The sequence below is a fragment of the Aotus nancymaae genome, unplaced genomic scaffold (genome assembly GCF_030222135.1).
Source record: "Aotus nancymaae isolate 86718 unplaced genomic scaffold, 86718_ANA_hifiasm-v0.15.2.pri h1tg000003l, whole genome shotgun sequence".
Taxonomy (NCBI): Eukaryota; Metazoa; Chordata; class Mammalia; order Primates; family Aotidae; genus Aotus; species Aotus nancymaae.
This window is the reverse complement of record NW_026988414.1, coordinates 36,267,753-36,556,110: the sequence shown is the minus strand read 5'-3', so window position 1 is coordinate 36,556,110 and position 288,358 is coordinate 36,267,753. Positions and strand designations below refer to the sequence as shown.

The 288,358-nt window shown below is 42.5% G+C and overlaps 4 protein-coding genes, 1 long non-coding RNA gene and 1 pseudogene across 24 annotated transcripts; 4 read left to right on the top strand and 2 right to left on the bottom strand.

The window, feature by feature from the left end:
- The first annotated feature begins 10,479 nt into the window (after positions 1-10,479).
- CLTA (clathrin light chain A) lies at positions 10,480-31,909 on the top strand. 5 transcript variants are annotated; one of them, XM_012463358.2, is made up of 7 exons: positions 10,480-10,833; positions 17,299-17,336; positions 18,775-18,892; positions 24,290-24,401; positions 29,170-29,223; positions 30,494-30,529; positions 31,461-31,909. In XM_012463358.2, exons 1-7 carry the CDS (start codon positions 10,617-10,619, stop codon positions 31,630-31,632), a joined length of 747 nt encoding a protein of 248 aa, XP_012318781.1. In that variant the 5' UTR covers positions 10,480-10,616; the 3' UTR covers positions 31,633-31,909. The 5 variants fall into 5 exon arrangements, with proteins under 5 accessions (XP_012318781.1, XP_012318783.1, XP_012318782.1 ...); XM_012463360.2 differs by lacking the exon at positions 29,170-29,223; XM_012463359.2 differs by lacking the exon at positions 30,494-30,529.
- A 4,531-nt stretch (positions 31,910-36,440) lies between these two features.
- On the bottom strand, positions 36,441-84,312 carry GNE (glucosamine (UDP-N-acetyl)-2-epimerase/N-acetylmannosamine kinase). Of its 3 annotated transcripts, none has more exons than XM_012463364.3 (12): positions 84,113-84,311; positions 66,828-67,033; positions 62,358-62,809; positions 56,404-56,556; positions 53,619-53,831; positions 49,165-49,252; positions 48,320-48,530; positions 44,184-44,313; positions 43,270-43,491; positions 40,344-40,526; positions 37,728-37,844; positions 36,442-37,141 (listed from the first exon to the last, which is right to left on the bottom strand). In XM_012463364.3, exons 1-12 carry the CDS (start codon positions 84,161-84,163, stop codon positions 36,906-36,908), a joined length of 2,262 nt encoding a protein of 753 aa, XP_012318787.1. In that variant the 5' UTR covers positions 84,164-84,311; the 3' UTR covers positions 36,442-36,905. The 3 variants fall into 3 exon arrangements, with proteins under 3 accessions (XP_064236081.1, XP_012318787.1, XP_012318788.1); XM_012463365.2 differs by lacking the exon at positions 84,113-84,311 and adding an exon at positions 75,309-75,456; XM_064380011.1 differs by lacking the exon at positions 56,404-56,556 and having other exon boundaries at positions 36,441-37,141; positions 84,113-84,312.
- A 15,944-nt stretch (positions 84,313-100,256) lies between these two features.
- Positions 100,257-188,406, top strand: LOC105724619 (uncharacterized). Its single transcript, XR_001109058.3, has 9 exons — positions 100,257-100,568; positions 107,231-107,450; positions 110,241-110,316; positions 111,257-111,334; positions 111,821-112,737; positions 133,994-134,174; positions 178,411-178,614; positions 180,379-180,447; positions 186,956-188,406. It is a non-coding gene; the product is annotated as an uncharacterized LOC105724619 (long non-coding RNA).
- RNF38 (ring finger protein 38) lies at positions 136,926-278,601 on the bottom strand. Of its 14 annotated transcripts, none has more exons than XM_064380000.1 (12): positions 278,583-278,601; positions 221,790-221,860; positions 178,392-178,585; positions 167,050-167,263; positions 157,930-158,097; positions 156,540-156,710; positions 153,438-153,599; positions 153,017-153,123; positions 151,513-151,597; positions 146,161-146,282; positions 143,088-143,187; positions 136,932-140,662 (listed from the first exon to the last, which is right to left on the bottom strand). In XM_064380000.1, the coding sequence occupies exons 3-12, from the start codon at positions 178,496-178,498 to the stop codon at positions 140,600-140,602; spliced, it is 1,299 nt and encodes a 432-aa protein (XP_064236070.1). In that variant the 5' UTR covers positions 178,499-178,585; positions 221,790-221,860; positions 278,583-278,601; the 3' UTR covers positions 136,932-140,599. The 14 variants fall into 14 exon arrangements, with proteins under 14 accessions (XP_064236064.1, XP_064236065.1, XP_064236070.1 ...); XM_012463381.3 differs by lacking the exon at positions 278,583-278,601 and adding an exon at positions 193,272-193,334; XM_012463382.3 differs by lacking the exon at positions 278,583-278,601 and adding an exon at positions 193,287-193,334.
- Positions 170,745-171,663, top strand: LOC105724618 (large ribosomal subunit protein eL6-like; annotated as a pseudogene).
- Positions 172,083-174,978, top strand: LOC105724505 (large ribosomal subunit protein P1-like). The gene is made up of 2 exons (XM_064375459.1): positions 172,083-172,265; positions 174,559-174,978. Exons 1-2 carry the CDS (start codon positions 172,083-172,085, stop codon positions 174,934-174,936), a joined length of 561 nt encoding a protein of 186 aa, XP_064231529.1. The 3' UTR covers positions 174,937-174,978.
- Positions 278,602-288,358: the final 9,757 nt, after the last annotated feature.

The following is a 288,358-nucleotide window of genomic DNA, read 5'->3' as shown; positions in this document are numbered from 1 at the left end:
CTAGTGTCACCCTCTAACTCCCCTATCTTTCCAGCCATAGGCAACCACTAATCTACTCTCTGTAAATAGCGATTTTCTGATTTTAGACATTTCATATAAATGGAATCATATAACATGACCTTCTATCTGGCTTCTTTCACCTTCACTTCTTTCACAAAATGTTTTTAATGTTCATATACGCTGTAGCATGTGTCAGTACTCCGTTTCTTTTTATTGCTGAATAAGGATATACGACATTTTGCTTATCTGTTCGATAGCTGATGAACATTTGGATTATTTCCACTTTTTGGCTATCATGAATAATGCTTCTTTGAATGTTCATGTACAAGTTTTTATATGGATGTATGCTTTCACTTCTCTTGGGTATATATCTAGGAATGGAATTGCTAGATTGTATGGTAACTCTATGTTTAACCATTTGAGGAACTGCCAGGCTATTTCCCAAAGCAATGGCATCATTTTATATTTCCACTAGCAATGTATGAGGGTTCCAATTTCTCCGTATCCTCACCAACACTTTATCTGTTTTTCCAAACACAGCCATTCTAGGGAGTGTGAATTGGCATCTCATTGTGGTTTTGATTTGCACTTCCCTAATGGCCACTGGATAGTGAGTATCTTTCAATGGGCTGATTTGTTAAGAGTATGTTAGGAAATATCTGCTACCAAGCATGTCCTCTGCATTTTCACCACTCTCAGTAATGAGAAAGAGCTCCTATTCACTCATATCTAGTTGCATATTTTGTATTATTTATTTATTTATTTATTTTATTTAGAGACGGAGTCTTGCCCTGTCACCCAGGCTGACGTGCGATGGCGTGATAGCTCACTGCAACCTCCACCTCCCAGGTTTAAGTGATTCTCTTGCTTCAGCCTCCCAAGTAGCTAGAATTACAGGTCTGGCTTTTTGTGTCTTTAGTAGAGATGGGGTTTCACCATGTTGGCCAGGCTGGTCTCAAACTCCTTACCTCATGATCCACCCGCCTTGGCCTCCCAAAGTGCTGGGATTACAGGCATGATCCACCGCGCCTGGCCTATTTTGTATCATTTAAAGGATGAAGTTCCACATTTGCTTCCAAAAGATCAGTGTTACATCTTTGAACCAAAGGAAATATATCACATGTAAGTTAGAATGCTTATTCAGACTCGTGGGAAACATTTTAAACCTATTTTATTACGACTGTAACACACACATAGAAAAGCACGATACATAATTGTACAGCTTAACAAATTATTGTAAATATCCATGTAACCACTATTCCATTCAAGAAATAGAGAACTGGCAGTCCCCCAGAAGCCTCCTACATGCCCCCATTCCTGATCATAATCCCTTCTTTCCCAACAAACCTTTATGATAATGTGTTCCTTTTCCATATACTTTAACCATCTAAGTAGACATTTCCAACAATATCATTTGTGTTTTTGTTTGTTTGTTTGTTTTTTTAAAATAAAGATGGGGTTTCACCATGATGGCCAGGCTGGTTTTGAACTCCTGACCTCAGGTGATCCACCCACCTCGGCCTCCCAAAGTGCTAGGATTACAGGCGTGAGCCACCAGGCCTGGCCAATATCATTTGTTTTTCTGAGACAGAGTCTTGCTCTGTCACCCAGGCTGGAGTACAGTGGCGTGATCTCAGGTCACTGCAAACCCTGCCTCCCAGGTTCAAGCAATTCTTCTGCCTAAGCCACCCAAGTAACTGGGACTACAGGCGCCCACCACCATGCCCAGCTAATTTTTGTACTTTTAGTAGAGACTGGGTTTCCCCCTGTTGGCCAGTCTGGTCTCGAACTCCTGACCTCAGGTGATCCGCCTGCCTCAGCCTCCCAAAGTGTTGGGATTACAAGTGTGAGCCACTGCACCCAGCCTTATTTATTTATTTTTGAGACAGAGTGGTGCTCTTGTCACCCAGGGTGGTGTGATCTTGGCTCAATGCAACCTCTACATCTCAGGTTCAAGTGATTCTCCTATTTCTGCCTCCCAAATAGCAGGGACTACAGGTGAGTGCCATTATGCCTGCCTAATTTCTGTATTTTTAGTAGAGATGGGGTTTCCCCATGTTGGCCAGGCTAGTCTCGAACTCCTGACCTCAGGTCATCAGCCCACCTTGGCCTCCCAAAGTGCTGGGATTATAGGTGTGAGCCACTAAGCCTGGCCTATTTTTTTTTTTTTTTTTTAAACAGAGTCTCATTCTGTTGCCAGGCACCAGGCTGGAGTGCAGTGGCACAATCTCAGCTCACTGCAACCTCTGCCTCCCAGGTTCAAGCAATTCTCCTGCCTCAGCCTCCCAAGTAGCTGCCACCATGCCCAGCTAATTTTTGTAGTTTAGTATAGATGGTGTTTCACTGTATTGGCCAGAATGCTGTCAATCTCTTGACCTCGTGATCCGCCTGCCTCAGCCTCCCAAAGTGCTGGTATTACAGGTGTGAGCCACCGCACTGGGCCTGCCAGGCCTAATTTTAATTTTTTTTTTTTTTTTTTTTTTGAGATGGAGTCTCCCTCTTGTCGCCCAGACTGGAGTGCAGTGGCACGATCTCAGCTCACTGCAACCTCCGCCTCCCGGGTTCTAATGATTATCCTGCCTCAGCCTCCTGAGTAGTTGGGACTACAGGCATGTGCCACCCTCCTGGCTAATTTTTTGTATTTTCAATACAGATGGGGTTTCATCGTGTTAGTCAGGATGATCTCCATCTCCTGACCTGGTGATCCGCCTGCCTCGGCCTCCCAAAGTGTTGAGATTACTGGCGTGAGCCACCATGCCTGGCCTTAAATTTTTATTTTATTTTATTTTAGTCTTTTTCTTTCTTTGTGAAGAATGGGGTTTCACTATGTTGCCCAGGCAGGTCTCAAATTCCTGGCCTCAAGCTATCCTCATGCCTCTGCCTCCTTAATTGCTGGGTTATAGGCATGAGCCACTGGGACTGTTTGTTATTTTTTATTATTTTATTTATTTTCTCCCTGCCATTAATGACAAAAATAAATAAATTGAGGGGCAGAGCAAGATGGCTGGATAGAGTGCTCCACCAGTATTTCCCTCTGCAGGAAAACCAAGTTTGACAACTATCTATACCAAGGGAGTACCTTCATAGGAACCAAAAACCATGTGAGCACTCACAGTGCCTGGTTTTTACTTCATATTACTGAAAGAGGCATTGAAGAGGGTAGGAAAGACAATTTTTTTTTTTTTTTTTGAGATGGAGTTTCGCTGTTGTTACCCAGGCTGGAGTGCAATGGCGCAATCTCGGCTCACCGCAACCTCCGCCTCCTGGATTCAAGCAATTCTCCTGCCTCAGCCTCCCAAGTAGCTGGGACTACAAGCGTGCACCACCATGCCCAGCTAATTTTTGTATTTTTAGTAGAGACGGGGTTTCACCTTGTTGACCAGGATGGTCTCGATCTCTTGACCTCGTGATCCACCCGCCTTGGCCTCCCAAAGTGCTGGGATTATAGGCGTGAGCCACCGCGCCTGGCCGAAAAGACAATCTTGAATTACCAATGCTGCCAGTATCGTCCAGCAGCCACATGGCATGGAGAATCTATATATGAGCTTGGGGAGGGAGAGTGCAGTGATTGTGAGACTTTGCATTGAACTCAGTGCTGGCCTGTCACAGTAGAAAGCAGAACCAGGCTGTACTCAGCTGCTGCCTAACCACAGAGGAAGCATTTGCACTGGCCCTATCCAGAGGGGAATCGCCCACCCAGTGGTTGGAGCTTGAGTTTGGGCAAGCCTCACCACCATGGGCTGGAGTGCTCTGGGGCCCTAAGTGAACTTAAAGGGCTGTCTAGGCCACAAGGATTACAATTCCTAGGAAAGTCCTGGTGGTGAGCTAGGCTCAGAGCCAGTGGACTTGGGGGGCACACAGCCTACTGAGATACCAGCCCAGCTGGTTAATGGAGTGCTTGCATCACCCCTTCTCCAACCCCAGGCAGGACACCTCATAGCTACAAAAGAAACCTCTTCCTTCTGCTTGGGGAGAGGAAGGATGACTAAAAAGGATTCTGTCTTGCATCTTGGATACCAGCTCAGCCACAGTAGGATAGGGCATTAGTCGGAGTCAGAAAGCCTCCATTCCAGGCCCTACACATTTCTAGACACACCCTGGGCCAGAAGGGAACCTGCTGCCTTGAAGGGAAGAATCCAACCCAGGCAGGATCCATCACCTGCTGACTAAAGAGCCGTTGGGCCCTGAAAAACCAGCAGCAATACCCAGGTAGTATGCTGTGAGCCTTGAGTGAGACTCAGGGACTACTGGCTCCAGGTGAGACCTAGCACATTCCCAGCTGTGGCGGCCTCAGGGAGAGATTCCTTCTGCTTGAGAAAAACAGACGGAAAAGTAAAGGGGACTTTGCCTTGCATCTTAGGTACCGGCTCGGCCACAGCGGGGCTAGAGCACCAAGCAAGCTTTTAGGTTTCCCAATTCCAGATCTTGGCTCTTAAATGTCATTTCTGGACCTGAACTGGGCCAGAGGGAGGCCCACTGCCCTGAAAGGTGAGTCCCAGGTGTGGCAGCATTCACCACAACTGACTGAAGAGCACTTGGGGCCAGGTGCGGTGGCTCATGCCTGTAATCCTAGCACTTTGGGAGCCCAAGGTGGGTGGATCACTTGAGGTACGGAGTTCAAGACCAGCCTGGGCAATATAATGAAACCCTGTCTCTACTAAAAATACAAAAATTAACTGAGTGTGGTGGCCTGTGCCTGTAATCCCAGCTACTCGGGAGGCTGAAGCAAGAAAATCGCTTGAACCAGGGAGGTGGAGGTTGTAGTGAGCAGAGATCATGCCACTGCACTCCAGCCTGGGCAAAAGAGCAAAACTCTAAGAAGAAAAAAGAGCACTTGGGTCTTAATGAACATCAGTGGTAGCCTGGCAGTACTTCCTGTAGGCTTCTGGTGGTGGCTATGGGGGTGAGGCTCCTCTGCTTAAGGAAAGGGGAGGGAAGAGTTGGAAGAACTGTGTGAGATCTCAGGGGCAGTGCAATAGAACACCTCTCTGGACCTACCCAGGGCCTGGGGGAACTCACTGCCCTGAAGGGATGTTTACAAGCCTGACTGGTTTTACAGCCTGCTGATTGAAGAGCCCTAGGGCCTTGAACAAACATAGGCAGTAGCTTGGTAGTGATTACAGAGGGCCTTGAGCAAGCCCCAGGGCTGTGCTGGCTTCAGGTCTGACCCAGAGCAGTCTCAGTGCTGGTGGCCACAGGGGTGCTTGTGTCACTCCACCCCAGCTCCAGGTAGCTCAACACAGAGAGAGACTCCATGTTTGGGGAAAGTAAGGGAAGAGAAAAGAGCCCCTGCCTAGTAATCCAGAGAATTCTTTCAGATCTTATCCAGGACCCCCAAGGTGGTATTTCTGAGTCTGCAAGAACCACAGTGTTACTGGGCGTAGGGTGCACCCTAATGCAGATATGGCTTAGTTCACAACACCCAAGTCCTTTCAAACGCTTGTAAAGCCTTCCCAAGAAGGATGGGTACAAACAGCCCCAGCCTGCTAACACTACAATAAATACCTAACTCTTCCATCTCCAAACACTGCCAAACATCCATAAGCATCAAGACCATCCATGAAAACATACCTCATCAAACTAACATAAGGCACCAAGGACCAATCCTGGAGAAACAGAGACAGGTGACTTTTCAGGCTGAATTCAAAACAGCTGTTTTGAGGAAAACTAAAAAAAAATTCAAGATAATGCAGAGAAGGAATTCAGAATTCTATCAGATAAATTTAACAAACAGACTGAAATAATTTAAAGAAGGTTTTAATCTTTTGTTTAAAAAATTTTATTTTAATTATTTTTTATTTTTTTTGAGATGGAGTTTTGCTCTTGTTGCCCAGGCTGGAGTACAGTGGCACGATCTTGGCTCATTGCAGCCTCTGCCTCCTCGGCTCAAGCAATTCTCCTGCCTCAGTCTCCCGAGTAGCTGGAATTACAGGCGCCCGCCACCACACCCAGCTAATTTTTTGTATTCTTAGTAGAGATGGGGTGTCGCCATGTTGGCTGGGCTGGTCTCAAATTCCTGGCCTCAGGTGATCCGCCCACCTTGGCCTCCCAAAATGCTGGGATTACAGGAGTCAGCCACTGCGCTCAGCCAAGTTTTAATTGTTCTTATAATTTATTTATAATATTTACTTTAAGTTACTCTTACTTTATAATTTATTATAAAAGCAGAAATTCTGAAGTTGAAAAGTGCAATTGACAACTAAAGAATGCATCAGAGTCTATTAATAGCAGAATTGATCAAGTAGAAGAATTAGTGAGCTTCAAGACAAGCTATTTGAAAATACAGTCAGAGGCCAGGCATGGTGGTTCATGCCAGTAATCCCAGCACTTTGGGAGGCTGCGGTGGGCAGATCACTTGAGGCCAAGAGTTTGAGACCAGCCTGGCCAATGTGGCAAACCCTGTCTCTACGAAAAATACAAAAAAAAAAAAAAAATTAGCCAGGCATGGTGGTGCATGTCTGTAGTCCCAGCTACTCAGGAGGCTGAAGCATGAGAATTGCTTCAACCAGGGAGGCAGAGTTTTCAGTGAGCTGAGATTGTGCCACTGCACTCCAGCCTGGGTGAGAAAGTAAGACTGCCTCAAAAAAAGTTAAGAAAAGAGAAACAGTCAGAGAAGACAAAAAAAAGGAATAAAAATGAAGCACAGCCAGGTGTGGTGGCTCATGCCTGTAATCCAATACTTTGGGAGGATGAGGCAGGCAGATCACTTGAGGTCAGCAATTTGAGACCAGCCTGGCCAACATGGTGAAACCTCATCTCTACTAAAACTACAAAAATTAGCCAGGTGTGGTGGTACACACCTGTAATCCCAGCTACTCAAGAGGCTGAGGCAGGAGAATTGCTTGAACCACTGTGCCTGGCCTAGATCAGGCAGGATTCTTTATGACAGAAACACAATTCAAAATTGTCTTAAGAGAAGAAAAATAGAATTTATTTGTTCACAGAACCAAAAAGTACAGAAGTAGATCTTTCACTTCAAGCACGGCTGAATCCAGGTCCTCAATGATGCCAATAGGTTGTCTTTCTCACTCTCTGCATTCCTTCATGTTCTTCATTCTCAGACTGAATCTCTCCTCTTCATTGCAAGATGGCCACAGGAAGCTCAAAGTTTACACTTTGCCTGCTTGTCAGCTCCAGCAGAAAGAGTAGCTCTTTCCCTGATTCTAGTAACAGCCCTGGAATTGAGTCTCATGAGCCTGGCTTGACTCACTTGTCCATTCCCAAACCAATCATTTGGGTAGGGAATGGGATGTTCTAATTGGCCAGGCCTGGGTCACATGGAAGTGGTCCACTCAATCCAAACCACAAAACTGAAAATGAGGAAGAGTGGTTCCCCAGAGGAATACTGGAGTGCTGTTATCAAAACAAAGGGAATTGGATGTAGGCAGGCAGAACAACAGATGTCCACTACACTTCCACCCCTTAACCTAGTGCAAACTGATTTCCACTCCTGGCATTCACTGACATCTTTCTCAACAAAGTGACCAGGGAACTTGAGGGCCAAGAGCATTTGCTCAGCTCTCATTCTTCACCTTTCTGCTAGTCACTCCGTCCTTTTGCAAACTCTCCTTGACTTCCATCACCCAGCTCTAATTGAAGTCTCCAGTCTCTCTGACCCACCCCTCTACTTCCTTCGCATGTCTCCATCCTCTAAGATTTAGGCCTCAGTCTTTCCCTCTCTAGTCTCTATCTATGGTCCCATTCTCTCCTGTGTACACTTCTAGTTCCTGGACATCTTTTAAATCTTCTCCTGGCAGTCACCTGAGCTCCCTCAGAGCCCTCAAACTAATGGTTCTGGCAATTTCACAGATTCATGATTTATGACCTCATCCTTTTCCCTTGCCTTTTTCCCAGCCCTTACCTCTGATCAGTTCCCAAGTTAGTCACTTCCCTATTGGGACCCAATTTCCCATCAATGCTCTCCACTCAGCTCCATACCTCTGCCCTACCCAGACCTTCTCATGTCACTACTGACATCTCTGCCCACAGCCTCTGCCCCATGCATCTTGCACTCAGGGGCCTGATTAACCTCCTAAGCAGCAGTTGATCAAAACAGTGCTTTATCTGAAACCTTCCACGGTTCCTTATTGCCATTAAGACTCCTTAGCGGCCGGGCTTGGTGGCTCACGCCTGTAAGCTGGAAAGCTGAGGCGGGTGGATCACAAGGTCAGGAGTTCAAGACCAGCCTGGCCAACATGGTGAAACCCCGTCTCTACTAAAAATACAAAAACTTAGCCGGACGTGGTGGCACATGCCTGTAATCCCAGCTACTTGGGAGGCTGAGACAGGAGAATCGCTTGAACCCAGGAGGCGGAGGTTGCGGTGAGCTGAGAATGCCCCATTGTACTCCAGCCTGGGCAACAAGAGCGAAACTCTGTCTCAAAAAAAAAAAAAAAAAAAATACTCCTTAGCATGGACTGCTTTCAGGGCTCCAGAATCTGTCTCTGGATTTACCTTCAGTTACTCATCTTGCTGAGTTCTTCAGACTCAAACTAATTTACTCACTGTCCCGAAAACATGCCAAACATTTTCCCACCTCTGAACTTCTACACGACACTAACATTAGATCCTCATTATTGACTCTTCGACATTTTACCCATATTTCAAAACTGAGCTCCAAGCCACCTCTGTGAAGTCATTCCTAAATACATCAGCTATTCCTCCAATTTTGAGTATACATGTTTGTTGCTCTTGTATAATACGTAATGCCTCCTCTAGCAAGGGAATCACAGAAGAGCTTCTTCCAAAGTCACACATTTCCCCAGAAAGAATGCTGTTTGTCCTGGAGCTACTACTGTTGTGAGCAACTAAAAGTTGTCTTCCGGCTGGGTGTGGTGGCTCACGCTGTAATCCCAGGATTTGGGGAGGCTGAGGTGGGTGCATCACCTGAGGTCGAGTTTAGATCAGCCTGACCAAAATGGAGAAACTCCATCTCTACTAAAAATACTAAAAATTAGCCAGGTGTGGTGGTACATGCCTGTAATCCCAGCTACTCGGGAGGCTGAGGCAGGAGAATCGCTTGAACCTGGGAGGCAGAGGTTGCCGGGAGTGGAGATCATGCCATTGCATTCCAGCCTGGTCAACAAAAGTGAAATTGTCTCAGAAAAACAAATAAGCAAACAAAAAAAATCCCCCAAAAAACAAGAACAGAGAGGGGGAAACAGAATCAATTGCAGACCCTAACATTTTAACTTTCTTAAATGTTTTTCTTCCATACTTTCCTATGGTTCAGACTTTAAATAACTTTAAAAGTAAATTATGCTTTAAATAAATATCCTTTTTTTAATTTGCTTCATTTTTCCTTCATAATAATGATCCCTCCCGCCCTTTTTTTGTCATCAAAGATATGTGTGGTGGTTTTTTTTTTTTTTTTTTTTTAAAAAAACACTTTCTTGTCCCCTGCTGACTACCTCTGGAAGCTTCTTGTTGACCCCTGGTTGGTTTTTTGGTTTCTTTCTTTTTTTGGCTTTTCACTTTTTAGGGTGTTGGCGGTGGTGAAGGAGAAGGGTCCTTCTGGCGGCCTCTTCATAAGCACTCCTCAACATGAGCGTGATTAACTGGAATCACAATTATTCCTATGGTGTAGACAAAATTAGCCATGTAGCTATTAACATGTCCGTGATTCAAAAAAAACACTGAACTTTCTTTTTCTTGTTGCCCTAGTATCTTGGAAGTCCCGAGGAGACAGATGTTTCCTCTTGGTCACTGACTCCCTGGGTGACTGATGCCCCTCGAACAGCAGGGCCACTGTGTTTCCCTTTGAAGCAAGTGATCCTTAAGGAATTTTACAGGTTAGTAATTTCTGTCTAGCTCTGAAAAGACGTAATGGCTGCAAAAGTGCTTCGTCAAAGAAGATAAGACATATTCACTTTTTAATAAAAATACTTATGGGGGAGAAAAATTGGAGTGGAATGAATCAATTACAGTAAATCTATGGGCTCCAAGGGAGCAAATAATCTAGGCTGGCTGACAGAGTTAAATATTTCAAATTTTTTTTTTTTAAGAATGCCAAGGCAAATCCAAATAGGATTCAATTTTTTAAAAAAAAAGTTTTCAATCTTCTAATAATCCCGGGAGGGGGGGCAAGAGCAGGATTCTTGTCCCCGTTTTACAAATGAGGAAACAGGTTCAGAAAGCCTAAGTGGCATGCCTCTTCAGTAATCGGCCAATCGTCGTCGTCCTAACTTCACCTCACCTCCCCGTGCAGCACTAGAGTTCCCTCAGGGGTGGCAGTCTCAGAACAGTCCAGCTTCAGCAGGCCGGGACGTATTGCCCTATCACGCTGCACTTCCGCCTCCTGGGGGCCCGCGCTGCTCACCTCGCTCACCTCCCGCGCTGCCCCAGTCACGAGTTTTCTTCGGGGGCCCACCCCTCCACTTGCTGATTGGGTGGCTTCTGAACCATTACTGTCCTCTGATTGGTTGTTCCCTTTTCGGCTCTCTAACACTGCCTAGGCCGACCGGATACACGGGTAGGGCTTCCGCTTCCCCCTTCTCCCTCCTCCCGCTTGTCCGCCTCAGCCAGTCGCTACCACAGCGGCGGCTGCCGGGCGCGGTGTCGGTGGGTTGGTTGGTTTGTCTCTCACCGTTGGTGTCCGTGCCGTTGAATTGCCCGCCATGGCTGAGCTGGATCCGTTCGGCGCCCCTGCCGGCGCCCCTGGCGGTCCCGCGCTGGGGAATGGAGTGGCCGGCGCCGGCGAGGAAGACCCGGCCGCGGCCTTCTTGGCGCAGCAGGAGAGCGAGATTGCGGGCATCGAGAACGACGAGGCCTTCGCCATCCTGGACGGCGGCGCCCCCGGGCCCCAGCCGCACGGCGAGCCGCCGGGAGGTCCGGGTGAGAATGCGGGCGCGTTTGGGGCGAGAGGACTTGTCTGGAAACTCGGCCCACAGTGGGTCCGAGAGCTTCTGTGTGACTCGTGTTCCTTACTGAATTAGGAGGTTACGGAGCAGTGCAAAGAGGAAACGAGACCCTGGCCCAGTCATGCAGAAACCTGGGTTCGAGAAGCCTGTTCGGTTCTCAGTGTGTGAGTGCTTCTGGGCGCGGGTGGAGCGAGAAAGCAAGTGTAGAGTGGCAGGCTCCGGAGCCGGAAGAAGCCCGTTCATTTCAGCAACTTTTCATTAAGCACTGTGCCTTTAGTCCTGTCTCTGAAGCAACCGCATTGGCGCAGTTTGTCCAGACTTCAAAGCAAGTCTGAGCCGAGAACGGAACTCCAGTTATCAGAAAAGCAGGGCAGAAAAAAATAAGAATGGAAATACCGGTTTTGAGAGATACCAACAAAAGTAGCATTGCAGTTCAACATTTAAGCTCTTCAGGTGTGCAGAATTTTGGATTACGAGGAGCGAGCATTGAGTAGGGAACTCAAGAAAGATGGTCTGGGTCTGGAGAAAGAACTCCTGCCAAGCGGGGAAGGAGTTTACTATCGTTGAGCTATTGATTTACACCCAGGACTTCTGGAGCTCTTCCTCTGGGAACAGCTTTGGTAGGTAGTATTGTCCAAGCGGAACCCAAGATTAGCCTAAACCAATCAGGGAAGGATGAAGAGGTGAATAGAGAATGTTCGCAGCCAAACGCAAGTAAAAACGGGGCAGGTAGGATGACAGTTTGACCTTTGGATGCCTTACCTGTGTGTGATGCTTAGGATCATGAGTGGAAAAGACCTATTTAGTTACAGAGAAGTAGGAAATTTAGCCAGAAGAAATGAGATACGGCTTTTCATCCACTTAAAAAATTCCAACTAAGGGAGAATAGGGCACTACTGGGGCACATAGGAGTAGTGTCTACACTACCCCAAATTCAAACCTTAAGGGGCCAGGTGGGTAACAGACACGGGAGAAGCTGGCTTGACATGAGACAGTAGAAGTGTTGGAGACTGAGGCTTTGGTGCAGTAGAGTAGTGTTCTATGTAAAGGCATTTAGACCCAGCTGTCTCAAGTTACTATGCCAGCCAAGCAGAAACTTTTGAGGGATGGGGAGAGGGGTGCTGCTAATTTGCAGCCTGAGTTTTTGACGGCACCATGTTGCTTCCTAAGTAAATCAGTCCCCCAATAAGAACTTAATGAGAATATGTAATATGCCTGAATATGCAACTTATAGCAAGTAGTTGAACTAAACTGGGCTGTGATTGCAAGATGAAGTTGACCTTAAGTCATTAGGAGATATTTTTTCATTGGGTGGTCTTTAACATTTAAGAAGTGACTTGCTTAAAAAAGCACGGGTTAGGCCGGGCGCGGTGGCTCATGCCTGTAATCCCAGCACTTTGGGAGGCCGAGGCGGGTGGATCACGAGGTCAAGAGATCGAGACCATCCTGGTCAACATGGTGAAACCCCGTCTCTACTAACACAAAAAATTAGCTGGGCATGGTGGCGCGTGCCTGTAATCCCAGCTACTCAGGAGGCTGAGGCAGGAGAATTGCCTGAACCCAGGAGGCGGAGGTTGCGGTGAGCCAAGATAGCGCCATTGCACTCCAGCCTGGGTAACGAGCGAAACTCCGTCTCAAAAAAAAAAAAAAAAGGCACGGGTTAGTAGCTGAGCCCCAAGTCTACCCACTCTTAGAATGTACCACATTCTGTTGCAGTGTTTAGTTGTTTTAGCAGGGGTGTGATAAGAGGCAGTTGTGGCTGTCCCAAGTAGATCAGATTTGGAAGAAGCAGGACCCGAGATCTATAGTTGGAAGATTGTCCTGATTCAAGGACAGCGTTACTCTTACTGTTTTATCCCCACTACCTAGCAGTGTGTCTGGCATGTAGATGCTCACGTTTGACAAAGAAATGGGCAGAAATGTCAGATCCAGTGGTCCTATGTAGAACTGACAGATCTTGGTGATGGGCAGTTAGGGAAAGTAAAAGGAAGAGAACAGAGTTGGATACTTAGGTCCTTTGTGCATCAAGGCTTCAGCAAAAGGAAGGAAAGAAATGGTTGCTGACTTAGTTCCTAGGAAGGACTTTCTCAGTGAACTAAGCATTTGTTGACTTAAAGCCAGATTCCTGACAGTGTAATTGAGGTTGGTAATATGCAGTGGTCAGCATTTCCTTTGGGGATTACAGAATTGGACACTTTTTCTGTCTTAGTTTTCTTTTTCCTTTTTTTTTTTTTTTAAGATATGGTCTAGTGGTTAAGATTGTATGCTATCCTAAGCTGCTTGAGTGTGAGTTTAGCTTTGTGATTTCAGGAAATGTATATAACTGCCACCAGTCTGGCCTCAGTTTTCTCCTTTGTAAAAGTTGCATAATATAATTTATAATGCTATGTGGCATCTTTAGGATTACATTAAAAAGTGTCTATGAAGTGCTTACAGTTATATAGTTAGTATCCAGTGAATTCCAGCTACTGTTAGAGAAAGGAGTTACAAGGCGTTTAGGCTTTGAAGTGTACTGAGGAAATTGAGAGGTTTTAGGTGGGAGCTGTCTTTCTGATGTTATACAGAGATAAATAGTCAGTTGCCTATAACAGATGGATGAAAGGAAAATAAACCAGCCCTAGCCTTGTGGAAAACTCCCGTGGAGGATGGGCACAGGCAAAAACCAGAGGGGTTAGGGCTGAGCTTTGGATGACTCCCTTGGTTGTTAAGAGATCCAGAGAAGAGACATAGGTTTAGAGGCAGGAAGTAACCAGCTGGGTGAAGTTACTTGGGAGGGGGATATTGAGAAGAACAGGTGGTCATGAAGGAGGCAGCACAAGTGGAGCTGTTGAAAAGCTCAATCATGAGGGCTGAGTGGGGGAAGAGAACAGGAGAGACAAGCCACACAGAGAGAGTATGACAGTGGGGCACTATTATGATTTGTTTTCATTTTGTTTTTGAGACAGAGTCTTGCTCTGTCGCCCAGGCTGGAGTATAGTGGCGTTATCTCTGTTCACTGCAACCTCCACCTCTTGGGTTCAGACAATTCTGCCTCAGCCTTCTGAGTAGCTGGGATTACAGGTGTGTGCCACCATGTTCAGCTAATTTTTGTATCTTTACTAGAGACGAAGTTTTACCATGTTGGCCAGGCTGGTCTTGAATTCCTGACCTCAAGTGATCTGCCTGCCTCGGCGTCCCAAAATGTTAGGATTATAGGCGTGAGCCACTGCGCCCCGCCTATTCATTTTGTTTTTGACAAGTTATTTCTTGTAGGAGAAAAAGAGATGTAGATGAATTAAAGGGAAGCTTTCGGGAGAAGTAATTTTATTGGTAACAGTGGTGGAGGGAAGTTTAGGGAAATCTCATGCATGATAGTTAATTATACTGCACATTTGCTGTGTACCAGATACACTTTCAGATCCCGGCAGTAGCTCCATGGATTAAGTGATAGTGTCATATTTCAGATGAAAATGGATATCAGTGTGGAAGTTTAGCAGTGTCCCTAAGGTAGCAAGGTAATAAATGGCTCAAGTGCAGCTTCAAACCTATCTCTGTTTGACTTCAAATGTTTCTGGAATGTGGAAAGTTGAAGGTGGGTTTGGGACAGAGTCTTTCACTTTTAAAAACTTAATATGGCCCTTTTTCTTTTCTTTTTTTTTTTTTTTTGGTGCCGTGACTTGGATGCGTGGCCCTTTTTCTGTCTGGAGTTCCTGAAAGGCCCTAGAAAGGTTCCTTCTGAAGCATCATGTGGCTTAGTTTGGTTGTCCTAGTAAGTCAAGATATCCTTTCTGCATGTTTCCAAAGCAATAGAGGATCCCTTGACTTGAGCTAGTTGTTTATTCATGTAAGAATGTTAGTGCAGTAATACAGTAACTAATAAAGAGGAAAGCAGATGTCACTGGGTCTGGAGGAGTCTTCAGACAGACAGCATGTGATTTTGAAGATGTGGGATGAGGATTGCTTCTTGTTTTTTGTGTGGAGTAGTGATCAAAGTCTCTTCTATTCCAGCCCAGGGCTGGACTGTATTAGTAGATAGTTGGTATGTCAACTGTACTATATTAACCATAACGTAGGCCTGGCCAGACTAGCCATTGTAGGATCTAGGATTTAAAACTATCTCACTCTTCTGTCTTACACAAAAATAAATTCCAGGTGGATTAAAAAGAGACATTTAAAAGGTAAAAGAAGAAAAAATATTTGTCTATCTCATAGTAGGAAAGGCCTTCAGCATAAACGCAGATACAGAAATCATAAGTCTATCAGGTCTACATATACAAATTAAGTTGTTCTGGGGTTAAATATCATAAACCACATCAAAAGAAACTAGGGAAAATATTTGACTATTAATACAGAGCAAATACTTAGAGATCAAAAAATAGCAGGAAAATAGACAAATTCAGAAAATTTGGTAAGAAAAACAAATGTCGGGTATGCGATTACATCACTGAAATAAGATTGGCATAGCAAACCCCCATGAGTTTTTTCCATTATTAAATTAGCAAAAATTTTAAAACATGATCAAGCACAGTCCCTAGTACCAGTGAAGTTCTAAGAAATGGGACACTTGTGCGCCAGTAGTAATATAAACTGGTGGACTAATAGGGACAAGTGAGTGGGTTTTTGTTTTTGAGATAGAGTCTGGAGTACTAGTGGCATGATCTCAGCTCACTGCAACCCCTGCCTCCTGAGTTCAGGCGATTCTCCTGCCTCATCCTCTGGAGTAGCTGGAATTACAGGCATGTGTCACCACACCCGGGTAATTTTTATATTTTTAGTAGAGACAGGGTTTCGCCATGTTGGCCAGGCTGGTCTTGAATTCCTGACCTAAGGTGATCCTTGTGGGTAGGGTTTTAGAATTCTTTAAAATACATATCCTGGGCTGAGTTCCATGCCACTGCATTCCAGCCTGGGCAAAAGAGTGAAACTTCATCTCAAAAAATAAAATATATATCCTGGCCAGGCGTGGATTACAGCCTGGTACCTGTATTCCCAGTGCTTTGGGGGGCTGAGGTGGGTGGATCATCTGATGTCAAGAGTTTGAGACCATCCTGGCCAATGTGGCAAAACTAAGTCTCCACTAAAACTACAAAAAAAGCCAGGCGTGGTAGCTTACACTTGTAGTCCCAGTTACTGAGGAGGCTGAGGCAGGAAAATCACTTGAACAACCCGAGATACGGAGGTTGCAGTGAGCCAAGATTGCAGCACTTCGTTCCAGCCTGGGTGACAGAGAAAAACTCTGCATCAAAATAAATAAATAAAATACGTATCCTGTGATCCAGCGATTCTTTTTTTTATTATTTATTTTTTTGAGATGGAGTCGCTCTGTGGCCCAGGCTGGAGTGCAGTGGCGCAATCTTGACTCACTACAACCTCTGCGTGCTGGGTTCAAGCTATTTTCCTGCTTCAGCCTCCTGAGTAGCTGGGATTACAGGCCCATGCCACCACCCTGGCTAATTTTTGTGTTTTTACTAAACCGGGTTTCACCATGTTGGCCAGGCAGGTCTGGAACTCCTGACCTCAGGTGATCTGCCCACCTGAGCCTCCCAAAGTGCTGGGATTATAGGCGTGAGCCACTGCACCCTGCTGTAACCCAGCAATTCTACACCAAGGAATTTATTACAGAGGTAATACATTTTACTACTTTAAGCTATGTGTCGCCTACCTATATAATTTTTTAAGCATTCTATAGAGTTTTGGAAATACGAAGTTTACCAAAATAATAAAAGTATGGGGGAAGCATATTCTGTTTCACCTCTGTAATAAATTCCTTGGTGTAGAGTTCCTGAGTTATGGCCGGGCGCAGTGGCTCATGCCTGTAATCCCAGCACTTTGGGAGGCCCACGCAGGTGGATCACTTGAGTCCAGGAATTTGAGAACAGCCTGGGCAGCATGGCAAAACCCCCTCTCTATGAAAAACAGAAAAATGAGCCAGGCATGGTGGCACATGCCTGTAGTCGCAGCTCCTGCGGGGACTGAGGTGGGAGGATCCCTTGAGCCTAGAAGGTTGAGGCTACAGTAAGCCGTGATTGGGCCACTGTGCTCCAGCCTGGCTGACAGAGCAAGACTGTCTCAAAAATGAAGCTGCGTGTCTCTGCTCACTATGGGGTGACTCCAGGCCATACTTTTTTTTCCCCTCTTCTGCAGAACTTTCATAGAGAAATACTGTTCTCTGAGACTCTTCTGCCAGTCTTCCATTTGTTACCACTGTAAACTAGAAAACCGAATCTTAAAAGCTTTTGGACTTGGGAGCTTGAGGACAGATGTGTCCACATTTTGGTGAAATTTGTATATAAGCACATCTTGGTTTTATTGTTTTGTTGTTGTATATAGCACCTACCATAGGGATAGCATTTACTAGTTCAGGGTTCATACAGCTTATAATACTATATTCTGCTGTACAACCCTTTGGTCCAATGTTTGACCAGTCTTCATTGACAGACCAAAATCTTATGTCTTGCAGATGCTGTTGATGGAGTAATGAATGGCGAATACTACCAGGTATGGAGTACTCTGATTCTGTTCATTGATAGTGATTGAGTCTTCCTTTCCCGGATTTTAATTGACTGACCTAGAAAGAAACCCCAGTCCTTTGACTTTCCTGGATGTGTTATTGGCTGGTATGTTATCTGCCAAAGTGGCAGGAGTTAAAGAGAGGTAGCATTGATAAAAAGAGAACTGTTTTAAAATGTTATTTACCTGGCCCTCGTGTTAACACCTTATTTCTCAATAAATCACCCTTCGCCAGGCGCGGTGGCTTACGCCTGTAATCCCAACACTTTGGGAGGCCAAGGCGGGTGGATCACCAGGTCACGAGATCAAGACCATCCTGGCCAACATAGTGAAAACCCGTCTCCACTAGAATACAAAAATTAGCTGGGCTTGGTGGCACGCGCCTGTAGTCCCAGCTACTCGGGAGGCTGAGGCAGAATTGCTTGAACCCACAAGGTGGAGGTTGCAGTGAGCCTGGTGTCTGGCAACAGAGCGAGACTCTGTCTCAAAAAAAAAAAAAAAGAAATCACCCTTCAAATGACACTGTGTTAAGTGCAGTAAGTTAATACCACTTAAATAATTACACTTTAAATAATTCTCCTTCTATCTTTGTTTATAATCTGGTTAGGTTAACCTGCTAATATTCCTTAGTTCAGTGAGTGGCGTATGGAGTAATTCTCTAAAGATTAACATTTGAGTTTTTTTTTTTTTGAAACGGAGTCTCATTCTGTTACCCAGGGTGCCAGGGTGTAGTGCAGTGGTGCAATCTCGTCCCACTGCAACCTCCACCTCCTGGGTTCAAGCGATTCTTCTGCCTCAGACTCCCAAGTAGCTGAAATTACAGGCACTGGCCACCACGCCTGGCTAATTTTTTGTGTTTTTAGTAGAGATGGGGTTTCACCATGTTGGCCAGGCTGGTCTTGAACTCCTGGACTCAAGGGATCCCCCTGCCTCAGCCTCCCAAAGTGCTCGGATTACAGGCGCGAGCCACCCTGCCTGACCTATGTTGTAGTTTTTTTTTTTTTTTTTTTTGGTTGGGGGGACGGAGTCTCATTCTGTCGCCCAGACTGGAGTGCAGTGGTACAGTCTCGGCTCACTGCAGCCTCTGCCTCCTAGGTTCAAGCAGTTCTGCCTCAGCCTACCAAGTAGCTAGGATTACAGGCACATGCCAGTACTGCCCAGTTAAATTTTTGTATTTTTAGTAGAGATGGGTTTCACTATGTTGGCCAGGCTGACCTCACATGATCCACCCACCTAGGCCTCCCAAAGTGCTGGAATTGCAGGAATGAGTCACTGTGCTCGGCCTATGTTGTTGCTTTTAAGGTAGTTCTTTAACATTTTACAATAGCCACCATTGTTGTTAGAACCAAGGGTTCTAACTTGGATGAAGTACATTTCAGGAAGGAATTCTTGGTAATAATAGAGCACAATTGTGTTTTGTGTTAAGGAAAGTAATGGTCCAACAGACAGTTATGCAGCTATTTCACAAGTGGATCGATTGCAGTCAGAGCCTGAAAGTATCCGTAAATGGAGAGAAGAGCAAACGGAACGCTTGGAAGCTCTTGGTAAGGAATCCCTTTCTGCCTTTGGGTGTCTATTTTCAGTGGAGTAGTTGACCTACACTCTACTTCTATCCCTTTTTAGCTCAAATTAGCCAGTGTCCTTGTCTGGTCTTTGGGAAGATAACTTTCTCAGCCTGAAGGTTACAAGGCTACCTGCACAGAGATGCCCAATCACAGGCCATTCCGTGAGGAATAGGGTAGCCTGGAGAGCTCCAAGATCCTCTCACAGGAAGAGCATAGAGATGCTGTGACTAGAGCCCTGGACTTGGAGTGAAAGACTAGATTCCAGCCTGAACTTACTAGCTGTGGGCGCTTGATTCTCAAACTTTTCAGAGTCTTGCTTGTATCATTGTCTTTGAAGTAAAATGAGTGTTATTGACCTCAAGAGTAACCTCAGGTGGTGTTTATAGAGTGCTTTGTAAACTTGAAGGATTCAGGTTTCACATGTCCATGGACTTTTACGGTCCATTTTTCATTTGAAAGCTGAATGAATTTAAGGTAACATGAGGAAAATGAGATATGTTAGGAAAAATGTACAATTTGTTTTTCCTACCTTAATATCTCTGTAAGGTAAGTTTTACAATTTTACAGGTGAAGAAAGTGGAGGAGAGGTAGAATAAGTATTTGGAATACTCAGCTAAGAAATGGTATGAGTCACAATTTCAGCTGGCATCTGCCTTGCTTCAAAGTCACTACCCATCCCCATAAGCCACATTGCTTTGTAAACATTTAATGTGCACGGCCATCAAGTCACACAGCCTGGCCTTTGATAAAGAGTTGTGTACATGGAGTGTCACCTGTTGGTTTGTGATCAGGGGAGACTTGTGTCTATACGTGATAGATTGGAGAAATATGCAGAGTACGAGGATATAATCCACACTGTGGTCTTTTCTTTGTTTTTTCTTTTTCTTTTTTTAATCAGCTGATTTTAAGATTCATCTTTTCTCAACTTTACAGAAGAGGAAAATAAACGTGTACATCCCCAGATTCAGTAATTAGTATTTCACCATATTGAGTTATCTTTACATAAATGATATGTTCTATACATACACACACATACACAAATTGTTTTGGCTGACCTACTGTAAGATAAAGACACCATATACTTCATGTCTAAATGTTTCAATGTACACCTCCTAGAAGTAATGACATTCTCCTTTGTAACCACAGTGTCAGCAGTATTATCCCTCTTGAGAACTGTTGAACTAGTGAAAACATGAGTCCTTATTTTTCAGATGGGATAACTGACACCCAGAAATAGGAAGGGACATGACTCAGATGACACAGCCAATTAGTGCCAAATCATTTATCTCTCTAGTCCTTTTATCTCTCTAGTCCAATTTAGATGGCTTTCAGAACAAAGAGTACACTTAATATTTGAACCTTTACAGCAGGGCGCGGTGGCTCACGCCTGTAATCCCAGCAGTTTGGGAGGCTGAGGCAGGCAGATCATGAGGTCAAGAGATCAAGACCATCCTGGCCAACATGGTGAAACCCCATCTCTACTAAAAATACAAAAATTAGCTGGGCGTGGTGGCGCGCCTGTAGTCCCAGCTACTCGGGAGGCTGAGGCAGGAGAATTGCTTGAACCCGGGAGGTGGAGGTTGCATCAGCCGAGATCGTGCCACTGCACTCCAGCCTGGCGCCTGGCAATGGAGCGAGACTCTGTCTCAAAAAAAAAAAATTTTGAACCTTTATAGCACCATTCAGTAGTAATTTTTGAGGTGGAAATATTCTGTATTTGTGCTGTCTAGTATGGTAGCCACTAACCACATGTAACTGTTAAATACTTGAAATGTGGCTTCACATTTCAAGTGTGACTTAGGAACTTAATTTTAAATTTTCTTTAATTTTAATAAATTTACATTGAAGTAGCCACGTGTAGCTAGTAGCTGCCATATTGATATTGAACAGTGGAGCTGTAGGAAGATTGGACAGTGAAGCTGTAGGAAAATTGGTCCTGACAGCTTTGGTCCTTGATTGTTCTTTGTGTTTCTTGAGTAGGCTTAGAGGCAAGATTTAGCTGGTCTTAGTACCACTGGAGTATTTTTCATGTTATAGAACCCAACTTTATCTTTTCTGTTTCCCCAAGCTTTAGCAGTTTTTCTTCTCCATGGAGAGAGTATACTTTGGTGTCTGGAAAGATTTAATTTTTCAATTATGAAATTGGGTACTTGGGGAATACGCTTATGAGCCGTTTTCTTAATTCAAAGTGCTTTTCTGAGAGAAGTAAAACATTTGGCCCTGCATTCCAATGGAATTGAATTTACTTGATTCATGAACAAGGTGTTCCTTCAGTTTCACCTTTTTTCCTTGCAAAAACTGAGAAAACACATGATGCTAAAAATAAGAGAACCAGTGCCAGTGGTTTTCAACCTAGCTGCTGGCTACATTCTCAAGTCATTTTCTTTTCTGTGACCAGTAATGAGGGTGGTCAGAAAGGTGTTCTCTAAGGGGACTCTTCCTCTTCATCCTATGAGGGGAAGAATTCTAAATTAGTATTGCAGTGGCACTAAAACTGCAAAAGCCAGAAGATTAATTAAAATGTACTGATTTATGCAGTAACCGCAGTCTGTTCAGCAGGTCACCATTTTTATTTAATTTTTCAGAGATAAATTTTATATTTTAGTCCTAATGGATAATAAATGTTAAATGATCATTAAAATACATTGAAAGAAAATACTGTCCAATCAAAAGGTAATTATTTGGAAGTAATTTCACCATGATTGAAAAGGGGTCCTTACATTTTAAATTAGATGTTGCCACATGGCACTTCTAGCCCACAGCTTCTTATTGCAGCATAGCATCTTCCATTCCACATACCTACTTCATGCCATGGGTAGACATATGTTAGAGGTTTACTGTAGAGGCTGGGCATGGTAGCTTATGTCTGTAATCCCAGTACTTCAGGAGACTGAGGTGGGAGGATCACTTGAGCTCAGGAGTTGAGGACCAGCTGGGGCACCATAGTGAGACCCCATTTCTAAAAAAAAAAAAAAAAAAAAAACGGGGTGGTGGTGCATGCCAGTGGTCCCAGCTACTTAGGAGATTGAGGTGGGAGGATCACTTGAGCCTGGGAGATTGAGGCTGCAGTGAGCTGTGATAGCACCACTACACTACAGCCTGAGCTACAGAGTGAGACCCTGTCTCAAACAAAACAAAAATATATATATACTGTATATACTTTAGAGTCATCAGTAAAAAATCTGAGAAAATGATTCTTCTTCTGAACGATAGATCACCTTCTGACAAATTAGATACCAAGATGAGCATTCTTTCTAACCTCAAACTTGGGGGAGTTTCTAGCTGCTATTAGGCTTTTCCTTAGAGTTACACACAGTCTTTTGCTGGTTGTTACTATAAGACCTTTCTTGCAAAGGTCCTAAAAATTCCCTTTGTTTTTCATCCCTTCTAGTAGTTACTTGACGCCACTGCTGCTTTCTACTCTCTTCAAAAACACTAATTACAGTTTGGGCTCTTGTGCTATTCTTTTGAAGTTCTGTTCAGATCACTGGTGGCCACCTTCTAGTCACATCTTATGATTATTTCTAGGCTTGCCTCCCTTTCTGTCCCTCCCTTTGGAGGAAGCGTAATGAGGTAAGCAAAGTGCAAGCTTTAGACCCAGATCTGGATTTGAGTCTTGGATCTGTCACTTATAATAACCTTTAGGAAGTTCACTCAAACTTCCTGAGCTTTATTTTTTTTCACTGCTGAAAATGGGATCAGAGTTTGCCTTCTTGGGATTGTTGTAAAGATTGAGTGAGATATCTATAAAACACCTGCCAGACAGACAGAATGTCCAGAAGAACTCGTTTAAAGTGAAGTATCAGGTTAACTCTTAAGTGTCAGCTGCCTCAGTGGTTATGACATGTATTTCTTTCTTTCTTTCTTTCTTTCTTTTTTTGAGGCAAGAGTCTCACTTTGTTGCCTAGGCCGAAGTGTAGTGGCATGATCTCAGCTCACTGTAACCTCTGCCTCCCAGATTCAAGCAATTCTCCTGTGTCAGCCTCCTGAGTAGCTAGGATTACAGGCATGTGCCACCACATCTAGCGAATGTTTTGTATTTTTAGTAGAGACAGGGTTTCACCATGTTGGCCAGGCTGGTCTTGAACTCATGACCTCAGATTATCCACCTGCCTCAGCCTCCCAAAGTGCTGGGATTATAGACATGAGCCACCATGACCAGCCAGCATGTGTTTCTTTATCTCCCACTATGTACTGATGTATGTCTCTTTGAGACAGAGTTTCGCTCTTGTTGCCCAGGCTGGAGTGCAATGGCGTGATCTGGGCTCACCACAACCTCTGCCTCCCAGGTTCAAGTGATTTTCCTGTCCCAGCCTCTTGAGTAGCTGGGATTTCAGGCGTGTGCCACCACGCCCGGCTAATTTTTTATATTTTTAGTAGAGACGGGGCTTCTCCATGTTGGTCAGGCTGGTCTTGAACTCCCAACCTCAGGTGATCCACCACCTTGGCCTCCCAAAGTGCTGGGATTATAGGCGTGAGCCACCGTGCCCAGCCATCTACTGATGTATGCCTCTTCAGCTCAGTGTCTTAGGGAAAACTATATTTAGTCCTCAGAAACTTCATGTTTTATGTTTGAGAATCCAGTCTAGGCAAACCTGCTAGGGGTGCATTTTCTTGCTCTCATTTCTAGAACCTTTTGGCTGTTAACAACGATCCCATACCTCTACCCTCTGCAGTTCTCTCCAGTGGAGTTTATTTTGTAGCTCTACCCTGCCTTTGCCACAAACGCACTCTGCAGACTAAGTAGGAGTAAATGCTTTGTGGTCCTCTCAAGTGCTAATATTCTGTATTTTATCATTCTCTGGTTCCTCAATCATCTCTACTTTTAGTAATTGTCCTAATAGCTCCCTGCTTCACAAAAGTACTTCGACTATATTTAGTTACGAGAGTGCCATCTTGTGTTCCAAAAAACCATTGTCAAACTTGGAATATGGACTAGTTTGTGAGAAGAGTTAAAAGATTATCTAAGATGAATACCCTACTCTGAACTAATATTGGCAGCATTGGTAAAGAATCATCTATAATTGTTTTTTTCCCCATTGGTGCCCAGAGGCTTTTTTTCTTACTAATATTAAAAGTCAGTATTTCCACATACACCCTTCTTTTTCGCTCTGCCAAAAACAAGACAAAACACAGCTAATGACCCACTAAGATGTCAGTAGACTGGGATAAGACCAGGAATAGGATCCAGGAATAGGACTGTGGAAAAGATCAGGAAGGAATAGAAGCACTGAAATCAGAGTTGGTTGTGCAAATGGGAAAAATAGAAGTTTATCTTCCCTCCCTACTCCTCTCCCCCACACAAATATGGACCTGCACCCACCATAAGTTCAGTAAGCCTCAGTTGTATTGTCTTTCTCTTCTCTCCCTTCAAAGATGCCAATTCTCGGAAGCAAGAAGCAGAGTGGAAAGAAAAGGCAATAAAGGAGCTAGAAGAGTGGTATGCGAGACAGGATGAGCAGCTACAGAAAACAAAAGCAAACAACAGGTCAGTCCATGGTGGTTGTAGCACACTTTGTTTTCCAGATTGAATCAAAGCCATTCTCAGCATCCAGTCTAGGTTTTTGGCTTCTGCCTCCTTTAGTGTGAAATGTCTGCAGTTTTTAAAGAAAGTACTTGAAACAGGTTGCAAGTCTCTCGGGTCTTGTGAGCATAATTCACTCTATTGTTTAGCCATCCCAATTGTAGTGACCTTAGCTGTCTGAGAGTTTGGTTAATATGCATCACCTGTAATGGTGTGAGTCAGCCAACGGAACAGTTACTTTTCATGGAACTCTGAAATGAAAGGTGGGTTTCATGAGTGCACCCAGATTTGGTTACTTTGGATATGATTATAGACTTGGTCATGTTGAGTCTCCTAAATACAGCCCTGCTCTCTGAAAGCCACTTCATGAAGGGGTTCATTGGCAGGAAAATGTGCTTTGTAATTAGGCAGCCAAGGATGTTCCAACGTAATTCCTTTAGAATTGAGGGTTCTGTGGGTACTTATCTGTGCCTTAAAAAGTCTTGAATTGACTTGTTAAAAATGCTCTGTTCGAAATAGATTTTACTCACTTATTGGTGGTTAAGGAGTTGTGGGGAGAAAAACACTTTCATTCTTGTATCACTCCCCACCAGCAGCTGGGTTTTAATGCCCTGCACTTAGAGCCCTTCTTGGAAGCAAGGAGGGGCATATGCAGTGTTGCTTCCCTCAGGGCAGGCAGGCGGATTGTTTCCTTTCCTAGGTTCAGAGCCCAGCTTTTACCAAATAGTCACTCCATTCACCTCAGTGTATAAATGGGCCAGACCAGGCCTGGGGATATTTTTGATTTTTAGGGTAGAGCCTTAGGTTCCTATGCAGAGGTGGGAAGCAAGTTGGATTAAGTGTCCTTGTCTCTAGCAGCTCTGTTAGAGACCTGCCAGGAGAGAGAGCCAACGGCTTTGCCAGCCAGCGCCGTTGTGAGGCAACTATGATAGAGCAGTTGGACTCTCTTTTGTATGCTAGCAGCCCTTCAGCTTATTGGATTCCAGCTTGATCGTGTCCTGGCCACCTCAGGTTCCATGTGGAGATCTGTGGGACTGCTCTCTGGTGTGCAGGGATTGTTCTCCGGTGTGCAGGCTGGGTTGCCAGTGGTGGTAGCTTCCATCAGCTACATGGGGCTGCTGTTGAACCTGTGGTCAGTAGGAGGTGCTGACGGGTCCAGGCTCCTGTGTCTTCTGCTCCCTCAAGATGATTTTCTTCCTGATGTTAAGTTCAGATTGGTAAAGCCAGGTGAGGATTGTGTGCAAGCACCGTGCAAGCCCTGGGAGCTCCCCCAGCCAGTGGCCCTGGCACTGGAGTTGACTTTGAAGTACTGCAGCCATGCTGACCCTCCCTGCATAGAGTCTCTGATGCTTCAGGAACTTGGCACACACATTTTCAAACTTAGATAATGAATATGTTGGTAATAACCTTTCTGTTGCAGAGATTTTTTCAAGTCAGTTTTGCTGAACTGTCAAGAAAAGGATACTCTGTATACAGAATCTGTTGTTCTCAGAGGGAGTAATGACACCTGTTTTTAGGAGCTCAGTCTTAAAAGTTTATTCCCTCCAGGCATGGAGTTTGGGCCTTGGTACCTTTCTTTACTTGGAACTGTAGAGTGTTGGGTAAGCTGGTCTCATAGGTGAACCTCTTGAGTTCCAGAGAGAAGAAGGGACTTTCCCAATACTCACTGAGAATGTAGAGCTGTTTAGGAAGCAGGTCAAGTGCCTTATGGGAACCTTGTAGCACAGGGCTGACCCTGAGAACATAAAACTAGTGACACACCTGCCACTGTCACCAGGGCTCTGGGACAGAAGGGATGGTTTTTACACTTGATTCCGGTGATTCTTGACTGGTTGGAGGCGGGAGCCATATGAAAGTCACTTTGGGGGACTTCTTCCAAAAGTCTACACCCTCCCCTGGAGATTTTTATATTGCTGATTGTTCTTCCCCATCCATGTTTGATTCTAAGCTTTAGAGTTCAAAGGAATAGGTCCCATTTAGACATATAAAGTAATTCATCCTTGTTATCTATCTATGGGTGAAGAGTGAATATTTTTAGAAAAGAAGGTGGGGGCCTGACACAATGGCTCACACCTGTAATCCCAGCATATTGGGAGGCCTAGGTGGGTGGATCACTTGAGGTCAGGAGTTTGAGACCAGCCTGGCCAACATGGTGAAACCCCGTCTCTACTAAAAACACAAAAAATCAGCCGGGTGTGGTGGCAGGTGCTTGTAATCCCAGCTACTTGGGAGGTTGAGGCAGGAGAATCACTAGAACCCGGGAAGTGGAGGTTGCATTGAGCTGAGATTGCGCCAGTGTACTCCAGCCTGGTCAACAGAGCAAGACTCAGTCTCAAAAATGAAAAGAAAAGAAAATGGGGTGCTCATTTCAAGCAAGTATCATTCTCCGTGGATAACTCTTGCAGTAGCTGGATGTTAAGGGGACCTGAGAGAAAAGGCACAACAATGAGAAGTTTGAAAGAGGAAATTCGGGGACAGGAAGGGCATCCAGTTATTGTGAGAGCATCCTCAGGCCTCCTGCCTGCTAGCTGCATCATTACTTGGTCACCAAAACACTAGGAGTACATCGTGCCTGGCACTGCAATGGGGGTGGGTGTGCAGCAGGCGGACGTGATTCTTGCCCTGCACAGTCTGTAGTCTATTGTCAGTCCCCAGACTGCATCTCCCTCCTTTTATTCCAAGTTGGGGCCTAAATGTCACTGCACAAGAGCTGTGAATTACTCAGTGACAGCCATGGAAAAGAATTTCCTTTTGATAGGAGCCAGCCAGAGCAGTGACTGACTCCTGCAGTTGGATGAGTTTGCTCATCAAGAACAACCCCAGAACATTTCCCTGTTACAGGTAGCACTTGTGCTTGTCACCTCTTTCAAGGCTTGGAAAGGTTTGGGGAACCCACAGTTCTCAGAGATGGCAAACATTTTTTTCTATGCCCACTTTGAGGCTGTTTATGAAATGAAGTTCTGCATTGTCTTCATGCCTCCAGAGCTTGTCCTGGGTTAGGCCTTCCTCTTCCCTCCCATCTCCTGAGCCTACCTGAGCCTCTTCTACCTTGGCTGAGGATTGCTACTTTCAGGTCCCCCATCTGCTGGGTGGAGAATAAACAAGTGGAGGGCCTTTTCTGTTTGTTCTGGGCCTGCAACCTTGACAGGGGATGTGCTTGTCACTGAGGAGCTCTTTGGTCTTGGGCTAGCTGCAAAGGAGCAAGAGCCTGGCATTCAAACTTTTGTTGTCTTAGTGGTACTTTGACAGGAGTCATGAAACCTCTATTCTCTTCTAGTGGAGGGAAACCCAAGTTGAAATCGAGTAGGTTTAGCCCTCTGTGTAAACCGAAAGGATTGTGGGTTTACAAGCCAGCCAGCCTTGCCTTTTCCTCCCACTCATTCTGCCCACAAACAACTCTGTTTTCCTGCTGAGTCACTTTAAGTTACAATCAGCCTGCTCTTTTTACTTTCTTTACATTCCCACAAAACACTACCTGTGTATAAGCAAAAATGGGAAAGAAGGAAGGGCATGTGTAGGCTTAAAAATTAACTGAAATTAAAATTACTAGAATTTACTTTCAAATAAATATGTGAGCTTAGTTTAATGACTAGACATGATTATCCTTGAAAAACGTCTTTCCCCTTGCCCACCCCAAGCCAGCTTCACAAAAGACAGGGTAAGACTCCATGAAGGAGGTTCCCCTACCCAGCCACAGTGGACAAGAGTGGGCTGGCTGAGTCCCGGGAGTCATTCCAGGGCAACAGAGAGTCAAAGCCAGCCTGGTCTCTCTGCTGTGAAAAATTCTCCACTCAGTCTGCCCCTCCTTCCTGTCTGAGAGCCCTGCCACGTTGAGAGTTAAGAAGGGATGAAGTTCTGGAATCTGGGCTACACCTTGTCAAAGCCAATTTAATCTGGTCTGGAAATATTCAGAAACTGTACTAGCTTCTTGAGCAGAGAGCCATATTCAGGAACAGCAGAAGCCAGGGCCAGAGTCCAGTGTTCTTCCCACCAGACCTCACCTCCAGCTGCTTTTTTCTGTAAGGTTGAGATTTTGAAATGACCATATGTGTTTTCAGGATTCTGAAAATGTATCCCACCCAGCCAATATGGGGAAGCAGTAGTTGGATAATCCAAGATAAGACTGGCTTTGGGTCCTAGCGCATCTGGTGTCTGGCAGGATTCCTGCCTGGTGATATTTACTGAGACAGGCAGGAAAGTGGCATGGCTTTCTGGGCACACACAGGCAGGGAAGAAGCATGACTATACAGTAGAAAGAGTCCTGGACTTAGGGCCAGGCTGCCTTAGTTGTGAGTCCTGAATGCTGCCACTGTGGTGTAGCCAAGCAAGTTGTTTCATCTCTAAGCCTCAGTTACCTCATCTATACAGCAGGGATGAGAACAGTGTCATAGGCTGTTATAGTTAAGGGCTGAATCAATGTAATGTATGTGAAATGGCTTAGTCCATGATTGGGTGCTTAATAAATGCCCGTTGCTGCTGGGGTAAGCCAAAGGGATGAAGTTGGCACTGCTCATTCTATCGTGGAAAAATCCACATGTGGGAAGGCCAGTGGAAAACCAGGCCTGCTGAAGTCTCCAGCGCTGGAAGCCTCACAGGAGTTAGGAAGGAGCCCTGAGAGCAGCTCCTTAGAGCACAGTTGCACCTCAATTGTGGATTTTAGATGTTTCTGCTTCTCAATGTTCTCTCTTTTTTCCTGCCTGCTTGCCTGCCTTTTGGACCTCTTGCTGTCTAGGGTGGCAGATGAAGCTTTCTACAAACAACCCTTCGCTGACGTGATTGGTTATGTGTATGTTGCAAAACTAATTCCTTTTTCTTGTGATTCTTTCTACTTTTTGTTTAGAGTTAATGCTCCTTTTATGTCACAAGTTGCTTTGCTTTTTAAATTATTTCAAATTGGCACTTTGGGGGCTACCTAAGAATTGATAAGCGGGGTATGATCCATTGATGAATCTTCCAGAATTGTGACTCCCTGTATCCTCTGATGGCCATTTTCATATTTGGGGTTTTGGAGGGAAGAAAGCTAACTCCCTTTCAAAATGTGTCATTCGTGATCTTATCTGGGAAGGGTTTGATGCTGGGGGGGAGCTCTGCCCTCTTGCTCTTGCACTTACACTCTGCCATGCCCTGTTGCCTGCCTGCCCCAAGTGGGAAGGAAGGAGGTCTCCCCACCTGGGAACAGGTGACAGTCCCAGGAGGTTAGGAGCCAGTGAGCAGCAGCACCTTGCATTGCCAAAGTCAGAGCTGTGGGGCAGCATTTTCCATACTTGGTTCATTCAAACAATGTGGGGTCTTTTGCCTCTCCCTCAGGCAGAAGAGTCCAGAGCAGAGGGGGTTGTCTCCAGTGGGTGTCTATAATTGTTCCTCTGTGGTCTTGCATGTCAGAAATTGCTATTTAGTGGTCAGCTTCTGATGCACAGGGAAGCCCCCAGCTTTGAGGTCAGGATAGATAAAATGTCTGTTATGGGCCACTTGGGCTTCTCCTCCAGCCCCATCTAAAAGAAACCTGCATCTTCTCTGGAGAAGCTGTTTTTTTGTTTTTGTTTTTGTTTTTTTAAGGATTCCTGTTATCAAAGCAATATTGCTGAAGAGTTGGAAACGGTTCTCATTGTCTCCTCCGTAAAAATTAGGACTGGCTTTATAAGGGAAGTAAGGGTGGAATGGAAGAGGAGAGGAACCTGTTGAAAGTGGACCATGAGCTGAGGCCTGTAGAGCCTCCCAGGGCCTATGACCTTGAGATGTTCATCCCCTTAGAAGACAGAACTGGGTTTCCTGGGCCCCCAGATGCATTTGCAGTGAGACTTGTGAAATGCTGGACTTACAGGTGGTGTTTGATTTGATTTCTGCACATTCTCTCTGGAGTAGAAATGGAGACTGGAAAGGTCGAGTCTGGTTTTGCTGGGCAGCTGGGTGGCCAGCAAAGCCAGCTGCACGTCCCCAAGCACAGATAGAGTGGCAAGGGCATGTCCAGCTTACTGACCATCTGCATTGAGCTCATTCTCATTTTCTATATCTGACCTAAAGTTTCTCTCGTTTCTTTTCTTCTCTTCACCTTTAAGCACAAACATAAACCATCCTTGCTACAGCCTAGAACAGTTAAGTAAACCTTTCTCGCTGCCCCTAACTGTGTGTGCCATGAAGTCGCAGTGTTGTAGTGGCTCTGGGCTTCAGCAGTGTTTGCCACAGCCATCCCTGTGATAGTGCCACCCTTCCGTCCCCCCAGACCAGTCATCTCCATTGCTTTTGCTTTGCCCGTGATGCTTGTTGGAGTAGATGAATATAGTGTGTCTTACGCTGTCCTTTCCGGCTGTAGCTCCCACCAGTTAATTCCGAACTGGGGGTGGGCTGACCTTGATGTGAAACAATGTTGGGGCAGCATCCTGCCAAAAAGCAGCTCACATTGGCTCTCCTGCCAGTGTGCCCTGAGTGGCCCCAAGGCACCCGGCTGGAGGGAAAATGGCAAACTTTTGGCTGAACTGGAGAATGTCCTAACAAACCCCCTTCCAGAATGGCTTTAGTCTCTAGTGCCTGCTAGCATGGGAGCTTTGTCTTGAATTCCTTTTGATCTGCCTTGTTTCTCTCCAGCCTTAGGAATAAATCTAGAGGCTATTGTGCAATGATCTATGGGCTTTTTAGAAGTCTCTAAGTTTCCTTGAAATTCCCATACAGCCCAGCGTAAAGTACTTAAGTTCTTGACCAGCCTGCTGCTTTGTTCTTGTTAATAAAAGCAGTGTGTAGCTGGCTAAGGACTTTTTATTAATGCTCCACAGGAGCAGAAACAGCCAGACAGAGACATAGTGAGCCCTGAACCAAACACCTGTATTCCAACATTTTACAGCACCCTGTGCCTAGGAGAGCCAGCCATGTGCCTACCCAAGTCTGACCTGGACCAGGGGCCATTATCTTGGGAAAGCCAGAATGCCATTAAGAAAGGGACAAATAGACAGTTGCTTGTGTAGCAAGGCAGCCACCAGGTTGTTCAAAGGGAGTTCTACATAAACCAATATATTTTGTTGTTGCTTCCAGGGCAGCAGAAGAAGCCTTTGTAAATGACATTGACGAGTCGTCCCCAGGCACTGAGTGGGAACGGGTGGCCCGGCTGTGTGACTTTAACCCCAAGTCCAGCAAGCAGGCCAAAGACGTCTCCCGCATGCGCTCAGTGCTCATCTCCCTCAAGCAGGCCCCGCTGGTGCACTGAAGAGCCACCCTGTGGAAACACTACATCTGCAATATCTTAATCCTTCTCAGTGAAGCTCTTCACAGTCATTGGATTAATTATGTTGAGTTCTTTTGGACCAAACCTTTTTGTCTTTAGAATTGATCATTGTTTGTATTGCATGTTTCCTTCAACTGTGTTCTCCCTGGCATTCAGAGAGGAGGGGGAGGAGGAAGAGAAAGGGAGGGAAGCCTTCCAACAGTAGCCTCAACCTGTGCTTTTGTGCATTATTCTGAGAATAAATTTCTGTTTCAAACTATCTTATGTGAAGCTTCTTTATTGTTCTCAAGATGTGTTGTAGTTTGGAGTGAGGCTGGAAGGGTTGAGGAATTTCCTTTTTATCATTTCTAGCACTGAGGAAGCACAGCCACTGGGCACACAGCCCTGCCTTGAACTGAGGTTGCTCCGGGATCTAGAGTGGGATCCTGTGGACATTTTCATTTGAGAATGGAGTTGCGTGGCTAAAGGTTAACCCTCTCTTTATCTGGCTAAGACACAGCTGTGAATCCTTTCACCAACCTAGACATTTTCTCCCAGATGGGCTCTTGCTTGCCAGTGTCCCTCAGTTTAGGGTCTTGGATAGTATATTTCAGCAGGAGTTTGTCTGGGGCACATAGACTCTTGTAAGACCTTGACTCCTTTGGATCTGGCCAGTAAGCCTGAGTCAGGACGACATTCATGTGTGGCAAGTCCCATTAGTGTTGAGTCCCGTTGGACATGTTGGGTTCTGTGCCATCCCAAGCGCTCGGTTCTTCTCTTGTAAAATCCTTCATCTAGACCTGTGCTGTCCAATGCAGTATTCACCAGGCACATGTAGCTATTTAAATGAATTAAAAATACATTTCTGGTCCTACTCAAAATTCATGTGCTCAGTAGTCGCATTGATAGCACAGATTATAGAACATGTCCATGGTCACAGAAAGCTGCATTGGACCATGCTGATCTATACCACAGGTGTTTCCAGGAGCCCATGCTTTGTTCAGACACCAGTAAGTTCATTATCTGCTTTCAGCACCTGGCATAGTACCTGGCTTATTTTGGGTGATGTTCCAAGCAATTATTAAAGCCATTATTTCAGTAATCTACTTTTAACTACTTGGTATTTCCAAACTGGAGATTGAGGTAAACTGTAATGCCATGCTCAGGATGGGGGTTAGGTGTTGTCATTGCCAAGAAGGAAAGGCCACTATCTCCTCAATGTTAATTACTTTTGGTTGGAAGGAGCTTCCGTTACTTTTCCTGCTACCTCCCCACTTTCCAAGCTTCTTAGTTGAGCTTTCCTTGACCTGGCCCACATTTCTGGCCTCTGCTTATTCCTCCTCCTCCAGTCAAATCTGATTACAGTCAAGCAATCACTGTTCGCAGGCTTTCGTTCCTACTGGGAACTGATACTCCAAATGTCAGAATCCAATTTTAAGAACTAGTTCAAAGGCTACTCCCCTTCCCCTGAACTCCCATAGCTGTCTACCTGGGGCAGCTTACTTTTTGGTAGTCTTGGTGCCATCATCTGGACTAGTCTTGCCTCCCACACCAGATGGGTTTCTTGAGGTGCGAAGTGGCAATTTTAAATGTCAGCAAAATCTGTGACATTCTTCAGATGGAGAGGTGACTGAATAATGTGACAAAAGTGATGCTGGGATGACTTCCAAGGCTAGGTCATAAAAGGCAGTGCTGCTTATGGCTGGTTTGTTGGAACAACTAGCTGGTGGCCCTGAGCCACCACGTAAAAAACTACCACTCTGAAGCTACCCATGTGGTGAGGAAGCCCAAACTAGCTCACACAGAGAGGCCACCTGAGGGACCTTAAAACCACACGCAGTGGGAGATGCCTGGCCAGCCAGCCTCCTGCTATTCCAGCTGACAACTACAAGTGCAGGACACGGAGCTACAACTGTCAAGTCTGAGCCTTTCCCAAATCCTGACCCACAGAAACTGTGAAATGAAACAATTACTGTTGTTTTAAGCTCTTCAGTTTTGAGGTTGTTAAACAGCAATAGTAACTTGGGATTGTTTCTAATGCCTGTATGAGACCCACATGGGGCCTTATAAAAGGAGAGAGCGGGTCCAGGGACTCAGTGAGTGCTTAACACTTAGTTTCGAACCTCTTTCTTGGCGCTACTTTGCTCTTTAAGCCAAATTTTCGATGTTATGTATAATAATGTTTTGTTTTCGTTGTTTTTGAGACAGTCTCACTGTGTCACCCAGGCTGGAGTGCAATGGGATGATCATGGCTTACCGCAGCCTCAACTTCCTGGGCTCAGGTGATCCTCCCACCTCAGCCTCCTGAGTAGCTGGGACTAGAGGCACTTGCCACCACACCTGGCTAATTGTTTTGTACTATTTTTTAGAAACAGGGTTTTGGCATGTTGCCCAGGCTGATCTCAAACTCCAGGGCTTAAGCGATCCTTCTGCTTCAGCCTCCCAAAGTGCTAAGCTTGGAAAGCATGCCCAGCCATGCTTTCTATTAATAGACTTTTTTTTTTTTTTTTTTTGGTTAAGAAAGCAAAGATATTAGATGCCTTAAAGAAGTTATATAACCTTTAAAATGTAAACAGTGCAAAAACTTTAAATCTCTTCTGGGAAGGAAAATGCTTTTGGCTAGTGAGTTACGAACAAAACAGAACACAAGATTTCAACAAGGAAATGTATTTATTTTTTCTTCAGAATTTGGCTCAGAACAGTAACAAAAATATTTACATCAAAATAAATTAACATGCAGTTACTTAACCATATGTAATAATTTATGTTGGAATATATTAGCCTTTCCATGAATTTAATAAAAACTAATATTTGATTTTAGATTAAATACCATCCTTTCAAATATTTGGTAGGAAACTTGGTAGCAATGCAATTGTCTGATGTACAGAGAAGATTTCACCAAAAGAGATTATACCAAAGAACAGATGCTCCTTCATGGAACATCATTTCACCCCAGACTCAGAAACTGAGCAGCCAAGCTTCCTTCCCAGGAATCACCATGGAATGTTTGAACAATAATCAGGCCCTGAAGATTACCGCAGGGCCGATAGAGTTCTAGGAATCAGCCAAACTCTCGTTTTCACACTAACCCACTAGGAAGGATATAGTTCAAATGCGATGTTGATTCCTTCAGTTTATTTGAACACTGAAACAATACGTTATAGAAACCTTCATTTTCCCAAAATAAAAAACAATCTGAAAAATATATGCATATACTTTTTTAGATAATCTAAAATTACCCCTAAAAACCTGTCACTAGAACTGGGCACAGTGGCTCACGCCTGTAATCCTAGCATTTTGGGAGACCGAGGCAGGCGATCACCTGAGGTCAGGAGTTCAAGATCAGCCTGGCCAACATGGTGAAACTCTGTCTCTACTAAAAATACAAAAAAAAAATCAGCCAGGCATGGTGCGTGCACCTGTAATCCCAGCTACTTGGGAGGTTGAGGCATGAGAATCACTTGAACTTGGAGGGCAGAGGTTGCAGCGAGCCGAGATCATGCCACTGCACTCCAGCCTGGACGACAGAGCGAGACGCCGTCTCAAAAACAAACAAAAAAACAAAATACCTGTCACTAGACCAAATACTGTACTGGCAAAATTTCATAGCAGAAAGGAATATTTGATTAAATGCACAGCTGAGAGATAGGGTCAAGGATACATTAAGTCATGTACAAATCAGATATTAGTATTAAAGCTTTTGGTGGCCTGGAGTGAATTAGAATATATTAGCATTTCGAAAGTGTTTTTGAAATGGGAGGTTGTGTGGCTTAGCAGAAAAAGCACAGAGGGACCTGGGATCAAACCGTCTTTCTAGCCCCATAGCTTAACAGTTAAACACACTAAGTTCTATAAAATAAAAACACCTACCTCAGATGTTGAGAGAATTTAGGATAATGTATATGAAACACCTAGTTCAAAGCCTGACACACAGTAGGCACTTAATAGGTGGTGGCAGTTAGTATTTTTTCCAAGTTACAATTCGTAGCCAGAACTTTGGCTTTTGTATTTTGATACCAATGAAAGCACGAATTATGTACCCAGAATCCTGATTCATGGCTCTGGGCTCTAGATAAAACTCACACAAACACTGCTTTAATAAACACCCTAGGGTCTTCAACACAGTATGAAAGGCTATTGAAGGGAGAAGTGTCTGCTGGTCAGTAGCGAAGATCCTTTTGGGATAGTAAATCTCCTTTTAAAGGCTCTAAGTCCCAGTGGCTTCTCAGCTGTCCTAAGAAGATAAGGACAAGGTCACTGAGGCCACTGTAATTTAGATCCCTGGTCTAAAGTCTCATAAGTTCAGCTAGAGTAATAACATCTTTCAACAAATGGTATCCAGGGTTGGGGGGGATATCTGAGATGCGGGGGTTGATAGATATGTCCGATGATGTCTTGATTGTGGTAATGCTTTCACAGGTATACATATGTCAAGGCTTATCAAATTGTAGGCTTTAAAAAAAACACCAATAAAGCTGTTTAAAAAAAAAAGTGTACTTAAGCCCTTCCCGGTAAGATTTCCTTCTGTTCCCTGACTGGATCACTTTCTGTGATCTCAGTTTGGGGTTCGAGGAGGAATTTTTTTTTTCTTTTTTTTTTTTTGTGAAGATGGAGTCTTGCTCTGTCACCCAGGCTGGAGTGCAGTGGCGTGATCTCAGCTCACTGTAACCTCTGCCTCCTGGGCTCCAGCAGTTCTCCTGCCTCAGCCTCCTGAATAGCCGGGACTGCAGGTGCATGCTACCATGCCTGGCTAATTTTTCTATTTTAGTAGGGATGGGGTTTCACCATGTTGGCCAGGCTGGTCTTGAACTCCTGACCTCAGGTGATCCACCCGTCTCAGCCTCCCAAAGTGCTGGGATTACCAGCGTGAGCTACCGTGCCTGGCAGGAAGGATTATTAATGCAAACTTGAGGATGAAGTGACATCCCAGGCAAGGACTGCAGGTCCCAGTGGTATTAATACATTAGTAAGCAGAGTTCTAAGGCTTCCTTGTCTATTATTATAGCTAGTTTGGCACAGAAAATTGTGACTGGAACTTACAGGGTTTGAGCTAAAATGACCCCTACTAGGAAAACATCAGAAAGAATAGCATCTACAAAAATAGGAGTTGGGAAAAGTGACTCTGGAAGAGGAGACCAAAAGCAAAAACATTTCTCTGCTAAAGTCACCCGCAGTTCAATACCAGATTTGCTTGTTAAGAAATGGTCATCCTAAAAACAAGAATTTGATTCCACTCCAGAGCTCTTGAGTCTCAGTCCATGTCTGTTCCTGGAGGTCTAGTAGATCCTGCGAGTTGTGTAGTCCAGAACCATGCTGGCAGCACCCAGCAGGGCGGGGTCAACCAAATCCGAAACCACCACGTCCACATCCTGCACGGAGGATAAGGCCTGTTGGCGAATGACGTCTTTGACAATGTGGATATAGTGACTGGCCAGGACTCCAGAGAGGATCACAAGGGAGGGATTCATAGTATGGAGGATGTTCACAACCCCAAGACCCAAAGCTGTTCCAGCTACAGGGAGACAAAAATTAAAATGGGTTTCTGAGAGAAGGCAAAATCAAAATACAAAAGAGGAAGGCAGAAAAGAACCAGCAGCCAGAAATGGTAAAGAACATCACAGCATGCAGTGGGAGGCAGTGTTTTAAAAGCAGTTCACGGTTGATTCTTAATAAGAGAAAATGATCATGTGACAGCCTAAAGTGGAGAAACCAGGGTGTATCACATGATCTCCGCTAGGCAGAAAAATGAATAGAAAGACTCCAAGGAAATGTTCATAGTCGATATCTTCCGAACAGGAAAACTCTAAGTGATATTTTTTCTTACAACTGTCCTATATTTCTCTAAATGTCCTGTAAAATGAACAAGGAGCATTTTTAGAGTTGTCAAACCAAACCAAACACCTTCTGAAAAAGGCAATGCTGCCAAATACCTTGAATGCAAGTCCCTTTTTACCTCTGAGTAAGTAGGAAAAATACCTCTGAACAGACACTGCAAAGCACCTGTCCCTAGGGGAAGCAGGGTCTCTTCTGGGCCTGGCTGGGCCATATGATGTCTGACCCCACCCTCTGTAGCAAGCCGCCTGCAGCCACATGCTCACCTGTTCTTAGGATGCTCTGGGCCTTTGCATTGCCAAGTTTGGCAGCTTGTATGAGATGGAGTGCACCCACCGCCTCATCTTTTGGCACTGACATCCCTTCCACCAACAGCAGGTCCTCTGAGCAGAGAGAGAAGGAAAAGCAGTGACTAATGAGCTGTTGGGAGACCAAACTAACCACTGGGCCTGTGGGCAGCAAGCTCCTATGTGGGAAGACCGTGTTTTCTTTTCGCAGTTGCAAAGCTTATCATTCACAAACATCTCTATACACTGCCCCTAAAGCCTTTGCTACCCTCTTGCTAGTTGGTTGGACATAACCCAGAGCCTATCTTCCTGGAAAAACCTCAAGTCTGACAGCCTCCTACCCATCTGGCTCGCTCACTTCTCACTTCCAGTAGCAGACAGTCTTTGAAGTGTTCTTTTCTCCAAATTATCACCCTCCTCCCACATTCACTCCTTCCTTACTCATCCCAGATGCAATGCTGCACCACCTGCCAGCGCCGCACGTTCTATGGCAGCCAGGCATAGCGGCCGAGGAACAGACACAGGCCTGGGGTCAGTGCCAGCTCTGCCACTCCCAGCTGCACAATCCTGTGTGTGTCACCTCACCTCTACATGTTCCTCCTTCCTAGAAGATAAGGGCAATAATACCTATCCTGGCAGGGTTATTTTAGGGATTAAATGAGATCATGGACATAAAGTACTTAGTTAAGTGCTGGCTGGAGTAAATGCTCAATAAGCAGCAGGTCTTTCTTTGGTTTTCTGTAGTTCTTACCAACTCAGATCAATCTGCCTCCCAATCTGCTAGGATACCTGGACCCTGAAAGAAGAAAATCCCCAGCTGTGCAAACTGCTACCTAGATATCAACTGGTGGTCTCCTATCTCTCCTGGGCCCTCACAGCTCTCACCCATTCTCCCGGACTGCTCTCTTCTGTACTTCACCAGCTCCCCGGTCCTTCTACCCCCCACTGCCAACAGATGTGCATACCTTTTACCTCTCTCAAAGGGGGCACCACCAGGCAGTGATCCCCTTCCTTTTTGCTCCCCATCCCATCCACCCATCATCTCCACTCGCCATGCCCTCTCGTGGGCCCACTGCCTGGCTTTGCAGCTCATCTCTTCCCACCCCTTCAGAACCCTACTGTAGTGCTCTATACCCTTCTCTCCTACACTCTCAGCCTCCATTCCCCATCTCCTATGTCAGCATATGCTCACAGATTGGTTTTGGGGGCCAAAAATCCTATACTTTTTATGTATGAAGCACAGATATACCGCACATACAGTGCACAAACAGTTAAGCAATACAGCTGCGGTGCTAAAGTTGCATGGGGAGGATTCATCAGGAAAAAAAAAAAATCCTGGTGGCCAGAGCCAGTGAACTTTTCTAATTTCTTCTTACTCATGTCAGCCCTTGACATTGCTGACTGCTCCTCGTCCAAACACTCTCCCTTTTTGGCTTCTGTGACAATTCCCTTTCCTGGTGTTCCTCCCATCTCTCTCCCTGCCCCTCACATGCTGATGTTTCTCAGGAGTCTATCCTTGATTCTGTCTTTCACCTCACTCCCTGGCTCTGTCGTAGGTTTAACCACCACCTCAGTACTGACGATCCCAGATCACCCCTCTAACCCAGTCATCTATCTCTCCTGAGCAACAGACCTCGTACCCCACCACCTCCTAGACATTTCCACCTGGATGTCCTACAGCCACCAACCATCATCTTCTGCCAAACCTGTCCCTCCTCTTCAATTCCCAATCCTGAGTTGTCCCACCAGAAAACTGGAAGTCGCCCTAGAACTGTCCCACTTAAAACCAACTCCATTCAACTACCCTTTTCTCCCCCAGAAATAAAAAGTTATTGGTGAAGAATCTAAAATTCAGATCTGACCATGTCTTTTCCCTAAAATGTTTCAGTGGCTTTTCCATCACTGACTGGTCCTGCTTCCTCACACTACATGATGACACCCTGACTTGCCCTTAAGTACCACCACGACTATTCCCCTGCCTGCAAGCTCCCTTGGCCATCCAAAGCTGCCTGGCTGATTCCACTTACCTTCCACCTCTCACCCTGCAGGATGGCACGCTGGCACGCCTTTCCCTGCATGCAGAGGACACAAAGTGGATTCTGGTTTCCCTCTTACATGTATCTACATTCCTCAGCCATCATGCTCATTGCACTGGGCATTCAATAATGATAGTAAATGCTCTTGAGTTAGACTAGAAACCATCCTAACTTTCGTAACATGTCCAGAAACAGCTTTCATTCAAATAGATCTTTCAGCATTAAAGTATAACATGTTTTGTCCATTTATTTCTTCATTAAAATGTGTATTAAGTACCGACTCTGTGCTAGTGGCTGAGAAAACAAAAATGAAGGGAATCTTCCCTGCTGTCTTGGAACTCTAGACCTCTGTCCACCTTCACCCCTTGGGAGGAAGGGTGCCAATATGGATCAGGACCAAGGAGACTGTGCTGTTTTAGTGTGAGGGAGTCCTGCTCTTTCTCTAAGAAGTGAAAAGGGGGAAACTTCTGGCTTCAGGGTTCAACTCTCTTTGGAATTTCCACTTTGAAGTACACGTCTACCATTTGGTTACTTAATTCCTCGAGAGAGGGACACCAACCATCATGGAGCTTTTTTGCCTCCCTCTGCAAGGCCATTCCAGAGGCATATGCTTCAATGCACCCATGGCTTCCACAGGAACAATCAGGCCCGTCCAGAGACACAACAAGGTGGCCCAGTTCTGCAGCACAGAAGGAGCTTCCATGGATCAATTCGTGCTGATGGATAATTCCTCCACCGATTCCTACAGCAAGGGACAGAAATCACTGAGGGTGCTTTACCTGACAGAAAACTATGATATCACATAGTTTTAAACGGCCTCATCTGTTTAGCAGAGTTTTGGCATGTGAGGGTCTATATATTGCCTCCTTCTCTAGAGAGCTGAAGCTCACTAAGCACCAAAGCATTCTCTGGCAGCGTTTTGGATGGAAATGTTTTTAGCAGATCCTCTGATGCCCTGTGATGCATCTGCTTGGGTCACTGTGATTTCAAGCACAGCTGTGGGGATAGTACAGCACAAGTGCATGCCCACCTTGTGGGTAGTAGACCCCCTGCCCCAGCACACACTGCCCATCTTTCTGTACCAAGGCTTTCTCCAATACTGATGCAGGAGCCTACTCAGCCATGCAGGCACAGCACCCAGGGGCAAACTGCAACCGAGTCAAGGCAGGAGCCAGCAGATCCACAGGACAATTCTGGATGCTGTTCTGCAGGCTTCTTAGGAGGTGCTGGTAAAGTTCAGCTCCCTTTGCCCTTAAGGCAACTTCAATAACGTTAATATATCCCTTCTTCCTGCTCTGTTTCATTCTTCCCACTTTGCCTCCTGCTTCTTGGGGTCACCTCCAAAAAATTATACCTGCATCTAAATCCTTGTCTCAGGCTCTGCTCTGCAGAAAACCCAAGACAAGTCTTTTTTTTTTTTTGAGACGGAGTTTCGCTCGTTACTCAGGCTGGAGTGCAATGGCGCTATCTCGGCTCACCGCAACCTCCGCCTCCTGGGTTCAGGCAATTCTCCTGCCTCAGCCTCCTGAGTAGCTGGGATTACAGGCACGCGCCACCATGCCCAGCTAATTTTTTGTATTAGTAGAGATGGGGTTTCACCATGTCGACCAGGATGGTCTCAATCTCTTGATCTTGTGACCCACCCGCCTCGGCCTCCCAAAGTGCTGGGATTACAGGCTTGAGCCACCACGCTCAGCCGACAAGTCTTTTTGTATCACATATTACCTGCTTCCTGAAGCAGAAAATATGAAATACAGTTTTGCCTCTTTTAATGCTGCCATGTCTAAAAATCTATGATTCAATAATTACAAACATCAATGACTGTCTTTTTCTTATGGAGTTCAGCAGTTACTAAGGAGTAAAGGGTATTGTGCCTGGGAAGGCTCTGCTTTTAAGGGTTGTCTTGCCATCTGTCACTTCTTGGGACACTTAATTCTTCAATTCCCAGCCCTCTGACTTAGAGCTTACTCACTGCTCTGAGCTAGGATATGGTATCCAAGTTTGCTAAAACTGTGTATGGCACTAAAGGAGGATGAGCATGAGCTAAAGTACATGAGCTTAGGCTGGGCATGGTGGCTCACGCCTGTAATCCCAGCACTTTGGGAGGCTGAGGTGAGCGGATCACCTGAGGTCAGGAGTTCAAGACCAGCCTGACCAACATGGCAAAACCCAGTCTCTACTAAAAATACAGAAATTAGCCAGGTGTGGTGGCACATGCCTGTAATCCCAGGTACTCGAGAGGCTGAGGCAGAGGAATTGCTTGAATCTGGGAGGCAGTGAGCTGAGATTTTGCCACTGCACTCCAGCCTGGATGACAGAGCAAGACTCACTCTCTAAATAAATAAATAGTACATGAGCTTAAAGGGGAGGTGGTGTAATACAGAGTTTAAGCACATAAAAGTTTTGAAGTTAGACCTATCTGTATCAAACGCTGGCTCAACCACTTATTAGCTGAGTCTGCTTCCTCATTTAAAAATCAAGTTATACATTTAAAATATATACAATAAAAATAAAATTTAAAAAAAGCAAAAGTAACAAATTAAGTTGTCATAAAAAATGACAGAGCAGAGAACTCTACATTCTACCACTAAAGCAAGGAAAAACTGGTAAAAGTGTCAGAATCGACCTTTTTGGAACTCTGGAAACATAACTGAAGTTTGCAACAAACAGGAATGCTTAATTTAAAAAACAAAAACAAAAAGCAGGGTCAGGTGCAGTGGCTGATGCCTGAAATCTCAGTGCTTTGGGAGGCCGAGGCAGGAGGATCACTTGCGCCCAGGAGTTTTTAAGACCAGTCTGGGCAACATGGTGAGACCCTGTCTAAAAACAAAACAAAACTGACTAAATCTTGATAAGAGAACTTTCTGGTGTTTTAACCTACCCTGGTCCTATCACCCACTCTCCAGCTTGGTGGTGACACTGAACAGCAGCCCACACTCCCAGTACTGGTGTACAGATATGGTACTAGATGCCAGCACCTGACGGGGCAGGACGAACTTATTCTCAAAAAATTGTGGTTGTCTGTTTTAACCTGTCAGTTCCCTGGAGGACTAGCTCAAAGGGCCTGCTTTCATCTCAACTAACTAGGAACTATCCCAGTGTTGAGGGGGTTACATGAAGGGTGTTTATCAAAAACATTTCGATGTAAAATGGATTAGTCACTGCTGCCTAGGGCAAAGGATAACAGCTGGGGCATCCAACACACTAACCAAAAAGACTGGGAGGAAAGTTGGGAAATGAGAAGCTCTGGGAAATAAGAACTTTGAATAGCTCTGACAAGTACCTGGAATTTAGAAGGCCACATGCATGTCTAGGGCTGGGCACATGCTCAGGAAAGATATGAGAAGGCCACATGTGGCTCACCTTCAGGCTCTATTCAAGCAGGAAGTGAAGGCTAAGGCAGAGTTGTAACCACCTGACTGTGTTGAAGACATGCCCGAATATACATTCTAGCTCCTGAAGCAACCTTCCCTTACCTCTCTTACCTGTGCCTGTGATAAGTGTAACAAAGTTTTCCAGTCCTTTTCCTTGGCCAAATTTCCTTTCTGCCAGGGCAGCACAGTTGCCATCATTGTCTACCCACACGGGGAGATGCAAAGTGTCAGACAGGGGGGTCCTGAGGTCCACAGAGTTCCACTCTTGGATCAGTTTGGTTGAATGCAGCACAATTCCTTCCCGAGGATTTACACGGCCACCTGTGGAAATGCCTGTGCTCCACCACGAACACAAGGAAAGTAATGCTGATGAGCAATCTCAGGAAAGTGTGCTGACTTTCTTGGCTTAGAACACAGATTTATTCACCTCAGATCTAAGACAAACATTACCAAGGACTGCAAGGAAACATTAGACAGTTCTGAATTAAAGCCATAGCGCCTCGAAGATTTCTAGACCTGTCAGTGCTTCTTTCCTAATGTTTGTTGGTGTCCCAGGAAGTCTCCATGCTTGGGGCCCACAGACAGCACCTAGAGTCATCTGTGCACAGGGCAGATGCTGATTTGATGCTTAGGCATGCATCACAAGTTAGTCAATTTTGTACATTAAAATGACCATTTCAGGGCCAGGTGCGGTGGCTCACGCCTGTAATCCCAGCCCTTTGGGAGGCTGAGGTGGGTGGATCACGAGGTCAAGAGATCGAGACCATCCTGGTCAACACGGTGAAACCCCGTCTCTACTAAAAATACAAAAAATTAGCTGGGCACGGTGGCGCGTGCCTGTAATCCCAGCTACTCAGGAGGCTGAGGCAGGAGAATTGCCTGAACCCAGGAGGCGGAGGTTGCGGTGAGCCGAGATCGCGCCATTGCACTCCAGCCTGGGTAACAAGAGCGAAACTCCGTCTCAAAAAAAAAAAAAAAAAAAAAAAAAAATGACCATTTCTTGGATTTATAATTTACAATCTTACCTACTCCCAAAATTCTGCAGTTCAGTTTTACAGCTTCTGCTGCAGCTTCCACACACATCTGTAGGATTAAATTAATCCTCTCTTCATAGGTTTTAGGATTGAACTGAGTATACTTCTTAACTATTTCACCCTAAAAGAGAAAACAACAAGCTCTGTCTCACTGGTCTTAGCTAAGAAGCACATTGTGAGTGTTGTGATCTTTTTCATGATAAATCAGATACTGCTATAGGATGGCCCTACAGTCTTAGATGACTGCTTGGGGAGGGAGCCACTGCCTGGCCTGGGCCAGGCCTGGGATAAGCCGAGGTAGTTTCTGTAATTTGTCCTAATATGGGGCTGTCGAAGCAATGACAACTCCACAGCCAGGGAGATGGGCCCCTCTCTCTCTTTTTTTTTTTTTTTGAGATGGAGTCTCGCTTTGTTGTCTAGGCTGGAGTACAATGGCACGATCTTTCTTGGCTCACTGCAACCTCCACCTCCCAGGTTCAAGCAATTCTCCTGCCTCAGCTTCCCAAGTAGCTGGGATTACAGGTACCTGTCACCACGCCTGGCTAATTTTTGTATTTTTAGTAGAGACAAGGTTTCACCATGCTGGCCAGGCTGATCTTGAACTCCTGACCACAGGTGACTCAGCAACTAAGTAGCTGAGCTTTAATCATCTCCTGTAACTTAATTCAGTGATGGTCTGGATACTCTATTTCTTTAGTGTAAATTTCCATGCTGGTTGGCGGAAAGACCACGTTGTTTAAATTACTATGCTTTGTATGGCCTGGTGCAGTGACTCACACCTGTAATCCCAGCACTTTGAGAGGCCGAGGCAGGTCGATCACTTTAACCTCAGGAGTTCAAGACAAGCCTGGGCAATAAGAGGAAACCCCATCTCTATAAAAAATACAAAAATTAGCCAGGCGTGGTGGCACACGCCTATAGTCCCAGCTACTTGGGAGGGTGAGGCTGGAGTTCACTTGAGCCAGGGAAGCGGAGGTTGCAGTGAGCTGAGATTGTGCCACTGAACTCCAGTCTGGGTGACAGAGTGAAACCCTGTCTCAAAAAAATGAAATAAATTACTGTGCTTTTTTATATGTTTTAATACCAAACAGGGATAGTCCCTCCTAATTACTTGTTTTTGTTTTTATATTTTTTCTTTGCACACTTACTTTTGTACTTTCAATGTTAAACTTTTTTTTTTTTTTTAGAGACGGGGTCTCGCTATGTTGCCCAGGCTGGAGTTCAGTTGCTATTCACAGGTGCGATCCCACTACTGATCAGCACGGGAGTTTTGACCTGCTCTGTTTCCAACCTGGGCCGGTTCACCCCTCCTTAGGTAACCTGGTGGCCCACCGCTCTCAGGAGGTCACCATATTGATGCTGAACTTAGTGCGGACACCTGATCAGCATAGCGCACTACAGCTCAGAACTCCTGGGCTCAAGCAATCCTCCCACCTCAACCTCCCGAGTAGCTGGGACTACAGGCACGTGCCACTGCACCCAGCTTAATGTTAAACTTTAAAAAATTCCACTGTGGTTTACAATAATTTTATTAAATGTAAAAAAATACCATTGAAATGTTTACTAGAATTATGTTGAACTTATAAATCCAATTTGGAAAACAGTGACATCTTAAAAATAATCAGCACTTCCATCCAGCGCATTTTTTCAAGGCTTTATGTCTTACAGTAAAGTTTTAGAATTTTCTTTATATAGATCACATAGTTTTCTGGTTTCAGTTATTCTTAAAGGAGTTTTTTGTTGTTGTTCTGAATAAGATCTCTTTTTCCATTTATATTATTTTGTTATTAGTGGATTTTAATATATCAAATACAGGGTTAGAGCTGTCACTAGGATTGCCATTAAAAATAAATCTAGGCCAGCCATGGTGGTTCACACCTGCAATCTCACTCAGTGCTTTGGGAGGTAAAGGCTGGCGGATCCCTTGAGCCTGGGAGTTCGAGACCAGCCTGGGCAACATGGGGAACCACTGTCTCTACAAAAAATAAAAAAATTAGCCAAGCATGGTGGCATAAGGCATAAGTTCCATCTCCTTAGGAGGCTGAAGCACGAAAATCTAATAAATCTAATAAAAAATTAGCTGGGCGTGGTGGTAAATGCCTGTAATCACAGCTATACAGGAGACTGAGGCAGAAGAATTGCTTGAACCTGGGAGGCAGAGGTTGCAGTGAGCTGAGATCGTGCCACTGCACTCCAGCCTGAGTGACAGAGCAAGACTCTGTCTCAAAAAAAAATAAAAATAAAAGTACATCTAGAACTGGGCACAGTGGCCTATAGTCCTAATTATTATACTTCAGAGGCTGAGGCAGAGGATCATTTAATCCCAGGACCTTGAGTCCAGCCTGGGAAACATAGGAAAACCTTATCACTAAAAAAAAAATTTTTTTTAATTAAAAGAATAAAAAACCTAGAGTAGTGCTCTCAGTCTTCACTGTGCATCAGAATCACCTGGACAGCTTTTAACAAAGAGCAATGCCTGCCCCCCATTCCCAGAGACTCGAATTTAACCAGTCTGGGGTGGAAGCCAGGCATTTTTTTATCTATTAATAATGTTTTTTGTTTTAACCTGTCAATAATCTCAATTTTTCCTTCCTTTACTCCTTTTATAACTTCCAAAATTATGTTAGATAATGCTGCAGAAAACATCTTTCTTGATTTCAACAGGAATGCCTCTAGAATTTTACCACTGAAAAAGATGTTGGCCTTTCATATGGAATAAATCATCTTTCTGTTAAGAAAATATTCTTCTATTAGTTTTTGTTTTATTGTTTGAGACTGAGTCTCACTCTGCTGCCCATGGAGTGCAGTGGCGTGATCTTGGCTCACTGCAATCTCTACCTCCTGGGTTCAAGCGATTCTCCTACCTCAACCTCCCAAGTAGCTGGTATTATAGATGCCCACCACCATACCTGGGTAATTTTTTTTTTTTTTTTTTTAATTTTCAGTAGAGACGGGGTTTCACCATGTTGGCCAGGCTGGTCTCAAACTCCTGACCTCAAGTGATCCGCTCGCCTGGGCCTCCCAAAGTTTTGGGATTACAGGCGTGAGCCACCACACTTAACCTTCTATTAGTTTTTAAAAGAGTATTTATAAGGGAAATCTCTTGGCTTTTCTTGAGAAAATTATGTTTTGTTTTGCTTTCCTTATTTGACCTAATGGTATTAATAAATTACCTACAAATTTAGGTTTAAAATCTTTGCTATTTCTTATTGTGTCTGAAAACTTTATACACTTAACAATATGTCAAACAAAGATTTTTCTAGTAGGCTTAATTCTTCCTAAATCATTAGAGATCACTTTAACATAAACAGTTTGTTATTTTATTTTTATTTTTTGAGACAGAGTCTTGCTCTATCGCTAGGCTGGAGTGCAGTGGCGTGATTTCGGCTTACTACAACCTCTGCCTCCTGGGTTCAAGTGTTTCCCCTGCCTCAGCCTCCCGAGTAACTGAGACTACAGGTGTAGGCCACCACACCTGGCTAATTTTTTGTTTTTGTTTTTTTTTAGTAGAGACGGTGTTTCACCATGTCGTGAGGTCCTGACCTCACAATCCACCCGCCTCGGTCTCTGGGATTACAGGCTTGAGCCACCGCACTTGGCTAGTTTGTTATTTTTATGAGGTTCTCTCAACCTGTCAACACTGGGTGATGGTTTGGTTGACAGACTGAAGATATGCTGTATTCAATAAAGAGCAGAACTGTAAAAAGGCAAAATGGAAAATCCACACAATTGATCAGATTCTAGTGAGGAGGCAGCTCCCTTCACCATTTGCTGATAGATACCCTCACCTGGGCAGTGATAGTAAACAGCGTACTCCACACTTCAAGTTGTTACCAAGTATAGAATTTCAGGTCCCCTGGGTGGCAAAAGCCCGGTCTGATGCCTAGAAGGGTCTTCCCACTGTCAAGTCTACCATCTTGGATTCCCAAAGAATTTACTTCTTTGAAATGTTCATGATTAGTAAAATAGTCATACAAACATTGTAAAGAATCCATATGTCAATACTATGAGCAAATGATTATAAGCTCTTGTGTATGTTTCTAGTCTTACCTTCTAACTATACATACTTAAAAAAAAAACAATCACTCATATGGGATATAAAGTTAGGAGTTTAGGAGTTATTTTACCTTCATGCTGACTATTGCAACTCGGAGGTTCGTCCCACCAAGATCAACGGCCAAGGCACTTAGAGTTTCAAGAATATGGTCAATATCTTGAGAGATATTCTCCTTCACAGGAGGGAAGCAGAATTTCTTTTGTAGTGGCTCTTGAAGATCAATAGATTTGAGAAACTTCAAAATCCTTGGAACAGCATTTCCATCCCCATATATCTTTGAACTGCAATATATATACAAAAAGTCAATTAAGTTCAATGTTTCTGCCACATATGTTAAATGGTAGTGAGGGCATAATATAATGGAATCTGAGACTTCAGGTAAAAATAATTTATGTTTCTTCCTAAAATGACATCTCCCTGCCATGTGCAGTGGCTCATGCCTATAATCCCAGCACTTTGGGAGGCCAAGGCAGGCAAATCACCTGAGGTCAGGAGTTTGAGACCAGCCTGGCCAACATGGCAAAACCCCATCTCTACTAAAAATACAAAAATTAGAGTGTGGTGTTGCAAACCTGTAATTCCAGCTGTTCGATAGGCTGAGGCAGAATTGCTTGAACCCAGGAGGTGGAGGTTGCAGTGAGCTGAGACTGTGTCACTGCACTCCAGCCTGGGCAACAAAGCAAGCCTCCATTTCAAAAAAAAAAAAACCAACAAAATACATATTCTACATTGGAACCTTTGGTACAATAATAATGGGTATGATATTAGCAATCCCTGTCTCCCCAGCAACTAAGGGCCCATAGGCATAAGAAGGAAAGCTCTGTTAGGATGATTAAACAGTGACTGTAGCTCTAAAATGGTACCGAAGGTAGCTTCCCTTTTAAATCACTCAAAAAAAAAATGATTTCTACTCACCAAGGGTACTGTTTACCAAACTGAAGGTGCAGTGCTTGCAATATTTTGTCTTGGGTGTCAGCATCCCGGACATGAAGAACATTCTCCCCTAGGTAAAACCAGTGACACGTTACAAGGATTTGGAAGTGGGAATATCCAAAGAATAAGGAAATTATCAGTGTATTATGCTCATAATTAGACCTAAAACCCACCTGACTTTAGATAAATTTTTTGTTAGGGAAACATCAACTTTTCTACTGTATACCTTTTAAATAACTCTTAGCAAGATTTCAGTATATCAAACACTTAAAGGCACTAGTGTCCTTTATTCCCAAAGAGAACAAATCAAGTTTTTGTTTATTGAAATAAATAAGGTGGATTAGCCTGGCATCCACTTACCATTTGCCTAGTCATCTATCAGATCCATTCTCTTTCAACCTGTCCTGTCTTCCATCTACTCAGCCAGCGGTTCACTTGGCTGGTCAGGCAGTCACTTTCCCTCCAGATGTTTCCTGACCAATATGAGGGAGTAAATCTAGTAAAAATGGCCACGTTCAATGAGCTTGGCTAAGTAGAGAAGAGTGGACAAGTAGCAGCTGGAGAGAGGTGTGGGGTCAAGAAAGGGGTTGCTTTGTGTTGTTTTGTTTTTAAGATATGAGAGGCTTAGGCATGTTTAAATGATGAGGAAGTGAAATAGAGAAGGATGAGAAAAGATGACTCATGGATAGGTAGGCAGGAATGGTAGGGACTGAGAACACAAGTAGAAGGATGAGCAATGGACAGGCAGGAGAGATGGCCACACCCACACTCTGCTATAAAGAAGGTAAGATGGAAAGGATGGATGGGCATGTATGTTTATATAAGTTTATTTAAGTGTGGTGGCAAGAAGTACAGAGACCATGTTGGCACATGGTTCAACTGTCTTTTCACATCTTTTTTTCTTTTTTTTAATTTTTTTTTTTTTTTTTTTTTTGAGATGGAGTCTTGCTCTGTCACCCAGGCTGGAGTGCAGTGGCATGATCTCAGCTCGCTGCAACATCTGCCTCCTGGGTTCAAGCAATTCTCCTGCCTCAGCCTCCTGAATAGGCGGAATTACAGGCATGTACCACCACGCCCGGCTAATTTTCTTATTTTATTAGAGATGGGGGTTTCACCATGTTGGCCAAGCTGGCTTGAACTCCTGACCTCAAGTGATCCACCTGCCTTGGCCTCCCAAAGTGCTGGGATTACAGGCGTGAGCCACCACGCCCAGCCCTCCTTTCACATCTTAAATGAACTCAGCAGTATCCACCACCCCTTCCTTAAAACACTATATTTTGGGGGCTTTAATTATAGCATACCCTCCTTGTTTCCCTCCAACCTCACTGGTGTTCCTCTGCAGTCTTCCTTGCTGGACCTCCCCTCTTCACCAGAGCTCTAAAGATTGAAGGGCTCCAGAAGTTGGTCCTGGGCTCCATTCTCTGCCCTATTTACAAGTTTTAGAGACAGGATCTTGCTCTGTCACCCAGGCTGGAGTGCAGTGGCACGATCACAGCTCATTGTAGCCTCAAACTCCTGGGCTTAAGTGATCCTCCTGCCTCAGCCTCCTGAGTAGCTTGGACCACAGGCACATGCCACCAGGTCTGCCTAATTTTAAAATTTTTTTGTAGAGATAGAATCTCACTATCTTGACCCAAGCTAGGGTTGAACTCCCAGCCTCAAGCAATCCTCCTACCTTGGCCTCCCAAAGCACTGTGATTATAGGCGTTGAGCCACCGCACCTGGCCTTAGTCCCTGGGTTTTAAATGCTATCTGTGGCAGAGTGCCATTATCCTCAATATCTTTTCTTCATTCTAGAAACAATTTTTAGCCAGGCAAAGATTATATTCTGTCTAGTCCAAGTATAGTGGTGTTTACAACTAATTGATCACAACCAGTTACTTCTCCCCAGGCACTGCTTCACTTGACTAGCCTTAAAAAGAAAAAAAAAAAAAAAAAACAGACTTGGGCACAGTGGCTCACATCCATAATCCCAGGAGTCTGAGGCCAAGGTAGGAAGAATCACATGAGTCCAAGAGTTTGAGATAAACCTGGGCAACAAAGCAAGACCCTGTCTCTATAAAAAACATTTGTAGGCCGGGTGCGGTGGCATAAGCCTGTAATCCCAGCACTTTGGGTGGCCGAGGCGGGCAGATCACCAGGTCAAGAGATCGAGACCATCCTGGCCAACATGGTGAAACCCTGTCTCTACTAAAAATACAAAAATTAGCTGGGTGTGGTGGTGTGCGCCTGTAGTCCCAGCTACTCGGGAGGCTGAGGCAGGAGAATTGCTTGAACCCGGGAGGCGGAGGTTGCAGTGAGCCGAGATTGTACCACTGCACTCCAGCCTGGCGCCTGGTGACAGAACAAGACTCTGTCTCAAAAAAAAAAAAAAAAAAAAAAAAAATTTGTAAAAACATTAGCCAGACATGGCTGGGGAGGCTAAAGTGAGAGGATCACTTGAGCCCAGGAATTCAAGGTTACAATGAGCTATGACTGCACCACTGCACTCTAGCCTGAGGAACAGAACAATACCATCTCAGACAAAAAAAAAAGAATATATTCTTCAGCTTGCCTTGCAGCCAGATGTGGCCATGTGACTAAGTTCTGATGGAAGTGAGAAGAAATATTTGCAACTTTCAGGTCTTGTCTTTAGAGGAAAAGGCATCTTCTCTTTTCCTTCTTCCAAAGGCTAAAACAGAGACTTGCAAGCAATAGCTAGAGAAACCACTGAAAAAACAGATGGGGGCTAAGTCTGATGATTGTGGAGCTGCCATACCACTGAGAAACAAAGAACATCTAACTTATTTAACCTATTGTTATTTAGGGTCTCTCTGTTACACAGCCAAACTGACAATACATCATTTCTATACCAATGACTCTCAAATTTCTATCTCCAACTCTAACTCTCCCTGGAACTATCTAGCTGTTTACTAGCCATGTCTGCTTTGATATCTAACAGGCATCTCAGACTTCATATGGCCATAAAGAACTCTTAATTCAATCCCTCCCCAAATCTGTTGCTCCCTCAGTATCCCCATATCACCACCCAATCAGAAATCTAGGCTTCCTTGTTGATTCCTTTCTTCCTCTCACCTCCACATCCAAGCATCGGCAAGCACTATGACAAAACCCAAATCTAACTTTTCTCCATCTCTAATATTTCATCAAAGCCACTATCATCTCTCATCTGAGTAACTGAATCAGCCCCATTACTGGTCTCCCTCCTTTTATTCTTGCCCCCCTGACATTCCATTCTCCATGTTAGCAACCAGAGTGATCTTTCCAAAATGCAAGTCTTGTCATGTCATTACCTCCCATCACACTTGGAAAAAATTCCAGATGATTTACCCTGACTTACATGCATCTGCTTCCTTCTCTAACGTCATCCGTATCACTCTGCCTCTTGCTCACTACTCTACAGCCACATTGGCCCTTCCATTTCTCAAATACATCAAGTTTGTTCTCACCTCACAGCCCTCACACTGGCTGTTCCCAGTGCCTTTCCCTGATCCTCACATAAGTGACTCCCAATCTAATGAAGCCCATCATATACCTGGTGTTACTGCAGGCACAGCATATAGAAATCCTGATATTTTTCTTATTTCTTTTGTGTACGTCTATCATCTATCTCCCCTCCCACTAGAATGAAAGTTGCATGAGAGCCCAGCTCTTCTTGGTCTAGTTTATTGCCAAATTCCAGTGCCTAGTACATTGTGGGTGCTTACTAAACATTTTCTAAATGAATGAATTGAGGAATTTGAAAATTTCCATCTCATGGCTTCCATTTTCTCTATGAAGCAGGGAGTAAAGTAATATGCTGTGAATGAGAAGGAAAGAAGATCTAAATATAGCAGAAGGGTGGCAATTATAAAGAACGGGAGAAAGAACAGAGCTAGAACTATCTCCTTGGTTCCAGTCCAGTTCTTTCTCCTTTAACGATACACATTTTTCCATTACAGCGTCCGTTAAATTCCACTGTATGTAAACAGGATTAGAACTTGAACTAATGTTATTAACAGGATCTAGCTCAGTTAGCAAATTCATTAATAATAATCCTACTTATACTTAAGGGGCACTTTACTTAGAACTACCATACTCTAAAGTACTGACTGAAGGGATTCTATATTAGGCCCAGAAAATAAAAGACTAGCATTCATATATTAATGCAATAGTCAACCATATTCTCTCTTAAACACAGACATGAAAGACCACAATTAAGAACCACTTAGTGCTAATTGATATTACAATGGCAATAAAATATAAGTAGAGATCTAAAATATTTGGTCATCACTGTGTGCTATTTATCAACCATAGATTTTAGGCTTCAATTGGTTATTAACCTCACTCACTCACTTGTTCACAAAATATATGCTCAGCACTGATATATGCGTACCTTATAATAACTCATGTATGTATAAAGCCTAGTCAGTTGAAGTATAAGCAAAGGTAAATACCTGTTTCTCTTCCAATCTGACGTGTTCCCAGGTTGATCACAGGTGTTCCAAAAGCTCCCACCTCTCGTACCCCACAGCTGCTATTCCCGATCATACAACCAGCATGAGCAACCAACTGTATAAACTGGTCAAATGGGACGTGTTTAACTGCACGAAAATTGGGATGATGCTCAATGCCCTTCTTCCGCATCACTCGAACCATCTCTTTGCTCCCTATGAAAATGAAAAGAAGCAATTGGTAAATGGTTTGTGAGATAAACCATTTTCATTGGCAAGTATAGCCCACATAAAGAAATCTCCCTAAAAAACCTCACATCAATTATTAGGGAAATAGTAGTTTTGACTACTGAATTTTTCAAAGCCCTAGTAAAAACCTTTACCTTAAACGGTTAAGAGGCTAAAAGCAGGCCAACAGCCTGTATCTTAACCTGAGAGTTCGCAAATGGAACACTCTCAGGCTCCACACACCCAAGCTGATCAGAGAGCCTCTGCCCAGCTACGCTCACCTTTACACTAACAAGAACTCAATGGGATAGCACTCCCATTTATGTGGACTAAACTCCAAGAAAATACAGGTACATTCTGACACTGTGGCTTATATTTTAACTGTGTGACTTAATAAAAATTTAAAGATACATGAAGGGGAGGCAATATTTAATGGACCTCTGCTTGCCTCTCAACTGACCCTCTCCTAACTACCCCATACCAAGGGAGGAAAACTGCTAACCTAATTGGGTAGCAGGCAGAATTATGACCACATCATGCTCATCAGTGGACAGGCGCCACTCATTTAACCAAAGCTGTGCATGCATGCATGCTTCTCAATCTTTTTAACTTTCACTGTATAGCAAGGTAGGTAAATGGATTTGGGGTCTCTCTGGAGAAGGCTTGGCCACTTCTCCCGATATACAGTCTTGCCAGAGCATCATCTGTAATTATTGTGTACAGGTTAAGCATCTCTTATTCGACATGGTTGGGACCAGAAATATTTTGGGTTTCAAGTTTTTTTTTTTTTTTTTTTTAATATTTCTTATTCTGTTATACTTACCAGATGAGCATCCCTAATCTGAAAATCCAAAATCCAAATGTTCCAATAAGCATTTCCTTTGAGTGTCATATTGGCACTCAAAAAGTTTGAGATTTTGGAGCATTTCAGATTTCAGATTTTTAGATTAGGGATACTTAAACTGTAGTACATGGCACACCAGTGCCACTACTATTCCAAGATTCAGGTTTAGATTCCGTTGAAAGCTCCTCTTTGGCTTTAGGCCTCAATAATCCATTTTCCAGAGAGAGTCCTATACTGGGGCACTGGGCACTGAGCCAGATAATGATAAAGTGATGCCTTGATTCTTATTTTCCTATTGTTCCCTGGGTATATCTTATCAAAAACCCTGTGGAGGGTAGAGGCAAGTGGCAGCCATGACTTAGATATGCCTGGGACACTTTACTTTCATAGAGAAAAAATACCTCCAATTCTAAAGTACATATAGTCAGGAAAGTGTATTATAAACAGAATATATCATTGACAATGAATATTGGACAAGAGAGATACATAGTTATATTACAAACATTTATACAAAATTTAAAGGATCAGAGAAGAAGAAATATTAAAGTTTCTGAAATACTGATTCATTACCTGGAAAAAATCTGGGTTGGGTATTAAATGTTTTTCAACTAATATCCTACTTTGTTCTCCCTCACAGAAAAGATTATTCAAGGGATCACTTGACAGGGGTTCTTTCAGGGTAAGGTGGTGATATCTTGACATTGCAGAGAAAGGGTTCTGTCTCCTTTACCAAAAAAAAAACCCTAAGAATTCAGCAATAAGTGGTATCAGCTAACAATAACCAGTACTTGGAAATTCTTCAGTGTTAGGCTCTGTCCTGGCATTTCTCATTAATCTCTCATACCCTCATTAACTCGCCTAAGGTCTCAGCAGTACCAAAATCGATAGTACCATCCACCAGTAAGCAAGTGATCAACCAAGGCAGGCTTGAGGATCACTGGTTGGGACTGGCTGGGGACTCCAGATTTAAACTGTTTCAGCTCAAGATTAGACTTTAAGGTATAGGTAATATAAGTAAGAAAGCAAGCAAGAAATAATATTAGTGGCTGATTTACTTTTCTAGAGCTACTCTTTCACTTTTTTTTTTTTTTTTTTTCAGATGGAGTCTCACTCTCTGTCACCGAGACTAGAGTGCAGTGGTGAGATCTCGGCTCACTGCAACCTCCACCTTCTGGGTTCAAGTGATTCTCCTGCCTCAACCTCCTGAGTAGTTGGGAATACAAGTACCCCACACCATGCCTAGCTAATTATTGTATTTTTAGTAGAGACAGGGTTTCCCCATCTTGGCCAGGCGGGTCTCGAACTCCTGACCTCAAGTGATCTGCCTGCCTCGGCCTCCCAAAGTACTGGGATTACAGGCGTGAGCCACCGCACCTCGCCATCTTTCACTTCAACTTCTAAGGTTTATGTCTCTTGACTACTGTGGTTTCTAACTGGTGGAAACTGGAGGGAAAATATTAGTACTAAACATGAGACTAAAGTAGAGAGTAGACGGGCTATTTTTATTGTTAAGTTTCTACTGGACTTGGCAAAAACATTACAAACTTTTTCAGCTATAGCAAAATTGGTAATCCTTTGAAAGTTGGAATGCATTTCAGAATAGAGGGCCCTTCAATGATAAGATGAGCAAAACAGGAAGGCAGTTAAAAGAAAAAGTAATAGAAACTTAAAATTTGAAAAAGTAGGTGGCATAATTTCATTTTCAAGTTCAATTACCTGCATCAATATTTGGAAACAGAACTAGGGTCCGCTTGTTAAATGAGATAAGTGCATCCAATGTTAATTCAAACATTTTTATGGAATGCTTAATGTCAGTGGTCACAGGGTGCTGTAGTGCAACAATGTAATCTTTAGATTTTACATCATCACCTGTTTAAAGAAAATCAAACCACATTGCTTCATTAGTTAAGAATCTTAAAAGAGAAAGAAGCAAATTCTGGAAGCAAGACCCTAAGTTTGTGCTTTTAAAAATTCTAAGATAGAAACAGTTTGTCATACTCTGAGCAGGGCATCCAAATTAGACTCAAACGATAAGAACTTAACAGCAACAAATCCATGGATTCGGCAAACAACATTTTACAAAGATATGCTGCCACAAACATAAAATATAACTTTAAATAGCAGGCACTAGAAATTCACTGTTTTAAAATCCAAACTATTCCAAAGCACTTGAAAAATGTGACTCTTCCCAATTTCTAACTAATGTTTTGAATGAATATTCAGCAATATCAATGAATAAATATGTTGTAGATCAGGGCATTTTGAGACTGAACAAGCATTAAACGTATTTCCTAGAATGCACAGGAGCTTCCCCGTACCATCACCTACCAGATTGAACAAGTGGCAAGTGTTTCTAACGCTGTTAAAGGACTAAAGGGTTTCGCTTATCCCTAAGCTGGGATCCCAAGGACAGTTCTTCAGCAAAAATTTAAAATGTAAAAAGTTTAGACTAACAGTGCTATGCCAAACAACACAAGGTATTTATCAACAGGGCCTATATTATCCCATAAAAAGGGAGCTCCACTCACTTTTTTTTGAATAATTAAAATCATTTATTTATTTTTCCATAAGTTATTGGGGTACAGGTGGTATTTGGTTACATGAGTAAGTTCTTTGGTGGTGATTTGTGAGATTTTCCTTTCCTATTGTAATATAATCTAGATTAAAAATATACAAAATCTCTTTGCTTATTCAATTTTCTTTTTCTGTTTTCTTTTGTTGTTCTTTTTTTGTTGTTGTTGTTTTGTTTGAGACAGGGTCTTAATCTGTCACCCAGGCTAGAGTACAGCAGTGTAATCACAGGTCAATGTGCACCCATCATCCAAGCAGTATACACTGCACCTTATTTGTAATCTTCTATCCCTTGCCCCGCTCCCCTCCCTCCCACTCTTCCCCTCAAGTCCCCAAAGTCCATTGCATCATTCTTATGCCTTTGTATCCTCATAGCTTAGCTCTCACATATCAGTGAGAACAGATGATGTTTGGTTTTCCATTCCTGAGTTACTTCACTTAGAATAATAGTCTCCAATCTCATCCAGGTCACTGAAAATGCTGTTATTTAATTCCTTTTTATGGCTGCATAGCAATCCATCACATATATAACACAGTTTCTTTATCCACTCATTGATTGATGGGCATTAGGGGTGGTTTCATGACTTTGCAACTGTGAATTGTGCTGCTATAAACATGCATGGGCAAGTATCTTTTTCAAATAATGACTTATTTTCCTCTGGGTAGATACCCAGTAGTGGATTGCTGGATCAAATGGTAGTTCTACTTTTAGTTCTTTAAGGAGTCTCCACACTGTTTTCCATAGTGACTGTACTAGTTTACACTCCCACAGCAGTGTAAAAGTGTTCCCTGGTCACCGCATCCCCACCAGCATCTACTGTTTTTTGATTGTGGCCATTCTTGCAGGACTGAGGTGGTATCCCATTATGATTTTGATTTGCATTTCCCTGATCATTAGTAATGCTGATCATTTTTTCATATGTTTGTTGGCCATTTGTATATCTTCTTTTGGGAATTGTCTATTCATGTCCTTAGCCCACTATTTGATGGGATTTTTTTTCCTTCACAATGTATAGATTGTGAAGATTTTCCCCAACTCTGTGGTTGTCTGTTTACTCTGCTGTTCCTTTTGCTCTGCAGAAGCTCTTTAGTTTAATTAGGTCCCAGCTATTTATCTTTGTTTTTATTGCATTTGCTTTTGGGTCCTTGGTCATGAAATCCTTACCTAAGCCAATGTCTAGAAGGGTTTTTCCAATGTTATCTTCTCTAATTTTTATAATTTCAGGTCATAGGCTTAAGTCTTTAATCCATCTTGAGTTGATTTTTGTATAAGGTAAGAGATGAGGATTCAGTTTCATTCTCCTACATGTGACTAGCCAGTTATCCCAGCACCATTTGTTGAAAAAGGTGTCCTTTCCCCAACTCTATGTTTTTGTTTGCTTTGTCGAAGATCAGTTGGCTGGAAGCATTTGGGTTTATTTCTGGGTTCTCTATTCTGTTCCATTGGTCTATATGCCTATTTTTGTACCAGTACCATGCTGTTTTGTTGACTATGGCTTTATAGTATAGTTTGAAATCCAGTAGTGTGAGGCCTCCAGTTTTGTTCTTTGTGCTTAGTCTTGCTTTGGCTATGTGAGCTCTTTTTTGGTTTCATAATAATTTTAGAATTGTTTTTGCTAATTCTTTGAAGAATAATGGTAGTATTTTGATGGAGATTGCATTGAATCTGTAGATTGCTTTTGGCAGTATGGTCATTCTTGCAATATTGATTCTATCCATCCATGAGCATGGGATATGTTTCCACTTGTTTATGCTGTCTATGATTTCTGTCTTTTTTCTTTTCTTTTCTTTTCTTTTTTTTTTTGAGATGGAGTCTCACTCTGTTGCCCAGGATGGGATGCAATGGCACAATCTTAGCTCACCGCAACCTCTGCCTCCCAGGATCAAGCAATTCTCCTGCCTTAGCCTCCCACGTAGCTGGGACTACAGGCATGTGCCACCACACCTAATTTTTGTATTTTTAGTAGAGTCAGGGTTTCACCATGTTGGATAGGCTGGTCTCAAACTCCTGACCTCAAGTGATTCGCCCACCTGGGCCTCCCAAAGTGCTGGGATTACAGGCATGAGCCACCACGCCCAGCAAAAACGTGTTTTGTGCCGGGCGCAGTGGCTCAAGCCTGTAATCCCAGCACTTTGGGAGGCCGAGGCGGGTGGATCATGAGGTCAAGAGATCGAGACCATCCTGGTCAACATGCTGAAACCCCATCTCTACTAATACAAAAAATTAGCTGGGCATGGTGGCGCGTGCCTGTAATCCCAGCTACTCAGGAGGCTGAGGTAGGAGAATTGCCTGAACCCAGGAGGCGGAGGTTGCGGTGAGCCGAGATCGCGTCATTGCACTCCAGCCTGGGTAACAAGAGCGAAACTCCGTCTCAAAAAAAAAAAAAAAAAAAAAAAAACAAAAAAACGTGTTTTGTTTTTTTGAGGCAGAGTCTTACTCTTGTCACCAAGGCTAGAGTGCAGTGGCACAATCATGGCTCACTGCAGCCTTGACATCCCAGACTCACAAGCAATCCTCCTACCTCAGCCTCTGGAGTAGCTGGGACTACCGGCACACACCATCACACCCAGCTGATTTTTGTATTTTTTGTAGAAACAAAGTTTCGCCACATTGCCCAGGCTGTTCTCAAACTCCTAGGCTCAAGTGATCTGCCCACTTTGGCCTCCCAAAGTGCTGGGATTACAGGCATGAGCCACCATACCTGGCATGATTATTTTCTATTCATTACAAGTTTTCCAGAATACATATAGAGCTAACGGTATAATCAGAACAGAATCCAACAGCGTTTCATTGGAAGCATATATAAAGGAGAGACTGAAGAGACAGAAGATTGTTCCACCAGCATTATCTAGATGACCCCTTGATGACTACAAATCTGTCCAAAGATAAGAAATATTTAGAATGAGCCAGGTGTGGTGGCTCAGGCCTATAAACTCAGTAGTTTGGGAGGCCGAGGCAGGAGGATTGCTTGAGCCTAGGAATTCATGAACAGCCTGGGAAACATAGTGAGACCCTATCTCTACAAAAAGTTTTAAAAATTAGCTGGGCATGGTGGCACATGCCTGTAGTCCCAGCTACTCAGGAGGCTGAGGTGGTAGGATCACTTGAGCCCAGGAGGTCAAGACTGTACCACTGCACTCCAGACTGAACAACAGAAATAGGTAGAATGGATTACGTTAATAGTAGGAAAGCCCAATTCCTTTCCTATTGTAATATAATCTAGATTAAAAATATACAAAATCTCTTTGCTTATTCAATTTTCTTTTTCTGTTTTCTTTTGTTGTTCTTGTTTTTTTTGTTTGTTTGTTTGTTTGTTTTGTTTTGTTTTGTTTGAGACAGGGTCTTAATCTGTCACCCAGGCTAGAGTACAGCAGTGTAATCACAGGTCAATGTAGCCTCAACTTCTTGGGCTCAAGTGATCCTCCCATCTCAGCCTCCCAAGTATCTGGGACTACATGCATGCACCATTACACCAGCTAATTTTTTTTATTTATAGAGACAGGGTCTTGCTATATTGCCCAGGCTGGCCTTGAACTCCTGGGCTCAAACAATCCTCCCACCTCAGCCTCCCATAGTGCTGGGATTACAAGGTGAGCCACCACACCTGGCCCAACCAAATCAATTTTCTATTCATTAATTTTATAATTCAATAAATCTGCCTCTTAGAAATGAAAGGTCCTAAATAAAGAATTAGTCCTGATTTGTCTCCTAGGTATACTTACTGTAAATTAACCAACTGACATTCTGTTTGTAAATTTTTTCTTTAACCTCTGATTAGCAAAAGATAATTTCTAGGAAGCTAGAGCACTGATCATTGAAAATTTTGAAACTTAAGGCTTATTTACAAAAATAATGCTACAACTATGACTTTTACTTTTTAATAATTATCATCATAATCCCTTATATTAATGAGTACTTATGGCTTACAGTTTCCAACATTCATAATCTGAGTATTCCAACAATTGTATAAGAAAAGCATTAAAAATAAAAATGACCATTTTGCCATTGTAGTAAAAAAGTTTAGAAAATCAGGCCAGGCACAGTGGCTCACACTTGTAATCCCAGCATGTTGGGAGGCTAAGGCAGGCAGATCTCCTGAGGTCAGGAGTTCCAGACCAGCCTGGCCAACATGGCGAAACCCTCTCTCTACTAAAAATACAAAATTAGCCAGGCATGGCAGCACATGCCAGTAATCCCAGACACTCGGGAGGCTGAGGCTAGAGAATCGCTTGAACCTGGGAGGTAGAGGTTGCAGTGAGCTGAGATCTCGCCATTGCACTCTAGCCTGGGCGACAGAGCAAGACTCTGTCTTTAAAAAAAATACATTCAGAAAATAAAAAATAAAAACACCCATAATCCCACACCAGAAATAAATATAATAAATGACTTGGTGTACATACTTCCTAACCATTCCATTGTTACAGTTTTTATTAAAATGGCATATTACGGCTGGGCGTGGTGGCTCAAACCCATAATCCCAGCACTCTGGGAGCCCAAGGTGGGCGCATCACTTGAGGTCAGGAATTTGAGACCAGCCTGGCCAACATGGTGAAACCCCATCTCTACTAAAAATACAAAAATTAGCCGGACATGGTGGCGCATGCCTGTAATCCCAGCTACTCAGGAGGCTGAGGCAGGAGCATCACTTGAACCTGGGAGGCAGAGGATGCAGTAAGTCGAGATCATGCCACTGCACTCCAGCCTGGGCAACAGAGCAAGACTCCATCTCAAAAAATTAAATGAACAAAATAAAATGGCATATTACACATATAATTTTATAGCTGCCCCCTTTGGCATATTAGGATCATTCTTATAACTAAATATTCCCCCAAGATGTTATATTTAATGGATTAAAAGCAGTCCATTGAATAAATATAGCAGAGATTTTTAAGAATCAATCCATTAAGCCTATTTTACAGAAAAGGTGAACCTCAGAGAGGTAAAGTCATACCATAGGGCAAGGTTTATGAACTAAAACCTTGGCCTTCTCATTGCTAACAGAGATTCTAGCCATAACAGTTTCGAAAAGGGTTGAAATATATGCAACATTTTCTGACAAAAAACAGCCATTAGACTGACTAAAGTCTGAGATACGTACCTAGCCACATCCGAATGATGCTCATGTAGTCTTTGTTCTTGGCTGAGAGGAGTTTGTCATAGGAAGGGCAGCCTGCCAAAAGGATGCGATCATGGTCCTCACACATGGATATCAGGTGCTGCTCTGCACTTCGGGTGCAGCACACATGATAATGAGCCAGTTTTGTTATGGCATGTCTGATAGAGTCATCAATGGTCCCACTGACTTCCCCACCTTCAATGTGAAGGATTCGGATGTTCATCAAGGCAGCAGATGTAGCCAGAGCCAGGGCATCAAACCTGTCTCCATGAACAATCATGATATCAGGCTTTAGGCGATTAAGGACATCTGGCAGCTTCACTAGGGCCAGACCTACTGACTCCACCATAGCTGCCTCATCTTCTCCCCTCACAATTGTGTGGAGCCTGGTGTTAATGTCAAAGTCATCTTGTTCAATCATTCGATATGTATTTCTAAAGCAGGAGAGAAATAAAGATATAAAAACATGTTCTTAAACACAGAGCCATAACATACAAAGAAAGCAATCTAACACCAACCCTGAAGTGAGAAATATTAAAATAAATTGAAGTATAACTTACAGACATAAAAAGCATATACCATAAGTGTATACAGCCTGATTAAGATTCTTTTTTTTTTGACATGGAGTCTCGCTCTGTTGCCCAGGCTGAAGTGCAGTGGCGTGGTCTTGGCTCACTGTAACCTCTACCTCCTGGGTTCAAGCGATTCTTCTGCCTCAGCTTCCTGAGTAGCTGGGATTACAAGTGCCTCTCACCACACCCGGCTAATTTTTTGTATTTTAGTAGAGATAGGATTTCACCATGTTGACCAGGCTTTTCTCAAACTCCTGACCTCAGGTGATCTGCCTGCCTCGGCCTCCCAAAGTGCTGGGATTACAGGTGTGAGCCACCACGCCCAGCCAAGATTTTTACATGAGTACTCTTGTAGCTACCATCCAGATCAAGATATAACACATCTAGCACCTTGGAAGAATCACTTGTGCCCCTTTCCAATCAGGACCTGGAGGGAGAAACATCTGATGGAGATTTTTATTTAATTAATTTATTTTTTGAGATGGAGTCTTGCTCTGTTACCCAGGCTGGGGTGCAGTGGCACAATCTCAGCTCACTGCAGCCTCTGCCTCCCAGGTTCAAGCAATGCTCCTGCCTCAGCCTCCTGAGTAGCTGGGATTAATGGCGCACACCACCACACCCGGCTAAGTTTTGTATTTTTAGTAGAGACGGGGTTTCACCATGTTGTCCAGGCTGGTCTTGAACTCCTGACATCAGGTGATCCACCCACCTCGGCCTCCCAAAGTGCTAGGATTACAGGTGAGCCACAGTGCCCAGCCCACTACAGTTTTATTTGTAAAATCTGGAAAGCAATAAATAGTATAGTGGAAAGAGTGCTACCAGAAAGTGGTCACCATCCAGATCCCAAGAGAGGGTTCTCAGACCTCACACAAGAAAGAATTCAGGGTGAGTCCATACGGTAATGTTTAAACAGGCAGTTAAATGAAACGCCTTTTGGAAGGAACACTTTATTCGGGTGAATCTGTTTCAGTTTTGCTTTTAAAGTGCAAATGGGGTATCGTTTTTGCTTCTAAGGTGTGTGGCCCTTCTGGATTTTCAACGAAAAGCCCGAGGTGTTTATGAAGCCCCTCTAACTTGGTAGGACTCAAACTGTAAACTATCTCCCCAGAAGTGGACAGCACATGAAATATCTACTCAGTTTCTTCAGCCTCCAGCTGTTTCTTCTACCAGAATTTTTGGAGTCTCATGCATGTGCAGTTTAGTGGTCAATCAAGAATCTAAGAGGAGTTTACATACAAGTTTTTGGGTTTTTTGTATTGTTTTGTTTTTGAGACAGGGTCTCACTCTGTTGCACAGGCTGGAGTCCAGTGGCAAACTCTCAGCTCACTGTAATCTCTGCCTCATCGGTTCGATTCTTGTGCCTCAGCCTTCCAAGTAGCTGGGATTACAGGCACGCACCACCAGGCCCAGCTTATTTTGTAATTTTAGTAGAGACAAGGTTTCGCCATGTTGGCCAGGCTGGTCTCAAACTCCTGATCTCAGGAGGAGTGGCTGGGTCTATAGGCACGTAGTCCTCCTGGCCTCATGTGATCCACCCACCTTGGCCTCCCAAAGTGTTGGGATTACAGCCATGAGCCACCGTGCCCGATCTACTTTATGTATAGATTTTAGGGCTTCTCCTTAGTGGCTCCCTCAGTTCCAGAATTTTTCCCATCAATTTCCAGACACTACGGGCAGTCCAAGTTCCATTTTTTGGCATCTCACCCTAAACAACTGTGGCTTTTTACCTGAGTTCTACCCACCTTTCCCATGTGGACTGGGGGATACTCTCAGGGGAAAAGCTATTTAAACATGGATTGCACCAACTATAGTTCCTTCTTTTACGGATTGAATTTCTTTCCATTTCTGCCTGCTGTTGGTTGCTCTCCAGTGCCTTCAACTATTTTTTAAAATACTTTTCCAGAGTTGATAAAGGGTAGTCAAGTATAAGCTGCCCTGTCATTACTGGAAACTGAACTTCTTTTTCCTAAATATTTCATAATTTAAGTTGTATGTTCAGTTCAATTTCTCCTAATTTTTCTTCCAGTAATGAAAACACTTAAGATCATAAATTTATTTTTTATTATGGGTTTTCCTTTATTTTATTATCTCTTATTTTTATTATTTATCTGTGTATCATCTATCTCCTCCAACAGAATGTAAGTTCTGTGAAAGCAGAGACTTTGTTTTTGTCTTATTTGCCACTTGGCACAACAATGCTTGTTAAATGAACAAAGGAAAACATTTCACAGTTAAAAGTCTCTTACTTTTGTCTCCCAGTCATCCAATTCTTCTCCCCAGAAGCAACCAATTTCTTGTGTTAGAATGTACTTTAAACACGTATTTTCGAGCCGGGCGCGGTGGCTCACGCCTGTAATCCTAGCACTTTGGGAGGCTGAGGTGGGTGGATCACCTGAGGTCAGGAGTTCAACACTAGCCTGGCCAACGTAGTGAAACCCCATCTTTAAAAAAAAAAACAAAAAACAAACAAACAAAAAAACCATGCATTTTCATTAAGCACTAGTCAAATTTCCTATTTAACAATCTCATCAGATAAGTACTATTTTTCCACCCTTGATAACTGGTAGGCAGATAAGAAACCTACTACAATTTCCCTGAGTGCCTCTATTTTACTAGTCTTCCTGTAAAGGCTTTCTCACAGCAGTAAAAGAACTCACTCAGACTTTCATCTCAGGCTCTAGCTAAAATTTCTCTTCTATCGAAAGGATGTTCCTAAATAGTCAGAATTCATTTCATATTTAAAACAAAATCTATGGATCCCTGAGCTATCCATTAAGTTTCTTCTCTGCTCTTTAAGTATTTTCTAATAGCAAATACCTAACTTGTTTTTAAAGAATAGTCTGAAAAGGACAATTTTATTTTAACACAAGGTTCTTTCACATACTTGTATTTGTGACTCTTTGGAGACTGCATTAATGCATTCATGCCACAAGGGTGCACTAGATGCCTTTTTATTACATATAGCAAGATGTATGTAATACCTCTTGTTCTCTCAAAGATTATCCAACATTCACTTTTTTTTTTTGAGACAGAATCTCACTCTTGTTGCCCAGGCTGGAGTGCAATGGTGTGATATCGGCTCATTATAAACTCTGCCTCCAGGGTTCAAGCTAGTCTCCTGCCTCAGCCTCCTGAGTAGCTAGGACTACAGGCATGCACCACCCCACCTGGCTAATTTTTTTTATTTTTAGTAGAGGCAGGGTTTCACCATGTTGGCCAAGCTGGTCTTGAATTTCTGATCTCAGGTGATCTGTCTGCCTTGGCCTCCCAGAGTGCTGGATTACAGGTATGCACCACTGTGCCTGACCCAACCTTCACTTTTTAAATGTACCCTGTGATTAATAACAAACCTAATGTCACCAAAATAAATGCCAATGGTCACAGTAGTGTAACTCTCTCCTTTACCTTGTAGGTTAATTAGATTTTTAAAATCTTGTTCCATATCTACTACTTTATATGCTGTTGGCCTATAAACCAGTTTTATAGAATTGCCATTAGAGCTCACAAAACAGATTACATGGAATCAACATTATTATACTCATACAATATGTATTTATAAGTGACATTTCTCTAAATGTAACAACTGGTAACAAATATTAATATTATTTATAGCTACCATTTATCAGTCATCTACTAAGCAGCATCATTGTGATGGATGCTCTATACCACGATCTCTGTTCCTCACAATAATTTACAATATGTTTTCACTACATTTTATAATGAGGAAACTGAGGCTTAGAGATGCTATGTGACTTCTCTAAGGCCACATAAAAACTAAGCAGCAGAACTGGAATTTGAAGCTGGGCCCATACGGCTACAAAACTCAAGCTCCCTCTAGCACACCATTGCAATGAAGAATAAGAAAATGCTTTCATCTTACCCATAGTCATCTATCAGGTGAGAGCCAAGTACCACAACATCAAGTTCAAAGAACTCAGGTTCAGTTTTAATGCCAAACATGATTGGGGCAAGTTTAGAATAATCTGCACGGTTACAAGTAGCAACACAAACTCGCAGCTTTCGGTTATTTCCATTCTTCTCCATGATTTGTTTGTTTCGTTTTGAGAGGTTCTTAAAATAGAGTTCCTGAAATTGAAAAAATAAAAACTTTATAATCAGAATAATAACTCCCAGATGTAACTAAACTTTAAACTTCTCTAAATCAAAAATAGAAATTTTCAGTTTTAAGTCTTTACTAGTTAGTATAGTGATTCTTAATCTTTTTACAAAATACTGTGATTAGTGCTGGGAAGGAGAAAGATGAGTAAGTTAAAAACCTGACCTTCAAGCCCTCATCAGTACCTACACACCAGTGCCCACAAAACTGACAACTCCAATGCCTATCAGATATCTCCTGCTGTGTGTCCTATAACCACCTTCAAGTCAGTGTCCCAAACTGAACTCATTTTCTTTTCCAAACCCGTTCCTCCTCAATTATTCTCTGAGTTACGCAATTTCATTCATCCAAATGCCTTGAAATCCTTGTCTCTTCTGTTTCTCACCCCATTATCTCCAAAACGCTGTCAATTCTACCTGATAAATATCTTTCAAATCTATCTCCTCCTCTTCATCCTTACAAGGACTTCCCCTAGTCCAGTCCCTCATTTTAGGTCTGGACGATAGTAACCGCTGTCAATGTGGTTTGCCTGCCTCCTACAAACTTTCTTTTCTATTTGTTTATTTATTTAGAGACAGAGTCTCACTCTATAGCCCAGGTTCGAGTGCAGTGGCACGATCTTGGCTCACTGCTACCCTCGCCTCCAGATTCAATTTTCCTGCCTCATACTCCTAAGTAGCTGGGATTATAGTCACCCACCACCATGCCCAGCTAATTTTTGTATTTTTAGTAGAGATGGGGTTTCGCCATGTTGGCCAGGCTGGTCTTGAACTCCTAGCCTTAACTGATCCACCTGCCTTGGCCTCCCAAAGTGCTGGGATAACAGGCATAAGCCACTGCACCTAGCCTCCTACAAACTTTCAAAGTGATCCTCCTTTCCCACCATCTCTTCCCTAAAATTACCCTTTACTCTGTGCCAAAGTGCCAGCCATACCAAACTGCCTCCAGTTCAACTAGTGACTCTCTGTGTATCTGTACCTTTATAGATGCCAAGTACTTTTTCCTAAAACTTCCTTTCCCCCTTGCCTGGTCTTCTACTCATCCTTTAAAACTCAAAGTGTCATCCTTTCTGGAAAAGCTTCACACAAACCTCAGATCCTCCTCCCCCACGTTTCTCAGTTGCTGCCTTGCTCTGAGCATTATGGCCTTCCCATTTGCAGATATACTATTGCTAAGCTTCTCTGCTCGCTCATCCCTCCCTGCCATGCTATACCCTCCATTCAAAAAGGAAAAATCAGGGGCAAGGAATAAGAGATTTGTTCTTTGGAATTTTTTTTCTTTTCTGAGACAGTCTTGCTCTGTCACCAGGTGCCATGTTGCCAGGTGCTAGGCTGGAGTGCAGTAGCGCAATCTCGGCTCACTGCAACCTTTGCCTCCCGGGTTCAAGCAATTCTCCTGCCTCAGCCTCCTGAGTAGCTGGGACTACAGACTCGCGCCACCATGCCCAGTTAATTTTTATATTTTAGCAGAGACGGGGTTTCACTATATTGGCCAGGATGGTCTTGATCTCTTGATCTCGTGATCCACCCACCTCAGCCTCCCAAAGTACTGAGATTACAGGCTTGAGCCACCGTGCCCGGCCCTGGAATATTTTTAAAATTTTTTTTACATTTTTGGAGATGGGGTCTTGCTGTGTCACACAAGCTACAGTGCAGTAGCTATTCACAAGCACGATCATAGCTCACTGCAGCCTGGAACTCCTGGGCTTAAGCAATCCTCCCACCTCAGCCTCCTAAGTAGCTGGAACTACAGGCATACACCACTGTACCAGGCTTGGAACATGTTAAACTCCGCTAAATCAACATAAAATTTCACCTCATGGACTCTGATCTCCATGTTCATGTTTCAGTAAGTGTATCAATATTTAGAATTTGTAATCAGGAATCTGGAGATGCTTCAGTAAGGATTCCAATACAAGGGGTGCCATCCTTTAGATGAGAGTAAACTCTGAAATTCACTGGAAATTCCATCAGCAGCCCTCCGCTGTTGGTACCTCATCTCTCTTAGGCTAAAATTCTGTGACCACGCAAACTCACTCATCATTAGGCCCACTCTGAATTTATAATCCCCAGTAAAAACTAATTTCACCAAATGGCAGACTGCTTACAATATAATGAAACAGGCATTCCACCAAGAGAGTTGTATTCAGAACACCTAAGCACTATGCAATCTTTTTTTTTTTTTTTTTTTTTTTGAGACAGAGTCTTGCTCTGTCACCCAGGCTGGAGTGCCTCCTGGGTTCAAGGAATTATACTGCCTGGCCCTCCCAACTGGCTGAGACTACAGGCACACGCCACCATGCCTGGCTAATTTTTTGTATTTTTAGTAGAGTTGGGGTTTTACCATGTTGGCCAGGCTGGTCTCAAACTCCTGACCTCGTGATCTGCCTGCCTCGGCCTCCTAAAGTGCTAGGATTACAGGCATGAGCCACCGCACCCAGCTGCAGTGTCTAATCTTTAAAGAGACAAAAATACTCTTCCAAAAATGGTTATCCTAAGTGTTCTTGTATATAATCTTTCTTCCAGTGATCAAATTTGAGCTGAATAAATTGTTGGTAATATTTAATTTGCTGGGTGAGGCAAAACAAATCATTCATGGTTTGTCAATTTGTATTTATTTTACAAAGAACAGTAAATGTTCCATCTGGCAGTATTAAAATGCTTAATATTTACCAGGTTACTCAAAGGTTATCCTATCTAAACTGAGAGCAAGCTGACCACATAAATAAGCAGTGAAAATACAATGTTACCTAAAGTCAAAGCTTTTTTTTTTTTTTTTGAGACAGTCTCACTCTGTTGCCCAGGCTGGAGTGCAGTGGCGCAATGTCGGCTCACTGCAACCTCCACCTCCTGGGTTCCAGTAATTCTCCTGCCTCAGCCTCATGAGTAGCTGGGATTACAGGCCACCACACCTGGCTTATTTTTATATTTTTAGTAGAGACAGGGTTTCACAATGTTGATCAGGCTGGTTTTGAACTCCTGACCTAGTGTTCCACCTGCCTCGGCCTGCCAAAGTGCTGGGATTACAGGCATGACCACTGCGCCTGGACCAAGTCAATGCCTCTTTAAGGAAAGAAGTTAAATCTTAAGAAGAAAATTATGGTAAAATGCCTTTTTAAGGGGAGGTTTTAAAAAATAATTTTAATTAACTCAATTTTTTATTAGGTAGTATATTCACATGGTTTAAAATGGAAAAGTCACAAGGGGTTAAATAGCAAAAAGTCTTTTCATCTGTGTTCCCCAGCTAGCTAGTTCTTTTCCCTGGAAGCAAACAGTTACTGGTTTCTTATCTGTCCTTCCATAGATAAACTATGATAATATAAATAAATATGTGGTGCATGCCTATAATCCCAACACTCTGGGAGGCAGAGGCTAGTGGATCACGTGAGCTCAGGAATTTGAGAACAGCCTGGCCAACATGGTGAAACTCCATCTCTATTAAACATACAAAAAAAATTAGCCAGGTGTTGTGGCACATGCCTAGAGTCCCAGCTACTTGGGAGGCTGAGGCAGGAGAATCACTTGAACACATGAGGTGAAGCTTGCAGTAAGCCAAGATCTTGCCACTGCACTCCAGCCTGGGCGACAGAATTAGTCTCTATCTGAATACACACACACACACACACACACACACACACACGATGTGTATATATGTATATATTGTGTATATATGTATATATACACACATATACACACACATACACAATGTATATTATACAATTGGTAACATATTCTACAAACTGTTGTTACAAATCTTACTTTTTTTTTTTTTTTAGACAGAGTCTCACTCTGTTGCCCAGGCTGGAGTATAGTGGCATGACCTTGGCTCACTGCAACTTCCACCTCCTGGGTTCAAGAAATTCTCGTGCCTCAGCCTCCCAAGTTGCTGGGATTACAGGTACCTGCCACCAAGCCCAGCTAATTTGTTTGTATCTTTAGTAGAGATGGGGTTTCACCATGTTGGCCAGGCCAGTCTCAAACTCCTGACCTCACGTGATCCACCCACCTTGGCCTCCCAAAGTGCTGGGATTACAGGCATGAGCCACCACACCCAGCCGCAAATCTTACTTTTTAAAATGCTTTTAATTATGACTCAATTAAATGGTAGAACAGGAACATTTAAAGATATTAGAAATACCACATCTTTTAAATGCAAAGTTTTGGAAATTGCTGGCCAAATATACAACTTGTCAAATATACAAATTGTTATAAGACCCCTAAAATTTAGCAAAAACACTCAATTTTGGCCAGGCACAGTGGTTCATGCCTGTAATCCCAGCGCTTTGGGAGGCTGAGGCGGGCAGATCACCTGAGAGTTGGAGACCAGCCTGGCCAACATGGTGAAACCCCATCTCTGCTAAAAATACAAAACTTAGCCAGGTGTGGTGGCATGTGCCTGTAATCCCAGCTACTCAGTAGGCTGTGTCAGGAGAAATGCTTGAACATGCGAGGTGGAGGTTGCAGTGAGCCAAGATCAAGCCATTGCACTCCAGTGTAGGAGACAGAGCAAGACTCCATCTCAAAAGAAAATAGAAAAAATTAGCCGGCATGGTGGTGTGTGCCTGGAATCCCAGCTACTCAGGAGGCCGAGACACAAAAATCACTTGAACCCAGGAGGCAGATGTTGCAGTGAGCCAAGATTACCCCACTGCACTCCGGCCTAGGCAAATGAGTGAGACTCTGTCTCAAAAAAAAAAAATTAAAAATAAAAACAAGAAACCTGGCTGGACATGGTGGTTCATGCCTGTAATTGCAGCATTTTGGGAGGCTGAGGCAAGAAGGACTGCTTGAAGTCAGGAGTTAAGGACCAGTCTGGGCAACATAGTAAGACCCCTGTCTCTACAAAATTTTTTTGTAATTAGCCGAGTGTGGTTGTGCACACCTGTAGTCCTAGTTACTAGGGAGGCTGAGGCAGGAGGATCACTTGACCCCAGGAGTTTGAGGTTGCAATGAGTTATGATCACTTCATGCCACCACACTTCAGACTGAGTGATGGAGCAAGACCCTATCTTATTAAAATTTAAATCCAGCCCGTGGCAAGTAAATTTCGTTTTGTCAGGAGGCAGTCACTTTTCATCAATACTTTGATGGACAGTCATGAGTTGAGAGATGGAAAAAGCAGTCAAGAATTGGGTTTCTCGGATTGCCAGTGAGTTCAAGATGAAGCCAAACTTGTCTATAAACATGGTTTTAGGTAACTTTGTTCTATTTTTCAGTTTACTCATATGGCCAGTTTGCTCTCAGTTTAGGTAGAATAACCTTTGAGTAACCTGGTAAGTACTAAGCATTTTAGTACTGCCAGATGGAGCATTTACTGTTCTTCGTAAAATAAATACAAATTAACAAACCATGAATGATTTGTTTTGCTTCACAGTATTTTTTTTTTCTTAAGATGAAGTCTCACTCTATCACTCAGGCTACAGGGCAGTGGGCGGGATCTCAGCTCATTGTAACCTTCACCTCCCAGGTTCAAGCGATTCTCCTGCCTCAGCCTCCCAAATAGCTGGGATTACAAACACACGCCACCATGCCCGGCTAATTTTTTATTTTTTTAGTAGAGACGGGGTTTCACCATGTTGGCCAGGCTGTTCTCAAACTCCTGACCTCAAGTGATCTGCCTTGGCCTTGCCTCACAAAAATTAAAAATTAAAATTAAAAGTCACAAGAGGCTAAATAGCAAAAAGTATTCTCATATGTGTTCCCCAGATACATTAATTCTTTTCCCTGGAAGGAACTATAATACAAATTGGAAAAGAATCACTGCATTTCAGCCTGGGTGACAGAGTAAGACCCTATCTTAAAAAATTAAAATTCAAATAAAAAAATAAAAACAGAAATCTTTTAAATGAACATTATGAGGTAGGTGCATTATCAATAATCCCCTCAAGCCCAGAGCTCAGAAAGTCAGAAGGTGGGACTGAATATTTGCATCCATTTCACTCTTCAATTCTATAATTGTAACCTGAGCCACCAAAAGAAAGACAGAAAAACAGATAATAGGAGACAGATGGATGGATGATAGATGATAGACAGATGGATCATAGTTTTCAGACAAGTTTGCCTTCATCTTGAACTCACTGGCAATCTCTAAGAAACCCAATTCTTGTTTTTTTTGTTTTTTGTTTTTGAGACAGGCTCTCACTCTGTAGCCCAAGCTGGAGTGCAGTGACACAATCTTGGCTCACTGCAACCTCCACCTGCTGGGTTCAAGCGATTCTCCTGCCTCAGCCTCCCAGGTTGCTGGGATTACAGGCATGTGCCACCATGCCCGGCTAATTTTTTGTATTTTTAATAGAGGCAGGATTTCACCATGTTGGCTGGGCTGGTCTCGATCTCCTGACCTCAGGTGATCCGCCACCTGGCCTCCCAAAGTGCTGGGATTACAGGCATGAGCCACTGTGCCTGGTCAGAGAAACCCAATTCTTTTTTTTGTTGTTGAGATGGAGTCTCCCTCTGCCGCCCAGGCTGGAGCACAGTGATGCGATCTTGGCTCACTGCAACCTCCACCTCCCAGATTCAAGCAATTCTCCTGCCTCAGCTTACTGAGTAGCTGGGATCACAGGTGCCCACCACCATGCCTGGCTAATTTTTGTCTTTTTAGTAGAGACGGGGTTTCACCGAGTTGGCCAGGCTGGTCTCGAACTCCTGACCTCAGGTGATCCACCTGCCTCAGCCGCCCAGTGCTGGAATTACAGGCGTGAGCCACTGCGCCCAGCAGAAACACAATTCTTAAAGGCTACTTTCTGCATTCTCTCAACTCAAGATTGTCCATTATAAATGCTGACAAAAGGTGATTAACACTTTCCAGAAAAATAATGTCCCACTCAACTATGGAAAGAGTTCTTTGTGAATGTAATTTTTTTAAGGCAATCAACTGAAAATGATGAATACTTGGTTCAAGCAGTCACTGAACAGAGGAAACAACAGTAAACATTTGCTGAGCGCTTCTGAAGTGCCAAACATTGTGCTAATAGCTTTACACGTATTAACTCATTTCATCCTCACAGCCCTCGTATTAGCCCCACTTTACAGACAGGAGGCACAGAGAAAATAATTTACTTGCCCCAAATCAATGTACAATAGCTCATCATTAGCCAGGCTCAGTGGCTGACGCCTGTAACCCCAGCACTTTGGGAAGCCGAGGCAGGTGGATCACTTGAGGTCAGTTCAAGACCAGCCTGACCACAACCCCGTCCTACTAAAAATACAAAAATTAGCTGAGCGTGGTGGCGGGCACCTGTAATCCCAGCTACTTGGGAGGATGAGGCAGGAGAATCACTTGAACCCGAGAGGTAGAGGTTGCAGTGGGCCCAGGTAGCACCACTGCACTCCATCCTGGGGGACACAGCAGACTCCAACTAAAAAAAAAAAAGTTCATCATTGAGAGAACCGAAAATTAAACCCTTGTCTGAATGACTTAAGCGCTGACGATACTGTCCCACATCCAGTGTTTGCCTTGTGTCTGTTCATTCCATAAACATCCATTAAGTACAAATCTTCCTTGAAAACATGATAAATCGCCCTTCCTTCAGTGCAATGAGGATGAGACCAACAGAAATGAAAAGAGCTATATAAATCAGTCTGAAAGTCAGGGCCCCATTCCGAAGCCATAATTCGGTTTGGCTTCTCCTGCGGCGCTCCTACAGTTGGGTTAACCAGTTACCTATACTGCGAAATTGTACCCCACCCCTCCTACCAGAGGCGTAAAAAAAAAAAAATACGTTCTTGTGTTCTAACAATTTTACAAGCATGCTTGTAAAACTGGGGACAGCGGAAGGTGTGGCGACATTAACGCTTCTCAAATATACAAGGAAGCCCAGACCCAGAATGTAGACTCAGAGGAAGGCGGAGACCTTTTAGCCCAGCCCTTTCCGCGCTAGGACAGCTGGCCTTTTAGGCAGCTCTCCACCCTCTCTCGTCCGGCTCCTAACGGGACACTCAGCATCTCCCCTGGCTGGACAGCACTGTCCCAGGGACAAGGCACGCTGGGCCTCCCTCTACATCCCCTCCCCTGCTCATCGGGGCCCACCCTGAGTCACACGGCGGAGCCCTGAATTGAGCCAAAGAGGGACCCTATGGTGCAGGCCTGCAGGACACTGGGCGAGACCCGGATCCAGTGGGGGCCTGGGGGTGCGGTGGTGGAAAGCGGCCAGGGAGCGGAGGCCTGGGGCAGGAGGCCGGGGGAGGCAGCCCTGAGGTTGAGCAGGATGCTCTCTCCGAGACCCCGCCGCCGCGCGGCTCTCACCAGACGCTGTCAGAGGCTCCCTCCTGCGCCGCCACCGCGCTCCTCCGGCAAGAGCCGAACCAAGTGCCACGAAGCCGGCAGAGAGTGAGCCCGCCCCTCGGTTTCCGCGCTCTGGAGCGCGGGTTGATGACTCGTCACTCGACCCTGACCCCCACTTCTCGCTCGCCCTGCCACGCCCAGCCGGAGCGCCGAATCCGGGAGCGCGTCCTGACGCCATCCTAGAGGCTCCCGTGATTGGCTGCCTCCGTCCCCGCCGCGTCCCGCCCCCTTCCCGGAGCCTTTTGGAAGCGCAGGCTGGGTGCAGACCTGCGAAGCACCTTCCGCGGTCTCCGCCGCGCTGTTCTGCAGCAGGACTGTCCTGCCAGTCTGTGCTCCCGCCCCCAAGCGTCCTTCTCCGTTGGCGACATACGCACTGAATCCCGAGTCTTCCTATAGGGTAGTTGTTTTGGTCTTGCACCCGAGGAGGGATTTCTTGCGCCTCTCGTTCCCTTAGTTATTTCATAGACCAGGACCGAAACAATATTGTCCTGTAGCGCGGCCAACCCACACGTTGTCCCTGACGTTAAGCCTTGCCGTGACTGCTGGAAGACACTGGTGGATTGTGAATTGATGACCAAGGCATGGCGGAGCCTGGGCAACATAGGGAGACCCTTCTCTCAAAAACAACGACCCAAAGTCTTACTCTTCTTCAGGAGCTGCGCAAGCCCTTTATCACCACGTTTACCCTTTACCGCCATGTTTCTCCCTGGACGTCCCTAGGCCTTGGGACTGGTTGGGGGTTCCCTGTAGTGGAGGCCGCCCCTGAACTGATTATAAACATCATCTGCTGCCTCCCTCTCTCATTTAAAAAGACCCCCGTGATTACATTGGGTCCACTTATTAGTCCAGGATAATTTTCCCTTCTCAAAGTCCTTGTCACATCTGCAATGTCCCTCTTGCCAAGTAAGGAAACGTATTCACAGGTTCCAGGGATTAAGATATGGATATCAATTAGACAGGCGTGGTGGCGCCTGCCTGCAGGCCCAGCTACTCAAGAGGCTGAGGTAGGAGAATCACTGAAACCTGGGACACAGAGGTTGCAGTGAGCTGAGGTCATGCCACTGCATTCCAGCCTGGCGAAAGAGTAAGACTCTGTCTCAAAAAAAAGAAGAAGAAAAAAAAAAAAGATGTGGATATCTAGGCCGGGCATGGTGGGCGGATCACAAGGTTAGGAGTTCGAGACCAGCCTAGCCAACATGGTGGCACCCTGTCTCTACTAAAAGTACAAAATTAGCCAGGTATGGTGGCACACGCCTGTAGTCCCAGCTACTTGGGAGGCTGAGGCAGGAGAATAGCTGGAACCCGGAAGGCAGAGTTTGCAGTGAGCCGAGATCATGCCACTGCATTCCAGCCTGGGCGACAGAATGAGACTCTGTCTCAGAAAAAAAAAGATTGGGGAGCTATCTATTCTGCCTACCACAAGAGATATTGAAAGTCACTTGAAGTCGAGATGGGTATGTTGCTTTTAAAGTTATATACGGTACCTCCAAATATGCAGAGTAGACGTTAATTCTTTCTTCTTGGAAGGTAAGAAAAATTAACTTCAAAAACAGTGCTTAATGTTCAGTCTTTAAAATCTAGGTATTGATTACATAGGTGTGTTTAGTTTGTGAAAACTCATAAACGTAATATATATGTACTTTTTATTATGTTGTACTGTAATATGTTTTTTAAATGTTTAATATAGCTAGAAAAGTTAACTATAAATATAAATACTTTTAACAGCAGGTAATACATTTTGAGAATTGTACGCACTTTCTAAGCCATTTGTAAGTTTTGTGTTTGACCAATATTGAGAATTTTGTATTTCCATATATGGTCAGGTAGTTCTGTGTTCACGGAATCATTTAACGTTAAATGAAGTAATCTTTTTAGAATTTTCTTGTATACTTTCTTGAGATCAAACTGTAGCAAGTACCCTTAAGAGGCATTTTCTTTTGGCTTTTTGAGATCACTTTCTATGGGTAAATAATATTACATTTCAGGATTTCTGTTACTTCACTGTTTAACATTGTGAATTGGCATACCAAAAATCTTCACTAGTTAAGTTTGGTTTGTATGATTTGGTTTCATTTGACTTTAGTCTGAGAACTCTACAAGTTGCAAAAAAATTACTTATGGCTTTGTAGTATAATAAAATCAGATTTTTCTAGAGGTTACTCCATAAGCATAAATATAACTTCAAGCATTCAGGGAACAATTAGGCTATGACTCTTAAGGACCTTAAGAGATCCTCTAATCTAACCCTCTCATCAGAGGGGGAGACCTACATACAGCATTCCTGACCGATGCTCATCTGGCCACTTTGGGAACATTTCTTGTAACAGACTTGTCTTATTTTATTTGGTGATTTAATGATTATAAAGTACTTTGCCTCTCTGTAAATTCTACCCATGTATTAGTAGCCTAAACATTTCTAAACTAAAATAGCCTAAATTATTCTAAACATTGTATCTATATTCACTCAGTACTCATAACAACGTTAAGATGTAAATTCTGTATAAACCCCCTACTTTACAGATAAAAAGACCAAAACACAGAAGTCAAAGTTGCCTAAGGTTCCACAGCTGTTAAACAGAAGAGCTCAGCCCTTGATCCCACTTGCTTAGCTACTACTGCCCAGTATTTCCTCTTTATACTAACTAGGGCCTTGCACTTTATGACAGAAACCTATCTCAAGGTTCATCTCAGTCATCACTTTTTTCTTTTCTTTTCTTTTCTTTTTTTTTTTTTTTGAGACAGAATCTCACTCTGTTGCCCAGGCTACAGTGCAGTGGCATGATCTCAGCTCACTGCAACCTCTGCCTCCCAGGTTCAAGCAATTCTCCTGCCTCAGCCTCCTGAGTAGCTGGGATTACAGGCACTTGCCACCACGCCTGGCTAATTTTTGTATTTTTAGTAGAGACGGGGTTTTACCATGTTGGCCAGGCTGGTCTCGAACTCTTGACTTCAAGTGATCTGCCTGTCTTGGCCTCCCGAAGTGCTGGATTACAGGCATGAGCCACTGCGCCTAGCCTATAGTATCACTTTTTGGCTAAGTGTTTCCATTAGTTAAGGGTTCACATAACTTTTCTATTATCCAGCCCATATCTCTCTGAATGGCTCACATCAAGGTCTTAAGAGATTTTAAAAGATATCTTCTTTAAAATCAAGGTATAATCTCTATGGCATTCTCCTGATGTATTAGTTTAGTAAGGTTTTCAAAAAAGAAAAGGACATCATTTGGCACAAATTTTTCTTAAGGTTTTTATTGAAATGTCAATAAATACCTAAGTGGTGTAGTTGAATTTTGAATTTTCATAAAGCAAAACCCGCCACTAAATTAAAGAGAGAAAACATCACCTGTGCCCATGGGCTGCCTCCTCAAAAGCTGCCTATTCATTACCCATTAAAAAACGTGGCACCAATCCTGTGGCTAGCTAATAGCGACAATGGTAATTAGTTAATGTGCATGTTAAAGTCACTCTCTGAAGCATTTGCACTGGGGAACAGAGAGAAGATTGGCCAGTTGGAAGTGAGAGGAAAATGGGGCACCTGAAAAACATAGTCACAGATATGCTGAGGGAGGTAGTGCAGGCAGGCCATAGGGAGAGAATCCAGGCCCTGACGCAACTGGAATCCTGAACACCCTTCTGATTTTAATCTACATGTATTCTCAGGTCCTTTTTGTTTATTATTTATTTATTTTATTATTAGTAGTATTTTTTTGGGAGACAGAGTCTCACTCTGTCACCCAGGCTGGCATGCAGTGGCGCTGTCTTGGCTCACTGCAACCTCCACCTCCCAGGTTTGAGTAATTCTTGTGCCTCAACCTCTCAAGTAATTGGGACTACAGGCATGCACCATCATGTCTGACTAGTTTTTTTTTTTTGTATTTTTCATAGAGGTGGGGTTTCGCCATGTTGCCCAGGCTGGTCTCAAACTCCTGAGCTCAAGCAGTCTGCTTGCCTCAGCCTCGCAAAGTGCTAGGATTACAGGCTTGAGCCACTGTGTCTGGCCTAAATCTTCTTTTTAAAAAAGATGCCCTGTTCCTTGTATTGGAAGATACTAACAGTAAAACTGTGAGCCAGGGAGAATCTCCAACCTTATTTCGATCCGCACTTGCAACCGATTGATGGTGGCTGCCTGGAGAACTGTGTCAAAAATGACCCTGAGGCTAGGTTTACTGGAAAAGAGTATGTACTATGATGTCTGCCATGTTGTTTTCTAGGGAGGTGGAAGGGAGTAAGGATATTGCCATGCATTTCCCATCTCTGCCCTAAGCCAGTATCATGAAGAAATCAACAAGAGGTGGAATAAACTGAGCAATCCATCACCATATTAAGCTGGACATTCCTGTTTAATAAATATCTTGGCCGGGTGCGGTGGCTCATGCCTGTAATCCCAGCACTTTGGGAGGCCAAGGTGGGCAGATCATTTGAGGTCAGGAGTTCAAGACCAGCCTGGCCAACATGGTGAAACCTCATCTAGTAAAAATACAAAAAAAAAAAAAAATTAGCCAGGCATGGTAGCGTGCGCCTGTAGTTGCAGCTACTCAGGAAGCTAAGGCAAGAGAATCACTAGGGCATGGGAGGTGGAGGTTGCAGTGAGCCGAGGTTGCACCACTGTACTTAGTGAAGCAGATTTGGAGATGGGCTGGAGTAGGAGAGAAGATAATGAGCTTTAATTTTGGATATGTTGAATTTGTAGCACCTACAGGACATTTCCATGAGATTGAGGATCTGGAGGAAGGTATGCATTGGAGACACAGATTTGTGCTAGACATAATTCACTCTGCAAGCTTCTTTTTTTTTTGAGACAGAGTCTTGCTCTGTTATTCAGACTGGTGGACTGCAGTGGTGTGATCTCAGCTTACTGCAACCTCTGCCTCCCGGGTTCAAGTGATTCTTCCGCTTTAGCCTCCTGAGTGGCTGGAACTACAGGTACATACCACCATGCCCATTTTTGTATTTTTAGTAGAGATGGGGTTTTGACCAGGCTGTTGGCCAGGCTGGTCTCAAACTCCTGACCTCAGGTGATCCACCCACCTCAGCCTCCCAAAGTGCTGGGATTAGAGGCTTGAGCCACCGTGCCTGGCCACACTCCATAAACTTTATGTTCCTTTAAAGTCCAGAAGAACATACTTCCCACATAACTTTGATATTTTATTTCTTATCTGACTTCTTGGGAAGTGAGGTGAGTCAGAGAGTACTCACTCATCCCTGACTAGTAGAAAGTCAGAAAGTTTAATTGGCACAGCTATTCTAGAAGAACTGGAAATGTGTTAAAAACTAGTTTGCCTTTAACTTTGACTTTCTTATAAAAAGTTGGATCAACACAATTATGCTCTAAAATAACCTCTCATTAAAAGTTATGTGGGAAGCCGGGCGTGGTGGTTCACACCTATAATCTTATAGGTTTGAGAGGCTGAATTGAGTGAATCCCTTGAGCCCAGGAGTTCAAGACTAGCATGGGCAATATGGTGAAAACCCATCTCTACAAAAAATTAGCTGGGCATGGTAGCATGCATCAGTAGTCCCAGCTACTTGGGAGGCTGAGGTGGGAGGCTCACCTGAGCCTGGGAGGCTAAGGCCGCAGTGAGCCGTGATTGTGCCACTGCATCCCAGCCTGGGGGACAGAGTGAGACCCTATCTCAAAAACAAACAAACAAAGTTATGTGGGAAGTATGTTATCTGGACTTTAAAGGAACCAGCTAAACTTCACATGTTTTGAAATATACTCTTGACTCTTAGCCCAAAGCACCCAACTACATTTCTCACCCTACCTGTTTCACCAGATTTTTCTGCCCCTGACTCTGTTCTACTTTACTCTCAGCCAACTTGGAACTCTTTAATAGTATTTTTCATATAGTAGTTGTCTAAATCTTAGACAACAGAACGACTGTGAGACGTCATTAAATTTAATGGGGTGTAAAATTCTGCGGAAATCCAGGAACTTCAGTCTATTTTACTTTTTTTTTCGGTCTATTGTATTTTTATTTATTTGTTTATTTTTTTGTGACAGGGTCTCGCTTTGTCACCCAGGCTGGAGTGCAGTGGCAGGATCATGGCTCACTGCAGCCTCAACTTCTCAAGCTCAAGCAATCCTCTCACCTCAGCCTCCTGAGTAGCTACAGGCTTGTGCCACCATGTCTGGCTAATTTTTGTAATTTTTTTAGAGCTAAGGTCTCACTATGTTGTCCAGGCTGATCTTGAACTCCTGGCCTCAAGCAATCCACTTGCCTCAACCTACTGAGGAGTGCTGGGATTACAGGTGTGAGCCATTGTGCTGGGCTCTTACACTTTATGTTAAATATTTTGTGGTGCTTTCCTGGCCACATTCCCTCTTTTTCCAACTGCCCATGCATCTAGTCTTCTCTGACCTCTGCCGTCCTTCTCTTAACACCTTCTTTTTTACACTGTTGGTCACTGCCTTATTCTTGAGATATTTTACATCCTGGGTTTCCAAGACACCTGATTTCCTGCCTACTTCCAACTTCTCTGGCTTTTTTTTTTTTTTTCTGAGACAGCATCTTGTTCTGTCACCCAGGCTGGAGTGCAGTGGCGTGATCTTGGCTCACTGCAACTTCTGCCTCCTGGGTTCAAGCTATTCTCCTGCCTCAGCCTCTCGAGTGGCTGGGATTACAGGTGCCTGCCACCGCGCCTGGCTAATTTTTTGTATTTTTATGAGCGATGGCGTTTCACTGTGTTGGCCAGGTCTTGAACTCCTGGACCTCATGATCAGCCACCTCAGCCTCTCAAAGTGCTGGGATTACAGGCGTGAGCCACCGCTCCTGACCTTCTCTGGCTCTTATACTTCCTCAAACTCCTAAATAAAAGTATTTTCTAGAATTCTGTGGTTAGTCTTCCTTATATCTCATTTTAGTATATTTCCAGCATGACTTCAGCCACTTGCATGGCTTCACGGTAATTTAAAATTATTCCTAGATGTGAATTGCTAGCCCAGTCTTCTCAGTCCAAACCCAAATATTCAGTTGCTTATAGGACATCTTTATTTGGATGTGTTCTACAGGCACTTCAAATCCACTTGTCCAAAATTGAGCTTTCTTCTTCCTTATAAACCTGGGCTTTCTCTTCCGTTCTAATTTTCAGTGAATATTATTATCACCTACCTAGGAACTTAGGAGGCATTCTTGACCTCTCCACCTCCTTTCTCTCTCACATTCAGTGTGTCATGAAACCCGATCAGTTTTACATTTTAAAAGAGTATTTTCCTGGAAGAAAACGTGATGTGATTGAAGACAATAAAATGAGCATGAGAATAGCATACAGGGGAGACCAGCCTGACAAGAGAAAGGTTTTATTGAGGAATATTGGAAAATATAATTGAATTATTAAGTGGGAGGGAACCTTGGATGACCACTTAAAGGCCATATAGAGCATTTCAGAGTTTGTGTGGCCATAGAAACCACCAAAAACTAGGCAAATGAATGAAATGATAATTCCAGGCCACATTTTTGAAGTCGGTCATACAAAAAACTGGGTGGAGACATGAGTAGACCAACTATTACTTTCGTAACTAGAAACAACCATTTCTAAGCAGATTTTATTGATAACACAAGGAAAAAACTTACAATTTCCAGCTAGAAACTCAAAAAGTCTGACCTTGAATTTCAAGGTGTGCTAATAAAAAATAAAAATAATAAATTCCCATAGAAGAAGACAAATAGTATGCATTAGTGATACAGCTAGGAGTAAACTGTGTTGACAGTACTTGCAGGAATAATATCTGATTGAAAAGTTTTTATAAGTCCACATACAGTGGCTCACACCTGTAATCTCAGCACTTTGAAAGGCTAAACCAGGAGCATCACTTGAGCCCAGGAGTTTGAGATTAGCCTAGGCAGCATAGCAAGACCCTGTCTCTACAAAACATTTAAAAATTTGCCGGGTGTAGCTGTGTCTGTTGTCCTAGCTACTCGGGAGGCTGAGGCAGGAGGATCCCTTGAGTCCAGGAGTTCAAGGCTGCAGTGAGCTATGATTATGCCACTATAATCCAGTCTGGGTGACAGAGCAAGACTCTGTCTCTAAGCACACACACACACACACACACACACATACACACACACACGCATGTGTGTATTTGTATAAGCCATTCCTTAACTATAGATCTTTAAATTGAATATATATTTTAATCACACAATTGAACTGTGATGATTTCCTAAAATATTTAGATTTCCATATGCCTCAATGAAAAATTAGGTTTAATAAACTACATTATAGTATAGCACATTATAAGTCACATTTATATATTGATAAACATGGTAATTGCCTTTTTATTTGACTTAGATACTAAATAACTTGGAGTAAGTGCACCCACCCCAATCAGTCAATAGTTAAATAACTGAGGAAAAAGACGTACAAGTTAGGCAGCTCTACATATCATGTTTCAAAAGGGAAGGAAACAAAAGAGTTAAAACAAACATTGCATGTTTTGGAAGTAAACTTATTTATGAAACAAAGATCTCAAAAAGTAAAAGGAACCCCACTTTATCTGATGAAAGTGCCAGGAATCTGGAAAAAGGGCTCAATTTCAACTTTCAGTTTGGAAATGCAAGAAGACTGAATTTTAGCACAGTAACTGAGAAGCCAGTAGCAGCCACAGAATGACTAACCTGAGTTAGCAGTAAAAAAAGTCTTTAAAAATGATGGATTTGATAGATTTAAAGCCAAAGCTTTCCTCTTCCTCCTAATTTTTCTTTTCCACTCCTTTTTTTCTGATTGCAATTTCAATAATAAAGCTCTATTGAATTCGGAATTACTTACATGAGGTCCTTGAAAGCATGACTCCCTGTGCGGATAGCCATAGGTTTCCATCCTGAAGCTCTGTACCCTGGTGTGGTTTGAAATAATGAGCAGAGCAGCTGTTCTCTTGGTTTAGCTGCCACAGAGCAGTCATCAGTAGGCATCTGAATTCCAGACTTAATCTTAAGCCCCACCTCTCTGAAAAGGAAGAGAAAAAAATGTGTCTCTGAATTCTTCTCGTATTCCTGGACAGTAGCTTGAAAGTAGGCGGGCAGTCATCATCTGAGTGTTACTTCTCTGTTTTGGATTTCCCATTCCACCCAGTGATTTTACTTTCCACTAGAAAAAGTTTTCTTCTGAGTTTCTGAAGGTAGAAACAAATCTACAAGCAAAATCTCAAGTCTTTTTTCACACATACATATACTCAAAACTTTTTTTTTTTTTTGAGACAGTGTCCCGCTGTGTTGCCCAGGCTGGAGTCAGTGGTGTGATCTTGGCTCACGGCAACCTCTGCCTCACAGGTTCAAGTGATTCTCCTGCCTCAGCCTCCTGAGTAGCTGGGACTACAGGCGCCTACCACCACGCCTGGCTAATTTTTGTATTTTTAGTAGAGATGGGGTTTTACCATATTGGCCAGGCTGGTCTCCAACTCCTGACCTCGTGATCTACCCACCTCGGCCTCCAAAAGTGCTGGGATTACAGGCATGAGCCACTGCGCCTAGCCCTCAAAACATTTATTAACATGCAGCTTTGATCACAGAAGTAAAATAAAGGGATTAAATTAAAGGATTTTTAAAGGTTTCTTAATAGCATAGACCTCAAGATATTTAAAACTCTTAGTTTCATGATATGGAAGGAAAATCAACTTGTGGCATTTTATCTAAGCTACATTGGAATAGAAAACAGGCTACAGCTTAAAAATGAGGCACCTTGCTATTTTTGGTGCTTAGGGACCCTTATAAACAGATTGGTAGCAAGGGATACTGACCAATGATCTACTTACCAAACAATTCTCCATTTCACTGCAAATGCTCCTTTGACCACAGGAGCAGCCTAGCCTTACCTACCACACTTTACATTCCACTTAAGGAAATTCTTAGTTAACCATTGTATGTTTATAGATTTTTAAGCAAACCATGATCTGAACTCTATTTTATTGTATTTGAAAGAGACTGGGTCTCGCTGTGTTGCTCAGGCTATTCTCAAATTCCCGGGTTCAAGCTGTCCTCTCACCTCAGCCTCCCAAAGTGCTGGGAGTACAGACGTGAGCCACCGTGCCTGGCTTACATGGTCTGAACTTAAAGCAGTGTTGCAGTAAAAGAAACCTACTGAGCCACCAAATAATAATTTTAAAACAACTCATTTTTTTCTTAGATTTTTCTTTTTCTTTTTCTTTTTTTTTTTTTTTTGAAACAGAGTCTCATTCTTGTCGCTCAGACTGGAATGCAGTGGCACGATCTCAGCTCACTACAACCTTCGCCTCCCAGGTTCAAGTGATTCTCCAGTCTCAGCCTCCCGAGCAGCTGGGGTTACAGGCACCCACCACCATGACCAGCTAGTTTTTGTATTTTTTTTGGAGAGATGGGGTTTTGCCATGTTGGGCAGGCTGCTCTTGACCTCCTCACCTCAGGTGATCTGCCCGCCTCCCAGAGTTCTGGGATTATAGGCATGAGCCATCATGCCTGGCCCTTATATTTTTCAAATATGTTAAAGGTATACATAACCCTCAACATTTTTTGTTAAATCTCTACTCTGTTTCCATCTATTTCCTCACGTCGTCTGCTCTTTTTTCTCTAACTAAAAACTGTTAAAAAAAAAAAAAAAAAAAGTCATCTTCTCCCCATCCTCCTTTTTTAGCTCAGCTAGACCATCTTTATAGAGAGGCAGGAGACAACACTTAAGTGTGCCAGGGCAGGATCCTCTTTTGTCAGGCAGATAAAGGCATGAATCCATGTATAATATTTTTTTTGAGATGGAGTCTTCGCTCTGTTGCCCAGATTGGAGTGCAGTGACGTGATCTTGGCTCACTGCAACCTCCACCTCCCAGGTTTAAGCAGTCCTCTGCCTCAGTCTCTCAAGTAATTGGGATTATAGGTGTGTGCCACCTATAATCTAATTTTTTTTATTTTTAGTAGAGATGGGGTTTCACCATCTTGGCCAGGCTGGTCTTGAACTCCTGACCTCATGATCCACCCCCTTCTGCCTCCCAAAGTGCTGGGATTACAGGCGTGAGCCACTGCTCCTGGGGCCATGGGGTCTGGCTGTGTTGTCCAGGCTATACCTGGGCTCCAGCGATCCTCCCACCTCAGCCTCCCAAGCAGCTAGAGCTAAAAGTGCACCACTTTGCCAGCTTTCGTAGATAATTTTTATGCTTTTTCACTTCCTCTTGATTAACCTTAACAGACATCCCCTTCTCCCAATAAAAATATCCAGGCCAGCCGTGGTGGCTCACACCTATATTCTCAGCACCTTGGGAGGCCAAGGCAGGAGGATCACTTGAGGCCAGGAATTCAAGACCAGCCTGGGCAACACAGACACCCATCTCTACAAAAAAAAAATGTTTTTTTAATTAGCTGGGCTTGGTGACACATGCCTGTAGTCCCAGCTGCTCAGGAGGCTGAAGTGAGAGGATTGCTTTGAGTCCAGGAGTTTGAGGCTGCAATGAACTGTGATCTTGTCACTGCACTGCAGCCTGGGTGACCCAGCAAGATGCTGTCTCAGTAAATAAATAAACAAAAATATCCAATATTTAATGTACTGTCCATAGACTGCCTCTAGGACAGTCTTGAGAGCTTACATATCAGCAGTGGGGGAGAAAAAGCTGTCCAATAGAAAAATTGGCAGAATAGCACTAGGGAACTCACCAAGAAATATATCATTAATGAGCACCTCCCTTCAAAAGTCTGACCTTATTACCATTTGTGTGTTTGTTTATTTATTTATTTATTTATATTGAGACAGAGTCTCACTCTGTCACCCAGGCTAGAGTAGCACGATCTCAGCTCACTGCAACCTCCATCTCCCAAGTTCAAGTGATTCTCCAGCCTCAGCCTCCTGAGCAGCTGGGATCACAGGTGTGCACCACTACCCTGGCTAATTTTTGTATTTTTAGTAGAGACAGGGTTTCACCATGTTGGACAGGCTGGTCTCGAACTCCTGACCTCAGGTGATCCACCCACCTCACCCTCCCAAAGTGCTGGGATTACAGGCATGAGCCACCTTGCCCAGCCTGATTTTTTGTTTTTGTTTAAGACAGAGTCTTGCTTTGTCACCCAGACTGGAGTGCAACGGCATCATCTCAGCTCAGCAACCTCTACCTCCCGGTTTCAAGTGATTCTCAAGCTTCAGCCTCCTGAGTAACTGAGATTACAGGAGCCCGCCACCATGTCGGGTTAATTTTTGTATTTTTTGTAAGGATGAGGTTTTGCCATGTTTCTCAGGCTCCTGGGCTTAAGCAATTTTCCCTCCTTAACCTCCCAAAGGGCTGGGATTATAAGCGTGAGCCACTGTGCTCAGCCTGCCCAGTGAAATATTATCCCCCTTTTATTAAATAAGGTGTTCTTCCTTGTGCTTTATGGGAGAGTGCTAATAATTAAAATTTTGTATTATAAATTCAATATTAGGGCTGACTTTTTTTTTTTTTTTTGAAATAGAGGTCTTGCTCTGTCACCCAGGCTGGAGTACAAGTGGCACAATCTCAGCTCACTGCAACCTCCACTTCCCGGATTCAAGCGATTCTCCTGCCTCAGCCTCCTGAGTAGCTGGCACTACAGGCACCCACCAGCACACCTGGCTAATTTTTGTATTTTTAGTAGAAATGGGGTTTCACCATGTTGGCCAGGCTGGTCTTAAACTCCTGACCTCAAGTGATCTGCCCCCCTCTACCTCCCAAAGTGCTGGGGTTACAGGCATGAGTCACCACGCCCAGAGACATTTTTATTTTTATTTAATTAATTAGCTTATTTTTAAATATAAAGATGAGGTCTCACTGTGTTGCCCAGGCTGGTCTCCAACTCCTGAGCTCAAGTGATCCTCCTGCCCTGACCTCCCAAAGAGCTGGGATTATAGGCGTAAACTGACATGCCCAGCCTGAGTTGTTATTTTTATTCTGTCCATTCGATAATCTGTTTGAAAGCTATACTCCTTGTGATCCAATCCCTACACTGAGTTGAAGTTAAATAAATACTAGTCTTACTCTGAAAGTCTTAGAGAACCATGATGATCTTTACTGTAGATTACTTTAATTGGGCTGCATAGGAGTTTTATTCAGAGCATCACCCAGAAAGCTTCTAAACATCTTCACACAGTTCTCCTTTTCCCTACAGTTTCCCAAGTGTTAAAAATCTTCTTTTCTCTCTCTTTGCACAGGGTTCTTACCTCATCTAACGCTCTTCTGAATCACCTTCTCCTTCATGCTTCTCCCTAACAGAGACTCATTCTGCAGGGATTCTGGTGAATAAAATTCTTCATCTACTTACACATCCTTAGGACAAATGTTTAACAAGCACCTACTGTGGGCTCTGCCATGAATAATCCTTCATATTTGGTTAGGTTTTTTTCTATTTACAGAGTTACTTTAACGTCCATTATTTAGAATAGGGGTCATCAAATCTTTTTTATAAAGGGCCAGCTATTTTTTGCAGTCCATGTCTCTGTCACAACTTCTTTTCTCGCCCTTGTGGTACAAAAGCAGCCATACATGATGTATAAATGAATGGAGACTACTGTGTGCCTTTGAGACTTTTTTTTACAAAAACAGATAGTAGTCTGGAATTAAAGGCATGAGCTGACATGCCCAGCCTGAGTTGTTCTTTTAATTCTCTGAGCTGTAGTCTGTCAACTCCTGATTTAGAACTACTTCCTGATTCAGTGAAGTAGAAGTTACCGGTCCTGTTTTATAGATGGGGAAAGGAATTGAGGCTCAGATAAATTAAGTGGTTTGCCTAAAGTCACACAAACAAGTTACAAGTGGCTGACTCAGATCTCAAACCTGGGTCAAAAACTGTGACTGCAAAGCCACTGCTATTTCAGCCATACCATCCTATCTGTCACTCATTCTGATAGCTTGTGTCAAGAGTGATAAGCTTCTGAACCTATGTGCCACATGTTTGAGGAAGAGATAGGTAAATTTTGATGTATCCACAAATCGCTATGCAGTTAGTCAACATAATATTTACAATGTGACATCGTGGAGAAATACGAAACGATGTGAATCAAAAGGCGAGGCACAAGATTGCATATAGAGTTGTGCTTGTGTGAAGGAAAAAAATACGTAAAGGATTTCAGGGAAGTAACAGGATATTAACAATTGTTGCCTTCTTGTAGAGGTGAGACTGATTTTTTTGTGTGCTTATTTCTACTTTTTGTATTTTATACTTTTTTTTTTGAGAGAGAGTCTTGCTCTGTCGCCAGGCTGGAATATAGTGGCACGATCTTGTCTCACTGCAACCTCCACCTCCCAGATTCAAGTGATTCTCCTGCCTCAGCCTCCTGAGTAGCTGGGACTACAGGTGCGCGCCACCATGCCCAGTTAATTTTTGTATTTTTAGTAGAGATGGGGTTTTACCATGTTGGCCAGGATGGTCTCAATCTCCTGACCTCATGATCTGCCCACCTCGGCCTCCCAAAGTGCTAGGATTACAGGTGTGAGCCACCGCACCTGGCCTTGCACATGTTTTTCCAATGTGCGTTATTACTTTGTGAGCCAGTAAATAATAAAACTTTAAAAGTGAATGCATCTTGAGGGCGCTTACAATTTATTTTTTTCTAGAATAAGGTGGTTGGATTGGTCACTGGCCGGAACGGGAGAAATACATTTCACTTCAGATAAAGCAGAGAATACAGTTTTTAGCCAGGAAAGACCCTGGTTGGTTTAAGGCTAAGTTTCACAGAATAACAGAGGAAGTTGTGACAAGCCTTGGCCTCTGGGCAGACCTCATTTTTAGCCATGTTGCATGGTCCACCATAAGCGAACTAGTTTAGAGTCCCCTCTTTTCTGAGAGAGCAAAAGAGGAGAGAAGTTTCCTTTGGAGAAGAAGACTCCTCATTCCAACTGGCAGCTTTTTTACCCCTGGGTGCTGCAATGATGGCAATATGAACAAACATTAAATGTGTAGATACTGCAGATATTATCCACAAATCTAAAAATCATTTGCAATCCATCTTCTTCTAGGAGAGGTTAATGCCATTTATGAGGGTTGTAACATGGAGAATTTTCTCATCACTGGGTTTCAGGCTGCAGATGTAGGGGTCAGATGGGCTAGCAATGAACAGTGCCTGGGCAATACACTGATTCAACATCTGCCTCTTGTTCTTTCCTATTTGTCGAGCACACACAAGACCAAGGACAAGGCCTGCCTGGTTGAACAGGAAAGGTACAACAGGCTACTTTTAGATCAGACTGTTTGACACATAAACAGCAAAAGGAAGAGTGGCTCAAGGTGCCAGCTCCTATGGTCTTTGTCCCACACACTAAAGGACAACACCAAAACTAAAGGGACCAGTTGACTGTAAGGCAAGCCATGAGACGCCCTTTCAAGGAGCTCATTCTTAGCTTCAGCTAAGGGATTTAGCATTCTGCAGCTCAATTCTAAGGGGGCCAGGGCAGAAATCCCTAATCTCATCAGAACCTGGAAGGCATAAGAAATCATCTCATAATGGCCTTCCAGGGAAGATAGGAATGTGAATGAGAGATGGCATATATGTCACCATCCTCTCATGTTAAGGTATCTTTAAATAGAAATACACAGAAAACAAGGTTACATATTTGTTGGTTGACAAAAATGACCAGAGGCTCATAGGAACCTAACCCGGTATTTCCCTTAAGAACAATGATTCAATGTTTCACTTATTCAGCATTCACAGCAACTTTATAGAACATAACTACCATGAAGAATGAGAACCGGCTACATTATTATGAATACAGGAATGTAGTTTGGGCTTCACACACAGCCCCAAAAGGGCCCCAAGGACTCCCCCTCCCTCTTTCAAGGTCCCCAGACCACACTTCGGTAACTACATCTAGTAGACTATAAACTAAGGCTGACTAAGGGTCAGCCATAGCTGTTTTGTTCCTCTTCACATTTCCAGAGTCTTGCATAGTGCCAGGCATATATTGTGAGTCAAGTTAAAATGAGCTGGGGATAAGATTTTTATAAGGAAGTTAAACTTGAGAGAGGAGAGACAAAATGGTCCATTTGGTGCTAAAGGTCAGTTCAGCCTTGATTTTTTTTTTTTTTTTTTTTTAAACAACAGGGCTCACTCTGTTGCCCAGACTGGAGTGCAGTGGCACAATCTTGGCTCACCACAACGTCTCCCTTCAGGCCTCAAGCGAACCTCCCACCTCAGCCTCCTGAGTAGCCGGGACTACAAGCGTAAGTCACCACACCTAGCTAAGCTTTTGTATTTTTTGTAGAGATGGGGTCTCACTATGTTGCTCAGGCTGGTCTTCCTGGGCTCAAGCAATCCACCTGCTTTGACCTCCCAAAGGGCTAGGATTACAGGCATCCACCACCACACAAAGCACAACATACACACCTTAATTTATTATTTATTTATTTATTGAGACAGAGTTTCTGTCACCCAGGCTGGAGTACAGTGGCACTATCTTGGCTCACTGCAACCTCCATCTCCTGAGTACAAGCAATTCTTCTGCCCAGCCTCCCAAGTAGCTAGGATTACAGGTACCTACCACCACACCTGGCAAATTTTTGTATTTTTAGTAGAGACAGAGTTTCTCCATGTTGGCCAGGCTGGTCTCAAACTCCTGACCTCAGGTGATCCATCCCCCTCGGCCTCCCAAAGTGCTGGGATTATAGGCATGAGCCACTTCGCCTGGCCAGCTTTAGCATAACTCTTAAGGGTCCTAGAATTTTCAGAATGGCAAATGAGCACTGACTTCATGAGCTGCAACCACCAGCTGCATTAACTCCTAATGAGAGAGCCAGCCTGTTCTTTAAAGCTTTGAAGCCAGGCATTGACTTCTCCTATCCAGCTATGAGGGTCCTACCTGGCCTCTTCATCCAAGCGAAAGCTGTTTGTTTTATCTACATTGAAAATCTGTTGTTTAGTGCAGCCACCTTCATCAGTGATCTTAGCCAGATCTTCTGGATAACTTGCTGCAGCTTCTACATCAGCACTTGCTGCTTCACCTTGAACTTTTATGTTATAGAGCTGGAACCAGCCTCTGCTAGCTCCCAAGTTTTCTTCTGTTGATACCTCACCTCTCTTGGCCTCCAGAGAACTGAAGAGAGTTAGGGCCTTGCTCTGGATTAGGCTTTGGCTAAAGGGAATGTTGTGGCTGGTTTGATCTTCTATCCAGACTACTCAAATTTTCTCCCTATCAGCAATAGGCTGTTTTGCTTTCTTATCATTCATATGTTCACTGGAATGACACTTTTAACGTCCTTCAACAACTTTTTCCTTGCATTCACAACTTGGCTAACTGGCACAAGAGGCATAGCTTTTGGCTGATCTTAGCTTTCGACATGCCTTCCTCACTAGACTTAATCATTTGTAGCTTTTTTTTGAGACAGAATCTTGCCCTGTCACCCAGGCTGGAATGCAGTGGAGCAATCTCGGCTCACTGCAACCTCCACCTCCCAGGTTCAAGTGATTCTCCTGCCTCAGCCTCACAAGTAGGTGGGACTACAGGCGCCTGCCACCATGTCTGGCTAATTTTTGCATTTTTAGTAGAGACGGGGTTTCACCATATTGGCCAGGCTGGTCTTGAACTCCTGACCTCGAGATCCGCCCACTTCAGCCTCCCAAAGTGCTGTGATTACAGGCATGAGCCACTGTGCTTGGCCTGTAGCTTTTGATTTAAAGTGAGAGATGTGTGACTCTTCCTTTCACTTGAACACTTAGAAGCTATTGTAGGATTATTAATTGGCTTAATTTCAATGTTGTTGTGTCTCAGGGAATAGGGAAACCCAAGGAGAAGGAGAGAGATGGTGGAACAGCTGGTTGGTCAGGTCAATGGAACAATCAGAACACACACATTTATTGATTTAAGTTTGCTGTCTTATATGGATACAGTTTGTGGCATCTCAAAACAATTAGAATAGTAACATCAAACGTCACTGATCACCCTAACAGATATAATAATAAAAACATTTGGGCCAGACACGATGGCTCATGCCTGTAATCCCAGTACTTCAGGAGGCCGAGGCTGGAGGATCACTTGAGTTCAAGAGCTCAAGACCAGCCTAGGCAATATAATGAAACCCTGTCTCTACAAAAAAATAAAAAAAAATTGGTGGCATGGTCCTGTAGTCCCAGCTACACAAGGAGCTGAGGTAGGAGGATTGTTTGAGCCCAGGAGATTGATGTTACAGTGATTGCGCCACTACACACTAGCCTGGGGAACAGAGCGAGACCATGTCTCAAAATAATAATCACAGTCATAATTATAATGAAAAAGTTTGAAATGCTGTCAGAATGATCAAAATGTGACACAGAGGTGGGTGCGGTGGCTCACGCCTGTAATCACAACACTTTGGGAGGCCGAGGCGGGCAGATCACAAGGTCAGGAGATTGAGACCATCCTGACTAACATGGTGAAACTAAAAATACTCTACTAAAAATACAAAAAAATAGCCAGATGTGGTGGTGGGTGCCTGTAATCCTAGCTACTCGAGAGGCTGAGGCAGGAGAATCACTTGAACCCTGAAGGCAAAGGTTGTAGTGAGTCAAGATCACACCACTGCACTCCAGCCTGGGTGATGGAGTAAGACTCTGTCTCAAAAAAAAAAAAAAAATGTGACACAGAGACATGAAGTGAGCACATGCTGTTGGAATGGCACTGATAGACTCGCTCCAGGCAGGGTTACCACAAACTTTCCATTTGTAAAACATGCAGTATCTGCAAGGTGCGATAAAGCAAAGCACAATAGAATGAGTCATGCCTGGACTCACAGAGCATGACAAGGGGGTAAATAAGCACAAATCTTTACTGATTAAATGTCTTGCTTTTTGAGGTGGATTTGTTGGTATGATTTGCTTTGTGAGATACAGGATTTGGAATCAGACCTATCCTCACATTTTCTAGTAACTGAGTTAACATTTATGTAAACTTTTAGCTACTCTAGATTAGAAAACGTAACATCATTGTTCCTTATCTTTTTTTATACAGACAAGACTAGGCCTTAGGTCTATGGCTTTGATGAAATAATAATTTGCAATTCTTTATATAAAATTCAGCCCCTGCTTTACTTTCTTCTCTCTTTTTTTTTTTTTTTTTTTTTAAGACAGAATCTCACTCTGTTGCCCAGGCTGGAGTGCAGTAGTACAATCTTGGCTCACTGCAACTTCCACCTCCTGGGTTCAAGCCATTCTCCTGCTTCAGGCTCCTGAGCAATTAGGATTACAGGCATACACCACCATGCCTAGCTAATTTTTGTATTTTTAGTAGAGATGGGGTTTCACCACGTTGGCCAGGCTGGTCTTGAACTCCTGACCTCAAGTGACCCACATGCCTCAGCCTCCCAAAGTGCTGGGATTACAGGTGTGGGCCACCACGCCCAACCCCCTGCTTTACTTTCATTTGGCATATGGTTTTTTTCCACAGTGACAACCAACAAATGAAACCATGCACCTTTGAAAGAGACTCTGCAGTCAGATTTCAGCTCTAATATCCCCGACAGCAGTATCCTTGCATCCAGGCAGTACCCCTTGTGAGGGGTAGCAGGTGCAGGCACTAAGCAGATTCCTGGAAATCAGTGGCCACACACCGTGTTTTCAGAGAGGTGAGACGATGGGAAATTACTCAGCAGACAGTGAACTTCTGGAAGTCAGGTACTTCTAGGGGCCCCAGCACTTCAAGTGCCCGCCTCGTAGTTGATGCACAATAAATGCTTGTGACTTGAGAGATGGTGGCAGCAGGCCTGAGCCGAGGGGTGAAGCCCTCCTAGACCTGAGAGAAAGAATCAGGATGACATGTTTGAAGCCTGGGGTCTGCAGAGTGAAATGCATAGGACTGGGGTGTGGAGCAGGGAGGAGATGCCGGCTAGTGGTGGGGACGCAGAGCTGAGCTACTGTGGCAGAGAAGAACCAATGCAGGAGGTGGGAGGAGACCAGCAGGAAGGGGTCCCTGAGAAAGAGAGGACTGCCTCTCACCTCCCTCCTAGTGTATGTGCAAGTGGGTGGTGTGGACCCGCCACCCTGCAGAGAAGTCAGGTAGATGAGCTTCTTGCCATTTCCCAGTTGTATTAGCTTCCTTTGGCTCCCATAGCCAGTCGCCACAAACTGGTATCTTATAACAGTAGACATTCATTCTCTCACAGTTCTGGAGGCCAGAAGTCCAAATCAAGGTAATGGCACTGTCACGCTCCCTTTGGAGGCTCTTGGAGAGGATCTTTCTTTGCCTCTTCCAGTTTCTGGTGGCTGGAGGCATTCCTTGGCTTCCTTGGTTTGTGGCCACATTACCCCAGTCTCTTCTCTGCCTTCACACAGCCTTCATCTCTTTGATATGTCTTTCTTTTCTTTCTTGCTCTCTCTCTCTTTTTGTAAAATAGAGATGGGGGTCTTGCTGTGTTGCCCAGGCTGGTCTTGAACTCCTGGCCTCTAGCGATCCAGCATGAGCTACCATGGTGACCAGTGTGTCTTTTCTTTTCTTTTTTTTTTTCTTTTTTTGAGACGGAATTTCGCTCTTGTCACCCAGGCTGGAGTGCAATGACCTGATCTCAGCTCACTGCAACCTCCGCCTCCTGGGCTCAAGTGATTCTCCTGCCTCAGCTTCCCAAGTAGCTGGGATTACAGTCTCCCATCACTAAAAAAAAAAAATAATTTTTGTATTTTTTTAGTAAAGATGGGGTTTCACCATGTTGACCAGGCTGGTCTCAAACTCCTGACCTAAGGTGATCCACCCGCCTCGGCCTCCCAAAGTGCTGGGAGTTCAGGCGTGAGCCACCACCCCCGGTCCTGTGTGTCTTTTATAAGGACACTTGTCATTAAGTTGAGGGCTTTCCTGGAGAATCCAGGATAATCTCCTCATTTCAAGATTATTTCTGATATCTTCAAAGCCTCTTTTTTCAGATAAGATAACATAGGTTCCAGGGATTGCTGCAATGGTTAATTTTTTATGTCAAATTAACTGGGCCATGGTACCCAGATATTTTGTCAAATATTTTTCTGGAAGTTTCTCTGAGGGTGTTTTGGGGTGAGATTTGCCTTTAAATGGATGGACTTGGAGTAAAGTGAATTGTCTTTCATAATGTGGGTGGGCTTTATCTAATCAGTTGAAGGCCTGGATCAAATAAAAGGCTGACCTCCCCCAAGCAAAAGGGAGTTCTGCCAGCTGACCACCTTTGGTCCCCATCTGCAGTATTGGCTTTTCCCGGATATCCAACCTAACTGTCTTTGGACTTGAACTGCAACTCCTTCCTGGGTCTCTCCCATCAGATTTTGAATTCATCGAGCTCCCACAATTGTGTGACCCAATTCCTTAAACTAAGTTTATAGGTTCGGTTTCTACAGAAAACCCTGACTAATATAGGGGGTTGGTCTATTGAGGCCTTCAACTGATTAGATAAAGCCCACCCACCATTCAACCCACTCTACCAGTATTACCTAGAGAAATGCTTTTCAGACCTGAATGTGTATATGATCTTGTTCAAGTGCAGATTCTGATTCAGTATGCCCAGAATTCTCCATTTCTAACAAGCTCCCGGGGGATGCTGGTGCTGCTGGTTAGAGTGACCAGCTCATCCCGGGACTACCTTAGTTTTAGCACTGAAAGTCTCTTAACCCAGGAAATCTCTGATCTCCAGGCAAATCGGGATCACCCTACTGCTGGTCCACAAACCATACGTTGAGTGACAAGGAGTTAGAGATCTCTGTAGTAAGGGAAAATCAAAAAAATTTGGCCCTTCCTCAAATATGGGGATAAATGTAAAAGTATATACCCCGATGGATAAATCCATCAGTCCCAACGTAGAGTGTCATGAATAGTGGTACATTTACTCCCCAAGGGCCTCTCCTTTCCAGTGCTTTTATTTCTTTGAATTTTCTATCAGAACAGGATAAAAGCTTCAATCAGGGTGATTTCTTATCAAATCCTCCCACAGTAGCTCAGCAGAAGGTCTTGCCACTGACTTCATGGAGACAGGGAAACTCCTAGGCAGACTCCCTTGCCCTTCCTCTCTCAAGCTGAACATTGCTGTATACACTGACCGCTCACTTCTCTACAAAAAATACAAAAATCAGCCAGTCTTGGTGGCACATGCCTATAGTTCCAGCTACTTGGGAAGCTGAGTTGGGAGGATTGCTTGAGCCTGGGAGGTCAAGGCTACAGTGAGCTGTGATTGCACCACTGCACTCCAGGCTGGGTGACAAAACAAGACCCTGTCTCAAAAAACAAAACAAACAAAAAATATACCAGCAGCTTCTGACTGCAGCCGCAGAAAACTCCCTGCTTTCCCATTCAGCAAGCAGGCACCACGCAGAGTGAACGATGCTTTCCCAGAGCCACCCCCAAGTGCTGCTGGAAGCCCAGATTCCTTCAGATGACCTGGGCAGGCCTGCCGGAATGCAGTGTGGCCAAAGAAACAACTGGGCTTCCTGGTGAAAACCATGTGGGCGTCCCCAGGCTCTGACTTGGTAACTGCAGATATTCCTTGATAAACTATAGAACCATTAGGCACTGGTCTAGGCTGTGTGTGTGTGAATGGGGAATCTGTTTATTAGAATATAAAATAAAACGTGCAAACACAAGAGAAGTAGAAGGTATGGGTGACGGGTAGAGTGAGAGCTGAAGTCAGGACTGGGGAGCTGGAGAAGGAAATGAGGCCTGAAAAAACTTTAGTGGCTGAAGCCAGCAAATCTTGTGTATGTAGGATTTCCATGAACTGTCCTGAAATTTCCAAGAGAAGGAGACATCTATCAAGTACAAGACAAAAAGGAATGTTGACCAGGGAGGCCTGGCAGTGGTAGGTAGAGCCCATGACTGGAGAAGCAAGAGCAGCACAATGTCCCCAAGAGGTGGTTAAGAGCAGCTGGTGGCCGGGCATGGTGGCTCACGCGTGTAATCCCAGCACTTTGAGAGGCCGAGGCGGGTGGATCACCTAAGGTCAGGAGTTCAAGACCAGCTTGGCCAACATGATGAAACCCTGTCTCTACTAAAAATACAAAAATTAGCCAGGCATGGTTCAGGCGCCTGTAATCCCAGCTGCTTGGAAGGCTGAGGCATAAGAATCGTTTGAACCTGGAAGGAGATTGCAGTGAGCCCAGATAGCACCACTGCACTCCAGCCTGGATGACAAGAGCAAGACTCCGTCTCCAAAAAAAAAAAAAAAAAAAAAAAAGGCCAGGTGCAGTGGTTCATGCCTGTAATTCCAGCACTTTGGGATGCTGAGGCGGGCAGATCACGAGGGCAGGAGATCAAGACCATCCTGGCTAACATGGTGAAACCCTGTCTCTACTAAAAATACAAAAAATTAGCTGGGCATGGTGGTGTGCACCTGTAGTCCCAGCTACTCAGGACGCTGAGGCAGGAGAATCACTTGAACCCGGGAGGCAGAGGTTGCAGTGAGCTGAGATTGTGCCACTGCACTCCAGCCTGGGCGACAGAGAGAGACTCTGTCTCAAGAAAGAAAAAAAAGCAGCTGGAGGCCAGGTGTGGTGGCTCACACCTGTAATCCTAGCACTTCGGGAGGCCAAGGTGACAAAGCGAGACCCTCCCAAGGTGCCTCCTGGTACCTTGCTACCTTCCCATCTCTCTTCTGTTATGGGGTGGGGGTTCAAAATCAAGACAAATAATGTAAACATTTTTCTCTCCAGATTTTCTTTCTTTTCCTTAACAATAAACTTATTTTCCATGAAATAGATCAAGTATAGAGGCAAAAATAGAGAAAAATATAACAATCAAGGTTTTTTTTTTTTTTTTGAGACGGAGTTTCGCTCTTGTTACCCAGGCTGGAGTGCAATGGCGCGATCTTGGCTCACCGCAACCTCCGCCTCCTGGATTCAAGCAATTCTCCTTGCCTCAGCCTCCTGAATAGCTGGGACTACAGGCGTGCGCCACCATGCCCAGCTAATTTTTGTATTTTTAGTAGAGACGGGGTTTCACCATGTTGACCAGGATGGTCTCGATCTCTTGACCTCGTGATCCACCCGCCTCAGCCTCCCAAAGTGCTGGGATTATAGGCATGAGCCACCGCGTCCGGCCGCAATCAAGATTTTAAATATTAGCATTATGCTGGCTGAGCATGGCAGCTCACACCTTTAATCCCAGCACTTTGGGAGGCCAAGACAGGAGGATCATTTGAGGCCAGGAATTCAAGACCAGCCTAAGCAATGTAGTGAGACCTCCCATCTCTACAAAAAATAAAAAATTAGCCAGATGTGGTTGTGTATACCTGTAGTCCCAGCTACTCAAGAGGCTGAGGTGGGAGAATTCCTTTAACCCAGGAGGTTGAGGCTGCAGTGAGCTACAATCACACTACCACACTCCAGCCTGAACAACAGAGCCGGATCTGTCTCAAAAATAAAAAATTTAGCATTATTCTGTTTTGCATCAGATCTTATTTAATTAATTTATTTATTTAATAAGATGAAGTCTTACTCTCTCACCCAGGGTAGATGCAGTGGCAGCTCACTGCAGCCTCTACCTCCCAGCTTCAAGTGATGCTCTGATCTCAGCCTCCCAAGTAGCTGGGATTACAGGCATGCACCACCAGGCTCAGCTAATTTTTGTATTTTTAATAGAGGTGGGGCTTAACCATGTTGTCCAGGGCAGTCTCGAACTCCTGACCTCAAGTGATCTGCCCGCCTCTGCCTTCCAAAGTTCTGAGATTACAAGTGTGAGCCACCAGGCCCAGGCAGATCTTGTGTTTTAGATAGTCAACATCGCAGATACAGGGAGGGACCTACTCTCTTTCTTTTTCTAAGAGGCTACTTCAGTTCTATCAGCTTCTGGTCACTCTGGCTGCCTTCTGGCCATGGAGTACAAATCCTTTTGAGAATCACGGTATATAGGTCTTTTTTCTTTTATTCTTAAAGAGTTCTTTTTTTTTTTTTTTTTTCCTGAGATGAAGTCTCACTCTGTTGCCCAGGCTACTGGGCAACTACTACAGGCTACTACAGGGTAGTACTTGATAGATGTCTCCTTCTCTTGGAAATTTCAGGACAGTTCATGGAAATCCTACATACACAACAGGCTACAACTACAGGCTCACGCCACCACTCCCAGCTAATTTTTTGTATTTTTAGTAGAGACGGAGTTTCACCATGTTAGCCAGGATGATCTCAATCTCCTGACCTCATGATCTGCCTGCCTTGGCTTCTCAAAGTGCTGGGATTACAGGTGTGAACCACCACGCCTGACTGAAGAGTTAATTTTGCCTGGTATGTACATAGGTCTTGATGCAGGAAGGCAGGCACCGAAGTGAACGCTAAATTCCCTCCCTTGCTCAGGAAGGAGGCAGAGGCTGCAGTGAGCTGTGATCCCACCACCATACTCCAGCCCGGACGACAGAGCCAGGTGGGTGTGTGTGGGAAGATCTGTTGTTAACTAAGGTCTGAAGAAACAAAGAGGCCTCAAGCTGTGCCTGTGTAATTAAGAGCACCCGCCCAAGCACTGGAACAGTTTTTCTTGTTTATGACTTTAATCTTGCTGGTTGTCCTTCATTCACATGTTTACTGAATTGTCCGCCCTTTTTCTGGTATGCCCTTTTAACCACTGGGGTTCATGAACCATTATTGTAGTTTTCCGCGTATGTGAATTGATCTGTAGATGGGTGTTACCATACTTACTCAAATATTTCCTGCTTATTCCTGCAAAATTAGCACAAGAATCTCAAAGATTTTCTGAGGAATAAGTGAGTGTACCTAGCACAGTAATTGTCAATATGCAGTACCTAGTAAATGCTTTTCCCCCTCTTTTCTAATTTCTCATAAAGTGTCTGTTTAAAATTCCAATAGAATTATCAGAGTTGCCAACAAGCACTGCAGATAGAGTTTCTGGAAACTACTTTTGGTCCATTTGTGAAAATTGCGGCATTTATTTTCTTCTGATTAGCCTAGATTAGAGTAGCTGGGATTACAGGTGCCCACCACTACACCCAGCTAATTTTTGCATTTTTAGTAGAGACAGTGTTTCACCATGTTGGCCAGGCTGGTCTCGAACTCCTGACCTCCGGTGATCCACCCGCCTCTGCCTCCCAAAGTGCTGGGATTACAGATGTGAGCCATTGCGCCTGGCCTTAAAGTATAATTTTTTAAGACATACACAGTGGCTCACGCCTTTAATCCCAGCACTTTGGGAGGTTGAGGTGGCTGATCTCTTAAGGCCAGGAGTTCAAGGCCAGCTTGGGCAACATAGTGAAATCTCATCTCTACAAAACATACAAAAAATGTGTGGTGGTGTGGTGTCATGAGCCTGTGGTCCCAGCTACCAGGGAGGTTGAGGTGGGAGGATTGCTTAAGCCTGGGACGTTGAGGCTGCAAATATAGCATGAACACAGGTCAAGGATTTTATTCAATTCAATTAATGAGAGCACTGGCAAGATGTTAAGATTATTTCAAAGAGAATTTGAGGAACAGAGGGCAAAGAGCAAAGATAAAATGGTTTTGCAAATAGATGCAAAACTGGTTAATATTCTACAGTACAATAAAATGTAATGTTTGGTGTTCTCTGTTCTGCAGAGGAGAAATCAATTGTTTATCAGACAAAATTGATTTCCATTGCTATGGATAAGAATTTGCCTTACCATCAGATTTTTTTTTTTTTTTACAATTTTACTTCAATTCCTACAAAATTATAAAATAGCCAAGTCAATAAGAAATCAGTTAAATTGCACAACCCCATAAAATCTAAAAATTCCAGAAATTCCAACAGGCAGTGATAACAGTTCCATTGAAAGGAAACCTAGTAATCTCCTTTGCCCATTTCCATATCTTGGATAATTTTATCTGGCAATTCTTACGCATTTAGGATGTGGTCTAGGAGGAAGCTTGGAATTTTCTTACTCTGGATTGTGGAACCACAAAGTCAGCCTGGAGCTGCCTAGATCTGGACACCTAGGCTCCTGTCAGAGCTAGTTTATTATTCCCAGTCACTCATTAGTGGGCTTCTCCTCTCCCCGGGGCATTATGAGGGTAAGGAGAGGGTTCTTGGGCAGTCAATTTCAGCATTAACCATTTTATTCCCACATTTGGCAATATGGCTCACTGTCCATTATTTATGGCTTCTGTATAAGTCTGTTTTTTGTTGCTATAACACAATATCACAGACTGGGTAATTTATGAAGAAAATAAATTTATTTCTCACAGTTCTGGAGGCTGGGAAGCCCAATATCAAAGTGCCAGCATCTGACAAGGACCTTCTTGCTGAGTTATCCCATGGTGGAAGGCAAAAGAGCAAGAGAGAGTGAGGGCAAGTGAGCAAAAGGAGAGGCAAGCTCATTTTTGTAACAGCCTACTCTCAAGATAACTAACCCACTCCCTCAAAAATGACATTAATCCATTCACAAGGGCAGAGTGCTCATGACCTAATCACCTTTTTAGGCCCCCACCTCCTAACACTGTTGCATTGAAGATTAAGTTTCTAACACATGAGTTTTGGGGGAAACATTCAAACCATAGCAGCTTCCTTCTAAAACCTGTCTCAACTGCCCAAAGCCTTTTCCAAACTCTTCTACTTGCAAACCCTCCATTCAAACCAAAGAAACAATTAATATAACCTGTCTTGAAACATCTCTTTTTTTTTTTTTGAGATGGAGTTTCGCTCTTGTTACCCAGGCTGGAGTGCAATGGCACGATCTCGGCTCACAGCAACCTCCGCCTCCTGGGTTCAAGCAATTCTCCTGCCTCAGCCTCCCGAGTAACTGGGACTACAGGTGTGCGCCACTATGCCCAGCTAATTTTTGTATTTTTTAGTAGAGACGGGGTTTCATCATGTTGACCAGGATGGTCTCGATCTCTTGACCTCATGATCCACCTGCCTCGGCCTCCCCAAAGTGCTAGGATTATAGGCGTGAGCCACCGCACCCGGCCTGAAACGTCTCTTATATCACATTTTTTAACTTTTCTACCATTTTTTGAGTGTTCTTATGTCTTGTGTTTTCAATGCAGTTGCACTTCTAGAATAGATAACAGAAATTTTTCTCCTCTACCACCACCCCATATTAGGTGTTAGATTTTTTTTTTTTTTTTTTTTTTTTTTTTTAACATATACAGACAGGGGTCTCACTATGTTGGCAAGGATAGTCTTGAACTCCTGGCCTCAAGCAGTCCTCCTGCCTTGGCTTCTCAAAGTGCTGGGATTACAGGCTTAAGCCACCATGCCTGGCATAGGTGTTAGATATTTTAGATTAAAGGGCTAGATAGAAAGTGTTAGAATAGAGTCCTTTCCTTCTCATAAAAATTATTTGACTTCTCAGTACCTTCACAATAGTGTCAAACCACTTACCAGAGAGTCCAAGTTCCCCCTCAGTATTTTCCACCTTCTTGTGCCAGGCCAAATGCTTACCCACAAACATCTCTGTATCTACAATCCCAATTTGGAATGCTCCTTCACTTTACTTTAGGGCTTAATTCAAATGCCACCTCTTCCATGAAGTCTTCCTTGATCCCTCTAATTAGAAGTTACTCTGCTTGCCTTGTTCTCTAAAGATACCAGTGAGATGACGCAGGCCACAGGTGTGAGGCCAGACTGCCTGAATTCGCTCATTAGTTTTGTGATCTTTAGCGAGTTATTGTAGGAAACCAGAATATGCCAGCACAAAATATACCTCTTTAGCATAAGGACTACTTTGAGCTGATGATTTTGAGAATCTGCAGATACATGAGAAGCTCTGAAAACAGTAGAAATTACCCTTTTGTAAGGGAAACTTAATGTATAAAGGAAGTCTCCTTTTTTTTTTTTTTGAGACAGAGTCTCGCTCTGTTGCCCAGGCTGGAGTGCAGTGGCACAATCTCAGCTCACTGCAACCTCCACCTCCTGGGTTCAAGCAATTCTCCTGCCTCGGCCTCTCAAGTAGCTGGGACTACAGGTGCATGTCACCACACCCAGGTAATTTTTGTATTTTTAGTAGAAATGGGGTTTCACCATGTTGACCAGGCTGGTCTCGAACTCCTGACCTCAGGTAGTACACCTGCCTTGGCCTCCCAAAGTGCTGGGATTACAGGCGTGAGCTATTGCACCCAGCTGGAAGCCTCCATTTGAAAGGGTGTCTTCCTTTCTATACCAGGAAAAGCAGGATGATTCTAAATCACTAGGAACTCATCAGTAGAGATGACTCTGTCTTAAATCTGCACAGCAAACCTCACTCTTGTTTACTGTGTTTTTCCTGGCTGCTCCACTATTATCAGCCTTCCCCACATCCTTCTTTCTCTGTCAGCAAATGATGGTATTGAAGCCCAGCCTGGCCAACATAGTGAAACCTCGTCTCTACTAAAAATACAAAAAAAAAAAAAGTAGGCAGGCTTGGTGGCATACGCCTGTAGTGCCAGCTACTTGGGAGGCTGAGGCAGGAGAATTGTGTGAACCCTGGAGGCGGAGGTTGTGGTGAGCCAGAATCACGCCACTGCACGCCAGCCTGGGCAACAGAGAGAGACTGCATCCCAAAATAAAATAAATAAATTTTAAGAAATAAAACAAAAAATCAGACTTTTCACTCATGATATGTGGAATTTTTTGTGTGTGTGCCAAAATATCATGTTGGGTTTTTTGACAAACCACCAACCTTATGAAATGAGCTTTTGTTTTGCAATGTCAGGCATCTGTTTGATCTGAAGTGTAATGTTTGGACAGGCCTGAAATCTACAGCACCAGGATTTTTCCTACATAAACCATCTTTGGTATGTTTGTTTTCTGGGTGTTAAATCAGAATAGTAACTTGATAGTTTATTGTGCCTCCTAAAATTCACAGAGATGGTTTTTGTCCCCCCACAACAAAACCCCTAGGCTGAACAGTAGGTACGTTATCACTAGCAAGTTATGTGACCTTGAGCATGTCACTTCTACAATCTCAGGTTCAATTTCCTCATTTTATTTTATTTTATTTTTTATTCTTTAAGATGGAGTTTCACTCTTTTTGCCCAGGTTGGAATGCAATGGTGCCATCTCAGCTCACCACAACCTCTGCCTCCCAGGTTCAAGTGATTCTCCTGCCTCAGCCTCCCGAGTAGCTGAGATTACAGGCACATGCCATCACGCCCAGCTAACTTCTTCTTCTTTTTTTTTTTTTTGGTATTTTTTAGTAGAGATGGGGTTTCTCCGTGTTGGTCAGGCTGGTCTCAAACTCCCGCGTGTGTGGCTGCTCAGTGCCATTCCCACTTCCTCCTGTGTTCTCCCTGTATCACAGGAGCTGGCAGGGCTTACTGCTTCTGGCAGAGGCAGGCAGGTGAGCAGACTTCAGCAGGCTTTGGAAAGGTTTCAGCCATGTTTTGGGTGTCTTCTTGTAAGGCATTCACTTCAGTGCTGCCAGGGTAGCTCCTACAAGTTCACTGGTAGTTCCTACACAGCTTGATTTTCTTAACACTAGCAGCAGTCTTCTGCCCTTCCAACAGTTTTTTTTCTTTTTTTATGTAAAAGTTATTTTTACTTTAATTTTAAAAATAACTATAGATTCCTCATTTACATGGAAGGACTACCAACAGTTTTTCTAAGTAATAGCTTTATCGAAATACAATATTGAAAAGTTACTTATAAAGTCAATGGGTTTTTTAAAATATACTCAAGGTGTTGTGCAGTCATCACAATGAATTTTAGAACATTTTTATCACCCTTAAAAACTGCAAACTCATAAACAGCAGTCTCTCCCCATTCCACCCCAACTTTGTCCATCCTCTGCTCTCCCCACCTAGCCCTAAGCAGCCACCAATCCACTTTCTGTCCCTATGGATTTGTCTGTTCCAAACATTTCATATAAATGAAAACAAGGCCGAGTGTGGTGGCTCACCCTGTAATCCCAGCACTTTGGGAGGCCAAGGTAGGTGGATCACCTGAGGTCAGGAGTTCCAGACCAACCCAACCAACATGGTGCAACCCTGTCTTGACTAAAAAGACAAAAAATTAGCCGGACGTGGTGGCGTGTGCCTGTAGTCTCAGGTACTCAGGAGGCTGAGGCACGAGAATTACTTGAGCCCAGGAGGTGGAGGTTACAGTGAGTAGAGATCACAATACTGAACTCCAGCCTGGGAGACAGAGCAAGATTGTCTGAAAAAAAAAAATAAATAAGTTTTAACTTTTGATAATGTATAATTTGTCTATTTTGTTGTTGTTGTTGCATGTACTTTTGATGTCATAACTAAGAAACCGTTGCCTAATCCGAAGTCACGAAGATTTATGCCTCTTTTTTTTTTCTAAGAGTTTTATAGACTAGGCAAGGTGGCTCACGCCTGTAATCTTGGCACTTTGGGAGGCCAAAGTGGGTGGATCACGAGGTCAGGAGTTTGATACCAGCCTGGGTAACATGGTGAAACCCCGTCTCTACTAAAAATATGAAAATTAGCCGGATGTGGTGGTAAGCTCCTGTGATCCCAGCTACTCGGGAAGCTGAGGCAAGATAATTGCTTGAACCCAGGAGGCAGAGGTTGCAGTGAGCCAAGTCTCGCCAATGCACTCCAGCCTGGGCGACAGAGCAAGACTGTCTTGGAGAGGTGGGTGTGGGATATAAAGGAGTTTTATAGTTTTAGCTCGTATATTTATGTATTTGATCTATTTTAAGTTAAATTGATTTCTTTTTTTCTTCTTCTTCTTTGATACAGAGTCTCTCTCTGTCGCCCAGGCTATACCTGTAATCCTAGCACTTTGGGAGGTCAAGGTGGGCGGATCACTTGAGGTCAGAAGTTTGAGACCAGTCTGGCCAAAGTGGCGAAACCCCATCTCTACTAAAAATACAAAAAATTAGCCGGATGTGATGGTGGGCACCTGTAATCCCAGCTATTTGGGAAGCTGAGGCAGGAGAATCACTTGAACCCGGGAGGCAGAGGTTGCAGTGAGCCAAGATGGCGCCACTGCACTCCAGCCTGGGCAACAGAGGGAAACTCTGTCTCAAAAAAAAGAAAAGAAAAGAAAAAAAAACCAGAAATGTCTCCCTGCCCCTCACGTCAAGAATAAGACCTGACATCCAGTATGCACTTGACACTGAATAAATGGTTATATTCATGCACTCAGATAAATAAATGGTTACTTTCTAGGGACTGGATTAACTGGGAGAAAAGAAGATTCCAATAAAAGAGACATTATGAAGAAACGCTTTCAGGACTTGGAGAGACAAGCTAGGCATGGCTGAAGTAACACAGCATCATTGCTGAGTGTAGTGGCGCCCACCTGGGGTCCCAGCTACTTGGGAGACTGAGGCAAAGGATGACTTCATCTAAGGAGCTCCAATCAAGCCTGTGCAATATATGTAGTCAGGTCTTGTCTCTTAAAATAAAAAGCTAAAAAAAATTTTTTTTAAACATTAAATGCATACAAGGCAAGAATGCAAAAGCTGTCATAAAACTTACGTGGTCATCATCAGATAAAAAGCATACACAATGGCATAGCCAAGTAGAAGTGAAAGAATTTACTGTGAGCAAACAAGGCCTCCCAGAAGACATCTGGCATTCAGTGGGCCTCAAAGAATAGCAAAGATTTTCAAGGGTGAAGCAGGGAGATGTTTCCTGTTACTAGAACTCCTGGAACCAAGGGTTTATGCAGGACAGTACCAAGAAAATAGATTGGGAGTTTCCAAACTGTGGCTGTCCAGTGGTCCCTGGCTACCAGAGGAGGGAAGAAAGAGTTCTATCCTTTAGTTCTCCAGATCAGAACTAAAACTTTGACTCTTCTGTATTTATAACAACCAACCATAATGCATAGGTTTTTTTTTTTTTTGAGGCAGGGTCTGGCTCTGTCAGCCAGGCTGGAGTGCACTGGCAAAATCACAGCTCACTGCAGCCTTGACCTGTTGGGTGCAAGCAGTCTTCCACCTCAGTCTCCTGCATAGCTGTGACCACGGGCACATGCCACCATGACTGGCTAACATTTGATTTTTTTATAGAGATGGGATATTGCTATGTTGCCTAGGCTGGCCTCAAACTCCTGAGCTCATGTGATCCTCCCGCCTCAGCCTTCCTAAGTGCTGGGATTACAAGCGTAAGCCTCTGTACCTAGCCTATAAATTGATTTCTGATATAAGCTACTTTCTTTTTAGAAGTGTTTTCAGAAAAAGTAAAAAGCATATAAAAACACAGCTTTGGCCGGGCGTGGTGGCTCACGCCTGTAATCCAAGCACTTTGGAGGCCAAGGCGGGCGGATCACCTGAGGTCGGGAATTCAAGACCAACCTGACCAACATGGTGAAACCCCGTCTTTAAAAAAAAAACACACACAACTTTAAGACCTTTGTTTTTTTTTTTTTTGAGATGAAGTCTTGTTCTTGTCGCCCAGGCTGGAGTGCAGTGGCACGATCTTAGCTCACTGCAACCTTTGCCTCCCGGGTTCAAGTGACTCTTCTGCCTCAGCCTCCTGAGCAACTGGGATTACAGGTGCCTGCCACCATGCCCAGCTCATTTTTTTGTATTTTTAGTAGAGACGGGATTTCACCATGTTGGCCAGGCTGGTCTCGAACTCCTGACTTCAGGTGATCTGCCCACCTCGGCCTCCCAAAGTGCTGGGATTACAGGCATGAGCCACCACGCCCGGCCTAAGACCATTTTAAAAGAGAATTTAATCCAATGATTGTGAGCTGAAGTTAGTCTTACCCACACAGTGCTGGGTCCTGCACATACCTAGATATTCAACAAGGCTTTGATGAATAGGTGAATCAATGAATGAATGAAATGCCTGAGACCATCCTGATTCACCCAACAAACTAAAGCAGGGTGACAAGGGTGTGGGGCAGAGTGGGGGGGTCAAGAAGTGTGAAGGGAGGGGGGATGTGGATGAGCCACTCAGAAGGAAGTCTGTCTGATGAATAGGTTTCTATATCTGTTGCTAAGAAAGCGGAAGCAGACAACTCACTTTTGTGGGTAAGCCTTTGTTTGGCCTCAGAGCTCTGCGTGCAGGAGAGAGCATGACCTCCGTTTCTCCTGTGTCTGGTCAAAGAGGCTTTCTGGTTAATGTTTGTAGGACACAGAGACAATACATATAAACAAGTGCCGGCCTGGGCAAGAAGTTTCAGTTTGGGTCTTTCTTTTCCAGTTTTAGCAGGGTCTGTGATGGGGGCAGGCACTATTCAATCTTTGCCAAATGATGTTCTGAAAGCCCTTCCTGCTGGGGGACACAAGGGCAGAGCACAGTGAAGGAGGGACAGGCACAGCCAAGGCACCTGTGTACCTGGCAGCATTTGGAAGTCCCCCTTCCCTAGGCTGAAGGCTGTCTTGTTTAGATGAACCCTCTCTAGAGCTAGATGAAGGCAAGGACAGTCCCTGGCTTTCTGGGGGAAATACACATTGATGAGCGGGAAAGTCCCAGACCTGCTGGGAAGACAGGAGTTTGGAAACAGACCTACATTTGAAGTCTGACCACCTACCTGTCTACCAGCTGGGAGAGTCAGCCAATTCCTGCTTCTTCCCAAGTTACTCTAAATCTAAAAATGTTTAACTCTCAGCCCTAAGTGAGTAGCCCCCAGGAGAAGCCAAAGGAGGGGAGGGAGGGAGGGAGAGAGACAGAGGGAGGAGAGAGGGAGGAAAAGGAGGGGGAAGAGGGGAAGGGGAGAGGGAGAAAGTTAGAGAGGTGAGGGAATAAAAGTGGGAGCCTCGCTGCAAGGCCCAGACCAGCCCTACCAGCCGTAGATTATGTCCTCCAGGCAAAGAGAACATTGTACTGCAGGCAGGAGCCAAGCTTGACCTGGACACTCGAAGTCAGGGGCCCACAGACAGGGCTGTACATTCAGTAAAGAAAAAATTACACACTTATTTTCAACCCCTAACTAAACTTTAGCTTTTCCTTCAGTTAATGTGTGCAACAAAGCAGGGTGTATCAGAGGCACCTGTGACTCTGGCGCAATTTGAAATTCTTTCACTTCCCACTAAGTTTGTTGCAGATGCCTTGAAATTTCTTACATTCATCACTTCTTCAAAATCCTAGTTGTTATTAGAATGGCTGCCAGATCTTACCATGTAATGCATTAATAGTCATGTTTATCTTGCCTGAGTTTGTTTACATTTTGATAGCTGTATTTCAATACAAAGGTTCCATCTGTAGTCATTTGTGCTTGTTTTAGGCATGAAGAACGTGACTCTGAAAAGCCATGCATCCGCCTCCCCGGGCTGCCGAAGACGTGAGCACCGCACACAAAGGTGAGGACTAGGAGGGCATCGGGCGGGACGGGGGAGGCTCTGAGAGCACAGCTGTGTGAAGGTCCGGCTCAGCATCCGCTTCAGAAGACACACAGCCCTTTGTTTCGCACGTCTGTGGCTGTTTAAAGTTGATCAAGGGCCAACTTAGAGAACAGGATGGAGCCGTGGAGCGGAATGGGTAGAACACCACGGAGATATTGAGAAAAAAAGGCCACGGCTAATACTCCCACTCCGGCCCCAGCGCCCAGGCTCAGGGAATCTGAGTCCCCTCCACCCGCATCTGCGAGTCCCTTACAGACTCAGCAGACGTCAGCTTTTTTGAAGAGACAGGGTCTCACTCTGTTGCCCAGGCTGGAGTGCAGTGGTGCAGCCACAGTTCACTGCAGCCTGGAACCCGGCTTTGCAAGTGATCCTCCCACCTCAGCCTCCTGAGTAGCTGAGACTACAGGTGTGCACCACCACACAGAACTAACTGGTTGGTTTTTTTTTTTTTTTTTTTGAGGTGGAGTTTCACTCTTGGTTCCCAGGCTGGAGTACAATGGTGCAATCTTGGCTCACTGCAACCTCCGCCTCCCAGGTTCAAGCGATTCCCCTGGCTCAGCCTCCCAAGTAGCTGGGATTACAGGCATGTGCCACCATGCCCAGCTAATTTTGTATTTTTAGTAGAGACAGGGTTTCTCCATGTTGGTCAGGCTGGTCTCGAACTCCTGACCTCAGATCATCCGCCTGCCTTGGCCTCCCAAAGTGCTGGGATTATAGGCTTGACCCACCACACCTGGCTACACAGAGCTAATTTTTTACAGAGGCAGAGATCTCACTGTGTTGCCTAGGCTGGTCTCAAATTCCTGCCTCAAGAGATCCTCCAGCCTGAAATCCCAAACTGCTAGGATGACAGGCCTGAACCACTGTGTCTAGCTGTTGTCTGCTTTCCAACTCCCAGCCTGCTTCTGTCACATGCCGGAGAGCTGCCCTGCCTGTTGAAGAAAGCTGAGACCCCAAACCACTTTTCTTCAGGAAGGTAAAGGTGAACTTGGTGGCCTTTATGATGACTCTGCTGATATTTGATCCCTGAGGGAATGAGGCACGGCTCAGCACCCGACACTCACTTGAACTTTGCAGTTGCCCTGTTTCATTAAGAAGCCCATTGTTGAGTCTGGCCCCTCGTCAAGGACACGTGGACTCTTGGGGCAATCCCATTTCTCCAGCATCCTTCCAGGCAATGGGTTGGTGTGGCCAGGAGCCAACAGGAAGGGCATGGGCCAAGAGGGGAGAGGCTTCTTAGCAGCTGGCTGCCCTGGAGCTCTGGGAGGGTTTGACCATCAGGTTTACTGCACCAGGAGTATTTCCTTCAGTTCCCCCCAGCCAATCTGCAGATTAAGGAGAAATGGAGAATGTAGGAAGGTAATAGCAGTGTGGACGCAGCCTCAGGTTTCTTCTTTGGTAAGGCTGATGCTTATTACACAGGGGCATAGTAAGTAAAGCATGCACTCTTCATTTTTCCCAGAATCCAGTGCTGTTGAAAAAAAAAGACAACTGTTTACTCACTGAAGAGCAAATATATACATTGCTGGATGTGGAAGAAGAAGTTCTGTTGGGTATGGGCACGGTGATTCACGCCTATGATCCCGGCACTTCGGGAGGCTGAGACAGGAGGATCGCTTGAGGCCAGAAGTTCGAGACCAGCTGCGCAACGTGGCGAAACCCCATCTCTACAAAAAATACAAGAATTAGCTGTGCGTGGTGGTGCGCCCCTAGTACCAGTTACATGGCAGGCTGAGGTGGGAGGATGCTTTGCGCCTGGGAGGCGGAGATTACAGGAAGCGGGAGATTACAGTGAGATGAGCTTGTGCCATTGCACTCCAGCCTGGGCAACAACAGAACCCTGTCTCAGAAAAAAGAAAAAGTTCCATTGCTCCCCACCACCCAGATGAATGCCACCCAAAATAGCTCCTGAATGGCTGGGGCCAGAGTGGCTGATTTTGGGAGAACAAACCACAGCTGCCAGTTACAGGCACCAGCTGCACCACATCACTTCATTAGCTCCCCCAGCAATGCCACGAGGCAGAGCGACTGAACGCCCTTTCACGGGAGGAAAGGCAGGCTTAGGGAAGTTAAGAACGTTGTTTCTGCCCCACACATCCCACCTTCTGACCTGACTTTGTGAGAAAAGCCTGTTCTTTTTTTTTTTCCCTGAGTGTGGTGCACATTTCCATCTCAAATTAAGGAAGATAGTGAGGGGAAGCGCGGCACACCCCCGCTGTTCAGGTGTGTGGTGTCCTCTAGAGCACACCGTGGCAGCTCCTACTGGGAAGCCTGGGTCCCAGCCCTGGCCCTGTCGCTAAGCCGCAGCTTCTCCTGGAGTCGCTCCCTTCTCCCAGCGTGCCTCAGTTTCCTCATGGGAAAGCTCACTACCAGCTGAAGGTGAGTGGTCTGGGGAAGGAAAAGAGGGGACAGAGCTGGGGTGCAGGCAGGCAGATGGGTGAAGTGTGGGGGAGACTGAGGCGGGGGAGACTGGGGAGCAATGGGGTTCCAAGGAGGAGGCTGAGTCCTGGCCTGGGGAACTCAGGTTTAAGGCGCTAGTGTCCCACCCCAGGGACCTGTTCCCTGTCCTGCTTGGAAGTCCCGTCCTGGTTGTGGATAGCCAGAGAAAAGAAGCGTTCTCCCAGGGCTGCTGTGGGCTGCAGCTCCCCCAGCTGGGCTGAGTTCTGTGTTTACTGGAGGGAGGAGGAGGAGTGAAAAGCTGAGCCCTCTGGTAGCTTTTTGTAATTAATTTATTTCTAATTAAAATGCTATCTTTGGATATTATTTCCTGCTCCTACAAATAAAATGTGCTTATTGTAAAAAAAAATTCAAACATAACAAAAATCTGAAATTGCTGGAAATAGAACAAACCATAATTATTTTAATCAAAATATCAGAGTTCCTCTTCCACTCCTTTCCAGCCCCTGGTGTTGCAGGCCAGGTCTCAGGAGCGCAGGCCTCCGTGACAGCTGTTTCAGCACTGACTGAGTGGTTAAGGATTAAAAGCTGAAGGAGTCAGTACCTTCATACAAAGGCTGGAATGTAAAAGCCCACCCAGAGTTTTGTCTAGGCCTTTCCTGGGCCTCAAAGCATGACAAGATAATGAAGGAATTCTTAACAGGACCTGTTTAGGGTTAAACAAGTTTTACTGGGGGTCTGAAGGAACTCCCTAAACTTCCGTGATTTAGCAGGAGACAAGATAAGGGCAATCACCCCAGCACCTCGACCAGTTAGATTAAGTCAATTTAATGGGGCTCCAGAGGAAGGTCCTCAGGACTGAGACCTTAGTTATAGATGAGAAGTTAATCACTTATGTCTTTAGAGAAATGCACACTTACACGTACACATATAGCTTAGACGGTATATAAGCTCTGGAAAACTTTGAAATTTTGATTTGGTCTGGTGATAATTTCCAGGCCTTCTCCCTGCACCCAGTTAGAGAAATAAAAACTCTCGTCCTCCCCGGTTCATCTGCATCTCGATATCGGGCTGCAAGAATAAGCAGCTGGCCCCTCCATGTGAGCCAAGAGCACCAGCACTAAGCACTGGGCGGTGGGAGGGCAGCTTCTGGGCAGTGGCCCCAGCCTGCGCTCACCTGCCTCTCCACCTCCCAGGTCGGTCCACCCACCTCCCCAGGGGTGTGGTGGGTTGAGCTGGGGAGGCCTCAGCACTCCACTGACTCATCACCCCTTCTGTCCTTTGATGGGTAGGATGGGGTGAACATTACTGCCAGCAGATCGGGTTTCATAATATCTTAGTGTGTTCTGCATGTGTGATCCAGCCCCTCCCTTGGGATGCAAGGGAGCTCTGCATCTTTTATGTATTCTTCGACACTGAGGTCTCAGCTGAATTGTAGACAGAAATAATCCCATCTTAATGTCCAGTTACATATAACTATACCATCATTTATTTAACCGGCTTTCACTGATGGACATTGGGTTGTCTTGTGCGTATGTGGGTGTGTAGTACACACACGTCACACACCTGTATGTGAGCTCCTGTGCTAGTATTAATATTATAAACAATGCCTCTCGTCATGCTACCTGACTTCAAACTATACTGCAGAGCAGCAGTAACCAAAACAGTATGGTACTGGTACAAAAACAGACACATAGACCAATGGAACAGAACAGAGAGCCCAGAAATAATACTACACACCTACAACTGTAAGAGCAGCCGAGAGAAAGGACGAGTAGACGCAAAGTCAGGCAAGCAAGTTTACTGACCTGCCGGGCTGCCCCGTAACAATCAGAGGAGGCAGCCCCGAGCTTACAAAATGAGGGGTTTATATGGGGTGAGAGGGGCTGAAGGGAGTCTCCAGATGGAGATAATCTATCAGCTTGTAACAAGCGTGAAGATAGTTTATCAGCTTGTGACAGACTTACAATATATCCTGTGACTTTTGTGGCAGCAGTTAAAAAAAAAAACAGGATTTTACACAGTTTTAAAATAAGAAAACAGGATTTTACAGGTATGTGTAAAACAGGAATTTACAAGTACATGTAACAAAGGTTTGTTTCCCATGACCTCCTGCGCGGCCCAGATGGCTGTAATCAGGCTTGGCTCACTGTAGCCTGTCTGGTGGCCTTGCTGTGGCGCCTAGATGAGTGTTTAGGAATGCAGCTGCAGAGCAATCAGGGTGGGGGTCAGCTGAGGGGATTTTCTGGGGCAGCTCGTCCCTAACATTCCAGCCTCTCGCCGTCGTCATCTGGCTGCTGCTTGCTGGATGGGGCGATGTTTGCAGGGTGGGAGGCCAGACTGTAGGGACTGTCATTCCTGGAGCTGTCTGTGTTCTTGGAGCAGCATCATATCTTGTATTGTTCCATGGGTGAAAGCTCTAATACGGTCCTGTAAAAACTGGGTAGGGAGACGTAAGAGGCAGGGGCCAAATGCTAGGAGGAGGAAAAGGGTTATGGCAGGACCTAGGAGGGGCAGTAGCCAGGGCACCCAGGAGTTAAGGAACCACTGGGGCCAGCTGAACTGACTGTAAGTTTTTGTGCTCGGTCTTTGAGCTTTTTGACAGCATCTCGTGCTAACCTAGATTCACTGAGGTAGAAACAGCATTGCACGCCGGGCGCGGTGGCTCAAGCCTGTAATCCCAGCACTTTGGGAGGCCGAGGCGGGTGGATCACGAGGTCAAGAGATCGAGACCATCCTGGTCAACATGGTGAAACCCCGTCTCTACTAATACAAAAAATTAGCTGGGCATGGTGGCGCGTGCCTGTAATCCCAGCTACTCAGGAGGCTGAGGCAGGAGAATTGCCTGAACCCAGGAGGCGGAGGTTGCAGTGAGCCGAGATCGCGCCATTGCACTCCAGCCTGGGTAACGAGCGAAACTCCGACTCAAAAAAAAAAAAAAAAAAAAAAAAAGAAACAGCATTGCTCACCTAAAAAGAGGCACAGACCTCCTTTTTCAGCAGTGAGGAGGTCTAGGCCTCTGCATTTTGTAGGGTGACCGCTGCGAAAGAGACTAGTTGGTTTTGGAGGTGAGTGATGGTCTGCCACTTTTTCTAGTGATGATTGGAAGTCTCGGGAGAGTGACTGGAAATGTGATGATGAGGTTCCTAGGCTTCCTGCTCCTGACCCGACACTAGTTGTGACTCCAGGGGCCACTAATAAGGGAATGCTCTTTTTGGGCGGGCATGTGATGTGGCAGAGACAGGGAGTTCTTGGTTTGGAGGGACAAGGTTAATGTTGAGGGTAAGGTGGTCTAGGGTACAGGTACCCGTCTAGTTGGTAGGAGACAGAAGTAGGTTGTGGATCTGCAGAGGAAGAAGATGCCTGCAGTGTTAATGCAAACAGAAAAGTGGACTGAGAATAGGTGTTGGAGTGTGTGGGTTCCTCATTTGGAAGGACTTGGTTCAGTTTCAGCAGCCCAGAGTGGGGAGGAGAGACCCCTTTGAGAACTCCTGTCTTGGGAAGGGGTTTCCGTGTTTGAGAGGCAGGAGGAGAGGTAATGCGGAGGGGCTGGGTAAAGAGGCCGTTAGCTTCATGGGAAACTGAATAATGTACTCGGAGTGAGGTATGGGAAGAGGGATGAGAGATGGTTTGAGTCGAGCCACAGGCAGAGGGAGGGATGGTGCCTACATGTATGTGTCCATTGGAAGAGGTGACACATAAAGGGGCTTGGCCAAGTGTTGGGGTGTGGAGGGTTATGGGACCTTGGATGGCAGGGTGAGGAAGTTTTGCGAGGTGGTAATTGGCAGTCTGTGTGGAGAGAAGTTCGGTAGCGCTCTTAGGGCAGTGGGGTACTTCCCAGTGACAGTGAGGGCTCCGTCTGCAGAGGCAGAGCCTTTCTGGACGGTGTATGAGAAGCGAATGGGAAATGGTCCCAGGGCTGAGAAACTGGGATGGCTGAGTAGGGAGTAGAGGAAAGGGAAAAACAGGTCCAGCAACGGGAAGCAGGTGCAGAGTTGGGGCGCAATAACAAGGAGTGAGTGAGATTGAGAGGTCATCCGAGTCTTGTAGACGTGAGAAGAGACTGAGGGAGCAGAGGCAGTGGCGCTGACTAGTAATAGAGTCAGGAACTTGAGGAAGAATCGGAGTCGGGGGGAAGGAGCTGATAGGGGTTGTATGGGGAAGTGGCTCTTCTAGAGGGTCTGTGAGGTGGCTGATAGCGTCGTATGGATAGTCACATTCTCCTTGCAGATGAGCAAGGAATAGATGAGTGAAGACCTCTTTTCGTGTGGGAATGGAGAAAGGAGGGATTTTAATATTTGGTGTGCTATGGGGAGAGGCTGGTTCTCGTCGCGAGGGCCTTGGCGCCTGGAGCAGGGCAGAGGTGATACATGAAGGAGTTACTGTTCACGGGTCTTCTTCAGGGATGGGCGTAAGGCAGAGTTTGGTTGGACCAAGGAGGATGCTGGAGAAATGGCGGAGGGCAGTCGGCAGGTCAGCAGGTGCTGTAGGAGCCTTTTTTAGTCTGGAAAGATGGTACTAAGAGGTATGTCCTGAGAGTGTGGCTGTAGTGGGGGTTGTAAGAATGATTTGGAAAGGGCCTTCTCACTTCAGTTTAAGGTTTGCTGGCTTACTTTTTAGGAAGACATGCTCTCTTGGTAGGAGAGTCTGGTTGGTGGGGCCTTTGTGGGGTTTTGGGAGGGCCTGCTCTGTTCTATGAGGAGGTGGCCGATGGCGGAGCATGTTGGGAGGTGTTCTCCCAGCTGAGGGCTAGAAGGAGGCCTGTTCTGTAAGAGGGAAGGATGTCTGCACATTAACTCAAATGGGCTGAGGAAGGAGGGAGCTTTGGAGAGGCAGAACTCAGGGTTTTCAAGAAAGAGGGCATAGAGTAGTTGGATCCGAGAAGGAGAAAGTGCTCGGTGCTCGGGAGAAGGAGATCAGGTAGATTGTGTGGGCTGTGGGCTGTGGTGTCTTGACTGAATGGTAGTTTTCTGTTTTCTAAGGCTAGGGTGGCAGCTGCTGCTAGGGCTCTGAGGCAGGTCGGCCACCCTCGGGCGGTGTTGTCTAGTTGTTTGGATAGGTAAGCTTGGGGGTGAAAGAAGGAGGAATAGATGAGTGAAGACCTCTTTTCGTGTGGGAATGGGGAGAGAGGAGAGGATTTTAATATTCGGTGTGCTATGGGGAGAGGCTGGTTCTCGTCGTGAGGGCCTTGGCGCCTTCCTTTTTGTTGGCCAAGGACACTAAGGGCTATTCCATGGTTTTTGGCTGTGTAGAGAGTGAAGGGCTAAGAGGTATCAGGCAAAGATAGAGCAGGAGCGGTTACAAGGGCAGCTTTAAGCTTGTGGAAGCTAGGGATTATGTTGTGTGAGGATTTAGGGGCTCATTTAGAGGGCCTTGACTGCTTCATAGAGGGGGTGGGCTCGGAGGACAAAGTTGGGAATCCATATTCTGAAGAAGCCTGCCAGTCCTAGGAAAGAGGGTTTCACTCTGAGAGGAGGGAGGGGGCAGGCTGTCTATTAATGCTGCCCGTGCGGGGTCCATGGCTCCGGCCCGACGGCACAGCTGGACTCCTAAGTATGTCATTGTTGGAGTGGAGAGTTGTGCTTTGGAGACGGAAACCCTATATCCTTTACTAGCAAGAAAGTTTAGAAGGGTAATAGTGTGAGCCTGAGAGTCCTCTAGGGAGGGGCTACAGAGGAGGAGGTCGTCCGTGTACTGGAGGAGCTGGCTAGGGGAGAGGTCTAGGGAGGTGTGGTCTTGAGCTAGAGCTTGTCCAAAGAAATGGGGGCTATCTCTAAAGCCTTGGGGGAGGACTGTCCAACTACGTTGTCATGACTGGAGGGTTTCAGCATCAGTGAAGTGAAAGCAAAAAGATCCTGGGAGTGACAGTGAAGGGGAATAGTAAAAAAGGCATCTTTTAAATCGATAGCGGTGTAGTAGGTTGTGCTAGGAGGGATAAGGGAAAGGAGAGTATAAGGGCTGGGAACTACTGGATGGATGGGAAGGACGGCCCGATTGATAGCCCGGATGTCTTGGACTAGTCGGTAAGAACCGTCTTCCTTCTTGCGGGGAGTATGGGGCTGTTCTATGGAGAATGGGTTGGTCTGAGAAGGCTGAGAGAGAGGGGTTTGTTTACGATGAGCTATAAGGCTTTTTGATGAGTTAATGAAATGGGGTACTGAGGGATGTTAGGGAATTCGGAGGATCTTTTAGCTGGATTTTGATGGGATCATGATGAGCTGCTAGGGAAGAGGGGGTAGTAGCCCACAGTACTGGATTAACAAGAGAAGGGAGTGGATGCTGGAGGAGGGGGTTGAGGGCTGGCGTGGCAGCAGAGAGGAGTAGGAGAGAATTTGGTTGTGGGGAACAGAAAAGGGAGATGGAAGTCTTGAATTTTGTCAGGATATCTCTGCCTAGGCCGGGGTAGGGCAACGAGGCATGGTAAGGAAAGAGTGTGGGAGCAGTGTCCGATAGGGAACAAGTAAGAGGTCCGGTGGTGCGTGGGCACGAGATGAGTCCGTCAACCCCCAACTGAGACTGAGAGGGATGAGTGGGTCCTGAGAATTCAAGCAAAGCCAGGTATCGATTAAAAAAGAGATCGGCTTACCTGCTACTAGTAGAGTTACCCTGGGCTCCGATGGCAGATGGGGCTGGGGGCCCCGGGCCTCGTCGGTCTCCAGCGGCTAGGCCCGGAAGCTGCAGGAGTGCAAGCCATTCTCCACTTTTCATCTTGCTGAATGGGTGGTGGCTCTGAGGTGCAGGCTTTTCTGTCTGTCTGTTGAGAAGACAGTCAGATTTCCAGTGGCCTGTCTGCTGGCAGACTGGGCAAGGGCTTTTCGGCACTCGTGGGTTAGGACATGCCCTCGCCCAGCAGCCTTCTTTGCCGCACTCAAAACAAGGCCCAGGAGGGCTGCTGCTGTCGGGTCTTTTGTGCCCTTGGGTTCTATGGCTAGGCTGACGGATAGCCACAGCCAGAAGCTGGTATTTAGCACAATCTCTTTTGGCTTTATCTAATTTACTCTGCTCATCCCTGTTACTGAAGACTTTGAAAGCCAAGTTAATGAGGTCTTGTTGTGGGGTTTGAGTGCCATCTTTAGCCTTTTTAAGTTTGCTCCAGATGTCACAGCAGATTGGGAGATAAAATGGGTATTAAGAACAATCGTTTCTTCTCCAGAGGCAGGGTTGATGCGGGTATATTTTCAGAGATCCTCTGTAACGCAGGAAAGGAATTGGGCAGGATTTTCATCTGCTTTTTGGGAAATTTCTTTGAGTTTTTCAAAATTCCTGGCCTTATGGGCAGCTTTGTTATGGCCTGCAATAAGGCAAGGAATCCTATGGGTACAGTACTCCCAGGAAGACTCTTCCCGGGGCCGGCAGCGGCTCCTATGGGCTTAGTATGATCTTGCCCATGAAGATCGTCGGCATGTGCCTGGGCTGGGAGCCACACTCTTCCCTTCTCTTCTGGAAGGAGGGAGAAGAGAGGATAATATAGAGATCATGCCAAGCGAGTTTATAAGACTGGGTGAGATATTTAAATTCTTTTTTTTTTTTTTTTTTTGAGACGGAGTTTTGCTCTTGTTACCCAGGCTGGAGTGCAATGGCGCAATCTCGGCTCACCACAACCTCCGCCTCCTGGGTTCAGGCAATTCTCCTGCCTCAGCCTCCTGAGTAGCTGGGATTACAGGCACACGCCACCATGCCCAGCTAATATTTTTTTGTATTTTTAGTAGAGACGGGGTTTCACCATGTTGACCAGGATGGTCTCGATCTCTTGACCTCGTGATCCACCCGCCTCGGCTTCCCAAAGTGCTGGGATTACAGGCGTGAGCCACCGCGCCCGGCTATTTAAATTCTTTGATATAAGTATTGGGATTGAAGGAAAAGGACCCGAGGTGTTTTTTAATCTGGGAGAGATCAGAGAGGGAAAAGTGGATGTGGACACAGACGATTCCTTCAGCCCTGCTACCTCCTGGAGGGGAAGCAAGGGAGCTGGCTGCTGGGCATGTTGGGCTCAGGAACGGTAACGGATGGGGATGGGGAGGACTCAGAGTCGGAAGCAGGGTGGTTGGAGGGGGAGAAAGGGGTAGGGCCGGAGCGGGGGCATACAGTGGAAGATCATGATGTGGTCGAGGAGTACGAAAATCAGCAGGGTCAAAGGAAGAGGGGTTGTCGGCCGGGGCCTTGGGGAGGGTGATGGGGGAGAGTCGGGTTTGGAGCCGGCAAGGAGGATTTGGAAAGTAGAACAGGACGGGCAGAGGGAAGGACGGCTACAGAGAGTGAAGAAAGCCTGAACATAAGGAATCCGAGACTATTTCCCATTGCAATGGCAAAAGTTGTCTAAGTTTCTATATATATTGAAATCAAAGGTGCCATTTTCAGGGCACTGGGAGCCATTGTCTAATTTGTATTGAGGCCAAGCAGTATTGCAGTAAAAGTTAAGCCTTTTCAGATGGAATTCTGAATGGAGGCCGAGAGCATTGAGATTATGCAGGAGACACCCAAGGGGTACTTTTGGGAGGGGTAGACAGAGGCTCCCATAGCAAATGGGGGAGGGAGGTAGAGGAAGAAGAGAGTGCTGATTGACAAGGGTGGTGGGAGAGGGTGTCCCCTGTCCCATGAGCCCTGTCTGGAATAGAGGAGGTAGCCATGGAGTCAGACATCCCTGAAACGGAGGAACCAGAGGCCTGGAGGCCGGAGGAAGCCCTTGGACCAGCACTGGGTCTTTTGGAAATGCATAGATGGTCAAGAGTTCCAGATAAACGACAAGAGTCTCTCTTACTCACCCCAGCAGAGGCTCTGATGGTGAATGAAGTTGCCAACAATAGGAGAGTCTGGGAGATTCTCTGGGTCTTCAGCAGGTTCCGCAAGGGGAGGGTGGCTGGAAGAGGGGTGATAGGAGAGGGAGGGAGGGATAGAGGGAGGGAGAGAGAGAGCCCTCTAAGGGTGCCCAGCCAGAGCCTACCCCTTCCTGGGTTTCAGCACCAAAATGTAAGGTCAGCCGAGAGTAAAAAGATGACTAGACATAAAATTAGGCAAGCAAGTTTATTGACCTGCCAGGCTGCTCTGTAACAGAGGCAGCCCCAAGCGCACAAAATGAGGGGTTTATATGGGGTGAGAGGGGCATAAGGGAGTTTCAGGACTGAAATAATTCATTAGCTTGTAACAAGCACAAAGATAGTTTATCAGTTTGTGACAGACTTACAATCCTTTATCCTGTGACTTTTGTGGTGGCAGTTTAAAAAAAACAGGAATTTAGGAATTTACGGGTATGCGTAAAACAGGAATTTACAAGTATGTATAGCAAAGGTTTCTTTCCCATGACCTCCTCAGCACTGCCCAGATGGCTGTAATCAGGCTTTGCTCAATGTAGCACGTCTGGTGGCCTTGCTGTGGCGCCTAGATAAGAATTTAGGAGGCCAGGCGTGGTGGCTGATGCCTGTAATCCCAGCACTTTGGGAGGCCTAGGTGGGTGTATCACCTGAGGTCAGGAGGTGTATCACTTGACCAACATAGAGAAAACTGTCTCTGCTAAAACATACAAAATTAGCCGGGCATGGTGGCAGGTGCCTATAATCCCAGCTACTTGGGAGGCTGGGGCAGGAGAATTGGTTGAACCCAGGCGGTGGAGGTTGCAGTGAGCCAAGATCACACCATTGCATTCCACCCTGGGCAACAAGAGGGAAACTCTGTCTCAAAAAAAAAAAAGCATTTAGGAATGCAGCTGCAGAGCAATCAGGGTGGGGGGTCAGCTGTGCTGAGGGGGTTTTCTGCAACAGCTTGGCCCTAACAATATTTTATTGTGTTCTGCATGTGTGATCCAGCCCCTCCCTTGGGATGTAGGGGAACTTTGCATCTTTTATGTATTCTCAGACTTTGAGGTCTCAGATGAATTGGAGACAGAAATAATCCCATCTTAATATCCAGTCACATATAACTATACCATCATTTATTTAACTGGCTTTTACTGATGGACATTGGGTTGTTTTTTGCGTGTGTGTGTGTGCATGCAACACATGTCACACACCTGTGTGCAAGCTCCTGTGCAGTATTAATATTATAAGCAATGCCTCTCATCATGCCACCTGACTTCAAACTATACTACAGAGCAGCAGTAACCAAAACAGTATGGTACTGGTACAAAAACAGACACATAGACCAATGGAACAGAATAGAGAGCCCAGAAATAATACTACACACCTACAATCATCTGATCTTTGACAAACCTGACAAAAACAAGCAATGGGGAAAGGACTACCTATTCAATATGGTGCTGGGATAACTGGCTACCCATATGCAGAAGGTTGAAACCAGACCCCTTCCTTACACCATATACAAAAATTAACTCAAGATGGATTAAAGACTTAAACATAAAACCCAAAACGATAAAAACCCTGGAACACAACCTAGGCAATACCATTCTGGACACAGAAACTGGCAAATATTTCATGGCAATGAAACCAAAAGTAATTGCAACAAAAGCAAAAATAGACAAATGGAATCTAATTAAAGAGCTTCTGCCCAGCAAAAGAAACAATCAACAGAGTAAACAGGCAGCCTACAGACTGGAAGAAAAATTTTGCAAACTAGGCATCTGACAACGGTCTAATATCTAGCATCTGTAAGGAACTTAAATTTACAAGAAAAAAACAACCCCATTAAAAAGTGGGCAAAGGATATGAACAGGTACTTTTGAAAAGAAGACACACATGTGGCCAAGAATCATATGACAAAAAGCTCAACATCACCGATTATTAAATTCAAATCAAAACCATGAGACACCATCTTACACCAGTCAGAATGGCTATTAAAAAGCCAAAAATTAACAGATGCTGGCGAAGTTGCAGAGAAAAGTGAACACTGTTGCACTGTTGGTGGGAGTGTAGATTAGTCTAAGCACTGTGGAAGACAGTGTGGTAAGTCCTCAAAGACCTAAAAAGTAGAAATTTAATTTGATTCAGCAATCCCATTACTGGGTGTATACTCAAAGGAGTATAAATTGTTCTGTTATAAAGACACGTGCACATGTATGTTCATTGCAGCACCATTCACAATAGCAAAGACATGGAATCAACCTAAATGCCCATCAGTGGTAGACTGGATAGAGAAAATATGGTACATATACTCCATGGAATACTATGCTGCCATCAAAAAGAATGAGATCATGTGCTTTGCAGGAACATGGATGGAGCTGAAGGCCATTATCTTCAGCAAACTAATGCAGGAACAGAAAATCAAATATCTTATGTTCTCACAAGTGGGAGCTAAATGATGAGAACACATGGACACACAGAGGAACAACACACACTGGGGCCTGTTGGGAGGTGGAGGGTGAGAGGAGGGAGAGGATCAGCAAAAATAACTAATGGATACTAGACTTAATGCCTGGGTGACAAAATAATCTGTACAACAAATTCCCATGACACAAGTTTATATAATAAACCTGCGCATGTACCTCTGAACTTAAAATAAGTTAATTTTTTTAAAAAAATGCCTCAGACATTTCTGCCAATTCTTGCAAGCAGTTGTGACTTTGGCCTCCCTAGACCTCTAACCAGTCTTAAAATAGGTTCCCTTGCCCTGCTCTTCAAACTGGGAGAAGCTTAGCACTGGACCTACCCAACGTATGCCACAGGGTTCTGAAAGCATCACATTTACTTAAACATTCTGATGTAAAAGTGGCTGTAACGTAATTATTATGTACTTAAGAGGGATAAATAGGCTGTCTGGACATTTCTACACTGTAGTGAGCTATTTACCATTGGTGCCAAACCTCCAGGCCATGCAGAGTCTGTTCACAGTCATTCTCCTCTGCTCTCAGGGATATTTTGATAGGACATCTAGAAATGTACTGTCTGTAGTAGCCAGCATCCAAAATGGCCCCAGGGATCCCAGCCTCCTTATATCCACACCCTTAGACAGTCCCTCCCCACAGTGCACCAGGGTTGGCCTGTGTGACCAAAGAATATGGCAAAGGGATGGCAAGTCACTTCCACAATTAGGTTATAAGATTACTAGGTTATAAAAGGCTGGAAAGCTGAGTGTGCTGGCATGTGCCTGTAATCCCAGCTACTTGGGAAGATAAGGTAGGAGGATCCCTTAGCCCAGGAGTTTGAGATCAGCCTGGACAACATATTGCAACCCTTATCTTAAAAGACTTGGGCGGGCATGGTGGCTCACTCCTGTAATCCTGGCACTTTGGGAGGCCGAGGTGGACAGATCACTTGAGGTCAGGAGTTTGAGACCAGCCTGGCCGTTGTGGTGAAACCCCATGTCTATTAAAATGCAAAAATTAGCCAGATGTGGTAGTGCACGTTTGTAATCCCAGTTACTCAGGAGGCTAAGGCAGGAGAATCGCTTGAACCCAGGAGGCGGGTTGCAGTGAGCCGTGACTAAGTCACTGCACTCCAGCCTGGGTGACAAGAATGAAACTTGGTCTCAAACAAAAGACTCGAGCTCTCTCTCTTTCCTGGAAAATTTGCCTTGAGGAAGGAGGGAATGGATACTGTTAGCAATGAAAAATGTTCATTAGACAAAATGTCTAGATCTGCAAACCCAAGAACCTAGCCCAGAAGAAAACATTACATCTCTAGATGAAGAACCTAGTCCAGAAGAAAACATTGATCTCTAGATGAAGAACCTAGTCCAGAAGAAAACATTAATCTCTAGATGAGGAACCTAGTCCAGAAGGAAACATTAATCTCTAGATGAAGAACCTAGTCCAGAAGAAAACATTACATCTCTAGATGAAGAACCTAGTCCAGAAGAAAACATTAATCTCTAGATGAGGAACCTAGTCCAGAAGGAAACATTAATCTCTAGATGAAGAACCTAGTCCAGAAGAAAACATTGATCTCTAGATAAAGAACCTAGTCCAGAAGGAAACATTAATCTCTAGATGAAGAACCTAGTCCAGAAGAAAACATTACATCTCTAGATGAAGAACCTAGCCCAGAAGGAAACATTAATCTCTAGATGAAGAACCTAGTCCAGAAGGAAACATTACATCTCTAAATGAAGAACCTAGCCCAGAAGAAAACATTAATCTCTAGATGAAGAACCTAGTCCAGAAGAAAACATTACATCTCTAGATGAAGAACCTAGTCCAGAAGGAAACATTAATCTCTAGATGAAGAACCTAGTCCAGAAGAAAACATTACATCTCTAGATGAAGAACCTAGCCCAGAAGGAAACATTAATCTCTAGATGAAGAACCTAGTCCAGAAGGAAACATTAATCTCTAGATGAAGAACCTAGTCCAGAAGGAAACATTACATCTCTAGATGAAGAAACCGAATGCTCTGGCTCTCTTTTAGAGGGCAAAAGATTTTTCATTCAGTTCTGAGTTTCAGCCACATATCATCAGTATGTGAATGGTTCCAGGACCTTCTCTCCAGACCTCTGGAGGGTGCCTTCACACAGGAAAGGCATCGGTAATGAGCCTGCCATGTGGCTGCACCGGAGTTGGCACTTTCATTCTCACTCAATGATTTGAGTCCCTTTGATTTTGCGAAGTATCTTATGATCCCCACTTGCTAGTGAAGAAATGATGCTCGAAGGGGTTACACAAATTACCCATGGACACGCTGATTAGTGGGTGGCACATCCCTGGTGTTAATTGGGATTCTCAATGAATTGAAGTTATATGAGCCAAGTCAAAACATGGGGTACTGGCTGGGCGCGGTGGCTCACCCCTGTAATCCTAGCACTTTGGGAGGCTGAGGCAGGCAGATTCCTAGAGCTCAGGAGTTTGAGGCCAACCTGAGCAATATAATGAGACCTCTTGTCTCTTCAAAAAAATTTAAAAAATTATCCAGGAGTGGTGGCACACACCTGTGGTCCCAACTACTTGGAGGCTGAGGTGGGAGGATGTCTTCAGCCCAGGAGGTCAAAGCTGCAGTGAGCCGTGATTGCACCACTGCACTCCCGCCTGGATGACAGAGTGAGACTCTGTCTCAAAAACTACAAAAAAACAAAACACGGGGAATTCATCCTAAGGATCCATGGGTGTCTCATGGAGCTTGAGAGCTGAGGTCCAGGTGGGACACGACCAAGGACCAAGGTGCCGTTGGGGTGCTCTGCTTCCCCTCTGCTCCTCTCCATCTCTGCTGTTATTCTCTCTTCCTGAAGTCAGGCTCACTCTCTCTGCTTCTCTAGGCCTTGCAGCAGAAAAAGTGGCCACTACAGTCATTGTTTTGTTTTGAGATGGAGTCTCTGTCGCCCAGGCTGGAGTGCAGTGGCCACCTTGGCTCACTGCAACTTCTACCTCCTAGGTTCAAGCGATTCTCCTGCCTCAGCCTCCTGAGTAGCCAGGACTATAGGTGTCCCCCACCATGCCTAGCTAATTTTTTGTATTTTTAGTAGGGACAGGGTTTTGCCATTTTGACCAGGCTAGTCTTGATCTCCTGACCTCAGCCTCCCAAAGTGCTGGGATTACAGGTGTGAGCCACCACACCCGGCCATCACTGTTCTTTTCTTCCTCCTTCAGTTCCAAAATTCTAGAGAAGGCACATCCATTGGCACAGAGGGCAGGTCATATCATACAAAATGGATGCTGCCCTGGCCTCGCTCCTGGGGTCCTCAGCAAATAGAGTCATTATGAGCCACGCTGATAGCCCAGAAGCAGAACTTGCGTTGCAGATCAGCAGCAGGGAGCGAACCTCTGTGAGTTCAGCCTGGGACTTCCCATGGGTGGATTGCTGTGAAAGGAGCTTCGTGCCTACATCTTCTGCCAGTTGCCTGCTTTTTCTCTCATCGTGGGCATTTTGTCCAAGCAGCCCCTGCGGCTATGTATTGTGCAATTCAGAGTGCAGAGGAGCCTTAAAGAAATAGCTGCCTGGGCCAGAGTTTCTGTCCATATCTTTGTGAAATGAAACTGGGCATTTCCCTGCAGTGTGGCCTTTGGTTCCAAGTCAGGTTTGGGTGGTGGATTCCTAGGAAGAGTCATGATGAACCAGTCCCTGTGGGACAGGTGATGTCCTCTCTGGACAATGGACCCAGGGACCCTCGATAGTCAAGGAGCATCTGAGTTCCATGCACAGGCCAGGGCTTGTTGCTGATTGCAGTTTCTGTGTGTGTGTGATCTGTGGGGTGTGGCCCTCACTCTGCCTGAGTTAATAATGACTGACTTGAACCTAATTCATTAGATACACAAGTCCAGGAAGATGGTTCACCCAGAATTGGGTGAGTCATGGCAGCTGTGGCAGTGCACTGCTGAGCTGAGAGGGGCCCTGCCCAGCTTAACAGGCCCAGGGTCCTAAAGAAGGTGGAGTTGGCCCAAGGTCCCCAGGCAGCCCTGGGAATGCAAAGATGGCTCCTTACCTGTCTGGAGGCCCTCTGCAGCCCCTGAGGCCTTTCCCAAGAAGGCCTTCACCCTGCATCTAATCTGCAAGGGAAGAATCTTCCTCTAGTAGTGAGAGGGGTAGTCCTCTCCTAAAAAGGAGGCTTCCTTCTGAGGCCTCCTGAACTCAGCCTTGTCTTAGCTGCCGCAATTACACACTAGCACCCGATGGCCCAGGCTTCTCTCTGGAGCTCCAGGCCTGGTCATCCAGCTTGTCTAGTGGATGGCTGCCCTTGTGTGTGCCCTGGGCACCTCCCAGCATGTGAAGCCCGGTCCTCACCACTCACAGGCACTCTGCTCTCCTTCCTTACTCTTTTCAAAGCCTGCTTCTCCTCTAATATTCCCTTCTTATGGGACTGTCCCCACCAGCCTCCTAGTCAATTTGAGCCCGAATGTTATTCTCCACTCCTTCATTCAAGAAATTTATTTGAGGCTGAGCATGGTGTCTTGCGCCTGTAATCTCAGCACTTTGGGAAGCCAAGGTGGGTGAATCCTGAGGTCAGGAGTTTGAAACCAGCCTGGTCAACATAGTGAAACCCAGTGTCGACTAAAAATGCCAAAAAATTTGCCAGGGATGGTGGCAAGCGCCTGTAGTCTAGCTACTTGGGAGGCTGAGGCAGGAAAATCGCTTGAACCCAGGAGGCAGAGGTTGTAGTGAGCCAAGATTGCGCCACTGTACTCCATCCTGGGCAACAGAGCGAGACTCAGTCTCAAAAAAAACAAAAAAAAGAAAAAGAAAAAAATTATTTGGCCTGCGTTGGCTCAAGCCTGTAATCCCAGCACTTCGGAAGGCCGAGACGGGCAGGTCGCTTAAGGTCAGGAGTTTGAGATGAACCTGGCCAACATGGTGAAACCCTATCTCTACTAAAAATATAAAAATTAGCTGGATGGTGATGGTGTGCACCTGTAATCCCAGATACTTGGGAGGCTGAGGCAGGAGAATTGCCTGAACCTGGGAGGCAGAGGTGGCAGTGAGCCGAGATCGCACCACTGCACTTCAGCCTGGGTGACACGGTGAGACTCCATCTCACACACACACACACATTTATTCAACCCCTGCCAGACCCTGTGCTAGGTCCTGAAGGTAAAGACATGAGTCAGTGCCTGCACAAGATGCTTGTAGGCTAGTGGGAAGCACACAGCATGAGCCCTGATGCCACCCTGGGGAAGAGAAAAGATGAGAACTTGGCAAGCTCACAGCAGGAGGAGGGTGTGAAGTGTCTTGCTCTCTGGCTTACAAGGTTCCAGAAAGGCTTCCTGGAGGAGGGGATACCAGAATTGAGTCAGGAGAGAAGACAGAGGAGGGAAGAAAAGGGCTTCCAGGCAGAGGGGAATCCAGGGCCAGTGTGTCTGGGGTAACTGGGAGCAGGCTGATGCTGCCGGAGTGTAATATGCTGGGCAAGAGGGTCCTGGCAGCCAAGGCTGGAGCCATTCTCAGGAGCAGGTCCAGGAGGCTCTTGTTGGGAAGGGGGCATCTAATAAGATTGGACTTTGTCAGGCTGGGTGCGGTGGCTCATGCCTGTAATCCCAGCACTTTGGGAGGTCAAGGTGGCTGGATCACAAGGTCAGGAGTTTGAGACCAGCCTGGCTAACAGGGTGAAACCCCATCTCTACTAAAAATAGGAAAATTAGCCAAGCATGGTAGTGTACACCTGCAGTCCCAGCTACTCAGGAGGCTGAGGCAGAAGAATCGCTTGAACCCAGGAGGTGGAGGTTGTAGTGAGCCGAGACTGCACCACTGCATTCCAGTCTGACAGAGTGAGAATCTGTCTCAAAAAAAAAAAAAGACTGGACTTTGTCCTGTGGCAGAGGAGAGCCAGTTAAGAGTTTGGGGCTATAGGTGGGAGTGTGGGGTAAAGGGCCACGATCAGGTTTGTATTTGAGACATTCCCTCTGGAGGCTGTGCAGAGGTCTGAATATGAAAGTGGAGGGGGTGGTACAAAGCAGGAAGCAAGATCATGTAAAGGCAGGAGATGGCAGGGCCTGAACTAGGGCTGTGGAGGAAAGGGAGAGAAAAGGACCATTCAGTAGGTGTGAAGGAGGCAGAAGAGTCAAGAATGACCTGTTTCTGGCTGGGGTATCAGGTGAATGGAGCCAGACAGTGCAGGAGGAGACATATGTTTGTGGGAAGTTTGAAGTCCATGTTTGGATATGGCGAGTTTAAGTGTCTACAGCCGGGGTGTCCAATCTTATGGCTTACCTGGGCCACATTGGAAGAATTGTCTTGGGCCACACATAAAACTCTCACTATCACTAACGATAGCTGATGAGCTAAAAAAAAAAAAAAAAAAAAAAAAAAATTGCCAAAAAAACTCATCATTTTTTAAGAAAGTTTACAAATTTTGCAATACCACTGATTTGATAATGGAAACAGATAAAGAAGAAATAAAAGAAAAAGAAAAAAAAAAGAAAGTTTACGAATTTGTGTTGGGCCGCATTCAAAGCTATCCTGGGCCACATGTGGGCCTGCGGGCCGTGTATTGGACAACTTGGCCTACAGGATATTCAGGAGGGTAACTTCAGAAGATGTTTAGCAGGAAACGCAAGGAGAAGTGGGACTGGAGATAGAAATCCCTGAGTTAGGGGAACTATAAAAATGGTGTTGATGCAAGTAGGAGAGGATGTAGCCGCTCCATGAAGAGCACACAGAACGGGAAAATGGTGAGGGTCATTTCTTAGAGAGCCCTGATGGAAACGGGTGAACCAGAGAAGAGAAACTGAGAAAGGAGAGAGAACTTTCTGAGAGCACAGGAGGACTTAGTGAGAAGAGTATCATGAAAGCCAAAGGGATGCAGCGGTAAGAGAGGTGCAGCCAGAAACGTGAGAGTCACACACTGCAGAGCAGTCCAGCTGGACAAAGATGGGAAAGTATTTATTAGACCTGACATTTAGGAAGCCACTGGCAAACCTGTGGTTGGGAGAGGCAGGCCTTGGGCTGAGATGGTAGCTCCAGTCTCAACTGTACCTATGCAGGAAGGAGCATGGGGGTGGAATTCATATGCAGGAAACAGTTTTGTTCAGCACAGAGGAGGCTTGATTTTAAAGCTAAACAAACTTGCTTTTTAGAATACAACGAAGGCTGGGTGTAGTGGCTCATGCCTGTAATTCCAACACTTTGGGAGGCCGAGGTGTGCAGATCATTTGAGGACAGGAGTCCGAGACCAGCCTGGCCAACATGGTAAAAACCCCGTCTCTACTAAAAATACAAAAATTAGCCAGGTGTGGTGGTGGGTGCCTGTATCCCCCTCCCCTCAAGAGGCTGAGTCAGGAGAATCACTGGAACCCAGAAGTTGGAGGTTGCAGTGAGCTGAGATCATGCCACTGTACTCCAGCCTTGGCTACAGAATGAGACTGTCTCAAAACAAAACTAAACAAAAGAATACAACCGGGGGAAAAAAGTTATTAAGTTAAACATTCAAAAACCACTTAAACTTTTAGAAGCCTCACTCTGTAGGGAATAAATGCAGCATTGCTCAAGAAGGAATGTGGCTGTGAGCGGTGGTGATCCAGGACTATTCTGGAAGGCAGATCTCTAATGTGTGCTTTCCACAAATAAAAGCAATATGAAAGCACATTGGCTGTTTATTACCACTGCATCAATCCTGACCTGTGCATTAAGAAGCTTGTGCTGGCCGGGCGCGGTGGCTCACACCTGTAATCCCAGCACTTTGGGAGGCTGAGATGGGTGGATCACCTGAGATCAGGGGTTCGAGACCAGCCTGGCCAGCGTGGTGAAACCTCGTCTCTACTAAAAATACAAAAATTAGCTGGGCATGGTGGCACACGCCTGTAGTCCCAGCTACTCGGGAGGCTGAGGCAGGAGAATCGCTTGAACCCAGGAGGTGGAGGTTGCAGTGAGCCGAGATCAAGCCACTGCATTCCAGCCTGGGCAACAGAGCAAGACTCTGTCTCCAAAAAAAAAAGCAGCATGTGCTGTATTTGGAACTTGGTTTTGAAAAACAGCGCCTCCTTGTGTAAATGTCAAGCATAGGCCGGGTGCAGTGGCTCACACCTGTAATCCCAGCACTTTGAGGCTGAGGCAGGCAGATCACGAGGTCAAGAGATAGAGACCCTTCTGGCCAACATGGTGAAACCCCGTTAAAAATCCCGTTTTAAATACAAAAATTAGCTGGGCATGGTGGTGCGCGCCTGTAGTCTCAGCTACTCGGGAGGCTGAGGCAGAAGAATCGCTTGAACCCGGGAGGCGGAGGTTGCAGTGAGCCAAGATTGCCCCACTGCACTCCAGCCTGGTGACAGAGCAAGACTGTCTCAGAAAAAAAAAAAAAAGGGTCACGCATAAATACTTTTACTAGCATGGTGGCAGTATTCTAATAGAAATATTGCTGCTCTGATACTTTTTTTTTTTTTTTTTTTACTTAAAACAGAAGTTAAAAACATGTTTTGAGATGAAAGTGTTTGATTGGGGAGGGTGCTTGTTTAGGTTTTATGTAATACAGCATTACAGAGATTGATAAAGCTGGTGTGGCTCATTTAGGATGATAAAAATTCATGTGCCCTCGCATTGCACAGCTGTGCTTCTATAAAATGTCAGAGTAGGGTCTACCACTTATTTTTTAAAATAAAGTTTATAAAATTATACAGAAGATTGAACAATGAACTTCTCAATTTGAACCATCTGTGTAACCAAGCATATGGATCAACAAATAAAAAAATGACTGACAGCCCAGATGCCTCCTCATGTCCCGAGCTCCTAGGTCACAACCACCCGTCTAGAATTCTCATGATCACATCTTCTCACATCACAGATTAATTCTGCTTGTTTTTGAACTTTCTACAATTGTTAACAATTTTAAGAATAGTCTCACAAGTATATTGAACAAGACACGAGAGTGTGCACTTTTGTGTCTTATTCAATACATTAGCAAGATCCATCCGTGTTGCTCGGTGTAGCTGGTTTTCTCTCTGCTGTATAAAAACCACTGTAAAGCTCAACCATAATTTATCAGTTCTATGGTCGATAAACATTTGGATTGTTTCCAGTTTCAGGCTTTTGTAGTCTGCCATGAACATTATTGTACGTGCCTTTTGGTGCCCATCTGCAGCATTTTATTAGGAATATATGTAGAAGAATGACTGGGTTATAGCACGTGAACTTAAGTAGACAATGCCAACCAGTTTTCTAAATTGGTGGTTCTGATTTATATTACCATCAGCAGTGAATGAGAATTTTAGTTTGCTTCACATTCTCACCAACATTTATGGTATTGTTACTCTTCCTAATTATAGATATTTTCTGGTGGGTATATGTCATTGTGCTTTTCAAAACAGCTTTATTAAGATATAGTTCAGTTACAGATCAATTGCACCATACAATGATCCACTTACTGTGTACAATTCAGTGGCTTTCAATATATTTGGAATTGTCATCCATCACCATAATCAATTTTAGAAGATTTTCATTACCCCCAAAAGAAACCTTACACCCTTTCATGATCACCCTCAACCCTACTATCCCCTCAGCCCTAGCCTACCGCTAATATATTAATACTTTCTCTGTAGAGTTGCCAATTCTTAACAGAATCATACAGTACGTGGCCTTTTGTGTCTGGCTGCTTTCACTTAGCATGATGTTTTCAAGGTTCATTAGATTTTGATTCTCCATGTGGGACACAGGTTGTAGGCTTCTTATTTATTCCCTTTAAGCTCATCTACCTGATAATACATTTCATAGTGAATTTATCTTCATGGACATACTAGGAAGCAGTGCTACTCTAAATCAACGTGTGAGAGCATGACTGAGGTTTATCTTTGACTGCAAGAATGAGTGAGCTTTGTTAACATTTGCTAGGTCAAATTATTTTGGCCATGCTCTATGATGAGACATTCTGAAGTCTTGAGTTCATTTGTTGGAACAGATCTAAATGATGTATTGAGTTGAAATGAATCTGGCTTTTCTTACAGGTATCCCTACAGTGGACCCTATTGCTGACATCTATGTAGAGGCATGGGACCGTCCATCCAGCTGAAGAAGAAAAAGACATGTGGGCGGTGGCCACGTGAAGGCAGAGGCAGAGACGAGAGTTATGTCTACAAGCCAAGACATGCCAAGAGTTGCTAGCAGCCATCAGAAGCTAGGAGAGAGGTATGGAACAAATTCTCCTCCAGAGCCACCAGAGAAAACCAACTCTGCCAACATCTTGACTTTTAACTTGTGGCCTCAATTATGAGAGAATAACTTTGCTTTAAGCCAACATATCTGTGGTAACTTGTTATGGCAGCCCTAAGAAATTAATACACTAAAGACTAATGATGTAATTTCAAAGCTGCCTGGCATGAACTGGTGCTCCGTAAAGCCCAGAGAGCTGAGTTGTGAATATTCTGCTTGTTTTTGAACTTTCTACAATTGTTAACAATTTTAAGAATAGTCTCAAGTATATTGAACAAGACACGAGTGTGTGCACTTTTGTGTCTTATTCAATACATTAGCAAGATCCATCCGTGTTGCTCGGTGTAGCTGGTTTTCTCTCTGCTGTATAAAAACCACTGTAAAGCTCAACCATAATTTATCAGTTCTATGGTCGATAAACATTTGGATTGTTTCCAGTTTCAGGCTTTTGCAGTCTGCCATGAACATTATTATACATGCCTTTTGGTCTATTTGCATGCATTTTATTAGGAATATACCTAGAAGAAGAATGACTGGGTTATAGCACGTGAACTTGAATAGACAATGCCAACCAGTTTTCTAAATTGGTTGAGACCTCTTTGTATGTGTTGCCTTGTTCTTTTTTCTGTATTTCCTGCCAAATTAGGAGTGATACATGAAAAAGTTCAAGAGCCTATGTGCTGAAGAGGAATCTATTCCATCTCAAAAGTGGGGTTAAAGTTTCCTACCCTCAATTCTCCAGAATGCTGAATTTTATGATGACCAAATTATTTTTGTTTGTTTTGAAACACCCACTCTGTTACCCAGGCTAGAGTGCAGTGACATGATCTTGGCTCACTGTAACCTCTGCCTCCCAGGTTCAAGCAATTCTCTTGCCTCAGCCTCCTGAGTAGCTGGGATTACAGTAGGCATCCGCCACCTTGCCCAGCTAATTTATTTTTGCATTTAGTAGAGAAAAGGTTTTTCACCATGTTGGCCAGGCTGGTCTTGAACTCCTGACCTCAAGTGGTCCCTCACCTTGGCCTCCAAAAGTGCTGGGATTACAGGCGGGAACCACTGGGCCTGGCCCAAATTATTTTAAATAGCTGTGAATCCTGAAGGTAATAAGCAAACGTATCATCTGAAAATTTACTGACAAGGAGCTTTGTTCTTGAATGTTATCTGTGGCAGCGTCAGAGAAATTAAGTCTGCTTTAAAAATGAGTGTTTTTAAATGCATTATAGCAACAAAAGTTTCAACTATAGAGTGAAATGTTTTAAGATCATATTGTCGTTTGCTAAGGCATGCAGTAATAGAAAGTAATCTTGGAATATCATGAGTAATGTTCTATGCTTTAGAAACCAGGTAACTTTGCACAGTTCTGGTCTAGACCTATGCCATCTAACTTGGTGGCCACCATGCACATGTGGCTACTCAGCATTTGAAATGTGGCTAGTCCAAATTGAGATGCGCTATAATTGTAACACACTGGATTTCAAAGACTGGTATGAGAAAATACAAAGTATCTTAATATTATAGTGGAAATATTTTGGCATATTGGACTGAATATCAAAAAAATTCAACTGTTTTTAATGTGGCTAACAAAATTTAAAATCATGTGGCTAATTACACTTTATTGGACAGCCTTGTTCATCTGTTCATTAAAGTGTACAAGAGACCTGGAACATTTAGCTGTGATGTGATCCCATTCGTAAGAATCTTATCCTACCGTCCAGGCGCAGTGGCTCACCCTGTAATCCCAGTACTTCGGGAGGCCAAGGTGGGTGGATCACCTGAGGTCAGGAGTTTGAGATCAGCCTGGTCAATATGGCGAAACCCCATCTCTACTAAAAATATAAAAGCTGGGTATTGGTGGCACATACCTGTTATTCCAGCTACTTGGGAGGTTGAAGCAGGAGAATCACTTGAACTCAGGATATGGAGGTTGCAGTGAGCCAATATTGCGTCACTGCACTCCAGCCTGGTTGACAGTGAGATACTGTCTCCAAGAAAAAAAAAAAAAAAAGAGCTCTTTTCCAGGAAGTGATTCAGGCGGCCACCACCCAAGCAGAGGAAGACAGCTGGCTTTTTATATATGCTGCTGCATGGAAAGGCCACAGAGCCTATGCTTACATTCCCTTGGCCAGAACCATAGCACTCCATGACTTATTTAAGTAGAGTGACTTGGGATAGTGCATGGATACTTACTGAGCAGTAAATGCCTCTGTCATAAAACACAGTGTTGAGTTTTGGGTTTCTTGAAACATTCAAAGTTAAACACAAGTACTATGTTGGAAAAAGGAGGAAAAATATTCAGGATGTATGTGGTCACTTCTGTCAGATGAGTACTGGAGCGAGGCAAGAGGGTAAAATCTGAATTAACAGCATATGTTATTATTTTCTTCCCTTTTTAGTTCAAAGGAAAGCTGTTATACAAACATATGGAAAATGACAAACAGAGGCTCCTCTTTCCATATTACATTGACAGTAAGCTGTACATAAATTGTAGCTAATGTGGACAAATCTGTCTATTGCAGTCTTATTTCCTACCTCTTATGGTTAACATATGTATAAAGAATTTTAGTTGAATTCTAGTTACCTACATATCTTTTTTTTTTTTTTTCTTCCCTGAAGAGACAGGCCTTCTTGCTATTGCCCAGGCTGGAGTGCAGTGGCACCAAGTTCACTGTAACCTCAAACTTCTGGGCTCAAGTGATCCTCCTACCTCAGACTTCCAAGTAGCTAGGACTATAGGTGTATGCCACCAGGCCCAGCTTATTTTTTAAAAATTTTTGTGGAGATGGGGGTCTTACTATGTTGCCAGGCTCTACTTACGTATCTCTACTGTTCAATATGCATATATCACATGTGGCTATACTTTCTGCTATCTTCTTGGCCCTTATAGAGAAAAAGAAATATGTGCCACATGTTACAATGCTAGTTACTACTGCATTTCTAAGTTGTTTACACAAATGCAGAAATGTAGGCCTGGCAGCCAGTAGTTCAACACAGCTCTGTCTTCCTGTGGCCATCTGTCCACCCCCATTCACATAGAACCCTTCCCCATCCCTAACATGTATGACATGAAACACAACAAATGTTTGTTTTAAGTGTACATCATACATTTATTACCAACAACCCTCTCAACTCCAAAATTGGGCACAGGGATTAAAAATAAAAATTCATTGCACTACTTAGTAAAGCATTACTAGTAACTTTCATAAAAAATGTACAAACTTTGTTAAAAATTTATCAAGCCTTCAAATGATTTGGTTACAGATATTTATAATACGTACATTTAAAACTATATGTTAACTGATACAATGGACTATGATTTGAGAAAATGACTCAGCAAATGATTCCAAAAACACCCCTGTGAGCTTTCACAATCTGAAACAAACAAATGGCAAGATGAGGTAACCAAATGTACCAACAGGGGACAAACAGCTTCCTAATGAAAAGGCCCAAAGATATCTGTGAAAAATATTCTCACAAGTGAGTTGGGAGATCTCACGCAAAATTATTTTAAGAGGTCCAAATTTAAGAATCCTAACAAATCATATTACAGATAGTATATAAAATCTAAATACAGTTTCACATTTTCCAGATTTTGCTCAAAAAATTAAGGACAAAAAATCCTAAGAGGAGATCTTGATACCTGGAAGCCTTATTTTTTGAGGGGTGGTGGGTTAAAAAAACACCAAAGATGACAATTCATGCCAAAAATCAAGAACCCACAAAAAACCCACAGCTGAGTTAAGATGGTAAAGCCAATATTGATTTAGGAGGGAAGAGGATGAAGGCCAAGGAACCAACATCTGCCTGCTATCTGGTGCATCACCCAAAGTGACAATGGCTGTGCACAAATCAACTGTTCTCTTTTGCTAGCCACAAAGTTGCTCATTTCAGCAAGCCTGAGCTGGTCAGAACACATGCGTGTGTGTTCCCAATACACACTAACCACAATAAGCAAGTCTGCACACATCTCTATGAGCCCCATGCAAAGAAAAGACATTCCCAAAGAGAGATCAGTCACACGAGTGCAACACTGATATTCAAGATTTTACCAAAACAGACCCTGCTGCCTCCTAAATTGCCAACTGCCTCTCAAAAATTTACAGAAAAAGGGACATAGACGGAGGGAAGAAAAAGCTACTTCTCCTAGTCATTAGTACAGTGTGCCTTGTTAATTAGGTATCTCTATATAAATTAGAAAAAGTGCTTTACTTGCATGCTTCAATAAAATGAATACTGAGTGTAGTAGTGTTAGATCTGTACAGATATAAACTTTCCGCAGCTATATAAAAGAGTATGTATAAGGTGGGCTTTTGCCATTTTAAACATGTTTTTTTTCATTAAAAAAATAAAGATTAAACTATATGTGATTTGTATGTAGCTGATTATTATGCCAAGAATTTTGGTCTTTAACACACTTTTTATTCATCAGGAACAAGTGAGGGATATCCTAATGATTTAAAAGCAACATGTGCATTTTTACCACTGTTTAGACATATTTCTGATGCACTAACAACCTAGGGGCAAATAGTATGCAAAACCCTACTTGTATGACTAGATAGAGGCAACAGTTTCTCGAAAAGGGCAAAATTGTGCTTCTGTGAATTGACTTTACTGAACTCTAGGCTGTGATGAGCTTATAGATACTTCAAGGGAAGGCAAGCAGCATGGCAGTAACAAGTAGTTAACACTGAGTGGAAAACTGACACAGAGCCAATTGAAAGTTGAGTGGGGCTGGCAGCAAGTTATCACAGTTCTGACTGGAATAATGCAGCTTGAGCTATTGCAAACAAAGCAATGACATCAACTGCAGGAAGAGGCAGACAATGTTGAATACACCAAAAGAATGAGAAAGTAATTTAAACATTGCTGGAAAAATGACTTTAAACAATCTGAATTATCATCAAAGAACCTACTAAAAGAAAACCCCACACAGCTATGTATTATCTCAGATCAACTAAATGAAGGTCGATCAATTCCTGTTTAACAGCATTTTTTTTTATACAAAAATCAAATCTTCATTTATACTGCAAGTATTCCGGACACCTGTTGTATTAAGCTTTTCTCAAACAAAAAAGGAAAAGCAATAAAACATCAAAACAAACCAGGTCTAAGGAACATGAGCTTTAACACCACTTGATCCATCCTGAAACAAGAGTTTCGATGAGGAAGAACTAGACAACTTTCAGAATTTGAGCCTGGCAAGTGAATTAATATGAACAGAAATATAGTTTTCTTAGAACAATTTAGTTGCCCACAGGAGCTTGAACACAAAACACATTATCAGAAGTCAAGCTGAATTAACAGATTTTGTTCTGGTTGAAGTCAACGAGGTGACTTCATGGGACTAGTGGTATTCTTAAAAATATATTAATCAAATATCTTCAGAATAGACTACAAATCTAAACATCATTAAAAAAAAAATCACAGGTACTTTCTGTAAGAAACTTACTGGAAATGTAAAGGAAAAAAAGTATCAACATTCAAATCATTGACTGAAATGTTAATATTGCTAACTGATGATGTATGATATTGCACCTTCTTTTTGGAACACCAAGTTGGAGATTTAAAAATTTTCACAACAGAATAAAAAAATCAGGTTCGTGGAGTGAGAATGTGTTATACTTTTTTTTTTTTTTCTTAAGTTGACACACTTAGGGGATCACCAAAAAAGAGAAGGTGACAGCTGCCTGAAGCAAAGGAAGAAGGCTTTTCTCATTCCATTCATTGGGAGGGAAGGGGATGGAGTATTTGATGTTTGTAATTGATGCACCCTCAGCAATCAGTGTGCAACAGCAAACACAAGGGAAAAAAAACCAGTGTACAGTACTAGTGCTGTTTAAATAACACACCAGATTATACATTGCAGCATAATTAAAACTACACACACATTCTTGGTACATGCTGGTATATAGGATCTCATACATACGTTAGCTACCATGCCCTCACACAAGTAGTTGCACACTCTCTCACACAGATACACTTATCACCAACAGTCATACGCTGCATTCATTTCCACTCACAGTTTCTGAAGGCTCTATATAAGGTAGATTGCTATATCATCTGTAGCTACCACTTTTTATAAAAGCACATGCTAAAAGATCACGTCCACTGTAATCTTGCAGCAACACTCGGAATGATCACACAAAAACCAGGGAATGTTAGTGCACACACAAAATTAAGCTAAAGAAAAAGTCTTTGGAGTTCCAATCACACGGTTAGTATAACAATCCCATAACTGTGAAGACTAATTGTAAGCTTTTATAGTTAAGTCACACAGTGCAAAGAAAGGTCCATTGACCCTTTTGGTAAAGGGAGGGCTGGAAGCCACAGATTAAGTTCAATGGATAGTCCGTATATACATGTGATGAGGAACACCCAAACTAAATTTGTGCTTCTTAGGTTGGTCATTCTGAATCCCGATGCACTTCTGAAGCATCAGCTCGGCAAATTGGGCAAGTACGATTTGCCTACAAAACAAAAGAGAAAACTTGTTTAAATTGTGACACACACAATGAAACACATTAAAAGCAATGGAACTTTTACTTCCCAGTTTTTACATTCTTTGTTCCTCTGAAGAGGTACAAAACAAGTTTTTTGTTTTTTTTTTTTTAACCCACAAACCTCTGAATTAGCCCAGGAATGATACTTCCCAGGCTGGGGTGCAATGGCACAATCTCGGCTCACTGCCACCTCCGCTTCTTGGGTTCAAGCGATTCTCCTGCCTCAGCCTCCTGAGTAGCTGAGATTACAGGTGCCCACCACCACGTAAGGCTAATTTTTGTATTTTAGTAGAGATGAGGTTTCACCATGTTGGTCAGTCTGGTCTTGAACTTCTGACCTTGGGTGATCCACCTACCTCGGCCTCCCAAAGTGCTGGGATTACAGGCGTGAGCCACCGCGCCTGGCCACCATGAATTATTTTTAGTAGGTCTGTTAAAATATGTAAATAAGATTACCATTCATGAGTTCAGACCAAATTAATAACTGACTTTAAAGTAAAACTTTGGTTAGTCATTTTTTTTTTTCCTTTTTTGAGACGGGGTAAAACCCTTTTGCCCACAGGAACACAGTGGTATAATTATAGCTCACTGCAGACTTAAACTCCTGGGCCTAAGAGATTCTCTTGCCTCAGCTTCCTGAGAATCTAGGACTAACTAGTGTGTGCCACCACACCCAGCCAACTTAAAAGACAGGGAGTTTCACTAAGTTGCCCAGGCTGGTCTCCAACTCCAGGCCTCAAATGATCCTCCTGCCTTTGCCTTCCAAAATGTTGCGATTACAGGCCTGAGATACCATTCGTGGCCCCTTGGCTATTCTTAATGGATGTCACAGGAAACATTTAGCAGTACTGAGGAAAGCATGATTGTAAAATAGGTGGACTGAATCTATACTCATAGCTCTACTTACTCACCCGTTCCCTGGCTCCTAAATTTGCTTTTCCCATTTCAACAAATGGCACCATAATTTGTGGAGTTGCTAACGCCAGAAATATAAGCATCACCTGCTCTCTTACTTCCTAGAAGCCATTATTCACCACATAATTATATTTGTGCATTATGGTAATTCTCAAATCAGTCCCTCTTTTCATCCAGTTGCCACTATCCATTCTCTGGCCCACCATGTCTTTATTATATCTCCGTGTCTCTCAGAAATTACCTCTTCTATTCCGTTCTCCAACAGTAGCAAGAAATCCTTCTAAAACACAGTCTCAGTTATATCCTTCTCGAATGCTTTCAGGATCACACCTAAACTCCTTCACACTTCAGAGTGGCTTCACAACAAGCTGGTCAGTGATTTTTATCTCTGAACACCTTTTCTTTTCCCACTCTTCCTCACATCCCAACTATCAGCCACGTGGAACTTGTGGTTTTCTGTCTGTGTCAGGGATTTGCACATATAATGCTTTCCTTTTATAATAATTTAAGACTCTGTCTTCAGGGTTGAGTTTGGGCTAAGCTAGGTACTCTGGTACTGTGCTCACTCAGAGAACTATCTTTCCTCACCAAACTGTGAGGTTATCTAGTTTTATCCAAATCAGAACACTTTATTTAAAAAATAACAAATCTGACTATATAAATTTTTTTATAGTCATGGAGCCATGCACCCAGCCTATTAAAATTCTTTTACTGTATCACATTTTTATTCTACTGTTACAATTTGAGACTATGAAACTATGAAGAGTAAAGAAGCATTTTTCATAAACCTTTTTCTCAAAACATTAAAAAAATAGCCAGATGCAGTGTATAATCCCAACACTTTGGGAGGCTGAGGTGGGAGGACTGCTTGTGCCCAAGAGTTCAAGACCAGCCTGGACAACACAGTGATACCCCATCTTGCTGGAGCCTGGGATGTCGAGGCTACATTGAGCCATGATTGTACCACTGCACTCCAGACTGGGCGACAGAGTGAGACCCTGTTTCAAAAAATATATATTAAAAAAAAGAAGCCCCTGCAATAACAATAATTTCACCCTGCTACTCTTATGGATTTGTGTCCTGTGTGCTTTTGTTCATATACACAAATGAGAAAATGGTCAGAATTAAATACAAACACTAGATGTATAGACTCTAGTTAGGTAGCCTTCTAAATTCTCCAAGGAAACTCTGGTCTAGCAAGTTCAGGCCTTGTCCCTATATGCCATGAAAAAGGACATATTCATTGTCAAGAAGAGGTCATCCATCTTGGGTTTTGTATAATCACTCCTATGTTGTTGACTACAGTTAATTTTTATTGGCCTTTTCTCCTCATTTGCAGAGATCATACTGAAAGCTATGTTTCCATTTTGTCTCCTATACCTTCCTGTCCACTGAGCTACAAACTTACTCTAATTAACCTATTGTCAATAAAATAGAAAATTCAATGTCATTTCCTTTAATGATATTATCACTTTACCTTAAGCCATTTGTCAACACACTTGGCATGGAACTCGTGGTTACAGGGTAAGACTCTAAGTAGCTGCCTTGACTCAAAATCACACATGCATACTACACACCTAAAAAAAGCAAAAAGATCATTTAACCATAAAACCCGATGGTTTTCTATTGTTGACTATTGAAACCTACAAAATCATTTATCATTGTTATCAAAATGTCACTTAAATTTTTAAACAAAAGTATCAACCAATACCCTGAAAAATTATGATGTTAAGGCAGTAAGAGGGTTTTGCTAATTTACTGACAGATAATCCAGAAAATTTCTAGTTAACATCAAGTCAATCTTAATACCAAAGATTCTATACTATTTAAAAAAAATGGTGTTGGAACAATTGGATGTCCACATACAAAAGAATAAACGTGGGCTGGGCGTGGTGGCTCACTCATGTAATCCCAGCACTTTAGGAGGCCATGGTGGGAGGATCACGAGGTCAGGAGTTCGAGAACAGCCTAAACATGGTGAAACCCCATCTCTATTAAAAATACAAAAATTAGCCAGGCGTGATGGTGGGCGCCTGTAATCCCAGCTACATGGGAGGCTTAGGTAGCATCATTGCTTGAACCCAGGAGGTGGAGGCTGCAGTGAGCCAAGACCGTGCCATTTGCACTCCAGCCTGGGCAACAGAATCAGACTCCGTCTCCAAAAAAAAATAAATAAATAAAGATGGACCCCTACCTCATACCATATAAAGAAACTGACTCAAATGGATCAAAAGCTTAAGTGTTAAGAGCTAAACTATTAACATCTTAGAAGAAAACATGGTAAATCTTCATGACCTTGGATTAGACAATGGTTTCTTGGAGATGACATTAAAAGCACAAGAATTAACAACAAAAAAGAAAATGCAGTTGTTCTTCAGTATCTGAGGACTGATTTCTAGGACCCCTCATGAATACCAAAATCTGCAGATGTTCAAATCCTTTATATACAAATGGTATAATATTTGTGACCTACGTACACCCTCCCATATACTTTAAAATCATCACTATACTATACTTATAATACCTAATACAATGTCAATGCTATGTAAATAGTTGTTATGCTGTACTGTTCTTTATGTGTACTCTGTATTGCTCTATTGTTATTTTCTTTTTGTTTTTTTTCTGAATATTTTCGATCTTTGGTTGGCTGAATAGAGAGAGCTGAGTTTAAGCTGAGATATATCAAAATTTCAACATTTTGTGCTTCAAAGTACATCACTGAAAAACTCAACAATCCACAGAATGGTAAAATATTATTTTACACTTTTTAAATTATTCTATTCTTCTGTTGTGAGAAAAGACTTTTTGAAGATAATTTATCGATGAGCTCTATAATATGTATAGAACATCTACAACTCAATAATACAAAGACAAACCCATTTACGGAAAAACGAAGCAAGGATCCGAATACGTATTTCTGAAAAGAAAGTATACAAATGGCTAGCAGCACATAAAAAGAGGCTCAAGATCATTACCCATCAGGGAAAGGCAAATCAAATCTCCAGGAAATACCACTTCACAACCACTAGGCTGGCTATAGCCCCCCCAAAAAAAAGACAACAGCATGATTCAAAGCCATTATTTAGCTTTGGCATTAGTCAATGACCAAAATGGTAACCCAAATGTCTATCCACTGATGTAAAAGAAAATGTGATGTATCTATACAATGGAATATTATTTGGCCATAAAAAAAATGACTTACTGCTAAAAGCTACAATATAGAAAAAGTTAGCTAAGTGAAAGATGCTAGACACAAAAAGACCATATATCATATGACCCTGTTTATGTATAATCTATATAGACACCATGTAGACTGGGAATGAGGAGGCACCAGGGTGAGGTGGAAATATGAAGAGTGTTGCTAGTAGGTGAGGGGTTTCATTTTAGGGTGATGAAACAGCTCTAAATTTCATTGTGGTGATGGTTATATAGCTCTATGAATACACCAAAAACCACTGAATGGTACATTTAGAAAACTATTATTATTTTTGAGACAGAGTCTCACTCTGTCACCCAAGCTAGAGGGCAGTGGCCTGATCCTGACTCACTGCAACCTCTGCCTCCTGGGCTCAAGCAATTCTCCCTTCCTCAGCCTCCCGATGAGCTGGGATGCCTGCCACCATGCCCAGCTAAGATTTGTATTTTTAGTAGAGACAGGGTTTTGCCATGTTGGCCAGGCTGGTCTCAAACTCCTGACCCCTGGCAATCTGCCCACCTCATCCTCCCAAAGTGCTGGGATTACAGATGTGAGTTGCTATGCCCGGCCTGAACTGTACATTTTAAATGAGTGGAATTTTATGGTATGTGAATTATATATCAATAAAGCTTTTAAGCTCTATTTTTTCTGAGACAGAGTCTCGCTCTGTTGCCCAGGCTGAAGTGCAGTGTGGCACAATCTCGGCTCACCACAACCTCTGCCTCCCAGGTTCAAGCGATTCTCCTGCCTCAGCCTCCCAAGTAGCTGTGACTACAGGTGCACACCACCACGCCTAGCTAATTTTTTTATTTTTAGTAAAGACAGGGTTTCACCATGTTGGCCAGGATGGTTTCAATCTCTTGACCTCGTGATCTGCCCATGTTGGCCTCCCAAAGTGCTAGGATTACAGATGTGAGCCACCACACCTGGCCCCAATAAAGCTATTTTAAAAAGATCCCACACTAAGCAGAAATTTTAGGTTAAGAACCTCAAATTTTATATGCATGTATTTTCAATCTTGTATTAAACAATCTAGAATGTGAATTAGAAACAAAATTTCTAAGCAACCTAAAAATCCAAAACAGCCCTAACAACTTTCTAAAATGACAAAAATGTTCTACATCCATACCACCCGATACAGCAGTCATAATTAGCTCTACATGACTTACTGAGCAAGCATTGGCTTAGAGCATGAAAGAGAGATAACTTATTTTTATCAAAGTCATCTCTGACTCTTAAACATTTTTAACTTTTTGTTTCCTCTCCCAACTTTTACCTTAATGACTCTTAAGCCTTTATTTCATAAAGGTAGAAAAGGAAATTTAGCAGAGTGATGTCAGAAAAATACACTTACAAAGTCTGTTCTGACTGGTGGTTGTTAGGATTGAACCGATAAGAAGGAAGTTGTTCAATATCTGCTTTAGTCAGTCCACGAGGCTTTGCCTCTCCCAGTCGCTCTGCCAGGTTTAACAGGGCCTGTGGCGGTAAAAGAAGACATATTTTCATCTTTCTTTACGTTATGTATTCCAATTTTTTTTAAAAAGAGATGGAGTCCTGCTAGGTTGCCCAGGCTGGAGTATAGTGGCTGTTCACAGGCATCATCATTGTACACTATAGCCTCAAACTCCTGACCTCAAGCAATACTCTTGCCTCAACCTCCTGAGTATCTAGAACTACAAGTGTGCACCACCCAGAACCCTACTAAAACAATTTTTAAAAGGTTTCTTATGAAAAAACCTAAATACCTACGAAAGTAGAAAAATGACATTAATAAATTTGATATGTCCATTATGCAGACTCAACAGTCCACGGCTAATCTTTTACTTATTACCATCTATCCTAAATCTCACATTATTTTTAAACAAAACTGAAAGATGATATCATTTCGTTACTATCAAGTGCATCTGTAAAACAAAGTTAGTGACTTTGACCCTGTGAGCTGGTTAATTCTTTGTTGGGGGAGCTGGCCTGGGTATTATAGGATGCTGTGGAGCATTCCTGGCCTCCCTCTTTCGGTGCCAGTAATATCCCCCAGTCTTAACAACCAAAAATGTCTCCACACATTCCCAAATATCCCCTGGGGGACAAACTGTCCCCAGGTTGAGAGACACTGCTCTAAAAAGATAGACTTTTGTTTCAATTATTTTCAAAATTTTAACAGGTAGTTTCTTCAAATGAGGATCCCAAACAAATCCATAACATACCATGGCTTAATAGGTCTCAAGTTTCTTTTTCACTCTTAAATTTGAAGAAACCAGGTTAATTAGTTGTAGAAATTCCCAGTTTGAAATCTGCTGAATGAACCTCCCATCCCTGACCCATGGAGTTTAACAAATTCCTTGTCCTCTCGTCCTGTAAACAGGAAGATGTGACTACTTCTACCATAAGGCCTATGATGTCTAGTGGTTATGTTAGCAGCCAAAGATGGAACATGGTCTAGATACATTAATTCATTAAGGATGGCAAAATGGTAGTATTCTAGTTTTATCATTCTTCATTTATTAGGTAATTTCCATACTGAGCATCTGCCTCATACTAAACAATATTCAGAATAATTTATGTAGAAAGGTAGAAAGGGTAGGATAAATGAGACCAAAGAATTTTTTTTCTTTTATGAAGTATCCACTATCAAAACTCATGAACTTTAACGTATTTGGTGTGTTTCAATATACTGTAATTATTATGCCCCCCTTTTTTTTTTTGAGACAGAGTCTCGTTTCATCCCCCAGGCTGGAGTGCAATGGCATGATCTTGGTTCATGGCAACCTCTGCCTCCCGGGTTCAGGTGATTCTCCTGTTTCAGCCTCCTGAGTGGCTGGGATTACAAGCACGTGCCACCAAGCCTGAATAATTTTTTTGTTATTTTTAGTTTTTAGCAGAGACTTGGTTTTGCCATGTTGGCCAGGCTGGGCTCGAACTCCTGACCTCAAGTGATCCACCATGCCCAGCCAATTATTATGCTTACTGATTTTACACCAGTACCTCCTTTCTACTGAGTTTTAATGACTCTAATAACTCATTTGGTTTATCCCAAAATTAGTATGTCTTTTGTGGACTGCTTTTCTCCATTTTTCAGGTTGCCACAGGGTTAACAGAATGGTTAACAAATAAATAATGATAGATGAGAAAAACAGAATTAACTATTTTATGACAAGAAAATATTGCACTTTGCTTTACTGAATGCCACAGATGCTCCTTTTTTTTTTTTTTTGGAGACAGAGCTTTGCTCTTGTTGCCCAGGCTGGAGTGCAATGGCACTATCTTGGCTCACTGAGACCTCCGCCTCCTGGGTTCAAGCGATTCTCCTGCCTCAGCCTCCCAAATAGCTGGGATTACAGGCATGCGCCACCATGTCCAGCTAATTTTGTATTTTTAGTAGAGACAGGGTTTCTCCATGTTGATCAGGCTGGTCTTGAACTCCCGACCTCAGGTGATCCGCCCACTTCGACCTCCCAAAGTGCTGGGATTACAGGCATGAACCACTGTGCCCAGCCCAGATGCAACCTTTTTAAAACAAAAACAAAAAATTGAAGATGTGTGGCCACCCTATGTTGAGCAAATCTATTAATTCAATTTTTCCAACAGCAATGTAGTCATTTCATATCTTAGTGTCACATTTTGGTGATTCTCAAAGCATTTCAAGCTTTTTCGTTATTTAGTATCTGCTATAGTGATCTTTGACATTACTATTGTAGTTGTTTTGTGATACCGCAAACTGCACTTGTATAAGACAGAAAACTTAACTGATAAATGTTGTGTATTCTGACTACTCCACTGACTGGCTGGCTATTCACCCGTCTCTCTCCCTCTCCTTGGGTATTCCTCGCCCCTGAGACAAACCAATATTGAAGTTATGCCAATTCATAACTCCACAATGGCTTCTAATTGTTCAAGTGAAAGGAAGAGTAACATGTCTCTCACTTTAAAAACTAGAAATGATTAAGCTTCGTAAAGAAAGACATGTCAAAGCCAAAACAGGCTAAAATGTAGGCCTCTTGTGCCAAACTCGTAACCACGTTATAAATGCAAAGGCAAGGTTTGAATAGGAAGTTAAAAGTGCCATTCCCGCTGGACACAGTGGCTCATGCCTGTAATCCCAACACTTGGACAAGCCTTGGGCAAAATGGCAAAACCTTATCACTGCAACACAACAATAAAAAAAACAAAAACAAACAAAAAGAAACCACAAAAATTAGCTGAGTATGGTGGCGTTCGTCTACTGTACCAGCTACTTAGGAGGCTGAGGTGGGAGAATCACTTGAGCCTGGGAGGTCGAGGCTGCACTTAGCTGAGATCATGACACTGCATTCCAGCCTGGGTGACAGAGTAAGACCCTGTCTCAAAAAAAGAAAAAAAGAAAAGCCACTACAGGGAATGCACAAATGATAAAAAAGCAAAACAACCATATTGCTGATATGGAGAAAGTCTGAGTGATATGGATAGAAGATACAACCAGCTACAACATTCTCTTTAGCCAAAGCCTAATACAGAACAAGGCCCTAACTCTCTTCAATTCTTTAAAGGTTGAGAGAAGCAAGGAAGCTGCAAAAGAGAAGTTGGAAGCTAGCAGAGGCTGGTTCATCAAGTTTAAGGAAAGAAGCCATCTTTATAAAAACAAAGTACAAGGTGAAGCAGAAAATGCTGATATAGAAGCTGTAGCAAGTTATCCAGAAGATCTATCTAAGATCATTGATGAAAGTGAATAAAGAACAGATTTTCAATGTAAATGGAACAGCACTATATTGGAAGAGCCCTGTAAGATTTTCATAGCTAGGAAGAGAAGTCAATACCTGGCTTCAAAGAACAGGCTGAATCTTTTGTTAAGGGCTAATACAGCTGGTGACTGTAGGTTGAAGCCAATGCTCATTTGTCATTCTGAGGGCCCTTAAGAAATTATGCTAAGTCTAAAAACAATATTCGTCTCTTTGTACATCTTCATCAGAGCACATGAGCTGTAATATTTTGAAAGGAATCTTTTTTTCTTGAACAGTAGTCCTTAAAAACGGTCTTAAAATATTGATTAAACCAAGATGTACTGTCATCCAGGCTTTATTTTTTTTATAGAGCATGGGGAGAGCATGCCTGCTAACACAACATTCACTCTGCAGCCCATGGTAAAAGCATTCTCTTTTCTCTACATTCTTGTCAATACTTATCTGACTTTTTGTTAACAGCCATCCTAACGGTTGTGAAGTGGTATTTTATTGTAGCTTTGATTTACATTTCCCTGATGACTGTAATGTTGAGTACCTTTTCATGTACCTGGTTGGCCATTTTGTGTCTTCTTTGAGAAATGTCTATTCAGGGTCTTCACCCATTTTTTTTTTAATTGGGTTTTTTTTTTTTTTTTTTTTTTGCTGTTGAGTTGTGTAAGTTCCTTATATATTTTAAAAATATTAACCCTTTATCAGATATATACTTTTCATATTTTGTCCCAACCTGTAGGCTACCCTTCATTTCATTCCTTCTTTCTTTTGCGGTAAAGAAGCTTTTTAGTTCAATGTAGTCCCAGTTATTTATTTTAGCTTTTGTTGCCTAAGCTTGTGGTGTGATGGCCAAAAAACCAATGCCAAGCCAATATCAAGGTGCATTTCCCCTGTTTTCTTTCAGCACTTTTATCATTTCGGGTCTTAAATTTATGTCTTTAATCCATTTTGAGTTAACTTTCATGTGTAATGTAAAGGTCCAGTTTCATTCTTTGGCTACTGGATATCCAGTTTTCCCAACACCATTTCTTAAAGAGGCTATCCTATCCCCATTGTGTCTTCCTGGTGGCCTTGTCAAAAACTGGTTGTCTGTGGTATTCCTTTCTAGTCACAGTTCCTAAAGTTCAGAACACGCATGGTTTTATAATTTATCGCCTGACCAACTAAACAGGCTTCCCTGTCACCATTTTCTAACCACTCCCATTAATTACATCACAGTACTGGCAGTTTTGACTCATATTTAAGAGCATTGATGCCATAAAGCAATGAAAACATTTAGTGATTCCTTCCTCCCCCACAATATTCAAAATTATGTCCACTCTGTAGCAAGCAATCAAGGACAACCAAGAGAGTTTTTCAATCAAATGCCCATTTTCTCCCTTTCACTTTAACCAGATGGTATGTTGATTCTCAAGAATGTCCAGCACTCCTCTGCCTAAATCTTACACATGAAAAAGCTTCTACATTATTTATGATCTAGCACAAACATTTTGGCTTCCATAAAATCCTTTCAGCACACCTAATCAAAATTCGCTGTTTTCTCATTTGCATTCTCTCACTGGAATTGTATGTAATTCTAACAGAGCACCAATCTACCTACCTATTATCATGGGTAAGTGGTAGTACACATTCAAATATTCTTAAAGATGTTAAACGTTTTTATGACATGTTTGTATCTTGAAATGTACTAAGTGTTTACCTAATAAATGTTTAGATCGAGCTTGCCAAACATATGGCCCATATGCAGCCCAGGATGGCTTTGCATATAGCCCAACATAAATTCATAAACTTTCATAAAATATTATGAGATTTATTTTTTGCAATTTTTAAAAAGCTTATTGGCTGTTAGTTTATCTTATGTGTGGCCCAAGACAATAATTCTTTTTCCAATGTGGCCCAGGAAGTCAAAAGATTGGATGCCTGTGGTTTAAAGAGTTAAGCAGAATAATACTTTAATGCACACAATACTCCCCAAATGAATTCACAATTCATCTACTAACCTCATAATTTTCTACTTCTCCATCTTCTACATCTAATTCAAAGCTGAAAGTTGGGCCCACTGCAGGTGGCACTGGAAGCATTGATCTGCAGTGAAAACAATCACACAAGCATTGATATGTGAGTACATTAACTCAATGAACAGGACAGGGAGGACAGAGGCCAGTGCTATAAGAATGAAGAATGGTAATTTAACCAAACATATGGAAGGACTATACAATAAAAACTGCAGATATACTGCTAGGATAACTTAAAAGTGAATAAACAGAAATATACCACATAAGACTAGCAGACTCGATATCATTAAGATGTCACTTTCTCCTTAAAATAATCTGTAAATTTCATGCAGTACCTACCAAGATTGCAGCAAGCACTTTTTAAGTAAAAATTCACATGTTGATTTTAAAATTTATAAGGAAATGCAAAAGACCTTAAATTAAAACATTTTAAGAACAAAATTGGGAGACATATATATCTGACATTAAGACAGAAAGAGAAATAGAGAAAATGAGGGGAAGGAGGAAGAAGGAAGGAAAAACTACAACAGTGTGGTAATACAGGCATGTGGCCTTCTGGTATAAAGACTGTACTCCCTAGCTTTCCTAGAAATTACAGATATGTGACTAAGTTATGGTCAATGTGATACAGAGGTGGATTTATACATGCAACTTCTGGGACATAACTTTGAGAGGAGCAGGTAGGCAGAGGAATCCATTTTTATTTTTGCTAGGTGGAATGTGGACCTATGACTGGAGCCTGAGAGGCCATCTTAGAAAAATGAATAGGAAGCCATTAACAATGTTCATAGTCACAGGGCTAACCAATCATCGAGTTGCCTACTTCTAGACTTTATTATATGAGAGAGAAATAAAGAACTACCGACCGCCAACATGGTGAAACCCCATCTCTACTAAAAGTACAAAAATTAGCTGGGCATGGTGGTACATGCCTGCAATTCCAGCTACTTGGGAGGCGGAGGCAGGAAAATCGCTGGAACCTGGGAGGCGGAGGTTGCAGTGAGCTGAGATTGCACCACTGCACTCCAGCCTGGGCAACAGAGTGAGACTCTGTCCCAAAACAAAGCTACCATGTTTACCACCTATGGGGTATTTCTCTTACAGACCAACTTAATCCAAACAGAGTAGTTTTAAGACATAGAAATAATTTTTTTCCTTTTCCCCCCCAAGAAAAACAGGACCAAAAGCTGAATACTCAAGACTGGTGGTAAGTAATAGCAGTTGTAAAAGAGGCAAAAATCTTAACCTTGCTTCTTGATTTGTTAAAGCTATTTTTTGGCTCACAGATTTCTTCCTTCCCCACTTCTCCAATGTTAATGTTCTTCTCCTTCTTTCACCTTTAACTGGCTCCCCTCACCCCACCCTTTAACATTAAGTAAAAACAAATAACTGACACACCCCAGCTAGACCACAAAGACAACATTCATAAAGGAAAGACAATCTCAAGAGTTTCAAAATTTAGAAATCATTAAGATAAGAAAAAACTTACAACACATATGGCAGTAAGCTGGGATGATATGGGGGAGGTGGTATTGGCTGCTGGGATCGATATCTACTACGTCCTGTGAGCCTACGAGGCATAAATGGAGGATAAGGCTGCAGGGAAAAAATGTTAAAAAAAATTTAGGACTCCACATTTACAAATAATCTGTCAAATTAAGTATCTAATTTAAAAAAAAAACAGTAAATTTCTTTACTGTTCAAGGTTTTTAGTATGTCTTAAATTCTAACTTATTAATGCAGCAACCATTTTAAACCATACACTTAGGTATATTTCTAAATATAATTTTCCAACCGAATGCTGTTGAGAATACATATAATTCTAAATATGGTGAGTTATACTGAAACATAACTCAGAACAAATAAGCTGCCAAAGCAAATAATTAACATAACAATGTATGAAAACTTACTACTCCAAAGGACACCTCCTGGTGCAAAGGATCATGTGTTAAGAACTGCAAAGGAGCTGATGGAGGTAATGTTGCAGGGTGGGCTGATGGAGGGTAAGTAAAACCTCCTACTGGAAGATGTTCTCCTAAGAGTTCCACTTCATTTTCTATCCTTTGCAGAGGCTGAGGAGAAAAAATATATATGTATTTCCTGTGTTTAGATAGATGATGCTTTACAATAAGCACAAATTAAAAAACCCCAAATGTCTCTAAGGCTATGCATTTCTTGATGCTCACATGAATCTAAAATTCATACAAGTAAACATATAGACTACAGTAAAATCTTCCTACATTTAATGTCAATAAGGTTTAAAACATGTTATTAAACACTTCCATTATTCTCCATTTATTTTACTATTTGAACCTTCTCTTAAAATGAGAAGACAAAAAAAAAAGTAATCAAGTAAGCCAATGATAGGAAAATTAAAATTACTTTTTCAGTCATAGCACGCTGACCTAAAAAATTTTCAGACACTTAACATTTCACAGTTCAAACAAAACATGAAGTGCATTTATAAATCAGAAACTGGGCTAAATGAGATATGGTACAGAAAGCATAATGCTGTACAAAAAGATTGTGGGCTTTTGGACATTAGACAGAATCTTGGTACTGTTTTGTTACCAATAAGCCATGTAACTTTTAGATAAATTACCTAATCTGAACCTCAGTACTATCATCCATAAAACTGGCATGTTCACAGCCTAATTCAAAAGTGTGTGGTGAACACTGAGGCAATGTAGTGCTATGCAAAGCACACAGCAGATACGTATTTTTTTAAAATAACAGTTCAGCTGGTGGCGGAGGCACATGCCTGTAATCCTAGCACTTTGGGAGGCTGAGGTGGGTGGATCACCTGAAGTCAGGAGTTTGAGACCAGCCTGGTCAACACAGTGAAACCCCATCTCTATTAAAAATACAAAAATTAGCCAGATGTGGTGGCAGGCGCCTGTAATCCCAGCTACTGAGGAGGCTGAGGCAGGAGAATCACTTGAACCCGGGAGACAGAGGCTGCAATGAGCTGAGATCACACCACTGCACTCCAGCCTGGGCAACAAGAGGGAGACTCCGTCTGAAAACAAAAACCACAAGAAAACAAAAACCAGTTCATTGAGATATAACTGACATGTGATAAAGGAATGCAACTAAATAGATTTTTGGTGTATTCACAATTATGTAACCGTTATCTAATACCAGAATATTTTTATCACCCCAAAAAGAAACTGTTTGCCCATTATCAGTCAATATCCATTTCCCAAAGCCATCAGCTTACCATTTTTATGTATGCTTATTCTACACATTTCATGTAAATGGAACCAGTTCATTTAAATGGAACAAGCAAGAAGTTGTGTCTACCTTCTTTGCTTAGGATGTGGCTTTCAAAGCTCATCTGTTACGTGGACTTTATCAATGCTTCACTCCTTTTTATGGGTGAGTATTACATTGCATGGATACCACTCTTTGCTCATCCATTTATGAGTTGATGGACATTTGGAGTGTCTACTTTTTGACTATTAGGAATAATGCTACTACATTTGTGTACACATTTCGTGATTTTTCAATTAAATTCTCTTGGGCACATGTATTTTTAAATGTTAGTCTGACTTCCTCCCTTAGTTACAGAATAGCAACATGTTATTCAAATATAAGTAAATACTAAGCTTTAATTTGGAAGCCTATAGAAAAATCACAACTAATTACACTATGACACTAGTGAAAATGAAGTCATGATATGGCTATGTGAGTGGACCTTTAAAAGAATTCCAAATTTAGATACCAGTGATAGCTAAATTTTGCTTTAACTCTGAATTCCCAGATACTGGAAGCTGAGGAGAACTTCCTGGCACAAATCCAATACTAATTCCAAGAAAAGATTCTCTTGCAGAAGCAATTCTAACTTTTATGATGAGCCAGACTTGTGTCATAATTGCTTCTATAGTTTTCAGGACAGCAGCCTCTTTGGTACCCAGCATGGTACAGAAATCCATGGTACAGAAATTAGTAAACAATGGAAAGACTGCTATAGTAAACTGTCCAGTTCTTTCCACAGATCTGAAATCTTCCACTCTAGCCATTTCCATAGGTTATCTCTCCTGTTTCTCCTTAATGTCTGATGGTTCCAATGCTAAACCCAGCCTATTCAAACAACTGGACCTTTTTTTTCCTGTGCCCTTCTTTGTACTTACGTAGTATTTACCTCTCCCAGTCTCTTAAAATAATATGCCTCTCAACTATATCACGGTCCCAAGACAGACTTAGCTACGTTGATAGACTACCTCATCTGCTTTTCATCACAATAGTGGAAAACCAGGCCTTCAGAAAAAGTAATTGAAATTCAGAAGGGTTAATTTACTTACCTAAATGAATACAAATATTATTCTAACAAGTATTAACAATTTTTATAATATTTTCATTTTCCAATTTAGAACCACATAAAAAGAAAAAAACAGTACAATTAAAAACTTTTCTTCAGATTTACTTCCTGAAGGATCCCAGATGCGACAGAAAACAAATGTGACATTAAAATAACTGGAAAAATTTAAGAAATCAGAAATTTAAGGTAAATGTCTTTACTAATTTGTATATGTTTGGATTCCTTTAAGAACCAGAAGAATGCCTAAGTTATTATGTTTGTTTATTTTTTTTGGAGACAGTCTCGCTCTGTCGCACAGGCTGGAGTGCAGTGGCATAATCTTGGCTCACTGCAACCTCTGCCTCCCAGGTTCAAGTGATTCTCCTGCCTCAGCCTCCTAAGTAGCTGGGATTACAGGCATATGCCACCATGCCCAGCTAATTTTTGTATTTTTAGTAGAGACAAAATTTCACCATGTGAACTCTGGACCCAAGGTGATCTGCCCGCCTCAGTCTCCCAAAGTGTTGGAATTACAGCATGAGCCATTGCACCTGGCCAAGTTATTATGTTTAAATGTGCCATTTAAACATAGTAACTTAGGCATTCTTCTGGTTCTTATATCCACTAAGGTTATGTGCCTAGTCTAAACATTCTGAAAAAATTAAAAATTAATAAAAATTAAGCCTTCTGACATAGTAGTAGAGATACCTACCGATCGTGATTGCTGTGTCTGGAAAGGGACAAACTGGCCTGGTGGTGGCAAATGAGGAGGATGATGGGGAGAAAGGTGAGGAGGATGTATAAGAAATGGATCACTAGAAATAAGGGGTGGGAATGCAGCATATGGTACTGGTAAGTGCTGAACTGAACATGCCTGAAGCATCTGTAAGAGAAACGATTACAGTAGTGAGATTCAATCTGTCATTGTCACACCTCTCCCAAAATCATACACATGTTTTAATAATTTATATTAACAATGAACTACTAGTATATCTACTGGTAAAGTATTGATAATAATTATTATGTATTTTATATAATTTTTACAAACTGGCTGAAACACTTATTTTAGCCTTTTAAACATCTATGAAACAGGGTGCGGGGGTAAGTCCTGCATAGAAAAGGAACCTCTCTCTAGTTGGTTTAAGAAGTAGCAAACACTACTGATACTTCAAGAAACTCCCTTTTTCAATCCTGTAGAAATATTTTTCTTCCTAGGATTTTTATAAGAACACAATTGTCAACTAATTGCCTTATGATCTCTCAGTATGATAATTCTTAAATTTGGTACAATGTTTCTATCACTTGAAACACAAAGCTTGGGTAAATTAATCTGTTAAATTAGTATTAGGGTGTGTGTGTGTGTGTTTAATCTGTTAAATTAGTATGGGGTGTGTGTGCATGTTTTAATGTTACATTCAGAGCAAGGTATTAAATTTAAGTTTTGCTAAGTGCTTTCCTTTGAAGACATTGTTGACCTTAGATAAATCATTTAAATACAGCACCCTCATTTCTGAAAGGAGGCTGACCTGAGATTAAAGGACAAAGCATAAGCTTCAGAGGCAAGAAAAAAAGTGGGTATGAATCTCTGCTCTCCCATCCAGTTGTCTCTATGACACTAAGCAAGCCATTTAACTTTTCAGATGCAACGACGAGAAAATAGTGGCTGATGCTATTTTCATCATAGTCTTCCTATAGTAAGGAATAAGACCAAGCACTCAAAGTGCCCATTAAAACTCAGTAAGTGATGAACACTAAGGTCTCTGAGACTTAGGCTGACCTTCACTGGCTTTAACTATAACTGGTGTTGATATATGAGAAAACATGGTTTGACCTTCAGCATATTCAAATGTATAATCAATGTAAAAATATAATGTCAGGTTTTAAAGCTAATTTTATTAAATGGTTGCTCAGATTTTTATTGCAATAAAATTGGCCTTTTTACTTTAAAGTGAGACTACAAAAGGAGTCTCTTAAATTTCATTTGCTTATATAACGCAGTTAGCTCCTCTAAAGAGGGCTTCCAGAGTCAATAAGTTACAAAATCAAATTCGGGCTGGTGTGCTTAACAGTAATATCTCATGAGAACAAAGACATAGACTTACTGGAGGAGGCACACTACAGACAGGAAGGTGCTGTCCACTGAAAACCACAGAGCATCCTGGGACCTGCTGTGTACTACAAGCAGGGATGTGCTGGCCTGTGCAGAGTGGAATCCCATGTGGTGCCACTGTTGTTACTGTGTAAGAAACAGGGACTGTTCCTTGATGGAGCTTTAAACAAAAAACAAATGAACTTTAGCTGTTTAGATAAAATGTTAACTATTCAAAATCAACATTTGGTCATTTATTGGCTCCTCTCTGGGCTACCTGGATTTTCACAATGTACTCTCCAATAGTTTTAACCAGAATATTCATTGTCTTTTTATGGGAGAGCAATTTCAAGAGTATGTACTATTCCCACAAAACTGAGGCTAAACTCTTCCCTCAAATGACTTGAAAAGCCCAAGGAAATAATGGATTACTACATTAACCCTTATAAGACAGAGTACTTTCTTAAAAAGAAAATTTCTGGAAACATGAAAGCTTGTATCTTCCATTATTTGGTCACATTCAAAACAAACTTTCATTAACAACTAGCATAACAACTAGCAAAACGACGCAAAGTAGTATTAAAGTCTCCTTTCTCTCCTAGCCAATCTTATTCCCAACTTACCTAAAACTCAAAGGCAAACAATGCCGATAACTCATCCTTCTACTCTTTCAGCACAATTACACATAAATTGTCATGTTTTTGTTTTCTTAAAAGAAATGAGATCATACTACCCATTTAATACTACATTGCAGGTATATATTCAAGGGAGTTAAAGGCAACTTGTTCTTTTTGATACTAGCCAGACATTTCAAGAAACATTTGCTTAACATAGTGCTATCATATGGTGTACCAACACACGTTCAATTTGTTTTCAATTCTTTTGCCAATATAAACACAACTGAAAAAAATATGATATTAGTTTGGCCAGGCACAGTGGCTCACGCCTGTAATTGCAGCACTTTGGGAGGCTGAGGTAGGCAGATCAGCTCATCAGGAGGATGAGACCAGCCTGGCCAACACGGTGAAACCCCGTCTCTACTAAAAATAAAAAAATTAGCCGAGTGTGGTGGTGGGTGCCTGTAATCCCAGCACATTGTGGAAGGCAGAGGCAGGCTGATCACTTGAGGTCAGTATTTTGAGACAGCCCAGCCAACATGGTGAAATCCCATCTCTACTAAAATTACAAAAAAACTTTAGCCAGACACCATGGCATGCACTTGTAATCCCAGCTACTTGGGAGGCTGAGGCAGGAAAATCGCTCGAACTCAGGAGGTGGAGGTTGCAGTGAGCCAAGATCGCACCACTGCACTCCAGCCTGGGTGACAGAGTGAGTCTCCATCTTAAAAAAAAAAAAAAGGACTGGGCGCGGTGGCTCACGCCTGTAATCCCAGCACTTTGGGAGGCCGAGGCGGGTGGATTACGAGGTCAAGAGATCGAGACCATCCTGGTCAACATGGTGAAACCCCATCTCTACTAAAAATACAAAAAATTAGCTGGGCATGGTGGCGCGTGCCTGTAATCCCAGCTACTCAGGAGGCTGAGGCAGGAGAATTGCCTGAACCCAGGAGGCGGAGGTTGCAGTAAGCTGAGATCACGCCATTGCACTCCAGCCTGGGTAATAAGAGTGAAACTCCGTCTCAAAAAAAACAACAACAACAAAAACTCTTCCCTCCTTGAATTCTTTGGCATTTTTGTCAAAAAGTAAATGACCAATATATGTTTATGTCTATTTCTGATAATTGAGTTTAATTCATCAATAGTTGGTGCCTTTTCTATCTTAAGAAAGCCTTCCCTACTGAAGATCATGAAGCTATTCTTATGTTACTTTCTTAAAAAATTTATAGTTTTGCCTTTAACACTTAAATCTTTAATCTCTCTGGCATTGACTCCTGGAAATGGTATGAAGTAATGAATCAAATGTCATGTTTTCATTTGGTCACCCAACTGTCCCAGGATCACTTATTAGCAATTCTGTCTTGTTCCAAATCATCTACATTCATTCAAGTCATATGCCATGTATATCTACTCATGCATCACTTAACGACAGGGACACATTCTGAGAAATGTGTCAGGTAATTTCATTGTTGTGCTAACATCATAGAGTGTACTTATACAAACCTAGATGGCAGAGCATCTATACTCCTAGGCTTATATGTTATAGCCTATTGACCCTAGGCTACAAACCTGTACAGTATGTTGCTGTTGCTATACTGAACCCTGTAGGTAATTATAACACAATAGTAAGTACAGTTAGCCCTTGAACAACATGAGTTTGAACTGCACAGATCTACCTATATGCAAATTCTTTTTTTTTTTTTTTTTTTTTTTTGAGACAGAGTATTACTCTGTCACCCAGGCTGGAGTGCAGTGGAGCTATCTTGGCTCACTGCAACCTCTGCCTCCTGGGTTCAAGCATTTCTCCTGCCTCAGACTCCTGAGTAGCTGGGATTATAGGCACCTGCTACAATGTCCAGCTATTTTTGTTTTTTTAGTAGAGAAATGATGTCACCATTTTGGCCAGGTTGGCTTGAACTCTTGACCTCAAGGAATCTGCCTGCCTCAGCCTCCCAAAGTGCTAGGATTGCAGGTATGAGCCACCATGCCCTGCCCACATTTCTTTTTCAATAAAAGTTGCATAAAGTGTGCCTGATTCTCCTCCACATAGACAGCAAGACCAACTCCTCCTCTTCCTCAGCCTACAACACGTGAAAACCATAGGGATGAAGACCTTTATGATGATCCACTTATACTTAATGTATTTTATGATTTTTTAAATAACACTTTCTCTAGCTTACATCATTATAAGAATACAGTATATACTACACAAACAAAGTACGTATTAATCGACTATGTTATTGGTCAACAGTAATCTATTAGTAGTTTTGAGGGAGTCATATGTTATTTGTCTATTTTCAGCTGTACAAAGGGTTGGTCCCTCTAACTTCTGTATTTGTGTATCTAAACACAGAAAAGATGTAGTAAAAAGTTGGTATTATAAACTTGTAAGACCACTGTTGTATATGTGGTATGTTGGTCAAAATGTTATTATGTGGCATATGACTATATTCATAGAAAATGTGTTGGCTTACTTCTAGGTTTTATATTCTATTTCATTAGCTTATTTGACTATGCTGGCAAAAAATGTCTTCATTACTATAGCTTTATAATAATTCCTAATAATTGGAGAAACTACTTTGCCCATCTGTTCTTTCAAGACTACAGAACAGTGGTTCTCTAATTACAGTGTGCATCAGAATCATCTGGAGGGCATAGTAAAATAGACTGCTGAGTCCCACACCCAAAGTCGGTCTAGTGTACAGTCTGAGAATCTGCATTTCTAACAAATATCTAAGTGATGCTGCTACTGCTCAGCTGATTCAGCTCATACTCTGAGAAATACTTTATCTACACCTTTGACCAGGGTGTCAGTGGGCCAATTATTTCTTAAAGAGCCAGGAAGTGAATGTTTTAGGTTTGTGGGCCGTGGTCTCTGCACAAAATAGCCAAGGACAATACAGATGAACAAATAGGCGTGGTTGTGTTCCAGTAAAATTTTATAGAAACAACTATCAGTAGTTTGCTTTCTATGGCTATAGACTATTCCAGGTCTTTAAAATTGTCATAAAAACATCAAAATCATCTTCTCAAGTTACACCAAAAATCTACTGAAAATTTATTTGGGATTACACTATTTCTATCTGGGATTATACTAATTCTATTCTATGTGCCACTTTAGAGAACTAAGGGCTTTTACAAAACTGGATCTTTCACGTAAAATCTCTCATTTAAATATGTTTTCTTGTGGTTGGGTGCGGTGGCTCATGTCTGTAATCCCAGCACTTTGGGAGGCCAAGGTGGGCAGAAAAGGCCAGGAGTTTGAGACTAGCCCGTCTCTACTAAAAATACAAAAAATTAGCCGGGCATGGTGGCTGGCACCAGTAATCCCAGCTACTAGGGAGAGGCAGGAGAATCACTTGAAGCCAGGAGGTGGAGTTTGCAGTGAGTCAAGATCACGCCATTGCACTCCAGCCTGGGCAACAAGAGTGAAACTCCATCTCAAAAAATAAATAATGAAGTAAGTTTTCTTTAAACTCTCTCAATAATGCTTTGGTATTCTACACAGTGGTCTTAAAGCATTTTTGTCAAGACTGACACTTAACTTCTTTCTTTTTTTTTTTTTCTTTTTGAGACAGAGTCCTGCTCTGTCACCCAGGCTGGAGTACAATGATGCAATCTCGGTCACTGCAACCTCTGCCTTCAGGGTTCAAGCGATTCTCCTGGCTCAGCCTCCCGAGCACTTGGGACTATAGGCACGCGCCACCACGCCCAGCTATTTTTTTTATTTTTAGTAGAGACGGGGTTTCACCATATTGGCCAGGCTCATCTCAAACACCTTACATCATGGTCCACTCGCCTCAGCCTCTCAAAGTGCTGGGATTACAGGTGTGAGCCACCAAGCCCAGCCAAGACTGATACTTCTTTAGTATTACTATGATTATTTCAGTGGTACTTTTTTCTTTGAATTTTTATTTTGGAGCATTTCAAACATGTTCAAAAACAGTAAAATAAACCCCAATATCCACCACCCAGCCCCCAAACCATTAAGCCATAGCCAATCCACCCAAATATAATGCACAGTTTCATGTATTTTGTTGAAGCAAATACCAGGAACCTATCATTCAAAAAAATATTTCAGTATGCATTTCTTTTTTTTTTTTTCTTTTTTTTTGAGACGGAGTTTCGCTCTTGTTACCCAGGCTGGGGTGCAATGGCGTGATCTCGGCTCACCGCAACCTCCACCTCCTGGGTTCAAGCAATTCTTCTGCCTCAGCCTCCCGAGTAGCTGGGACTACAGGCACGCGCCACCACGCCCAGCTAATTTTTGTATTTTTAGTAGAGACGGGGTTTCACCATGTTGACCAGGATGGTCTTGATGTCTTGACCTCATGATCCACTCGCCTTGGCCTCCCAAAGTGCTGGGATTACAGGTGTGAGCCACCGCGCCTAGCCTTTCAGTATGCATTTCTAAAAAATAAGAACACTTAACTACAATAGCATTATTATCATATCTTTAAAAGAAAGTTATTTAAAATCAAACACAGAGTCGTGTTCAAAATTCTAATTATGTCAACAAATCAAAATAAATTATTTTATTAGACCTTTTTCCCCTTCCTCTCAAACAGAATCCAAAAGCAGCTTTACTCCTTTGAATTTCTGGTGAAGAGAAAAAAAAAAAAAAAAAGCAGCTTTACATATTGCAATTGATTAGTATGTCTGGGTGGTTCAGTGTTAATGTATCTTTTTAAAAGCTTTTCATGCTATCTGATTTTGGTATTTAAAAACATACTTGATTATATATATTTTTTGTAACATTTCAATCTATTCGATTCTTTTTTTTTTGGAGACAGAGTCTTACTCTGTCGCCCAGGCTGGAGTGCAGTGACGTAATTTCAGCTCACTGCAACCTCCACCTCCTGGGTTTAGGCAATTCCCTGCCTCAGCCTCCCTAGTAGCTGGGATTACAGGTGCCCACCACCACGCCTGGCTAATTTTTGTATTTTTAGTAGAGACAGGGTTTCATCATCTTGACCATGCTGGTCTTGAACTCCTGACCTTGTGATCCACCCATTTTGACCTCGCAAGTGTTGGGATTACAGGCATGAGCCATCACGCCCTGCTCGAGTCTTAATTCTAACAATTATCTAAGATGCTTTGTGATATTCTATCAATATAATCATTTTGACTGCAAATATTGATAGTGTTACCTGTTCTTTTCCTATTCTGAAACGTTTTTCTTTTTGCCTTTTCTGCTGACTTAGCCTATATAACAATCCTGAATAGACATGGTAATAATGATCATCCTGGTTTATTCCAGGTATCAGCAGAAAAGTGCTCCAAGTTTCACCTTTAAGCATGATGTTTGAAGTAGGTGAATTAACTGTAGGTCTATTTCTATTGGCTTTCAATTAAAGCCCTCTGTCCTTGAAAAATTATTGGAGGAATTATTTGAGAATCAAAAAGAAGGTTCCTTCTTTCAGGAAGTAACTGCCTCTTTTTTCTATGCCCCTTAAGTACCGATTACTTTAAATGAATTTTCACTGATTTCACAGAGTGATGTGAATTGTTGTTATCCTAGTGACCAGATATCCCTGTTTCCTAGGTATACAGTGATTTAAGGTGCCTGCTATTTTATGTAGGAAAGGTCTCCTATATAGGAAGTAACACCTTAAACTTTTTAAATAGTCTTTGATTTTTGTCCCCTTTGCCTCCTTACAGACTCAAAATTAAAATTGAGGTTTACCCAAATGAAAAAATGCCTAAAGGACAGAACTAGCACCCCAGTTGCCTTAGGTTTAGGTCTGGCAATTTCTTCTAATCTATTAGCTCTTTTAATGCTTTTGGGATACTTTTAATATTTTATTTAGCACACTCAGTTGACCTCAAGCGAAAGGAATGCTATCAATAAGCCTTCCTACCACATACGGAAAATTCAAGTCCTTTTTATACTTTAAGACATTCTAATAAGAAATGATAGCTAGATTTATATTTCTTTTACCTATTAATATTTTTCATTTATATGTGATGAAACCAATTATCTGAAAGATTTCCTAATATTGAACCCATACAAGATGGGTTCACTATTAGGTTATTATTTTAATACATCACTAGGTATATTAAAATAGGTTATTCCTACAGGTTATTCTTTTATTTTTATTTTTAATTTAAAAATTGCTCTCATATCTTCCTGCTGGAAAAAGCTTATTCTTTTAATACACCACTAGTTATAGTTTATTATTTAAAACTTTTTCATCTGTATTCATGAGGGAAACTAGTCAACAGCTTTCTTTTCTTGTAATGATGAAGTTTTATTGTTAAGGTTGTGCTAGTTTCGTAAGATATATTTAGAAGCTATCTTCTTCTATTATCTAGAATAGTTTGAATTGGAATTACCAGTTCTTTTTTTTTTTTTTGAGATGGAGTTTTGCTCTTGTTGCCCAGGCTGGAGTGCAATGGCACAATCTTGGCTCCCCACAACCTCCACCTCCCAGGTTCAAGCAATTCTCCTGTCTCTGCTTCCTGAGTAGCTGGGATTACAGGCATGTGCCACCACACCCGGCTAATTTTTTGTATTTTTAGAAGAGATGAGATTTCTCTATGCTGGTCAGGCTAGTTTCAAACTCCCAAACTCAAGTGATCTGCCCACCTTGGCCTCCCAAAGTACTGAAATTACAGGCGTGAGCCACCATGCCCGGCCTGTGAATTACTAGTTCTTTAAAGGTTAGACAAGAATTCAGATTTTTTTTTTTTTTTTTTTTAAAGATAGACTCTCGCTCTGTGGTCCAGGCTGGAGTGCAGTGGCAAGATCTTGGCTCACTGCAAACTCCACCTTCTGTGTTCAAGTGATTCTCCTGCCTCAGCCTCTCTAGTAGCTGGGATCACTGGTGCCTACCACCATGCCTGGCTGATTTTTTGTATTTTTAGTAGAAATGGGGTTTCATCATGTTGACCAGGCTGGTCTCAAACTCCTAGCCTCAGGTGATCCACCTGCTTCAACCTCCCAAAGTGCTGGGATTATAGGCATGAGCTACCATGCCCAGCCCCAGGTGTAATTTTTAAAGACAGACTTGTTATGCTTTTATAATTTCTGCCATGGCTACTGGTCTGCTCAGGATTTCTACTTCTTGTGTTGTTCTGGTTATTTATATATGTAATCTTCTCATATTCCAATATACAGACTCAACACGTAACACTACTATGTAAATGAGACGTTGCCTTTTCTGAAATGCAGTCTTTTCTTTCTTTGGCTCTCCACCACTAACCACAGTTCTTCACTTTAGCACTTACCCTACAAGCCTATTATGTATTTCTCTATGTTTTTCTCTGTGTTCGTATAGTCCTATATATGTAGTTATATACATATTTGTTATGCTTACCAAAATGGGACTTTGTAAACACTCTTCTATTTTGCTTTTCTTGCTCAAGGGGGTGGAGAAAAGATACAAACTGTTTTTTTTTCCAGTATTTATATCCATACTTTTATCAGGTTATGGCCACAAATAATAAGGTTTCCTACATAATCAATTTTTAAAAGTATTTTATAAACATAATAAAAATGCCTGGCATAAGAACAGTATTGGGTAAGATGTTTTCTCTTGTCACTATATATCATTATTATCTAGTGCAGTAGATTAAAAATCAGATCCTATTCTCATTAGCTTTCTCTGGTAATTTTTTCGATTTATAAACTTGCAAGATTTTCCCCTTATCCTTAAAATCCAGCAACTTTTATAAGGACATGTATAGATATATGTCTTTTTTTGACCTGAGAAACTCTACAGAAAACCATGAAATTGTGGTCTTCATCCTCAGGCTCTGAAGATAGGCAATCCCTCTTCTCAGCTAGTCCTTCAGTTCTGGGTAGGAAAAAAAGGGAAAGGAAGCATTGTAGCCTTGTACCTGTCATCTCCTTGGAGACCTATGGAAACCTATAAGCAAAGATGTACCCAATTGTCTTGCTTATTGAATTATTCCAGAAGAAATGGAAGGAAAGGGAAACAGGGATGTGTACTCAAACTACCAGCTGTCTGCTATTTCCTATTAATCTTAAATCAATAATTTCAAATCAGCCATACATGAATTCATTCTAAGCTTTCATAACGTTGATCTTTTTTTTTTTTTTGAGCCAAAGCCTCACTTTGTCACCCGGTGCGGTTGTGTGATCTTGGCTCATTGCAACCTCCACCTCCTGAGTTCAAGTGATTCTTCTGCCTTAGCTAGGACCACAAGCATCTGCCACCACGTCCAGCTAATTTTCCTATTTTTAGTAGAGACAGGTTTTCACTGTGTTAGGCTGCTCTCAAACTCCTAAGCAAGTGATGCGCGCACCTTGGCCTCCGAAAAGTGCTGGGATTACAGGCATGAGCCATGGTGCCAGGCTCCCTAATTTTTTTAAGTTCAACTTTCTTCTATGGAACCTGTGTAGAATTTAAATCTCAATTATTAAAAGGAATGAGGAACTTAAATAACTTTTTAGGTAAAATTAAAAGAAATTTGCAAAAAAAGCCAAAAAATAATCTCAAACTGCCACAGAATTTCAGCTTCTGTATTTCCAAGACATTCTGTTACTGTACCTGATCATGTATGTCAACCATGACTGCATTCTGCTGGGGTGGATGAGCAGCAGGATGTAACAGACGGGGAGATACATTCGGAGGGTGGAAGGCTCGAGGCTCCTCTATTGCTTGCTGCTGTGCATAAGGGAGATGGTGATAGTTTTCATCTTGACTAATGGAATTATGTCGAGACAGACGATCCCTTCTTCCTCTCTGGCGCCTGACAGGAGGACTGTAAAAAATGTCAAAAAGAAAGTCATTATGTTTATGGTTGTGATCCATCAGGATTCTGTATTGTCTTTCTTTGGTATCAACAGTATATGCTAAAGTAAGCTTCAGTATTAAAGAATTGCTAAAATTCGCCACCAGCTCTTAGAAATTTAAATACAAGGTGTATGTTTCATAAAATAATGAAAGAAAACAGTACTGGTATTCATCTCTGAAAGTATTTAGAAATCAACAGCTACAGAAAATTTTTTCTTGTATGATATGAAATTGCCCTTTTTATAAGTAAAAAAGTCTAAGATCAATAATTTCATATGATTTAACCTACTATTTTCTCCCTTCTTAAACATTATAATAAAATGAACTTTAATCTGTATATATCTTTTCAGTATTCCTCATTCACATAATAGGCACTTTTTTGTCTTTTTAGCTAACACATACAGAAGACATAGTTCCTATGTAGCCAAATGATACCTTTTCAAAATAAGAGAAAAACATGAAATAACCAAAGGACATATAATGTGCTGACAACTGCAAATAGAAACCGGGTAAACACACAATAAATATGATTGAGAATGAATATGACTGAGAGACAGCATCAACATAAATATTCCAAGAACATATAAAATTTTAACTTTTAATTTTTATGGGTATACACTGGGTGTATATATTTATATAGAATTTTAAATTAGAATTTGCTTGTTGGGCCAGGTGCAATGGCTCATGCCTGTAATCCTAGCACTCTGAAAAGCTGAGGCAGGTGGATCCCTTGAGCCCAGGAGTTCAAGACCAGACTGGGAAACATGGCGAAACCCTGTTTCTACCCAAAATTACAAAAAATCAGCCAGGCGTGGTGATGTGCACCTGTAGTCCCAGCCACCTGGGAGGCTGAAGTGGGAGGATCACCTAAAGCCTGGAAGGCAGAGGCTGGAGTGAGCCGAGACCATGCCACTGCACTCTAGCCTGGGCAACAGAGTGAGATCCTGTCTTTAAAATAAAAACAAAAAGAGAGAGAGAAAATTTGCTTATTGAAGCAAGTCACATTTACTCTCCATGTACTAGTCATCTACATAGTTTTAATAAACATTTATTATGACTAAACTTTCATTTTGCCCTTCTCTAAACTTTCACAATTCACCTCCACTGCTTTTTACAGTGGCTCAGCAGAAAACCATCTTGAAAAGGTAGCTGGCCTCATTAAAATTGTACTCTACATTGGGCAAAGGAGGTCAAACATCTCCCTTCTAGGAAGAGTTCCAAGTGTCATTTCGGCAATCTTCTTTGCTGAGATCAGTCACTTTTTCCCTAATCTTCCCCCTGTGTTCCTCTAAATCTGTTTCTTCTTACTCCAAATTCTCCAATCTTAAAAGAACAAGGGGCATTCCTTTATGAGATCAACTTGCAAAGATGCTCTTGCTACCATCCCTCCAACTTCTTGCTCCATTAATTGTTTCTTCTAAGTTTATTTTTAGTATAATGCTTTTTGCATTTTGCTTCAAAATCTAGTTACTGTATTTTATTGAATTCAAGATGCCCTCCACCTTAGGACTAAAAACTTTTTAAGATGGTGTTTCACTTTTGTCACTCAGGTGGGAGTACACTGGCGCAATCTCTCGGCTCACTGCAACTTCCGCCTAACAGGCTCAAGTCCCTCCCGACTAGCAGGGATTAAAGGTATCTGTGCCACCACCCCCAGCTATTTTTTTTTTTTTTGTATTTTTAGTGGAGATGGGGTTTCACCAGGTTGGCCATGCTGGTCTCGAACTTCTGATTTCAGATAATCCGCCCACCTTGGCCTCCCAAAGTACTGGGATTATAGAGGTGAGCCACCATGCGCCTGGCCATAAAGACATTTTGAGGTAATTATTTAATATAGTGTTTCTGCATACCTCTCAACCAGCTTCCCTTTGAGTTAGTATCTTCCATAACCATAGAAAAATTATCAAAATTAAAAAAATCCTGATACCATACTATTAACTAAACTATAGAATGTATGGTGATTTTTCCACTATTGACCCCTCACTGTTTGAGAATCCAAATGCAGGAACCCATATTGCATTGTCTTGTCTTCTTAATATTCGCCAATTTGTGACAGTTTGAGTCTTCCCTTGTCTTTCATGTCCTTGACACCTCTGAATATAGTAGAAATTCATTCTGCAGAACGCCCCTCATCCTGAGTTTATTTTCTCATTATGTTATAGGCCTAAGGTTATGTGTTATTGGAAAAGATATGGCAGAGGTGATATATCATTTGAAGGGGGCATCATATGAAGGGGGCATACGACATCAATATGCATGAATGGTCATATACAACAATAATCACCTGGACCCTCCACACAAAGCCATCATTCTTCCTTTGGTAATTACCAAATATTAGGGTGAAGATACTTTGAGAACAGGCAAATATCCTACTTCTGCTTAAAGTTTTACCAATAATTTTAGCATGCATGGATGGAACCTGCAGCAAACACTACTAGATTGTTCTATTGGTGATTTTCTATTTTTCTTAGTTCTACATTAATTAGAAATCGTCTATAAGAAAGAGCTGTTTGTTATTCAGTTACTTATAACCAACATAGACTCAGATATTTATTTTATTCTTTGGGTTTTATATTTCTTTTGTCCATCATTTTATTTTGTTGTTCAGATTATTCCAGTGGCAACACTTTCAGTTTGGCCCCTGTGCTCTTTCAATATGTCCCCATTCTTCTGAGCACTTCCTTAGTATCTGCACCACAATCTCTCCAGACTCATCTTGTAGTTTCTCTACCCAAGCCCTGGAATTAACCAATTCTACAAAGATCTCTGGTTCCTTTGACTATAGAGTGGTATCTGGAAGCCAAGATCAGGTGCTAGTTGTGCTCTCTGCTACTAGGGAGTTATGACTTCTGGGCTAAGACAGCAGATTAAAGAAACATTACAGTGCTAGTTCATGTATGTGCACATCGCAACATTTCTTTACCTATAAAAACATTTTAAAGGACTATTTTATGCATTGCTAAAAAGTGGCCAAGAAGATATGATATACCAATTTTAAGTCTTCATTAGATGTTAAATTTTGAAAAAATGTGCACTGTAAAATGAAAATAGTATATGCTCAGATCACTCATCTCCCTTAAAATACCCAACCTGTCCACAAACCAAAGAGCCTCTTTTAATACTATTTATTCTCTCAATTGTTGCCACTTGATCTCATTTCCCTACCAAAAATAATTTTAGTAGCTCTCAAACTAATCACAAAATTAGATCCAGTCCTCATGCTGACAGATTTCACAATTTTAATTCTGATCTTTCCTGTATTCTCTCTCATTAAATCTGTTTTGTGTGCCTTTGTGTGGCAGAACATTTAAGATGCAGAACTACTGAAAAATCTTTAAATACAAAACAGTAAGTAAGATTGACAAATGTCACCTGTGACAGATACAAACTTTGTAATTTTGTTTTGGGTAAAGAAACTTGTGATATAGACCGGAAGCCGGGGCCTTAGTTCTCTTTCCCATCTTGCAAGATGGCGGGTGAAAAAGTTGAGAAGCCGGATACTAAAGAGAAGAAACCTGAAGCCAAGAAGGCTGATGCTGGTAGCAAAAAGAAAAAGGGTAACCTCAAGGCTAAAAACCCCAAGAAGGGGAAGCCCCATTGCAGCCACAATCCTGTTCTTGTCAGAGGAATTGGCAGGTATTCCCGATCTGCCATGTATTCCAGAAAGGCCATGTACAAGAGGAAGTACTCAGCGGCTAAATTCAAGGTTGAAAAGAAAAAGAAGGAGAAGGTTCTTGCAACTGTTACAAAACCAGTTGGTGATGACAAAAACGGCGGTACCTGGGTGGTTAAACTTCGCAAAATGCGCCTAGGTATTATCCTACTGAAGATTTGCCTCGAAAGCTGTTGAGCCACGGCAAAAAACCCTTTAGTCAGTGTGTAAGAAAACTTCGAGCCAGCATTACTCCCGGGACCATTCTGATCATCCTCACTGGATGCCACAGGGGCAAGAGGGTGGTTTTCCTGAAGCAGCAGGCTAGTGGCTTGTTACTTGTGACTGGACCTCTGGTCCTCAATCGAGTTCCTCTGCAAAGAACGCACCAGAAATTTGTCATTGCCACCTCAACCAAAATTGATATCAGCAATGTAAAAATCCCAAAACATCTTACTGATGCTTACTTCAAGAAGAAGAAGCTGCGGAAGCCCAGACACCAGGAAGGTGAGATCTTCGACACAGAAAAAGAGAAATACGAGATTACAGAGCAGCGCAAGATTGATCAGAAAGCTGTGGACTCACAAATTTTACCAAAAATCAAAGCTATTCCTCAGCTCCAGGGCTACCTGCGATCTGTGTTTGCCCTGACAAATGGAATTTATCCTCACAAATTGGTGTTTTAAATGTCCTAATAATCTAATTAAATAACTGATTACCTTTTAAAAAAAAAAAAAGAAACTTGTAAATAGTACAAAGCTATTCCCTCCTGGAGTCACTTTTCTGCCTTTTGTTAGCAGCTGTTTTCTACGTATGTTGTTTATTTAAATTAGAATTTATACATTCTCTTCTTCTAGTCATTAGTCTTAAATTTTCAAACACATATCTCCATTTTTCTAAAACCATCTAATCAGCATTTCTGCGGAAGGGGAACTTCTCTGCTCCATCCCCATCTCATGTTCAGACCTTTTCCATATTTCTGTTTTAAACAACAAACCCTCAATCAGACTTAGTAGTATGTCATTTTTGTTTACTTTGCTAACCAATGGTTTTGAACCCTACACTTCCTGCATTTCTTACACTGCTTCCTGGACAGAGTACAATTATTTCACAATATGGTCATCCCTCAGTATTCATGGTGGACTGGTTCCAGGAGTGCACCACTTGGATATCAAAATTCATGGATGCTGAAGTCCCAAAGTTGGCCCTACCCAAGGATACAAAAGGATGGTCCTCTGTATTCACAGGTTACGCATCTCAAGAGTATTGTATTTTTAATCTGCAGCTGATTGAATCCATGGATATAGGGAAAGGATCTGTCTGTTATTTACCAACTTTCAGAGTCTCTGAATATTTGAACATGCTTTTTTTTTTTTTTTTTTGAGACGGAGTTTCACTCTTATTACCCAGGCTAGAGTGCAATGGCGCAATTTCGGCTCACTGCAACCTCCGCCTCCTGGGTTCAGGCAATTCTCCTGCCTCAGCCTCCTGAGTAGCTGGGATTACAGGCATGCACCACCGTGCCCAGCTAATTTTTTGTATTAGTAGAGACGGGGTTTCACCATGTTGACCAGGATGGTCTCAATCTCTTGACCTCGTGATCCGCCCGCCTCGGCCTTCCAAAGTGCTGGGATTACAGGCGTGAGCCACCGCGCCCGGCTGAACATGCTTTTATATTTTGACATTACACTTTAATTGTAAATCAGCTGATAGACTTCAAAGTAAAAAATCCTCTCATAACTTTCAAGATTTAGTCCACTGTCCTCTTATATCTGATGCTGTTATTAAGAAGTTTGTGGTCAATTTACTTCTCATTTCTTTATGGATAGTATTTTCTGTCTTGGGATGTTTGCAAATTTTTATTTATCCTTGCTGTATGGCTCTAAAATTTCAGCAAGATCCTGTTCAAAACTCAATCTTTCTTCAATTCTGGAAAATGATTTTACTTTTTTCTTTTTTTAGACGGAGTCTTGCTTTGTCGCCCAGGCTGGAGTATAAGGGTGTGATCTTGGCTCACTGCAACCTCCGCCTCCTGGGTTCAAGAGATTCTCCTGCCTCAGCCTCCCAAGTAGCTGGGATTACAGGCCTACACGACCATGTGGGCCCAACTAATTTTTGTATTTTTAGTTGGGCCACTTTGGCCAGGCTGGTCTCAAACTCCTGACCTCAGGTGATCCTACCACCTCAGTCTCCCAAAGTGCTGGGATTACAGGTGTAAGCCACTGAGCCCAGCCTATATATATATTTTTAAATTTTCTTGTATTGTCTTCTTCTGGAAATATTAGTAGACTTTCAGAACTTATGACTCTGTATGCATACTTAAATTCACTTTTCTACATTTTTCATTTGCCCTGTTACACTATATTCTGGAAAAGTTCCTCCACTTGATCTTCCAGATTGAACTCACTTTGTCTATTTAGTTTTACCAGCTAACATTTCTAGTTGATTTTCATGAGAACAATATCCCTCATTCCTTTCCCTCTTACATCTCTCATATTACACATACTCTAAAATTCGATCTTGCTTGTTCTACTGTTTCTTGAAGTTTGTTGTTAATTGAGTTTAATGGCCTGGTTTATTCAAGCTCTTTGTTTTAACTGAATTTATTAATAGTATCCCTCTTTTACTTCATTTGTTTTCTTCAAATACCTAGTTTTGTGCTCACCATTGTAACTGAAATCCTGCTAGATAATAGTGTTAGAAACTGCGCCTGCCTGGCAAAGCCTGTTTTTGGGAAGAAAATCTAGCAGCTATGCTTATAGCTAACCTATATTAAGTAGTAAACAAGAACAGAATGCAGAATAAAACACACTGCTAAAAAAAAAAAAAAACAGTAGAGCCAATTTTCTGGGTGGTAAATACTTTCTACTGCTCCTTTGTGTTGCCATGAGCAAAGACCATGATGCTTCTCAAAGAACTCAAAGAGAGTTACTATTATCATCATCTGTAAACAGACATTCTGACACTCCCTTCCTGGTCTAAGTCATTTCCTATGACGTAGCAGTTCTACTCCTAGACTTACATCCTAGTGAAACTTTTGCATGTGTACACACAGAGATGTGCACACAAAGGTTCCTAACAGAACTGTTTATAATAGAGCTGGGTGTGGTGGCTCACACCTGTAATCCCAGCACTTTCTGAGGCCAGGCAGGTGGATCACCTGAGGTCAGGAGTTTGAGATGAGCCTGGCTAACATGGTGAAATCCTGTCTCTACTACAAAAATTAGCCTGGTGTAGTGGCAGGTGCATATAGTCCCAGCTACTTAGGAGGCTGAGGCAGGAGAATCACTTGAACTTGGAAGGCGAAGGCTGCAGTGAGCCGACATCATGTCACTGCACCCCAGCCTGGGCAACAGGAGTCAAAGTCTGTCTCAAAAAAAAAAATTTAAGAAACTGGGCACAGTTACTAGCTAACAATAATAGCAGATACATAAATTGTGTAGTACATTGACATAATGGAACATTATATATCACAGTAACAGAACTACTGCTACTGCTACCAATATTAAAAACAAAATGCTGCCTTTCTTCAGCTGCCACTAAGGTGCTTAGTCCTTCTGAGAAAGCTAAGGCTGAACTGGGGTGTGGCCCTCACTTCATCCGTCTACTAGCATCACGTACAGCAGCACCAGCCCCACATTCGCCCATGTCATGGCCTCTCTCTTGGAGCTCGCCTGCATTGCATCTACTTGGTCCTCATTCTGTACCATGATAAGAAGGACAAGATCAATGCCCTCATTAAAGCAGCTGGTGTCAATTTTGAATCTTTTTGGCCTGGCTTGTGTGCAAAGGCCCTAGCCAACATCAACACTGGGAGCCTCATCTGCACTGTAGGGGCTGGTGGACCTGCTCCAGCAGCTGGCGCTGCTCCAGCAGGAGGTCCTGCCGTCTCCACTGCTGCTGCTGCTCCAACTGAGGAGAACAAAGTGGAAGCAAAGAAAGAAGAATCCAAGGAATGTGATAACATGGGCTTTGGTGTTTTTGATTAAACCTCTTTTATAATGCATTCAATAAAAACCTGAACTTAAAATTTAAAAAAATAAAAATAAAAACAGAATGCTTAATAAACAGAGGCCAGGTGCGGTGGCTCATGTCTGTAATTGCAGCACTTTGGTAGGCCAAGGCAGGCGGATTACCAAAGGTCAGGAGTTTGAGACCAACATGGAGAAACCCTGTCTCTACTAAAAATACACAATTAGCTGGGCGTGGTGGCACATGCCTATAATCCCAGCTACTTGGGAGGCTGAGGCAGGAGAATTGCTTGAACCCAGGAGGCAGAGGTTGCAGTAAGCCAAGATCATGCCATTGCACTCCAGCCTGGGCAATGAGTGAAACTCCGTCTCAAAAATAAAAAATAAATATATAGCCTGTAATCCCAGCACTTTGGGAGGCCGAGGCGGGTGGATCACGAGGTCAAGAGATCGAGACCATCCTGGTCAACATGGTGAAACCCCATCTCTACTAAAAATACAAAAAATTAGCTGGGCATGGTGGCGCATGCCTGTAATCCCAGCTACTCAGGAGGCTGAGGCAGGAGAATTGCCTGAACCCAGGAGGTGGAGGTTGCGGTGAGCCGAGATCGCACCATTGCACTCCAGCCTGGGTAACAAGGGCGAAACTCCGTCTCAAAAAATAAATAAATAAATAAATATATATATATATATATAAATAAACAGAAAAACAAAAAATACTTTCAAATGAAAACAGGCAAAAACCAAAATCATATTAACAGTCTATTCATAGGTATTAAAAACCATGACTGAACAGGGAATAATGTAAAATTCCAGAACAAGAAAAATGAAGGTGAAGAGTAGCGCCTGCAGCCTTTAAGGGATCAATAACACTATTTTTACCTAGATGCTGGGTACATGTATTTGTTAGTCTTTTGTTGTTGTTTTTTTTTTTTGAGATGGAGTCTCGCCCTGTCCCCCAGGCTGGAACACAGTGGGCAGTGATCTCTGCTCACTGCAACCCCGCCTCTTAGGTTCCAGCGATTCTCCTGCCTCAGCCTCAAGAGTAGCTGGGATTACAGGCACCCGCCACCACGCCCAGGTAATTTTTGTATTTTTAGTAGAGACAGGGTTTCACCATTTTGGCCAAGCTGGTCTTGCTCTTGACTTCAGGTGATCTGCCTGCCTCGGCCTCCCAAAGTGCTGGAATTACAGGTGTGAGCCATGGTGGCCAGCTTTGTCAGCCTTTTAACTGTACATTTGTTTTATTCACCATAAAACAGGAAAAGACTACAACAGGTACTCAGGCCTTAACTCTGAAACAACTATACTTCCTCATGCTTATTATATTTAATGGCCATAAAATAATTTACCTGACAGTTATATATTACCTAAAAACATTCCCATGTAATTGGTTAATAAGGTACTGGGTAATGTCAAAGTCTTAGAGTCTTGACAGAATTTAGTTCAGACACAGGTTTATGCTGTCTCATCTGGGACATTAAAATGGTGGTTTTAAGATCCCTTCTGTATTACCCCGCTTAGACTGGGTAGCTTAAACAGATACCTAATTTCTCAAAGTTTTAAAGGCTAGAAGTCTGAAATCAAGGTACTAGCATAGTTGGTTTTTAGAGAGGGATTTTTTTCCTGGCTTGCAGTCAACTATTATCTCATCGCTTCCTCATATGGTTGAAGGTAACTTCCATTTTTTTTTTTTCGAGATGGAGTCTCACTCTGTCATCAGGCTGGAGTGCAGTGGCGTGATCTCAGCTCACTGTAACCTCCACCTCCCGAGTTCAAGGGATTCTCCTGCCTCAGCCTCCCAGGTAGCTGGTACTACAGGTGTGCACCACCACCACACCCAGCTAATTTTTTTTATTTTTTAATAGAGATGAGGTTTCACCATGTTGGCCAGGATGGTCTCTTGACCTCATGATCTGCCTGCCTCGGCCTCCCACTCAGCCTCCCAAAGTGCTGGGATTACAGGTATGAGCCACCAAGTGCCCGACCCATCCCTTCTTAAAGGACATTAATTTTGCTGGGTAAGGGTCCTAACCTTACGACCTCATTTAACTTTAATTACAGTTCCTTAGAGGTGACATCTTTAAATACAACCACACCGAGGGTTATGGGAAGATTAATGGGGGGGAGGGGCACAGGGGAGTTTATAAACATTTGGTCTATAACACCTTCCTAATTCACGATCATTGCTATTCCTTCAACATCCTAGACATGCGAACAGGCATCTCATGATGCACTATTTCCCTGGGATAAGAAATGCATGACCTCAAGCAACAACTTCTTCCTAACGAGGAAGAAACTCAGGAAGAAATGCACTCCTCGGCCAGGCACAGTGGCTCACGCCTGTAATCCCAGCACTTTGGGAGGCCAAGGTGGGCAGATTGTGAGGTCAGGATATCATCCTGGTTAACACAGTGAAAGCCCGTATCTACTAAAAGTAAAAAAAAATAGCCATGTGTGGTGGCACGCGCCTGTAGTCCCAGCTACTCGGGAGGCTGAGGCAGGAGAATCGCTTGAACAGGATGCGGAGGTTGCAGTGAGCCGAGATTGTGCCACTGTACTCCAACCTGGTGACGTAGCAAGACTCTGTCTTTAAAAAAAAGAAAGAAAAGAAAAAGGAAAAAAAAAATGCACTCCTCTGGGATGAAAAGACAATGGCCAAGCTGGGTTGCCTAACAGTTGAACTAAACCTCAATCATCTTTTCATACCACAGGCTCCAGAGTTGTGCTGTTGTTTTTAAAATACAGATGGTGTCTTATTCTGTCACCAAGGCTAGAGTGCAGTGGCACAATCATAGCTCAGGCTCACTGCAGCCTCAAATTCCTGGGCTCAAGCAATACTCCTGTCTCAGTCTCTCAATTAGCTTGGACTATAGATGTGCACCAACATGCTCAACTTATTTTTTTTTTTTTGGTAGAGACAGGGTCTTGCTATGTTGCCCAGGCTGGTCTTGAATTCTACAGCCTTAAGTGATCCTCCCACCTTGGCTTCCCAAAGTGTTGGGATTATAGTTATGAACCACTACCATGCTGACTCTCCACAGTTTTAAAAGAAACATAATTAAGCTCCTAATTGCCTTAGAGGATACAGAAGGAAAAGGAATGGAGTGGGAAAAGGGTAGTTCATTTCTAAGATTTCCATATATCCTTACAGTTATGAACTATAAAATGCATCTTCTAGTAATCAATATTGCAGGCTAGCCTGCAAAAATTTATACTACAAGATGGCTGATTTCATATATAATGGCATAGACTGATTTTATCCCTTTTGCATTTTTTCATCTGTCAATGATAAGCTAAATAAATTCTTCTGACCTAGTAGAAATCTAAGAAATTTTTTTATGAGTGAATGTACATGTATGTGTGGTGATGTGTTTATGAAATGCCTACAGAAAAAAGGTTTCCTGATGTTAAATATACTCACAAATCTACCAATGGAAGAAAACTTAAGAAATAAATTATAATCAACTAACCTTCTTCTGTTGCGTGCAGGTGTATTGCATCGTTCCCCTGAGAAGTGATGTTGGCTTGGTCGAACTGAAGGGGGCTGCCTATTTGATGTCATCTCCCATGGTCGCATTGGTGGTGAGGGAGCTGGTGATGCTGATGTATAATCAAAGACTGAATGAGAGAGGCGCTGTCTCTTGGGACTTGGACTATCTTCACTCTGCCAATGCAACAAAATGGATCAACTGAGTAAGATCTCTTAAGGATGTCACATTACTGCATATGCACAGGTGTTAAGACGTACTTAACCTAAAACCTAAAAATGTAAAGAAGGGAAAAAATATATGCTATCAATTCAAATTTAAAACCTTTTAAAAATGCTGGGGTGGGGTGGAACAGGGAAGGGAGATGCACAGTAAATGATATCAAGTGAAAAATGAACTTTGTTTTTAAAAACTCATCCTAAGGCAAATGAGGTAATGACATATAGGGTATATAATAGCATAATATAACTTTTGTATAGTACTTGACCTACTCTTTAAGTTCCCAAACCACCTAAGAAATTACACTCCACTACAATCTCCCATCATTATCAGTTACTGTTTTAGGCATCAATTCTCAGCTGTGAGTTCAGTTTAGTAGGAGATATAATTTAAGTAGGTCCTCTAACTTATTCTCAATCACACTCCTCTCCTTCCTTATTCCTGTTTAGGCCACTGTATTTACTTTCTTTAAAGAGGGTTACACAAGGCCAGCGTGGTAGCTCACACATGAAACCCCAGCACTTTTGGAGGCAGAGGCTGCTGGATCAACAAAGGTCTCTGAGTTCAAGACTAGCCTGGCCAACACAGTGAAACCCCATCTCTATTAAAAATACAAAAATTAGCCAGGTGTGGTGGTACGTGCCTGTAATCCCAACTACCTGGGAGGCTGCAGTTGCAATGAGCCAAGATCACACAATTGTACTCCAGCCTGAGCAACAAGAGCGAGACTCTGTCTCAAAAAAAACAAAAAAGAGTTATGTGGATAATCTAAGATTTATATCAGACAGATAAAGAAATAGCTAATTACCTAATGAGTTCTTTAACTAGAATATCACAGCAGTTTGGAAGTACTTCAAGGGTCCCAGCATGGGCTTACCAGCTGTAAAACTGATATAGATCACTTAAGTGCATTATTAACACTCCAAGTGTACCCACCTAATTCAGTTTCCCAAATGAGTCTCCCCAAAACTATCAAAGATACAAATTAACTGGAAATTTGGTAAGACTGTGTGTTTTCTAGTAGAACATCTATCTCCAAAATCTCCAATCTACTCCTGCGAGTTCTTATTAGTTGGGCATTACAATACTTTTGGTGGCAAAATAATTAGTACCTACAGCTAACCATAAAAATCATCTTATAACATTAGCTAAAGTATAAGGGATTACATATTAGTGTTAGGTTTTACATAAGCATATGAAACAGAACTGATTATTTTATTTAAGCTGGAAGGAATGAAGCAAATTGCTAAATGGCTACATTTGATCATTCAAAATTACTTAGCAGAGATATTCCATGTACAGTCATTCCTAGGTATCCTAGAGGGTTGGTTCCGGAGACCACTCCCCTGTAACAAAATCTTAAGATGCTCAGGTCCCTGATTATAAAATGGTGTCATATTTGTATATAACCTACACACGTCCTCCCATATACTTTAAATCTCTAGATTACTTACCATATCAACATAATACAATGCAAATGTTTCATAAATAGCTGTTATACTTGTTATACTGTATTTTAAAATTTTTTATTGTTGTATTGCTACTTTTATTTCATTTTTTCTGAATATTTACCATCCGTGGTTGGTTGAATCTTTGGGTAAGGAACTACCAACTAATCTAGTAGAAGTACACTTATTTTCACCCTTTGATTTTAGTGAAAGTTAGTTCTTATGTTCTGATAATCTTAACACTTAAAAAATGATCATTAATCATTGAAATTTAAATACTAATTTTTTTTTTTTTTTAATAGAACAATCAAGACCTGACAAACCTGCAAATGAACTACATGAGCACCAGAAACAGGCTGGCTCCACAACTGGTATAACAGATTTGGTTAACACTGACTTTTTAAAGAACAAAATGCTAGTAACCAATCATGACGATGAGCTTTTCATTGCATATCCTACCCTGGAAAGCCTAATGTAAGATCAGACACAGAACTTTGAATTCTAGAAATTCACTACCTAAAATGAAGGAGAATGCTATAGATACTCATGATAAAGGTCAAATGACAAGAGAAAATGTTTAGGCTATAAACTTTTACATATTTTCAGTGATGTTCAAATTGTGGGCTAACAATGTTCTTATTTTATAACAAATGCAATGCTTTTAAAAGTAGAGGTAAGGAAAAGTGGCTGAGAAAAGTTACCATCACTTCTCTTTGTGCTGTGCTGGTGAAAAAGAAGAGACAAAGCATGGGAAGTGAAGGGAGCCATTCATTAGTATTCTGGAAATAAGTTTACTTTCCCCTGCCCCCTGCCCTTTTTTTTGTTTGTTTGAGTTTCACTTTTGTAGTCCAGGCTGGAGTGCAATGGCCCGATCTTAGCTCACTGCAGTCTCTGCCTCCCGGGCTCAAGCAATTCTGCCTGAGCCTCTGGAGTAGCTGGAATTACAGGCATCCACCACCACGCCTGGCTAGTCTTGTATTTTTAGTAGAGACGGGGTTTCTCCAATGTTGGTCAGGCTGGTCTCGAACTCCCAACCTCAGATGACCTGCCGGCCTTGGCCTCCCGAAGTGCTGGGATTACAGGTGTGAGCCACCTCGCCCAGCCAATAAACTTACTTTCTAACTCAAAGTCATCGGAAATCACAATGACTGGAGAGAGGACAACTTTAAGAAGTAGTTTACTATATGCAGTATGATTTCATCACTTCATTTATCAATTTTAGTACTCTAAGGAACTTCAAAGAAATCCTCAGTTTCCAGAAAAGGGAAGGGGTAGTAACCTACAAAGAAATAAGAATTAGATTAACATCAGACTTCCCATAGCAAAAACAGATGCTAAAAGTTCTCTCAGGGAAAAGAATATTGAACCTAGAATTTTGTACTCCAATCACACTATTAATCTAGGGTAGGGGCATAAAAAAACCTTTGTCAGATATATCAAGACCCAAAGGTGCTTCTCACATAGCAGAAAATCACTTGATGTGTGCTCACAACACTTCCTATCTCTCTTATTTGAAGCTATTAGACAACATCCAATAAACGACAGAAGTAACCCAGGGAATACAATGAAACGAAATTCCAGGAATGGCAGTGAGCAAGTTTAGAAATTCATCATTCCACAAAAAGAACAAGTCACAAGGCTCTGAGAAAAATGCCCTAAATAGAATCAAAATATATGGATAAGAACTTGGAAGTTATTAATAAAATTTAATCGCACAGCTCTTTGTCATTAAAAAATGTATAAAACTTTGGGAGGCCGAGGCGGGTGGATCATGAGGTCAAGAGATCAAGACCATACTGGTCAACATGGTGAAACCCTGTCTCTACTAAAAATACAAAAAATTAGCTGGGCATGGTGGCGCGTGCCTATAATCCCAGCTACTCAGGAGGCTGAGGCAGGAGAATTGCCTGAACCTAGGAGGCGGAGGTTGCGGTGAGCCGAGATCGCGCCATTGCACTCCAGCCTGGGTAACAAGAGTGAAACTCCGTCTCAAAAAAAAAAAAAAGTATAAAAGACAATCAGTCCAGGAAAGTCAATGAGGAATGCAAATTCATCTGACTTTGTCATCTAAAACATTCTTTCCTTTGAGTGGAATGGGTAGTCAGAAAATTACATTCACTTCTCCATGGGCCAAACATGCTCTTGTTTCTGCAAGGAGTAGTACACATGGATGTTCCTAACACAATGGAAAATGCTTACTGGTTTTTGATGATTAAAATAAACCTAGGACAAGGCATGAAAGATCACTACTGTAGTTGCAGAATAGAATGTAAGCATAAACTTTGTTAAAGTAACTCTAAAGGTTTGTGACAACATCACTGACATTTAGTGAAAATCATTAATACAAAAATCTAAAAATAATAGCTTAGCCATAAGAAACATACTTGGTTCTCTCTCTCTCTTTTTTTTTTTTTTTTGAGACAGTCTTGCTTTGTCACTGAGGCTGGAGTGCAGTAGCACTATCTCAGCTCACTGCAACCTCCACATCCTAGGCTAAAGAGATCCTCCCACCTAAGCCACCCAAGTAGCTGGGACTACAGGCGCACACCACCATGACTAGGTCATTTAAAAAGATTTTTTTGTAGTTATGAGGTCTCACTGTATTGCCCAGTTTGGTCTAAAACTCCTGGACTCAAGCAATCCTCCCACCTCGGCCTCCCAAAGTGCTGGGATTACAGGTGTGAGTCACCACTCCTGGGGTTAACAAACATACTTCAAAAATGCATTGCTAAATACAGAGGGGAAAAAAGGGAAATCAAGGGCTCAGAAACTGAGGAAAACTGAAAAACAAATTCGCATTTTTTTAAATTTTATTTTTTATTTATTTTTTTGAGACAGAGTGTCGCTTTTGTTGCCCAGACTGGAGTGCAATGGCGCCATCTGGCTCACCGCAACCTCCACCTCCCAAGTTCAAGCAATTCTCCTGCCTCAGCCTCCCGAGTAGCTGAGATTACAGGCATGCGCCACCACACCTGGCCAATTTTTGTATTTTTAGTAGAGACGGGGTGTCTCCATGTTGGTCAGGTTGGTCTCGAACTCTTGACCTCAGGTGATCCGCCCGCCTCGGAACTCCCAAAGTGCTAGGATTACAGGCGTAAGCCACCATGCCCAGCCCCAAATTTGCATTTCTGATGCTCTCAGGAGGGACAGATGATAGGCCTTACAACTTGAAACCCCTACATGAAGGAGTCAAAACTTACAAAGTAGTACACTTAAAAAGGAAGGTAAGGAAAAGTCATCCCAGTGGAAAAGAGAAGGAAACTTCAACAAGGAAATATCTGATCTGTGTGGCCTTTGAATTCAAACTCAGGTTCACTCCTCACACCATATTTGGGGTTCAGATTTTCATGATCCATACTGTCTGTGAACCTCTAAACTTAAAAATACAAAACTCATCCAGAACTATGCCACTATAAGGACTCTTGACAGAAGTAAATGCAAAGCTGAATCTGGAAGGATACTCTCATTGCCCATGTAAACTAAAAATAAATTCCCCCAACCCTCAACTGACTGAACGGACTCTCTTGACCACAGAGATCACAGAGAAACTGGAAAAAACTGAGTTCTTGGCCTTGGCAGAAAAGAAGGCTAGATACACCTCATCATATCTCTCCATCCCCTGCTTTTGGAGTTCAGGCGAAACTGACCAGCATTAATGTTAAAACAGCAATTATAGGGCCTAACAGAATGGACTCTTTGTGACAATAAGATACCAAATTATAAACAGGACCTAAGGCTAAGCCAGACCAGGGTTAACTCACACACCCCTACAGGTCACTCTAACCCAGTATATTGGCTAGCAGACTTTCTTATCTTAAAAGATTCCCTTCTGATGAGTCCAAATTTTTAAACAAGGCTTTACTCTTTCAACCAACTGCAAATTAAAAGAATCTCACCTCTGAATCCACCTGTAATCTGTAAGTGTCCACTTCAAGATATTCCGTGTCTTTTCAGTCTGAACCAACATGTATCTTCCAAGTATTTATTGATATTGTAACTCCTGCCTCCCTAAAACTGTAATCCAACTGTAGTGGACACATTTCCTTGGGACCTCTCGAGACTGTTTCCCAGATCATGGTCACTCATACTGTCTCAGAATAAACCTCTGTAAAATATTTTACAGAGTTGGATTTTTCCATTAACACCTATGCCAGTAGTTCTCAAACCTTTGCATGTTTCAGAAACACCAGACTGCTGGCCCCACTCCCCAGTCTCTAATTCAGAAAGTCTGACTAGGGTCCGTGAACTGTCATTTCTACCATTATCCCAGGTGATGATGCTTGGATAATTTAGATTTTGAATTCTCCTGGTGAGTTCTTTCCCTCCTCTCCTTGTTGATTCTGGGCCAGTGGACCAACTTTTCAAAGTACCAAGTGTTGACAACTTAAATTCCTAAGATGTTGATTCAAATCTGGTATAAGTACTATCTCTATTATTTCATAATATAGAATGTTGTACAGATACTACAGTAGAGAACACTGCTACAAATTTAAGGATCAAGGGAGGTAAAAGAGGTCATAAAGGGAGGAAGGAAGGAAAGGCAGGTTTTATACTTAGCATTAAAGGTGATTTAAAAAAAAGTCTAGGAGTACACCTCTATAACACTTTTATTTTTTTAAATAAAAATAAAAAATCATTTTTATTTAAAAAAAATCATTAAGAGAAGTGAAATCAACCTGAGGCAGGCATAAGAATGCATTCCATAATTCCAGATGAACGAGTCATAAGTCATTCAAGGCTAAAGAAAAACAATCTTATATGTTATATATATTTGGGTTTATATATATCAGCAAGTCTTAGAGATAATAGAAGATACTGATCCAGACAAACTCTTCCCAAAACAGAAACAGGTTCCAAATTCTACTCAGTAACTACAATGTGCCTCTAATGGCAACTACTAGTGAGCCCTAAGGACTTCCTTCCCAAAGCAGCAAAGAGGCAACTTATGCAGGAGAATGGAATTTCTCAAGAACCTGGTCCTCTTTCCAATCATCATTCAGAAGGAATACTCTTGGCCTTAGACTTACAAATAAGCACAGCATGATTTAAGATCAATTCTCCTTTAAACTCCCAGACGTTCTCTACTTGTCTTAATTATCTTTAACAAAAGATGAAGTTTCTTATTCCACAACGAAGGAAAAACAGTTAAATGCCAAGGGCTCAGGAAGAGCAAACTCTCACTAAATTTATTTTTATTTTATTATTATTATTTTTTTAAGACGGGGTTTCACCATGTTGATCAGGCTGGTTTTGAACTCCTGACCTCAGGTGATCCGCCCGCCTTGGCCTCCAAAGTGCTTGGATTACAGGCGTGAGCCACCACGCCCAGCTCACTAAATTTCATTCATTTTAAATATATGTGAAAACACTTAGAAATTAACACTCTATATAAGCAACTTGTTACTAAAAAATAAGACAAGATCCTTTTTTGTTTTGCAGAAGATGTATATAAAAGCTAAGGAAAACAGAAAATAATTTTATATCTGGATTACACAATGGTTTACAAAATGACTCTACATATTACTTCATTTTATTCTCCAGACGCTGAAGTTTTTATTTTTAAACTATGTCCACATAATATGCAAAATGTGTTTCTATTAGTGAAACTGAAACTTTTTAAGGTAGTTCAGTAAACATACTGCCCTGAAACTACACAATGTACAGTCTTATTTCACTTGAGACTTTCAGTTGCTGTATCGCTTACACTCCTCAGATCAAAATTTTGCAATGAAATCCAATCTCTCAACCAGACAACTAATATATTCTCCTGAAATGTTATTTTACTTGTAGACATAGAAGAAAAAGAGGCTTTGAATATTGTTTTCAAAAGTTACCATAAACATACAGAAACAAAGTAAGAATTTTGCTTTTTGATATGATCCAAGTATGTGTTTTTTCCATAAAAATACAAAGAAATTAAGTTTGATATGCAGTGACTGCTCAGAAAAGCACTCAAGTAGTGTAACATATCGCAATCACGTCATAATGATGTGATTACTAATAGTAATATGGTATTTTCCTATCATTGGCTATAACTGCTAAAAGCCACTTTGTTTATAGTTCCACCAAAACACAGCAACTATAAACAAAGTGGCTTCCTAAGTCTAAGGAGGCCTGCATGGCTAGTATTTGAGTAACAGACTGGTGACGTTATGTAATAGATTTTTCGTAATTCCTAATTACACAAAACATCACTGGTTCACGAAAACTAATTTAGCTTGATGCTACAATTGTAGTTCCCACTATATTTCTACCAGAGTACTAGATTCTACTCATCATGTATCTGTAACTGTAATAATTTTAAGCTGTAATTGTGGAAAAGAGGCTAAAAAATCTTATATATAAACATGACATCAGTGAAAACAGAAGAGATACTAAAACAACCTGAAATCAAGAGATCCTTTGAGAGACACCCCACCTGGAGGTATTCTGTAAACAGCTGAAGCTCAGAGGGTAGGAATATAAATTTAGGAGTTTGGTATATAGATAGATCATAGTTAATGAAGCTGCAGACATAGACAAAATTGCCCCTCGAATTTTATGTAATGAAAACAAGGTCCAATACTGAACACTAAGAAACGCCAACATTTAATGCTGGGTAGTTGATAGTAGAGGAGGGTGGAGTATAATGGAAGCCAGTAGAAAGAGGTTTCAAGGAGGCAGGATGATGGTGATGCAAGATGAGGACTGAAAAATATCCACCACATATATTAGGTGAGAGTGAAAGTAACTGCAGTTTTTGTACTGTTGGAATTTGCCGTTTGATATTGGAATACATTCTTAAATAAATGTGGTTATGTTATATATCATTTTAGTGGGTATTTCTCACTTTATGCTCTTTATTAATGACTTATTACTTGCTATTTATATTTATTTCAGACTATGGAAATGATGTTAGAAAAAAAGCAAATTCAAGCTATTTTCTTTTTTTTTTGACGGAGTCTCGCTCTGTCACTGCTTTCTTATTCGAGTTCAAGATGGGTCGTAAAGAAGCAGAGACAACTTGCAACATCAACAATGCAACTGGCCTAGGAACTGCTAACTAATGTACAGTGCAGTGGTGGTTCATGAAGTTTTGCAAAGGAGACGAGAGCCTTGAAGATGAGGAGTGTAGTGGCCGGCCATCAGAAGTTAACAATGACCAACTGATAGCAGTCATCAAAGTTGCACACGAGAAGCTACCAAAAAACTCAAAAAGTCAACTATTTTATGGTATGGTGGGTTGGCATTTGAAGCAAATTGGAAAAGTGAAAAAGCTTGGTGAGTGGGTGCCTCATGAGCTAACAGAAAATTTAAAAAATTCATCATTTTGAAGTGTCATCTTCTCTTATTCTACACAAGAACAAGGAGCCATTTCTTGATCAGATTGTGATTTGAGACAAAATGTGGATTTTTTATGACAACCAGTGATGACCAGCTCAGTGGTGGACCAAGAAGCAGCTCCAAAGCACTTAGCAAAGCCAAACTTGTACCAACAAGAGGTCACAGTCACTGTTTGGTGGTCTGTAGCTGGTCTGATCCACTACAGCTTTTTTTTTTTTTTTGAGACGAACTTTCGCTCGTCATCTGCACCACCCCCACCACCACGCCCAGCTAATTTTTCTATTTTTAGTAGAGACGAGGTTTCACCATGTTGGTCAGGCTGGTCTCAAACTCCTGACCTCAGGTGATCCACTTGTCTTGATCTCCCAAAGTGCTGCGATTACCAGCATGAGCCACCGAGCCCAGCCACTACAGCTTTCTGAATCCCTGCAAAACCATTACATCTGAGAAGTATGCTCAGCAAATTGATGAGATGCACGGAAAACTGCAATGCCTGCAGCTAGCACTGATCAACAGAAAGGGCCCAATTTTTCTTTGTGACGTGAATTCTTGGCACGTCGCACAACCAAAGCTTCAAAAGTTAAACCAACTGGGTTACAAAGCTTTGCCTCACCCATCATATTCATCTGATCTCTAGCCGATCGACCACCAATTCTTCAAGCAACTCCACAACCAACTTTTTGCTGCAAAAAGGCTTCTCTACTAAAATACAAAAATTAGCTGGGTGTGATGGTGTGTGCCTATAATCCCAGCTACTTGGGAGGGTGAGGCAGGAGAGTCGCCACTGCACTCCAACCTGGATGACAAGAGTGAAACGCTGTCTCAAAAAAAAAAAAAAAAAGAAAAAGAAAAAGAAAAAAGAAAGCTGTAGTGGATCAGACCAGCAGCAGACCACCAAACAGTGACTGTGACCTCTTTCTGGTGCAAGTTGGGCTTTGGGAAGTGCCAGGAAAAGGCTTCTACAACCAGGAGGATGTACAAAATACTTTCCAAGAGTTCATCCAATCCTAAAGCAGGGATTTTTATGCTACTAGAACAAACATATATATCATTGGTAAATATGTGTTGATTGCAATGGTCCCCATTTTGATTAATAAAGATATGTTTGAGACTTGTTATGATGATTTAAAATTCATGGTCTGAAACCAGAATTACTTTTGCACCAATCTAATACCAACATAGAGGTCCCTAACAGAGCTATTTCTTTCTAATATGATTTGCTATCTCTTATGGCATATTCTCCCCTTAAGACAATTTTCGGAAAAGTTTGTCCCCCCTCTTTTATATTCAATAATCTTTGGCATGAATTTAAAAATAATTCTGAAAGTTCTAAAAACAAAATTCTGCTGATATTTTGGCTGCAGATTTCATTAAGTCTACAAATTTGCTAGAGTACAGATATTTTTACAATAATTTGTTTTCTCTTTCAGAAATGTAGCATTTTTCTCCATGTGTACAAATTTTCAAATTTTCATTCACCTAATTGAACTGTAGTAAATTTGTCAGAGGTGTTTGAACCAGAGTGCCTCCATATTGAACAGGGGCTTGGTAAAATAAGATTGAGACCTACTTGGCTGCATTCCCAGTAAGTTAGGCATTCTAAGTCACAGGATGAGACAGACCAAGATGGCGATGAGAGTGCTCTCTGGTCATCCTCACTACTACACTCTCAACAGCACCATGACAGTTTACAAATGTCATAGCAATGTCAGGAAGTTGCCCAATATGGTCTATTTTTATTTTTTTGAGAGTGAGTCTTGCTCTGTTACCCAGGTTAGAATGCAGTGGTACTATCTAAGCTCACTGCAGTCTCTGCCTCCCAGATTCAAGTGATTCTTGTGCCTCAGCCTCTCAAGTAGCTGGAACTACAGGTGTGTACCACCATACCTGGTTAATTTTTATATTTTTAATAGAGACGGGGTTTTGCCATGTTGGTCAGGCTGGTAACGAACTCCTGACCTCAAGTGATCAGGCTGCCTCGGGCCTTCCGAAATGCTAGGATTACTAGGACTAAAAAGGGGAGGCATGAATAATCCACCCCTTGTTTAGCACATAATCAAGAAATAACCATAAAATGGGCAACCAGCAGGCCTCAGGGCTGCTCTGGCTAGGGGGTAGCTATTATTTATTCCTTTACTTTCTTAATAAACTTGCTTTCACTTTATTCCATGGATTCACCTTGAATTCTTTCTGGTGTAAGATCTAAGAACCCTCTCCTGGGATGGGGACCCCTTTCTGTTACCAAATTTACTGCGAAAAGGCCTCTCTACTAAAAATACAAAAATTAGCTGGGTGTATAAAAGTTATAACACAGCTGTCATTAAGATACCACAAACACCCCTGAAATTAATGGTTGTGCCAGATATGAAATTTTCTCACCATGTACTTAATTACTTTTTCAAAGCTTATTATGTTCAATCACAACCACTGAATCCATTGATAGTACAGACATGGCTAATTTTAAAACTTTAAGATTGTGGTTGACAGCAAAGAGACATGAGGGAATTTTGGGAGGTGATAAGACTGTTTTATCATTCATTGTGGTGGTGACTCCACATCTGTATACATTTACCAAAACTCACAGACCTATATGCTAAATACTTAACTTTACGTTAAATATACCTTAATTTAAAAATGTTTAAAATATTATATGAAGCCTTAAGATTCTAATTTTAAATATGAGTTTTTATAGAGATGCAAATAAGCCTACACTTATACCTATTCTGTGGGCAATGAGTACACAAAGCCATCACTTTTACAGAACCACTAAAATACCTCCCAAATGTGCACCGGGAAGCACATACAAGAATATTCCCGGAAGCACTGCTTGTAATAACAGTAAAAAAACAGGAAACTACCCAAACGTCAAGCAAAAAGAAAAGAGATAAGCTGCAGTATATTCATATAATGGAAAACTAAAAACAAGATAAATCAAGTATACAGGCAGATGCACTTAAATGGATGAATTTCAAAAAAGTATACAATGTGTGACATCATTTATACTAAGTTCAGAAACAAGCAAAATTAAACAGTATAACATCAAGAAGTATTTTATATGGTAAAACCATATAGAAAAGCAAAAGGATACTGAACAGAGATGTACCTGAGGCACAAGCATGGAATATTAACACGGAGGGTCATATGGGGGCTTCAAAAGTATTGCTAATGGCTGGTTTCTTACACTAGATGGTGTTTTATTATTATGTAGGTGTCTGCTTTAGTGTTTTATTATTATATAGGTGTCTGCTTTATATTTTCTAAATTGCACATATGAACTCTTTCACAAATTACAACAAATTAAACTCTTTCACAAATTAAAGCATGCAAATTTTTTTTTTTTTTTTTTTTTTTTTTTTTTTTTTTTTTTGAGACGGAGTCTCGCTCTTGTTACCCAGGCTGGAGTGCAATGGCGCGATCTCGGCTCACCGCAACCTCCGCCTCCTGGGTTCAGGCAATTCTCCTGCCTCAGCCTCCTGAGTAGCTGGGATTACAGGCACGCGCCACCGTGCCCAGCTAATTTTTTTGTATTAATAGAGACGGGGTTTCACAATGTTGACCGGGATGGTCTCGATCTCTTGACCTCGTGATCCACCCGCCTCGGCCTCCCAAAGTGCTGGGATTACAGGCTTGAGCCACCGCGCCCGGCCGCAAAATTTTTTAAAAAAACAAATTTTGGCAATTAAAGTCTTTACTAGGAGCAATACAAAACAAGCAAATATAAGAAGCAAAATGTAGAAGTTTTTAATAAACAAGGACAATGACAGAATTGATAAATAATATAGATGACTGACAAAAAAAGCTCAAAAACAGGATGAATTTTTTTGTTGATAAAGATTGGTGATAGAACAATAGTAAGAATCCAGGAAGAGTAGCAACACATTTTTTCTCCTCTATGGCCACCTTACTAGCCACACACCCAACTCCTCATGCTTGGTGAGGGGTTTGGAGGGGATCAATTAACTTCTTTACCCCTAGAGAAGGCTGATGTCCTCAGACAAGACAGGCATTTTACCTAAGATAAGGAAGCAGAGAGGGTGCCTAAAGAAAAAGATGAAAACATAGGTAAATCTGTTTAAAACAGATTATTCTAAAAAGAAGGAAAAGTAGAAATAATTGGGAGATAAGGTACCCAAGAAGAAAGCCAAGAAGAAGAAATCATAACACATTAAGGGAATAACTTTGTGACGCTAGATGGCTAGATAGGTTTTTCTTTGCGTGTGGTAACAAGTTTTTAAGGATAAGAAGCATAACTGGAACTAACAAATTATACCTTATTTAAAAGGTGTCAACTAGTTGAAGGTATCAGTATCTCAAAGGGGTTGTGAGAAAAGATCTACTTAGCTTCATGTTGAACAGCAGTAGGGTAGTAACTGTAATTGGGCAAAGAAAACTTCTAGTTTCCCCCCAAAGTTCACTGAGCACTTAAGGTTCAAGGAAAGTAAGACTTAAGTTAAATTAAGACTATTAAATAAAAATTTAACAATACATTTCATCTTTCTGCAACACTCAAGTGCAATTGGCTCTAACTTTATTGTTCTGTTTTCATAACATGAGTTTAACTTTTGCATTTGAAATTAAAGTTTTTATTGAGTTATTATCTGAAGACACAAAGGGAGCAATGAGAAAGTATCAAAAGAACCCTTCTTATTGGTGGCAGTAGTAAGGGTATTGAGTCAGTTTCTTCCACATATACACAGTAGACAAGATTCAGCTAAAGTTAGATTTGACCCCCTTCTCTGCCAAATAATTAGATATGTGATTAGGCACCTCACAGAGCTTTTCATAGCCTGTTTCCATATCTTAAAAACCATCAATGACTAGTTCATTGTGAGGGCTAAAAAAGAGTTAATACATGCACAGCAGAGAATCTGGCACAAATTCCAAGAAGGAATACCATACTGAAGAGTCCTAGATCACCAATCCCTCCAAATTTTTTATCTCCAACTTTATGTGTCACAAGCATTCACTTTCAAACAAACAGAAAATGAGCTGGCTCTATCCAAAAGTTTCACCCTTGATAATCAATTATTTCACTATCTCAGGTTTATACACATTGGCCCACAATCCTACCACTCAGAAGCAACTGTAACAGTGCTTCTGACTGTTAAAGTTCTTCTGTACTGTGCTTCTGACTGTTCTTGTGGTAACAGTGTTACTGACATCCATTAGTAAAACATGCTTCTCTAGGAAGATGGATGACAGTGTGGTACCCAGCGATTTCTATGGGCAGATCCCAGTAATTTTGTTAATTATCTAATGAGTTTTAATCCATTTACACACCTTATTTTCATGTTTTCGTTTTACATTTTAAAAAAAATTAGCTCACACTTTTTTCCCCACAGGTTAAAAAAAAAAAAAAAGACAAGTAACCATATTTTCTCTCAGAAATATGCGTTACTATCAAACTCTGGGTGCCAAGCAAGTAACCAGTGAACATCTTATATGCTTCCATTTTTCCTTTCCCACACAACATCATATATTCTATACTATCTTCTACTTTCCTATAGAACTTGACCTATTAGGACAAGTGATTTAAGACCAAAAGATCAAAACACAAGAATATTAAGTAGTCAAATAATTAACAGTGGCTGAATAGCTCAAGAAGACAAACATTCATCAGAAAAGCTGGCTGAAAAAATATTCAAGTCCTCTAAGAAGAATATTTATTTCCACATACAACAGAAAAACAAGGAGACGATATTGCGTAATTTGTTTCAAGCCTTCTAGAAATACCCTAGAATGTGACTTTCAGCCCTATGTAGGGAAAGGGTAAATATATAAGAACCTGGAAGAAAGCTTTGAAGGGAGCATCCTCTTGAACGGTAGTGTTCTGATCACTTGGGAGGAGAGGGAACAGGCTCTGAAGTCTCACCCTTTCACAAATCACCTTGTTAGGATGGCCAGGTAGAGATGCTGAATTGGCCCCGGGAGATATCTGGGAAAAAGAGGAAGAAAAGGATAGTTCATGGCTAGCCGCACCAATGTGGAGAATCATGCCTATGAAGGATGGTCTGGATTTTCTAGGTATTTGATGATTCTGCTAGCAGAGACAGGAAAGAAATTAAAAATTAATTTTAAACATCAAAACATAAGGATGGCAAAGGTTGCCTCTGGCAATGGATCTCTCTTACAGAAACTGTCTCAGGCAAAACAGCGCAGCCCAAGAACACCATGTCCTTCCTGTTTCCCAAATACCTACTGGTAACTTTTTCTGCTGATGTTAATTCTGAAATTCTAAAGGACAGACTTCATGCTAAGAAAACCAAAGGTAAAATTACATATCTTAAGTACAGAAATATAAGTGTTTGCCTGGACCAAGATTAATATTTTTTCTCATTCTGTTTTTTAGTTAACCTTCCAAATAATCATGCAAAGGAAGATGACAGATTTAACAATATTTGTGGCAAATTTTCTATAGCAATCATATGTTTGACTGTGGAAATCTCAGCTCTATTCAACACAAACCTAATGACCTTCCTAAGGAATAAAGGACACAATCCTAAGCACAAAAGTAACACCATGCTTTAAATGCTTTTTTAAATGCTTAATTTGGCCAATGCGGTGGTTCACACCTGCAATCCCAGCACTTTGGGATGTCAAAATAGGAGGATCGCCCCAGTATCTACAAAAATTAGAAAACAAAAAATAAATTTACAAATAAAACGTTTGGCTTGATCATGGGTCAATCCCCTTAAATTTGCATGTAAATACACTTAATCTGTAACGTTAAAAAATCATGAACATAATGTGTTACACTGTGTTGTGACAGTGAATCCTTCTTGGGGGTTAAGGGTCTTGGCCCCTCTTGTCTCTACACTAAAAGTTATGTACCATAACGTGGTCTTCTTTTTAGTTTCATTGCCTCATTCGTTCAGTCTTACATTTAAGTGTCTATTTGGTGACAGGCACTAAACCAAATACAAAGGCATGGTTTTCTATTTTCAAGAAGTATATGCTATAAAAAAGAAAAAATAAATAAATCACTGCATGAAGTAAGTATTATGATAACAGTAGGCACTAGGTGCTATGGAGAAGTTACTGCCAAGAGAGAGCAGTGTAGCCAGAAAACTGCAAAACATTCAATATGGCTAGATAATAAGGAAGCAGCCAGAAACCGATCATAAGATGGAATGTTAATTACATTAATATCCCTGCTGTTAATATATTAATATCCCTACCTTCCTTAGCCTCTTTATAGTATTTGTTCCTAGTTTGCTATAGGCCTGGTAAACAAATAACTGGGCCCACTGGTAAGAGTAAAAATACTTCCAAAGACTCACCTCTAAGTAAAAAACAAAACACTTGAGGACAGGAACTTTAGAATTCATTAGTTTTCTGTATAAAATGTTCTGGTCTCTATACTAGAAATATGAATGAGCAATCCTTTACCACTACGCAGAAGTATGCATTGCTGAATCAAGGTGTATTTACTAACTGACTCCTACAAGCCAAGAATTAGGAAGGATATAGAGAGAGGCCAAATGCAGTGGCTCACACCTGTAATCTCAACCCTTCGAGAGGCCACAGTGGGAGAAGAGCTCAAGTACGGGAACTCAAGACTAGCCTGGGCAACGAAGAGAAAACCCCATCTCTACCCACCCCCCTAAAAAAATAAACAAAAAGTTAGCGTGGCATGGTCGCATAGGGGCATACTCCTATAGTCTCAGCTACTCAGGAGGCTAAGGCAGGAGGTTCACTTGAGCCCAGTAGTTTGAGATTACAGTGAGCCATGACTGCAATACTATACTTCTGCCTGGGCACCACAGTGAGACGGTCTCTTAAAATAAGTAAATGAATTTATCTAATAAGATATAAAGATAAAACATGACTCCTACCCTCAAGAAACTTATTCTAATAATTTTTTTAAACCCAGATGCGAGCAGCCAACTGTAGTATTTAAGTGCCATAAAACAGGCAAAAATTAGAACAGGAGTGAGGAGTTCTGAGTTAATCTAAAGAGTAAGGTTTCATAGAAAAAGGAGTATTTCACATTCCTGACTCAATCTAAGGAGGGCCTTTGCCACTCTCTCAAAATGGTTTATTTTTTTATATAGGAATCTTTTTGCATCCCCTTAAGCTTTCATTTGCTCAATATGTATCCTTTGTAGGACGTTTTCCTAAGGCCATCCTGCCTTCAACTAACATGCCCAAAAAAGTCTTACAAAATTGTTAATCCAAGTAGCTGGCTGGGAAAAGACAAATAGAGATCATGTTTCTTCTCCTCCATTTCTCATTCCTTTGAAATCTTAAGATCTTGATCATCTACAAATGAAAAACTGGCAAACCTGGTCCCTGTGGCCATAATTTTCAAGCATATCCTCTCCTACTCACAAGTTTCCTTTGGTCAGAAGCTCCAGTTGTCTATAAAAAAGGATGGACAAATATAATTGAGAAAAGCTATATTCAAATCCTGTAGTTAAAATAAGTCTGGGACAAAACCATAGATGGGCTTGATTAAAATCAGTTACAATTTTATTTTACTTCTAGGTAAAATAAAATCACACATACATGCTGTGTGTGTGTGTGCAGGTAGGTAGCAGGTGGCATACAAAGGTTGCCCCCCAAGATTACCTCTGGTGTACATCTCCTACACAACCCCCTTCCCAATGTGCGCAGGCACGACTGTGAACATGATGTATTGAAGAGTCCAAGTCGGGTGAATGTAAGTCGAGATTATCCTGGGTAAGCCTGGGCCTGACTTAATAAAAGCAAGCGGAACTGAGTCCTTCCCAAGAGAATCTCTTGCCAATTCTTCAGACTAAGCTGATGTGAGGAGGCATACGAAGGGTGCCATGTGGCAGGGGGTTGTGGGCAGATTCCAGGAGCTGAGAGCAGTCACCAATTGACAGCCAGCAAGAAAATGGGGGACCTCAGTCCTATAATCACAAGAACCACATTCTACCAGTGAACTTGGAAGGAGACAAGGAAGAAATCACAGCTTCTGCAAGGTAAGATCCTGGACAGGTGGTCCGGCAGCTAACCCGTACAAGGACTCCTGATTCATGGAAATTGTGAGCTAATATTTGTGTTTCAAGCAAATAAATTTGTGGTAATTTGTTACACAAAACAAAAAACACAATGTGTATGTATATAACTCAAATAAAAATTGTTGTACCACAGTGAAAGTTTTTCCTCCAGAATTTTGGCTACACTGATTTGATCACAAAAGATATAAAAATTAACATATTTTTATTTAGGCAGTATAGCAGGTTTTAAAGCCTCAATCTGGTAACAGCTAGCTTCACGCCAGAAACTGAACTGGGCTCTCCAATCTTTATACACTGAACATAGGTTTAATAAACTTGCTTAAAGTCACACACTTCAGAAATATCAAAATCATAATTTGAACTCAAGTCTATGGAATTCTAAGGTTCATACTCAACCCACTAAATCACCTTCTACTTTAAAGTAACATTCTTCTTTATAATCTAGTTTGATTAGTATCAACTATTCCACAAAGCCTATTTAAAACTATTTTTAGTACTTAAAAATAATAAACTTGTTTCCTGAAAACTGATACAATTTTATTTTTCTTTTTTTTTTTTTTTTTGAGACGGAGTCTCGCTCTTGTTACCCAGGCTGGAGTGTAATGGCGCGATCTCGGCTCACTGCAACCTCCGCCTCCTGGGTTCAGGCAATTCTCCTGCCTCAGCCTCCTGAGTAGCTGGGATTACAGGCACGCGCCACCATGCCCAGCTAATTTTTTTGTATTAGTAGAGACGGGGTTTCACAATGTTGACCAGGATGGTCTCGATCTCTCGACCTCGTGATCCACCCGCCTCGGCCTCCCAAAGTGCTGGGATTACAGGCTTGAGCCACCGCGCCCGGCCTACAGTTTTATTTTTCTCAAGGCGCAACTGTTCAGCATTACAGATTTGGTAATTTCAGCTTTCTCTGAGGATGCGACCTGTATTTAAAAAGTCCTGCCAAGGAAACATCCTGAGACCAGATTAAATCTGCAACTCCCAAAACTTCTTATGTTTAATGTCTATTTCCATATAACTGTATGACTACTTCATTCAGCATAACTGAGAAAACCCTATTTCACAAGACTAACGTTCACAAAAAATATTTTTAACCTTTTAAGCATCAACACTACTATTTTAGGACATCCTTTGTTTAATCTGGCCATTCTGTGTTTTGGTAACATAACTAACAATTTAACTTTTCTTGGAGACTGTAGGAATTATTAGTAACTATTACACTAAAATTAGCACTTAGTACAAGACATTGCCCCAAAACTTTTTAAATTGCTTCTGATGACAGTATCCTTCTTCATTCATTTCCTTTTTTTTTTTTTCCATGAAGGTGAGAGAGAGGATACAGGTACATGACTTCTAAGCCAGTATGACATAATGTACTTCTACAAAATAAGGTGTTCACAAAGGCCCACACAGCATTCTTCAGCATACCAACTGGTCGGTCAAAGCACTAAAATCACAGTCTAATATAAAAGATGAAAACAAAACTTAAGATGAAGAGTTAGGTCCTTAGTGTCACCTCCAGCTACAAGTCTGGGTATCTGTAAAATGAAGTCAAATCCCAAACTCCAAATATTCTCACCATTTCCATGATGGCAATTGTTAATCTCTTTTAAGTAATTAGGTAGATTTTATTAATAGTATAAAAAACAGATATTATTTGAATCTGTAAACTGAAAAATTCTCAGGCTATACTCCAAAATATGAGAAAAGCCATATGCATGAATATGGTCACCACAGCACTGTAATGGTGACAATTTAAAAGTTAATTAGAAGTAACCTAAATGTTTAGCAAATAAATATTTGCTAAGTAAAATTATGGTACATTTGCTTGAACTATTATGCAGCCATTAAAAAGTTAGCAACCAGCAGGGCGCGGTGGCTCACACCTGTTATCCCAGCACTTTGAGAGGCCGAGGTAGGCAGATCACAACGTCAAGAGATCGAGACCATCTTGGCCAAGAGAGTAGAAACCCTGTCTCTACTAAAAATACAAAAATTAGCAAGGCGTGGTGGCACATGCCTATAGTCCCAGGTACTCAGGAGGCTGAGTCAGGAGAATCACTTGAAACCAGGAGGCGGAAGTTGCAGTGAGCTGAGATCAAGCCACTGCACTCCAGCCTGGTGACAGACCTAGGCTCCATCTCAAAAATAAATGAATAGAAAATAAAAAATAGCAACCAGAAACACTACTATGGGGGGAGATTATTTAAATACTACGATCATAAATAAGGTGGGGTTAAATATACACAGGACTTCATAAATTCAAGAAAAAAAGTTATCTTGGAATATTTGGAAGAAAAACAAGAGAACTCCCTATAAAGATTAAAGAGTAGCCAAATCAATGAGATGACTTGAGTATACCCTCAGGAAAACATGTATAACCTCATGTCCTGTTCAGCACAATGTCACTAACACCTAGAAGAGTACATGGCACATAGCAGGCATTCAACTATTTATTAAAAGAATTATCTTCCAAATTGCAAGCAAATGATCTAATAGCCTGCCTTTCTGATTTGTGTAACAAGTTTCTTAGAAATCTGGTTGGCAATGAGACAAGGTAAAAGCTTTGATCAAGGAAGAGATCTGATGCACTCACCCGCAGATCACCATTAAATGAAGTCAGTGGTTGCCCAGTAAGTCCACCCCATCCTACTGAGACAGGATAAATCATTAAGCTAATGCTGTGCTCCTTGCTGGGATTTTTCTCCCCTATTCTGAGAATGAATCAGACCCAAATACTGCCTTTCTTTTCAGAAGAGTTCTAAAACTGGGCCTAAAACAAATCTGTTTCTTTGGCTTTTGTTTTCTGAGAGCAGAGTTCTCTGAAACGATTTTGATAGTGTGGAGCAAGGGCACTCAAAGGCCTGGATGGCATTCTTCAAAGCTGGTCCAGGAAAGGACCCTGGAAGCAGGAATGGGACTGTGTCCCCTTGTAGTTATGCAAAAAGGAGGCCTGGATGGGCACAGAGATCCTTGGGGGATGATAGAAATGTTCACAAACAGGATTGATTATGGCTGCACAGTTCTGTAAATGTAACAAAAATAATCTAATTGAATGGAGTGAATTTTAAGGTAAAAATTTAAGTAAATTGTAAAAATTTCATTTAAGTAAAATGTAAAAAATTCATTTAAGTAAAATGTAACTCAATAATGCTCCTTTAAAAAAAAAAAATCAAGAGCCTGGTTCTGGAAAACTGAGGTCCAAACACTGAATAGAACTGACCCTGAGAGATGTTACTACCCTTAAGGCCAAGACAACATTTCTAAGTCATTCATCCGTAAGCTTCAACAATTCTCGTTCACAAATGACATGTGAAAAAGACTGAAAGGAATAAAAAATAAAATCATTGTATCACTCACAACTGTCACTATTTGCTTTTCTAATTAAAAAAATTTATTTTATTTTATTTTGAGACAGAGCTTTGCTCTTGTTGCCAAGGCTGGAATGCAGTGGCAGGATCCTAACTCACTGCAAACTCTGCCTCCAGGGTTCAAGCAATTCTCCCACCTCCACCTTCCAAGTAGCTGGGATTACAGGTGCCTGCCACCACACCCAGCTAATTTTTTGTATTTTTAGTAGAGACAGGATTTCATCATGTTAGCCAGGCTGGTTTCGAACTCCTGATCTCAGGTAAGCCACCCACCTCGGCCTCCCACAGTGCTGAGATGACAAGCGTGAGCCACCACACCTGACCTAAAAAATAATTTTGAAAAGCTAATAGGCAGTATTAGGAGAAAATCATTCAAGGACTCGTACTATGTGGGTGGGGATGTTCATTACTGCCCAGCACTGGGACAATCATTTCTAAAAAGAAATTACTGCTCCCATTCTTGAGTTCAGGCAAACAAACTGGACCCATGTCTTTCTGGGAGCATAGCAGAAACAGGGTCTGTGAAAATAGCCTAAGGCTCCCCTACTTCTTTTCCCCAGTCCACAGTCCCCTAAAGTGATTTAAAAAAAAAAAAAAAGAAGGAAAAGTAAAGAGAAAAACACATGCAACTAAGGAAATCCTCTATCCATTACAAAGAGAATGCAGAAATAAAGGTTAGGAAAAATAAGAGTTACATATTTTAAATAAACTTTTCTTTCCCTCCCTTCCAAAATCTCGATTTGCCTACACCAAGATTTTTCTTCCCTCAAAGAAGTACGTCTAAAATCATTTTACTTAGGCTGGTTACCACTAAGAATTACAAACACACACACACACTCTCTCCCCCCACAACACACACATGCACATACACATATAATTACTTATATAATAATTGTGGGTTTTATGATAGTTGGAAAAAAGAAGTATGATTGAGTTATGATTTTATTAAATAACAATCATGATTCAAATATTGTTTGTCTGCCATATGCTGGATGCTGAGACTACAAAATGGGAAAAAGAAACAGTCCTACCCTTAAAGTGACTCAGTCTAGTGAGGGACAATTATAACAGGAACTACATGAGGACAACAGGGCTCCATAACCTAGATATAGGTAAGAGGTAAAACGTTCAGATCCTTAGAAAAGGGAAACATCTAAGAGAGGCAGGCTCTGTGGCAAACACCTGTAGTCCCAGTTCCTCAGGAGGTCAAGAAAGGAGGATCACCTGGACCCAGCAGTTCAAGTCCAAAATGGACAACATAGCAAGACTCCAGCTTCTGGGAAAACTAAAATTTAAAAAACTTAAAAATGAAAAGATGTAAGAGTTGGGAAAAGAAGAGACTGTGTACATGACCCCTCTTCTTCATCTGTGTATTCCAAATTTCTCTCATTTACATGGAATTCAAGCATTAATGCTTTATCTCCTCTAGAGAAATGTCGTATTAGTTAACGTTTGCTGATGAATGAACTAGACAAGAACTATACTGTTCAAATCCATGTTTAGAATCTGTTTGCTCTTTCTAGAGAAAAGGCTGTGAGTTAAGTAGAGTAAAACCGAAGTGACAACTTGTCTGACATGCTTTCTTGGCAGGAAAACAACCACGAAACTAGTTAAGTAAACCACGAAACTAGTTAAGTAGACCCAGACACAACGCAACAATCAAGGCTAATTAAGAACTACCTTTCCAGCAAGATGAATTACAAAATGGTGGTGGCCTAAACCAAACTAGAGGTAGTACAAACAGAAATAGGTGGAATAAACTAGAAGACATAATATTGACCAATAATGTTTCCATACTGATCAAGTACCTTATCATTTCAGAAACTTTTATCATAAGAATTTCTCACCCACACTTCCCACTCACAAGCCTCAAAAAAGAAAGAAGTGAGCACAGAAAACAGCCTAGGAAGGTAACATGAATTAACTAAAAGCCTCATCCAATGCTGTTGTCAGTGTAGATCTAACGTGGATCTACACTCTACGTTATGATGCTAACAGATTCAGTTGTCTGACTATGCCATCTTGTTTAAGTAACTTCATCAAAAATGAGGCTATTTTAGTAGAGAAAATTCTCAATAACCAGGGTAATACTTGAAAATTTAACTATAAAAACAGGATGGACATATAAAGCCTAACAGGTATGGAAATACAAACTACCTTCTAGAATCACAGACGAAGAAGTCAGAGGGGGAAAGCCACAGATTATTTAAGTCCGACTTTTTTCATATTTTACAGATGAGGGCCTGAGGCCCACATGATCAGTCTAAGGCAGAACTTATAGGCTCCAAGGCCTTCAAATCTCTTAGAAATAAGTCTTACAGAATTATAATAAAAATCAACTTAAAATTGAATGAACAGATGTATGATTAGGTTTTCAAAAGGTGAACTGTACCAGTATATTTATAAACCCCGGAGAAAGGGGTATCTGAAGTGACACAATTCTCAGGTAAACTTTCAGTCAGAAATTTCATCTTTTTATTCCAAATGTGTCCCAGCTCCCCCACACCTGATCTGACATCTGTAAGTATCTGGTTCTGTATTGGTACCTCTACAAAAGTTCTATTTCTTCCTTTAGACGGTGTTCCCCTTTTACTTTGATTCCAACTGTCCCTATAAAAAGGATTTTTTTTTAAAGCCTAGATACAAGGGGTGCTATTGAAAGATATTTATGGTAAACGTTCAAGTATAACAGTACTCGAAATTAAGGCCAAATAGGATACAGCAGGCTTGCAACTCTAAGGTAACAATTATATTATGAGCTCTGAATACATTTAAGTTTTTATACGTTAAGTCCACGCCTTAAAACCAAATGGCAACGCATATGATGCTGGCAATAATTACATGTGTGTGCTTCTACTTTTGGTAGAAAAATTAGCATACCCAACTTTTACTGAATAATAGCATACATCATTTTTGCACCATAAAAAAAAATACTGTACCTTACAAGCCATACAGACATAAAAAAAAAAAACTATTTTTTTTTTTGGACCTCAATAACCTGAAATACTCCCGTTTCAAAAACCAACCTCTCTCACGCTTCAGCCCTGAAAAGAATAACTTTCATCCCCCGAGAACAAAACGCAGCCTGTCCAGAACCCAAGGAAGCAGAAGGACGCCAGAGGGGACCCTTCAAACCGGATTCCGCGTTCTCCTGGGTGACATCATTTCACCTGCGCCTCGGCAAAAAGGGAGGGAGCGAGAGAGCGAGGCCATCTGCCGGGGAGCGGGCCAGCGGCTGCGCGAGCTGAGGCCGCGCCTCCTCGCCGCCGCGGGAACAAAGAGCGCCGAGCGGCCGGACCAAGTCTTCGCCCGAAGAGTCGCGCGCGGTACCGCAGGCTCCCAACGGCCCGCGGCCCGTCCCGCCCTCGCGCTGGAACCAACGGCCGCAGAGGCCAGTACCTGCGAGGGGAGGTTCCGCCCTGCAGGGCAGCTCCCGCGGCTCCTCGCTGGGCCGCCGCCTCCTATTGTGACTGCTCGCCCAGCCCGCGGCCAGCTCGCCAGATCTGCCGTCCGCGGGCCTCCTCACCCCCGGAACCCCGGCTCCGACTGAGGCGCTGTCACGGCGCTTCCTTCCTCCTGGCACCATCACACGGGCCGCGCCAGAAAACGACGGCTGCACACCCAGAGATGACAGAGTCGACTAACACCTCGGAGGCTCCATCCTCTCAGCCCCCGCGTCCCAACAGCCTGGGCCTCGGACCCGTCCCGCAACACCGCACTAGGAGCCCCGCCCCGCCGCACCCCGCCGCACCCCGCCTCACCCCGCCTCACCCCGCCTCACCCCGCCTCACCCCGCCTCACCCCGCCTCTGCGCTCACAGACCACCGCTCGCTGCGCGCCGGCGCACTGGCCTCCGCTGCGCGCGCAGGCGACGCCCCTCGCCGCTAGGCCGAGAGAAGCGCGGCCCTACCACCCGCTCAGTCCCCTCGCCAGCACAAACCTAGCAAGCCCAGCGCGCCAGCCCTTCGGAGCGCTCCTCCCTTTGCCTCTAGGCCCGTCACCGCGCGCCGAGCCCCCTTTGTTTCCACCCCGCGAGGGCGGGGAGGGGGGAGGGGGAGGGGCGGGGCGCGTCCCGGCGCAAGATTCGGACTAGTTCCGGCAACATAGCTCGGCGCGCAGCCCCACTGCGCAACCCCGCCCCCACTGCCCAGCGGACAGCAAGGCCCCAGTTCCCCAAAACGTAGTTGTTCCTACTGTTGCGTGCCTCTTACCTACAAAACTGCAATCAAACAGTAACTAACCTCACGTAGTTCTTACAGCAGAAGTGTATTCACGTGGCCCGAATAGTAGGAATTTTTATTGCAGTAGACAGGTGTCTCTCAATGGAGCAAGAAAACAGGTTTGAACCCACCTTGTCCGAGGCTTCGTTAAACCTCGCTGGGGAGGGGAAATAAGGACAAAGATTGAAGCCGGCTTGGCTCCTGTCCTGATAATCACGATACAAGAGAGGAAGTAAAAACTTCCATAAAAGCACTATACATACAAGGAAAAAAAGTAAAGTGGTATCAGTTAGAGAGAGAGAGGGCCGTCAACAGGACATCATGGAAGTAGCGGGCTTTTTAAAGCAGATAGAAATCAGATGTTTCCCACAAGGATGATGATCATATTTTAGGGTGGTAGAGTGAAATTATTAAGGACCAGTCAACAGAAAACTCAGGTTCTAGTTCTTTTGGCATTACTTAAACCAGTGTCTCCTTCCTTCTCTGGGCCTCGGCTGCATCCGGTAGAAAATGGGGGAAATCAGACTAAAATGATGTTTCAGGACTTTCTTTCTGGACCTTGTACATTCTCTTTATGAACAACACTATACGGTAATTATTTGTGTACATTGTCTCCCATATCAGACTGAGCACCCAGACTCTTGGGACTGTGTAAACCCAAGGCCCAAGCCTAGTGCCAGAAACACAACAGTAGGTGTTTAGCAACTACTGAATCAAAGTTCCAGCAATAACATCACAGGCTTTTGCAATTCCAGGACAAACAAAGAGAAGCTGGAATGAGGTATCAGGCCCCTGTGAACATATCCACCCAGATCCATACTCCCATTATGTAACCCAGTAACCCAGTTAACCAGTTGGCTCTCTCCTGAAGCAGCCAGTTTGGAGATGATCACATCTAAACTTTTGTTTTGGTAAAGTATCAACCATACCTTTAAGTATATCCAACGTAACCTATTCTATCCTGTGGATCCCTCACAAATCCCGATATACTGTGAATTCATCTCACATTACAGCTTAAAAAAAAAAAAAAAAAAAAAAACTTTCCTACATAACCAGACCACCCTGAAGCAGCTTTTCCTCCAAGCTTGGATACAGACTATGTGAAGAGAGGGAAGGGGGAGAAGAACATCAGGAAAGGAAATGGAAGTTACCATTTGGGAGCTAACTGTAAGAGGCAGATTCCTCAAGTGCTGAATTCAGCAGCAAAAATCTTTACAGTCCTCCAGCATTCCCCACCTATAAGCTTCAGCAAATCCCTTTGAGCTTCAGCCAACCTTTTGTGAGGCAAACTTCCTGAAACCTCTCAAATGGTTACCAGTCTTCACTAATTGGACACTTAGGGCTTAACCTAATAAGTCTGTCTAACTATAACAATGCTGTCACAACTCCAAGCTGGATAGTTTGAAATCTGTACCACAACTTTTTTTTTTTATTTGAGACAAAGTGCTCTGTCACCCAAGTTGGAGTGCAATGGCTAGATCACATCTCACTGCAGTCTCGGACTCCTGGGCTCAAGCAATCCAGGCTGAATTTTAATTTTCAGTAGAGACAGGTCTCACTATGTTGCCCAGGTTGGTCTTTAACTCCTGGGCTTAAGCAATCCTCCCACACTGGCCTCCCAAAATGCTGGGATTACATATGTGAGCTACTATGCACAGCCTCTAATTTATTTCTTAACGAGAAAATCTTAAGCCATGCTAGTAAACACCCAAGGAATAGGCAGGCTTTTAAGGTGGTGGGCCACCTTTGACAACCTAATGTGGCAGCGTTAAAGTTACACCAGAGCAGTCACTTAACTACAGTCCAGCTAAAATTTTATTTGGTAGGTTGTCTGCAAAGGTGAAAAGTCCCATTGTAGAACTGTCTTAATAAAACTTTCTGCAATAGTGCAAACATTCTACATCTTCCCCCCTCCTCCCCGTTGAAAAGGCAGCCACTAGCTAGTGACATCTGGCTACTGAGCACTTGAAATGTGGCCAGTCTGACTAATGAATTGTCCAGGATCAGTTTTTAAAGCCACACAGGGCTAAGGGACAGTACAGCATCTATAAGAAAAGAAGGTGCTTTTGGCAAGAGCTTTTTGAGAATTCTGATTCTGAGGCTGTCCTTTAAAAAACTGGTTTTCCTGACAAAAGTGAAAATTGTGAATGACTACTAAAAACTGTTATTCCAGAGGTACCCAAGTCATTTGAGTCTCTTCAATTTTAAAATAAAAATATAGCAAAACATTGCTTACCAAATAGGAAAATGCTAAAGTTCCTTCAGATGGTTCTGGTAGTTATTCAATGAGATTGTTTACTCTGGTGTTCTGCCATTGTAATACATGGAAATAACAGCAGCCAGTATACAAAAACTGCGTAGGATTTTAGAACTGACCACCTAGTGAACAAATTCAACCTATTCTTCAATGTTAAATCTCACCCACTTTTCACCTTTTAAAGAATGTGACTCTACAAATTCTCTTTCTCTTTTTTATACCATCATGTTTTTCCTCTTTGTTGGATTATTCCTAACAGAACACACAAACACACCAGTAATTTCTCCCATCTTTAAATCTTTAACTATAATTAATGGTTTCAGGTTTGTGTTTCTAGTTGCTGTTATTCTCCTGTTTAAAAAATATTTCCCTACACTTGGGTCATAAAGACATTTACCTATATTATTTTCTCAGAATTTTTATTATTTTCTCTTTTTCAATTAGAGCTACACATCACTTGGAATTGATTTTTTTGTGTCGGTGAGGGGGGAATCAAGTGCCCCCCTCCCCCATATGGACATCTACTTGACTGGAAAAGACTACTGCCAACTGCTCTTTTGTTTAAAACCTGTGACCCCATATACATGACTTTGTTTCTGGGTTCAGTAGTCTGTTGCACTGTTCTCTTTATCCCTATGCTGATCCACACCATGGCAATTACTGCAGCTTTATAAGACTTCCTTTTATCCGTTACAGCAAGTTGTCCTTCAGAGTAGATTATTTCTGGCTTTTTGAGTTTCCATAGGAATTTTAGAGTCAGATTATTTCAAAGGAAGGAAAGAAAAGACAAGGAAAAAGGTGAAATTGCTAGGATTTTCTTGGGCTGCATTAGACCTAGAAATGAGTTAACGGATATTGGAAGATTCAACATTGTAAAGATAGCAATCTATAAGCTACTTACTTGAGATTTCAGTTCTTTCAATAATATTTCACAGTTTTCTGTAAAGGTCTTGCAAATTTAGTTCTTACGTTTATTCTAGATTTTTAATATAATTCAATTATTAATTCTAATAGTTTATATCTCAGTTCTTTTGAGTTTTCTATACACACAATCCTGTTTATATCCTTGTCTATTTGGAAGAAAATACTGACTGTTTCATTTCTTTCTTTTCAACATATACTCATTTTTTTTGTCTTACTGCACTGGCAAGGGCCTCTAGTACAGTGCTAACCAGACAGCTTTGTTTTATTCCAAACCTCAACTGAAAAACTGTCAACATTTAAGTATGGTGTTTACAGTTTTTTTTTTTTAAGACCCTTTTAGCAAATTAAAAGAGTTCTCTACTATTTCAAATATGTTAGAAGTTCATCATACATGGACCAGGCACAGTGGCTCATGCCTGTAATCCCAACACTTTGGGAGGCCAAGGTGGGCAGATCACCTGAGGTCAGAAGGCCAGCCTGGCCAACATGGTGAAACCCCATCTCTACTAAAACTACAAAAAATTAGCCAGGCGTGCTGGCACGTGCCTATACTCCTAGGTACTATGGAGGCTGAGGTAGCACAATCGTTTGAACCCAGAAGGCAGAGGTTGCAGTGAGCCAAGATGATGCTATTGCACTCCAGCCTGGGCAACAGAGTGAGACTCTCTTTTTAAAAAAAATAACTTCAAATATAGATGTTTGATTTTATGAAAAACTTCTGTATCTACAAGTTAACCATATGACTTTTCTGTTAATGTGAATTTGATTGGTTTGGGGATGTTAAACCAAATTTACACTCCTAATAAACCCATTTTAGGCTTACTATATTGCTCTAAATGGTTGGTTTATTTAGAATTTTTGCATCTGTGTTTTGATTGAGATTAGCTGTAATTTTCCATTTCTGTAATGTCCCTGTCAAGTTTTGTTACAAAGACTTATGCTAGCTTCAGAAAATGAATCAGGGAGTACTGGCTCGCTTTCTGTTCTCTAGAAGTGTTTCTTTAAGACTGGTGTTACACCTTCATTAAATATTTGGGAAAATTTGCTGGTTAGCTAACTGGACTTGGGAGTTAAATTTCCTTAGATGTCCTATTTTCTCTTTATTTCTTACTAAGGCAAAACAACTGTAATCTTAGGATATATATGTAAGAAAGATCTCATTCTGAAATTCACTGTTTCTAGAAAACCATCTCCCAACCTTGTTAACTTGAAGGGTGCCATTGCTAGAAATACATTTTAAAGCACACTGCATAAACAATAATCATAAACAAATTTCAAGTGCTAGTTAACAGTCTGTCAAATGGTAAATATACAATTTATTTTTGTGACCAGTTTTGCATTTCTAGACTTCAAGGAATATCTAAATTATGACTATCTGAAGGATCTTTTTACAAAAAAGGTGACTGTGGGGTTACAGGCTATCCTTCTTATCCGAACTCTACAAACTTTTATATAACACCTTACGGCATTTATCAAATATCTGTTTCCTCCTATTAAATTGTAAGCTCCTCAAGTCTCAGTTCTGCTTTGTTTATATATCACTGATACTGATGTTGGGGGAATAACAGATAACAGAAAATACACAAAAATGGAAAGAGGATCATCTCCTATTTTAAGGCATTGAAAGGCATGATTCAAGTTGTCCATAGGGCCAGATAAAGAACAACTTGTCCAAATGCTGAAGAACCATTCACATGTAAGGGAAATGCCAAAGGAGGTGCTGGGTAGAGAATGGCTTACCTGCTGGAAGTTCTGGACCTCTACTAATGAGAAGGCAGTTTCCCATTGGTTAACACTGTCAGGACTGTTCTGCCATCACACCCACTGCCAAGTATCTCGACTGTAATCTCACTCCAACAACCTCAATCTCCATTGCTGAGTTAGTGGCCTCTCCAGTGTATTCTAAAATAGCATTAATCATTCTGCCTTCCAACTTTGTATTTACTTGGTACTTCTGCCCAATAAATAGTAAACCTCTTGAAGCCAAGGACTAAACCTCACCAAATCCGGCAAGGGGTTAAGCACACACCATGTGCTTAATAAATAGTTCAATTAATGATATGTAAATATTTCACAGCAGTGGTTGATTCTACGTTTCTCACTAGGTAAATTCCCAAGGAGAAATGAAGCACGGGAACAAAGCGCAGTGAAAAGAGAAGAAAAGGGATGCAAAAAAATAAATTTCAATTTTTTCCCTGAAGCTAGCTTTGCTGTCATCCCTAAGTTTCCTTTCTTCCTCCAAAACCAGCTAAAAGGACTGAAGAAGATAAGGCTGCACTGGGGGAAAATGTATATTGGCTGAAAAGCATTTAGACTACACAGTATCTACAAGCATGCTAAAACTTGATCTACTACTGCAAAACAATCAGCATAAGCAGTTTCCCTCAGAAATGTTAACGCCTGTCAGGTAGAAAAAGTTAATTAGCAGCAGCTGCCGGCTATAGCAGCTAGAGACCACAAGAGGGAAGCAAAGGCTCATCCAAATCCAAGTCCACTGGAAGCCTCCCACATAGAGCCACTTATCTAGCTTTGGGGTGGAAGAGTTGGTTACGATGGCTGTTTCCACAGTGCAGGTGGGAGATGACTTGGACTAAACCATGGTAGCTGGGATGACAGAGGGAAAGCTCATGGCAGTGAAGGTGTGAAGGGGCTAAAGCAGGTGGACAGTGAAAAGCCATTGGCCAGGAAGAAGTTCAAGAGGGAAAAATGAAGAAACCTAAGTGCCTAGGACTGCCTAGGACAGCCAAGTCAGAAACAGAAAAATAGAGACCCATACCAATCAGAAGTGGAGAGCCAAGGGCACAGATAAAGCATGCACTGCACGTCACAGCATATGCAACCTCTAGAACAGGGTAAACAGGCAGGAGCTGACTGGGAGGCAAGAGGCGTCCACTGGCCTGCTGTAATCTATACTCTTTGAAGGCAAGCTCTTGCTCATTCTGTTCCGGGGAACAGACAGCACCTTGGGTTTGACTGTGGTTGCTTCAGAAGCTTCATCTTAGGGGCTCATATTCTGGTACTACATACAGTTCTTACCAAATCCAATGGAGACTCAGAGCACAAAAAAAAAGTTTGCCATATACAGATCTAGGTTCTTCTTTTCAACAAAGCCAATCCCCTTTCTTAGGAAGGAACCATCTATTTTTTAAACCTGTATTACATTTAGGTTGTTCTCAGTGTTTTGCTATCACAAAGATATTATGAACATTCTTGTACATACATATAGTTTGGCATGCATTTGAAAATGCATGCATAAAAGTACAATTCTAGAAGTAGAATTGCTGGTTCAAACAGTATGTGACTTTTCTTAATTTTTCAAGATATACTGCCTCCTAAAAGGCAGCATCAATTTTTTTTTAATTTTTTGAAGCAGGGTCTCACTCTGTTGCCCTGGCTGGAGTGCAGTGTCATGATCACAGCTCACTGCAGCCTTGAACTCCTGCGGCTCAAGTGATCCTCCCACGTCAGCACCGACTAGCTGGGACTACAGGCATACGCCACCACAACGGACTAATATTTGTATTTTTTTTTTTTGTAGAGCAGGGTTTTGCCACGTTGCCAAGGCTGGCAATTTTTATTCAAAGCAAAGCTAACTGATTGTAGTTTAGAGTTGACCCTGGAAGGGAATCAGCAGTTTTCAGGGTACTCCCAGAGGAAAGATAGGCTGGCCATATGGACAGCAGTAAGCCAAGCATCAGGGAGAGAGAAGCCCTGAAGCAGCACTTGGACCAGTATACTTTCAGTGCAGCCATATTTCATATGCAGCTTTAAGTTCTCTTTGTTCTAATGCCCTTCTGTGAAATCCTTTATTAAATATTAATAGCCTAGGAACTAGGCCCAAACTATGGTCTTACTAAATACAATAGCCTAGGAACTGGGCCTAAACTTGAGCCAAATCGACACCAGTGAGAACAGCTTTGTACAGCTGGTGACCAATGGGCCATGGGTCAAAGGACTGGCTGCAAGGACAGGCAGTTTACCTAGGAAATCCCAGAAATACTGAAATACCTGGAGAGGAAAGCCAGACAAACTGTTCAACTGCAGTTAAGAAGAGCAAGGGCTCAAATCGTTAAGAATTGGACATTAATGGAAAATGTGATCCCAAAACCTAGTGAAATAAGGACGTAAAGTTATACTTATATAAGTGCTTCAAGAAAATAAATGATGGGATAAGCACATAGTTACGTGTGGTGGCTCACCCCTGTAATCCCAACACTTTTGGGAGGCAGAGGGGAGTGGATCAATTGAGGTCAGGAGTTGGAGACCAGCCTGGCCAACATGGTGAAATCCTGTCTCTATTAAAAATACAAAAATTAGCCAGGTGTGGTGGTGAACGCTGGGGTAAACCCAGCTACTTGCGAGGCTGAAGCAGGAGAACTGATTGAACCTGGGAGGCAGAGAGGTTGTAGTGAGCCAAGATCACACCACTGTACTATAGCCAGGGGGACAGAGGGAGAATGTCAAGAAGGAAGAGAGGAACAGGACGGGGAGGGGGAGGGGGAGAAAGAGAAGCACAGACAGCTAACTACTTTAGTTCTGGGAAGGTCAATGAAGAGAGAAGTCCATGAGAACAGACATGGGAATCAGAGTCTTAAAGTTTGAGATGCAAAAAACATTTAAATGTTGCAGACCAGACTGCCTGAACGTCTTATTATTTCCATTATGTTCAATGAGGAACACACTTTTCTCTAGGGAATTCTGGTGGAGCTCAATTACCTGCACAGTCAATAACTTGCTCTAGATGACACACCCTGCTATAGAAGTCTAACATCCTGCATTCATGAAATGTGACCAGCTCACTACAACTGCCAGTGTTTCCACTGATGATAGTTTTAGAATCCTGCCTAACACGAGTAGTTTTGCAAAGGCATATGTGATACACGGCACATCTCCACAAACCCTGCAACTTCCTGCCCGTGCCACATACTGTGGCCTTCCAGATAGTATCTAAGGAAAAGAAGAAAATATGTGGGCAGATTTCTAATTTGTACAAAACAAATCATAACATTAAATAAATAATAAATTTAAAAAGGCAGGACAACTCTTTGTAAATATAAAATTTAAGATTTCACAGGAAGCTTATTTATCTTCCCATGGCTTGCTTATAACCTGTTGCAATAGTGTCTTGTAAATAAAACAAAATAAACTTCCCAGGTAATGACATTTGAAAGGCCAACAAAGTAATCTCTAATGACAATAATCGCAAAAATATCTATTACGTGGTAGCTCTAATCAGATATTTCACAATAAAGCAAAGTGAGAATCTACTGAAAAACACAGTGGGCCACATAATCATATACTAAATCAATTCCGGGTAGATAAGAAAAGATAATATGAAATTAACAAAACTTTTAGAAAATACAGGTAAGTAGCTGAATAGAGACAGATTTCCTAAACCTAAAGGCAATGAAACACTACAAAGTAACATATCACTAGATTTGTTCCTCAAATTATTATTATTTCTAAATTTTGAGACGGAGTCTTTGCCCTTTCGCCCAGGCTGGAGTGCTGTGGCATGATCTTGGCTCCCTGCAACCTCTGCCTCCTAGGTTCAAGCGACTCTCCGCCTTAGCCTTCCATGTAGCTGAGATTACAGGCGCCCACCACCATCCCTGGCTAATTTCTGTGCTATGAGAATCCATGCCACCAGGAACAAAGGAAAAGCTATGAAACCTGCTGGCAGATCTACAACATGGAAATGGCTGGCAAGATCAACTTTTGATGCAAAAGAATCAGACAGATCCGAGGCAGGAATGCTAAGGTCTGTAGATAAGATATCCCATGTGAAAACCCCCAACCAGTTTTTGTCTCCATCTCTTTTCTTTCTACAATCCTATTTTCTATTACTATTCTCTACAATTAAACTCAATCACGTTTCTAAGAAGGCCTCCACACATAAAAACAATCCTATCAGTCAGCAATGGACCCTCTCTTTTATTAAGTAAAGGAAGAAACTGGGTCTGAAAGTAGTCTAGGAGTAGAATGGTGTTTCCCAGGGGCTGGAGGAGGAGGCAATGAGGAGTTATTATGGGTACAGTTTCAGTTTAGGAAGATGAAAAAAAAGTTCTGGAGATGGATAGCGGTGGTAGCTGCACAAAAAGGTGAATGTACTATATGTACTTAATGCTACTGAACTGTACACTTAAATGGTTAAGATGGTACATTTTATGTTATGTGTATTTTACTACAGTAAAAAAGGTTTGAAAGTCAAAAAAAGCAATTTATGTAATAGTAGGTGAAAATATATGTAAATCATGTCTAATAAAGGGTTAATATCCAGAATATATAACTCCTAGAACTGAACGGGGGGGGGGGGGGGGGGAAACCTGATTAAAAAATAGCAAAGGGAAGTATAAATCAAAACCACCATCTCACACTCATTAGGATAGTTACTATATTAAAAAAAAAGAAAATAACAAGTGTTGGTGAGGAGAAACTGCAATCTTTATGCATTGTTGGTGGCAACGTAAAGTGGTACAGCTTCTATGAAAAACAGTATGACAGTTCCTCACAAAATAAAAAACTGAATTACCATATGATCTAGCAATTTCACTTCTGGATGTATACACCAAAAAGAACTGAAAGCAGAGTCTTTGAAGAGATACTTGTACACCCATGTTCACAGCAACATTATTCACAATAGCCAAAAAGTGGAAGCAACCCCAAGTGTCTATCAATAGATGAATGAACAAAATATGATGTATATTACAACGAATTTTTCTTTTTGGGAAGGAATCCTGTGCCATCACCCAGGCTGGAATGCAATGGCATAATCTTGGGTCACTACAATCTCTGCCACCCAGGTTCAAGTGATTCTCCTGCCTCAGCCTCCTAAGTAGCTGGGACTACAGGTGCCTGCCACCACACCGGACTAATCTTTGTATTTTTTAGTGGAGACTGGGTTTCGCCACGTTAGCTAGGCTGGTCTCGAACTCTTGACTTCAAGTGAACCACCCGCGTCAGTCTCCCAAAATGCTGGGATTACAAGTGTGAGCCACCACGCCCAGCTTTTCTTTATTATTCAGTCTTATAAAGAAAGGAAATTCTGGCATATGTTACAACATGGATAAACCTTGAGGATCTGCTTACTGAAATAAGCCAGTTACAAAAAGACAAATAGTGTATGATTCTACTTGTATGAGGTACCTACAGCAGCCAAATTCAGAGAGACAAAGTACAAGGGTGGTCTTTTAAAAATATGTTGGATTATGCCACTCCTTTGCTTAAAACCCTCCACTGGCTTCTCAAAAAAGCAGAATGCAATCTATACCTTCCCTGGCTTACCAAGAACTACATGGGCTGGCCCATGCCCACCTCTCCAACCTCATCTCATATCATTCCCACTCCACATCCACACTGCTTGCAATTATCAGCCTTCTGTTTCCCTCATCTTTCTGGCTTTAGGGATTTTGCACTAGCTGTATTATTTTCCTGAAATGTTCTTTCCATAGCCATGATTTTCACCTGAATTGTTACTTCCTATCATTCAGATCTTTGCCTAAGTGTCATGTTCTTAAAGGGCATCTTCAACACCTAATAGAGAGCAGCTTACTACTCAATTACTTGCACAACATGAACCTTAAAATGATCATGTGATATGGTTTGGGTATTTGTCCCCTACAAACCTCATGTTGTATTTTAATCCCCAGTGTTGGAGATGGGGCCTCGTGGGAGGTATCTGGATCTTGGAGATAGATCTCTTATGAATGGCTTAGCACAATCCCCTTGATGAAGAGCGCACTCTCGCTCTGGTAGTCCAGGAAAGACCTGGTTGTTTAAAAGAGCATGCCAATGACTGGGCGTGGTAGCTAGTGTCTGTAATCCCAGCACTTTGGGAGGCCAAGGCAGGTGGATCACCTGGGTTAGGAGTTCGAGACCAGCCCAACCAACATGATGACACCTCATCTCTGTTAAAAATACAAAAATCAGGGCTGGGCGTGGTGGCTCACGCCTGTTAATCCCAGTACTTTGGGAGGCGAAGGTGGGTGGATCACCTGAGGTTGGGAGTTCGAAACCAGCCTGACCAACATGGAGAAACTCGTCTCTACTAAAAATACAAAATTAGCTGTGTGTGGTGGCGCATGCCTGTAGTACCAGCTACTCAGGAGGCTGAGACAGAAGACCGAGATCACACCATTACACTCCAGCCTGGACAACAAGAGCAAAACTCCATCTCCAAAAAAAAAAAAAATTAGCCAGTCCTGGTGGTGGATACCAGTAATCCCAGCTACTAGGGAGACTGAAGCAGGAGAATCACTTAAACCCAGGAGGCGGAGGTTGCAGTGGGCCGAGATTGCGCCACTGCACTCCAGCTTCAGGGACAAAACAAGACTCCATCTCAAAAACAAAACAAACAAACAAAAAGCATGGCATCTCCCCACAACTCTCTCTTTCCCTCTATCACCATGTGACATCACCTCTTTTCCCTTTGCCTTCTACCATAATTGTAAGCTTCCTGAGGCCTCACCAGAAACCGATGTGGCACCATGCTTTGTCTAAAGTCTGCAGAACTGCAAGCCAATTAAACTTCTTTATAAAATTTCCCAGCCTCAGGTATTTCTTTATAGCAATACAAGAATAGACTAACACAATCATGCTCAGTGAGAGAAGCCAGACACAAAAGGCTATATTTTGAGATTCCATTTTATGAAATGTACAGAACAGGCAAATTCACTTAGAGAAAGATCAATGGTTGCTGGGATGGGGGGGCAAGAAATAATGAGAAGCATGTGTTTCTGTTTGTTTGTGTCATCTATGATTTCTTTCAGCAGTGTTTTGTAGTTTTCCTTGTAGAGGTCTTTCACCTCTTAGGTTGGCCAGGCTGGTCTTGAACTCCTGGCCTCAAGGGATCCGCCTGTCTCGGCCTCCCAAACTGCTGGCATTACAAGCATGAGCCACCACACCCGGCCACTTCTACCACTTTTTTAAATGGATAAACACTGCTTAATTTTTACTAATCTAGTTCCTATCTTAAGCTAGACTATCTTTTCCTACCAAGGTATAATCAAGGAACTTGATTTTACAAGGATGAAAAACATTTCATATAAATATGGTAAGAAAAAAAATCTGTTAATACTGAAATTCCAGTTGTTATTTCTCAGGAGAGAAACTGAATAGAGTGCTGTGTTTCTTTTTACAATAAATATGTGTTAAAAAAAATTTTTTTTGAGACAGGGTCTCACTCTATCACCTAAGCTGGAGTGCAGTGGCTTGATCTCAGTGCAACCTCAAATAATCCTCCCACCTCAGCATCCTGAGTAGCTAGGACCCCAGGTGTTTACCACTAGACTAATTTTTGTATTTTTTGTACATACAGGGTTTTACCATGTTGCCCAGGCTGGTCAGCTGGTCTCAAACTCTTGAGCTCAAGTGATCCACTCGCTTTGGCCTCCCAAAGTGCTGGGATTACAGGCATGAGCCACTGAGCCTGGCCAACAATCAGTGTGTAATTTTTAAAAATTAAAAAGAGGGCCAGGCACGGTGGCTCATGCCTGTAATCCCAGCACTCTGGGAAGCCCACCTTGGCTTATGTGCGATTCAGAGCAGGAGTCTTTTCTTGACAAGAATTCCTTATAGTAGGCTTCGTTCATTTGTCTTGGAAAAAAAAGCACAATCTAGCTTGTATATAAGTAATCCTATGCATATTGCCTTCAGGGAAGATGGAAAATGTACGACAGGTTCAATAGCCCTTATCTAAAATGCTTGGGACCAGAAGTGTTTGGGAATTTGGTTTTTTTTTCAGGTTTTGGAATATTTGTGTTATATACTGGTTGAGCATCCCAAATCTGAAAATCCAAAATGTTCCAGTGAGCACTTCCTTTGAGTGTAAAATCTGCACCCAGAAAGTTTCCATTTTGATAGCATTAGAGAGTTCGGATTTTTAGTCAAGAAAAGACTCCTGCTCTGAATCGCACATAAGCAGTTTAGGAGGAACTCCCCTATTTTCCTTTCTCAAATGGCCATCCTTCCTGGCACTGTATTGAGAACTCAGAAAAAGTATATAATTGAGGCTACAATTAATTCACCTCAACTGAAGGAATAGTCTTATCAAACTCTTCAATATTTTATCTCATTTCAGTATCTAGGTGAAACATGAATACAGGTGGCACATGCCTGTATTCCCAGCTACTTAGGAAGACTGAGGAGGGAAAATCCCTTGAACCTGCAGGGAGAGGTTGCAGTGAGCCGAAACTGAGCCACTGTACCTAAGCCTGGGTGACAAAGTGAGACCCTGTCTCAAAAAACAAAAATAAAACGTACAGAATTCTGACCCTGACACATGGTAGGGAATGACTTGGAAGACAGGCCTGCAGTAACTGATAGTCATTAATCAGAATAAAGGCCTGGGGGCAAAAAAAATAAACTACAAGCAAAGACTGTTGCCAATGGTTCAGTTCCACTGTGACTCTCCAAGGCCTTCTCCACTTGCAGATATATTTCTCTGAGCATGTCATAGTTGAATGGGTGAAGTTAAAATGGAAATAGCTTTATTCAGACAGCAGAGTACAGACTCAAGCTAGGCAGTTTGGGTTGAAATCCAGTGTACTACTGTGTGATCTTGGTAAATATTTAATCTATGCCTCAGATTCCTCACTGATAAAACTGGAATAAAATAGTCCCTACTTCAAAGGGTGTTCTGATTACCCAGTTAAGAGGACATCCTTCTCCCAGTTCTTCTATTCCCCCTTCCCCACTTTCTTTTTCTTCACAACACAAGTGATCAGTTAACAATATCTTTATTGTCTTGTCTCTCCCCATTCACAGAAAGCAAGCCCCATAAGAGCAAAGACTTCTGTCTGTTTTGTTCAATGCAGTGTCCCCAATACCTAGAACATTGCTCTGTATGTAGTAGCTACTCAAATATGTTTGCTACCTAGAAAGTATGGAATATGGCCCTTTGAACTAATGTAAAAATAATGCTGGAGGGCGATTTAATAATTAACATAAGAGCTGAAATCAGATTATTCCAGCACTCTAGACTATAAACCGATACATAACAGGAGAGAAACTTTAAGCTGGAGAACAACAGATCAAGCCAAGGACTTTGGGACTGGCCACTAACTCCAAGGCTCTAAAGGGGATGTCCAACAAATACACTGGCCTCATACTCCTTGCCTAAACATGGTTCCATCCCCAGTCACACATGGATTAGTTAAAAGTGAGGAAATTTATAAGAAAAATCATATTTTCTTCCCCAATCTGAGAAATAAACCATGTCTGAAAGGTAGGGAAAGACGACAAGCAAAGAATCAACACATGTTTTGACAATGTGCTCAGAACACCTAAGCGAGTATTTTATATGACTTGCATTTGATATAGAAATCTGGTCTAGCCCCAGCACTGTGGGTTACCCCTGAACAAGTAATTTCTCCCATGGTGGTCACAGCTCCCAAGTTAATTTTTTTTAAAAGTAGGATGGGGCTGGGCGCGGTGGCTCACGCCTGTAATCCCAGCACTTTGGGAGGCCAAGGCGGGCAGATCACCTGAGGTCAGGAGTTTGAGACCAGCCTGACCAACATGGAGAAACCCCATCTCTACGAAAAATACAAAATTAGCCAGGTGTGGTCACACATGCCTGTAATCCCAGCTACTCGGGAGACTGAGGCAGGAGAATTGCTTGAACCCAGGAGGTGGAGGTTGTGGTGAGCCGAGATCGCACCATTGCACCCCAGTCTGGGCAACAAGAGCGAAACTCCATCTCAAAAACAAATAAATACATAAAAAGGAAGTTGGCCTAAACGTGCTCTATGATCCCTTTAATTCTGAGTGAGACTATACGAGGAGGTGGGGAAGGGAGAATGATTAAGTGTGCAGCAGGCAACAGGTTTGCTTTAGTTTTTACAAAACCAATACCCACATGTTATAGAAAGGAGTCAGGGGGCTGTTGTAAATGTAGACATCTGATTTTTAAATATGATATCCACCCACTCTCCTCCCCAGAATGATGTCTGATGATCCTGTTGAAACTACAATCTGGCCGGGTGTGATGGCTCATGCCTGTAATCCAAACACTTACCCGAGTCGGGCAGATCACGTGAGGCCAGGAGTTTGAGACCAGCCTGGCCAACATGGTGAAACCCCATTTCTACTAAAAATACAAAAATTAGCTGGTAATGGTGGTGAACACCTGTAGTCCCAGCTACTTGGGAGGCTGAGGCACAACAATCACTTGAACCCAGAGGCAGATGCTGCAGTAAGCCAAGATCTCACCACTGCAATCCAGCCTGGGCAACAAAGGGAGACTCTGTCTCAAAATACATAAACAAACAAACAAATAAAAATACAAAAAATTAGCTGGGCATGGTGGCACACGCCTATAATCCCAGCTACTCGGGAGGCTGAGGCATGAGAATCGTTTGAACCTGGGAGGCAGAGGTTATAGTGAGCCAAGATTGTGCCACTGCACTCCAGCCTGAGCAACAAAGGGAGACTCAGTCTCCCCACCCCACCCCCCACAAAAAAGAAAGGCTATAGTCTGTAACTTTTCTTTTATCCACTGCACTTACTATAAAATGCTTTATTAGAATCTTTATCTGTTTTGTATTTGGCTGTATTCCCTAAATGCCTAGACACATAGCTACCAATCAAAAAGTACTATTTGCTGACTCAATGAGTTGAGTGAATTATAAATACACAGTCAAGAGACCCTAATCCAGTTTCTCCATTTCCACTTAGGAAACAATCAGTATATACATGGTAGATAAGAAGAAAGGAGAGTAGTTTCAGATAGTTCTTTAATCTGCTGATCTCCTGTTCCTTAATAATCTCCCTTAAACTTCACTTCCCTTTTTTCCCCTGTATTTCTGGAAAAATCTCAGGTCTCTAAAGCACAAAATCAGCTATAGAAAGATTAATAAATTAGGGAAAAAAAAAAAAACATTTTAAGTGGAGATAGGACGTACCTGGCAAAGGTAGACAGAAAGCTTATCGTTAGAATCCAAGGTCTGGAGACAACCCAGAGGGCAGTTTGGCTTCTATACCATAAAGGGAACAAACAGATACTAGCATAATACACTTAGCAAAAGAAAAAAAATTTAACCGAAAAGCACCTTCATAATTATGAAGGACAATCACTTGCAACAGTAACCTAAAATGATTTTGCCTTCTCCCTCTATCATCACTCTTAATTTCAAATGCTCATTTCTAAAATCCATGGTATACAAAATTTTATGTAGCCAACTATATGCATATTCTAGAAGTCTCTTTCAGTGGCTTGCCTTTGAAAGAAGTTAAAAGTGAAACTCATGCCTCTTGATTGGTACAATAATAAAGGAGACTCTGGAATGCTATAAGCTACCACTCTCTCTCTAAACAGAGTGAAATCAATCTGAGCAAAGCTCACAAAGACAAAGAGACCAACAAACAGAACAAAGTAAGCCATTTGGAAAAATCCCAATGATCAACCAGCTTCTTGATCTAGCTCCAACACAATGAGAGAGGAGGATCTTATCAAAACAGCAGAAAAAAAAACTGCTTAGATTGGTCTGCACTGGAAACTACCAAGGGAGTGATAGATTCCTGCATATAACACACAGGAAATGGGAGGGAAGCCACTGGAAACTGATGGTGAAAAAGACTAAATTTAAGTCCATCCAGATTGGCAGCCAGATGTTCCAAATGCCGAGCCCACAGAAATATTTACTGCAAGGGCTGGGCCATCAAGTGTACTGATGAGTACTGGAAAGTCCCTAGAGACCAAGTTTCTTTAGAGATAAAAAGAACAAAAGCAAAAAACAACACAATGAAACAACCACCAATAGTCTGGACAGAATTTAAAATATATAGATATCAGGTCCAAAGTGGACTTCTTGTATAGGAACCAGACAGATTTAATTGACAATTCCTAACTTTTAAATTGGCCTTTGTAAACAGAGCCAAAAAAATCTTTTTGAAGGTAAAGTATAAGAAGAAAACATAGCCGGGCGCGGTAGCTCACGCCTGTAATCCCAGCACTTTGGGAGGCCGAGGCGGGTGGATCACGAGGTCAAGAGATCGAGACCATCCTGGTCAACATGGTGAAACCCCGTCTCTACTAAAAATACAAAAAAAAATTAGCTGGGCATGGTGGCACGCGCCTGTAATCCCAGCTACTTGGGAGGCTGAGGCAGGAAGAATCGCCTGAACCCAGGAGGCGGAGGTTGCGGTGAGCCGAGATCGCGCCATTGCACTCCAGCCTAGGTAACAAGAGAGAAACTCCATCTCAACAAAAAAAAAGAAGAAGAAGAAAACATAATTTAATGCAACTAATGCCAAAAGTGAACCAAAATGTAATGTCCAAGATATTTCCAACACGTGTTGCTGAGATAGCTATCAACTTTTGAAACACATGTTTATATATTAAGATAATCCATCCAGGCTGTGCAGAAGAGGAAGCACGATGACAAGGACAGAGGCACAGGTAGGAAAGTGGAGTGCTGATCAAAAGTCCAACCCACCTCAGGTTGAGGAATTATCTCTAGGTTTTCTGGAGCAGTCTAATAATTTGACACACAAACCAGCAAGGTCCTCTGCATCTCAACATTGTGTCCCCCAAATTACACTTTTCTTGCCCTAAGCCCAGAGTTATACAAGAGAATCCAGCAATGTAAGGGTGGCATGCATTTTCACCATGGTAGACATCAACACGAACCTCACCTTGTCACTGTCATCATGACAAATGTGGTCGTGATGGATGGACTGGCACTGAAAAGAAGCACCAACACTACCTACAAGAAAAAGGGAGGAAAAGTTAAGATGTAGTAATTCCTTACATTTAAACTGCTTTACCAATTAAAACTGCTTTTACATCCATATCTCATCTAACCCTCAACAATACTCATAAGTAGACAGAGTGGGGATTATTATTCATGCATTTTAACAGAAGAAAACAAAATACAGAGAGGCTAACCCACACAAAGTAGTAGTTAGAGAGTAGCAGGTCTCAAACTACAACTCTGTTATTCAAACCCCTAATTCCCCTTCTTTCTACTAGACTGAGTGGTCTGCTTTCAAAGTAAGAGCAAGTAAGTCTTGCTCTTTCACCCAAGCTGGGAGTTCAAAGGCATGATCTCGGCTCACTACAACCTCTGCCTCTTGGAGTAGCTGGGATTACAGGCGCCTGGCACCACACCCAGCTAATTTTTATATTTTTAGTAGAGACAGGGTTTTGCCATGTTGGCCAGGCTGGTCTCGAACTCTTGACCTCAGGTGATTCACCTGCCTTGGCCTCCCAAAGTGCTGGGATTACAGGTGTGAGCCACTGTGCCCAGCCAGGATACTTTTAAAGTATGTCAATCTCCACATACTTTGTGGAGAATTGACTGGGAATGAGGTGAAGTTCACAGGGAAAGAGTGGGACTAAGGAGACCAGGAACTAAGGATACTCCACAAAGTATGTGGACAATGACATACTTTAAAAGTATCCTTTCATAACCTTCAAAAGGATAATTTCAAGAATGATCCTTTTAAAGGTTAAGACAGATCATGTCATCACTCCTCTGAAAACCTTGGTTTCTTCTTTCACTCAAAAATCCAAAGTCTTTACTTGGTCTACTACTTTATATGACTACTCTGTACCTTTCTGATTATACTTCCTGCCACTTCTCCTTTCCTAATAGGAAACTAAAACACTATAAAAACACATAGCAAATTATCATTTTAGTATGTAATATACTTAAAATATCACCAAATAATACCTTTACAGATTGAGTATTTCTAATCTGAAAGTCCAAACTCTGGAACTTTTTGGTTCTGACATGCTGCCACTAAGTATAAAATTCCAAACCTGACCTCCTGTAACAGATCACACTCAAAGCTTTGTTTCATGCACAACATTATTTAAAAAAAAAAAAAAAAAAATATATATATATATATATATATATATATATATATATGTTTTGAGACGAAGTTTCACTCCTGTTGCCCAGCTGGAGTACAATGGCACGATCTCGGTTCACTGTAACCTCTTCCTCCCAAGTGCAATCAATTCTCCTGCCTCAGTCTCCAGAGTAGCTGGGATTACAGGCATGTGCCACCACATCCGGCTAATTTCTGTTTTTTAGTAGAGACAGGGTTTCTCCATGTTGGTCAGGCTGGTCTTGAACTCCTGACCTCAGGTGATCCACCCACCTCAGCCTCCCAAGGTGCTGGGATTACAGGTGTGAGCCACTGCACTCGGCCTATTTAAAATAGTATATAAAATTACCTTCAGGCTATGTGTATATGGTATATATGAAACGTAAATCAGTTTCATGTTTAGACTTGGATCCCATTCCCAAAGTATTATCTACGTATATGCAAATATATCAAAATATGAAAAAATTCAAAATCCAAAACATTTCAGTTCCTGAGCATTTTGAGTAAGAGATACTCAACCTGTAACAAGTCTTTGTGTGTAGTAACAAGGCCTTTGTAATGGCCAGGCCCATCCAGAAGTTACATTTCTCTTTGTTGGCATTACAGCATGCTTTTCAAAATGTTTTATCCAGAATACCTAATATGTGGCCAGGCGCAGTGGTTCACACCTGTAATCCCAGCACTTTGGGAGGCCAAGGCAGGCTGATCACTTGAGTTCAGGAGTTGGAGACCAGCCTGGCTAACATGATGAAACCCCATCTCTACCAAAAACTACAAAACTTAGCCAGGCCTGGTGGTGCACGACTGTAGTCCCAGCTACTCAGGAGGCTGGGGTGGGATAATCATTTGAACCCAGGAGGTGCGGTGAGCCAAGACTGAGCCATTGCACTCTAGTCTGGGCAACAAGAGTGAGACTCCATCTCCAAAAAAAAAAAAAAAAGCTACATTTTTGTTGATTCTATACTAACAGTGACAGGTAGATTTCTTTTTTAAAAATCTAGCCCCAGGAACCTTGCCTGTACTTTTTAAGTAATTGTCACTGCAATTAGTGTCCAAAAGAGACACACGGTAAAGTCTAATTTTTTGGTTCTCCCATTTACTGTTCTTTCAGAACTCTTTCCCTTTCAGGCTAGCAAAACTAATTTTTAGGTGTCTTAGTTTATAGAGGCCATTAAAACATGTTGAGCCTTAACCAATACTTGCCCCAGAAGTTGCTAAATTCTGGAATCTGATCTCTCTGGGTCTTAACAGCATCACTGGCAGGCTAGCTGCCTTACAACTGCTACTGGAATACCAGGGTTTACGGCATGGCTGCAAATAAATGTGCTAAGAGGATTCTGAGTCTGCTCCAAAGATTCAAGCATCATCCAATTGCAAAAACCCAGCTTTACTTAATTCATCTATTCTCAATGTTTTAAACTTTTAGCTTTTTCTACATGAACTTACAACAGAACAGACTGCATTGTTTTTAGAAATCTTACTTAAAACTTACAGGACAAATTACTGGCTCTATCAGATAGTACACTTTAAGATATTATTAATGTTGGGAAGATGTTAACTAACGTGAAGCAAAAGACTGTGAGGATCATCTGCTTATTTACTATTACAGTAAGTGCTTGTTGATACTTCCAGATATGTAGAGCAGAAAATTCTATGTCAGAATCGGATTTGTTTTGTTTTTAGACAACCTTAGTGAGAGACATAATTTACATGCTACACAATTCATCTATTATTTGAAGTATACAATCCAATTTTTTTTTAGTGTATTCACAAAGCTGTTCAATCATCATCACAATTTTAGGACATTTTCACCACCCATATTTATCTCTTCCCTGAGCCACTGACAACCACTACTTCAATTTCTGTATTTACCCATTCTGGATATTTCATATAAACAAAATCATAAAACATGTGCTCTTTGTAATCGGGTTCATTCACCTACCATAATGTTTGCAAGGTTCATCCACATTGAAGTGTGTACCAATTCATTCCTTTCTATGACTAAATAATATTCCAGTATACGGATATAACACATTTTGTTTCACTTTGGGATATTATGACTAATGCTGTTTTGATATCCATTTACAAGTTTTTGTGTGAACGTTCATCTTCATTCCTCTTGCTCGGTCATTTGATCTCTCTATTCAATCTTTTGAAAAGCTGCCAAACTGTTTTCCAAACTGACTGAATCATTTAAAATTCTACCAGCAATATACTACAGTTCCTCTGGCATTTTTTGAGTAGAATGAACTTTGGAGTCAGACTTCAATATAATTCAGGAATTTACAGACTGTGAATTTAGGCAAGTCACCTAACAACTCATATGCCTTCCTCCTCTAAAAAATGAGAACAATATTATCTATCTACTTACATATAGTTAATTCATAGATCTGTTCTGAGAGATATTAAAGTTAGATGTATGAAAAAGCTCACAGCACAGTGCCTGGCACACAGCAATTCAAGAAATGGTACTATAATGAACACTTCTATTCACATCAAGGCTGTGATTTGCCTGTGAGACATTCCCTAAGTCCTTAATTTTTTTTTCTTTTTGCTAAAACTGTTTCATCGCATTCTTTTTTCCCCTTTTTTTTGAGACAGAGTTTTGCTCTTGTTGCCCAGGCTGGAGTGCAATGGCATGATAACAGCTCACTGCAACCTCTGCCTCCCAGGATCAAGCAATTCTCCTGACTCAGCCTCCCCAGTAGCTGGGATTACAGGCATGCACCACCACGCCTGGCTAATTTTGTATTTTTAGTAGAGACAGGGTTTCTCCATGTTGGTCAGGCTGGTCTCAAACTCCTGACCTCAGGTGACCCACCCACCTCAGCCTCCCAAAGTGCTGGGATTACAGGTGTGAGCCACTGCACCCAGACCTATCACCTTCATTTTTTGAGGGGGAAGAGGAGGAGGTTACAAACGTCTGTCTCTCCAGCCAGATCATGGGCTCCCTAATTTATCTTTTCATCTTCCAGCATACAGCACATTTCCTGGCTCATGGCAAGTACTAAGCAAATGCAAAAGCAAAGCGTAAGAGAAAATAAAGTTTTTTTTTTGTTTGTTTTGTTTTTAAGATAAAAAGGGAACGGGGAAGAAAGGAAATTAAGCCTTCCTGATTTCTCCCTCCCCTTCCTGGTCTACACTTCCATCAGTCCTTCCACTTACAGGCCCCAACGAGATTTAATGACCTTTTCCTCCTTTCTCCTATACAAGGTGATTAGGCCTTACTATCAAAATTCCTATGTTGAAACCTAATCCCAAATGTAAGGGTATTTAGAGGTGGGGTGCTTGGAAGGTGATTAAGTCATAAAGGCAGAGCCTTCATAAATGGGATCAGTATCCGTATAAATGCGGCCCCAAAGAATCCCTCATCCTTTTGCCTTATGAGGATACAGCAAGAAGGTACTCTCTACGAACTAGGAAGCAGGCCCTCACCATAATGAATCTATGGGTTCCTTGATCTTGAATTTCCCAACTTCTATCAATCAATCAATCAATCAATCAATCAAATCGAGACAAAGTTTTGCAGTTGTTGCCCAGGCTGGAGTGCAATGGTGCGATCTTGGCTCACTGCAACATCTGCCTCCTTAGTTCAAGTGATTCTCCTGCCTCAGTCTCCCAAGCAGCTGGGATTACAGGCATGTGCCACCACACCCAGCTAATTTTGTATTTTCAGTAGACACTGGGTTTCTCCACGTTGGTCAGGCTGATCTCAAACTCCCGACCTCAAGTGAACCGCCCGATTTGGCCTCCCAAAGTGCTGGGATTACAGGCATGAGCCACTGTGCCCAGCCAAATTTCCCAGCCTCTAGAAATGTTAGAAATAAATTTCTGCTGTGTATAAGCCACTCAGCCTATGGTATTTGTTATAGCAGCCTGAAGAGACCAAAGAAGGCCTCACACTACAATAAAAATATGAGGACAGGCACGGTGGCTCATGCCTATAATCCCAGCACTTTGGGAGGCCAAATCAGGTGGATCACAAGGTCAGGAGATTAAGATGATCCTGGCTAACATGGTGAAACCCTGTCTCTACTAGAAATACGAAAAATTAGCCAGGTGTGGTGGCAAACACCTGTAATCCCAGCTACTCAGTAAGGAGAGTCAGGAGAAATCACTTGCACCCAGGAAGCAGAGGGTGCGGTGAGCAGAGATTGTGCCACTGCACTCCAGCCTGGGCCACAGAGCAAGACTCCATCTCAAGAAAAAAAGAAAGAATAAAACTGTGGTACAACTACTGTTTTTATACAGTAAACAGTGAGTGTGGGCCAGGTGTGGCGGCTCATGCCTGTAATCCCAGCACTTTGGGAGGCTGAGGCAGGTGGATCACAAGGACAGGAGATAGAGATCATCCTGACTAACACGGTGAAACCCTGTCTCTACTAAAAATACAAAAAATTAGCCAAGCATGGTGGCACACATCTATAGTCCCAGCTACTCGGGAGGCTGAGGCAGGATAATTGCTTGAACCCAGAAGGCAGAGGTTGCAGTGAGCCATGATTGTGCCACTGCACTCCAGCTTGGGAGACAGAGTGAGACTCTATCTCCAAAAAAAACAGAAAAAGAAAATATAAATGACTTTCTATTTATACAAATGTTAAGCTTTTCTCAAAAGAAAAATGAAAGTAAAAACACCTAGATATGCCTTGTTACCCACCAAGTCAATAAAGAGCAAGAAGTTTGACAACACACTATAATGGAGAAGGTGTGAAAAAAACAGGCTCTCAAACATTGCTAGTAGTAGATATGTAAACTACTACATCTTCTGCTAAGGAGAGAGAGACCATCCTGACCAATATGGTGAAACACCACCTCTACTAAAAATACAAGAATTAGCTGGATGTGGTGGCGCTCACCTATAATCCCAGCTACTTGGGAGTCTGAGGCAGGAGATGGTTTGAACCCGGTAGGTAGAGATTGCAGTGAGCCGACATCACATCACTGCACTTCAGCCTGGAGACAGAACGAGACCCCGTTTAAAAAAAGAAGAAAGAAAAAGAAAAACACAAATAACTTTTATTTTCTGAGACTGAATTTCACTCTTGTTGCCTAGTCTGGAGTGCAATGGCATGATCTTGGCTCATGGCAACCTCTGCCTCCCGGGTTCAAGTGATTCAACTGCCTCAGCCTCTCAAGTAGCTGTGATTACAGGCATGTGCCAACCACGCCTGGCTAATTTTGTATTTTTAGTAAAGACGGGGTTTCTCCATGTTGGTCAGGCTGGTCTCAAATCCCAACCTCAAGTGATCCGCCCACCTTGGCCTCCCAAAGTGCTAGGATTACAGGCATGAGCCACTGCACCCGGCCTACATATAACTTTTAAACCAGATATTCCAATCCTAAAAGTGCATCTCACAAATATACTTGGCATTCAAACTAATGTGTGTACAAATTATGCATCACGGTTGATCGCGTGTTTCTCAAGATCAAAACTGTCTCCATGAGGGCAGGAAATTTCCTTGCCTTATACATTATATCCCAAATGGAAAGAAAGGTGCCTGGCATATAGCAGATAATCAATATTTGCTCAATAGAATGAGTAAAATCAATTATGTTGTTTATGCCCTTTGCAGGGACATGGATGAAGCTGGAAACCATCATTCTCAGCAAACTAGCACAAGAACAGAAAACCAAACACTGCATGTTCTCATTCATAATTAGGAGTTGAATAATGAGAACACATGGACACAGAGAGGGGAACATCATACACTGAGGCCTGTTGGCGGCTGGGGGGCTGGGGAGGAATAACATTAGGAGAAATACCTAACGTAAATGACAGGTTGATGGGTGCAGCAAACCACAATGGCACATGTCTAACTATGTAATAAACCTGCATGTTCTGCACATGTACCCCAGAACTTAAAGTATAATAAACAAACATTTTTTATATCAATTATTTTAAAGGTTTAAACGCCCACCAGTAAGAGAATGCTCTGCAACTATCTATCTATCTATACACATAAAGGGGAGGGCGAGTGGGAAGAGGAAGCTCTTTATGTACTGATAAAGAACGAGCTCCACTATATACTGTTATAGAAACAAAGCAATGTGTGGAACAGCACAGTGGGCCACCACTGTGTAAAAAGGTGGGGCTGGTAGAGGTACAGACATGTAGAAACTGATCACATTGTCTCTAAGTCTAGGGAGAACCATGAAGCAGGATAGGCATCAAAGCAAGTTTTTTCACTGTATGCTTTTTCCTGTTTTTAAAATTCTGAACCACATGAATGTATTACCTATTAAAAAAAAATTTTTAGAAAAGAGATTGGTCCTACTCTAAATTACAGTGGTTATAATATGAAGCAGATTTTTAAACATACTTGAGGTTAGCAAATTGAAATGCAAGGCAAATATGAGTAGTAAATTTTTTTTTTTTTTTGAGACGGAGTTTCACTCTCGTTACCCAGGCTGGAGTGCAATGGCGTGATCTCGGCTCACCGCAGCCTCCACCTCCTGGGTTCAGGCAATTCTCCTGCCTCAGCCTCCTGAGTAGCTGGGATTACAGGCACACACCACCATGCCCAGCTAATTTTTTGTATTTTTAGTAGAGATGGGGTTTCACCATGTTGACCAGGATGGTCTCGATCTCTTGACCTCGTGATCCACCCGCCTCAGCCTCCCAAACTGCTGGGATTACAGGCGTGAGCCACCGCGCCCGGCCCGAGTAGTAATTTTTAAATGATATGTGACCCATACCTAAGAATTATTTATATTCCAAAACAAAAAGTAAAAATTAGGTAGAAATTTACTCTAATAATTTATACTATTCTATGAAGTCAATATAGTTGTCTGAATAACAGGCATCATTTAGAGGGAAAAACTGAACTTGAAAAAACGTTAATTAGTGATCGGTACTGATTCTTAAATGTTCAAAGATACTGAACATGCCTTGGCCTTACTGAATGGAGTTTTTTTTTTTTTTTTTTGAGACAGAGTTTCGCTCTTGTTGCCCAGGCTGGAGTGCAATGGCGCAATCTCGGCTCACTGCAACCTCTGCCTCCTGGGTTCAGGCAATTCTCCTGCCTCAGCCTCCTGAGTAGCTGGGATTACAGGCACGCGCCACCATGCCAAGCTAATTTTTTGTATTTTTAGTAGATACGGGGTTTCACCATGTTGACCAGGATGGTCTTGATCTCTTGACCTTGTGATCCACCCACCTCAGCCTCCCAAAGTGCTGGGATTACAGGCGTGAGCCACCGCACCTGGCCTGAATGGAGTTTTTATACACCACAAATGTAATCCAATTCTTTGTAACCCTTTTTGTATCCACAAAACCTGTACATTTTTATTTCCTATAAAAGCACTTGTTTCAAAATGGCAAAACAATTCATTTAAATGTTAAGCTTCCTATATGATGCTGTAGGCACCTAATATGAAGGATAGACTCTTGTGTGTATATTCATAGTTGTGTAATGAAGTTTCATAGATAAATCTTTTATTCAAATTAGGCTTTTATCACAATTAAGTTGTAGCAGGATGTTTTGGTGAGGGAGATGCCAAAAATGTAAAGAGTGTGTAGAAAAGTAAAATACTGAGAAAGTGCATTGCAAAAATATCTGGGGAAGTCAAATGATCTCAATGGGAATGCTGACATTAAACACTGATAATCCAAACAAGAGACCTCAATTCAGTTTAGAAAGAGTTTAGCCATTCAGCTCCTTTTCTGAAGGTAACTGCCCATTAATTATTAAAATAGTAATGACCAACTCATATAGCATATTCTAGGTTATCATATTAGATTTATTTACACCCATTTTCCTTCTATTATTTGTGAAAAATAGCCAATTTGGAAGTATATTTAATAGCAAGAAACACAATCAGATTATCACTAAAGAATGGGAACTTAAGTATAAGTAATATAAAATGGATAATCATCCATTCTTTAGTTTTGCCATCGCAACCAGGGACAGTAATCTTTGAAAGCTGTTTTCTGACTTGCTAATTCTAAAACAGAGAAGGCAGTTTTCTATCACCAGAGAAGTCAAAGGTCAGACCCTTCCTCTTTCCCTCTTAGCTATTCCTATGCAGATAAACATTTCAGGAGGCAAATAGGATAGGAGTGGCTGCTTAACAAGGCCACTCAGTCTGCAGTGGCAAATGGCAAGCCCTTTCCTTCACTCTTGCTCTGGGCATTGCGGCTGAGCAGGGCAGGAACAGGGCAGAGAATTCATGTGTCAATCTTACTATCAGAGATGCCACTCCCCAGCAACAGAGTAGTCATATACTATATTTGGTTTTGTCTCAACATATCTTACAATTAAAATATCTTCTCATCAACTCTTGGTTCTTTATGAAGATGATACAAGTGAGCCCAAATATAAATACAAGTAAAGCAACTCAAGAGGAAAAATCTACCTAGCTTGGTCAATTACTACAGTTACCGGGTATCTCAAGTAAAATTAGTCCCACATCCTTGGTTGTATTTTCACCTAAGCTCAACGCTTTCTAATGGCAACATTCGAAAAAACAAAGAACGGCCCAGCCCCACATGGTGGCTCACATCTGTAATCCCAGCACTTTGGGAGGCTGAGGTGAGTGGATCATGAGGTCAGGAGATGGAGATCATCCTGGCTAACACGGTGAAACCCTGTCTCTACTAAAAATACAAAAAAATTAGCCGGGCATGGTCGTTGGTGCCTGCAGTCCCAGCTACTCAGGAGGCTGAGGCAGGGGAATCACTTGAACCTGGGAGGCAGAGGTTGCAGTGAGCTGAGATCACGCCACTGTACTCCAGCCTGGGCAACAGAGCAAGACTCTGTCTCAAAAAAATAAAAAATATAAAAAGCCCACAAAGAAGGAAAGTCAGATTAGACAAATTTACAGAAGGAGCAGGGTTGAAATTCAAAAAAAAGATCAGACAAATCAATACTACTAGCTGACAGACTGAGCTAGGTGCTAGCAAGGAAGACAAAAATCAGCAAAACATGGTCCTTATCTTTAAGCAGCTTTCAACTTAGGAAGGGAAACAAAACCTAAATGTCAGCCAATATAATCCTAAAGTAACTTGTCAAGATGGTTTACTTCGGACCGTAAGTGCAAAGGCAATTCAGTGAGTCTATTAAGGACAGAGGAAAAGTCTTATGAGGTAGGTCTTTAAAGAGAGGGAATAAGAATCATATAGCAGTCAATGCTAATTCTTAGGCAGGAGTCTGTGAAGCCTAAGAAACATTACAAAAAGGTTTGTAGGCATAAATATACCATTTTTCTGTAGAGGATGTTGGTTGCTTTGGGATTTTTGTTTGTTTGACACTGAGTCTCACTCTGTAGCCCAGGCTGGAATGCAGTGGCACAATCACAGCCTCAACCTCCTGGGCTCAATCTATCTTCCAGCCTCAGCCTCTCGAGTAGCTGGGACTACAAGTGTGTGCTACCAGGCTCAGCTAATTTTTTATTTTTTGCAGAGATGGGGTCTCCCTATGTTGCCCAGGCTGGTCTCCAACTCCTGGGCTCAAGAGATCCTCCTGTCTGTTTCCCAAAGTGCTGAGATTACAGGCGTGAGCCACCGTGTCCAGCCAAAGGTGTTGCTTTTTATCAGACCTTCAAATTAATTCAGGATTCTCAAATTGTAGATCCAATACTCTAAAACAAGCTTGTCCAACCTACGGCCATGGGCCACATTAGGCCCAGTAAGGTTTTGAATGCGGCCCAACACAAATTCACAAACTTTCTTAAAACATTAAGATACATTTTTTTGTGATTTTTTTTTTTTTTTTTTTTAGCTTATCAGCTATCATTAGTGTTAGCGTATATTATGTGTGCCCCAAGACAATTCTTCTTCCAATGTGGCCCAGGGAAGCCAAAAGATTGGACAACTCTGCTCTAAAATATTCAAGATTCCTCCTCCATACCTCATCCCAATACACACTTATAAGCAGCAAGAGTTTCAATACATTCAGTGTTTTGTCTACGACAGCAAAGCTTTCACAGTGCTGAATAAAAGACCTAGATAGGTTAGCACTCTCAGGCACTTACTTATACAAAGCTAAAGAGGGAGTGGGATGACAATGCTATTTCTAACTGGAAGAAATAATCTCCCTCTCACCTAGCTTAAGAGGTAAAAGACTTGACATCTTCCCCTGCTTGGGAAAAGATGTCCTCTCTCCTCCTCTCACTGCCTTAAAGAGCCAGAGGCCTAAAGAAGGGCAAACAATACACGGGGTAAAAAATTTTACAACATGGACATTAGAGCTTAAGAACTATTCTCTCAGCCTTGAGTACTGCTACACACACATTTGTATTAAGTACTCTCTACTCTTAGGAACTAGAGGAGGTTAAAATAAGCCTCAGGGGTCATCTCATATTATCTTACTTCAAATCTATGCAGAACAGAGCTATGCATGAAAAGCAATGAGGGTGGGATGGGAGGGAACTATAGAATTCAAATAAACAAGAAGTGATTTTTTGAAATAGAACACAAAAATTATATTCCAGCTAATTCTAACATCACAAGAAGTGATTTTTAAGACAGAATATGAAAATTATATTCAAGCCAATTCTAACAACATCACTGGCAAGGAAAACATTTTACTTGCTAATAGTATATTTAGACCTAGATGTGAGATGTGAAAAAGAAAAGGATTTTGCAGTAAGACAGGCTGGAGTCCTAATCCTTATCCTTCCATTCATGAGCTGTGAGACCTTAGATCTTGAACGAGTGATCCTCATTTTTTTTTCCTCACCTGCAAAGAGGTGTGACACCTATGACACGAGGTTGTTGCGAAGTGTATAAGATGTAAAGAACACAGCACTGTGACACAAAAAAAGGGTTAATAAGTGATTATTCTTTTATCAATAGAAAATAGCCAGGTACGGTGGCTCACGTTTGTAATCTCAGCACTTTGGGAGGCTGAGATGGGAGGATCCCTAGAGGTCAAGAGTGCAAGACTAGCCTGACCAACATGGCAAAACCCCATCTCTACTAAAAATACAAAAATTAGCCGGGCATGGTGGCACACACCTGTAGTCCCAGCTACCAGAGAATCGCTTGAACCTGGGAGGCGGAGGCTGTAGTGAGCCAAGACCATACCACTGCACTCCAGCCTAAGCGGCAGAGTGAGACTCTGTCTCAAAAAAAAAAAAAAAAGCTTATCAATAGAAAATGCTAACAGTACCAACCAATCTCCTTTCTCTAAATCACCACAAATTGTCTGGCGTAATTTGTAACTGAGAAAATTTTATTGGTATCCACTGATATCTATATACTATTTATTACACAGCCTGCCTTAAAGTTACTGACAGGGGTTGGGCACGGTGGCTCACGCCTGTAATCTCAGCACTTTGGGAAACTGAGGTGGACAGATCACTTAAGGACAGGAGTTTGAGACCAGCCTGGTCAACATGGTGAAACCCTGTCTCTACTAAAAATACAAAAATTAGCTGGGGGTGGTGGCATGTGCCTATAGTCCCAGGCACTTGGGAGGCTGAAGCAGGAGAATCACTTGAACCCAGGAGGCAGAGGTTGCAATGAACTGAGATCACACCACTACACTACAGCTTGGGCGACAGAGTGAGACTCTGTCTCAAAAAAAGAAAAAGTTGGCCCAGCACGGTGGCTCATGCCTATAATCCCAGCACGCTGGGAGACTGAGATGGGCAGATCACCTGAGGTCAGTTCGAGACCAGCCTGACCAACACGGCGAAACCCCATCTCTACTAAAAATACAGTATTAGCTGGGCATGGTGGTGGGTGCCTGTATTCCTAGTTACTTGAGAGGCTGAGGCAGGAGAATTGCTTGAACCTGGGAGGCGGAGGTTGCAGTGAGTAGAGATTGTGCCATTGCACTCCAGCCTGGGCAACAAAGCAAAACTCTGTCTCCAAAAAAAAAAAAAAAATGCAAGTTGCAGAATAATAAATATACTGAGGCCCTGTTTATCTAAACATATGAGACTGGAAACATATACAAACTGCTCACAGTAATTATCCTTGAAAAGGACAATAGGCCAGGTGTGGTGGCTCATGCCTGTAATCCCAGTACTTCGGGGGAGGCTGAGGCAGGCGGAACATGAAGTCAGGAATTCGAGACCAGCCTGACCAACATGGTGAAACTCCATCTCTACTAAAAATTAAATAAAAAAAAAAATTAGCCAGGCGTGTAGTTAGCTGTAGTTTAAGCTACTCAGGAGGCTGAGGCAGGAGAATTGCTTGAAACCGAGAGGCGGAAGTTGCCATGAGCCGAGATTGCACCACTGCACTCCAGCCTGGGTGACAGAGCGAGACTCTGTCTCAAAAAAAGAAAGAAGGAAGAAAGGAAGAAAGGAAGGAAGGGAGGGAGGGAGGGACAATAAAACTGGGGACACATTGATCTATTTTGTATTGTTTGCATCTTCTACAATAGTAAGCACTATTTGCATAATTAAAAATTAATAACAAAAGGAAAAAAGCATTGGTTGTGTAATTAAAATGAAAATGATTCATACAACGCACTTACATAATCTCAGATACGTTTTTAGATGGAGTTTCAATTTTGTTACCCAGGCTGGAGTGCAATGATGCAATCTCAGCTCACTGCAACCTCCACCTCCAGGGTTCAAGAGATTCTCCTGCCTCAGCCTCCCGAGTAGCTGGGACTATAGGCATGCACTACCATGCCTGGCTAATTTTGTATTTTTAGTACAGATGGGGCTTCTCCATGTTGGTCAGGCTGGTCTCAAACTCCTGACCTCAGATGATCTGCCTGCCTCAGCCTCCCAGAATGCTAGGATTACAGGTGTGAGCCACTGTGCCTAGCCTCAGATAAATTTTTAACCTTCCTATGCAACACTTTTTTCCCTCCACCGAGTGCCTCATGGTCTGACAGTCTTGAAAACTCCATGGGTGGACACATTTTTTACTCTACCTGCAAGCCACTCTAATACAGCCAAGGCTAAGTTGAGCATGGCATCTTTAACCCCAATAGTGACTATGGAGTGGGAGAGCAGGGTACCGGTAGGAAAAAGGGTGATAGAAGAAAAGATGAGAAAGAAAAAGCTCAATGGAAAAAGAGGACACCCTTTTCTATTTTGTAATGTACTGCTAAGGTTACAAAAAGGCCTTTGTCCATCCTGGCAGATTCCTATCGTGACCTCAACTATTTATTTATTTTTTTATTTTTTCCTTTTTTTTTGTATCAGGACAGAGCTGGAGTAGACCTCAACTATTTATATGCAACACAAACGCTCTATGAATGTCAGCTAAGTGAAAGATAAATTTACGCAATTTCATTTCACAGGCTTTTTACCTGTTTCAGGTTACTAAATTACCAATTTTTTTTTTCTTTGAGATGGAGTCTCACTCCATCACCCAGGCTTAGGTGCAGTGGCTTGATCTCAGGTTCATTGTAACCTCTGCCACCCTTATGCAAGCGATTCTCCTGCCTCAGCCTCCCAAGTAGCTGGGATTACAGGCTCCTGCCACTGTGCCCAGCTAAGTTTTGTACTTTTAGTAGAGATGGGGTTTCACCATCTTGGCCAGGCTGGTCTTGAACTCCTGACCTCTTGATGCACCTGCCTCAGTCTCCCAAAGTGCTGGGATTAAAGGCATGAGCCACTGCACCCAGCCCAAATCTTTTTAAATACGGATTATATCACCTAAGATGGTTTCCAAAACTGTTTTTTCCCTCTCATTTTATTTCACCGAACACTAACTACAAAAGGTCTAAGATACATTCACATACATACTCCTCAATTAAAAATAACAACAGGCCAGGTTCGGTGGCTCAAGCCTGTAATCCTAGCACTTTGGGAGGCCAAGGTGGGTGGATTACCTGAAGTCAGGAGTTCGAGCCAGCCTGACCAACGTGGAGAAACCCCGTCCCTACTAAAAATACAAAAAATTAGCCGGGCATGGTGGCAGATGCCTGTAATGCCAGCTACTTGGGAAGCTGAGGTAGGAGAAATGCTTGAACTCAGGAGGTGGAGGTTGGAGTGAGCTGAGATCGCGCCATTGCACTCCAGCCTGGGCAACAAGAGCGAAACTCCATCTCAAAAACAACAACAACAACAACAACAACAACTTGTATACCTCTTTCAAAAAGGCTTGCTTTAGGAAGTTAATCCTAATGCTCTATGATAAATTCAAGTCCATTTAATTAGCCTGGGAAGTGAAAGATAAAATTTACATAATTTCGTTTTGCAGGCTTTTTACCTGTTTAGGGTTACTAAATTACCAAATTTTTTTTTTTTTTTTTTTTTTTTGAGACGGAGTTTCACTGTTGTTACCCAGTCTGGAGTGCAATGGCGTGATCTCGACTCACCGCAACCTCCGCCTCCTGGGTTCAAGCAATTCTCCTGCCTCAGCCTCCCAAGTAGCTAGGACTACAGGCGCGCACCACCATGCCCAGCTAATTTTTGTATTTTTAGTAGAGACGGGGTTTCACCTTGTTGACCAGGATGGTCTCGATCTCTTGACCTCGTGGTCCACCCGCCTCGGCCTCCCAAAGTGCTGGGATTATAGGCGTGAGCCACCGCGCCCAGCTACCAAATCTTTTAAAATACTAATTATATCACCTATGATAGATTCCAAAACTTTTTTCTCTCATTTTATTTCACCAAACACTACAAAAGATCTAAGATGCATTCTTTTTTTTTTTGAAGACGGGGTTTCACCATGTTGGTCAGGCTGGTCTTGAACTCCCGACCTCAGGTGATCCGCCCGCCTTGGCCTCAAAAGTGCTTGGATTACAGGCGTGAGCCACCACACCCGGCCTAAGATGCATTCTTATATATACTCCTCAATTAAGAACAAAAACAGCAACAACTTGTACACCTCTTTCAAAAAGGTTTGCTTTGGGAAGTTAACACTAATGCTCAATGATAACTTCAAGTCCATCTAAATTAGCCTGGGAAGTGACCCTCTGTTCAAAGAAATCACAGCTATTTCAGGAATGACAACTTCTAAGAAAGGTTATTTTCTAGTACATTAAGCCATTTGTACTTCCAAACTGATTTACAGTGAACATTAGATTATAAACCTATTATCACCAAATATTAGCCTATTCTTAGACACTAATGATAACTCTTTCCAAATACATCACTTTAACCTTGTCATTCTCATATATAGGAACCATCAATAGCTTTCTTCTACTTATCGGGGGGAAAAAAGTCAAATTTGTCCATCAGGCATTCCAACCTTCCTCATCTCATCAATACCAACTCTTGCCAAAGCCTTAGCTCAAACTGGCTATCAACTTCCTGTTCTTTGAACTCAGCGTGATCTGACTGAATGCTTTCATACCATTCAACCCATCTTTAAAACTCTACCCTCAATTCTGCCATCCCTCAATATCCAGCTCAAACTTAAAGCTAGGTATCATCTCTCCTATAAACTTTTAGCAATGTCTACTATTGGGGTTTGGGAGTTCATTAAATAAAATTCCTTCCCTCCATCCACCTACCCACTCATTTCTAGAATAAGTGAGAAATACGACAAAAAAAAATCAAATGGATGGTGACCAAACTCTCGGCTTTATTATAAAGCTCATATTTTTAAAATACATTAAAAATTAAAGACATAGACACAATGGGTTTCTTAAAATTGCATTCTGGAATTGAGCCAATTTGCTCACCCAATAACAGTAGCAATTGGAAAACCATAGGCCTATCCACATGGAGATCTGTTTCCGAAAAACTTGCAGCTTCCAAGAATAGGCTACAAGTGGCTGGCTCCTCAGGAAAGGCACTGGGTTAAGCCCTGCCCAGTTCCTCGCCCAAATTCTTCAATGAGATTAGTCAGTCCTCCCTTGGGCAAAGAGAGGCCAAGGGAATTACACAGTGATGTCCTTTGACATGGAAACACGAACCTAAGAGAAAAAAGGTGTCCATCCCCCAATTACAGCTTTGTTTCAAACATAGGCTTATGCCACTTCTATGGATGCCTTAAAACATTATTTTTAAGTATCATACTATTTTTATTATGTTTGTTATCTCCACATAGATTTTAAGCTCCTAGAGAGTGAAATATCAAATGGATTGTCTGCAGGCATAGTGATGGCAAGACTTAGAGTGGGGAAAGCAACACTGTGAGCCAGACAATAAAATCTCTGATGAATTGAGGGGTGCCAGATAAGAAAAATGTCTGTGCCTACAGCTTTAGATGTAGGCACAGCAAAAAGGGGTTACAAAAAGGGGTAGCAAAAAGGGGTTACAGGGAAAAATAGCATAAACCTCAAAGACTGATTTTCACACAAGGTTATTAAAGCAATGGTATAAAAGTTCCAAGAGTGAGAAAAATGTCAATGCTATATATTTACATTAAAAAGGAAAAACAAAGCAATTCTATCTTTATATTATTTATATGTACAATACAACAACCACTCAGTTGTTGGGACACAGAAGACTCAAATGACAAAATGACAATTAGGAATCACTACAAGCAGATAAAGCCTTAATTAACAAACAATGCTGGAAAATTATTTCAAGCCATCAAACCATAGAGACCAGAAATCAACAAAAAGAATGTAATTAAAACGCAAAAAAGAAATGAACTCCAACACTGAAAAGTGCGTATAACCATATAACCACTGAACTGAAAAAAATACTTAGGATGGTAAACAGGCTCATCCATCTAGTTTCCATGACTGATGGTAACAGAGGTGCTCAGGGAGAGCAAATGGAGAGAAAACAGGAGGTTACGGATAAGAACCTGGTGAATATACGCAAAAGACAGGTGTTGCAAACTGAAATGTTCAGAGACAAAATTAACTACAGTTAACCTTTGGCTAATGAATGAGCGAACTCACTAGATAGAACCAAGCAGGCTGGAGCAAGCACGTTCCTCTCCCAGAAGAGCAGCTCTAGTGATCACTGTCATAAGAAATTGGCCACTCAAGTGCGGCCAGGTCATTTTTTCCCCAAAAAAGCCATACATTTAGATTTTAAATATTTTTATTGTTAACAACTACAATAATGTTTTCAAAACACTCTGGGAGCCAAATAAAACATCTGCAAATAAGATGTGACAGTCAGCTAGCCATTCTTGATTTAGGGCATGAACAGACAAAGGAAAAGCCACAAAAGCACCTGAAAAAAAATAACTAAAAAAGGATAGTGAATGACCAGGATAGAACAGTTCACCGAAACCAAAGGCAAAGGGTTTCAAGAAAAAAGATCGGGGTTGGAGGTGGTGGCGGGGGGAGGGGGAGGAAGGGAGAGCATCAGGTAGAATAGCTAATGGATGCTGGGCTTAATACCAAGGTGATAAGTTCATCTGTGCAGGAAACCACCATGTCACACGTTTATTTATGTAACAAACTTGCATATCCTGCACATGTACCCTGGAACTTAAACGCTGAAGAAAAAAGAAGTGATAAACAGGAAGTCCAATTAAAAATCAAGGCAAAGGTCAGGTGTGGTGGCTCATGCCTGTAATCCCAGCACTTTGGGAAGTCAAAGTGGGCAGATCATTTGAGGTGAGGAGTTTGAGACCAGCCTGACCAACATACTAAAACCCTGTTTCTAATAAAAGTACAAAAATTAGCCAGGTGTGGTGGTGCACACCTGCAGTCCCAGCTACCTGGGAGGCTGAGGTGGAAGAATCGCTTGAATCCAGGAGGCAGAGGTTGCAGTGAGTTGATATCGCACCACTGCACTCCAACCTGGATGATGGGAATGAAAACCCTGTCTCCAAAAAAAAAGATTTTCAGGACAGAAAAAAAAAACAGTTTAAAAAAACTAAAGGATAAAATCTAAATAAATAAGGGAATACCACAACCCCCAAATAAAATGCCATTAGTGCTCTTTAGTAACCTGAAAATTTTAAATAGTTTTATGCTGTAGCTTTAATAGCCATTCTCCTTTTTCTGAGAGCCATTAGTGATCACCAGAGATTCTGGTTAATCCATTATCCCTCAGACCCAAGCAAATCCTGCACAGACTTCAAAGGCTGAAATTTCCTGGAATATCCTAGGGGACCCAGAACACCTGGTGCCCCACTAGGGTTCAGCACCCACAAGGATGAACCACTTTACCCTGTCTTGTGATGGGACAGTCTGTTGTGACATGATGATTCCACCCTAGAATGACAGGGCACACACAACCTATCAGCAATAAATAGCAAGTCCTGGAACCAAAAACAGGAAAAAAAATCCAGGTAGAATGAAGTTGATCATGAAATGCTTTCTGGGAAAATTTAAACATAGCAGAGAAGTTGAACATGGTATAGAAAAAGACAAGAGACATACAAAGTAGATATTGTGGCCATGTGCCCCGAATTTTGAGACAATCTGATTTCATGTAATTTTTTTTCAATAATGGTTATTAATTACATAATTATTTATTGCATTCTTTTTCATAATTTTACAAATAAATTCCTTCATCAGACCTTCTACACAATTTGAGTTTGGATAACTGGTCACCATATGTATGAAAGCAATGGAACCCACATTGGTATAGAGATGCTTATGAATTAATTGGAGTTGCGATGAGAGGGAGTACAAGCAAATAGTCCATGCTAAGACAGAAGAGTTAAACCACAAGCCAGAAACACCTGAGGATGGTGAAGGTGAGAGAGAACTAGCTGGTAAAAGACTCTCCTAAAGGAGGCATGTGGCTTTCCGAAAGTCAGCCTACAACTCCTTAATCCAGTTTTTCAATCTACTTACTACTTTAGATTGCCAGCTAATCTCAAGTGTCACAAAACACCATAACGCTATCAGTTAACACTTTTCTTTACAAATCAACCCACAACTTTTAACATGTCACCTGGAATGACAGGCCCAGAGAAAAATGTATTCAGATGCTTCTTTCAACTATCAGGCTCAGATGATTCACCCTGATATGGAACTTCAGAGCTGTTCCCACATAGTGCAGCACTTAGTCCCCAAGTTGTTGTTCTCCCACGTGCATTCTGCTTGAATCTAGTCCTTGTCTTCCATCTTTCTCTCTTCTTAAACAAGGTTTTGGCTCTTACACAGGAAAGTCCACCAAGCTCTGTGATGTGCTACAAACTCTCAGGTCCACGAGCACAATGGAGCCTCTGATCATAGTTTCCCAGTGAGTTAGCCCTGTGCAAGTGCTAACTATGCCAGCAGCCTCTGCTAAGAATTCTACCCCCCAAGTACAAACTCTGGCAATGTTACACTGATTTGTATCACATGGAGGGTTAGATTCTGTTCCTGGAGTTTGAGGGGAACTAGTCAATATGAAGCACTCATATCAACAGCAAGGATTCTCCCAACAATTTCTAAGAATTGAGGACAACAGAAATTCAGTACAATAGTTTACATGAGATGCTTTTTTCTCCCTTGTGCTTCTTGCACAAGAAAATTTGGGACAAGGGAATGGTTTAGAAACAACTGTTTATTTCTTTGTATTAAGATACAAATTAAATCTAAAAACTGTATATTAAGTCTAAATACACATCGGGCCAGGTACTTTGGGAGGCTGAGACAGACAAATCACGAGGTCAGGAGCTCGAGATCAGCCTGGGCAATATAATGAAACTCCATCTCTACTAAAAATACAGAAAGTTAGCCAGGCATGGTGGCACGTGCCTGTAATGCCAGCTACATGGGAGGCTGAGGCAGGAGAATTGCTTGAACCAGGAGGCAGAGGTTGCAGTAAGCCAAGATCATGCCACTGCACTCCAGCCTGGGTGACAGAGTGAGACTCCATTTCGAAAATAAGGCCAGATATGGTGGCTGACGCTTGCAATCCTAGCACTTTGGGAGGCTGAGGTGAACAGATCACTTGAGGTCGGGAGTGCAAGACCAACCTGGCCAATATGGTGAAACCCATCTCTACTAAAAATACAAAAAAAAATTAGCTGGGTGTGGTGGCGGGTGCCTGTATTCCCAGCTACTTGGAGGCTGAGGCAAGAGAATCACTTGACCCCGGGAGGTGGACACTGCAGTGAGCCAAGGTCGCACCACTGCACTCCAGCCTGGGCAATAGGGCAAAACTCTGTCTCAAAAAAAAAAAAAAAAAAATTTAAATCTGATTAAGTGCTTGTGATTAAGTGGCTAGAAATTTTGAGTAAGAAGTCTCATCACTGTGATGTTAATAGCCCAATTTAGATGACTCCTCCTGTATTTCCACAGACCTCTGCATACATCTGTCACAACACATCACATTGTTTTGCTTCTCCTTATAGACCAAAAGTTGCTTGAGAGAAGAAGCCACGACTTACATGAATTGATAAAAACCCTAGGTCAGTGCTGGGCACACCACAGGTATTAAACAGTCCTGAATGGAAAGCCATGATACAAATTCATTTGTCATAAATTCAGGAGACAAATTTCTAACTAAAATTCTGCTGTCTCTATGAAGGATTCCAAATTAGTAGGGAACAGCTGCACACCTCCAACCCTAAATGTGTAGGCATCTGATAACACTAGCAAATGATTAGTAACAACCAACCTGCTAAAACAGGTACTAAGGAAAGGAATAAGCCACCAAAGAAGCCTAATGAAAATACGCATTTTTGAGCCAGGCACAGTGGCTCACGCCTGTAACCCCAGCACTTTGGGAGGCTGAGAGGCAGGCGGATCACAAAGTCAAGAGATTGAGACCATCCTGGCCAACATAGTGAAACCCCGTCTCTACTAAAAATACAAAAATTAGATGGGTGTGGTGGCAGGCGCCTGTAGTCCCACCTACTCAGGAGGCTGAGACAGGAGAATCGCTTGAATCCAGGAGGCAGAGGCTAGAGTGAGCCAAGATCCTACCACTGCACTCCATCCTGGCTAGAGTGACTCTGTCTCAAAAAAAAAAAAAAAAAACCAGAAAAAGAAAATATGCATTTTTAATATAATATGAACTCTTCAGCTGTCTTAAAATACTTGGTATAGTATTAAAAATAACAATTGAGGGGGTGGGAGAGGGAAAAAAATAAAAAAATAATAATAAATAATAAATAAGTAACAATTGAGTATGTAACAGAAATGTAAATACAGGAAGAATGGTCAACTACTATTTTCTTTCTCTCAAACTCGATGACCTTTGGGTCCAAACCAAGAGGTAGCTTGAGATTTTATTTAACACTGGGAAAAATTAACTGTATTAACAGGTCTAAATAAAAATGCATTCAGGCAGGGCATGGTGGCTCATGCCTGTAATCCCAGCACTTTGGGAGGTTGAGGTGGGCAGATCACAAAGTCAGGGGTTTGAGACCAGCCTGGCCAATATGGTGAAACCCCATCTCTACTAAAATTACAAAAATTAGTCAGGCGTGGCAACAGGTGCCTGCAGTCCCAGCTACTGGGGAGGCTGAGGCAGGAGAATCACTTGAACTCAGGAGGTGGAAGTTGCAGTGAGCTGAGATCATGCCACTGCACTCCAGCCCGGGAGACAGAGCGAGGCACCTTCTACAGAAAAAAAAAAAATGCATTCAACTGAACTTCATAACTGGTTTTTGTTTTCACTATGTGCATTAACTATTCTCATGGGCAACGAACAGCAGCAGTTTCTACCCCCTAATTTGTTAACTAGAAGCATAACAGAAGATAATTCATCACTGTAATATTGAAACTTACACTCAGCTCTGTAGTGCTGAAGAGAGCCTTTAAAGCTCATCACATAACCGGGCATGGTGGCTCACACCTGTAATCCCAGCACTCTGGGAGGCCAAGGCGAGCAGATCACGAGGTCAGGAGTTCGAGACTAGCCTGATCAACACGGTGAAACCCCGTCTCTACTAAAAACACAAAAATTAGCCAGATGTAGTGGTACACACCTGTAATCCCAGCTACTCAGGAGGCTGAGGCAGGAGAACTGCTTGAACCTGAGAGGCAGAGGTTGAAGTGAGCTGAGATCACACCACCACACTCCAGCCTGAGCGACAGAGTGAAACTCTGTCTCTAAATAAACAAATAAAGCTCATCACATCGACAGCTACAATTTTACACCAAGCACAACAGGGCAAGTGACTTATCCCAAGGCACACAGAATGTTAATGACAGAGTGAGGACAGAATGAGTCTTCTTAAGGCCCAGGCCAGCAATCTACCACCCCAAACCAACCATATCCCCACAGCTACTATATTTGTATTCATTGTGATAAACTATATCCAAGTATTAGGCAAGCGCAAATGTAAATGTAAATGATCAAATATAGCAGAATCTTAACCAAACTTCTCAAAACTGCATGTTCTAGCTGTCTTAATTTTCTGGTTACTAGAGATTGACACTGAAAAACGAACCTCACAATTACCATCAGGAAAAAGAAAACAAGGGAAAAAACAAACAACACATACTAGTCCTGTCCTTAGACATATGCAGAGAGCTGTTGTTTTCTTTTTAATAATAAATCTTTGCTGTAAAGTAGTGGTGATATAGTACAAATAGTCAGCCCTATCAATAACAGACTAGTTGTATGACATTATTCAAGTCAATCTCTCCGCAACTCAGTTTTTACACCTTTAAAATGAAAAGGCTGAACTAGATAACGTAAGGTGCCTTCCAGCTCTGAAACTCAGGACATCTAGAACACTAAGAATGTTTTCTTATACTTTGCAAAGTTCTCCAGAAAGTGCCTGCCCCACCCCCTAGATAAATTCTAAGTATGTTATCACGGGTTGAAATAGACCCAAACAATAAACCAGTTAAAACATGCAACTGATACCTAGATCTCCTCTATAAATACTTCTAACTCTTATTAATAATGGCTTTTTGGTAGAATTACCTTTTCTGTATCACTATTTACACAGGAACTACTCAGAGACTTGCCATGGTTTAAAACATTTGGGAGGCTTAGGCAGGAAGATCTCTTGAGGCCAACCATTTGAGAACAGCCTGAGTAACACAACGGGACCTCATTTCCACAAAATATCGCGAGCCAGGTATGGTAGCGCATAACTGTAATCCTAGATATTTGGGAGGCTGAGGCAGGAAGATTGCTTGAGCCCAGGAGTCTGAGGTCGAAACGAGCAGTGACTGTGCCACGCACTCCAGCCTGGGTGACAGAGTGAGACCCTATCTCTTAAACAATAAACAAAAACATCTATCTGCAAGTCCTATAATGAAGTAGGAGCAGGGGAAGTTGCTTAACTGGATGGAGGAAGCTTTCTGGACTCCTCACTCAGGATACTGGAACACCTCACTCAGGAGTACCGATATCATGTTTTATTTTTCATAGTTCTGCTATTTGATGTAATTTTGGAAGCTCACTGATTTAAAGGCTGGTCTAGGTCTTTCTCCCTAGAAAACAGACGCTATTGATAAACATTGGTTCTGTTCACAAGAACTGCACTACTGAATACCGTCATGTATTTATATACTATCTTATATTGTCATGAGGCTGTCCCTTTTTTTTTCATAATTTTTATTGTGATAGAATATAAGTAACATAAACCTCACCATTTTAACCATTTTTAGGCATAAATTCAGTGGCATTAATTAACCTAATTAACTCTTCAAACTCAGTTATATAGTTGTGCAAGCATCATCACTCTCTATTTCCAAAATTTTTCATTGCCCCAGACAAAATCTCTGTTAAGGGATTTTGCAATAACTTCCCACTCCCACTGTCTTTTACTTATTTTTTTAATAACTATATTCTCGCCAGGCGCGGTGGCTCACGCCTGTAATCCCAGCACTTTGGGAGACCGAGGCGAGTGGATCACGAGGTCAAGAGATTGAGACCATCCTGGTCAACATGGTGAAACCCCGTCTCTACTAAAAATACAAAAAATTAGCTGGGCATGGTGGTGCGTGCCTGTAATCCCAGCTACTCAGGAGGCCGAGGCAGGAGAATTGCCTGAACCCAGGAGGCGGAGGTTGGGGTGAGCTGAGATTGCACCATTGCACTCCAGCCTGGGTAACAAGAGTGAAACTCCGTCTCAAAATAAATAAATAAATAAATAAAATAAAAATAAATAATTATATTCTCAGCTGGGGCATAGTGGCTCACGCCTGTAATCTCAGCACTTTGGGAGGCCAAGCTGGGTGGATCACCTGAAGGTCAGGAGTTCGAGACCAGCCTGGCCAACATGGTGAAATCCACTGTGGTGGATGCCTGTAATCCCAGTTACTCGGGAGGCTGAGGCAGGAGAATCACTTGAACCCAGGAGGTGAAGGTTGCAGTGAGCCGAGATCTCACCATTGCACTCCAGCATGAGAAACAAACGCAAAACTTTTCAAATAAAAAAAAAAAAATTATATTCTCAAAAGACTTAGTAACTTTTAAACTATGATATGCTGCCACCAGGTGGCAAGAGAGTATCATAGCTGCCCAAAATTGGGAGGAAAGGCAGGAAACCTCTAGTGCTTTCTCCAAGAATTAGAAAAGTAAATTCTAATTCAAAACCACCTAGATACATAACTATAAATTTCTACAAGTTTTAATTCCCCTAAAAAATCTATAATAACTAAACTCATGCAAACTGCAAACAAATAATTTCAGGGAACAATTTTAAAACCGAATAAAGCTCAAAATAAAAACCTTATTAAATGTTTCCTAACTTAACCATCACTATACCTGTTCAAGTTTCAAAATTAACCTAGGGCCAGGCACAGGGCTCATACCTGTAATCCCAGCACTTTGGGAGGCTGAGGTGGGTGGATCACCTGAGGTCAAGAGTTCAAGACCAGCCTAGCCAATAAGTTAAAACCCCACCTCTACTAAAAATACAAAAATGGTCCAGCACAGTGGCTCACGCCTGTAATCCCAGCTACTCAGGAGGCTGAAGCAGGAGAAGTACTTGAACCCTGGAGGTGGAGGTTATGGGTGCGGTGGCTCACGCCCATAATCCCAACACTTTGGAGGGCTGAGGCAGGTGAATCACTTGAGGTCAGGAGTTCAAGACCAGCCTGATTAACATGATGAAACCCCATCCCTACTAAAAAAAAATTCCAAATTAGCCAGGCGTGGTGGTACACACCTGTACCACTTTGGGAGGCTGAGGATACTTGGGAGCCTGAGGCAGGAGAAACGCTTGTATCGGGGAGGCAGAGATTGCAGTGAGCCAAGATCGCACCACTGCACTCCAGCCTGGGTAACAAGAGCAAAACTCCGTCTCAAAAAAATAAATAAATAAATAAATAAACAAACAAACAAATTTTACATTATTTATTTTTGAAATGGAGTCTCACTCGGTCACCCAGGCTGCAATGAAGTGGCTCAATCTCGGCTCACTGCAACCTCCACCTCCTGGGTTTAAGAGATTCTCCTGCTTCAGTCTCCTTAGTAGGTGGGATTACAGATGTAAGCTACCAGGACCAGCTAATTTTCTACATTTTTAGTAGAAACAGGGTTTCACCATGTTGGCCAGGCCAGTCTCGAACTCTTGACCTCAAGTGATCCACCCACCTCAGCCTCCCAAAATGCTGGGGTTACAGGCATGAGCCACTGTGCCCAGCCTAATTTTAAATTCTGTAAACAGGTTTTCAAGGTTATATATTTATGCTAGTTAACAAAAACTGTGTTGTATCCAACTAACACTTCATTACCTACAAATGTGAAAAATCAAACTCATCAGTATTCAATTCCCATGTGTATAAAGAAATAAATTCCTAAGAGTTCAAACTGCAAATGCATTTTCTTTTGAGACAGAGTCTCACACTGTTGCCACGTCTAGAGTACAGTGGTGCGATCTCAGCTCACTACAACCCGTCTCCCAGGCTAAAGTGATTCTCGTGCCTCAGCCTCCTGAGTAGCTGGGATCACAGGCATGGACCACCATGTCCAGCTAATTTTTCCTTTTTTTTTTTTTTTGAGACAGCATTTTGCTCTTGTTGCCCAGGCTGGAGTGTGCAATGGCACCATCTCGGCTCACCACAACCTCTGCCTCCTAGGTTCAAGTGATTCTCCTGCCTTAGCCTTTCAAGTAGCTGGAATTACAGACATGCGCCACCACACCCAGCTAATTTTTTGTTATTTTTAGTAGAGACCGGGGGTTCTCCACGTTGGTCAGACTGGTCTCGAACTTCCGACCTCAAGTGATCCACCCACCTCGGCCTCCCAGAGTGCTGAGATTACAGGCGTGAGCCATCGCACCTGGCAATTTTTCCTATTTCTACCAGAGTCGGGCATTTCACTATGTTAGCCAGGCTGGTCTCTAATTCCAGGTCTCAAGTGATCCACCTGCCTCGGCCTCCCAAAGTGCTGGGATTACAGGCATGAACCCTTGCACCCAGCCTTGCAAAAATGAAATATTGTACTTTATCTTAGTTGAGAAGGTTTTGTTTCTTTAATAGTAAGCACAACACTAAAAGGAGTCAACTCTCAACCATCTTCAGAAGGAAGCTAAGGAGTCAATAGTAAAGTGCACTCAGGTAACTTAATTCATTTTTTCTTGTACAAATTGCCATTTAAAGAAATCACAGAAAAGGTAGCCTTCCCATTTTTTTCTAGCATCAGAAGGAGTAAAAAGTTCAACCTGGATGAATTTTCTTCATAACAATCCAATAAATAAATACATATATTTTGAGACAAAGTCTCATCTGTCATTCAGGAAGTGGTGTAATCTCAGCTCACTGCAACCTCCACCTCCTGTCTCAGTGATTCTCCTGCCTCAGCCTTCCCAGTAGTTGGGATTACAGGTGTGTACCACCACACCTGGCTAATTTTGTATTTTTAGTAGAGATGGGGTTTCACCATGTTGGCCAGGCTGGTCTCAAACTCCTGACCTCAGGTGATCTGCCTCTCAAAGTGCTGGGATTACAGGTGTGAGCCACAGCAGCTGGCCTCAAACAAATAATTTTTACTTCAACCACATTTAACCAAAATAATTCCAAACATAATATGCATTTCTATGCGTTATAAGTCACTAAAATGCAAAGTAATTTTAAACTTTTCATGATATATAAATATCATTAACATCAATTATCAAACTTTTTGATGCCTGCTACTTATAATAGGGAGAACTAAACATTTACTTTCATGTATCTCAGGCTCTTGGTTTTTCTCAAGGATATATCCTAGGCTCTGGGTTGCCAGTGAAGGCTGTCTCCTGCTGGGCTGAGGGTTTCTCTGGGCCTCTTCCTGCAATTCACCTCTCAGCCTACTGGACACTGAATGTAATGAATACTCACTGTTGTTCCCATTCCAGGCTATAGCACAAATACCTGGTATCTCCTTGGTTCCAGAACTGTTATATCCTGCATTGTGCCAAGAATGAAAACCAATAGATTGGGCCATGTTGACCACTGTGCTAACTTATGTAATGGTCAGTATGTTTTAGAATTATAAGGTATTAGAACCTTAATAATACAAGAGTTCAACCTCCCTGTTTTATAAATGAGTAAAAAGTCCGGAAGATTGAGTGACTCATTAAAGGTCACTGGGTTGTTTCCTGGCAGAAAACATATTAACAGTCAGAACTGCTGGTTTCTAGTCCAAGTGCTTTTTGCACTACTTCATCAACACCTACATCTTACAAGATTATCATACATTAAAGTACAAACTAATTAAGGAGTCAAATTTTGCCCTAATTCTTTAAATTCATGGATGCTGGTCTTTCCAGAAATGAAACAAAACCCTAAAATCTGATTTCTACTAGATGAATTTGTATTAAAGTAGAACTAGCTTTATTACAGGTACTTGCTTTCTTCCCAGACATGAAGGCATTGGATTTATAGGAATCAATCACACTTAAACCAAACATAAGATACAACTATCTTCAGAAACACACATACTACATACAGGTAACACTCTGGAGTAGGGCATGCTTTAAACAGACTTCCTCTAACTGAATTTAAACCATTTAATTGGCAATAACCTATTAATTGTAACTTTCTCCACTGAATTGTAACAGAAAAACATGCATATATACCTCCAACTGAGTTCTGCTTACACTATGAGATTCTGAAAGTCTGTGACGGGCACAGACATTAATATTTACTTAAATAGTTAAAAAACCTTTGTTGGAAATAACTTTAAAACCCTTATGTATAAATTTTGTTGTTGATAGTAACATTTAAGGCACAGGTTCCCAAACTGAAGTTCACAGGCTTAACAAGTTCATCAGGGGGCTGGGTGCAGTGGTTCACACCTATAATCCCAGCACTTTGGGAGGCTGAGGCAGGCAGATCACTTGAGGTCGGGAGTTCAAGACCATCCTGGCCAACATGGTGAAATTCTGTCTCTACTAAATATACAAAAATTAACCAGGCGTGGTGGCAAGACTTCAGGAGGTCTGGGGACTTCAGGAGGTCTGGGAACTCCCTAAAAATGTACACTAAATTCAGAATGCATGTGCATTTGTGCACATGTTAGGTGAGAAGAGCCATAGCTTTTATCAGATCCTCAAAAGAGAACCATGATGCCAAAAAGGTTCAGAATTACTGCTTTAAATAAAACAAAGCTTTCAAGCTGTGGAGGCAAGGCAGCCCACTAATGGCTGCAGAATGCACAACAAAGGTTGGCTCTCCTCATATACACCAATGCTTTTGGAATGCAGAGCCTCAATATAGTAGTAATACTGAGAAACCGAAGTTCACCAGTCACAAGACAGGGAGACAAGTCCACTGTATATCCTGACCAACATATCGCTACAGCTGGTGTCTTATCCACACAGTATCAAGACATTCTGTAAGAAAGACTGCCCTCCGGCCAGGCATGGAGGCTCATACCTGCAATCCCAGCACTCTGGGAGGCGGGTGGATCATGAGGTCAAGAGATCAAGACCATCCTGGCCAACATGGTGAACCCCCATTTCTACTAAAAACACAAAAATTAGCTGGGCATGGTGGTACAGACCTACAGTCCCAGCTACTCTGGAGGCTAAGGCAGGAGAATTGCTTGAACTCCATAGGCAGAGGCTGCAGCAATGAGCCGAACTTGCATCACTGCACTACAACCTGGCAACAGAGTGAGACTGAGTCTCAAAAAAAAAAAAAAAAAGCAAAGAAAGATTGCCCTTCATAGTTACACACTGTAAAGACTGGGGAAGAGATAGAAATGTTCTGGAGGAATCCCTAGGGTAAGGGACTCCCAGCAAAAACACTCCCTGAAATTACTTTATCTCAACTAGTACTACCACTTCCAATAGATAAACTTAAGTTTAGTAACCTCTGTTAACGTATTTACTCCTTTTATTTCTCCAAAACAAAAATTTCTCTGTCAAACATTAGGGATGGGGCACTGCCTTCATTTTGGTACACTGAGTATTTTGTATTTAGAGAATAAATCCATTATCATGGTTTTATAAGCTGTGAACACAAATCCCTTGTTTTCTGACACTGAAGAATTCTTTTGTATTTAACACCCTGGACATGTGAGTGTGCAAGATAGAGTATATGTATGTGTGTACACACTCCATCACAGGCTACATAAAACATTAACTCTAATTATTGTATGGTGCTTACAAAGAAATCCTGCTTTCCTTCTACTACCACTAAATACTACTAATTTTTCACTTTAGAGGCTTATGGATTTTAGGAAAGTTTATTTTCATTTCCATCTTCTACTGTCATGTACATATTTTCCCAAAAGAAAATGGAGAAAGGATTATGTAGTCAAGAAATCTGCACACACAAGATACTCTGTGGCAACTGGTAACATCAGCACAAATGTTCTATTTTACACCTATGTATTTTTAGGCTATTGCTATCCAATACCGTATGGGAAAATTTTTTAACTTAATGCAAACAAATGTTTTTCTAACTTAAACAACAGAGAATTAAATCAATTTACGAAAACCATGCTTCTTAATATCTAAAAACCCTACTTAGGGCCAAAATCAATGCTTCCAATTAGAGATCACAAATGTTAACTTTAAAAACAGTTTTCTTATGGTTTCTTAAGATTATGATCAACTGCCTACAAGATACTAAGAATGCTGCCTACAAGATGTTGAGGATTAAAAACAGTAATGAGCGATAAATATACTGGAAATTCCAATTCTCTCATTTATTGGCACAATGTAATTGTTTCATCTAAGCACAGAGAGTTAATTACCCAAACACTTTCTTCATGATTCCAAATAGGTGTCTAGCAAACAAGGAAGCCACTGACCAAAATGGAGAAACGCCGTCTCTATTAAAATACAAATTCAGCTGGGCGCGATGGCACATACCTATAATCCTAGCTACTCGGGAGGCTGAGGCAAGAGAATGGCTTGAACCTGGGAGGCAGAGGTTGCGGTCAGCCAAGATCACGCCATTGCACTCCAGCCTGGGCAACAAGAATGAAACTCCATCTCGAAAACAAGGAGGCTGAGCGCAGTGGCTCATGCCTGTAATCTCAGCACTTTGGGAGGCCAAGGCAGGTTGATCACCTGAGATTAGGACTTCACAATCAGCCTGGCCAACATGGGGAAACCCCATCTCTACTAAAAATACAAAAATCAGTAAAAATTAGCTGCGCATGGTGGTGTGCACCTGTTATGCCAGCTACTTGGGAGGCTGAGGCAGGAGAATCGCTTGAACCCGGGAGGCAGAGGTTGCAGTGAGCCGAAACTGCGCCCTTGCACTCCAGCCTGGGCAACAAAAGCAAAACTCTTAAAAATAAAAAATTTAAAAAAAGTCTGCCCAGCGATGTAAACCCATGAATGAGTAGTGGTAAGTTGTGCGCTATAAAGGAAAAAGAAAGCCAGAATACAATGAAAGAGCAGAGAGGCAGAACCTTCTTTAGACTCAGTAGTCAAGGAAGCTTCAGAAGCTGAGAGCTCATGGATAAGGAGCAGAGTACTCAAAGGACAGAACAAGAGTATCCTATGCAGAGAAAACAGCTTGAAAGAGACAGGAAAAACTGTGTAAATTCAAGTGCAATGGGAAGCCACTGAATAGTTTAAGTAACCATGTGACCCGTTCTTTCAAAAGCTCTCTCTGGCTGCTTTGCATTGAAAAAATGGGAGAGACCAGAGAAGTGTGAAGACCAGCTGAAAGGCTACTGCAACAGTTCAGGGGGAGATGGGATACCTTCAGTGAAAAGAAGTCAAAGAGGCCGGACGCGGTGGCTCACGCTTGTAATCCCAGCACTTTGGGAGGCTGAGGCAGGCGGATCACAAGGTCAGGAGTTCGAGACCATCCTGACCGACATGGTGAAACCCCATCTTTTAAAAAAAAAAAAAAAGAAGTCAAAGAATACAAAATACATTCTGGAAATGAGTTGGAAAGGGCCTGGTGGGGAGTTGTGGGTAAGAAAAACAAAGATGCCAAAAATGACTCCTAGATTCCTGGTTTAAGAGGTTCAGTGCCCATTTCTGATGGAAAAAAACAAGGGGAAAAACAGCTCTGCTAGATAATTTCAGTTTTGGACATGTGAAGTATGAGCTCCTTATAAAATACAAATTTGGGGATTCTCAGCGCATAAATGGTATTTAAATCCTTGAGAACAAATGCTATCATCCAGAAACACAGAAGAGAGATGAAGGAACAGGCCCAAGCCCTGAGGAACTCACATGCAGTGATTGGGAAAAAGGGGTGGACAAAAAGTATATGCAAAGGTGAGAGGAAAAACAAGAATTATGAGATTACAGAAGCCAATAGGCTGGGATCCAAGAAAGAGGATGAATTCTGTAGTTAATTCTGGTAAGAGATGCAGTGAGATGTGGCCTGAATATCCACTGGTTTGGCAACCCACTATCATTGATGACCTTGGCAAGAGCAGTTTCAGGGAACTGGAAGAAAGGATCAAGTCGATGAGGGCTGGGGTGACTGACTATACACCAAGCAGCCTGTTTGCAACTTAGCAAACTTCCCAGCTATTTATTACCAAGACGCAGGTAAATCACCTCATCTCTCTCCTGCTCTACCATAACAGGCTCCAATTGCTTTTCCTGCTTCAACCCTTACCCTCCCCTCTTACAACTCATTCTCGGCACAGGAGCCAGAAAGATCCTAAAAAGGAAGTCATACCATACATCACCACTCCTCTGCTCAGTGATCTCATCTCATTTGGAACAAAGGTCAAAAACAAAGTCTTCCTAATAGCCTAGAAGGTCACCATTTTACCTCTGAACACTCCTGTTCCTTGAATACAGCAAGTACTTTTGCGTCAGAGCTTCTGCACTTAAACAGCTTGATTCCTAACTTCCTTCAGGTCCCTGCTCAAATGTCACCACACCAAAGAGGCTTTCACTGATCAACTGATTTTTTTCTTTTTTTTTTTTTGAGACAGAGTCTGGCTCTGTCGCCCAGGCTGGAATGCAGTAGCATGATCTCAGGACACTGCAACCTCCGCCTCCCAGTTTAAGTGATTCTCATGCCTCAGCATCCCAAGTAGGTGGGACTACAGGAGGGTGCCACCACGCCTGGCTAATATTTGTATTTTTAGTAGAGATGGGGTTTCACCATGTTGGCCAGGCTAGTCTCCAAATCCTGAGCTCAGGTGATCTGCCCGCCTTCGAGCCACCACACCCCACCCTGATTTACATTTTTTTTTAAAGTGAAAACAAGTTTATTAAGGAAGTGAAGGAATAAAGAATGGTTACTCCATAAGCAGAGCAGCCTGGTCAACTGATTTAAATAGCACTCACTTTCATCCTTTGCTTATCTTTGCCTAACCTGATCTATTTTTCTTCTTAGCACTTACCATCCTTATGGCATATTTATGCTTACTGTCTGTCTCACATCATGAGGACACAAGCTTCACAAAAGTAGAGGTTTTACCTGCTTTTGTTCACCACTGTGTAGCAAGTATGTAGGTCTGGTACACAGTAGACATTCATTTGTTTGTTGCAATATAAGTCATGAGAAAGGCCCCTTCACATTATGAGATAATAAACTGGCATTTTCAGTTTGATACAAACCTTCTGTTATTTAGATAATATGAGTCTGATTACCCGCAGGAATGCAAGGAAAGTCTCATTTCTGGACCCATGAAATAGAATACTAGTTTTTCAATGCTCTAAATGTAGGCCTTGAAAAACTCGCAATTATGCCATCCTGCTGGGCATCTCCTTGTAGACTCCTCAAGGAGCATTTTCATTCAAATTTCAATATGAATTGTTTACCTTTTGGGTAAAGCAAGGTACACCACACCAAAAAAAAAAACCATTTGTAATAACACAAAGATGTGGTCACAGAGGTGGCAATGGTTCTGATGAATCACACAAAGATATGTACATATTATATTTGAACAAAGGCAAGTATGTATGGTGCACTGGGATTAGGTAATTCTTCCAAATAATTGAACCATGCTCTCCAGTCTGTCTATTTAATTTCCCTAACCATCCCTCTAATCACCAAGAAACAGACTAAGCTATTTTTCTCTGCAAATTCCTCTGTTCTCAGAAGAGTAAGTGACCAAAAAAATAATTATCTTCTAATTCCTGGTAAGATCAAAGCTCTGGATTATGTAAATGAAATGCAAGCCTTAATCACAGCTTTGAAATCATATTTGTATCAGATTATCAGGCATCTATATCTACTCATGTAACCCTATACAAATTCTGTAAAAACACAAATCCTGGAAACTGCAAAATTCACCCAATGAATTAATGTATATACACTGTATAGCTAAGAATGGAAGGAAACAACAAAACAAGTTAAAATACAGATAAATCTAAATAACTATTATCAATCTAAATATGTAATTGTGTGAAACATTTTAAAAAATCATTTCCAAAAATATGTAACATATAAAGATAACATAAATAAAATTCCAGATTTGCAAAGAAAAAATTTAAGAAGGCAGAGAAGTACAGTGTAATAAAATGCTTGTTTTACAATTATCAGGACTCAAAAAGATACTATTTAGTGCTCTGCCTCTGACAATTAGAGAATTTTAAAAGCCTTTTTAAAATCTGCATGGACCAACAACACACAAAAAATGTTTAATATCATTAGCCATTAGGGAATGCAAATCAAAACTAAAAGGAGATACCACTTCCCACCCACTAGGAGGGCTATAATCAAAAGCACACATAACAGAGAAACAAGTGTTGGCAACAATGTGGAGAAATTAGAATCCTCGTACAATGCTGGTGGGAATAGAAAATGGTGTAACCACCTTAAGAAACAGCCTGGCAGGCTGGTCTGATGGTAGTGGGTTATCAGAACTTATTAACATTAGTGTCACTAAAGTTGGTATACAACCCCCCACTACTAAATTTGACTGGCTTTTAAAAAATATATAAAAAAAAGAAAGAAAAACAGCTTGGCAGTTCCTCAAAGGTTAAGCATAGAGTTCCATTTGACCCAGTAATTCTACTCCTACATAGGGGTGGGTTCGTGTTTTATAAGAGAAATGAAAACGTATGTAATAACTTGTACACAAATGTTCACAGCAGCATTATTCATAATCATCCAAAATAGGATGCAATCCATATGTCCATTAACTGATGAACAGATAAAATACATCTCTACAACTAATATTTACCCATAAAAAGGGAATAAAGTGCTGATATATGTTACAACATAGATGAACCTGAAAACACTATGCTAAGTGGAAGAAGCCAGTACTGTTCATAAAAGTGTGTATTGTATGATTCCATTTATATAAAAGGTCCAGAACAAGCTAATCTGCAGAGACAGAAAGTAGATAGCTGTTGCCTAGGACTGAGGTGGGAGGAAACGGAGAGTGACTGCCAATGAGTGGAGGATTTCTTTTCAGGGAGATGAAAATGTTCTGGTATTCTAGATAGTGGTCTTGGTTACACAACTGTGAATATACCAAAAACCACTTAATTGTATACTTTATTTGGGTAAATTGTAAAAGTAAATTTATATTTCAATAAAGCTGTTAAGAATGAGGTAGCAGGCACAATGGGAGGCTTATAGGGTACTTCTCGATATTTTATTTCTTGACCTGCTTGGTAGTTACATACATGTGTTCACACTATGATGATTCACTGAGCAGCAAACTTACAAGATATGAAAGTTTCTACACGTATTTTGTATATCAAACAAAGATTTTAAAAAATAAGTCGATTTATAAATACTGACTTGGAAAGAGACCGAAGATGTATTATAAAGTGAGAAATAAACAAGTTTCAAAACAATATATATAGCATGGTCCAACTTTTTGTAAATGTATACACAACAACACTATATATCTTTCCTCACAGATTTCTGCAGAATTCAAATAAAAGAACTTTTGTTTTCTCTAATACGTATTTCTATAATATTTTAATTTTTGCCACATATATTTTTGTAATCAGAAGACAATAATGTTCACTTGTAAAAAAAAAAAAACTAGCCGGGCGCGGTGGCTCAAGCCTGTAATCCCAGCACTTTGGGAGGCCGAGGCGGGTGGATCATGAGGTCAAGAGATCGAGACCATCCTGGTCAACATGGTGAAACCCCGTCTCTACTAACACAAAAAATTAGCTGGGCATGGTGGCGCGTGCCTGTAATCCCAGCTACTCAGGAGGCTGAGGCAGGAGAATTGCCTGAACCCAGGAGGCGGAGGTTGCGGTGAGCCGAGATCGCGCCATTGCACTCCAGCCTGGGTAACGAGCGAAACTCCGTCTCAAAAAAAAAAAAAAAAAAAAAAAAAAAAAAAAAAAAACTAAAGAAGGCATAAAGACGGCCAGGCGCAGTGGCTCACGCCTGTAATCCCAGCATTACGGGAGGCTCAGGCAGGCAGATCACCTAAGGTCAGGAGTTTGAGACCTGCCTGGCCAATGGGGTGAAACCTGATCTCTACTGAAAATACAAAAATTAGCCTGGTGTCATGGCACGTGCCTGTAGTCCCAGCTACTCAGGAGGCTGAGGCAGAATTACTGGAACCTGGAAGGTGGAGGTTGCAGTGAGGTGGAGGTTGCAGTGAGCCGAGATTTTGCCATTGCACTCCAACCTGAGCAACAGAGCGAGACTCTGTTTTTTTTAAAAAAAAAAAAGAAAGAAAGTTTAAAGACAAAATAAAGAGAAATTCCTGAATTAGTATACAAAAATATAGAAATAATAAACCCAAGAATAGATTTTGAAAAGACAATCATTTAAAATATAATAGCGCCAGGCATGGTGGCTCATGCCTGTAACCTGGCACTTTGGGAGGCTGAGGCGGGTGGATCACCTGAGGTTGGGAGTTCGAGACCAACCTGACCAATAATGAGAAACTCTGTCTCTACTAAAACTACAAAATTAGCCAGGTGTGGTGGCGAATGCCTATAATCCCAGCTACTGGGGAAGCTGAGGCAGGAGAATCGCTTGAACCGGGAGGTGGTGGTTGCAGTGAGCCAAATTGCGCCACTGTGCTCCAGCCTGGGTGACAGAACAAGACTCCATCTCAAAAAAAAAAAAGTACAATAAAATAAGGCCGGGCATAGTGGCTCATGCCTGTAATCCCAGCACCTTGGGAGGCCGAGGCAGGTGGATCACCTGAGGTCAGGAGTTCAAGACCAGCCCGGTCCCTACTAAAAATACAAAAATTAGCTGATTGTGGTGGCACATGCCTGTAATCCCAGCTACTCAGGAGGCTGAGGCAGGAGAATTGTTTGAACCCAGGAAGTGGAGGTTGCAGTGAGCAGAGATAGCCCCACTGCACTCCAACCTGGGCAACAGAGAAAGACTCCATCTCAAAAAAAAAGCAACTAATTTGATTGCTACTACACACACACACACACACACACACGCGCGCGCGCGCGCGCGCACGCACACACACACACGAAACAGTAATAGGGAAATTACATCTTTTTCAACCATTCAGAATTATGAAAAACATTAAGATGTCTACTTAAAATTTTTCAGAATTATTTTCAGAGTATATATTCAAACCCTTTGACTATCACTGAATTAAGGAGAGTCAGTATACAGCAAGAGATAACAGCCCAGTGCAAGGAGGCCACAGCTCTGAGCTATAGGGCCTAAGAGAAAAACCTAGCCCTCTGTGGGCCTGTTTCCTCAATATGACAATAAGGAGGTCAGATTATGACTCTGCTGCTCTCTGCTTCAAGAGTCACTAACTGAGTGGGTCAGGCCATTTGGGATGTAACATCTCTACCAAGAATAACACCATCAGCAGCAATAATAAAACCCACTACAGCTTTTCAACGATTAATGTACACTTCCATACATCATTTCTATATGTAAATGTCTGCCCTTCTCACACAGGGTAATTTGTGGACACACACCAAAATGTTACCACCTCTGCAATTACAGTGGGGAAAGGAATAAGAATGGAGGATCCATCACTCAGGGTCCCAAAAGTAAAGAGATGGAAAATACAAATTAGAAATAATCTGTAAAAGAAATAATTACAAAGCTGGGGGGTAAGAGCCTACAGAAACCATGGGGATGGAACAGAAATCAGGACTAGTAAAGGCAGAGAACAAGGTTGAGCACCAGTGGCTCACATCTGCAATCCGTGCACTTTGGGATGCCAAGGCAGGAAGACAGCTTAGGAGTTCGAGATCAGTCTGGGAAACACAGCAAGATTCCATCTCTACAAAAAATGTTTAGAAACTAGCCAACTGTGGTGGTGCACGCTACACCAGCTACTCAGGAGGCTGAGGTGGGAAGACTGTTTGGACCCAGACTCCAGTCTGCTGGACAGAGGAAGACTCTGTCTCAAAAAAAAAAAAAAGGTGGGGGGAGGGCAGGACAATATTGCTTCCAAAGAAGATAAGAGACAGAGATTACCAGAACCTGGGTATATAATACATGCTACCCTGAGAGGTGAAAGGATAAATATTCTGACCTCCTTCTCCTCTGGTCCTTCAATCCAGAGGGCCTGAGAGTTCTTTATCTGGGGCAAAGAGGCAGGTAGAAAAGAATAGAGGATAAATCTGGAGAGGTAAAGAAAAGATATCCAACCCAGATTTCTTTTAACTTTTTATAAAATTAAATACATGAGCCTGGCATGGTGGTTCATGCCTGTGATCCAGCACTTTGAGAGGCCGAGGCGGGTGGATCACTTGAGGTTAGGAGTTTGAGACCAGCCTGGCCAACATGGCAAAACCCCATCTCTATTAAAAATACAAAAATTAGCCAGGCGTGGTGGTGAGTGCCTGTAATCCCAGCTACTCAGGAGGCTGAGGCACGAGAATTGCTTCAACCTGGGAGGTGGAGGTTGCAATGAGCTGAGATCAAGACACGGAACTTCAGCCTGGACAATAAGAGCGAAACTCTGTCTCCAAAAACAAACAAACAAAAAGTAAATACACAAGGTAAAACTATAATCTCTTCATTAAAAGTAAAACCTGCCGGGCGCGGTGACTCACACCTGTAATCCCAGCACTTTGGGAGGCTGAGGCGGGTGGATCATGAGGTCAAGAGATAGAGACCACCCTGGTCAACACGGTGAAACCCCGTCTCTACTAAAAATACAAAAAATTAGCTGGGCATGGTGGTGCCTGTAATCCCAGCTACTCAGGAGGCTGAGGCAGGAGAAATGCCTGAACCCAGGAGGCAGAGATTGCGGTGAGCCTAGATCGCGCCATTGCACTCCAGCCTGGGTAACAAGAGTGAAACTCCGTCTCAAAAAAAAAAAAAAAAAAAAAAAAAAAAAGTAAAACAACTTTACATAGAAGCCTGAAGTCCCACCCTCCGTAATCCTAGATCCTCCTCTCCAGAAGTAATCATCTTTGTTAACATCAGTTAGGTGGGGTTTACTGTTGGTCCTTTCTATATAGACAGAGAGATATATCACAATAAAATATAGAGAAATGTTTTATGGAGTACTATTCGTTTAACATGAATGGTATTACTCTACTGCTTTCTTCAATCTTTTTTCCCCCAATATTTTCAGTTTGGTTAGAAAACAATGTTCAGGCCCATTGCAGTAGCTCACACCTATAATCCCAGCACTTTGGGAGGCCAACGCAGGTAGATCACCTTAGGTTAGGAGTTCCAGACCAGCCTGATCAACATGGTGAAACCGGGCCTCTACTAAATACAAAAAATTAGCTGGGCATGGTGGCGTACGCCTGTAATCCCTGCTACTTTGGGAGGCTGAGACAGGAGAATTGCTTGAACTCTAGAGGCAGAAGTTGCAGTGAGTTGAGACTGCACCATTGCACTCCAGCCTTGGCAACAAGAGCAAAACTCCATCTCCAAAAAAAAAAAAAAAAAAAAAGAAAGAAAGAAAATAATGTTCAAAGTGGCTCACATCTGTAATCTCGGCACTTTGGGAGACAGAGGTGGGTGGATCACTTGAGCTCAGGAGTTCAAGACCAGCTTGACCAATGTGGCGAAAACTAGTCTCTAATAAAAATAGAAAAAATTAGCCAGTGTAGTGGCACCTGCCTGTAGTCCCAGCTACCTGGGAGGCTGTAGAGGAAGGGTTACTGGAGCCTGGGCAGAGGCTGTAGTGAGCAGTGAGCCAGGATCATGCCACTGCACTCTAGCCTGAGTGACAGAGTGAGACCCTGTCTCAAAAAAAAAAGACAGAAAGAAAAAGGAAATAGGCTGGGTGCAGTGGCTCACACCTATAATCCCAGCACTTTGGGAGGCCAAGGCGGGTGGATCATGAGGTCAAGAGATCGAGACCATCCTGGTCAACAAGGTGAAACCCCGTCTCTACTAAAAATACAAAAATTAGCTGGGCATGGTGGCGCACACCTGTAGTCCCAGCTACTCAGGAGGCTGAGGCAGGAGAATTGCTTGAACCCAGGAGGCGGAGGTTGCAGTGAGCCAAGATCGCGCCATTGCACTCCAGCCTGGGTAACAAGAGCGAAACTCCGTCTCAAAAAAAGAAAAAAGAAAAAGGAAATAATGCTCAAGAGGCCGGGCTCAGTGACCAGCACTTTGGGAGGCTGAGGCAGGCAGATCATGAGGTCAGGCGGTCGAGACCATCCTGGCTAACATGGTGAAACCCCATCTCTACTTAAAACACAAAATTAGCCAAGTGTGGCAGGCATACGCCTGTAATCCCAGCTACTCAGGAGGCTGAGGCAGGAAAATCGCTTGACTCTGAGAGGCAGAGGTTTCAGTGAACCAAGGTTGTGCCACTGCACTCCAGCCTGGGCGACAGAGAAAGACTCCTCCTCAATAATAATAATAATAATAATAATAATAATAATAATGCTCAGGAAGCCAAGATGTGATGGATGAGCTTGATTCTCATCTGTTTCTACTCTACCTCAGTGGCTCTCAAAACACACCCTGTCCTTCAGCCACATTAGCATCACCTAGGAACCTGTTTAAAATGCAAATTGCAGGTCCCATCCAGCAAGGTGAATCAAAAACACTGGTGGGGGTGTCCAGCTTTTAAAGTCTAAGAACCACTACTCTGCCTCCAGGTACTCAAAACTTCCTTCACCATCACCTGACGCCTTGCCAGAAATCGGCAATTTAACAAGATCCCCCGGTCTACATCAGGGCCACAAACCATAACCCCTAATCTATAATGCTTCACACCCATTCACACAGTGTCTGAGTGGTTTCTGGGAATGGGAGGTAGGGGAGGCCCGCTAAAAGAGCAGTCGTTTTTAGTCTCTTTGAATATGAATCTGTCACTTACCAGTCCTGTGGGAAAAAAACAGCACTGCATGCCCTAGACAAGAATGTTGTGTGTGTGTGACAGAGAGCACACAACTACCATTAAAGTGCCTTGGAAATTTATTCTGCTTAAATGTCAGTGTTATATCACAAGCTATAAATTCTTTTTCTTTTTAAATAAAGGAAATTTCAATTTTAACCCCAGGCATAATAAAATTACCAAGACTGGCTAACCTTTGTTTGTATCGCTAATATTGTAATAGGAATCCATAACCTTAAAACAAACCAAGGGGACATACCTTACCTTCTCTGTTCAAACAAGGACACCTTTACCAACATCTACCCCCGATTTCCACGTAGCAGCCCCCACCTCCATACAGCAAGAGGGAGGGAAAAATATTTCCAGTATTTCACCTTTAACTTCCTGCTGCCTCCCTCAAAGCCTCATAGATTTTATTTCAAAATCTGAACCCTAAGGCCCCTAACTCCATCTCTCCCTTTGCTTCTCTCTCATTTTCCTCCACTGAGGCTTCTCTGGTCTGTTGTACTGCAAACTGTCGGCTCTTTCAGCAAATCTACAGCTGAACTACATACACATTTATGCCTAAGAATCCTACAGCCTCACTGATCAATCCAGCTTGACTCGGCCTAACACAACGATGTGCTTTTTTAAGGCACTTCCAGTTTCACTTCTAGCTCCTACCAGGCTTCTGCCCCGCCCCAATGCAACACAGCCCCCTCAAGCTTCCCAGACCCAGGAAATAGCAAGGTCAATTCTGTGAGGCACATATTCAATTTGACTTGCCTCTCCCTTCTTAAAGCAATCTTGGAATTAAAATTTCTAAAGCCTCCTTTCAATTTAATAACTTTAAAACAAGAGGTTTTAATCAAGCCTTAAAAATAAATTTGAGCCTTGTGTTTTTGATTACATAGCATCGGGAAAAATAATATAACTATTCTACCAAAATTCAAAAGGAAACATGTTTACATCTCAAATGTCCTATAAAAAGATCCTGGTATGCTAAAACTAGTTTGAGTTCGACTCCCACCCCAACCTTTTTTAAATTTCTCCAACACAGTTCCAGAATAACTTGTCAAAATCACTTCTAAGGCGGTAATCCCAGCTACTCCAGAGACTGAAGTGATCGCTTGAGTCCAGGAGTTCAGGCCAGCCTGGGCAAAATAGTGACTCTCATCTCAAAATAACAAAACAAAACTCACTCTGTCAATTCAGATCATTTACTTTTTTTTAATTTTGTTCTACCAAAAGTTAGATTCAAAAGATGTAAAGTTTAGATCAAAAGATCTAAACATTCCAGAGTCAACTTGTGACTTCAGTTTTTATCTAAACACAGAATTCATAAGTTGCACATAAATTTATTTCTTTTTAGAAATGGAGTCTTGCTATGTTGCCCGGGATAGTCTCAAACATCTGGCCTCAAGTCATCCTCCCACCTCAGCCTCCCAAGTAACTGCGATTACAGGTGAGTCACCCTATCCAAATTACAAATTGACTTTAAAAAGTCAAACGTTTTCACTTGTTGCTTTGCTGCTTGGATTTGTTTGGGGGAGAAGGAGTGTTTCTTTTTTAGCAGGTAATGGTAGCTTTTACTTGAAGTTTTAAAATATCCTGGAATAGTAATAATTTCTGTTTTCAATATTATATTCAGTTTTAATAGAAACATTAGATAATTAGATTACAAGAGTCCTTGACTTACATTCCTGTTATTAGCAAAGACATTCAACAATGTCTTAAGAGTCACCAAACATATTAAACTCTAGATATAGTCTAAACCTAAGGTTATTTTTAAAACTCAAAACAGGGGCCGGGCTCAGTGGCTCACGCCTATAATCCCAGCACTTTGGGAGGCCAAGGCGGGTGGATCATGAGGTCAAGAGATCAAGACCATCCTGGTCAACAAGGTGAAACCCCGTCTCTACTAAAAAATACAAAAATTAGCTGGGCATGGTGGCGCACGCCTGTAGTCCCCAGCTACTCGGGAGGCTGAGGCAGGAGAATTGCTTGAACCCAGGAGGCCGAGGTTGCAGTGAGCCGAGATCGCGCCATTGCACTCCAGCCTGGGTAACAAGAGCGAAACTCTGTCTCCAAATAAAAAAAAAAAACTCAAAACGAGTGTGTAGAAACTCCTCAATTATCTGGATTAATCAGTTTTTATCCTGCCTGTATAGAAACAATGTCTTCCTCCTATAAATTAATTCCAAGTTTAGTAATTTTGAAAGGCAGAGAATTCATTTTTCCTTCCTAGGTATCCTTAAGCCAATCTTGTCTAACCCGCGGCCCACGACAGCTTTGAATGCAGCCCAACACAAATTCATAAACTTTCTTCAAGTGTGTTTTATGTGTGGCCCAAGACAATTCTCCTTTCAATGTGGCCCAGAGAAGACAAAAGTTTGGACACCCCTGGCCAGCAGTTAGCAGCACTCAAATCAAAAACAGGCCTTATTCCAAAAGTCTGTAAGTATATCTGGTTTTGGCCTTAGAAGCCCATTTTGCCACAGATCATTTTCTAAATGGGAGTTCCTAGGATGGCCCACCAATACTTATTAAGCTCACAGTATAACAGACGAGATAGTGAGCTACCAAGCCTAGCCAAGAAGTTTTTTTTTCATCTGCTTAAGTGCCCAAACAAGCACTCAGTGAAGATCTAATGTTGAGAATCACCAAGCATGGGACCTTTTCTAAGAAGTAATTTAAATATGCCTGATTTAAAGTGAATCCAGGGCCAGGCACAGTGGCTCACACTTGTAATCCCAGCACTTTGGGAGGCAGAGGCAGGTGGATCACCTGAGCTCAGGAATTCAAGACCAGCCTGGCCAACATGGTGAAACTCCGTCTTTACTAAAAATACAAAAAAATTAGCCAGGTGTGGTGGCACGCACCTGTAATCCTGGCTCTTTGAGAGGCTGAAGCAGGAGAATCACTTGAACCCAAGAGGTGGAGGTTGCAGTTAGCCAGGATTGCACCACTGCACTCCAGCTTGGGCAACAAGAGCGAAACATCATGTGAAAGAAAGGAGAGAGAGAGAGAAAGAGAGACAGAAAGAAAGAGAGAGAAAGAAAAAGAAAGAAAGGAGAGAGAGAAAGAAAGAAAGAAAGAATAAAAGTGTACCACTCCGATGCAGGTACTCCTACTCCTGATGTAACAAAGTAATGAATGACTTAAAAACTCAATTTTTAAAAACCTAACATCAGCTGGGCGCAGTGGTTCATGCCTGTAATCGCAGCACTTTGGGAGGCCGAGGTGAGTGGATCACCTGAGGTCAGGAGTTTGAGACTGGTCTGACCAACACAATGAAACCCCATCTCTACTAAATACAAAAAATTAGCCAGGCATGGTGGCGCAGTAATTTCAGCTACTTGGGAAGCTGAGGCAGGAGAATTGCTTCAACCCAGGAGGCAGAGGCTGCAGTGAGTCAAGATTGCACCACTGCACTCCAGCCTGGTTAACAAGAGTAAAACTCGGTCTCAAAAAACAACATAAAGCCCCTAGCACAGTAATTCAGAACTTTTTTTTAAAAAAAGATATTTATGAGGAGAGACTAGGGCAAAACGAAAGACTGCAAATTATCTTCACTGGCTAAAACAGTGATCAACTTTACTTGTATTCGGTCTTTTGTTATCAAAACCAATTGCTGTGTTTTTCGGAGGCTATCTGTAATGCAAGACGCAGTAAAGCATGATGGCTGAAAATACAGATTCTGGAACTAGATTACCTGGGTTCATATCCCAGGTAACACTCTTAATAGCTTTATCATCTCCAGTGGGTTGTTTAACCTCTATCTGCTCCAATTTCTTCCTCTATAGAATAAGTATGATATGAGTCCCTTAGAGGACTGCAATGAGGACTAAATGAATTAATCCACATAAAATACTTAGAATAGAGCTTTAAATAATAAAGCACACAATAACTGACCACTATTACCTAGATATTAAAAAATAAGTAGGATTTAGAAAAGTAACTGCAGGGAAGAGAGGCATTATAGGCTGAAGTAACAATCAAAGGAACAGAGGTAGAAAAGTCATACACAGGTGGGCAAAAAGGTATTGTTCTATTTCCCTGGAGAATAATATTCACGAGGAAGAACAGTAAAGACTGGAATAACGAGGACCCAAGAATGCTGGCCCTCAATGTCAGACCAAAAAATATGGCTTTTACTTAGAAAGCAGCCACTTAAATATTTGATCTGATTAAATATTTCTTTGCCATGGTTAATTATCAAGGTTATCAAATCATATCATTAGGCCGGGCACAGTGTCTCACGCCTGCAATCCCAGCACTTTGGGAGGCCATGGCGGTCAGAGCACCTAAGGTAGCAAGTTCGATACCAGCCTGGCCAATGTGGTAAAACCTCGTCTCTACTAAAAATACAAAAATTAGCCAGGTATGGTTGCATGCACTTGTAGTCCCAGCTAGCTACTCAGGAGGCTGAGGCAGGAGAATTGCTCGAACCTGGGAGGTGGAGGTTGCAGTGAGCTGAGAGCGCACCACTTCACTCCAGCCTGGGCAACAGAGTGAGACTCTGTCTCAAAAAAAAAAAAACAAAACCATTACTACTAATGCAATTGTGATTTTTTGCAATCCCAAAAATGCATTTGTTCTGCTAACATTGTCATAATCTATCACTGAACTGCTGCATATCTGAATTATCTCTGAAATCCTCACTGTGCCTAGTACATAGTAAGCATTCAACAAATGTTTACCAAATCACTATTATTATCATTTTGTGTATGTGTAAGACAGTCTCCCTCTGTCACCCAGGCTGGAGTGCAGTGGTGTGATCTTGGCTCACTGCAACCTCCACCTCCTGGGTTCAAGTAATTCTCCTGCCTCAGCCTCCCGAGTAGCTGGGAGTACAGGTACCTGCCACCACGCCTGGCTAATTTTTTGTATTTTTAGTGAAGATGGGGTTTCACCATGTTGGCCAGGCTGGTCTCAAACTCCTGACCTCAGATGATCTGCCCGCCTTGGCTTCCCAATGTGCTGGGATTACAGATATGAGACACCAGGACCAGCCCCAAATCACTATTTTTTAGCGGCCAACAGAAAGCAGTGAAATAGAGACAGAGGTTAATCCCCAAAAGAAATATAAATTATAAATGAGGCAAATAAAGTAACCTAGATAATAGTTTACAATTAAGCTAAAATAAAAGTCACTGCTGATCAACATACTTAACTAAAACAGGGTTTTTGTTTTTTGTTTTGAGACGGAGTTTCGCTCGTTACCCAGGCTGGAGTGCAATGGCGCAATCTCAGCTCACCACAACCTCCGCCTCCTGGGTTCAGGCAATTCTCCTGCCTCAGCCTCTTGAGTAGCTGGGATTACAGGCACGCGCCACCATGCCCAGTTAATTTTTTGTATTTTTAGTAGAGACGGGGTTTCACCATGTTGACCAGGATGGTCTCGATCTCTCAACCTCGTGATCCACCCGCCTCGGCCTCCCAAAGTGCTGGGATTACAGGCGTGAGCCACCGCACCTGGCCCAAAACAAGGTTTTTTAAAAAATCAACCTTACTCTTCATTAAAGGCAGATAAACTAAATCCTTGTGTGTTTTTTTGGTTTGAGAGCTGCCCAGGCTGGAGTGCAGTGGTGCAATATTGGCTCATAGCAACCACTGTCTCCCAGGTTCAAGTGATTCTCCCCTTTCCAGAGTAGCTGGGATTACAGAAACCCACCACCAGGCCCCGCTAATTTTTGTATTTTAGTAGAGATGGGTTTCACCATGTTGGCCAGGCTGGTCTTTTAACTCCTGACCTCAGGCAATCCACTGGCCTTGGCCTCCCAAAGTGCTAGGATTATAGGCATTAACCACCGAACCCAGTCAATCCTTGGGTATTTTTGGATTACAGGAGTGAGCCACATCCTTATGTATTTTTAAGTCTCATAAAATTTAGCTGTCAAATTGGTACAGCTTTTTCAAAGGATTATTTGGGCAATATAGTTTTAACGAACTACCCGGCAGTCTTTTTTTTTTTTTTTTTTGGAGACAGAGTTTGGCTCTTGTTGTTTGGGCTGGAGTGCAATGACAAGGTCTTGGCTCATTGCAACCTCCGCCTCCCAGGTTCAAGCGATTCTCCTGCCTCAGCCTCCCAAGTACCTGGGATTACAGGCGCCCGCCACCTTGCCCGGATAATTGTTTTTGTATTTTTAGTAGAGATGGGATTTCATCATGTTGGCCAGGCTGGTCTTGAACTTCTGACCTCAGGTAATCCACCCACCCTGGCCTTCCGAAGTGCTGGGATTACAGGCATGAGCCACTGAGCCTGGCCCTGGCAGTCTTAAATGGAGATAAACTTAAGGTCAGTTTCCTAACCCAGGACAAAATTATGCTAAGCAGTAAGAATAAAGGTCTAACTCCTGACTTGACTCAAAGTAATTACAGGAAAGGACAGCTTACTGTAGCCATAGGTTTCCATGGAGTACGCACTTTATCTACCTGTACACCATAGACGTCAATGCTAATTACAGCAACAAAAAGGGCCACCCTCCCTCATCCTGAGTATGGACTCCTGAAATTTACTATCCTAAAGTCTAAAGATCACCTTGCAATCAATTGTTTGTGCATTTCTTACAAAATACAAAAACAAAACACACTGGGCATGGTCACTCATGCCTATTATAATCCCAGCACTTTAGGAGGCCAAGGTGGGAGGATCACTTGAGCCCAGGAGTTCAAGACCAGCCTAGGCAACACAGTGAAACCCTCATCTCACAAAAAAGCTTAAAAGGTTAGGGTGGTTGACACCCATAGTCCCAGCTACTAAGGAGGCTGAGGTGGAAGGACTGCTTGAGCCTGGGACACAGAACTGCAGTGAGCTATGATTACCACTGTCACTGCACTCCAGAGGGCAACAAAGCAAGACCTTGTCTCAAAAACAAACAGGAAACAGCAATTTGAGATACCAGTAACAAGTATATGGTAAGGCCGGCACAGTGTCTCACGCCTATAATCCAAGCACTTTAGGAAGCGTAGGCGGACAGATCACTTGAGGTCAGAAGTTCAAGACCAGCCTGGCCAATATGGTGAAATCCCACCACTACTAAAAATATTTAAAAATTAGCCAGGTATGGTATCTTGTGCCTGTAGTCCCAGCTACCCGGGAGGCTGAGACAGGAGAATCGCTTGAACCCAGGAGGCAGAGGTTGCAGTAAGCCGAGATCGTGTCATTGCACTCCAGCCTGGGCAACAGAGTGAGACTCCCCAAAAAACAAATAAACAAACAAACAAAAAAAAAATTACAGGGCATGGTAGTGCATACCTGTAATCCCAGCTACTCAGGAGGCTGAGACAGGAGAATGGCTTGAAACCAGGAAGGGGAGATTGCAGTGAGACAAGGTATCACCACTGCACTCCAGCCCAGGTGATAAAGCAAGATTCCATCTCAACAAAAAAACAGAGAGTTTATTAAGCATACATTCCCAAATAAACTGATTGTTTTCTGGTGGCAATAGGGGGGAACCAGCTTCCCAAAAATGTCAGTCAGTGCTTAATTAAAAAAAAAAAAAAATCGGTGGGCGCATCCCTGGGAGAGTAAGCAAGTTACACATTTGGCTTTTGTGAGCAATCAATCATTCTGGTAACACAAACATAAAGCAAAGTAGATCCAGATTTCTATATATCTTCCTCTAAAGTACTTTTAAGTTACAATTTCAAACTTAAAAAGTTCCAAGCTCAGTCTTGTCCTTTTTTAAACCTGAAAGTATTACAATTTAAAACTCTGAAATGTAGTCACTTAAACATGTTCCTGTCACTATTAACAACAACACTCCATTATTCACTTTTGGTACTGTCTCCAGATGATTTTTAATCCCTGCCTGACTTGTCCCTACCAACAAGTACTTGGATACCATCTTTACCCTGCCTGCCCCCACTACTTGGTTGTGCCTAGGGAATTATAATTGCAGTGATCTCGCCTTTAGAATATCCTCAGAGCACAAAGCTTCTTTGTATAATGGTAGAGGGAGGGTGCCCTCCAGGCTCCACAGAAAAGGGTGGGTGGTGACAACAGAGGAAGAGCAACTGGAGCCACTGTGGTGGCCCTCAGTTCTAGTTCAATGTTGTTTGTGGGGTTTTACTTGTAGCGACCAGCCAGGGTTCTGTTCAGCCTCTGCACCTCCTCCCATGTCGGGGGTGGAGAGAAGAGCAGGGCCTATCCTGGCAGATGGGCACAATCACCAAGCCCAGAAGACCCGGGAGCAGACAGAAGCAAGAAATTTGGGAGAAAAGCAAGCAATAACTGTCTTGAATTGCACCCCTCTATGCTGTTCTCGAGACCTCAAGTGAGGAAGTTTTGACAACGAAAGTTATCACCCCAATTAATCAGTGGTTAGTACTGGCATTACAGGCACTCAATAGATGCTCAAATATGTATTGAGGTGGCAATAAATATCTACATAGAAAAACAAATCTATAAAAAAATGTTTTAACAAGATAGCATAAAAGCCAAATGAAAAATACTTTTTATTAATTATGAATCCCTGCTGGGCACAGTGGCTCATGCCTGTAGTAATCCTAGCACTTTGGGAGGTCGAGGCAGGAGATTACTTGAGCTCAGGAGTTCAAGACCAGCCTGGGAAACACAGCAAGACCCTGTCTCTTTCATTATGAGTCTCAACTCTTCTCTATTTGTAAATGTAATTATTAAATGAATACCTGTTTTACTTTCGGCCTACTCTACTTCAGTTTAGTCTGAGAAACTGCTTACTTTTTAGTTCTCTGACAATAAAACAGATTTCAACAGAAGGTCAGCATGCAGCATCTGCAGCCACTAAAATCCAAGGTGCAGAAGCAGAATGGAAGAATGGACAGGCAACTTTTCAACTCCAAGAATATCCCAAATTGTCCTACTACCTAACTGCTTGCTATTTTTTCTTCCATGAATATAAGTTCGTTTTCTTTTTCTTTTTTTTTTTTTTTTGAGACAGGGTCTCACTCTATTGCTCAGGCTGGAGAGCAGTGGCATCATCTTGGCTAACTGCAATCTCCACTTCCCAGGCTCAGGCAATTCTTGTGCCTCAGCCTCCCAAGTAGCTGGAATTACAGGCATGTGCCACCATGCCCAGCTAATTTTTGTATTTTTAGTAGAGACAGGGTTTCACCATGTTGCCCAGGCTGGTCTCAAACTCTTCAGTTCAAGTGATCCACGGCCTTGACCTCCCAAAGTGCTGGGATTACAGGCGTGAGCCACCGCACTGAGCCCCTTCCATGTATATAGTTATTCCTCTTACTACTACTTCCCTATATTTTTCAACAAAGTCAAAGGATCAGTTTATACACCAAAACTCACAATCTCTCACTCCCTTATTTCTATACATATTTAACCACAAAAGCAGAAAACGCAGTGATAGCTTTCTACAGTATGACTTAACTTGATAAACCCTAATATACTCCCATCATTCAACTCTTAACACCTGTCCAACATCACTGCAATTAACTGCTCTAAGCAGTCCCAAGAACAGCGCTAATATCCATTTAAGTAGAACAGAAAAAAAACTGAATCCACTCTGGGTAAGGCCTGCAGGTAAGAATCGTTTATTCTCCTTCTGTGAGCCTAAGACCACTTTTGTTAAACATCTTTAGTTTTTTAATACACAATTTCTTTTAATACATTCCTCTAAGACAGCAGCAAAAGCAAACTGAAACTTCCTATCTACCACCCTCAATCATGTTTTAAAATAATAATAAAAAAGACAACAGAAACCACTTCAAAGGTACCTTTCCCTTGAGCCCCCAAACAGCATTCATCCTTGACAACTGTTCTGAAAAATACTCCGCCATTATCTGCAAAAGCAGTAGGAAGTTGAGTCTTGTCCTTGGTTTGCACTTCCCCTCCTCTCTCCAAGAAAAAATGAAACAGCAGGAAGCATAAACAACCACTTAATGGAAAATACAAATGGGTAAATATTTTCAAAATTGGCTAAAAAGCCTCAGGTCTTCAGAAATTCAGGAATGCTAGTGTAGGGGGAAACAGGAGAGAAAAATAACTGCATTTACCCCTCCAAGTGAGCACTGTAAGAAAACGAGAGCAAATGCGGCACATAGCTACTATACTTTCTCTCCTTCATTTAACAGATACTTTTTTTTTTTTTTTTGGAGACAGAGTGTCAATCTGTCCCCTAGGCTGGAGTGCAGTGGCACGATCTCAGCTCACTGCAACCTCTATCTCCTGGGTTCAAGCAATTCCCCTGCCTCAGTCTCCCAAGTAGCTGGTATTTCAGGCGCAAGCCACCATGCCCAGCTAATTTTCGTATTATTACTAGAGATGGGGTTGCACCATGTTGGCCAGGCTGGTCTTTAACTCTTGACCTCAAGTAAACCAACAGCCTCGGCCTCCCAAAGTGCTGGAATTACAGGCATGAGCCACTGCCCCCAGCCAACAATGGTTATTTTCTAAATAGCTTATCCTGTACGTTATTTCTCCAGCCTCATAACGAAGTTTACTATTTTAAGCTGCGTTCTTTGGTTCAGCTGAGCATGGTGATGAAAAGCCCTTTTCCATGAAAAGTTCACATGGAGCCCTAGGGCCAGCACCAACCTAGACCTCATGGTAGAGCCCACAATGTGTATGGATGAAACGGTCAGTTACAGCTGGGCTAACAGTTGCAAAGCTGCAAAGCAGGGCTAGATCATACAGCACCTTTGTGTGGATTACAAAAGGTGTCCCTTCTCTGAGGGCACACAGTTCCACATGAGGTACTCATCTTGGTAAGTGGAGCACAGAATAGATTCCTACCCTCACTTGCCACTTGAAACAGGTATCCCTGTGCTGGGTGCAATCTCTACGATCCTACACAGCACCACTGTTAAAAAGTGTACCTGGGGGCCGGGCACGGTGGCTCACACCTGTAATCCCAGCACTTTGGGAGGCCGAGGCGGGTGGATCACGAGGTCAAGAGATCTAGACTATCCTGGTCAACATGGTGAAACCCCATCTCTACTAAAAAAAAAAAAAAAAAAAAAAAAAAAAAAAAAGTGTACCTGGGCAATGCTGCACCTCCAAAGTGGGTCTCCAGAAAGAGGAACCTTAATAAAGACAAACAGGCACTTCACAAATTTCACTCTCAGAAAGCCTTAGATTTGTTAATATAAATTCATTCATAAACACATCAGGACTACAGGAAAAAAGGTCTAGCAGAGAAGGAAAACTAGCAAATTTGGGAGAAAGGACACTCTTCCATCTTGATGGATAATCAGTTGTTTCCTAAAGACCTTAATCTTTAACCATAGGTTCAGACAGCTGAACCTCAAATGTTGGTCATAAGCTAAAACAATCACTAGCATCTACAGAAGGATGGACTATCTTTCTCTTAAGAAAGACATGGGCCGGGCGCGGTGGCTCAAGCCTGTAATCCCAGCACTTTGGGAGGCCGAGGCGGGTGGATCACGAGGTCAAGAGATCGAGACCATCCTGGTCAACATGGTGAAACCCCATCTCTACTAAAAATACAAAACTAAGCTGGGCATGGTGGCGCGTGCCTGTAATCCCAGCTACTCAGGAGGCTGAGGCAGGAGAATTGCCTGAACCCAGGAGGCGGAGGTTGCAGTGAGCTGAGATCGCGCCATTGCACTCCAGCCTGGGTAACAAGAGCGAAACTCCATCTCAAAAAAAAAAAAAAGAAAAGAAAGACATAATCGGGCTGGGCATGGTGGCTCACATCTATAATCTCAGCACTCAGGGAGGCTGAGGTGGGCAGATCATCTGACATCAGGAGTTCGAGACCAGCCTGACCAACATGGTAAAACCCCATCTTTACTAAAAATACAAAATTAGCCGGGCATGATGGTACATGCCTGTAATCCCAGTTACTCAAGAGACTGAGGCAGGAGAATCGCTTGAACCCAGGAGGCAGAGGTTGCAGTGAGCTGAGATCGTATCATTGTACTATAGCCTAGGCAACAAGAGTGAAACTCCATCTCAAAAACAAAAAAGATATGATCACATGTTTACGTTTGGGAGTTTTACTTTCTCCAAATTTTCCTTCTCTGCTAGACCCTTTTTGCCCTTATCCTAACTTTAAAACCACATATAGGCCGGGTGCGGTGGATCATGCCTGTAATCCCAGCACTTTGGGAGGCTGAGGTGGGTGGATCATGAGGTCAGGAGTTCAAGACCAGCCTGGCCAAGACGGTGAAACCCTGTTTCTTAAAAAAAAAAAAAAAAGAAAGAAAGAAAACCCACATATAGTTGACGCATGTACTTATAATCTGTAAAACCTGATAAATAACCCTGGTAGGTGGTGGGCCCCTTAGCTAATTCCATGGAAATCATAGGAATGGACAACCTAGATTAAGAGTGGTATGGCATCCAACCCTATATGCTCCACAAAAGAGGTAAAGTATCACATGGGTCAAAATTCCATCCCAGGGCTAACACCCTTTTCGGCCTTAGCCCACCTGCACCCAGATGAATAAACAGCCATGCTGCTTACAAAAAAAAAAAAAAAAAATTCCATCCCAATCATCCAGGAATGGGAACAGAAAGGCAGCCTAAGGAAGAGCTGAGGCCTAGGCTGGGACAAAGCTAAGATAGTGGTTCTCAACCTTCAGTGGACATAAGAATCTATTGGGGAGCTTTCTCAGAATCAGATGTCTGGATCCCTCCCTACCTTAATAAATCGGAACGTCCTGGAGCACATCTATTTTGACAAAGCTCAAACTGCTGACGCAGGTCCACTAGAAAGTTTAGAAATAATAAGAAATCTTCCGCACCTACCAGCAGTTCCAAAATAAAAGTCACCCATTGCAAAACTAGGTTTAGCAGGTCAGAAAGGGGTGAGAGGATCACCAGCCTGCATGTCTAACAGGCTGTGCTGAGCTGAAGCCTGTAGGAGAGGTCCATTGTTATGTGACAAAAACTGTGTTCTATAAACAAAATTTTTTGTATGAGAAATACTTCAAACATCTGAAAAATATTTAGAATATACTAAATATGTCTGTATCCTACACCCAACATTACAAAATCTGAATTTACAATTACCTGAGATTTATTTTTAAAGTAATAGAACATGAACGGTATAAATAAAGGCCTTTGTGTACCCTTGTCTAATTCCATTCTTCATCTTCTCATCCCAAAGACAATCACTACTCTTAATATTCATATTTTTATATTATCACCACATACAGGCATAGCCACAAACAATATTATTTTGCATGTTTTCAGATTTTACACAAGTGGAAAGATTCTGTAAGCATTATCCTGACTTGCTTCCCAACTCCATATTATGTTTTTGAGATTCACCTATTTTAATGCATGTGGCTACAGTTTATTTTTCATAGTGCTGTAATATTCAATTGTGTGGGTCTATCTAAAAATGCATGTATTTTCCTGCTGGTGGACATTTAAGCTGGAATGAGCATTGTTGTATTTTTTTTTCCATACTTATTTTCTTGAACAAGTGTGCAAGGATTTCTTAGGGTATATACCCAGAAATGGACATTTTAGGTAAATGAATATGTCTGCCCATCTTCACACTAAACACTAAATACCACTACTCTCCACGGTGGTTGGATCCATTTACATTTCCACTACAGTGCATAAAAGTTTATTTCTCCATAACCTTAATAATACTCGATTTATCACAGCATTACATTTTTGCCAACCTGATCGGTATGAAATGGCATCTCACTGTTTCAATTTGCATTTCCCTGATAAGTCTCTCAAAGTACATTTTCTTGCTTTTAAGCATTATTTGCCAAATATGTGTTTCTTAAGAGTTTTTTAGAAAAATCTAACTCATCTTGTCTGAATTGGGGCAGTCCTTCTCAAAGCACCCTGCCAACAGCCACCACAGCTGGAAAGCTAAGGTGCAGAAGGGCAGCAAGAAAACAGCTGACTTAAACAAGGAATCATCTTGGACAAAGGGCCTTAATTAATGCATTTGCTAATTAGTCTTTCCCTTCCCTCTTTTGTCAAGCCTTACTTCCAAGACAATACTGCAGGCACTGGGGGCCTGCATCCTTAGAACAGGAGGGAGAATGAGGGGGAGGGGGTGCTCAAGCTAGAACGTTTCTCTAAAAGTATAGCTGTCCTTACTCAAAGAAAAGAAGCGACTGCAGACCGATACATACTCAACCTTGTAAGCTACCATCCACCTCCAACAGACTCCTTTCAAACTCTTCACGTTTGGCACCTTCTTTGAAACATCCCAATCTTTTTCTCTAGACTAGTCACCGTCCCCCGCCCTTCAGCAACCCTTTCATCTCCCTTCCCCCACAATGACTGAATACCCTCTCTTTTTTCCCCATTCCATTTTCTATCTCCACGGGACCCTCTTCCCTGCCTGCAATACGTTGCTCGCTCTCTCCCTCGCCCCTAGAACTGCAAGTCCTTTCCCCTTGCCTTTCCAAGAGACGTCCACAGTCAAAACAACCCACCTCATCATCCACCCCAAATAAAAACGGAAATCCCATGTATGACACGCTAGGCAGGCGGGTGACTCGGTCCCAATCCTCCCAGCTTCCTTCCCACTTCACGCCTGGGATAGCTGTTCTTTCTCTGGGAGTTCTCCAAGTGTGGTAGGTCCAAACCACCTGGAAAAAACTCACATGGCCTTCTGTGCCGTAAATGTCTTTACCAGGGCCATGTATGCATTTCTGTATTCGGCATGAACGAAATTCGGGCCATTTACTGAAAAAAGACACCTTACAGGCGCCTCCACAAAAGCGAGCAGGCCTCCCTCCCAGTAATTCCAGCTGAATTGGTTTAGTCCGTGCAGTGGTGGGGAAGGTGGCCTGGCAGAGACCAAACGGTCCCCACGATAAGAAGTTTCCGAAGCTCTGCCCTACTCAAGAAAGCCCTCTCCCCGAGAGCACACCCTGCACATAAGTCTCTCCCGCTGCGGCTCCCCAGGGCACCACCAAGCTCCCAAGCCGGCCCCCTGCTCTTCCGTCCCACCCCACAAGAGACCATTACTCCCAAGCTAGCCCAAAAAGGGTTGAGTGGGTGTGCCAGGGTCCAGGGCCTGACTCCCTCCCCCTAGATCAATCTCCCTGGGCCGGGGAATCGGCCTCCTCCCAGCCCCCTCTGCTCGGGGCCCGCGCCAGCCCAGGGTGGCCCTGGGTCCCAGCCAGGTTACGACTCTCACCAGCTATGTGACCTTGGGCAAGTCACTTCCCCCTCTAAGCCTCGGTTTTCTCCTCCGCCGAACAGAGACCTAGAGAGGTCCTGCCCTGAACACCCCGGGGGAGGGGGCTACCCACCCGGTGGGAAAACGCTTTGTGAGCCGCTCCGCGAGGCAGAGGAGCAGGTCTCGCAGGGGCTCCGGGGCCGGACAAAGCTGACCCGGACAACGCTCCTCCCCCTCGACGGGGCCGGACGGCTGGACCACACGCCTCCGGCCCCCACCCGCCGGACTAACCCACGCCCCTCCCCGCCTGGCCCGCTCCGGGACCCCGTACCTGTTCCCGGCGCTCGGGCGCAGGCGCCGCCACCCTGAGCGCCCGCCCGGAAAGGCCCGTGGCCCAGAGGGCTGAGGCGGTCTGTGGCGGCGGGCTCCGGCCGGGGCGGCGGCGGTGGGGGGCGCGGGCGGCGCGGGGGCCCGAGCTCGGCGGGGCCCGGCCTGGGAGACGACGACTGAGGCTGGAAGTGCGCAGCGGCGGCGGCTGCTGAGGCGGCGGCGGCAGCAACCGCGGCGGCGGCGCTTCCGCTCATGGCGGGGCCGCGAGCAGCGGCTCCGGCTGCGACTCGACTCCGGCGCGGCGGGCGCTGGCTGGGCCCCGGCCGGCGACAGCAGTGGTAGCGACGGAGGCGGCTCCCGAAGGGGGAGGAGGCGGAGCCGGGAAGCGGCGGCGGCGGCGGAGGGGGCGGGGACGCGGAGGGGGCGGGGACGCCGAGCCGCCGCCGCCAATGGGCGCGGGGCTCCTCAGATGCGGCTCCGGCGGGGGGCGGGCGGGCGGCGCCGAGGGGTATCCTCAGTCTCCGCCGCTCCCTGAGGCGGGGAGGCCGAGCACGGGCCACCCGCCGGGAGAGCCCGGCTCCAGGAGCTACTTCGTCCCTGGGGCGCGGCCGCGGGCCTCTGGGGCTAGGCCTCGCGCGACCCACGACTGAGCTGCGCTTGGGCTACGCTGCGCCGGGGTTCGCTCCCGTGAGGGGGCCGGGGGTTCGGCCCAGATAGCTCCTGCTCGCAGCCCGCCCCTCAGACTCCCTCCTCCGCTCCCCCGCACTGGAGCCGCAGCCTCCTCTCCCTCTCTTGGCTGTTTCCTTAAAGTTTTTCCCTTTCAGACACTTAGGAAAGAAACTCTCCCTTCTGTTCTTAGGCTGCGTTTCAGTGATAAATTAGTCCTCGCGGACCCAGAGAGAATAGTAGAGGCAGAAACTAAAGAGATGGAGACGAGCTGCGGTCCCTGAGTCCCCGAGACCATCTTGAATGCTTAGCTGAAGCCAGCCGGACTCAGCCCTGCATCTCGCCCCTTTCTCTGACTTTCTCTTCCTCTTTCTCACTTTAGATGCCCTTGTTGTTAGAAAACTTAGAGAAAAACATCCAGCCCAAGTGGGCCTAGTAAAAGAGGGGGAGGCTGTAAGGTAAGGAAAGGCTTTTGAGCTGTGCCGACGGCTTTCCTATGAGGGGAAGAATTACGCGAGTTGGTGACCCCCTTTGGGCCCTTCTCCACTTGGATGTGATGTTGCTCACTGAAACCGTTTCCTCCTCATATTTCTCTGACTCTCATATCAACGCCGTAGAGGAGCAAAATAAACTCATCCATGTGTTAGGGGTGCCTCTAAGTGCAGGCACGTGGGTGGGCCAGGGTGCGGCTAAACTGCTGAGTAGATCATTTCAATAAAGTCTTATCCTTAGCCTTTCCCCACGTACAGCAACCAACTGAGCTGAGAGAGAAAGAGCTCTCTTTGAGTCTTTGACAACAGACATTTCAAATTCCATGCTGATGCTTAATAGGTACCTGATCTTTCTTTCATGCTGGTTTTTCCGTCATCACCAATGGGAATACAAGGATAAAAAAGATAATAGTGGAGGACTTCAAAGAATTTACAATCTCATTGGAGGACAGTGAGATATTTTTAGAAGTTAAAAACTTACCCGTGCACGGTTGCTCACTCCTGTAATCCCAGCACTTTGGGAGGGTGAGGCGGGCGGATCACCTGAGGTCGGGAGTTCGAGACCAGCCTGACCAACATGGAGAAACCCCATCCTATTAAAAATGCAAAATTAGCCAGGCTTGGTGGTGCATGTCTGTAATCCCAGTTACACAGGAGACTGAGGCAGAAGAATCGCTTGAACCCAAGAGGCAGAGGTTGCGGTAAGCCGAGTGAGCCGAGATGGCGCCATTGCACTCCAGCCTGGGCAACAAGAGCGAATTTCTGTCTCAAAAAATAAATAAATAAATAAATAAAAACTTACAGATGAATAGGCGCGTTCACCAAGTGGGGCAGGTTGGGGAAAACTGGACTAGGAAAACATCAAGATTATATTTGGCCGAGGGACTTAAGATTTTCTGAATCCCATCCTTGACTTTTTGGTGACAGAGGAAGTAGGTAATATATTGTTAGCTGGAGCTTGGGCCCCAGTGCCCACTGTAGAACACCTGTCAACTACTGTATGGAGGTATCTTTCCTCAGGTAGGTCTCAGCAGCCTTAAGCAACATTGGATTTATTTCTGTGCCAAAGCCCAAACCCCAGTTTCAGCTTCTACAGCCCCAATTTGAGCAAATGCCTTGACTACCAGCCCTAGAAGAAAGGGACAGACGACCAGTTTAATCCAGTAACCAAAGAAACCCATCCCAGGATGCCTTGAGGCCAGGAAGAAACGTAAAAATAAAGGGAGAGGGCCAGGCAAAGCTTTGGGCCATGTCACCTTGACAGTTTAGGGAAACCAAAGAAAGAATGAACCACATTCATGTTGACTGCCATCTTTATCTCTTAAATTTCTGTCCTCCCATGATGATCAGGAAGAGAGGTGAACATTGGGGTTTAGCAAAAACAGGTTAAATAGGACTGGAGCACAGCCCTGGTGATGAGCGGTAAGAAAATAGCACACTTAGGTATGTTAAGACAAGACCAGATCATGAAGAGTCTTAAATGCCATATTGAAAGCGTTTGAACTTAACCTGAATAACTAAAAGGAGCCCTTGAGGACATAATGAGGGAATGATGTGATTATATTGTATGTTGGAAAGACTCTGACTGCTGTGTAGAAAATGGATTGGAGGGTACTATGGTTTGAGTATTTGTTCCCTCCAAAACTCATGTTTAAATTTAATCCCCAGGCTGGGCACAGTAGCTTACGCCTGTAATCCCAGCACTTTGGGAGGCTGAGGCAGGCAGATCACCACAGTCAGGAGTTCGAGACCAGCCTGACAAACATGGAGAAACCCTATCTCTACTAAAAATACAAAATTAGCTAGGCATGGCGGCCTATGTCTGTAATCCCAGCTACTCAGAGGCTGAGGCAGGAAAATTGCTTGAACCTGGGAGGTAGAGGTTGCGGTGAACTGAAATGGTGCCATTGCACTCCAACCTAGGCAATAAGAGAAAAACTCCATTTCAAAACAAAAAAAATTTAATCCCCAATGTGGTATATTGAGAGATGTAGCATTTAAGAGGTGATTGGCAGAGCCGTCATGAATGTATTGATCCATACATGGATTAATGGGCCATCATGGGAATGGGACTGGCCTTTGTAAGAAGAAGAGAGACCTGAGCAAGGATGTTAAGCCCTTTCACCATGTGATGCCCTGTGCCACCTCAGGACTATACAGAGTCCCTACCAGCAAGAAAACCCTCACCAGATGTAGCCTCTCAACCTCAGACTTTGTAACTAAGAAATACATTCCTTTTCTTTTCTTTTTTTTTTTTCTTTTTTTTGAGACGGAGTTTCGCTTTTGTTACCCAGGCTGGAGTGCAATGGCGTGATCTCGGCTCACCGCAACCTCCGCCTCCTGGGTTCAGGCAATTCTCCTGCCTCAGCCTCCCGAGTAGCTGGGACTACAGGCGTGCGCCACCATGCCCAGCTAATTTTTTGTATTTTTAGTAGAGATGGGGTTTCACCTTGTTGACCAGGATGGTCTCAATCTCTTGACCTCGTGATCCACCCGCCTTGGCCTCCCAAAGTGCTGGGATTATAGGCGTGAGCCACCGTGCCCGGCCACCCCTGGCCACTTTTTAAAGCTGAATACTATTCTATTGTATGTATATACCGCAAATTGTTTATCCCTTCATCTGTTGATGGACATTTAGGTTGCTTCTACCTTTTGGGTATGTGAATAATCTTGCTAGAACATTGGTATACACTAGTGTCTATCTGAGTACTGCTTTTAGTTCTTTTGAGTATATACCTAAGAGTAGAATTGCTGCATCATATGGTAATTCTATGATTAACTTTTTGAGGAAGCACCAAACTATTTTCCATAGGGGCTGTACCATTTTTGCATTCCCACCAGCAGTGCAAAAGGGTTTCAATTTTTAAATAATTTTATTTTTAGAGGCAGGATTTCACAATATTGGCCAGACTGGTCTTGAGCTCCTGACCTTGTGATCCGCCCGCCTCAGCCTCCCAAAATGCTGGGATTACAGTTGTGAGCCACCACGCCCAGCCTAAATTTCCAATTTATCCACATCCTTGCCAACACTTGTTATTCCACCCCACCCTCACCATTTTCTTCATAATAGCCTTCCTAATGGGTGTGAAGTGGTGTCTCACTGTGGTTCTGATTTGCACTTTCCATTTCACTTCCAAGACTAGCACAATGTCTGTTTACTTGTATTTGTCCCAGCCTGGCTTGCAAATCATTATTTTATTTGGGGGGTGGTTAATGAGGGAATGGAGGAGAGAAATTACAAGAAAATACTGAAGGAGCTATTTCATGAAAAACGGCCGAGTGAGGTGGCTCACGCCTGTAATCCCAGCACTTTGGGAGGCTGAGGCGGGCGGATCATGAGGTCAAGAGATCGAGACCATCCTTGGTGAACATGGTGAAACCGCATCTCTACTAAAAATACAATAATTGGCTAGGTGTGGCGGCGCGTGCCTGTAGTCCCAGCTACTCAGGAGGCTGAGGCAGGAGAATTGCTTGAAACCAGGAGGAGGGGGTTGCGGTGAGCCAAGATCCCGCCGTTGCACTCCAGCCTGGGCAACAAGAGTGAAACTCTGTCTCAGGAAAAAAAAAAGAAAAAAAGAAAAACGGTAAGACAATGATAGACCTAATAGCATGTAAAACCAAAAGAAGAGCAAGATAGTATTTCAGAGTATTACAGAATAATCCTTTGCAGCCTTAGCAACTGAAGGACTCTAGATAAGGTAGACCCAATGGAATTTGTAACCATGCTCAGCAAAGGAAGTGAAAAATGCCAAATGGAAGGGGCTGGGGCAGGAGATGAAATTTACCACCAATAACACTTGATTACTTTTCTTCGCAAACACATTACAGGCACATGTGAGACAACTATATGGTTTCCCTGAAATTCTTGGGGATGTAAATTGCAGGGTGTGAGCCAGGACAAAAGAAAACATGCTGACCATTTTTCCTTACTATCACATTAATAAACATAAGTTTCTATTTCCTTAGGCCACATTCCTAAAGGTAGAATTGCTAATTAAATGTTTTGAAAAGTTTTACTTTCCAGAGAGATCATAGCAATTTATTTGTTTAATCATTTACCTTTACTTAAATATAAGGGATTGAATTGATCATATTTCTCACTTGTAAAGCCACTCTCGTTTTATTTATTTATTCTCTTTTATTCACATTCACTAATTTCATTCCCCTTTCTCACCACAGGCAATTATTCCAATGTCTTTCGTGTATATCCGTTTGTTTGTGTTTATTTAAAATGCGTAATATTGGGTTGCACGAGGTGGCTTATGCCTGTAATCCCAGCACTTTGGGAGGCTGAAGCAGGTGGATCACTTAAGGTCAGGAGTTTGAGACCAGCCTGGCCAACATGGCGAAACCCCGTCTCTGCTAAAAATACAAAAATTAGCTGGACGAGGTGGTGCATGCCTGTAACTCCAGCTACCTGGGAGGGTGAGGCACAAGAATCCCTTGAACCCAAGGGGCAGAGTTTGCAGTGAGCCGAGATCGCACCATTGCACTCCAGCCTGGGTGATGGAATGACACTGTCTCAAAACAAAAACAAAACCTCCCAATGAAGAGGTTTATCAAAAACATACTAGTAATAAGATAAAGTATGTACTATTGTCTTAGATGCATGTAGTTTTTTCTTCTGTACATAGTATGGTAAAATAGTTTTTTTTCTTACTTTTCTTTTTTGCTGCAACATGTTTTTAAGACCTGGCCCATTGTGTCTACCTACTGCATGTTACTCCACTCATCACATTTTGCTTAAGTTCTTCTTCATTAGGGACACCCAAATTGCCTACAACTCTCTACAACGAAAAACATCACTGCCATAACTATCTTTATACATACCCCTTAAAGAATCTGTGTGAGAATTTTAGGAGGGTTATATGTATAGTGTCAGAATTGGATATTTTACATTTTTTTCTCTTTTATATAGTTTTAGTTTTCATATTTTTATTGGTAAGGATAAATGTGTGTGTGGTATGTGTGTGTGTGTGTGTGTGTGTGTGTGCATCTGTGTTTCTTTAACCACTGTATTCTAGGAATTTTTTCATCACATCCTTAGCCCTATCCTCTATTGCTTCTTTAAAGACTAATTGAGTCTGTAATTGATTGTAATACATTGAATAAATGTGATACATGAGTCCATAATGATACTCAAAGAGAGAGAGAACGAGAAAGGAGGAAAAAATTCATTTGCCACTATTGGAAATACTATGACACCAAGTCCTTTGTCAGGAAATTGGTAATTAAGAGAAAGAATGAAGCATTTAACTTGCCATTTTAGGAAGAAATGAGGTTCATCCCCAATTGATGAGAGGAAATTCTTCTTTACAGAAGAATATCATCTAATAAATGTAGAAGGATTGATAGAATTAAAAACTCACCATTTTGCAATCTCCAATGAGATAATTGATTCAAGCAAGGATCATCAGTGAATGTTAAAAAAGAAAGAAAAAAGACCAATCTACCATTGTATCTATTTCCCACCATTCACTTGCTCTACAAACACTTCCAATTTACCTTCTGCTCCTACCATTCTATTAACTACATGCTTGAAAGACAATGCTGATTTCTCAATTGCCAAATACAATGGTCTTTTCTCAGTTCTCATCCTCCATGATCTCTTCATGGTATGTGACAATAGCAGCCACCTCCTCTTTCTTGTAACTCTCTCCTTTCATCTACAAGAGTGGCTATCCATTACTGTATAATAAACCACTCTAATATATTTAGTGGCTTTAAACAATTTACTGTTATTTATCATGGTTCTTTTTTTTTTTTTTTTTTTTTTTGCGACGGAGTTTCGCTCGTTACCCAGTCTGGAGTGCAATGGCACAATCTCGGCTCACCGCAACCTCCGCCTCCTGGGTTCTGGCAATTCTCCTGCCTCAGCCTCCTGAGTAGCTGGGATTACAGGCACGAGCCACCATGCCCAGCTAGTTTTTTGTATTAGTAGAGACGGGGTTTCACCATGTTGACCAGGATGGTCTCGATCTCTTGACCTCGTGATCCACCCGCCTCGGCCTCCCAAAGTGCTGGGATTACAGGCTTGAGCCACCACGCCCGGCTATTTATCATGGTTCTATGGGTAGACCAGGCTCAGTTGGGTGGTTCTCACTTGGGATCTCTGATGTTTCAGTAAATGGTGTCTAGGGCTGGACTCATCTGAAAGTTTGACTGGCTAGACATCCAAGATGGCTTCTTCACTCACTTGTCTAGCATCTCGAAAGGATGGCTGGAACAGCTGGAGGTTAGTAATGTGTCTCTCTGTCTCCATGTGACTGGCTTGGGCTCCCTAACAGCATGGTAGACTCAATATAGTGAAGGCTAAACTCTGATTTTTTATTTTGCCCAAATTCTTACCTAAGGGCCCTGGGGAGTAACATGCCCTACAAACCATAAAATCTCATCAGAGGGGGTTTTATTTTAACCTTATATAGTGTAGTCTGCTTTCTAACCTGACTCTGGCGTAATATCGCATAACAAATAAGGAAAGAAATCAAAATATTTTAACCCTAAATACAATTCCTTGCCATATCTTGACATTATCCTGCAAAGTTGTCTCTTGTGGGAAAAATCCACATTCTATAGAGAAACCCCCTTTCCCTTTTTCTCCTTCCTTGCTTTCCAGATCCAGGAGATAATCAACTAAGAGCCAGGCACCCTTTTACATCGGATAAGAAACATTTTACAACCCACTCTCTCTGAAGTCTGCTGTCTGAGAGCTTCCTCTGCACAATAAAACTTCGTCTCCAGAATCCTTTATCCTAACCTAAACATTTCCCTTCTATTGATCCCAGGTCTTCAGACAAACTCAACCAATTATCAAATGGAAAATATTTAAGTCTACCTATAGCCTGGAACCAATGTACATCTTAAATGTATTTCATGATGTTTCCTGTCTCCCAAAAATGTATAAAACCAGGCTGCGCCCTAACCACCTCGCGTACATCCTAGTTCTACACATTTTTGAGAGATAGGAAACAGCATGTCTCAGGATCTCCTAAGGGCTGTGTCACAGGCCATGGTCACTCATATTTGGCCCAGAATAAATCTCAAATATTTTACAGAGTTTGACTCTTTTTGTTGACAATAGGTAAGATTTCTTACATAGTGCCTGGGTTTCCCTGGAGCAAGTGTTCCCAGGTAGAAGCTGCAAGGCTTCTTAAGAGACAGTTAATGCTCTTTCTCACCCAATACGCGTCATCTCCTATTTTCAGCCTTGGTTTCTCTAGAGGGGGAAAAATAACTGAAAGACTTTTCCAAAGCTAAGTATAAAATCCATCCATGTTTTTATTGTTTCATTTCTAATGATATGTCTATCGATATCTAACCCCAAAGCAATCTTTAAAGAAAGTTTTTTGTAGAGACAGGGTCTCACTATGCTGCCCATGCTGGACTCAGACTCCTGGTCTCAAGTGATTTTCCTCCTTCAGCCTCCCGAAGTGCTGGGATTACAGGCACAAATGACCATGCCTGGCCCCAAAAGCAGTTTTGAAATATCTTTATGGGGCCAGGCTGAGCGACAGAGCAAGACTCTATCTCAAATTAAAATTAAAAAAAAAAAAAAAGAAAGAAATACCTTTATTGGCCAGGCCTGGGGGCTCACACCTGTAATCCCAGCACTCTGGGAGGCCGAGGTGGGTGGATCACCTGAGGTCGGAAGTTCGAGACCAGCCTGAACAACATGGAGAAACCCTGTCTCTACTAAAAATACTAAAATTAGTTGGGCGTGGTGGTGCATGCCTGTAATCCCAGCTACTCAGGAGGCTGAGGCAGGAGAATTGCTTGAACCCGGGATTTGGAGGTTATGGGAAGCCGAGATTGCACAGTTGCACTCCAGCTTGGGCAATAAGAGTGAAACTCGGTCTAGGAAAAAAAATACCTTTAGCAAGTCTTTCAAAAACATTTAGGTTAATTTTTATAGAACCAGGAACAATCTTTCCACTTGCACTTGTGTTTCCACAGTTTACTTAATATTTAATTATGTAACATAATTTCTGTAATAAATAAAACTAGCACAAACAGATTTGGGTAGAAACTTCTCAACTGGTGGGCTCAGTAAGTCCCAGAAAGTAGTTTACTGGCTATGAGCATTCAGTATATTTTACAAATGGAATAGAGGGCATTGGTTTTTTTTTTTTTTTTTTTGTATTTTTAGTAGAGATGGGATTTCACCATGTTGGCCAGGCTGATCTTGAACTCCTGACCTTGTCATCTGCCCGCCTCGGGCTCCCAAAGTGCTGGGATTACAGGTGTGAGCCACTGTGCCTGGCCCGAGGGCATTGGTTAATACAATTAATCAGTTAAAGGAGTTTCTATCATATCTTTTTTCAACCTTTTGAATTGAAAGTACATAAACCACTTTAAGAAACATAGGCTTGGCTGGGCACAGTGTCTCACACCTATTATAGTCCCAGCAATTTGGGAGGCCAAGGCAGGCGAATCACTCGAGGCCAGGAATTTGAGACCAACCTGGCCAACATGGTGAAACCTCATCTCTAGTAAAAATACAAAAATTAGCAGGGCGTGGTAGCATATGCCTGTAATCCCAGCTAATTGGGAGGCTGGGGCACAAGACTCACTTGAACCCAGGAGGCAGAGGTTGCCGTGAGCCAAGATGGCGCCACTACAC

Excerpts from the sequence above, each read along its gene's own strand:
- LOC105724505 (XM_064375459.1), top strand. The coding sequence starts at position 172,083 with ATGGTGGACTGGTTCCAGGAGTGCACCACTTGGATATCAAAATTCATG. Across the intron at positions 172,266-174,558 it reads TGGATATAGGGAAAGGATCT|CATCACGTACAGCAGCACCA; the intron begins GTCTGTTATTTA and ends TCCGTCTACTAG.
- CLTA (XM_012463358.2), top strand. The coding sequence starts at position 10,617 with ATGGCTGAGCTGGATCCGTTCGGCGCCCCTGCCGGCGCCCCTGGCGGT. Across the intron at positions 10,834-17,298 it reads CGAGCCGCCGGGAGGTCCGG|ATGCTGTTGATGGAGTAATG; the intron begins GTGAGAATGCGG and ends TATGTCTTGCAG. Across the intron at positions 30,530-31,460 it reads CCTTGCTACAGCCTAGAACA|GGCAGCAGAAGAAGCCTTTG; the intron begins GTTAAGTAAACC and ends TGTTGCTTCCAG.
- GNE (XM_012463364.3), bottom strand. The coding sequence starts at position 84,163 with ATGGAAACCTATGGCTATCCGCACAGGGAGTCATGCTTTCAAGGACCT. Across the intron at positions 48,531-49,164 it reads TTTGGTAAACAGTACCCTTG|TTCAAAGATATATGGGGATG; the intron begins GTGAGTAGAAAT and ends TATATATTGCAG. Across the intron at positions 37,845-40,343 it reads GGCAAAAAAGCTCCATGATG|AGGACCTGCTGTTGGTGGAA; the intron begins GTTGGTGTCCCT and ends CTCTCTGCTCAG.
- RNF38 (XM_064380000.1), bottom strand. The coding sequence starts at position 178,498 with ATGCGACCATGGGAGATGACATCAAATAGGCAGCCCCCTTCAGTTCGA. Across the intron at positions 156,711-157,929 it reads TCTGTAGTGTGCCTCCTCCA|ATGCTTCAGGCATGTTCAGT; the intron begins GTAAGTCTATGT and ends TTTCTCTTACAG. Across the intron at positions 146,283-151,512 it reads GAGAAGTAGAAAATTATGAG|GCCCTGTTAAACCTGGCAGA; the intron begins GTTAGTAGATGA and ends TTACCGCCACAG.